The sequence below is a fragment of the Lacerta agilis genome, chromosome 7, assembly GCF_009819535.1.
Source record: "Lacerta agilis isolate rLacAgi1 chromosome 7, rLacAgi1.pri, whole genome shotgun sequence".
Lineage (NCBI taxonomy): Eukaryota > Metazoa > Chordata > Lepidosauria > Squamata > Lacertidae > Lacerta > Lacerta agilis.
The window spans coordinates 6398432-6634030 of NC_046318.1; the positions used below are offsets into that span (position 1 = coordinate 6398432).

The 235599-nt window shown below is 44.8% G+C and overlaps 4 protein-coding genes across 9 annotated transcripts; 2 read left to right on the plus strand and 2 right to left on the minus strand.

The window, feature by feature from the left end:
• Positions 1–970: 970 nt before the first annotated feature.
• On the minus strand, positions 971–32317 carry LOC117049533 (arachidonate 5-lipoxygenase-like). The gene is given in 18 exon segments (XM_033154278.1): positions 971–1446; positions 1987–2157; positions 4861–4961; positions 6770–6891; positions 10814–10982; positions 10985–10991; positions 12520–12606; positions 13557–13760; positions 13839–13874; positions 13876–13986; positions 17186–17322; positions 17325–17357; positions 18130–18178; positions 18180–18237; positions 19563–19685; positions 21225–21306; positions 22698–22896; positions 32159–32317. Coding segments are annotated over 18 exon segments (2019 nt in total). The 5' UTR covers positions 32309–32317; the 3' UTR covers positions 971–1266.
• Positions 32318–35481: 3164 nt separating this feature from the next.
• Positions 35482–40954, minus strand: LOC117049534 (vesicle-trafficking protein SEC22b-like). Its single transcript, XM_033154280.1, is given in 8 exon segments — positions 35482–36220; positions 36222–36327; positions 38638–38739; positions 38742–38759; positions 38762–38782; positions 39561–39721; positions 40122–40231; positions 40794–40954. Coding segments are annotated over 8 exon segments (639 nt in total). The 5' UTR covers positions 40869–40954; the 3' UTR covers positions 35482–36174.
• A 5187-nt stretch (positions 40955–46141) lies between these two features.
• LOC117049535 (phosphofurin acidic cluster sorting protein 2-like) lies at positions 46142–93500 on the plus strand. The gene is given in 25 exon segments (XM_033154281.1): positions 46142–46218; positions 47942–48029; positions 49700–49789; positions 50715–50840; positions 51723–51885; positions 55204–55277; positions 56371–56389; positions 56392–56426; positions 57923–57982; positions 59814–59971; positions 61301–61391; positions 62306–62380; positions 65602–65720; positions 66359–66491; positions 67813–67917; positions 69742–69848; positions 73514–73668; positions 74723–74833; positions 76508–76616; positions 83240–83282; positions 84069–84111; positions 87448–87583; positions 89281–89507; positions 90906–91019; positions 92681–93500. Coding segments are annotated over 25 exon segments (2550 nt in total). The 5' UTR covers positions 46142–46162; the 3' UTR covers positions 92794–93500.
• Positions 93501–100944: 7444 nt separating this feature from the next.
• On the plus strand, positions 100945–168069 carry MTA1 (metastasis associated 1). 6 transcript variants are annotated; one of them, XR_004427000.1, is made up of 20 exons: positions 100945–101000; positions 114821–114888; positions 115839–115932; positions 117900–118026; positions 118154–118217; positions 120527–120644; positions 122743–122845; positions 129500–129599; positions 131161–131349; positions 133607–133681; positions 134822–134880; positions 140283–140398; positions 143297–143448; positions 143596–143785; positions 144958–145047; positions 148127–148279; positions 150289–150324; positions 158216–158285; positions 158406–158437; positions 166115–166221. XR_004427000.1 is itself a non-coding variant. In XM_033154282.1 (20 exons), the coding sequence occupies exons 1-20, from the start codon at positions 100973–100975 to the stop codon at positions 167926–167928; spliced, it is 2085 nt and encodes a 694-aa protein (XP_033010173.1). In that variant the 5' UTR covers positions 100945–100972; the 3' UTR covers positions 167929–168069. The 6 variants fall into 6 exon arrangements, 5 of the variants coding, with proteins under 5 accessions (XP_033010173.1, XP_033010176.1, XP_033010177.1 ...); XM_033154282.1 differs by lacking the exon at positions 158216–158285 and adding an exon at positions 167790–168069 and having other exon boundaries at positions 166115–166266; XM_033154285.1 differs by lacking the exons at positions 158216–158285; positions 158406–158437 and adding an exon at positions 167790–167826 and having other exon boundaries at positions 166115–166266.
• Positions 168070–235599: the final 67530 nt, after the last annotated feature.

Consider the following 235599-nt stretch of genomic DNA (forward strand, 5'->3'; position numbering starts at 1 on the left):
TTAACATTCTTTTAAATACTTCAAACAGGAAAGTGGGGACATCACAATTCACTTTATCCACTGAACATGTAAGGAAGGGTTTTTGTTTACATGGTTAAGGAATCACAGAAGCAGTTCAACAAAGTGCTTAACTAAGGAAGCTGTAAAATCTTTCACAGAACCTTCCAGTGAAAGCTGGTATTTATATATTGTATTGTGGACGGTCAAGGACCAATTGTACCAGTCTTCTGACTTGGGGAGATAATGAGACCTTGTATCATGCTAGGCAACTGGTAGACACCCCCCAGAAACTGGGCATGTTTTATAATGTTAAGAATACTTACAACAACCAGGAATGTCACAAGCATTTGAAGGGGGTCGTTGAAACCGTGACTGGCCCCATTCGAAAGCCTGTGTGCATATCCAAAACGAGCAGAGCTCATAGCTCATAATCTGCTGAAAACTGCCAAGTCCAGCCTGCTCACCATACAGAGGTGGACCTCCAACTGGACTGTTGCAGCTCCCTGAAAAGAAATCCTTTCTCACCGATGTGGTATTACATGGCACAACACTGCTGGGTGTGTGTGTGTGATGATCGGGGGATCTTCTTTCTTAGGGCAAATGATCAGAGCAACTTCTGTTGCTACTCATCCTCCTCCTGCCTCAGAGAACATTTGTGGGCCTTTGGGTGGCATGGAAATGTGAGGTAGGGTCAAGCTTCTGCTCAGACACCCCTTCGGCTTCACTCTTCCCCAGTTCTGTGTCCCCCAGACCATCCTCAATGTCTTCATCTGTTGTTCTGAACCCTAACAAAAGCAGACTAGAGACATTTTTAAATTGCTGGTGAGCTCCTGTAAAAACAAACAGACCAGCCAACAAACATTCCTTATGGTAATCATATTGCACTCCGTTCCTAAAACCCAAAAATTTCCTGGAAAAGGGGCAACAGCTTCCAAAACAGAGGTGTTCTGGGTAGATGTATCGCCACAAGCAAGAAGCAAATGTGTGGAATAGAATTCCTCCATTGGTAAAGGTTCTGTTTTTAAGGTAAAAAATGTTCCTTAAGGTTTTGTATTTCCTGATAATTATAAAAATTATTATCTAACAGTAACACAGTATCAACTAATTATATATGAGGGATAGATATTCAAAGAAAACTTAAACTACAATAGTATCTAGTACAAATTAAGACCCAATTTGGTTTGAAGCCAGCTGATTTGCTTGTAGATAATTTGACGTGATTGTCACTCCAGTTCACTGCCTTTTCATGTCTTTGAAAAGGCTAATTCAAACAGCCACACTGTTAGGTATTTGATCCGGGGAAAGATAATAGTAGGGGAGTTTTTTGTTCCTGTTCCGCTCAGCAATGCAACTGGTAATTTCATCAAGGTTCTTGCGGAATTTCCTCATGGCCTCTTTCACTGGCTTCTCTATGAAGTGTTCATCTGGATACATCCCCAGAAACACCTAGTTGGAGAAGAAGCCACAAAACGTATCTGTTGGGAAATGTCTAAAAGAAATAAAATAGAAAATTCTTTCCAGTAGCACCTTAGAGATCAACTGAGTTTGTTCTTGGTATGAGCTTTCGTGTGCATGCACACGAAAGCTCATACCAAGAACAAACTCAGTTGGTCTCTAAGGTGCTACTGGAAAGAATTTTCTATTTTGTTTCGACTATGGCAGACCAACACGGCTACCCACCTGTAACTAAAAGAAATAATGCAGCTGATTTTGACACTCTGCAAAAATAGCCCCTTCCTCGTCTAGTGAGCAAATATGATATATCACATAGGAATTGGCAAAAACTATAGCATCTTTCAGTTACAGCTGTCTGGAGGTGTGTTTACGGGGAATGTTAACAGGCCCCAGATTTTGGACACCTCATCAAAATACTCTAAAAGCACTATGGAAAAACATGGATTTCCAGGCTAAGCATTGGCCCTCAGTTTTGGCCTCCTGCATTATGACTGAGATATATGAGGGGAATATCTTAGAAGTTTCACTTACTTCGTTCTCTTGAAACTGACTCAAGGCCCAAACTGCACCAAGATGCCAACAGGAGCGCCCTCTGTCCGGTAAACTCTCAACAATATACTTAATAGTGACGCTCCCCTTTTCTGTAGGTGGTGGGCGACGCATCGTTGGAGGGGCGTTAGGAATCCAGGAACACCAGTCGTACTGGGAAATAACAGGACAGAGCCAGTAAGATATAGGAATCTCTATTAATCATGAAGGGTGCTTGTGTGGCTGGAAGACACTCCTGTTTATACAAAAAGGGTTTTTCATCATAGCTTCAGTCCCATGCAGCATAATCCCTCATTGGAACATGTTTTCGAGGGCTGCAGGGGCTGCAGCTAGAAGGAGGAGACAGAATTCTCATTTCCACTTCCTCTTTGTTAATGCAGAATGAGCTAATATAAGAAGCCATAACTGAAAAGTCATGAAATTTAGTGCAGAGTCTGGAATGGGGCACTGTTTTTTGTTTTTGATTTTTGCCCATTTCTGCCCCCGTGACTTACACTTTAATGTCAGGCTGGTGTTAAAGGCAGTGGAGGGAGCAGGGAGTAGAAAACCCTAAAGTCTAATACACTTTCTTTGTATTATTGTATTCAGTAACGCTGACTAAACCTGCTTTGGATTGGACTTTGTGCGGTAAAATAACTGTTTGTGATGGTTTCTCTATTCGAAGGATGTGCTGACACAATCTGTAACAAGCAGGCATACTGCTGATATGTGACTTAGCTGTGACTGCACCACAACCCTATGCATTTACTCAGAAGTAACTCCCACTGCGTCCAGTGGAACTTTCTTTTATAGGCGTGTGCTCAGTACTGCAGACAACTACCTTATCATTAGCTATCCTGTGTCCCACCAATGTAAAGAGCCAGCAGCTGCCACTAGCCTGAATAGCTCAAAATAATGCCCCAGATTAGCAGAATATCTTTAGGGAAATACGGTAATGCCTAACGAGAAAATGGGCAACCTCCAAGAGAACAACAAGTTTAGCATCAATTGAGAATTGCGATTCGGCAACCTGCCCTTTTGCAGCAGTTTCAGTTCACATGGTTCTTTGATTTTATGCATCAAAATAAACGCATAAGACACAGATACCTAAAACAGAACTCTACGTGAACTGCACTATATAACATGATGTACCAATACATGAGGTATTTTCCAAAATTTAAACAGGTGATTAGCTGCAGAAACATGTATGTTGATCGTGGCAGCCACCCTCATTTCTCATATATCTTCTCAAAACTGTTAGGTTAACTGTTACAAATACCATGGTTTCCTGTACTTCACAGATGTGCAAACCTTGGCCCTCCTCTGCCCTCACCACATCTCAATTCTGAGCATTTCCAAAGTCTTCCCTTTATTTTCTCAAGAAACTGCAGTCCGATTATCTCTAATCTACTGCAACCCCTCCTTCCTCCCTTTTGTCGTTTTTTTCTCCTCCCCGGTCTGGTATGCCTCGGACCTGGTTCACATATAATGTTAAGATGTGGTTTAAATAAAAGTAAATTAATAGCCTGTGGCTTATTGTTCCATTTGAACACAGCACAATGGCTTACTGACCTTAACATTCAGTGTGAACTTCTTCAGCTATGATTTAAGCGTTTCATTGGCCAAGCCCAGGGGTAGGCAAACTAAGGCCTGTGGGCCAGATGTGGCCCAATCGCCTTCTCAATCCAGCCCATGGATGGTCCGGGAATCAGCGTGTTTTTGCATGAGTAGAATGTGTCCTTTTATTTAAAATGCATCTCTGGGTTATTTGTGGGGCCTGCCTGGTGTTTTTACATGAGTAGAATGTGTCCTTTTATTTAAAATGCATCTCTGGGTTATTTGTGGGGCCTGCCTGGTGTTTTTACATGAGTAGAATGTATCCTTTTATTTAAAATGCATCTCTGGGTTATTTGTGGGGCCTGCCTGGTGTTTTTACATGAGTAGAATGTATCCTTTTATTTAAAATGCACCTCAGGGTTATTTGTGGGGCCTGCCTGGTCTTTTTACATGAGTAGAATGTATCCTTTTATTTAAAATGCATCTCTGGGTTATTTGTGGGGCCTGCCTGGTCTTTTTACATGAGTAGAATGTATCATTTTATTTAAAATGCATCTCTCGGTTATTTGTGGGGCCTGCCTGGTGTTTTTACATGAGTAGAATGTGTCCTTTTATTTAAAATGCATCTCTGGGTTATTTGTGGGGCATAGGAATTCGTTCATTCCCCCTCCCCCCCCCAAAAAAATACAGTCCGGCCCACCACATGGTCTGAGGGACGGTGGACCAGCCCATGGCTGAAAAAGGTTGCTGACCCCTGTGGCCAAGCCGATGCCAAACCAAACTGTCCACCAAGCAGCAAAGTCGCTAGGCTGGGAAGTGAAACTGGCTTTTAGCCCTCAGCTGCCCTTGCTGGTCATTTTCTTGAAGCTGACACCAGGGCTAACTCTGCCAGCAGGATCCCTCCCCGCAGACATTTTCACTGCTAGATACTTGATTGGTGGTGTTGGTGAATAGGTTTTATGCATTAACGAAAGAAGACTTCTTGCAAAAAAAAAAAGAGAGACCTTGTTCATGTGTTCATGTGTTTTTAGGATAGGATGGTCACACAGGTGCTGTTTTGTTTCCTTTACCCCGTTCCTAGCTTTCTCAAGACTGGTGCCCGCCAGATGTTTGGGGACAGAACTGCTATCAGCCCAGCCCCAATCACCTGGAAGACAAAATTTGGTTCGGCTGCTCTGTGCCTTTTAACAGGTACTCAGGTGACCCCCCCCCCACCATTCCCATCGTTGATATTTCTTTATCAAACTGTAGACTGTCTGGACTGGTGTGTAAACCCACTTTAGAAGTTCAAGGACAGAACTGCTTCCGGGTGAACTGTACCTGACCAAAATTGACTGCTGCATGTTGTGCAGATGCTGTGAAGATCACTACGGTAAGATATTCTGACAGTTTCTGGCGTGTCTTTATTGTCTTGGGAAATCCTGAAAGAAGAAGAAAGAGTTAAATTAATAAGAGCAGGAGCAGGAGCAGGAGCAGGAGCAGGAATTAATAAACTAAAGGATGGCTGTGGAACTTTTCTGAATTCTCCCCCACCTGGAAACACAACGTTTATTTTTCACTGTACCATGAGATGAGACCGGATGGAAGGGGAGCTTGCCTGCTCTTAATGGGTTTACACTCCCTCTGTAGGAGTAGCTACAGTAGTTAGGGCTACTTATGGATCCTTTTCTGTTGCTTAAGCCTCAGGTGGCCTCAGTTGCGAGGAATGCCTTCCATCAGCTTTGGCTGGTAGCCCAGCTGCACCCAGTCTGGACAGGAACAGCTTAACCTCTGTTGTCTATGCTCTGGTAACCTCTAGGCTGGATTACCGAAATGTGCTATACACACAGGCATCGTGAGGGCGGCGGTGGGGGCAATCCACCCTGGGTTCCAGGGGAGGGGGGTGACACTTGGGCCAGCCCCCCCCACCAGCAGGCCCCGAGCAAGCCCTGTGGCCCGTCTGGGGTCCGCCCACCAGTGCCGCTATGGGGCTGCCCCGCCTGGATGGGGAAGCCCCACGAGCCGGCGCTTGCTCGGCGGATTGCCGCTGGAGCAGCAGTGCTGGCATGATGGGCTGCGCATGCCCGGATTTCCGGGCATGTGCAGTCTGTCCTGATGCATGTGTCGTGATGTCACGACGCATGCGTCAGGATGCCCCGCCCCCCAGGGGGGTGCCTCCGCGCAGCAACGCCACCCCAGGCACCCAAGAGGCTTCCTACGCCTCTGGCTATACATAGGGCTGCCTCTGAACACAGTTCGGAAGCTTCAGCTAGTGCAGAATTCAGCAGCCAGGTTGCTCATTGGGGCAAGACGGTTGAGCAAATCCTGGTCCAACTGCACTGGCTGCCAATTAGTTTCAGGGCCAAATTCAAATGCTGGTTTTGACCTATAGGCCTTAAACGGCTCAGGACTGCAATGCCTCAAAGACCGCCTTTCTCCATATGAACCGACCCGGACCCTGAGATCAGCTGTGATTAAGCTAACATTACAAAATAATACATATAAACCAGACTACCAGATTATGGAAATTTTAATATTTTTAAATGTTTTGCACTAAATTCAGTGATAGTGGTCCAACCCTATGCTGCTTTCAACCTGATTAGTAAATAAAATTTGAAGGGAGGAAGGGAGGGAGGGACGGAGGGAGGAAGAAAAAGAAAGAAAGAAAGAAAGAAAGAAAGAAAGAAAGAAAGAAAGAAAGAAAGAAAGAAAGAAATAACTGGATTTATATCAGCACTATATCGATTTGACCTTGGATCTTAAAATGTTTTTATTCCCTTTTCAAAAAGCCAAATTATTTATGTTAACTTTTATCATACATTATTATAGTGGCTAGAATAGGGATGAATAAAAATGAATTAATGAATTTTCAATATTTTCGATATTTTTTTCAAGTGATTAGCAGATGCTTTATCAATTATGGCAATGCTCATATTTCTTTTACAACTGAGGTTCAGAGCACATATATGATATATTGGGGAAACACTTGTGCTAATAGTAATTGTGATGCATGTGTTGCCTATTCTTCTGTTACTAATATCTTATTTTCCTAACTTTTGAACGGGTTGATAAGAAAAGCACTGCATATATTTAAGATTTTCTTCCAAATTTCCATTTGTTCCAGGAGAAGAATGGATTCATTTGCTGGAAATTTTGCATCTCTAACTCAGCTTCAGATCAAAGGAGCAATGAATTTCTGTTCATTAGCCGGCAATGCCACAGGACAGAGAATCTGGCTAGCCAGTCTCACCTGAAGCCTTGGTTCCTCTCAACCCATAAACATAGACGTCCTTCACAAAGGCCTGGAGTTCCACGTCTTCGCAAACCATCTCTTCGCTATCGTAATAGATGTCAACAACATCTGTCACAAAGCTGCAGAAAACAGCAAGGAAAGTGACTAAAAGCTTTACATTCTCTTGAACTGCCCCGTTAACACACAGGCACATATAACTTTTGTCAAAATGCAACTGGGAAGTGGGGTGGGGTGGAGGGTGTCAGCAAGCTTTCACAGTATCTGGAAAAATCTGTATTTCCCTGTAGAAAAGCAACAGCAGCTGCTTTGTATGTCAATACTCAGCATCCCGTTAGGTTAGAGACAGAATAAAAAGTCTGGATGAATTATATTTTGAAATTTTCCTTAATGGTGTCCAGTGGTTCCCCATCTACCCTGCCCATCTTGCTTCCATACACTTCTCTGGGTGGAGCCAACATATTTTTCAGAAGCAGGGTTTACAATTGTGTGGGGAAACTCCATGAGTAGAGAAGGCTCCCTGTTTCTGTTCTTTACCCCCGAACGGATGGAGGTCACTAAATTACGTGCCGATGGCAGCACACCCCTGCTCTCTTGTGTGTTTCCTTACATGTGAGAGGTCAGGGCCAATGTCAATCCTGAATGAGGCAGAAAAATAACTTCTGTCATGGAGAAACTCTGTGTCTTCCAGAAGGCATTACAATGTGATTTGTTACAACAGGTAGCAGCAGTCTGTACCAAGGTGGCATCCTGAGCTGGCTAACAGTAATAATAATAATAATAATAATAATAATAATAATAATAATAATAATAATAATTATTATTATTATTATTATTATTATTATTATTATTATTATTATTATTTTTTATTTATACCCCGCCCTTCCCAGCCAAAAACCGGGCTCAGGGCGGCTAACACTAATTAAAATCACAGCAAAAAAACACAATAAATTTAAAATAACAGATTAAAATACAAATTTAAAAATTTCAATATTCAAACTGCAGTCTCATTTTCAAATAACCCACCAATAAAAGAATGAAGCATAAATATCAACAGAAACCAACCCAAAGGCCAGGTGGAACAGCTCCATCTTGCAGGCCTGCGGAAAGATGCCAAATCCCCCCAGGGCCCTGGTCTCTTGTGATAGACTGTTCCACCAAGTCGGGGCCAATACTGAGAAGGCCCTGGCCCTAGTTGAGGCCACCTAGCATCTCTGTTGCTCGGGACCTCCAAAGATTATTATTTGAGGACCTTAAGGTCCTACACGGGAGATACCAGGAGAGGCAGTCCCTTAGGTACGAGGGTCCTAAGCCGCATAGGGCTTTAAAGGTCAAAACCAGCACCTTAAACCTGACCCTGTACTCCACCGGGAGCCAGTGCAGCTGGTAAAGCACTGGATGAATGTGGTCCTGCGGCAAAGACCCCGTGAGGAGCCTCGCCGCGGCATTCTGCACCCGCTGGAGTTTCTGGGTCAGCTTTAGGGGCAGCCCCACGTAGAGCGAGTTACAATAGTCAAGTCTGGAGGTGACCGTCGCATGGATCACTGTGGCCAGATCAGGGCGAGAGAGGTAGGGGGCCAACTGCTTAACACGGCGGAGATGGAAAAATGCCACCTTTGCTGTGGCTGCAACCTGTGCCTCCATGGAAAGAGAGGCGTCAAAGGTTACACCCAAACTCTTGACAGAAGGCGCTGGCACTAATTGGGCCCCCGCAAGAGATGGGAGTTGGCTTCCCAACCCCATGTCGTCCCGACCCAGCCAGAGGACCTCTGTCTTCGAAGGGTTTAACTTCAACCAGCTCCCATGCATCCATGCAGCCACAGCCTCCAAGCACCTGGCCGGTGTGTCCGGGACCGAGTCAGGGCGGCTGTCCATTAACAGATAAAGCTGGGTGTCATCAGCATATTGATGATAGCCCAGCCCGAAACTCCGGACAATCTGGGCAAGAGGGCACATAAATATTAAAAAGCATCAGGTTAAGGATTGTGCCCTGCGGAACTCCACACACCAAGGAGTGTCGCAACTACAACTCCCTCCCTAGCGCCACTCTCTGTCCCCTACCTGAGATAAAGGAGCGCAGCCATTGTCGGACTGTGCCCTGAATCCCCACGTCCGCAAGGCGGTGGTCCAAAAGATCGTGGTCGACCATATCGAAGGCTGCTGACAAATCTAAAAGAATCAGCAGGCCCGAACTGCCTTGATCCAGCTGTCTACGGAGATCATCTGTTAGCGCCACCAAAGCTGTTTCGGTCCCGTAACCAGGGTGGAAGCTGGACTGAAATGGATCCAGAGCCAATGTTTCATCCAGAAATCCGCTAAGCTGTTCAGCAACCGCTCTCTCAATTACCTTACCCAGGTATGGAAGATTCGAAACTGGGCGGTAATTGGATAGATCTAAAGTAGCAGACCTTGGGCTACAGGAACATGGAAATGAAAGCCACCAATGCCAAACTTCCCTCCCAATATGGTGAAAAGTCCACTATATGGGGCAGCTTGGAGTCCAATAAGAATAAAGAGCTGGCGATTTCCATTTCTAATTTCTAATGCGTGATTTGTCTGTTTTCCTTCCACCCCTGGTTTCTGTCAGAAATGGTCAGTGCCAACCAGTATAACACAAACAAGTAAGGAAGTGGGCAAACTCCAGTTGTTTGGATATCTGAATCAGCCACTTGTGTAGCAAGGTTTGGGTATAATTATTTGGGTTCAGGTAACCGAGATTTTATAAGGGACGTGGGTGGCGCTGTGGGTTAAATCACAGAGCCTAGGGCTTGCCGATCAGAAGGTTGGCAGTTCTAATCCCTGTGACGGGGTGAGCTCCCATTGCTCAGTCCCTGCTCTTGCCAACCTAGCAGTTCGAAAGCACGTCAAAGTGCAAGTAGATAAATAGGTATTGCTCCGGCGGGAAGGTAAACGGCGTTTCCGTGCGCTGCTCTGGTTCGCCAGAAGCGGCTTTGTCATGCTGGCCACATGACCCGGAAGCTGTCTGCAGACAAACGCCGGCTCCCTTGGCCTATAGAGCGAGATGAGCGCCGCAACCCCAGAGTCGGACACGACTGGACCTGATGGTCAGGGATCCCTTTACCTTTAACCGAGATTTTAGAGAATGAGAGCTCTGATAGTGTATACAGGATAAAGTACACCTCTTCTTCTCATGCTCAAATTACAGGTTGCCATAAACTTGTTCTCCCACTCCTGCTTAACTGCATTATCTTAGGAGAACCAACATTCTCATGCAGTTTGTGTTGTTGTTGTTGTTGATTAAATTTTTGAAGGTAAGAGCTGTCCAACAGTAGAATGGTCTCCCTTGGGATGTGGTAGACTCTCCTTCATTTGAGGTTTTTAAGCAGAGATTGGATGGCCATCTGCCATGGATGCTTCAGTTGAGATTCTTGCATTGCAGGGGGTTGGACTAGATGACCCTTGGAGACCCTTCCAACTCTACAATTCTAAGATTCTATGATTCTGTACCACTCTTCATCTGGGGATCATTTATGTCATAAAGGACATGTTTCATGTTGCCAAATCTCAGGTGCCAAGATTTCTACTTCTGGCCCTGCAGACAACCCAGCAAAGCCATGGTACAAATCCTTATCTCATGGTAAGCTGGTTGTCTGTATGAGGCAGGCAGCTAGGTCCAGAGAGATTTCTAGGTCTAGAAATATAGTATGAGTGGATCTAAATAAACAATATGAGCAAACAAAGCAATGTTGCAAAGTTGGGGCTATAGGGAAGCCTTTTATAGAGGTAGGTGGGAGAGCCATGCCTATTTCACCCTTCTAAAATGGTGGCTAACAAGACCATCCCCAATACTGGCCCTCCGCCAATAATTTGAGTCGTCTGTCACAGAGCAAAACAAAATGGATTCACTATGACCTGGCGGCCATGTGAAGATTCTCAGCTCCTCCAAAAAGCACCTCTTGTGGAACGTTGTTAAAAGAAACACGCAATAGGTAGATTCACACTTCCAAGATCTCGGTTAGATTTGTTATCGATTTCCTGGTTCTCAGCATAACAAAATAAAATTTATTTCAGACCATCTCCTACCTCTTTATGGCCTCCCACACTTTGATACCATCATCCCGATAAAAGTAGTATGGAATGTCCTCCGTGCTTTCCATGCCTCTTGCCTTGACTTCTTCAGGGAAGCACAGGGAACTGTAGGTGAGGTGCTTCATTGCTCGCTGGAGTATCTGTGCAAGACCTCCTCCTCCGTGGCATTGGCCTTTGGCACACAAAACAAGTGGCAGAGAGCATTAAGGAGTGGAGGCTCCATAGAAGAGGTGCCAATTTCAATAAAACATGTGGGGACAGGTAACTGATTGCAAGATATGGCACATACACACCACCATTTGAATGGCAATACCCATCAACTTTGGGAGGGGGCAGCCCCCTCAAATCTTTTATGGGGGGCAAAGGGACCTTGGCCCCTAAGAGTTGGCCCTGTGTTCCATAGCCTTTGATATGAGTGCTCTTAACAATGGGGAGGATCTTGCTGTACAAGGGGATTTGGAGATGAGGGCCTAGGCCAGGAGTCAGCAAACTTTTTCAGCAGAGGGCCAGTCCACTGTCCCTCAGACCTTGTGGGGGCCAGACTATATTTTTTTTGGGGGGGGATGAACGAATTCCTATGCCCCCAAATAACCCAGAGATGCATTTTAAATAAAAGGACACATTCTACTCATGTAAAAACACGCTGATTCCCAGACCATCCGTGAGCTGCATTTAGAAGGCGATTGGGCCGCATCCGGCCCCCGGGCCTTAGTTTGGGGACCCCTGGCCTAGGCCACACTGGAGTGAAGTTTCGATACCTGCATCACGCAGCCATGACATAGTGCACATGGATCTACATGGAGTGGGGTTGCGGGTGGCGTGTGGGTTAAACCACTGAGCCTAGGGATTGCTGATCAGAAGGTCGGTGGTTCGAATCCCCGCCGGGGTGAGCTCCCGTTATTTGGTCCCTGCTCCTGCCAACCTAGCAGTTCGAAAGCACGTCAAAGTGCAAGTAGATAAATAGGTAAATCTACTTGCACTTTGACGTGCTTTTGAACTGCTCGGTGGGCAGGAGCTGGGACCGAGCAACGGGAGCTCACCCCGTCGCGGGGATTCGAACTGCCGACCTTCTGATCAGCAAGCCCTAGGCTCTGTGGTTTAACCCACAGTGCCACCCGCGTCCCTTAGTGCAGAATGCAGCAGACCACTTATTGATAGGTGTAGCCTAATATGTTGCTTGTACATACTTGCTTTCAAGCAATCTGTCCTGGCTGATAGTTTTGGTTCCAGGCTCAATTCAAATATCTCCATATACACACTTATTACGAGAATCTGAAATCCTTCTTATGGAGAGGCTGGAACAGCCCCAGCAGCAGCAGGGTCTCTTAGCAGCCCTATTTTAACAGAATTTCCCCTTGAGGGAAACTTGAAAAGTCCCTCCCTCCTGATCAAGAAGTGAAGACCTTTTCATGCCATAGAATTCGTTTTTGTTTGGCCCTCTGTGATTTGTTTTAAGTTGTCCTGTTGCTTTTTGCTGGCTTTTGTTGGCAGTGTTGGCGTTTTGAATTTTGTATTGCGTTATTTTTTCATTTTTAAACTTCTGCTACAGAATGTGGATTCATAATGGCTTATAACTATTTTAAATGAATACATATTAAACCCCAAAGAGTTGGGGCTAAGTTATGGAGAAAAGTCATTGAGAGAACTATGCGGAAGACGCTTCCTTGAGGTAGAAACTTATGAAATCAAGGCTCTCTCACCTTGTCAAAAAGGCCATATTCACAGATAAGCTGTTCTCGGGCTTTTGTGTTGATGGCTATTGTAAACCGCACATGAGATACCAGGAGCTGTAAACCAGAAGAGAAAATAGATAAGAATGAAATATTCCTTCAGTGTTAACAATGGAATATGATGGGTTCCCAAAACAAATTGCTTTCAAATAAGGAACTGCAGCTTTAATATAAACTATGTGTATGGACATTGAAGACAATTTCAAAGCATATTCCTTTACAATTTGATAGATGCTGCTAGATACCAATCGGCAGTATGAGAAACATACAGTTTATACTGCTAAAAGTCTTTCAACGTGTAGGTAGTATTCAGACATGTTGGACTGCACTGCACCAGAATTGAAGGTTAAATAGGATTCTCCAGCAAAATAATACAAAGACACTGATTTGTCAATTTGGGCAGTTTAGAGAAGGCTTATGGACGCACATAATTCAGACCAATTATACCTAGTGTTGTTGTCCAAGGACATCTCAAGGCATATTCTTTAACAAGGTTTAAACATTCTTCATCCTGCATGTTACTTCCAACTTCAGACACAAATCATCATAGACAATTTGCCACTTTTGGACACTATTTATTTATTTTCTAATGCTAGTCAAATTAAAATGGCCAGTTTTTTTGTTTTGTTTTTTAAACACACTGCACAACTACACATAAGAAGACTGTTTAACTGTGTTATCTCAGCTTTTTCTTAGTGGAATATTTTTAAAATGAGCCATTTTACAGTTCAGAAGAGGTGTTTTTTCTTGCCACATCTCATAGAGCCGGGACAAATTATCTTGATATAGATAGATAGATAGATAGATAGATAGATAGATAGAATGTTCCAGTCTTATAATGATAGAATGCTGTTTGCCTCATCTGCCTTAAATATACAGGGGCTCTCATCTGTACAATACCAAATATTACCTTTATTAACAATACATTTAACAGAAAATTGCAGGTCTTGCAGAAAGAAAACAATCATCTCTGATACGCACATCTTCCTAGCACCCAATTAACCCACCTTATAGAGAGGATGGACAGAAGGCAGTTGCCGGAACAGGGCCACTCCAAACACTTCAGAAATTAAGTGAGTCCGAAGGAGGTGAGTAACAGTCTGGTGTACGTGGAAATCAGAAGAACGTACCCAAATTTTGGCCAATAACCAGTCATACTTTGCATCTGATGGCAGGAAAATAGGATTCCCTGGCTCAGGAGCTTGTTTTATCTGGAAAGTGTAACAAAAGAGTTAACAATGCTTTCAATAATGAAAGATTATTATTTTAGTGGGTAAAACATAGATTACCTGGATTGCAATAGGGACAATCTTCTTTGCTAAATTCCTTATATAATAAGCAGACTGGAGCAGACAGATATTGCACAGTGCAGGGGTCAGTCTTATTGCCTTCAACACCATCCAGAAGTTCATAATCCACTATGAAAATATTCCCTTGCTGTAGGAAAATAAAAGGAAACATGCACACCTGTTTACTTTGATTAATGGGTTATTCCATGAAAATGCCAACCTACAGACTCAGCTTTCATTTTTGGACATCACTAACATGTTCTATAGTTAAAGCTATGGTTTTCCCAGTAGTAATGTACGGAAGTGAGAGATGGACCATAAAGAAGGCTGATCACCGAAGAATTGATGCTTTTGAATTATGGTGCTGGAGGAGACTCTTGAGAGTCCCATGGACTGCAAGAAGATCAAACCTATCCATTCTTAAAGAAATCAGCCCTGAGTGCTCACTAGAAGGACAGATCCTGAAGTGAGGCTCCAGTACTTTGGCCACCTCATGAGAAGAGAAGACTCCCTGGAAAAGACCCTGATGTTGGGAAGGATGGAGGGCACAAGGAGAAGGGGACGACAGAGGATGAGATAGTGGACAGTGTTCTTGAAGCTACTACATGAGTTTGGCCAAAACTGCGAGAGGCAGTGAAGGATAGGCGTACCTGGCGTGCTCTGGTCCATGGGGTCCCGAAGAGTCGGAAACGACTGAACAACTGAACAACAACACAACATGTTTCTATATAGGGACGCAGGTGGCGCTGTGGTCTAAACCACAGAGCCCAGGGCTTGCCGATCAGAAGGTTGGCGGTTCGGAATTCCCACGACAGGGTGAGCTCCCGTTGCTCGGTCCCTGCTCCTGCCAACCTAGCAGTTCAAAAGCACGTCAAAGTGCAAGTAGATAAATAGGTACCGATCTGGCGGGAAGGTAAATGGCGTTTCCGTGCGCTGCTCTGGTTCGCCAGAAGCAGCTTAGTCATGCTGGCCACATGACCCGGAAGCTGTACGCCGGCTCCCTTGGCCAGTAAAGCGAGATGAGCGCCGCAACCCCAGAGTCGTCCGCGGCTGGACCTAACAGTCAGGCGTCCCTTTACCTTTACCTTTACCTTTTTAACATGTTCTATATCATTCTAAATATAGCTTTCAAGAGTTTCATATGGCAACATTATTTTGAAATTGGAGTAAGCAACCAGAAGTGTTACATACAAGATGACTCAGAATTTCTCTACCCCCAACCCAAAGGAGAATAGGTTATTGATAGCTTTACTTTCTCATTTGGTGAAATGGCAAGAAATTTTATGAAAATCAAATGAGCTTAAAGGCAGCCTAACGTATGCTGCTTGAGTGTGTTGCACTAGTCACAAAAATACATACTCTCCCCCACAACAAATGAAAAGAAAAATCTATGTTTGGCTACATTCTCATCTTTGAGAATGTTTGTGGCGAGATATTAACTGAAATATGTTTTACTTGCAGCATTACCTGTGACCAACACAACATCACAATGTTGCAGCTTACATAGCATAAATGTGTTGTCATATGTGTCGTTTACTAAATTCTTAGGGCAGCAATCCTATGCCCAAGAAACTGGCTTAACACAAGCAGGTTAAGCCAGAGTAAATTTACACCATATCCAAAAACTGTTCAGCAGCAGGACAGCTGTCAAAACAAAAATAAAATAAAAAAAATCCTTCCAGTAGCGCCTTAGAAACCAACTAAGTTTGTTCTTGGTATGAGCTTTCGTGTGCATGCACACTTCAGCTGAACAGCGTTGAGATCCAGCCTAAGTCTCCCTTCACTGGTCCTTCCTACAGCTACAGGACATCCCTTTTGGGGGATTAACACTGGCCTTGTTGATGTCCAGAAGTCAAGACCGGCTGAGCCTCAGTGGAGCCAGGATCAGCAAATTACGCTGGCATATCTTTGGCTGGGCCAGGGTCAGGGACTGGAGACCCGCTGCATCCTAAGTCGTTGATTCCAGCAGATCTTGCCTCCAAAGCGTGTTAGCCATCTCGTACATACCACCCATGTAGGCAGGCATCTCTCAGATATTTACAAAAAGAGATGTGTGCCTGCCCTCAAGAAGCTTCCTGTCTTAAAACAAGTCAGACAATGGGGGTAGACAAAATGTTATGCTTTTAAAAGAAATATCATTATAACAATGTGTTGATAGGTTTAGTAATCTTTTTATTGGCCACTGGTTCCCATCACCTCCTGGCAAATAGAAGGGGAAGAAATGGAGGCAGTAAGAGATTTTACTTTCTTGCGATCCATGATCACTGCAGCAGTCACAAAATTAAAAGATGCCTGCTTCTTGGGAGAAAAGCAATGACAACCCTAGACAGCATCTTAAGAAGCAGAGACATCACCTTGCCGACAAAGGTCCCTATGGTTAAAGCTATGGTTTTCCCAGTAGTAATGTATGGAAGTGAGAGCTGGACCATAAAGAAGGCTGATCGCCGAAGAATTGATGCTTTTGAATTATGGTGCTGGAGGAGACTCTTGAGAGTCCCATGGACTGCAAGAAGATCAAACCTATCAATTCTGAAGGAAATCAGCCCTGAGTGCTCACTGGAAGGACAGATCCTGAAGCTGAGGCTCCAAGGACTTTTGCCACCTCATGAGAAGAGAAGGACTCCCTGGAAAGATGTTGGGAAAGATGGAGGGCACAAGGAGAAGGGGACGACAGAGGACGAGATGGTGGGACAGTGTTCTCGAAGCTACCAACATGAGTCTGACCAAACTGCGGGAGGCAGTGGAAGACAGGAGTGCCTGGCGTGCTCTGGTCCATGGGGTCACGAAGAGTCGGACACGACTAAATGACTAAACAACAACAACAATCTTTTTATTTATGTGATCATTGGAGGAAGGATAACTTGCTCCCAGTGGCTCACAGGACCATCATTCATCATGAAGCCAAGGAGAGGTATTATAATTTCATCAAAATGTTCAGCATTAAAAAATGCATCCCATAGTACTGTATAGTAGGCATTCCCCATTTGAATGCTGCCTTCAAATTACATACCGTATTTTTCCGTGTATAAGACTAGGTTTTTTCTCTTAAAAATAATGTCAAAATAAATATACACGGATATCTCTCCCCCCCCCATTTTCTTAAATATGAGTCCCGCAAAATAGGGGGTGTCTTATACATGGGGTCATCTTATAGACAGAAAAATACGGTACTTTACATACAAACTGATTCACTGAATTTCAACTCTGTGTCCAAACTGCAAATCTTCTGTTTGGATGACAAAGCACTCCTTCCCCAAATAATGCAATCTGCTTCTATACATTTCCTGAAAAGCTTTTTAAACTGTCAAACACTATAACACTGAAATAAATCCATTCTGTGTTTATACCTTTATTTCCTCTTCCAGAGTCAGATTTCTCTCCAAACTGCATTCTACCATTTCTGTAGTCACAGGAAATTTCTTTGGTAACTCTGTGCACTTTTGGATCAGTACAGGATTGCACCCATTCAGGAACTGGTATCCAACATAAAATCTTCTTGCCAATGCTGCATCACATACTCTAAAAAGAGAAAAAGAGAGAACGAAACCCAAATACTATTTTTAGCGGAACTCCTGCCAAAAAATAATAATTACTCTATATTAAACTATATCAAGTAAAACAAAAAAATAAAAAACCAAACTGAAAAAGGAAGGCACAGCCTGAAAATGTGGCTCAGGATAAAATTATTTAACACCATTATATGCCCAGCACACATGCTGTCTTCATTAGAGGTGCTGTGAGAGACTGAGATTACTGGATATTGTTACATAAAAAGCATACATACACATAATGGGCTCCTTTGCTAAATTGTTCTACGTACACATCCCTGTCTAGTTTCTGATAAACCAAGTAGAGCAGGAGGTCAAACTACTGAGCTTGTCAAATTCCAGTGAGGAGGAATGGCATGGCAGATGGACTCAAGGCTTCCCTGCTATGGTGAAAATGAAAACTCGGTCTCTACAGGCTTATCACTCCATGATTTGTCTCCTGAGATACATGTTTACAGGGTTTACCTCCTAACACACATTGCCTTTAGTGTCCCATAATTACAGTATAAGCTGATGCTGTAATTAAATTATAAATTTACATTACTTACCTTTAGTTTATTGAGTGCCCTTCAACTTGTGCAACTGCTGGGTACATAAATCCTAATAATTATTGGCCCTAACACATATCCCAAAGGTTTTTAGATGAAAAATTACTAAATGGCATCCAAACTAAAATTTTGGTCAGCAACATAAAAATCAATTCATCTTGTGATGCTAGTGTCAACAACTGCAATCGATCTTACCAGAAATTGTATTGCTTATTCTAACAAAGATCTTCTCAAAATCTGCGAAAGTCGCTCCAGGAAGATTGGAACATGTGCATGAAACGATTAACATAGAGATTTTCCATCCTAAAAAAAAAAACCAAAAACCAAAAATACGGTGAGTTCATTGGCTGTAATCTTTTTTGTTTCATTTCTCTCCTTCCTTGCACATTTCACTTTTCCCATCACTTCTTTACTTCTGTATGAAATGTTCAGAAATGAAGGACATAGATTAAATGAAGGGGAATAAATCTGGGAACTAAATCTCTCAAGCGAAATGGTACCAGTGTTTTAAAACATATTGGACATTGCCACCACTTCTAAATCATCTTGTGTTTCCTTCCAAAGAACTGCACCAGGAGACATTTTACTGAGTATATATTTAAGATTTTTCTTTTTCTAATCCTCCTAGAAAAACAAGGTTGAGTTGCAAAAATTTTGCTGAACATTATCCACCCTTTTAATGGTAGCTGCTATTTCTCCATCACGATTCTCTGGTCTGGAACACCAAGTCCAGGGCATCATGGAGGATAAAAATGCAAATACCATGTATGACCGTATTAAACTAATCGGATTGGGTGCAAACACAGCTGGCACTGCGACAGCAACAACAACAAACCTTAGGAAAAACTGTATTAATAGCACTGCCAGTGCTAACTGTGAGCCCCACCACTGAGAAACCGTTGGAGAACTACTCCTCCCCTTGGAGAAATTTGGTGAAATGGCCAACAATTTCTCTGCCCATTAACAAAGTGGAGAACTTTTAAGGAGTCATTTCCACACAACTCTACTTCCAGTTCACCCTTGCATGTAGCTCTGTGCATGCAACTACTGCTAAGTGAAAAGATTTGTGGATTAAACTCCAGGGCCATCTCATCCATAGGGGCTAGTGGTGCGTGGCGCCAGGGCGCCCCCCCCAAGGGCGCCCCCACGAGCCCACCAGCATACCAGGTGCCCCCCTCCCCAACCCGCCCCCACGGTCGCCCTCGCCTCCCGTCCCAGGAGCACTGGAAGAGCGCGAAGAGCCCCGCGCTGCTCCAGCGCCATGCCTGTCATCCCCCACTCACCCACCCCCCTCCTGAGGGGCTGCAAGCATGGGAGGCGGCGGAGAGACGGCACACTGAGGGCGCCGGAGTGATCGCCGCGCCACAGCGGCCAATCTCCTAAGACGGCCCTTTTAAACTCAACAATGCCTGGAGTTCCGGTTGGGCGCCGAGCTGCACAGTCGGGAGAAACCTCGGCTCCGAGGTTTCTCTATCGCTGAGGGGGGGAGGGGGAGTCGCAACTGCGCTGCGACCCCCCGAAAAACTCCAGGAAGGGCGTCCTGGAGGCATGGATCCTGCGGATACCCCTAGAGACCAGACCAATCCAGAATATCGCTACAAAATAATGAGAGCAACCATAATACTCACGCTTTAGTATAATTCAGAACGAAGTCGACTCCTTTCTCGCTGTCAAACTGGATGTTTCGAGGCAATTCCTTGTGAGATTTGGCATCTATGTTCAGGGGAAAGCCTGGGTGCCATTCTGCCCACCTGATTAAAATTAAAAATAACTCAAAAGGCAGCTCCTCCATTTGAGGGCAAGCTAGGACCGGAAACACAACCTTGCCACGGTCCCTTCCTCCAACAAGGACAGTGGCGACTCCCCTCCCATCTGCTACTGCCCACCAGAAAGCCAGAAATGATCACACAACTTTTAGTTGTTTCCTGCATATACCTTAGTCAACAACTGGGGTGGTGGTGGAAGCCGCTTCGGCACCCAGAGCAGCAAACATGACGTGCACCCGGAGGCGGGGCGTCACTATGTAGCACGTATGCGCAGTGTCACTATGTATGACACATGTGTCATACATAGCGATGTAGTGGGTTGCTGGCGGCAGCGCTCCAGCGCCATATGGCTGCGGCCGCGAGCAGAGGATCCCGGCACCGTCCGTATGGCGCTGGAGTGCCGCCGCCGGCAAACTGCATGCCTTGTCACCCCCGGAGATGTGGCACCGGGAGCACACCGCCCGCCCCCCTTGCTATGCCACTGGGTGGTGGTGGTGGTTATGAACTGGGCAAGCTATCTTTGGGTGTGGAATAGTGCCTCTGGATACCTGAGCATGCCTATATGTGCCCTTCATTTCTAGGCTCTCACCCCAGAAATCGGATATAAATTGTCTTCCACCCTGGGTCTCTCACACCAACAGGATTTTCCATCTTCTTGGAGTTGCATAGTCACTATATTTTGTTCCTCAAATATTTCCTCAAGTTCCCTAGCAAGGTTTTCTTCCAGTTTAGCAAAGTTCTCAAGAGTCCTTCCTGTTGCATAAAACTTTCCTCAACATTCTGCTTCAACGATTTTAATTTCTGGTTTAGCAGTTCTAACTTCAAAATAATTACCTTTGTCCATGGGTCATACCCGGATCTAAAGCCAGTTTAAAAAACGAAACCAAGCATATATGTACTACGCAAAAGGCTTTTCATTCCACTCTATTCTCTGGTTAAAAAAGATGTATGAATGCTCCCCTTTCAGGTTTTGCAACTAATCAATGTTTCTTGGGTCATGAGTACACCACATTTTCTCTATCTAATTAGTGCAGAAGAATAAGCTTTGCTTTGATCTAGCTCAGAAAACTGATGTAATGAAACTCATTTGAATTTGATTCCTTTTTAATCAGAGAATTTCTCCTCCGTTACCGCAGGAGTCCAGAGTTGCGGTAAAATTTCAGACAATCTCTGTGTTGATAAATTGCGTATTATTGCTTGGGACTGGACTTCACAGCCGACTAATAGAAACTAACACTTGCCTAACGAACTCTGCATGTATGCAACATGCAGAATGCCCTTGTACTTTATGTAGCAGTTCGTTTGTTTCGAAATGGGAGCCAGAAGTGATGGCTGTGTGTGGCTCTAAATCTCTATGGAATATACAGCATTGTCCAAGCATGGTCTGAGAGGCATTTGAGAGCCACAGCCCTGTAGGCACTGGTGTTCCATTATACATTAAAATTAAAGTTAGGTCTCTTTGATCACAACTTCAGGGTACTATAGAAAAATTATTGCGCTAAATAGGAAGTTTTAGGAACTCACCGATACATCTTCTGACGATCCTCCAGCTCTTTGCGTCTGTGATGCTTAAGGACCTGAGTCTGGTCATCCGCAGAAAGCTTGGCTGTGGAAGATGATGAAAAGATATGCAGACTGAAAAATGCACCAACAGCTTTGTACAAAGGGCAAGCCCAGGTCGCTCCTTCGTACTAATAAGCTAAAGGCCAAGCATGCAGCCGATTATTCGCCAGTCATTATGAACTTCAAGCTGTCTCATCTTAGCCGTTCAGCATGTGCACCTTCCTCTCTGCCTATTCTCTTCCTCTACGTGTTCCTTCCTGTCCCAAACTCTTAATCTTCTGGGCTGGGTGGACAAGCTTTTTCAGCCAATGGCCACATTTCTTTGGGCTTAATTTGTCACGTGCCATCACCAGTGATGAGTGGAGGAAAGGAGGAAACAGATCACCCTTCTGGAAGTCCAGTTGGCTTGTACAATTATTTTTCATACTTGTTGGCAAGGGTTTTTGTTATGTATTGAAGTTCTCACCCTTGGCACTAGGGGTGTTGTGTATATAGTTTCACTCTGCCTACCGTGGCTGCAGTTCTCACTCAGGTCCACACATGCTCATGGATTGGGTAGCTAGAGAGAGAGTTGTTACTGTTTGCATGTTACTGAGTACTATATAAGCAGGCTGGCTTCAGCCCTTCAGCTCAGTTCTGTTCCAGCCTTAGAATAAAGAGAGCTGCTTGCAGAATCACTGTGTCGTCTGCTATGTCCAGCCACTATTTAATAGTTTTGCTCTGCTTTATTGTACTTGATTTATTGTTTGTGCTTCAGATATAAGTGTCACCAGGATGTGGCAGGTGATGTAACACACACCACACACACACACACACACACCACCACCACCCACCACCACCATCCCAATAATGACTTCTGGAACAGGGCAGAAGATTTAGATATCAGGCCTAGCAGCACTCAGCCACTAAGGGTCTGAAGTATATAAATTTGACCTTTGATGTAGGCCTGACTGGTTGGTGTTGTGTGCTAGCCAGCTGGCTCTGTTGTTGGTTCCTGAAGCTCCAGACAACCAAATGGAGATAAGTCTCCTATCTTGGCTTATGTTATGTTATTCTGCTTAAAGTCCATATCACTGTATTGGTGCACTCTCAACTGTTTTGTTTTGTGTTGTGTTGTTGTTTTAATTAGCAATGGTTAAAGAATAAATAATATTATTGTAGCTGTGCCCGACAGAAATGTAATACAGCAGATATAAACTATTTTCCCTAAGTGCGTACATGCAATCTGTTGGACTATCATAGCAAAGGAGCTACTTAGCAACTTTTCTAGAACTGAACAGAACAATCTTGATTTCCACATTGGGGGTGATGAGTCATATCTCTGGTCTGGATAACCTTGGAGTAATGCAACAAATGTGTAAAGTTAGAAACTAAGGAAAGAGGTTCTCTGGCTTCGCCTAGTGCTCTTAGTCAAGGACAGTGCAAAGCACTCACCTCGTCCATCTCGGAGTACCACCTCTTTGTCATCTGTAATCCATCTGTAACACGGAAACTCTAAGTAGTCACCCATGGGTGTTTTCACCGTGACATACTTCAAGTACCAGTCATCAGGAAACCAGTACTTCCGTTTCTCGATTTTTATCAGCTGGATCTCCCCCAGGTCTTCAGTTACTGTCACATCGTAAGTATCAATCTAGAAGAATGAAATTCAGAGGCTCTGATCTGTTGGAAAACACTGGGTGCGTCGCAGAGGGTTGCAGCAGATGAGCTTCTGCGTCCCTTCCAACACTACAAGTCTTTGGTTCGAAGGGCAGCCACATCCAAAAGACGTTATTTGATCCTCACTGCACAGCATAACTACGACAGCTAGGGCCATTCCATGCTATGATGGCTCTTGACACGTCTTTGGTGAGAATTTATTACCAAGGGTCACCTGGAACTCTGCACAAGCTGAGAGCTATGTGTCTATTTTGCTACTGCTCTGAGCCATGTAGGTCATGTGGGGCCCTCCTGTCGCTGGACTGCCAACTCCAGCAAGAAGAAAGAAGAAAGAAAGAAAGAAGAGCAGAAGAAAGAAGAAGAAGAAGAGAGAAGAAAGAAGAGAAGAAGAAGAAAAAAGAAGAAAAGAAGAGAGAAGAAGAAAAGAAGAAGAAGAAGAAGAAGAAGAGGAGTTTGGATTTGATATCCCGTTTTCACTACCCGAAGGAGTCTCAAAGCAGCTCACATTCTCCTTTCCCTTCCTCCCCCACAACAAACACTCTGTGAGGTGAGTGGGGCTGAGAGACTCTCTGAAGTGTGACTAGCCCAAGGTCACCCAGCAGCTGCATGTGGAGGAGTGGGGACGCGAACCCGGTTCCCCAGATAACGAGTCTACCACTCTTAACCACTACACCACACTGGTTTCCAATGGAAAGGGATGCTGTGAACTCTAGTCTGACAACATCTAGATAGCACTACATTGGCTGCCTAGGCTCTTAGCAACGAGCGCTGTATCGCTGCAAAATTACAGAGAAAGCTACAGTGGATCAAGCAAAATCTTCACCCATAGCAGCTGTCACGTATGTGATTCAACTTACACATGGGCCACAAAATTAGTGCCTGCCTGGAACCTCTCCTACATCCAATACATACATTGAGGAGCCCAACTGCTGTCAAGGCCGCTGCCTTAAGGAAAAACTATGTGACTGGTGCTGCTTTCCCTTGTGCTCAACATTTTCACCTGAACTGCTCTTGGATTTGATCATGCTTTCAAGGAGGGCAAGGCAGCCAGAACTACCACTGATATCAGCAAGGGAGGAGGATAAAAAGGTAAAGGTAAAGGACCCCTGGACTGTTAAGTCCAGTCAAAGGCGACTATGGAGTGCGGCACTCGTCTTGCTTTTAGGCCAAGGGAGCCGGCGTTTGTCCACAGACAGCTTTCCGGGTCATGTAACCAGCAGGACTAAACCGCTTCTGGCACACCATGACAGAAGCCAGAGCGCATGGAAATGCCATTTACCTTCCCGCTGCAGTGGTACCTATTTATCTACTTGCACTTTGAATAAATAAATTATATGTCTCTGGGGTGTGGGAGTACCTCTGGTGGGGGACACATCATGCTCCCCGGGTAGTTTGTCCACCTTTGGTCCCCAGTACTTGAGTTATTTAGAATTTAAGACCTGTTCTGTCCTGCATTGCCATTAAAGTAACCAACCTCCTTTGTCAGCGTTAATGCCAAACAGGAAGCTTCTTCCTTAACTGACCACATCACAGATCCTCATACTTTCCCTTTTTGGATACTCAGGAGGCTATTTTATTTTTCTCTTCTTCAAGCCTGTTCCATTCCCATGGATGTCTGCTGAAGACTTATTCAACTTAGCTAATTCCTTTTCTTTTCCTCTTCTCCCCAGCTCCCAGCTTCTTAATCATTTTATTCATTTATTTTATTTCTTTTAATTCATTCCATTTGTATACCACCCTTCATCTGAAGATCACAAAATAGAATTTATTGCGATGATGATGATGATAATGATGATGATGATAATAATAATAATAATAATATAATAATAGTTGTTGTTGGTTGGTTGGTTGTTGTAGTAGTTGTTGTTATATTTGTACCCCATCCATCTTACTGGGTTGCCCCAGCAACTCTGTAAGGCTTCCCACATATATAAAAACATTAAAACAGTAAACATTAAAAAATCTCCCTATTCAGAACTGCTTTCAGATGTATTCTAAAGGTTGTATTGTTGCAGAATATTCACACATTAATGTCTCAAAGGCACTTTTAGATGCTATTTGGAAAAATATTGTAATATTTAAGCTTTGTATACCCTAGGGAAAGTAGTACGACTTGGGAAATTGGGAATTGGGAAAGGAGTACGACAAGGCTGTATATTGTCTCCCTGCTTATTTAACTTATATGCAGAATTCATCATGCGGAAGGCTGGACTGGATGAATCCCAAACCGGAATAAAGATTGCCGGAAAAAATATCAACAACCTCAGATACGCTGATGATACAACCTTGATGGCAGAAAGTGAGGAGGAATTAAAGAACCTTTTAATGAGGGTGAAAGAGGAGAGTGCAAAATATGGTCTGAAGCTCAACATCAAAAAACTAAGATTATGGCCACTGGTCCCATCACCTCCTGGCAAATAGAAGGGGAAGAAATGGAGGCAGTGAGAGATTTCACTTTCTTGGGCTCCATGATAACTGCAGATGGTGACAGCAGTCACGAAATTAGAAGACGCCTGCTTCTTGGGAGAAAAGCAATGACAAACCTAGACAGCATCTTAAAAAGCAAAGACATCACCTTGCCGACAAAGGTCCGTATAGTTAAAGCTATGGTTTTCCCAGTAGTAATGTACGGAAGTGAGAGCTGGACCATAAAGAAGGCTGATCGCCGAAGAATTGATGCTTTTGAATTATGGTGCTGGAGGAGACTCTTGAGAGTCCCATGGACTGCAAGATCAAACCTATCCATTCTTAAAGAAATCAACCCTGAGTGCTCACTAGAAGGACAGATCCTGAAGTTGAGGCTCCAGAACTTTGGCCACCTCATGAGAAGGGAAGACTCCCTGGAAAAGACCCTGATGTTGGGAAAGATGGAGGGCACAAGGAGAAGGGGAAGGCAGAGGATGAGATGGTTGGACAGTGTTCTCGAAGCGACTGGCATGAGTTTGGCCAAACTGCGGGAGGCAGTGAAAGATAGGCGTGCCTGGCGTGCTCTGGTCCATGGGGTCACAAAGAGTCGGACTCGACTGAACGACTGAACAACAACAATACCCTAAGGAAGATGTTATAGGTTTTCGGTAAGGATATTGGAAATAGATTATGTAAGACAGATGGTTATAAGAAGATAATAAGGGGTGATTGTTAATATATGATACTGTCAATGTAGACTGACACTTAATTCCAGAAGGAAGAGGTTGGGGGAAGTCACCCTAAGATGTGAGAGGAATAATGTTAAGAGATAAGAAATTGTTTGTGTTGTATTTTTTTTTATTTCTTTGTTTGTTACTTTTCTCAAAAAATGAATAAAAATATTTTTTTTAAAAGCAAAACAAAAACAAAGGCACTTTTAGTGATAATTGCGGAAACGCTTTTGGGTACTGCATCCTCTACAGCGCCTGCAGATTGGAGAGTTTTCTTTATTTATCCCTGGAGATGAACTACTGACTGCTGCTTAAACCATCAGCCTTAACTGATAGTTCTTTTCTTAACCAAGGCCAGGCCTGCTTCCTTTCGTCTGGTGATTAGCAGATGATAAAGATAATTCTCTGAGGTAATGCTTTCATGGAAACAAGTAAGGGTGGCCCTGTTACTGTGAAAAATAATGAACATAGCTATGCAAATACTATGGATCCAAGATGAATCCAGATGGTCAAAAAACGTTCCTGAAACTACCGGTAGGTTTTCCTGCCGAGAACATAAAACGCAAAGTGTATATTACCTCTGATATGATGAGGGATAGCTTACAGTTTCATTTCCTGTAAAGCTCAATCGCCCTGTGATCCCAGTACCTTGTTTATATGCAAACGGGCATGGATTAATCATTGAACTAAGAATCTCAACAATGGTGCCATTGTTACCCAGTAGCTTCCCAGCATGGCGTGTGTGTGGGGGTCACGTAATACCAAACTATACCAAATTATCTTCACTGCAATGTTATGTTTCCACCTCCCTTAGAAGACTATCATGCTCCTGGTATTTCGAAAACACTTATCAGTTAACCAGGCACTGTTCTGAAAGGAGTTACTCCCAACAAAACGTTTTCAATCAAAAACTTCAGAAAATGTACAGTATTTCTTGAAATGAAGATGGAATATAGATATAGTGTAAATCTTCACCATCAAACAATATTTACACATTAGCAAGATAAGGTATGAAAGTGTGGGTGAAGCCACAATTTACCGATTGTCACAAGCAAATAGTATTTCAAAAGTTTTCTTAAACTTTTACCCGTAATGATATGTCTGACATGTCCCACAGAAGCACAGCAATAATGAGTTTCCTAACCTAAAAGCGACTGGCATGAGTTTGGCCAAACTGCGGGAGGCAGTGGAGGATAGGGGTGCCTGGCGTGCTCTGGTCCATGGGGTCACGAAGAGTCGGACACGACTGAACGACTGAACAACAACAATACTCCCCTCACCTCACTGTTGCCTTTGGACCGGGGGAAAGTTCTGACAATGACAGAAATTTGCTTAAGTTAAAAACAAAGTGAAATGGACAGAGCAGATATTTAAAAAATAACGACATTGAATCGAGCTAAGTATATTCCATCTTTTAAACATACACTATTTTGAGGCACAGGTAACAATAACATAGATAGGTTGTCGTACAAGAATTTTGGAAGCGTCAGAAAAGCATACGAAGCCACAATAAGAATGAGCAAAAACTTCCAGGACTACAATTAATTTATTTCCCTGTACACTTGAGAAGCAGAAGTAAATGGGACGATTGGTATGAATAAGGAAGGACCTCAGAACAATAACAGGATTATCACTCTGGCCAACTTCACTTCTGAAACTCTTATTTTCTCATTAAGACCTTCTGTCTTGCAATAGACTTCCAATGTAGGATGTGATACTATACGGTTTCTAATTTTAATAATATTCCCTTTGGTGCTTAATTCTGGAATGGATCTGGTTGTAATGTTGACAGAACACTTCCCATTCAAAAATTCAGTAATGCTATGTGGGTTTATGATTTTTTGGGGGTGGGGCAAAGAACGGAAGCTGTGAACAGGCCCCATTGGTCCATGGACTCACCTGGACACCAAAGTAAGCATGGTATTCCTTCAGAAACAATTCTTGCCCTGTGACTTAAACAACATAACTTGGCAGAGATATTAGATATTAATGGTCACAGAGTGAGAAATAGACCTCTGGATCCCTTTTTGCTGCAATAAGCAAAAAGTCCTGCAACAACTATTTTTTTTTTTTTTTAAGTTTCAAAGTAACTCCCTGCGAAGGATAGTAAACTAAATGAGATGCGGAACCAAGACATTGTGCAACATTATTTGTGAAAGAATCTATACAGGAACAAGAACAAAAGCAGACATTAAGAAGCAGAACTAAGTCTGAAGACATGTGCCCACTGGATGTACTTCCAGAAGAGGAGCCATGCTGATCTTTCTTCCTTCGAATTGCCTTTCAATGATTTAGTCCCGCACTATTCTGACTTTTTCAATCAAACCACATTTACAGTGGAGTCTAGTATACCCTAGATAACCTTCTAGTTATGATCAAAATTAGGTTTACAAGTACCGGTAAATTTCCCTTTCAGACTTTCCATATCTGCTGCTCTTATCGAGTGTTTGGCATGCAGCAGCTCAGAAGGCTTGTTCTGCTATCGAAAAGGACCCACCACAAATTTGAATGACTTCAGAGGAAGCAAGAGCTGTGGTGATGGAACCAAAAGAGTCTATGCAAAAGAGGAAACCGAGGGTGACACTGCGGGAAGCAAGAGACCCAAGTGGAATGAAACCTAGTTTTGCCCCTGGGGAAAGAAGCTCTTAAGATGGAAGAGGTGTGCAGCATGCAGCATGCCTCCTTTGTGTTCAGCAGAAAGTGGGGAAAGGAAGTAATTCCCCCTTTCTTTCCCTCCCTCTCCCCTACCAGAGCTTTCTTGAGGCAACTCGCAGATGCTGTGTCAAAACAAAATTAAAAAATTAAAAAATCCCTTCCAGTAGCACCTTAGAGACCAACTAAGTTTGTTCTTGGTATGAGCTTTCGTGTGCATGCACACTTCTTCAGATGCACACTTCTTTAGATGTTGTGTGTTAGACATGCCCACTGTCTGTGCCTCAGAGGCTCTGTCAGCCAGCCACAGAGAGCCTGAGGGGAGCAACTCCTAGGCAGCTCTCCCCCCTAAAGGGGATCCTGCACACTGTATCCCACCAGACCTAGAGCATAAAGAGCCCTCGGGAAGAGGATGCTCACCCAACCACAAACTCTCTTTGGAATGGCCCCCCCTTAAAATAAACAGCAAGCCCCTTCCTGTCCCCAACCTTCTTGCAACCCTCAGCTGACAGGCGGGTCTGTTTCCTGAACTGTCTCTTTAATGAGGGAAGGTGGCAAGGGAGGGAGGGAGGGGAGATGCTGGGGGTGGGGGGAGAAGAGGAGAGGACAGGTATCCCTTCTCCTCCCCACTCTCTCAGTAAATTTTTATAGTGACAGCAGCCTCCTCAGAGAGAGATCACAAGAAGATGTCCCAGACAGAAGTCCTAGCCAGGCAGACTCAGTTTCATTCATGTAATAAAAGGGGAGATCTTGGACGGGATGATTATTATTATTTTTTACTCCCCATCGTTTTGTTTCAATGTGTTCAGAGATGCTTTCTCTGGAAATGTTTATTTAAGGAGAGTTTTACACAATCAGCAGCTCTTTTTTTTTTTTTTTTTTTTTTTTTTTTTTTTTAGCAAAACAGCATCGTAGCAATAATGAAATGAGTTGAATTTCAGCATGTTAATGAGTGGGCTTGTTTTGTTTACTTAGAAAAGCGAAAGTGGTTGGTCAAATTGATCTAAGGAGGTGGTCTAGATGCTATACTCCTATTGATGCAGCCCAGAATTGCATTGGCTTTTTTAGCTGCAGCATCACACTGTTGACCCATGTCAAGTTTATGGTCTACCAAGACTCCTAGATCCTTTTCACATGTACTGCTCTCAAGCCAGGTGTCACCCATCCTGTATTTGTGCCTTTCATTTTTTTTGCCCAAGTGTAGTACTTTACATTTTCCCCTGTTAAAATTCATCATGTTTGCTTTGGCCCAGTTCTCTAATCTGTTAAGGTCATTTTCAAGTGTGATCCTGTCCTCTGGGGTATTAGCCACCCCTCCCAATTTGGTGTCATCTGCAAACTAAGGTCCACGGATCCTTATCAGGATGAGCCGAATCTGACAGGTGAGGGGTGTTCACCTGTCAATCATTGGTGTCATTATGATATTGCATGATTGACAGGTAGGTTACCCCCCCCCCTTGACAAAACTCTTTTCTCCTATTTGCCTTCCTTCCCTCTGCTCCCCTTTGATCCACTCCCCCCCCCGTCCTCCCAGCACTGCTGTGGGAAGAGTGAAAAAGAAGCCTGTATTTTCCAAGCTTTCCTTGGCTCCATGCGCCAGTTCCCTGGGCAGAACCAGTGGCATCAGCTGATGGAGGTGGTCAGGGGAGAATGGCCTCATGGGCCAAACTGGACTTCTCAGGGATGATGGGAGTTGTAGTCCCAAAACATCTGAAGGGCAGAGTTTGCCTATGCTTGAGTTAGTGGAACAATGAACTTCTCAGGCACGCCTGCCACTGCTTCTGGTTCGCTTACGTTCCCCTCTCTCCCTGCTCATTCACACGCTCTCTTTGGGTAGGATGGTAGATAGAATTGGGCCCTGCGACCTCCCAGCCTCACCCTGAGCGAGCAGGTGGAAGCTGTGGCTTTTCTTCAACAGAGTCTCTGCTTACGTTCCCTGCCCTTCTCTCTGGGTGGCACCAGGGGCTGCCTGCACCACCCACAAATGGAATGTAAACGGAGGAAAAAGCTCCCTTTAGGAGCCATCTGATTCTGGCTCACTTGCACACACACCCCAGCCTCCTTTTGGACCTTGAGGTATTTGGGGTCTGCAGCGCCCAGCTGCAGTGCCTGAAAAAAGATGGCTGCTATTACCTGTGTGCTGTTAAGAGAAAGAGGGTGCAGCAGGCAGAGGGAGAAGGTCGTCCTGCAAAGGAACCCCAAGTCCCCTTCTCTCCCCCCCTCCGGATAGCAGGCAGAGGGAGGCTCCTCTCTGGCTCAGCTGCGCAGTCAAGGCTCAGCGGAACCCCTGCAAGACAGTCAGAGTCCTTGCAAATATCGTAAAGTTGCCCTCCTTCGTGGGCAAGGAAGCTGAAGCCGCCCGGTAAGGAGAGTTGGAGTCCGGGGACTCCTTGGGTCCCTGCCTTTCTCAGCCCTGCCTGCCTGCCTGCCTGCCTACCTCACAGGACTGTTGTGGGGATTAAATGAGGACTAGGACCAGGGAGCTCATTGGAGAAAAAGGTGCAATATAAATACCTAATAACAGACAGACAGACAGACAGACAGAGAGATATAAATAAGAAGATAAAATAGACGAATGTTTCTCGGCAACAGGTGCTCCGATTCAGCATTGCTGCCCCTAACTGGAGGCAGAGCAGAGCCAAGCTGGCCAGAAGCCATCAGTGGTCCTCTCCTCCTGCATGAATTTGCCTAATCCTTTTCTAAAGGCATCCAAGTTGGTGGCCATCGCTGCTCCCTGTGGCAGGGAGTTCCAGAGGTTAACAGTGTGCTGCGTGAATAAGTGCTTTCTTTTCTCTGCCCCGATTTCTCTTTCCTGGGAGCTCTTTCCTGGTGTAAATTAATTTGTAGCCTGGGGGGGGGGGGGATTACCGCGACATGGAGTGTCCCTGAGAACTGTAGACTGTCCCCAGGACAGGTGAGGGCGCTGATCCCTTATTTTCAAATCTGAAACTTGACAGCTATGCCATGAGCCCAAACCCAGACTCGGACTGAACCCACCCAGGCTGAGCCCCTCGACAGCTTCTGCCAGACCCCCCCCCCCCCACTGAGCCAGAGCGACCACAGGTAGAAGCTCGTTTCTTAAGCTCCCTGCAGCTGGTCTGTGCCAGTGCCGCCCGCCACGTCCAAGATGCTGCGCCGGAGAGGTGGATGGATGCGAGGCATGCAGGACGGGCTTAAAAGGGAAGGGAAGCGGGCGGAAGTTTCCATTGTCAGTAGGAAGCCACAAAATGGGGAACCGACGGGGAGAAACAGGGCCGGGGGGGGGAGGAGAGAGAAGCCCCCAGCCTCGATGCCTCTCTGTCGAAGAAAGCGCTCTCTCTGCACCGGGGCAGGCGGAGAGGTGAGATGGTTTCTGAGCCTGAGCAGAGCGCGGGCTGCAGAGGCGCTCCATCCGCCCCTGTCCCGTCCCGTCCCGTCCCGCCCGCGCCCCTCCCATCCCTTACTCACCGCGCCGCGCTCGAAGTCGTCGTAGAAGGGCTTGTCGAGCAGGTGCCTCTCGCTCGTGCCGCCCGAGCCCACCAGGCTCAGGTAGACGTAGTCGTCGGTGCCCGCGAACCACTGGCTGCCCGTCGCCACCGTCACCGAGTAGGACGGCATTGCTGCGCGGAGCAGAAGACGCGGGGCTGCGAGCAGCAGGCACAAGGCGCCGCCCCGGCGGGGAGAAGAGGACGAGGAGGGCGAAGAGGAGGAGGAGGGCCCGCTCCGAGGGGAGGCGCTGCCGCGGCCTCGGCAGACAAGGCGCCCCGCCGTCGGGGGCCGCTTCAGGCGCTGCCTCTCCTCCGGCTGAAGGGCCGCGGACTCCCCGTCGAGGCGCTCCTCCGGCAGGAACTTTGCGGAGTTGTTTCTTCGCTGGTGCTCCAGCGGAGAATCTTTCCTTCTTCCAACTTAGCCCACCAAGACCAAGCAGTGTTTCTGGGGGAGCGGGATTTGGGATTCCACTGCAGAAGTTTCTAAATCTAGACGGGAACTCACGGAGGAAGGAGGAAGCCACAGCAAACAGACACGGAGGTTGGCAGGCGTGAATGCTGCTGTGGAATTGCCCAGTTACGGTTTATCTCTCTAGATAAGATCTAGATCCTAGTTATGGTTTATATCTCCAGTTCCGTCTAAGTCTCGTTTTGCATCCTCCGGTGCAAATATATTCAAATTATATACTTCAGCCTCTGTGACTCACTGCCTTGTGTGTGTTTTGTTTTTTCGTTTGTAAAGGGAGATTGAAAGTATATTTCAAATTGGTTCTATGATTCCCCACAGCACACAACATACAAAATAATGCAAAGACCACACCCTTTTGTTTGTTCTTGGATGGTTGGTGGACCTCCTCAATTTATACACCCTTGGTTTTCCTTGTGTGTGTGAAGACATAACAAATAAAATGGGAGTTCTACCGTGGCTGCATGATCAGAGGAGCCTCCCCGCCCCCCTTGAGAGGACAATTAGGACAATGGGAGAGGTGAAATGCTGCAGAAAAAAGGGGGTGGGGAGAGATAAATTGGTAGGGGTGGGATTGAATGAAGACAGGTAATGGGTTAGATAAGTATCATAAGACATGAGACCAGAAATTAAAAACTACATTCAACTCATGGATAATGAAATAAGGAAATTAAGAACTACATTCAACTCATGGATAATGAAATAAGGATTTCAACCCAGTACGCTTCCAAGCACAATGCAAAGTGTTGGTGCTGACCTTTAAAGCCCTAAACGGCCTCGGTCCAGTATACCCGAAGGAGCGTCTCCACCCCCATCGTTCTGCCCGGACACAGATCCCGCACCAAGGGCCTTCTGGCAGTTCCCTCACTGCGAGAAGTGAGGTTACAGGGAACCAGGCAGAGGGCCTTCCCGGTAGTGGCGCCCACCCTGTGGAACACCCTCCCATCAGTTGTCAAGGCAATAAGCAACGATCCTTATTTTAAAAGACAGCCCTGTTTAGGGAAGTTTTAATGTTTAATGCTGTATTGTGTTTTTAATTTGATTGGGAACCGCCCAGAGTGGTCCGGCTCGCCAGAAGATTTGAGGGACAGTGAGCCAGCCCGCTGGTAGAAGTTTGCTGACCCCTGGTCTTAGGGTCCCCACTCCAGATTTGTGTAGGGCTTGCTCCTTAGCCTTTTCTTCTCCCAGCTGGTATGGATTTTTACTCCCAAATCCTTTCTCACAAACGTGTATAGCAAGGCAGAAGAGGTTTAGTACCAGTTTGCCTTCTCCTAGATGGGCGAGCTTCCCAGGTATGGGGGGGGTGTTTGGGGGGGGGGTTAGTACCGCTGCTGGCGGACACGTTGTGCTTCTTCTGGGGTAGTTTGTCCACCTTTGGTCCGCACCCTGCACTCACCTCTCACCTGTGGCTCGTAGAGGCTGTCAGCATGCAACAGTGGCCACACCTTGGGAACAGCTTGGACTGGCCATCTAAACCAGGTGAGGGTAGCCGATGGGCTCAAACCCTCAGTGACTTCCCCTGCATGCAAAGACAGGCACCAGAAGAGTGGACCAGACCAACAGTGGGTCCAAATGTCAAGAAGGTGGCTACTGCACTGTGCTATAGAGTGAAATGAGAGGCAGATGGGGCTTCTCAGTGAAAATGTAGTATAGGGAAATAAGCACCCCCTCTGTTCATCCAAGTTATTTATAAAGATGTTGAACAGCACAGGGCCAAAGGCAGAGCCCTATGACACCCTACTGATAATCTTCTTCCATTGATGCAGTCATGAATGAGGGATGTTTGGGTAGTCGTTTTAAACAGCTGAAGATCCATCTAACCATGGCATTTTTCAAATTATGGTACATTTTACTAGCTTGTCAGCAAGGATATCCCAGGAGACTTTGGCTTGTTCCCAACGAAGTCATTGCAGGAATGGAATTCATTCTACTCATACAATGGATTCCCCCTCTCTATCCTCCCCCTGCATGTATGCATGCAGTCAATCAATCAATCAATCAATCAATCCACATACATACACACAGACAGACACACATGGCCTGGAGCAGGTTTGGGGATGGAGCGGGGGGGGAGAGGCAATTCCATTGCTTCAGACATGTAATTACTTTAGCCGGATACAACCCAATGTCCACTACAACATTCCCATGAGCTACCAAACTATCAAAAAAGGGTGGTTATATACCTGTATCTGCTTGAGCTTCAAAACTTCAAAAAAAATTGTTCAATAACATGCTGTGAATTCACCTTTTATTTTTAAGAGAGCCGTAATAATGCGCTTGCCAATTGAAATAAATAAAACCAATTTACTTTTCATATCTCTGATGGAAACATAGTATGTGGTGTTCTCTGCTTTCAACTCCTTTTCTTTCCCATGCAACTACTCAGAGGCTGCCTGAGAACACATGGGAGATTAGTTCTACGATCTCCTTATTTGAGATCCACTCTTAAGACACACTGAAAGTACTTTTTCACACTGCATGATAGCATCCCCCTGAGAGTTAGCAATCCTCAGACACAGATACCAGAGTTCAGGACACTAACAGTTTCTGCTCCACAGGTTTGCTATACAGAAGTGGGAAATCGACAAAGATACAGTGAAGAAGAGACTGACAATGGAGCTTAATTTTTCAAAGCACAGACTGTCAAGAATTCAGGAAGAGACCTGCTCTTCTTCAGCCTTTTCGTGTGCCGCGAGATCCAAATACCGGTAGTAGGTTGTCTTACAGACTGCACAAAGCAAAAGAAATAGTGACATTTGTGGGAGAGAGAAAAACCCAACAAGCAGGAGAAGCCAAGCCTCTCCCTGTAAAATATGCAGAGAATGCGGAACTTGGTATTGGTTTTAAAAACATAGATTTATCTGAAATGAAAATGAATTACGTGCTTGTAATTTTAATTCTGTGACAACTATTTCAACATTATACTTAGGACTTAATGAAGTCTGCTGGAGCAGAATTTCTTATCTACTTTCTAAATCAATGGTGTAATGATTCAATATATCTAACAATAATGAAGTCCACTGAAGCAGAATTTCCTATCTGTTTAAGAAATTAACGGTGTAATGTCAGTATGTCGGAAGTACAGTAAAGACTCAGCCTTTAAACAGGAATTTCTGCACAAGTAGCAAGATCCAGACCCTTAAGAAAATATTACTAGCACCAGGAATGTTCATTAGAGTCCCCTTACTATGAGGGCTGAGATCATTTACAAGGAGAGGAGGAGATGTCTACTGCAGCATCAAAGCAAAAGCTGCGAATTAGCCTGATAAGCCAACTCAGGACTTCCCTCTCACATTAGGGATGGAAATCGTGCTGCTAGTGGGATGGACAAATTTCACGTCTTCTAAGTGCAAAAGAAAACCCAGGAAGCCTTGACATTTGGGAATTAAGATTCACCGGAAAGTAGCAGCAATTCTCACTGTACAGTCATCCCATTTGGGGCTTCTAATGTACATTCCGGTGATCTTGGCATCTTGCAACTATGCATCTGCTGTGTTACTAGCTGTCCCTCTTTGGTGCCTGGAAACCTCTCAAAGCCACCAGAACCTCACATAGACAATCAACATGATAAAGAACAGCGACAGCAGCAAGCTTGGCATAGGTGGAACGCATGTTCAAATATTTTGCATCCTGGCGATATTTCTTCGACAGACTGGACAGGTTGTTTGCCTTGGAATCCAAAGCTGTTTCGAAAGAACAAATAATTAATAAGACACGTTAGTATTTGTAGGTGTGCAGCTATGGATTTATATCGCATTGCCATATATTCATGCTATGTCTGAAATTAAAGGCCCGAAGCTGCTGACTTCAGTCTGACCTAAGAGCAGACGTTTTCATTTTCCTTGTTGGAAAAATTTTTACAGGAGGACGACAGTTTCTGTCAATTACCCAGTGTCTATTATCTGCTGTTAATCAAAAAGTTTGTTTTTTGTTAGAAAAAGTGGCTTACGTTTATTCCAGCAGCAACCCTTCACCTTAAAAGTATCTCTGGAGGGATGTGGGACTCTTCCGAGGAACGTGGGAGGGAACATGGGGTGGGGTGGGGTGGGGGGCCTGCCCATAGTCAGGTTTGGATTCTAAGATAAGGAAGTTCACAAAAGGGATGTGTCTTCTCCTATCCTTCCTCTATTGATTTGGAAGATGCTTCCTCCCCACTTTCCGCAAAGGTTTTCAGAGGAGTCACAAGCAGCTGCAAGTGGAGAATGGGAGGGAAACTGCCCTTCCATTTATTCCCGTAGGTTAATGTATCTTAGGACCCAAGCAAGAGCTTATTAAAAACTTCTCCTTGGTTTCTAGAACTCTGACCATGCGGCGATAAGGTGGTGGAAGGACTAGCTGAGAAACTGAGGCACTACCTGGGAAGTCATGGAATCTAGAAGCTGCTATGGGCAGGATGAATGAGCGAAACCATCTTTCCCTACAACTTTTGAATTGTGTTACAGCAAAGATTTGGTCAGTATGTGATGTGTATGTTTCTCATTCAAAAGTGTCCAAATCAATAACTAAATCAGAAAAGGCAGATCTCTATTCTGAAGAACTTATAATTTAAGCATGACGAACAAAAGAAAAAAAATGAGGAATGGGATATGCAATGGTAACATGGGAAGAAAACAAGCAAAAGAAGATAACATATATTTAGGCCTAATTTAACTGGGATTGGAATAAGGATGATCAATATGATGAAGGGTCTGGAAACCAAGCCTTATGAAGAATGGTTGAGGGAGCTGGGTATGTTTAGCCTGCAAAAGAGGAGACTGAGGGGATAGGATAGCCATTTTCAAATATCTAAAGCACTGCCGCATGGAAGATGGAGCAAGCTTGTTTTCTCCTGCTCCAAAGGGTAGACCTGAACAAGAAAGGAGATTCTGACTGAAGATCAGGATGGTATTTCTGATGGTAAGAGCTGTTTGCCAGTGGAACCCACCTCGAAGGGTGGTGGACTCTCCTTCACTGGATGTTTTAAAGCAGATGTTGGGTGGCCATCTGTCGGATGTTTTAGCTGATATTCCTGAACTGCAGGGGGTTGGACTAGATGACCCTCAGGGTCCCTTCCATTCTATGATTTAAAGAAAAATAAGTGGTAACACGCAGGTGTTGGGGGAGTTCAAGGTACAAGGGATTGCGAGAGAACGGAAAAAGAGTAGGAGACTTTAAGATGCTATAAGAGTGCGGTCAAGTTTGGGGAAGATCATAGGGCACAACATGTCATGACTAAGGGCTTAACACTAGTACGGGGCAAAGCTGTAGGGTGCTTTAATTCTAGGAGAAGATAAAGATGTGTTGGATGGGGAAGGAGATGAGAAACCAGAGCAGAGATGATGCTGGAGCACCACTAACAGTTTTGGGGAACAAGGGTCAACAAGTTTTTGCCTGGCCAAGGCTGGAAATTGTCGTGCTTGCTATGGCGCATGACATGATAGAAATTATTCCTGGTATTCTACTACACCCTTCAAGCAAGTTTCCAGGGGACTTAACAAAGCAAAGCAAATCAGAATAAAAGCAGTTAACATATAGAGACAATACTGTAGAAGCAGGAGGGGAAATGTACAGCATAAAATCATGAGTAAATATAAAACATGTATAAACAAACATTTATGAAGCCTGGATATATTAAAGTGTTCACATTTATTTATTTATTTAGGTCCCACCCTTTACCAAAAAAATCACAGGGCAAGCCACAAAATAGAGAGGGGAAAACCCTACATAAAAACAGTCATTTGAATATTTATGACATGACATCAAAGCGACATCAGAGTTGGAACACTTTCCATCTTGGAGCACCACAATTGTACTGCAATTCCAATGGTGTGGGCCCCCATAAAAGCATCTGCTAAATATCTTAATGTATGGGAAAGCGCATGTGCATACAGGGTGTGTTATATTGCACCAAGCAGCTTGCCACCGCTTCCCCCTTTCCTACTGCATAGGCTACAATCGCATCTGATCATCCCAGAAAAAGGCAGAACAGTTTGTGCACCCAACAGTCACCGTACCTGAAAGTGCCTCGCCTCGTTGTAGAACTTCTTCAATGTTGGCTACCATGATTCTCTGTACATCCTGCAACTCTGTGTTGATGGAGCCAAGGTTTCTTCTGCACGACTGTCAATATATAGTTCTTGGTTTTCTGGATATAAGTATCTGAAACAAGAGGTTTCATGAATTAGTCTCTCTTCCCTTCCGTGTCCAACAGCCAATTTATGTCTCTTATTTATCAGTTTCACACTTGGGGTCAGTCTTGGTTGTCCACCAATTATCCTTCTTTGGTGGCAATTTTCATTGCGACAGCGGCATTCAGGGAGAGGAAGTTTAACCCTTGTCTCCACAATCATGGTCCTAATGAAAATTGGCTCCCCAATACTATTAGCTCCATTGGTGTGATTTGGAGCTTTTTCTTCTGAAGCTAATAATGGGGTGGGGTGGGAATTGTCACTGTGATAACAGCTGGGAAGGGTTAAATCTACTCTCCCTGTGCACTGAGATCCTTATGAAAATTGGAACTCACTTTCCCCTATTGCTAAATAAACAAAACAGGTGTGCATCTTAATGATGGTTGCAGCATCACATGTAATACAGTCCATAATTTCATTATCAAGGTTGAGCAACCATGGTGGCAAGTATTCAGAAACTTTCACTGGTCCTAAGTACAAGAGTGTTGTATAAGAGATGACACAGATCACCCAAGAACAAAGAAAGTTCACTGTATTTGTGTGAGGGAAAGGGATATTTCCATAATCTGATCTGATATTCTGTAAAGCTTCTGGGAGGATCCAGTCTCCGGGGTATTTTTTTTTTAAAAAGGACTGCAAGAAACTTTTCAGGGAGAACTAGGGATGGCACAAGGAGGAGAAGCAGCCATCAGGACTACCAAAGGGACCTTGCAGGCAGGCCTTTTCGTGAGGAAGGGGAAGAACCTCACCAAACTCAATGAAAGAATAGGGCCTGGACACCGTTGGAACCTTCTTTCCATGCTGCTCATCGAATTCTGAGTGCAAATCTTCCAGGTATGCAAAGGCCAGCTTTTTGGGGAAGGCAGCTTCACACAACACCAGGTAACATACCCCTCGCTCAATGATGTAGCTGCAAAAGAAGATGCAACAGGTTTGATATTAGCTTGACAGCAAACCAACTTCCATCTTTCCCAAATTTTCCCTAAAGACAGGGAGCAATCATCCTCTCTCTGGCAACCCCTATAAACCAGCATATGGTCTACAACAGTGTTTTTCAACCTTTTTTGGGCAAAGGCACACTTGTTTCATGAAAAAATCACGAGGCACACCACCATTAGAAAATGTTAAAAAATTTAACTCTGTGCCTATATTGACTATATATAAAGTAATTATCTTGAATTTTTTAATTTTTCCCACGGCACACCAGGCAACATCTCGCGGCACACTAGTGTGCCACGGAACAGTGGTTGAAAAACACTGGTCTACAACTCCCTATTGAGCCTCTGTACTGGAATTTTTGTTGTACTTACTGAAAAGCCATGGCTCCTGCTTCCAAGGTGCACCTGGTCGGAGACTGTTCATTGAGTTTCCGGAACAGCTGTTTGGCTTGGCTTTGGTACTGCTGCAGGTCTCTGCCAGACTACAAAACAACACAAATCTTTAATTCAAAGCTCCAACAGGCTGACAGTGCACTGGCCTTTGCTCAGAGCAAAGTGTCAGTCACTTAGCCAATAGGAACTGGATCAAGAATAACCAAACCCAAATGCTTCTCCTTCTTCTGCTGCTACTAGACTGTTTCCTCTGTACAACAACAGAAAAGGCACCCAACTGGACCCCCGAAATTTCAGCTCAGGATTCCCTGCCCCCACAATGTGTTCTAAGAAAGCAAAATATTCAGAGCGAAGGAAGGAAGGAAGGAAGGAAATCTGTCCCTGCCTGCCTCGTCTCTTAGATGGAGGGTGGGAAGAGAAGCAGATTCATTCGGCCCAGGAGGGCCATTCTCGGCCGGGCCCGCTTAGCAACCGCGGACCTCCCAGGCACGCCTGACGGGGAGCCCCAAGGCCGACATCTCCAGCGGACCGACGGAGGCGGCGCCCTTCTCAGCGCAGCTGTGGCGGAGCCAGGATCGCGCAGGGCTCCTGCTTCCGAGTAGCCGCGCTCGGAGTCCCGGGAGGTGGAGGCCAGGCCTGGCCGCCGCTCACCTGCTCGTCTTCCTGCATGGACGCGGCCAGAGGAAGCCCGTCGGCCACCCGCGCGATGACGGTGAGGAGCACCATGGCCGCCTGTCTCGCACCCGCGGCTGCCGCTGCGCCACGGCCCACAGAGCGGAGCTGGCCGGAAGGCGAAAGGGAACTTCCGGGTTCGTGGGGGGAAATGCTCCGGCCCACTTCCGTTCAAGGGTTAAAGGCCCGGGCGGAACGCGGCGCCCCCGCAGCTTCGGTTCCGCTGCTGACTTCCGCTTCCCTCTGGCCGTCGGCTTCTCTGTGGCGCCCCTCCCGGCGCGGGGAAAGGACCCACAGCGCCCAATCCTCCCCGCTCTGCGTGGGGAGCCTTGGAACTCCCTGCTGCAGCAGCCCGGGCTGGGAAGCTGCCGGAGGGAGCATCCGAAAGCAGGCGGGTCACGGGGGCGAGGCGCCTGTAAGCCTCCTGGGGTGCCTGCCAGGGGAAAAGCGGCGCACAAATAAGATGGCGATGTTACGACGGAGCGGTCGGGAAAGGGGCAAGGGAGGTCGGGTCGGGTGTGCTTCGAGCAGACATAAGCCGAGGGGCCGTTTGCTCTGGCCAAAGGGCCCTCAGTCCAGCTTCCCTGCCCGCTGAGCAGATGTCCCAAGTGGGAAGCCCTCGAGCAGGATCCGGGCGGGAGGAACGCGACCCTCGCCTCCTGGACTCCAGCAAGCCGTCAAGCACCTCCAGCGGTCGAAGGCAGGGCGCAACCTCCGTCGGGGCTGGCACCCGTCCACAACCCTCTCTCTCTCGCCACCGCCGCCACGAAGCTGTCGGACCCTTTCCTAAGAGCCGCCCGGGAGAAACTTGAAGGAAGAACCGGCGCTCCCTCCAGGGGACCGCGCTGGCCACTTTAAAGGGCGCAAAAGACACGTCGTGGTGCACCAGTGGGTGTTTAGCACCTCCTGGCAAATAGAAGGGGAAGAAATGGAGGCAGTGAGAGATTTCACTTTCTTGGGTTCCATGATCACTGCAGATGGTGACAGCAGTCACGAAATTAGAAGACGCCTGCTGCTTGGGAGGAAAGCAATGGCAAACCTAGACAGCATTTAAAAAGCAAGACATCACCTTGCTGACAAAGGTCCGTATAGTTAAAGCTATGGTTTTCCCAGTAGTAATGTACGGAAGTGAGAGCTGGACCATAAAGAAGGCTGATCGCCGAAGAATTGATGCTTTTGAATTATGGTGCTGGAGGAGACTCTTGAGAGTCCCATGGACTGCAAAAAGATCAAACCTATCCATTCTCAAAGAAATCAGCCCTGAGTGCTCACTGGAAGGACAGATCCTGAAGTTGAGGCTCCAGTACTTTGGCCACCTCATGAGAAGAGAAGACTCCCTAGAAAAGACCCTGATGTTGGGAAAGATGGAGGGCACAAGGAGAAGGGGACGACAGAGGATGAGATGGTTGGACAGTGTTCTCGAAGGCGACTAACATGAGTCTGGCCAAACTGTGAGAGGCAGTGAAGGATAGGCGTGCCTGGCGTGCTCTGGTCCATGGGGTCACGAAGAGTCGGACACGACTGAACGACTGAACAACAACAACAGATACGTGCAGTGAAGAGGATGAGCGGGAAACGCGCTTCCTCCTTGGACAGGAGGCAAAGAGTTGGCATTTGCCGCTACCGAATATTTGGCTGCAAAAGTCGGATGCATGCATGCAAAGAATTCCGTTATAGTAGGCCTATATTTATTTATGCAAGAGCACAGCCGGTTACGTCTCGTGTGTTTATTGAATGCATAAAGAATTCCGTTTCATTCAGCATGATTCGGAGCTCCGTGGTCCAGAGTTGCGCTCGCTTTCCTAGATGGAAGAGGCAGGCAGCCCTTAGCTGAACCTTCACGCGGCACTTAAAACTCGCGGGTGTGCTTTTCAGAAGGCTGATCGCCGAAGAATTGATGCTTTTGAATTATGGTGCTGGAGGAGACTCTTGAGAGTCCCATGGACTGCAAGAAGATCAAACCTATCCATCCTTAAAGAAATCAGCCCTGAGTGCTCACTAGAAGGACAGATCCTGAAGTGAGGCTCCAGTACTTTGGCCCACCTCATGAGAAGAGAAGACTCCCTAGAAAAGACCCTGATGTTGGGAAAGATGGAGGGCACAAGGAGAAGGGGATGACAGAGATGAGATGGTTGGACAGTGTTCTCGAAGCTACTAACATGAATTTGGCCAAACTGCGAGAGGCAGTGAAGGATAGGCGTGCCTGGCGTGCTCTGGTCCTTGGGGTCACGAAGAGTCGGACACGACTGAACGACTGAACAACAACAACAACAGTGCTTTTCAGTTTACAGCGCTTTTATTTTTTTGCACGACGTACAATACGGGGAAGCCAAGGAAGCCGCCGGGCACCTGAGCTCCCCAAGTGCAAAATAAAAGAGGGCAGCGTTTGCGACTCTCCCTCCCTGCATCCTGTAAGGGCATCTCCCGGGAAGGGAGACCCGTGGAGCAGGGGCGTTCCTAGCCCCTTGGCCGCCCGGGGCGGGAAGCCAAGAGGCACCCCTGGGGGCGGGGCATCGTGACGCGTGCGTGCGTCATGACGTCATGACGCACGTTCACAGCGCGATGCCACGCCCCCGGGGGGGAAAAAGGGAAATAGCAGGTGCTTGAGAGCGCCCGCTTTGCTCCCCCCTTCCCTTTCGGCTTCTTTCAGCGCCGAAAGGGGAGGAAAAAAAGGAAGCGAAGCCAGCGCTTAAACGCGCCGCTTTGCTTCCTTTTTTCCTCCCCTTTCGGCGCTGAAAGAAGCCGAAAAGGGAAGGAAAAAAGGAAGCAAAGCGGCGCTTTTAAGCGCCGGCTTTGCTCCCCCCCCTTCCCTTTCAGTGCCGAAAGGGGAGGAAAAAAGGAAGCAAAGCGGCGCTTTAAGCGCCGGCTTTGCTTCCCCCCCCCCTTCCCTTTCAGTGCCGAAAGGGGAGGAAAAAAGGAAGCAAAGCGGCGCTTTAAGCGCCGGCTTTGCTTCCCCCCCCTTCCCTTTCAGTGCCGAAAGGGGAGGAAAAAAGGAAGCAAAGCGGCGCTTTAAGCGCCGGCTTTGCTTCCCCCCCCTTCCCTTTCAGTGCCGAAAGGGGAGGAAAAAGGAAGCAAAGCGGCGCTTTAAGCGCCGGCTTTGCTTCCCCCCCCCTTCCCTTTCAGTGCCGAAAGGGGAGGAAAAAAAGGAAGCAAAGCGGCGCTTTAAGCGCCGGCTTTGCTTCCCCCCCCTTCCCTTTCAGTGCCGAAAGGGGAGGAAAAAAGGAAGCAAAGCGGCGCTTTAAGCGCCGGCTTTGCTTCCCCCCCCTTCCCTTTCAGTGCCGAAAGGGGAGGAAAAAAGGAAGCAAAGCGGCGCTTTAAGCGCCGGCTTTGCTTCCCCCCCCCTTCCCTTTCAGTGCCGAAAGGGGAGGAAAAAAGGAAGCAAAGCGGCGCTTTAAGCGCCGGCTTTGCTTCCCCCCCCCTTCCCTTTCAGTGCCGAAAGGGGAGGAAAAAAGGAAGCAAAGCGGCGCTTTAAGCGCCGGCTTTGCTTCCCCCCCCCTTCCCTTTCAGTGCCGAAAGGGGAGGAAAAAAGGAAGCAAAGCGGCGCTTTAAGCGCCGGCTTTGCTTCCCCCCCCCCTTCCCTTTCAGTGCCGAAAGGGAGGAAAAAAGGAAGCAAAGCGGCGCTTTAAGCGCCGGCTTTGCTTCCCCCCCCCTTCCCTTTCAGTGCCGAAAGGGGAGGAAAAAAGGAAGCAAAGCGGCGCTTTAAGCGCCGGCTTTGCTTCCCCCCCCCTTCCCTTTCAGTGCCGAAAGGGGAGGAAAAAAGGAAGCAAAGCGGCGCTTTAAGCGCCGGCTTTGCTCCCCCCCCTTCCCTTTCAGTGCCGAAAGGGGAGGAAAAAAGGAAGCAAAGCGGCGCTTTAAGCGCTGGCTTTGCTCCCCCCCCTTCCCTTTCAGTGCCGAAAGGGGAGGAAAAAAGGAAGCAAAGCGGCGCTTTAAGCGCCGGCTTTGCTCCCCCCCTTCCCTTTCAGTGCGAAAGGGGAGGAAAAAAGGAAGCAAAGCGGCGCTTTTAAGCGCCGGCTTTGCTTCCCCCCCCCTTCCCTTTCAGTGCCGAAAGGGGTAGGAAAAAGGAAGCAAAGCGGCGCTTTAAGCGCCGGCTTTGCTTCCCCCCCCTTCCCTTTCAGTGCCGAAAGGGGAGGAAAAAAGGAAGCAAAGCGGCGCTTTAAGCGCCGGCTTTGCTTCCCCCCCTTCCCTTTCAGTGCCGAAAGGGGAGGAAAAAAGGAAGCAAAGCGGCGCTTTAAGCGCCGGCTTTGCTTCCCCCCCCTTCCCTTTCAGTGCCGAAAGGGGAGGAAAAAAGGAAGCAAAGCGGCGCTTTAAGCGCCGGCTTTGCTTCCCCCCCCTTCCCTTTCAGTGCCGAAAGGGGAGGAAAAAAGGAAGCAAAGCGGCGCTTTAAGCGCCGGCTTTGCTTCCCCCCCTTCCCTTTCAGTGCCGAAAGGGGAGGAAAAAGGAAGCAAAGCGGCGCTTTAAGCGCCGGCTTTGCTTCCCCCCCCTTCCCTTTCAGTGCCGAAAGGGGAGGAAAAAAGGAAGCAAAGCGGCGCTTTAAGCGCCGGCTTTGCTTCCCCCCCCTTCCCTTTCAGTGCCGAAAGGGGAGGAAAAAAGGAAGCAAAGCGGCGCTTTAAGCGCCGGCTTTGCTTCCCTGCCCGCTTTCTCTTTCGGCCGCCGTTCGTTCTGTCGCCCCAGGAGCAGCAGCAGCTGCTTCTCCCACGGCGACGGAGCGAGCGGCGGTGCGTGGGGGTGAGAAGCGGCGGCCCCTCCTGCCACTCCCCACGCACCACCGGTCACCCCGGGAGCAGCAGCGCTGCACAGACGGGGTGCTTGGCTGAGCGAGCACCCCGTCCGTGCAGCGCTGCTGCTCCCGGGGTGACGGAGGGAGCAGCGGCGCGTGGGAGGGGCCGCCGCTTCTCACCCCCACCCGCCGCTTATCACCCTGTCACTGGGGGCGTACCGCCCCTACCGCCCCTCCCCAACGACGCCCCTGCCGTGGAGCGAGATGCAGCAGCAGCAGCAGCCCCGCTACTCCTCTGCCACTGCGGCGGAACAAGCGCCGCCGCCCGCCTCCCTCCCTTTCGTCTCGAAGGGGCAGGGCGCGCGCGAGGGGGGGCTCTCTTGTGACGTCACCCTCCCGGCGCCCCTCCCCCCCGCGGCCGGTCACGCGCGTCCCGGGCGAAGGTCCGCGGCTGCTGCTGCTGCGCCAGCGCCGAGAGGCTGCAGGCGCTGAAGGGCCATCATCGCGGCCGGAGAAGGCGAGCAGCTCGCCGCCGCCTGCCCTCCGCCAGGACCCAGCGATGGCGGCCGAAGCGCGCGGGCGTCCGGCCAGCCCCCCGGGCGGCGTGACGGCGCCGGGCGGCCCGCTGCCCATGAACCTGTTCGCGGCCTGGGAGGTGGACGGCACCGGCCACAGCTGCGTCCCGCGGTGAGTCCCGCGCCTCCCTTTGCGCTCGCTCCGGCGGGGCCCGGCCGCCCCGTCGGGGCTCCGCCTTCCGCCTCCCCAGCCGGGGTTGCTCGCTCGCGCCGCTGCCTGGGAGCCAGCGCGGCCGGCGGAAGGTCGAGCCCGGCTGCGGCGCGGTGCTTGTGTGAACGCAGCCGTGCGCGGTGCCTTAGGGGGATACATACCCGGCTGCGGGGAAAGCCAGGGGCGTTAGCCTGCCTGGCTCTGGGGGTTTGAAGCCTTTCCCTATACCTGCCCACCCCAGCCAGGCGCCCAGCTCGCTTTTGAAGTCGCTCTTTGCATTTTAAGGTGAGCTGCTGTTGACACCGGCAGAGGCCTCCTTAGCAAAGCAAATAGCCATTTTTGTCCGGCTGCAGAAGGGAGAAAGAGTTACGCTCCGCCTTCTGTCGCTGCTGCCGTTTATATAGCAAAAAATGAGAATGTCAGCAGCGTTCACGGCAGTTAAGGTGGACATGTAGTTTGGCCCGCAGACCAAGAGAGAGGGCGATTATCAGATGCTCTCTCATGCTGCTTCCTTTCTGGCTGCTCTCCGGTCTGTGCATGGGGAAGATCTCCCAGGTGCTGCAATAGGAAACTACTCTAGAGATAAATTCACATGAAATTTGGTTAAATGGTTGGAAAAACGCAGTAACGAGCAAATTAAGCAACCCGGGAGGAGGGCAGGCGGAAGCCTAAGTCAAGTTTACAACTAGGTATTATTATTTATGATTAACTTGGATTGGTTATGATTTATTTATTTAAGTAGTGAATATTGATATTTTATTAATAGATACGGTAGTAGGAATGAATGAATATGTATGATTTGTTTTGTTCAATTTTCTTTTTGATGTATTATGGTTATGTGTGTGTGTGATGTTTGTTTTGTTGTGCATTGTGCATTGTTTTTAATGTATGAATGTTATAATTCTCAATAAAGATTTATTTTTAAAACTAAAAAAAAAAGGAAACTACTCTAGATTGCTCTGAAACAAACTGGTATGAAATTCTACTGCCCCCCCCCCCCTGGAGGTCCTTGAAGCAGCTCATTTCAAACTCATCTGCTCCTCCTCGGGGAAAATGCACCTTTTGAGGGGATGCCCCATCAGTGACAACCTGCTCTATGGCTACCTCCAGATGCCCGGTTGTGGGCATCTCCGTTGGTGACCACGGCAAAGTGCTGCTTCTCTGCCTCTCGCTTCTGGAAGGACCGGCCTGCTGTCATGGTCCTTATTGCTCCTCTCCTTTCTCATCCAGATGGTGAGTGAGGTTGAGGTCCGTGTGGCTAAGCCATCATTGTCAGGTAGCCAAAAATAGTGGCCATTCATAATAGAGGTGACTCAGGTGACATAGTGCACTTGGACATTAAAAAAAAAAACAACTTCTGAAAAAACACCTTGCTGAGTCGAGAAGCTTAGCAGGCATGGAACAAGAAGGGAGGTCCTCTTGTGGATCAGGACCTGGTTAAGGAAGCAGGGATAAATGGATAATTCTTCCGATGGAGGGATATAGAAAGTGGAGTCCCACAGGGATCAGTATAGAAACCTGTGCTTTTTAGCTCTTTCATAAACAGTCTAGAGTCAGTCAGTGCAGTAACCCTGTTTGCTGATGATATTAAATCGTGAAATTGATTTTTAGTTTTGGCCCAGTTCCCCAATCCCTAAGTTATTTCCCCCAATATCACAGGTTTTGTTTCGTTTTTAATTTGCAGGTTGTGCAGCTTGACTTTGAAGAAACTGATTGTATTGAAAGAATTGGATAAAGATCTCATTTCTGTGGTAATTGCAGTCAAAATGCAGGTAATGCAAGCCTCGCTAGGTATAATAAGCTAATGAGCTGCTTTACAATTGGGGTTGCTAATATCCTATTTATTGGGAGTTGTGTGATTTAATTACGTAGTGAGGAAAAAAATGGTTTCATTAATATACGATGCTACAATTTGGGTACTGAGAAATCTATTGATACAGAATTGATGCTAATTTATATCATTGCCTTTTGGGAATTGCACATCTTAATTCTTGAAACAAAGTTGTTAACATAATCTTAACTAGGTGTTATGCCATTCATGAAAGGAATGTGGGTGGCGCTCAGGACCATCTTTACCCGGGGGTGCAAGGGGTGTGGGGCACTCGGGTGCCGAATTCTGGGGGGTGCCAGGCACCTGCCGCTGAAGCCGCCTAAGCTCTTAACTATCTACCTGTTAGGAAAGAATAAATAATTTTGATCAAGCTAGAAAAACAAAATACATATATACCTACCGGTAGTTATTACCGAAATGTATACCTTCTTGTTGTTCAGTCGTTCAGTTGTGTCCGACTCTTCGTGACCCCATGGACCAGAGCACGCCAGGCACCCCTATCCTCCACTGCCTCCCGCAGTTTGGCCAAACTCATGCTAGTCGCTTCGAGAATACTGTCCAACCATCTCATCCTTTGTCGTCCCCTTCTCCTTGTGCCCTCCATCTTTCCCAAACATCAGGGTCTTTTCCAGGGAGTCTTCTCTTCTCATGAGGTGGCCAAAGTACTGCAGCCTCAGCTTCAGGATCTGCCCTTCCAGCGAGCACTCAGGGCTGATTTCTTTAAGAATGGATAAGTTTGATCTTTTACCAGTCCATGGGACTCTCAAGAGTCTCCTCCAGCACCATAATTCAAAAGCATCAATTCTTTGGCGATCAGTCTTCTTTATGGTCCAGCTCTACCTACTGTTTCACTAAAGGACTTTTGACTTTGTGTGCTCACTTGTCATTCACAACAGCGACGCTTCTCAGACTCAACGACAGCGCTTGTCGTTCTCAATGGCGCCATGAATACGAAATTAACTAAACTTGGGGGCGCTGGGCGGATCTTTGCACCCTGGTGGCGCATATGCTAAAGACGGCCCTGGTGGCGCTGTGATCTAAACCAATGAGCCTCTTGGGCAGGCATAGGCAAACTCGGCCCTCCAGATGTTTTGGGACTACAACTCCCATGATCCCTAGCTAACAGGACCAGTGGTCAGGGATGATGGGAATTGTAGTCCCAAAACATCTAGAGGGCCAAGTTTGCCTATATCTGCTCTTGGGCTTGCAGATCGGAAGGTCAGCGGTTCAAATTCGCGTGACGGGGTTGAGCTCCTTTTGTTCTGTCCCAGCTCCTGCCAACCTAGCAGTTTGAAAGCATGCCAGTGCAAGTAGATTAATAGGTACCACTGTGGTGGGAAGGTAAATGGTGTTTCTGTGTGCTCTGGCCCTCGACAGCCCAGTAATTGCATTAACTTGGACGTTAGTCTGTGGGAAGAGTGGGGGGTCAGTGCCTCTGCAACTGTTGTGGGTCTCTTTCAGAAGCCCAAGCCAATAGTCACGGACAGTGGAAGAGGTCATCAAACAACAGCTGGAAGCCGCCGTTGCCCTTCACTGGTCTGTGGCGACACTATCTACAAATCTGTGATTGTTGACTAACAATAGCTGATCTGTTTTCCTTTTTCTGTGCAGGGTTCAAAACGAATATTGCGGTCTCATGAAATTATGCTGCATTCTAGTGGGCACGTAGAAACAGAACTTGCACTGACCTTTTCCCTGCAGGTAACGTAGGAATCCTTGATATTTCCTCCTGCCCTTTATTGTAAGCAGCTTAATTTAGGACATATTTTTAAAAAAACCGAAATGGAAAAATTACTCATTGCTTCATCTGATTTCCCACGGCATTGTAGAGCTGGAAGAGACTAGAAGCTTGCCTTGGGCTATGTAGGGTGTTGTGGAAGAATTAAGAGCAGGAATTCCCAGCCTCCTTTGGCCTTCGGCACAAACAAATGAAACACAGGCTAAAAACCAGACAAATATTCAGTTAGGCAACCCTTCTAAACAGCCTACCAGTTTTAATAATAATAATAATAATAAGGAGGAGGAGGAGGAGAAGGGCCTTGGTGGGGCACCAAATCTGAGAGCTGTTCTGACTGCATGCATCATGTTAGGGATCCCATGCTTATAGAGGATGCACTAGTCAAGAAGCTAGATAAGGAAGGGTCGGATGTAAATGTGATTAATAAATTAGTGAACTAGTTTATCATCCAGTCTGATCAGGATACAAAGTACTCTGTCTACTCTTTAGGAGAGAGGGATCCACTTTTTAAATTTATTTATAGGTGGAGAAGAACCAGCTTTCATTTATGGCTGCTGATTCATCTCCCAACCTTTTCCACCAAATTTCTGTGCAGTAATGTTTACTAACACTTTTAACTATATCCTAGTAGCTGTGGTTCTATATGGTACAAAACCAGCCATAAAAGTAACAATATATTGCTTTTTCAAGAGATTCTGTATTTTGGGCTTGTTCCTTGCCCAGTTCTTCTTTCTGTGAAGGCTCCAATAATATTAAAGTCTAGTGTCATTCATCTCAGGGTTCGTAGAGACCACCTGACAGCCTTTCCCAGGTGCTTCCTTGGGAAGGTGAAGTTAATATCCCCATTTTTTTGCATTATAATAAAACCTTTACATGTTTTATTTGCAGTATCCCCATTTCTTGAAAAGAGAAGGCAACAAACTTCAGATCATGCTGCAGAGGAGGAAGCGGTATAAAAACAGAACAATTCTGGGCTACAAAACTTTGGCAATGGGATCTGTGAACATGGTGGAGGTAGGCGCCCCAGTGTATAGCTCACTAACATAAATAGGAATAGGAATAGGAATAATTTTATTATTGGCCAAGTACATTTTCCAACATACTTGGAATTTGTTTCGGCTACATTGCAATGTAAACATACAGACACTGTTCCTCTCACAATACAAAGAAGCAAGGAAACCCCACCCATAATTTACCCCCCCTTCAGCTATACAACTACGAATTTAACAATTTAATGGCACAAGGGAAAAAACTATTCTTGTGCCTGGCCGATTTGTATATGAAGTCCTGTAGCAACGTCCAGATGGAAGTAAATCAAGCAGATGATGACCGGGATGTAAAGGATCTGCTACAATTCTCTCTGCTCTCTTCCTAACTCGGGTAGCATAAATTGTCTCTATTGAAGGCAAGCTAACACCAATTACCCTTTCTGCAATTCTTACAGCTCGTTGGAGCCTTTTCTTGTCTCTCTTGGAGGCTGTACCGTACCAAGCTGTTATAGAATTACAGAGAACAGTTTCAATGATGCCTCTGTAGAATTGGAACAACACTTCCTGGGACAATTTAAATTCCTTAGTTGACGCAGGAAATACAGCCTCTGGTGGACCTTTTAATAATACTATTGATGTTGTTTGACCAATTTAAGTTATAAGAAATTATAGAGCCCAGGGTGTTAACATACTTCTTCTCTGGTCTTTTGTAAGGGCTACATTGCAAAAGCACTGCTAAGGTTCTTTCAGATGTTGTGTTTATCTCTGACCGATAGCGGACTTCTAGGGACTTGGGGAGCTGGCCCGTAAAAGCCAACTCCAATTTTCTGACAACAAACATAAAGTGGGGTAAGAAATAGGGTGTTAACTTGTAAGCACGCACTCTCTCAGACGTTGTGTCTTGTAGGTATTGCAGCACCCAAGAGAAGGAGGCCAAGTTTTGAACCTTTTCAGCAGTATCAAGGAAACTACAGTCAAAGTAGCAGAGATCTGGATCTTCTCACTGTCCAGTCAGCCAATAGACCAAGAAGACAGCGCTATACACATGAGCCAGAAAATCAAGTCTGCAGGTATCTCAGAACTGTAAAAAGTTTACTTTCTGCCACCTTGTGCCAATTGACGATGAAATGTTGTGGAGACAACTTTTGGGGTGCAACGGGTATTTGGGAATCTGCTCTTGAATATAACCCTTTTCCATTTAAAGAAAAACTTACATTATAAAGTATCGCAGCAGTGTACTGGAAGCCAAAATGTGTACAAAATATATGCCAAAGAAAAATGCAGTTAATATAACACTGCAACACTAGAAGATTATCAGCTGGAAGAGGATGGAGAAAGTCACTTGCTTATCCCTTATGCTCAGGTGTTATCTGTAGGATTCAGGTACTATTCTGTTCCTGCTGCACTTTCTTCTTCTTCTCCCACCCAATAAAACTTCAGTTGTCAAGTCAGCATTTCACCAGATACTCAGGATGCTGTTGCTGAATGATGCACACAGACACTCTCTCTCTCTCTCTCTCCTCTCTCTCTCTCTCTCTCTCTCTCACACACACACACACACACACACACACACACACACACACAATTCCATTTGTCAGATATGTTTCCACCTTGTGTCATCATCAGCAACATATAACTGACAAATGATGGCTTACCTTCTCCAGAGTAGAAAACAGATTCAAGTTTGCATAAATGAGGCATCGTTTTCTTAAAACTATTATATTTCCATTACTCTAAATACTAATTTGCTAGTCGTGCCCCCTGTAAATTCCTTATTTAAAGAGTTAAGAAAAAGCTTACATTCCCCAGACTCTCTACATTTCAACAAAAAGGTTTATCTAATTGTAATTCCAAGTGACAAGGTAAAGTCTTTGAACAGAGTTTCAGTTAAATAAGCTTATGTAGTTGCACTCATCCCTGAAAGTGCCCATCGAAATACAAAAGAAATAAAATGCTTGGCCGTTCTTTAGGAGCTTCGACACCTTTAATGCTGCTCCCCTGTTTCTTTAACATTTGCTCACCTTCACTGGGCTACCCCAAATGCCCTCAGCTATTTTTCAGGATTGTCCTGTCAGCTCCTGCCTAATGAGCGTTTCCCCACATCAAATGGGGTGCGCATGTTGCGAGGTCGCGAGGAGACCCATTGGATCACGGTGGCAGCTCCTGGCAGTTGGTCTGGCTTCGCCTTCCCCAGGTTGGGATACCTGTGGACTCCACCTACTCTAGCAGCCGCCCAATCCTGGCTGGGGAGGTGTTGCCAGGGGGATTGGCAAGGTAAAAGGAGGGATTATACAGTATACACAATAGAGCTTGAGTCATACCTGGGAAGCGGCTGTTGGATTCTCACCTTCACTGGGCTACCCCAAATGCCCTCAGCTATTTTCAGGATTCTCCTGTCAGCTCCTGCCTAACAGTTCCCAAAAATGCCTTCTCTTTCTCCTTTACTGATGCTTTCAGGTGTGCTTAAAATAGTGGTAGTTGGAAATGATTCCTTTAGCAGCCAAAGAAAAAGGTAGCACGCAGGAGATTGCCTGCTATTTTCTCTGTTCCTCAGTTACCGTTAGGGTCAGGAAGTTAGGAGTGAGCCAGAATGCTGTGTACACATTATGTCTTCAAAGCACACAGGAGGCACCCTTCACCCCGAGGCACATTTGAAGCGCATGTTTTTTCAGTAAGGAATTCTGGGCACTGCTGTTCGTTACAGGTTGCCTGGAAGGGTGATTCCGTGCAGGGTAAACAACAGTGCCCAGAATTCTTTACTGGGAGACATGCGCTTCAAATGTGCTTTAGATGTCTAGTGCATGTGTATAGTTAGGATCACTGCTGAAGTCACCAAAACACTAGAGAGGCAGCTTAAACTCACCCAGAAGTCCCCAGCTCCTATTGCTCTGAAATGGTGAGCAAGACTTATGATTTGGGGGAATTCTATTGGAGTTGGGGGGAGCAAAATGAAGAAGTAACAGTGGATTTTAAATAAAATAATAAAAAGTAAAAAAAACAACAAACAACCCTGTCAGGAAAACCCCCTCCCTGCAGCGGCCGGCGTCGCAGGAGCTTTTAGAGTACAGGGATCCACGTCCGCTGTTTACAAGCTCCCCCTCCCCTTCTTCCAGTGGGAGCTCGCATTCTTCGCATTCCTCAAGCGGGGAAGGAGAGGTGGAGACAGGAAGGCGATGCAGGGGCTCAGAAGGGGTCAGAGAGCCTCAACACCACAGGGAAAGCAGGGCTAGAGGTCAGGTTCCCACGCTCTGTGGTCGGTTACAGGAAGGAAGGAGGTGGGATTCAGAGTTCCGAGGCTTTTTTGCTGGAAGAAAACCGGAAGACTTCATTCCTGGACACTGCTGAGCACTGAGATAGACGCTTGAAACTTTGCTTCGCTGTACATAGCTTGCACAATAAAGAACTTAGTTTTTAGAAGTCTTTGCCTTGGCGTGTACTCATGAGCAACCACTAAGTGTCCTTACAAACCCCAACTTGAATTATATTGGTAATGGGCTGACAAATGAAGGAAGGAGGAATAGGGATTTATTTGGAGAAGAGTTATTTGAAGAATGAAATAAATGGCGAGGATGAGCAATGAAGGCCAGGGTGTTAGAACCCAGGGTTTGGTGGTTTTTATTTTATTTTTTAAAAAATGCAATAAGAAGTGAAATACGTGCAGTTAGCAAAATGAATGCAAATAGGATCGTATTCTGTGAATTGTGCAATACAGCACACTGGGTTCTTTGTCAACTATATGTGCAAAGGACAAAAACGTTTTTTAAAAATAGAAAAGATACAAAAAGAAAATGTCTGGTTTTCCATCTGCTGGTTACATAAGAAAAATATATTTAGAGCATTCAGTCCATGCTAATATCCATCTTCTCCACTTTCTGTTAAACATATTTCTTTTAAGTCAAGGTGTCTCACAATCTTTCATTTCTTTTCCCCACAAAAAGTCCAAGATAGGTTCCACAATTGTTATTGTTGTTGCTTAATGTCAACCATATTTTTTCTTTGGACTTCCTCTTTTGTATTTACAATTGTATCCCAATCTCCTTCTCTAGGACCTTCCATTTTCAAGAGAGAGTACCATAACTTTAGCAGCATCATTCTCTGAATTCTGTCCAAATTGTAGGCAGACTGCTTTCACTCTGCTAGAACTGAGGAAAGGCCAGGATCGGAGTTTTCCCAAAGCGTTTCCCCCTCTCAACTCTTGCAGCTCCTGACTTTGCCGTCTTCAGATGGTTTTAATAAGAAGATTAAGACCAGAAGACTAGAAAACAACAACTGTGAAATTGCCATAGCAGCCCTTGCAGTTTTCTTCCTGGTTTGCCTTTAAACCAATGTGCAGTTGTTGTTTTTAGTAAGAGCATAATCCAATTGCTTCTGTATCATTCTTCTTGCAGACAACTATTCCGAAGAGGAATATGAAAGCTTCTCCTTCAGAACAAGAAGCAGTGATGATGCCGTTCAGGGACAGGTATTGTCTAAGCAAATAAGCCCTTCGTAATTATCTTAAAAGTCATAAATGCAAGGGAGCGGACTGATTATTTCATTCATTTATTTTATTTAAAACATTTAGCCACTTCATAGCCTATCACAGCAGCTTCAAAGAGAAACTGAAGGACTTATTAGGATTTCCCACCCCACATCCAAATGGTTTTTCTTATGGCTTGGGGAAATTTTTCTTGTCACTCGTTGCTGGCAATGCTTTGAAATCCCTCGTCCACTCCTTCAGTTGGTCGTTGATGGTCCTTGACGGTTGATTCTGAGGAAGTTGATCCTCTGAACCGCCCTCAAAGAAGCAACCTGGAACAGGTCCTCCAATGAAGATCTGAAGGTCTGCTAGGTTCCTCCGGTCAATATCCAGAAGATAGCGAGGTGCTTGAGCTTTAAAGAGGTTTACATCAAACCAGCACTTTGAATTGGGCTCGTAGCTGCCAAGGTGCTACTGGAAGGATTTTTTAAAATTCTGTTTTGTTATAGGCTCCAACGAGCTGTAAGAATTGCAGAAAGGGTAATTGGTGTTAGCTTGCCTTCAATAGAGACAATTTATGCTACCCGAGTTAGGAAGAGAGCAGAGAGAATTGTAGCAGATCCTTTACATCCCGGTCATCATCTGCTTGATTTACTTCCATCTGGACGTTGCTACAGGACTTCATATACAAAATCGGCCAGGCACAAGAATAATTTTTTCCCTTGTGCCATTAAATTGTTAAATTCGTAGTTGTATAGCTTAAGGGAGGTAAAATATGGGTGGGGTTTCTTTGCTTCTTTGTATTGTGAGAGGAACAGTGTCTGTATGTTTACATTGCAATGTAGCCGAAACAAATTCCAAGTATGTTGGAAAATGTACTTGGCCAATAATAAAATTATTCCTATTATTCCTATTATAGGATCTGTTTGCCTTAAATCCGTAACAGTTGGGACAGCTGCGTTCTGCACTAATTGTATGCCTGCATACATTTTAATTAATTAAATGCTTGCAAGGCATTCCATCTGCCTTGATGTCACACCCTTATTTCCCTCATTTGACCTTTGTGATGATCGTAACAAACTTTCTCTTTATTCAGGATTTGGATGATGATGAGTATGAGTTGGAAAGCCAAAGAAGCAGTGGAGATCGATAGTAAGAACAGCATCCATAACCAGGGTTGGTGGAAATTAATTTTACTAACATTGATGTGGATGGGACCTAAATGTCTGCCCAGAATGAAAGAGTGGACTAGATATGGCACGTGGTTTGGAGGAATGCAAAGATACAGTAGTTGTATTCATATTTTGTTTTGTCGTGCTTTGTTGTGAAGTGCTTTGAGTGTAATGCATTCATACCTCGGGTAACAGATGCTTCAGGTTGCGCGTTTTCGGGTTTTGCGCACCGCACCGAACCCGGAGGTACCGGAATGGGTTACTTCCAGGGTTTCGGCGCTTGCGCAGAAGCGCTAAATCACACTTTGCACATGCACAGAAGCTCTGAATCGCAACCCGTGCATGCACAGACGTGGCTCTGCGGGTTGCGAAGAAGTGAATGAAGTCCTCTATCTTTCCTTGGTTGCATGGGCAGAGTCAAAGATCCAGAGGAGTATTGGAAAATACACCCTGTAAGAATGCTGTGGGGATGGCATAAAATCGAGCCAGTGTAAAGGCCCTTCTTAGCGTGGGATTTATCAGATCACTCAACAGTGGGCCAGAGATCTAACTGTCTTCACGTGAGGGAACCACGTGGAGAGTCTGGCCGCATTAGATAGTTTGGGGTAGACACACAGACATCTAGAGGGATAACTTAGTGCCATGTCACCATGCAAAAATACAACAAACCTGTATTCTTCAAACATCATCTGTGTGCCATGGATTGCAGATTTTGTTGCAGAGTCAGTTTGTGGGAAACCGTGTTCTGATGAAAAAGGCTCATTTTCTGTAATTACTTGTTTTCAATCTTGTGTTAAGAGGCAATAAAATAAAATAAAATATATATATACACGTTAAAGATTGTGTTAATGGAGCTGACTTTGGATGAAATGCAGAGCTAACTGTTCCTAACAAACTAATACAACATTACACTTCTGTTAGACGTTTCTAGTGGCATAGAGTGCTAGGGTTGAATATAGGTGATTGGACATCAGGAGTGAGAAGAGCTCATTGGCTTCTCTGCAAAAAAAGTAAGAAAGAAGTTGCTTATCAGGAATTAATTAATCCTACTCCACTAAGACTGCAAAGTGAACTGTGGAATCCAAGCACAACTTAATATAGCAAAACAAGGGAGATTGTGTTAGGCCTCTGTGAGCTTGTCCCCAGGCCTCCAGGGCAGTGAGTGGGCCAGCTGTGTCATTGCACTAGAGGAACATGAGACATCTCTGCCAACACAGAGAGACATCAGTTTGCACGCTCTTTCCATTATGGATCTGGAACTGGCTGTCCTAGCTGAACCGGAAATTCTGGCCCAATCCCTGGTCCCTCAGTCCCCCAGATGAATGAGCAACAGCCGTGGCCTGCCTTTTGTAAGCTGTTTGCACGTATTAACTGAGAATAAATGGTGCATGGATGGTTTGTAGTGGTTCTGTGCTTCGACACACAGAGATTGTGTGCTTTAGAGTTGTATTGATTGTAATTCATTTACCTTTACAGCAGCAAAACTTCAAGCAAAAAGTAGTGGCCCTGTTGAGAAGGTTTAAGGTATCTGACGAGGTAAGCGGTCTGTGGTTGCTGTCTCCAGCAACTCCCTCAAATTCTGCATGGGTTTTGCATTATCCATCAGGCTAAGGGCACTTCCATAAGAAACACAGGAACCAAATTTCACAGCAGGGATTGGAAACCTTTATCATCTCAAGGGCTGCATTTCTTCTTGGGAGACCTCCTGGGGACCGTGATGGGCAGGGACGGAGGCAAAAGCAAATGCCGCGACAGATGTGGCTCTTTGTTTTTGCACAATAGGCTGCATTCAGCTGGGCAATTCTGCGTCCACCCCCGTGCATTCATCCTTCATTCCAGCCGAGGAATGGAACTTGAGGAAGCTGTGCCGTGTGACCTGGGCAAAGTTCCAAGTCGCAGATAAAGAGCCTTCAGTCTCGGGGGCTGAGGTTCCGCACTTCTGAGGTTTTACACCAAGGCAGTTCTCTTAAAATGGTGGCAGTGTACCCCTTAGTTTACCTGTCTGATTTTAATGATACGGCAAATATTGTCTAAGCTTTGTTAGCCTTCTACGAGTGTGTTAATGTCATTGCCAAAACTGAATGGTCTGAGTACTTTGGTCTTTTCTAAACTGAAATAGGAGAACAGGGGGAACTTAAGAGCACAAAAACATTATTTTTGTATAATGTGAGTGATCAGTGTTTTTTGAAACATTAAGCCTCTTATAAATTATTTTTAATAAATAAAATATAATGGCCGAGGTGCTATTTACCAACTTATTGTTTCATGTGAAAGCACCTTAATTCTTCTATGAACTTTAGTGGTCTCCCTGTCCTGCTTTCTTGGCAGGGGTGAACTTGACTTCCATTGAAATCAATGAAACATCATGATACACCTGTCCCATTGATTTCAGTGGGACCTGAGTCCAGATAACGTAGCCTGGCTCTCGCCCTCTGTTTCTGTAAAATGTCCTAAGTTATTTTGCCTGAATCTTGCACAACAAGGCCCTGGTAACTTCTGAAAGTAAATTCTGCCCAGTCTTCTGGCCCTCATAAAAACAACCCTGTTGGTCTCCCAGCAACCCTGCTATTTGTAACACTTGCTTAAGGCAGAACTTGTTTTCTTGCCCGTCAGATATGCCTGATGTACTCACAGTTGACCAAGACAACAAAGTAATTCGTGCAGTTACCTTTGGAGCAAAAATTCTTTTGAAAACGGTTATACCTTTTCCTGCAAAATAAGTTTGGGCAGTGTACAGATATTTAAAAGGACAACAATCAATATTATCATTGTAAACTTGGAAAATGAATTATAAAAATGTAGGCACCCGATCCTGCATACAGTTACACAATTTGTGCTTGGAGAACATTACCTCCCTGGTACTTTGCAAGCTGTATCTAGATTGCACAAGCTACATCCTGATCACATCTTGGTGGCAACACCAGTTTTGTTTCATTTAGCTTCTTAGACTCGCAAAAAAATGTCTGTGCTCACTTACCACTCAAACAGAATTTATTTTCCCAGTGCAAAGGCTGCAGCCATCACCCCAAATGTGAACTTTGAAATAGGCCGTCAGAGGGTATCCAGTTTTATTAGGAAAGGTGCCATTTGTAATCATCTGAAAGGTTTTTCTACAGACAGCACCAAATGGACGCCACGTGGGGATCTCATTATGCTCCCACTTCAATTAAGGCACAAAAAAATGTCACCACTTCTGGAGGTTTCTGTGTTGCCTCAGGACTTGGTCTCTTTGTACAGTTCTAATTGTGTGTGCCTAGATATAAATACTTGAATGCAATTATTGGCCGAGATGCTATTTGCATTTCAAGGGCAGCCTCCATTTATGCTGCCGATAACAAACAGCCGCTGCTTGTGCTTTTCTGTCTAGGTTCTGGATTCTGAGCAGGATCCAGCTGACCATGTCCCAGAAGTAGAAGAAGATCTAGACCTCCTCTATGATACCCTTGATATTGAAAATCCTAGTGACAGCGGGCCGGACATGGAAGATGATGACAGCGTCCTCAGTACTCCTAAACCAAAGCTAAAGTAAGAAGAGATTTATTTTGATGGCAGATTTGCAGATTCTCGAACCAACTGTCTGTTAGGATGAGAGATGCTGGGGCAGCAGAGGGGTTGACTGTGTTTCGGTACCTGCCTGCTTGGTCAAACGGCTACTTGTAATGGAAAAAATAACTGGGTACTGAACTAAAAGGTGGGCCATTCCATTGTCACGGGTGGGACACTTTGACCATGTTTTTTGGTATTCACACATGTGTAACAATGTAAATATACATAAAAATTAACAACCAAAATTTAAACTATGTTCTTAATAAGATACTGAACATTTTACTAAATTTTTATTATTTTTATGGATATTTTTGACAATTTTATTAAATGTTAAAAGTGTTGTCACGGGTGGGACAAAAAAAGAACATGGAGCTTGAGATAAGTTTGATTTATGGAAAAACTCTGTGAGTTGGGAGGTGAATCAATGATAAACTCAGCATATCTGTTTAAATCAATGTTTATTGGTTACAACTATGCAATCAGGAATTAAGTTTAAGAAATTTAACGATACAAAATTAAGGAAAAAATGCTCTCACGGGTGGGACAATCATCAGAAAACCTTTAACTTGAACACTTCTGTGAAGACTACGTGGGTGGACTTTTGAAAAGAAGGTCCATAAAATAAACTTCTTTTGTCTTTAGCTTTTAAAAAATGGTTAGACTACACGTTTGGAATCTTCCTCACCAAAGTCCAGCGCTCATCTAGCATTCTTATCAGGCTCATTTTTCATGGAATGGCCCAGGTGGAAAAGAAGAACTTGCACCCCAGTTAACAGTGGCCCATTAAAGTACGCTTCCAGCAGAGTTAAAAGATTAAGCGCAACAGAAAAACTGACTTGGCTAATGCAGGCACCAGGAGTGAAGAAAAAGGCTTTTCTAAACTAGAGTTTAAATTTACATAAGCAAAGTAAGAACTCCCTGTTAGTTTCTAGCCTTCTTCCAGAGACTCTGCTAAACTAAATACAAATACACTTTATCAAGAAACTCATACGCCCAGCCTTCAACATTCCCCACAACTCCCAAAGCTAGGAGCACTAAACGCTTTGCAACAGAGCCTTATAAGCAAAACACCGGCACCTGTTTCTTCTATTTCTTAAACAAACAGTACTGACATCAGACCGGCTTAGGTATAATTTCAAACCCAACAACTTGGGCAGCAGTTTTGCACATGGGGGAGGGAGAGATCTTGGGAAGGACCGACAGCAACCTCTTGCGTTTTGGCACACTGTTTCTAGAGGTTTTGGCCATGTTTTGGAGCTCCTAGCAAAAAAAACCAACGTTACGGTGTCATTTGTTTCCCTACTATAGACCTTACTTTGAAGGAATGTCACATTCAAGCTCTCAAGCAGAAATTGGGAGCCTCCACAGCGTCAGAAACCAGAGAGAGCCACCCAGTCCTGTAAGTGCATAAAAATAATTGAATGTACAGTAACTGATAAGCACAAATGCTTTGCCGTTTCTTAGTACAGTCGTACCTCGGGTTGCATACGTTTTGGGTTGCGTACTTTTCGGGTTATGAACTCCCGTAACCTGGAAGCGTAACCCGCCGCACATGCGCAGAAGCGGTCTGCATGCTTCGCGCATGCGCAAAGTCCATTTTTCGGGTTACGTACAGCGACCCGGAACCAATTAAGTACATAACCCGAGGTCCGACTGTAAAGGGGTTGTGAGTCAAGTATGGCAGTTTTATAAATCTATTGATTTGCCTTAACCAGAGGTATTGTGTTTCTCCTAAAATAAGACACCATCTTATATTTTTTTCCCCACAACAAAACACAGTATGGCTTATTTTCAGGGGATGTCTTATTTTAACCGCGTCGCATCAGTACACTGCATAGCCATGCCTCTCCATGCTGTTTTAATTGGAGGTGCCGCTTCACTATGGCTTATTTTCGGGGTGTGGCTTATTTTCGGGGTATGGCTTATTTTCGGGGAACGGCTTATATTTCGCAAATGCATAGAAATCCTTCTATGGCTTATTTTATGGCTATGTCTTATTTTAGGAGAAACGCGGTACTTGCTTTTTGAAGAGGGTTTCACACAAGGGGAGAAGATAATTCTCTGCTCCTTCTCACCCATGTCTGACAGACCATGCAATAGATCTGCATTGTTCAACAGAAAATGCAGCATATTGCAATTTATGGGGAAAAAGTGGATTATTCGATTTCAGTCGTATGCTCCAGCCAGGACTTGCTGCTCAATAGCGTTTGATTGCAATGTCGCTGTAATGGTGCCAGAGCAGACCTCAGGATTAGCCAGTCCCAGAACCAGTGTGGTGTGTGCTCCTTGTTTTACCGACTCTTGTACAAACAGGTTGAAGTGCCTGAAGAGGACAGGAATATTGGAAGCAGACAACCAGCAGACAATGTCTCTGACACCGTGTCTTATGTAAGTGCAAGTGCCTTTTTATCATTCAGGCAGAGATAGCTAGAGTGAAACACAGAAATATTTAACAGCTATATAGAACTTCAGGGTCATTTGGCAAAACAGATGACAACTTCTGTTCTAATCTTTTTGTTTTCAGGGGATTCATTTTGGATTGGTGCCTGTTGTTGTTGTGTTTTTTTAAAAAAATCTCTGCCCAGTATACTGCATTTTCTCCTTTCTTGGAATCTCTGTTTTTTGAAAGCGTACATCCTTTATAGGCCACAATTTGAATATTTAAAAAAGAACAACCACTGTCAGCCTACGGCCCAGGTACACATTCCATGCAGGTGTTGGGGAGAGAGTCACCTGGGAACTGGGGTGGGGTGCCTATTTTACATAGGAAAGTTTTGTTGGAGATAGCAGCGTTTCGATTGAGATGTTTTTAATGGACCTCTGAGAGGCGATTACACTGTTGAGCTATGGGTAGAAGGTTGTTTTTACTCTTTTTAACTTGAGTGTTTTAAATTTAGGGTTGGTATTGTTTTACTTGAAAAATGCACCTGGGATGAGAGTTGCTGAGGAGAGTTGGAGGGGGGTGGCAATTGCAGTAGGTTCAGGGCAGGGGGGAGGCATGGTGTCGGAGTTGGGGCAAGCCAGGTTATACATGGGGCTGCCTCTGAAGATGGTTCAGAAACGTTGGCTGGTGCAGAATTCGGCGGCCAGGTTGCTTACCGGGGCAAGACAGTTTGAGAATATTGAGAATAGGAGAGCCAGTGTGGTGTAGTGGTTAAGAGTGGTAGACTCGTAATCTGGTGAACCGGGTTCGCGTCTCCACTCCTCCACGTGCAGCTGCTGGGTGACCTTGGGCTAGTCACACTTCTCTGATGTCTCTCAGCCCCACTCACCTCACAGAGTGTTTGTTGTGGGGGAGGAAGGGAAAGGAGAACGTTAGCCGCTTTGAGACTCCTTCAGGTAGTGAAAGCGGGATATCAAATCCAAACTCCTCCTCTTCTTCTCTTCTTCTTCTTCTACACCAATCCTGACCCAACTGCACTGACTGCTGATTAGTTTCGGTGTCCAATTCAAAGTGCTGGTTTTAACCTATAAAGTATTGAACGGTTCAGGACCGCAATACCCCAACGACCTCCACTCTCCATATAAACCAACCCAGACTCTGATCATCATCTGAGGCCCTTCTTCATGTGCCTCCTCCATGAGAGGTCCAGAAGGTGGCAACACAAGGACAGGCCTTTTCTGTGGTGGCTCCCCCTCTGCCCTCTCTGGGGAGGCTCGCTTGGCACCTTCATTGTACATCTTTAGGTGCCAGATGAAAACGTTCCTCTGCCCGTGTTAGAATATTTACAATTGGCAAAACTGACGGGATCAGTAAGAGGAATATCAAAACAAAACAAAAAATCTAGAGAGTGGATAATATTTAAGGACTATTTAAAACTTTATTGTACAAACAATTCCGTATTAGCAGAAATTGAGTGGTGTTTGTAAAGAAAAAGATCAAAGGAATGTATATACAATAGAAAGAAATGAAATCATGCAATATAAATCTCTGTAAAAAAAAGAATGATGCCAACAGTATAATGGGAATGATTGGAAGGATTGTACAGATATGTACTTTTATTTATTTATTTCTTTTTCTTTAAATCTTTTCTTCTTTATTTATCTCCCCCCCTTACCTATTAAGTGATATTGCACAATGTTTGTATAAATATGGATTTTTTTAAACCAATAAAGAACAATTAAAAAAGAAAACGTTCCTCGTCAACCAGGCCTTTGGCTGATTAATATCCTATGGCCTTTTAAATGTGTTTGTGGGAGTGGGGTGTGTGTGTGTGTGTGTGTGTTATTATTTTATTTTAACTATTTTTGCTTTTGTCCTGTATTTTTATCTTGTGAACTGCCCTGAGATCTTTGGATTAAGGGCGGTACATAAATTTTACTCCTAGTATGACAACTGCTGCTACTACTACTAGGAGATGGGAATGGAGTGGGGTTGGTTTATGGGCTTAGAAAGAGGGAGTTAGATGTGCCATTGAGAATGGTTTGACTTTAATATATAAAAATCAATCAAACTTATGTTGGAAATGTAAAAAAAGAGGCGGGCACATTTTATCATTTATGGTGGGGATGTGAAGAGATAAATAAATTCTGGAATGAGATATACGAGGAATTTAAAAAAATATTTAAAATTGCATTTATAAAAAAAACCAGAATCTTTTTTATTGGGCATGATATCGGACGAAATTCCCAAAAATAATATAAAGGTATTTCTATATGCCTCAGCAGCAGGTAGGTTATTAATTGCAAAAAACTGCAAAGGAGAGAAAATTCCAACAATATCAGAATGGAGAAGTAAGATGTGCTAATTGGTGGAAATGGCAAAATTAACAGCTAATATTAGAGGTTGACCCAATCAAGAAACAATAAAGGAATGGGAAGGAGTGAAAGATTATTTAATGGTATATTGTTCATATATTGATATTCTGGTGGATTTGGTATAAATCGAACAGGGGAAAATATTAAGGAAAATAAAGGATATAGGATAATGATAATGGAAGTAATAACACAAATAAGAAAGATAAAGTCAAATATTGAGTAAATAAAATCACGTACCGGTGAGGGGAAGAGGGGAGGGGAGAGTGGGACAATGGGAATGGGAAAGATAATGCATTTGTTTTTATCTTTTATCTTTTTTTGTAAGATTTGAAATATGAATAAAGTTTATTTTTAAAATAAAAAAGAGAGAATGCTTTGACTTGCTGAGGGTGGAGGTATGTATGAGCTTTGTGGGTGGGCTGATTTGGGTTGGGGCAGAAAGAGGTAGAAAGTAGTGAGAACGTGAAGTACAGTACAGATCTGGCTGAGTAATGTTTTGTACCTTTGGGTTCTGCTGCAGAGAGTTTGTTATCCAGTGCCCAAGCTTGTCAAATACCATGTGCCTTTGCAAGATTGGAGACCTGGGATAGAATGAGGTCTCTGTTGGCATATGGACTACAGCAGAAACACAGGCCAAAGTGGCCGTTTTACGGTTCACGTTGAAGCCAGGCCAACTTGGGGCTTCATAGCATCTAGGATACTATTTGGGATACATCCATAGCTAATGGATTGCATGATGTTTTGCACTGGTGTGGCTATGGTCATGGATTGACCATTATTTATTGGCACTTTTTTATTATACATGCTGGCAGAGTACAAACATCCACTCCAGTGTAATTTGTTGTTTGCAGGAAAATAAGCAACAAGAAGACATAGAAACTGAACTGTCTCCCCTGGATAGCTTCATGGAAAAGGCTCCACTAAGTGGCAGGATGACAAAGACAGAATCCCTCATCATTCCTTCCAGCAGGTAACCTGCCTATAAGCTGCAATATAAGCTCCGAAATCTACCTTGTCTGGAAATATATACTGTATATCGCGGCGTATAAGACGACTTTTTAACCCCGAAAAATCTTCTCTAAAGTCGGGGGTCGTCTTGTACGCCGGCAACATCATGCGACGTGACGCGGAGTTCCGCCCCGCCACTGGCTGCGTGTGTGCGTGCGCCGTCTCAGCCGCCATGGAGCCCGGGCTGGGCGTGGGCGGCAAGCGCGGAGGGCTCCTGGGCGGCGAGGGGGAGGCCCTCCCCGCCGCTCCAGCCGCCGCTGCCGCCGCCTCAGCGGCCATGGAGGCCGTTGTGCGCTTGGGAGCCCGGGCTGGGTGAGTATACCCCAAACTCTGTGATTGTGTTTAATTTGGAAATTGTTTTTTTTTTTAATATGCTGTTGTTGATTTGTTAACTGCTTTGTGCTTCATTCAATTACCAGGCAGGGTAGAGTTTTAAAAGATAAATAGAAAACAATTGCACTTTAATCTGCGGGTAGCTTAGAAAACACACAACAACCAACGTTGATATTTCCTGCTGGCCCAGGAAAGTTGTGATACAGTGAGCAGCGTCTGTGCCGTTTTCGTTTTCTTGATAAAGGTCCCCCCGTTCTCCTTTAGCAGATCGGAAGCGAAGCACATGGGACGCAGAGGCAGGAGCACCTCTCTGAAGGAAAGGCAGCCAGCGAAGCAGCAGAATGAGAGAGCCAACAGCCTGGACAACGAACGCTCTCCAGGCACCAGGCACCGCTTGCAGGTGAAATGGGCTGTTCAGTGCCAAAGGGGCACCCACCTCCTCCTCATGTACGGTGCTTCTGGGGGCATGCTGCCAAACAGTCTCAAATCTTTGTCATAGTTTTGGAGGGGATCCCAAGTTTTGGGGTCTGGAGTTAGTAACAACTCTCAGCTTGTGCACCAGAATGTGCAATAAAGAGGCTCTGTTTTTAAGGAATGTTTTTTTAAATCATTCATTACCCTAAGGTCCCGGGACGTGGGTGGCGCTGTGGGTTAAACCAAAGAGCCCAGGGCTTGCCGACCGGAAGGTCGGCGGTTCGAATCCCCGCGACGGGGTGAGCTCCCGTTGGTCCGTCCCTGCTCCTGCCAACCTCGCAGTTCGAAAGCACGTCAGAGTGCAAGTAGATAAATAGGTACTGCTCCGGCGGGAAGGTAAACGGTGTTTCCGTGCGCTGCTCTGGTTTGCCAGAAGCGGCTTAGTCATGCTGGCCACATGACCCAGAAGCTGTATGCCAGCTCCCTCGGCCAATAAAGTGAGATGAGCGCCACAACCCCAGAGTCGCCCGCGACTGGACCTAATGGTCAGGGGCCCCTTTACCTTTTACCCTAAGGTCCCATGGCAGGTTACATCATTAAAAGCAATATTCAAAACTATAACAATTTATAATATATAAAAAATCAAAACCACTTAGAACCATGAAAACAAGGCTGGTCCTAAAAACATGCACCTCGTGGGTGAAAAGCCAGTCTTTAGCATTCTCCTAAAACTCTATAACGAAGGTGCCAGGCTTAGAGAATGCGCTCTCCCAGGCCACCAACCCTCGAGCCTTCTTTGCTGGTTTCAGCACTCAAGGTGGTCTGCAGGGAGGAGGCAGGCTTCCAGATTTGAGGGGAGGCCCTGAGTTATTTATAGGGTTTTAAACCCCAACGAGAGCACCTTGAATTGGGCTCAGAAAGGAACTGGCTACCAATGCAACTGATTTAAAAGAGGCCGTATGAGATCTAATGGAGCCCCAGCCAGTAACTCAGCTGCTGCATTTTGGACCAGTTGAAGCTTCCAAGTCGTCTTCCATAATCCCTTGATCCTCAGCAAGTCAGGAATTGGTGACTCTGTACAAATGGCAAAACAGTGTGGCTAGATGTTTGAATCAAGCCAATTATTTTGGGTGCACAGGAATTTATTTGACATCACTTCATAGATGTCCCAGCTTAATGGGCTAAAGGAAAAAAAAACCCATAAGATTGTGGGAGTGATTTAGATTGAGCATTTATTTAAATACCTGGGTAATGAAGCTTGTTCTAATAAATGAGGAATCTTAAGGGCTGCTCTCATTTATTTACAGATCCCTAGGAAAACTGTGTACGATCAGTTGAATCACATCTTGATCTCAGATGATAAGCTACCAGAAAATATCATTCTGATCAATACCTCCGACTGGCAAGGACAGGTAAGGAGATTTGGAGTGATAAGTATATAGTCATTTTAGCTTGAATCACAAAGGGCCAACTGCAGACAGACCCCTAAATGTTCCAGTCCCCAGATCATTTGGTTTCCCTTTCTCACCTGTTCAATATTCTTTTTTGAAATGGAGTGCGCACAGTTTTCCAAGTATGGCTGCATCCTAGATTTGTATAAGGTCTTTGCAATACAGTGGTACCTCGGGTTGTGGACACGATCTGTTCCGGGGTGCCGTTCGCACCCCAAAAAGTCTGCAACCCGAGCGGCAATATCGCGCATGCGCGGAAGCGCAATATCGCACTTCTGCGCATGCGAGACCTGCCCAAAACGCTTCTGCGCGTGCTTGCATGGCGAAACCTGGAAGTAAACACTTCCGGGTTTGCCGTGTTCGTAACCCACGCCGTTCGCAACCCGCAGTGAACGCAACACGAGGTGTGACTGTACTGGCAATTTTACTTTCAGTCCCTTGTGGAATAGAATTCCCCCTTTTCATGCTGCCGAATGCCGAGCTGTTCTAATTTATCCCTTCTGGTTAGTCACTCGAGTTCTTGTTGCAATTTTTTTTGATTCCGTGTGCATCAGTACATTTAGAGGGCAATCCTAACCGTACCTACCCAGAAGCAAGCCCTTCTGAATTCAGTAGATATTACTCTCAGGTAAGTAGGGTTAGGATTGCAGCTGCACATTCGTTGAACTTAATTTACCACCCATGTGTTGCACATTCATGGCGCTTCTATTGCAGCACTTCTAAGGCAGCCTCCTTGGATGTTTGCTATCCTGAGTAGTCCAGTGGCTTTGCAAACTTGGCTGCTATTCTGCTCACTAGATAATTTATGCACAAATTAAATAGTACCAGTCACAAATTTGGTCCCCCCCAAGCTGGGTTTGGTTCATTACGTAAAAACTGCTTTACATTTTTTTTTGTCACAAAATTTGCATCCGCTTTTGGACAGAGTTCAAACCCACGGAGGGTCTTGAACCTGGAATCACAGGGAAATCTGATTGCAGTAGGTGTGAAACTTATCTAGCTCTCGCCAAATGAAGAAACTTCAGGAACATAACACAAAGGAAGCCTCTCAACAATAACAGGGCAGAGATAGTCACTGATATTCCCTAATCATTAATAAGTATAAAAACATCCAGGTCAGATTTGCTCGCTCACCTGAGCTATAATGAACTAAGCTGCTTGGTTCTCTGTGCTACGTTGACCCCCCCCCCATAGCTGGACACAGTTTTGAAATACACAGCTGTGCTTTGAAATAAAGTTAGGGAACGTTCTTGTCCCCACAACATATTTTGTTGTGCTTAACAGATACCCCCACTCAATGGCATCCAGTGTTTCCTCTTTGGAAGAGTTCCTTATAGCTAGGACCCAAAGCAGTGGATTCATATTACAAGAAACATTGGGGAGGTTGGACTTCCTGACAGTGTGAGCTGTTTGACAGTGGTACTCTCCTTCCTTGGAGGCTTTTAGGCAGAGGTTGGGTGGCCACCTGTTAGGGATTATCTAGTTGTGGTTCCTGCATCGCGGGGTGGGGTGGGCTAAATGACCCCCGGGGGTCCCTTCCCAGCTCTACAGTTCTTGGATTCCAGCAGACCTTAATGAACCCCAACAATTTTATCAAGCTAATTTGCTTGAAGGATTGTTGGCCACTGTTTCCATGTTTGAATCAGTTTATGTTTATAAAATATGATGTAAATTGCCAGGGGTGTTTTATAAAAGGACAGTACAGAAGTAACTAAAATAAATCAACAATGCATTTAAAATATATATAGAAGGTCCTTTTTTTACAGACTTGTATATCATTCTCAGTTTCTTTCAGATATCTTGCAAAAGCATGCCCTTCCAATCGTCTGCACATGCTCTTCTGCAGATATCCAGGCAGCTTTCACCACCATTGTCTCTAGAATACAGAGATAGTAAGTTCTTCTTCTTTTTAATGATATTGTATGTATATATATTTATATACATGCTCCCTCCCTCCAGGTATACACCCCCCCCTGCCAAGGCCTTCTGCTGTGTCCCAGACTCTTGTGCATGGGTCCAGCAGAGATCCCCAAGTTTTACTGCCGGTAAAAAATAAGGCCACAACTCTTGTCCCTAAGGAGAATTTGAGTTGTCTTTCCCTGATGAAGTCTAGCAAGAGAGATGTTTCCCTAAGACCACTTTATTATTTCACCAACATGTATAAGTTACCAAGCGAACGTTTTTACGATGCGTCTGTCTGAGACTTAAGAAACTGACTTTTCTATGAAAGGCAGATGGGTGAAGCCAACCACAGGTGTTCAGGGAGGGAAGGCGAGGCTCAGGAAAGATGCTGCAGTTGACACTCTCTGTAAACGTCTATAAAAATGGCAAAAGTAGTTTCTTTCCCAAATGGGTTTCATCTTAAACAATTGCAGACGCAGCAAATAAAGAGTTCGCTTGTAATATATCAGCGGTTCAGTGCTCCTTTCTTCTCTTTCCAAAACAGATTTTTTCTCGAACAATTGCGAACGTAATAAAAGAGTCCACTTGTGATATTGCAGTAGTCATTGTATCACCAGCCTGTTCATTGTTTTATTAGCGGAGATGCTGGCAGATACCCGTGTCATAGAGGGATGCTCGCTGAGGAAGCTGGGCACTCAAAATAACGAATGACCCAGCCTCCCTACAAACCGAAAGACAGATGAAACACATTTCCATAAATTTGCTAGCTGTAACCATCAGGCTGTGTGGCACCCCACTGCTTTTAACTGCTTGAATCCAAAATTACTTCTGCCAGTATCCATTTTCTATGTTGCCCTCTGAAGGAATGCATTCCCACCCCCCACTTTAATTGTTTGCATTTCCATATAAAGAGTCTGAAACTTGATTTAAAACATGCCGTTGTGAGCTAATGTCCTCCCCAGTAGCTTCCTAATCTCCTGGTGATATACCATTATGTATTGAGTAGAAGCCTGCTTGTAACATCTGTATAAAGACAACACTTGATAGATGGCTGTTTTCTGGGATGACGCCCCAAACAGCCCCAACACATCCTCTGCTGCCACAGCAAACTGCGGCTGTGGCACAGGCACTTTCGTGGCCATCCCACCCAGAATGACTCGCACTGAGAAAGGAGCGTTTAGCTTCTTCCTAGAGCAAAGGAGGAAGCAGATGGGGGCACAGGGTTCACTGGCAGGGGTGCATTGCCGCCCTTCCAGCAACAAAGAAACAGAAAACTCAGAGTTGTTTTTTTGGGGGGGAGGGGGTTGCTGCCACCGCCACCACTGCCATGAAGAGGAAAGGTGGCAGAGGCAGGGGGATATGAAATGGGGTGTGTGTGGCTCAGTGTTACGGCTTTGGGAAAGCTATTCCTCCCCCCCCCCCGGTTGCAGCAAGAGCAGAGAAAAGAAGGCAGAGCCCTTTTTAATGAGTTTATTCATTCGTAATAGCGAGAGACGGCGGGACGCGGGTGGTGCTGTGGGTTAAACCACAGAGCCTAGGGCTTGCTGATCAGAAGGTCGGCAGTTCGAATCCCCGCGACGGGGTGAACTCCCGTTGCTCGGTCCCTGCTCCTGCCCACCTAGCAGTTCGAAAGCACGTCAAAGTGCAAGTAGATAAATAGGTACCGCTCTGGCAGGAAGGTAAACGGCATTTCCGTGCGCTGCTCTGGTTTGCCAGAAGCGGCTTTGTCATGCTGGCCACATAACCCGGAAGCTGTATGGCGGCTCCCTCGGCCAGTAAAGCGAGATGAGCACCGCAACCCCAGAGTTGGACACGACAGGACCTAATGGGCAGGGGTCCCTTTACCTTTACCTTTAATAGCGAGAGACAAAAGAACGCGGTAAGCCTGGACAATGGCGTTGCTCCCACTGGGCTCCTCCTCCCTCGTCCCTAGCAACAGCATCTCCCCTTAGGGACGCCGTTCGTGGCCAAAGGTCTCCGATTCCTTCGTTCCTGCACTCTTAACAAACGCCGCGTTCTGGGAGGAGGGGGGTCAGAAATACTCTCCAGTGACAACGTGTCAGCTGGCTGCCCTGCCTCTGTCTCCTCCTCCTCCCCTTCTTCTAACACTTCCCAACTCTTCGGTTCATCTATCTCTGAGCTGTGACTTTCCTCAAACCCCTTAACCCCCTGCTGTAAATCAAAGCTGCATTCCTCTTCTCCTGCAATGTCAGGACAAGGAGAGAGAGAGAGAGAGTGCTCTCCACCATTCCTCCTCCATCTCACCCTCTTGCATCCAATCCCTGACACTCCTGCAGTGCGACCGCTTAGACCACCCCTGGCTGTACCTCGGTCCATGCTCTGTATGCAAAAGATTCCAGGTTCAATCTGAAACCCCAGAGAGTCACTGCTGAGCTGGAAGGATCGGTTTTGTCACTTGGTCTAAGGGAGCTTCCTTATACAGTACTGGCAAGTACCGTATTTTTCGCTCCATAGGGCGCACCGGACCATAGGGCGCACCTCGGTTTTAGAGGAGGAAACAAGGGAAAAATTCTTTTTCTGGTTTTCCTCCTCTAAAAGCCCTGTTTTTTTGAGGATCAGCTAAAAGTTTTGCAGCTTTTTTTGCAAAGGGAAAAGCCCTGTTTTTTGAGGATCAGCTAAAAGTTTTGCAGTTTTTTTTGCAAAGGGGGAAAAGCAAAGAGGAAAAGCTCTGTTTTTATGGGGTTCAACTCACATTTCTGCAGCTTCTAAAGGAAAGGGAGCCTTTTCTACAGTTTCCAGACAGATAATGTAATCAGCCAGTCACATGTAGCTGGAGAAACAAACAACCTCCCTCTGCAGCACATTCAACAAAGGAGGGTGGGACTGAAAGGGAACCGGGACTCTTTTCTCTCTCCCGATCTCTTGCTGATCAGCTGCTGAGCGGGTTCCTTTCAACACCCCCCTTTCTCTTTGTAAAATAAAAAGCATGATCCTCTTTTGGCCCCTGGACAATTCAGCTCCAGGGACCAGCATTAGCCCCATAAGACGCACAGATATTTCCCCTTACTTTTTAGGAGGAAAAAAGTGTGTCTTATGGAGCGAAGGGAAGGGAAGCCACCTTAGGAGGAGTCAGCCCATTGGTCCATCCCGACCATTAATGACTGGCAGCTGCTCTCCAAGGATATTCCTGGTCTTGCCTGGAAGTGCCAGGGATTGAACATGGAACCTTCTGGGTGCAGAGCAAATGTTCCACCCCTGAACTAGCGTACTGATGGTGCTGAAGTTAACTTGCATACAAAATTAAGACTGCTGTGGACTGTTTGACTGATCGTAACTTTCTTACAGTGGGAACAAAAGCATAGCAAAAACAAGCAAGCATGCCATGCCACAGTTTCTATCTCTTTAAGCAAACCTCCTGTTCTTTGACTAAAGAAAATTGGAGTCACATAAGCTCGTTCATAAGCTGTGTTCCCAAGCTGATGTAACTCACTGTCTAAGAGACCAAAGCACAAATATGGAAGCCCATTGTTTAAATCTGCCCTCTGGTAGGAAGTCACCGAGTGGCTACTTGCTTTCAGTCCTGAACTCCTGTCATGAGTATGTACTTACAGTTAGGTTAATAATGTACATGGTACAAAATACCCATCAATCTCTGGATTTCATTTAAAAGCAGTAATGTTCCCTCTCTCTTCAGCTGCAACTGCAATTCTCAGCCTCCCAATCCAATTAAAATTGCAATTGCGGGAGCCCAGAATTACCTCAGTGCTGTGCTGAGGCTCTTTGTAGAACAACTGTCTCACAAAACCCCAGACTGGCTCAGCTACATGAGATTTCTTATCATACCAGTAGGTAAGCAAGCTTTTCTGTGCTTTCTTCTTCCTATGAATTAACCTCTTTCTCACTACATGACAACACAGGAACTGTTTGTCTGTTCAAGTTGTGTTGCCCGCTCTGGTTATAATGCTCTTGTACAAGGGTGCAGGATATTAAATATAGCAATGGCAGCCTCTAGAATACCAGCACTTTCCTATCACCCCCCTTCCAAACTCAGTGGCAGAATGGGAAGGATAACTAGAAGTCAGAGCTTCAAGTGGAGTGGAGGTTATTTATAGTTCCTTCCAGTGTGCATTGCAAATTGAAACTGAATCTAAGCAAGACAGAAGTGCTATAAGTGGACTGTTCCAGTGTGCAGGAGTTGGCAGAATGACCTGTTTTTAATGGGGCCACACACCCCTTGAAGGAGCAGGTCCATAGACTGGGATGCTCCTGGAACCATGGTGGTTCCTTGAGGACCAGCTGGCCTCAGTGGTTAGGAGTGCCTGTGCTGATGTGCCGACCACTGCCATTTCTGTATAGGGATAGCCTGGGCATGGTTACTTGGACTGTGGCAACATCTAAGCTGGACTACTGTAATTCACTTTACATGGAACTGCCCTTGAAGACATCTGGAAATTGCAACTAGTGCAGAATGCTACAGGAGGAATCTCAATAGGGGCAGCAGGCTGCAAACATATAATGCTGTAGTAATCTGACGTTTCCCAACCCCACAGAAGATTTTTATTATGTAACAAAGTTGTATATGATAAGGAGAGTCCTGCTTTATTTCCTACCTCTGTTTCTACCGCCTTGTTTGTGACCACTTTCAATTTTTTTAAAGAATTTATTAAAAAAATTAGACTTACTTTCCATTTTAAAAACACTAAGAACATCTCACAACCCAGAAGAGGAAGAAGAAACTAAATTTCAGCGACTTTTCACAATTTTGAAGCACATCTTCACCCTGAAGGCAATAAGTTGGGATTTCCTTTCCTCTGACCACTAATGGGGTATAGACGTAATATATTCTGGACTGCTAATGTGCGCCTGCCATACAGAACAGATTTATTTTTTGTGTTATTTATAGGTTGTCATCCGGTGGCAAAGTATCTGGGTTCCGTTGATTGTCAGTATAACTGCTTCTTCCAAGATTTGTCCTGGAAGGATTTATTTAACAAACTCGAAGCACAAAATGCTGGTAAGGCTGTCTTGATACTTATTTGCATAAGGTTGCCTGGACTGATAACTTTGAAAAAGAATAATTGTTTCCCGGAGGCTACTGGAGGGCATTGTCACTAATACCTGCTGTGCCGCCATTAGTGGAAATGCCCTCCAGTGCCTCTGAAAAAGAGGAAATTTCCTTGCCACAAATTTCTGTTTCCAGAGAGTGCCAGAGGGCATTTCCCTCCTCCGTGTTCTGGGGGTGCTGCTTTCCTGTCTCTGCCAGTTGATGGTGGGTGGTCCTCTGTGGTTCCGCAGCTTTTTCGTTTCAGTTGCAGCATTTGGAGGGAAGTTGCCTTCTGCCGCCAATAGGGTCTGGGCAGCATTGCCTACTGAGCCTGCTGGCTTCACTAGGAGGCAGCATCTCATTAGTGGCAATGCCCTAAGGCACCCTCTGAAAATAGAATTTCACAGTAAGGCAATTTCTGTGCTTTGCTTTCCGAATCTTCTGCCTTCCCAGTTTCCAGTGTCCGTTCGTAACAGCACTGGAGGCATCAAAGACACGCTGATTCCTTCCCATGATTCCACAAATTTCCACAAATTTGGTTTGATTCTCCTTGAGATACAGAGTGTCGTATTCAGCTGTTGAATTTCCCTTTTTAGAGTCTTACTAGTATCTCAAGTCCTCCCACCTGGACCCGGGGGAAGGTAGCCATGGTTGGTATCTGCCATGCTACCCTGTTGAATTCGGGTAACAGGTGTCATGTCATGACACTCCTAAGCTGGTACAGAAAAAACAAGGCCATTGGAGGTTACGTGGCCATATTATTTTAAAAAGTAAATGCGAAAAAGAGCTTTATTTGATAAAAAATGCTCTATGGATGTGTTGTACAGTGCTGTCAAGTATCCCGTTTCCCCCTGGATTCTCCCTTATTTCAAGCCGTTTCCCGCTGCTCTCCCTTATTTTTTATTTCCCTTAAATTTCCCGTTTTTAATGGAAGCAGCTCCTCCCCTGCTGGCCAGGGACTGGGTGAGAAGACCTCGCCTACTTGGAGAGAAAAGCCTCAGCCCTCAAAGCAAGTGGGAGCCGTTTCCTGTGCTTACAGGGGGGTGTATTCCTCCCCCTGCATCAGCCCCTATCCGTTGCCGCCGAGCCCCTCAGCCGGCCAATAGGGTTAGCTGGTGGGTGGAGCCTGGCTGCCTTTGAGCAGCTGCTGCTTCCTGTCCTGTTTTGATGGGATCAGACAAGAAGACAATGGGGCTCCTTTGCGCAGAGCACATGGCTGCCCTCCTCTTTGCTCCACTCCGAGCCCGAGTCCGCTTGGAGTTGACATTGCTGCTCCGCCCACTTTTGCTTCTGGCTCCGTCCACCACTGACATGTGACTGTCCCCAGGATAGGTGAGACTGCTGATCCCTTATTTTCAAATCTGAAACTTGACAGCTATGGTGTTGTATACAAAGATCAGAACAGTCATCACCATGATGGACTTCTTATGACTGACTGGTTGCTGTTGGAAACAGACAAGTTGGGAGTAGGTAGATTTGGCAAGCAGTTCTTGCTACTCTGGGCCCCTTCAGGAGGAAAGGGTGGGGTATAAATTGGGCGGATGAATGGATGGATGGACTTGCAGTTCCTTCCAAATGCATAGCAAATGGTCGTTGCGCTTCTCTCTCTCTCTCTCTCTCTCTCTCTCTCTCTCTCTGTTTCAGTCCAGGAACCACCTGATATTGTCTCCAGAATAACCCAGTACCTAGTGGGAGCAAACTGTGCCCACCAGTTGCCCATTGCAGAAGCCATGTTGACATACAAGCGGAAAAGGTACATTTTTACGAAAAACCAACTTTTCCTTGGTGGCCAGGAAGTCCTGGCGGCTGGACGACATTTTCCAAGTAGGATAAGCCAGTCAGTAGCACTTTCGATAATAATCAGTTCAAAGCAAAGTACGGTTTGCGGAAATATTTGTACTTTGAATGCAGGCCCAAGGGATGTTACAGAAAGGCAGCTAAGTCCTTGTGTTGGTTTGGTAGTGTGGGAATCTCAGCGTCGCCACCTTGTCCTGTGCCATCTGTATAACACGAAGAGCTTCTCCAGCTGCACAACGCATGTGGTTCCAGGCTTCTCGTGTTACTTTAACAACATCAGAAGCTGCAGCGCTGCTGGATGTAACTATATTACACTGTCTCACAAATTAGAGGGAAGCTTCACTTCCTTGGAAATTGATAGCATGCCTCCCCCCCAACCCCCCCCCCCAAGAGTAAAGCTTAAGCCTGGTGTAGAAAATCAAAGGCAACAAGCATTGTATTGCAAGGGTTAGACTGGATGACCGTAGGGGTCCCTTAAAATCTACACAATTCTATGATTCCATAAGCACATCAGACTGAATGCAAATCCATTCATAGATTCATAGAATCATAGAGTTGGAAGAGACCACAAGGGCCATCCAGTCCAACCCCCTGCCAAGCAGGCTTGTTTAATGTTTGAAAAGGTGAATTTAGTTATCATTGCTACCTATAACAGTACTCTTTGGGAAGGGATAATAATAATAATAATAATAATAATAATAATAATAATAATAATAATTTATTTGTACCCCGCCCATCTGTCTGGCTGGGTCCCCCCGGCCACTCTGGGCGGCTTCCAACAAATATTAAAATACATTAGAAATACATTAAAACTGTTTAGTAGTTAACGTAACTGGGAAAGGTGCTTTCCTACCAAAGGTCTGGCCGCAGTCTCACTCATTTATCCAAAAGCTGGCAGCTGCTGCTAGTCCTTATTAAGGTGGGAGGTGCTTACCACTCAGCAGAACGGGAATTGCAGCGGCGCTGAGGTTTCCCACACTACCATGATAATGTGAGATATGAGAGGAGCCAGCACTGCAGCTCCTTTTGGGAGACTCCCGAAGCCGCCAAACGGCGGCGGCACTCCTTCGTGCCACGGCTGCTCGTGCCTGCATGAGCAGCCGCTGCACGATGGGGTGCCGGGCGGCAGATTTGGGAGACTCTGCGGGCTGCAAAGACTTCCCGAATCCACCGCCCGGGCTCCCTTGGCGGAGCGCAAGTCGGGGCAGGGAGAGGGACGTGCCAGCGAGGAGGGGTGTCCCTCCTCGCTGGCCCACCCCTCTCCATGCCCTGGCTCCGCAAGCCAGCCAGCAGCGCAGCTCGGCATAGAGGCAAGGGGCGGGCCAGCGAGGAGGGGGTGGCACCCCACCTCGCTGGCCCGCCCCTTGCCTCCATGCCGAGCTCCACCGCTGGAAGGGGGGGACTATTTTCGGCACTGCCGGTGCGGAGCCGCAGGGGCGGCCAACGAGGGGGGGGGTGACACCCCTGCTTGCTGGACGCCCCTGCGGCTCCGCCCCGGCAGTGCCGAAAATAGCCTAAAAAGAATAAAAATTAAAATTAAAAAGCCCAGGGGGTGGGGTCGCCCCCAATGTGTCACCCCCAGCAGGGGCGCTGCCCGGGGCCCCCCGCCCCCCTTGCTACACCCCTGCCTGCCCCCCCCGAAAGAACTGGGTTAATGTCAGAATGGGGAGGACCCGCAGCATGGCAGCTTCTTCTTCAAAGTGGCCCAAGGCGGCTGCCATAGCAGTGGAAATTTAAGGAGGATTTGGCTCTGTTGTGGCTTCCAACCCACTTGGATCTAGTGCTAATGTTTTATTTGTCTCCATAAGTATAATGATTTATTTATTTTTCTTTTGATTGCTTCTGAAAAGGAAAAAGAACTTTCATTTTGAATTTAATATAAGGTACTTGTCTGTCTAGATCACCCTCTGTTATCCTATATATATATATGTATATATCTTTCCCCTTTGCTGGTCTTTCACACCTTCATGGGAATTTTTTAAGCCTGGATTGTTCAATTTGTATAAAAAAATATATATATATACGCATTTGCTGCTTTTCACATTATTTGAAGAGGCAGAATACATTGTCCAAAAGAATCAAGAGTAAAGGCATTTACTCAAGAACGACCTCCACAAATACAGAACAGATGGTTGGGGTAAAGTTTGTATAGGTCATTCCGTAAGTTAGTGCTATCTCACTTCAATGCATGCTGGCTGGTTATTTAGCCCAGCAAATTCTGAATTAGCCCATACAACTTTTACCCAATTCACATGCCCCCACTCCCTCTCTGAATATGCTATAGCAATTGTGGTAAGGGAGCTGGTATGGCTAGGACAATTCTGCATGCTGCTTAGCTTGTCCTCTTTGTCCTACATAAAGTGTTTGGAAGACACACTAAGTTGCATTTCTCTGGAAAGCAGTGGCCATGGGAACGCCAAAACCACCAGCCCCTTGTCTCATTGGTGGACATTAGCCTAAATACTGGGGATGAAGAGGTTGGCACCTGCCTTTTTTTATTTATTTAGGAATTGCTATGCTATTGTCCTGTAGTAATACAGTGGTACCTCGGGTTAAGTACGCTTCAGGTTAAGAACTCCGCTTAAGAACAGAAATCGTGCTCTGGCAGCGTAGCGACAGCAGGAGGTCCCATTCGCTAAAGTGGTGCTTCAGGTTAAGTACGCTTCAGGTTAAGAACGGACCTCCGGAACAAATTAAGTACTTAACCCGAGGTACCACTGTAATGGTTTTGTTTCATCTTCACTTTTTGTTGTTGTTGAGTCGTTCAGTCGTGTCCGACTCTTCATGACCCCATGGACCAGAGCACGCCAGGCACCCCTATCCTCCACTGCCTCCCTCAGTTTGGCCAAACTCATGCCAGTTGCTTCAAGAACACTGTCCAACCATCTCATCCTCTGTCGTCCCCTTCTCCTTGTGCCCTCCATCTTTCCCAACATCAGGGTCTTTTCTAGGGAGTCTTCTCTTCTCATGAGGTGGCCAAAGTACTGGAGCCTCAGCTTCAGGATCTGCCCTTCCAGTGAGCACTCAGGGCTGATTTCTTTAAGGATGGATAAGTTTGATCTTCTTGCAGTCCATGGGACTCTCAAGAGTCTCCTCCAGCACAATAATTCAAAAGCATCAATTCTTCGGCGATCAGTCTTCTTTATGGTCCAGCTCTCACTTCCATACATTACTACTGGGAAAACCATAGCTTTAACTATACGGATCTTTGTCGGCAAGGTGATGTCTCTGCTTTTTAAGATGCTGTCTAGGTTTGTTATTGCTTTCCTCCCAAGAAGCAGGCGTCTTCTAATTTCGTGACTGCTGTCACCATCTGCAGTGATCATGGAACCCAAGAAAGTAAAATCTCTCACTGCCTCCATTTCTTCCCCTTCTATTTGCCAGGAGGTGATGGGCCCAGTGGCCATGATCTTAGGTTTTTTGATGTTGAGCTTCAGATCTTCACTTTAGCAATATTAAATTGATTTGGAAGAGAGATATAATTTCCCCATTTAGAACTCCAGAAACAAGATCCACTCCAGCTTGCATTGGCTTGAATGGGTTTTTGGAAATCCACTTTATTAGGCAATGAAAGCAAATATGGAAATGAAAAAAGCAGTCTTGACAAAGGTGGGGACATAGACACTGTAGACAAATCTGGAGCTATCATGGGACACTTATTCATATTAAACGGTCCCTGGAATGGACCATTATTCTGTTCCTGTTCAGTTAAATGATCTGAGTGACTCCAGGATAGTAAGTGTGCTCAGATTGCTGCATCACTAGTATTTACATATAGAGGGAAAAGACCACCCTCCATTTTTATTGTATTTATTAATGTCCCAGCAGATACGCTAGGCTTCTTCTTGCCCCAGGTAAAGTCTAACAATGGTTTTGGACATGCTATAATTACCTACTTAGGTCCATTTTGAGTAGAATATTTTAAAAAAGAAATAATATTTTTGGAAGTGTTGTGATCGTATCTGTTTCCCATCCATGCTTTCCATAGAAATGTAACTTCCAAGAGTGTGGCCTGCATACGACTGTGTTTGTGTGTCACACTCGGAGCGTAAAAGTCCCAAATAAGCCACTCTGTTAATAACAGTATGTGAAGCAAAGTCAGTGCAATTTTACTAGTTCAGGATTGTGTGAGCAATTGGTACAAAAATGATAGACATTTCAAAGAATATTAGGGTGCATTAGGAATGATTTCACAGGGCCTTGCTTTCTTCCCCAAGCAACTGCTGTATCTGAGCTGAGCTCTCTCATGAGCACTTTAATTTCTCTTTAGACTTTCCCTTTTCCTTTGGGGCTTTCCCAATTTCTTATGTGGCCAAAGGCAAGCAACTTCAAATCTACATGGGCCTTGAACAGATCTAGTGCAACAGTAGGAAATTCTACAAGACAGCCATTAACTGGGAGGAGGCCAGTGAGACTCAGTAGAACTTCCTTCTGAGTATTTCTGCGTAGGATTACTCCGCCAGTGTGTTTGGGATCTTCAGATTCTTTTATTGCGTTCCTTCAATGATCTGAGGAATTGAAAAAGAGAAACGTTTTTAGAGTTCTTTAGAACACCAGTATATGTGAACTCTTTCCCAAGCAGTTCCCCAACCATCTCTGTGATGCTGACTGACTCAAGTCCCTGCCTCCTTTCCTTCCTTCCTTCCTTCCTTCCTTCCTTCCTTCCTTCCTTCCTTCTCCATTCTTGGTCATGGCAAAAACGAACAAAACCTCTGTTGCATGAACTGCGCATGCGTTGTGCGGAAGCTTCCTTCTATCTGTTTGGGAGTATATGGTGATGAGTTCAGGTCCCTGGAAAATCTGATGTGGCATTTCAATCCTATTGAGGTAATTCCGCTTGAAATCCAACCAACCTACTTCCTTGGGTTCGGTCCATTTCAGCATCTGATAAATTGGACTCCTGAGGCCCTAAGATGAATTTTTTAGTTTTCCAGACTGTTATCCCTATGTAGGGACTCGCATGCTCTGAACTATGCTTGGGTTTGAAAGCAAAGGCACTAGTGAGACTCCAAGTAAAAATGAAGAAAGAGTGCAATTCAGCCATTTGACCAGGATTTGAGTACAAGCGTCCAGCAACTGGCATTCAGAAGCACACTGTCTCCAAATGTTCAAAACTTACATTTCACACTTCACTTCCTTCCTTTCTGTCATAATATGTTGTTGATCCCAAGTGAAAGGCTCGGTTTGACAATATACCCCCCGCTTCTCATGAAACACTTCATTTGGAACAAATGAACCACCTTTGGTTGCAGTGAAAGAAGCCATTTTGAGCATGTGTTGGCTGTCCTGACTGGAGCAAACTCTAGCAGTTCTTTCACAACCTGGCGGTAAAACCCATCCATTATAAAAAGGGATGGAACGGGAGTATAAGCTTTAGATAAATATGCCGTGCACTTGCTGCGATTTTTAAAAGTTGCCTTCAGTGGAGATAACATGATCTGGACACATGGATTGGATTGGAATTTTGTGTTATTAGGTTACCTGAAGGATTGCCTCTCCTCATATAAACCGCCCCAGACTCTTGTGTTCATTCTCCAAGGCCCTTCTTTGTGTGCCTCCTCCACATGACGTCTGGAGGGTGGCGACACGAGAACGGGCCTTCTCTGCAGTGGCTCTCCGCTTGTGTGGAGTGAATGCTCTCCCTAGGGAGGCTCGCTGGGCACCTTCATTATTTATATTTTAGGTGCCTGGGGAAAGTGTTCCTCTTCAACCAGGCCTCGGGCTGATTAATATTCTACATCCTTTAAAATGTGTCTGTGGGTGGGGTTCTTTCTTCTCTTGTTTTTCTTTCAAAACTTGTGTTTTTATATTGTATTTTACTTTGTAAACTGCCCTGAGATCTTGTGACAAAGGGCAGTATATGAATATTATAAATCAAGCATGTCCAACAGGTAGATCATGATCTACCGGTAGATCACTGGACGTCTGTGGTAGATCACTGGCTCCTCTCAAAGAAGCAACTTTTGCTCCCCTGGAGAACTTTGCCCTCCCACTACAAAAAGCTCAACATCTTTGCCCTGCGCCCCCAAAAGGGGCTTTCCCCCTCCCTAAAAAAGCTCAACAACCTTCACCTGAATCCCCAAAAAGGGGGTAGATCACTGCCAGTTTTTAACTCTGTGAGTAGATCACAATCTCTTGGGAGTTGGCCACCCCTGTAATAAATGAAATACAACGAAATAAGTAAATGGTACCTAGTTTTACATCACAAAATGCATAATATTTGCTTGTAATGGGCAATTCAACATAATATGTATACTGTTAGTCACCTCTTTTATATATTATTTGAATACATTTTTTTCTTTATGTTAAATCATGTTGCTCTCTAACTACACAAGTGTCAAAGTAAGGACAAGTGTGCTGTTTTTATAGTGTAGGGTGTGTCTGTGCATGCTTGTGTGCACATGTCTGTGTGCCGACTTAAGTTTCATTCTGCATGGGTTTGCAGCAGAAGAATTATTCTGGGCATATAGAAGTCTATGCTTGCATGTTTTTTGCAACCACTGCATGCTTGATAGTAACATTAATTTTTTTTGCCAGCTTCTGGCTTTTGAAATGATCATGATTCTCTGATCTTTTTAGCCCAGATGAAGAATCTGCTCAGAAGTTCATCCCTTTTGTTGGAGTGAGTAGTGTTTTTTTCCATTAATAACTCTGACAAATTTTCATCCCCAAATATTTTCATGGTGAAAAGTGTGCTTCCAGAGATTACAACAAACACCGCCCCCAAATCCCTGTCTTTCATTTTTCCACATTTTTTATGCCTGTTTACAGCTGTTACGTCCACAATCTGTGGCAGCAGCACAATTTTTAACAAATCCAAAGATGACCTTTTCCTTCTCAATCACAGATCATGTTAGTTAATATCCTGATGTTGTGGAGCTACATAAGTCAATCATGTTTGGCTCTATTATGCAACCAAAGCTGTATTGCCCTCACTCTGAAACTGATCCAGTTCTACATGCACATGCACACATTGAACCCTGTGTCCCATTAAGAGCAATTTCAATATTTCCTTGGATACTTCAGGACTGATGCTTCCCATTTACTGTACTGTGCTTTGACCTCAGCGCAGGTAACCAAATTTATTCATTTTATTTTTTTATTGATTGAATTTGTATACTGCCCTTCACCCGAAGATCGCAGTGTAGTTTGCAGCATTGAAATTCAAAATGAAAACACAAAATACAGGATAAAACAAAAACAAACCGGTAATACCCCACCTCCCACAAAACGGTTAACGCTAGCCTGATTAGCAAGTCAGTGGGGACACATTTCCCACCCCCAAAACACTTCTCTTTTGAGCTCCCCTTAACAACAAAGTCAGCTGCTTTTCAATGGGTACAGGAAACTGATCAAACTGTCATTGCAGAGCTAATAATTCTATGTAAAAAAACATTTCTTCCTTCAGGTGGTAAAAGTTGGAATAGTTGAACAATCCTCTGCAACTTCAGGTAATAAAAACTTTCAACGATGTTATAATTTCTCACTAAAGCATGGCATGGACGTTGGAGGCCGGTAGTCTGACTATAGTCCAAGCAATCCCAGGTGTCTGTTTTTCAGTTGTATTTTATAATAGTGCCCCAACAGAAGTATATTGTCCAGATCAAGGGAAGCAATAGCCTCGGCTCTGTTGTGCGACCAGTTCTGAGCACCACAGTCGACAAGCTGGAAGGTGTGCAGATGCTGGAGCCCTACTGCCTTGGCAAGAGGGATCTTGGTCCCCGTTGGAACATTACATCTCCCTCCTAAGCCGGGCAAAAGCTTCCCGGGCTTTCGGAAGGATGCACCATGCTTTAATACTTGAATACTCTTAATTTACCGGGAACGTTTAAGATAAGATAAGATAAGATTTATTTATTGTCATTGTACAGTACAATGAAATTGGATGCCATCCCATAAAAACAACACAGAACAAACTTCAGCTACACATACATACCCATCACAACTCTCTAGTTACAGCATTTAAGATGGTTATAGCTCTTGGATAGAAACTATTTTTTTAATCTGTTTGTTCTTGATTTAATAGTTTAAATCTCTTGCCCAAAGGCAACTGTAAGGACGTTCAGTGGTTGCTCATGAGTAAAACGCCAAACGCAGAACTTCTAAACTAAGTTCTTTATTGTGCAAGTTATGTACAGTGCAGCAAAAGTTCAAACGTCCATCTCATCCCTCTGCAGAGTCCTGGAATGAACCCTTCCGGTTCTTTGTCCAGCAAAAGAGGCGCGGGATTCTGAACCCCCGCCTCCCCCTTCCACGTCCTTCCTGCCTGCGACCTCGGAGCGTGGGAACCTGACCCCGTTCCCCGCTATCCCCTCAGCGTTCATGCTCTGCGATCCTTTCAGAGCCCCTGCACCGCCTTCCTGCCTCTAACTCCCCCTCCCCACTGGAGGAATGGTCGCTTCCGGCGGAGGAGGGGGAGGACGAACTGGTAAATAGCGGAGGGGGTTCTCTATATTGCAAACGCTCCCGCGACTCTACCACCCGCGGGGAGGGGGGTTTCCTGACAGCAACTATTAAACTTGATTTAATAGTTTAATATATCTCTTGCCCAAAGGCAGTGGCACAAAAAGACTATATCCAGGATGAGATGGATCTTTTAAAATATTTTTTGCTTTTTTAAGGCAACGGGAACTGTATAGTTCTTCCAAAGATTGGAGGGGATGACTAGTTTAGGGGACTAGCATAGTCTCCCTCGTCCACTGACCTCACCCCATTGCATGCTCACAAGGTCTTTCAGCTTCCTACCCAGAGTCTCATAGTCCCTTGCTATAGGTTGAATGCTGTGTGTGGCAGTATCATTTTTTATCCACATGGCTCTCCGTAGACCCTAACTAACTTCCTCTCAACAGTAGCCGTCCCCCCTCAGACCGTGTGCTGAAGCACAGCAAAACACACACCAAAGCAAAGTGTCTCTTCCACTAATCTCTCACAAACATCCTCAAGCAAAACCAACCAGAAAACCAACCAGAAGGAATGCTCAATAAAGACAATATATTTTAGCCCCCATTTCAGCTTTGTGTGAACAGATTGGGATGAAAGCTCTGGAGGGGCCCCTACATCAGCAAAGCTAAATCAGGGATTTGTTATGATTTATCTCATTCCTTTGGAAAGATACACTAACCTGATTTAGGAGTAATTTGGGAGGGTATGATTGAATGAATGAATGAATTTATGAATAACTTCATTTTCATTATAAGCTTTCTTATTCACATTAGTTTTCTTTCCCCCCTCTGTGTGTTGTAATATGTGTACTTCATGTTCAATAAAATAAGATATTGAACAGACCTTAATAAAAGGATTGTGGAAAATTACAAAATTAGCATTTTTAAATAAATTGCTACTCCCATTTTTCTACTTCCCCCAGCCTGATCTAGACCCTCTAAATTCTTCTGCCATTGTCAATATTACAGTATTACTACTACCATCACTGATAATAACGAAGCATAATATTATCTATTAATTACTTAATAAGTGCCCAACATTTTCTAAGCGCTTAACTAATATTAAGATAGTTGGTGGCACCTCAGAATCGTAATCTCAGAGTTGTGGGTCCAAGCCTCACACTGGGCAAAAAGATTCCTGTTTTGCAGGGGGTTGGACTAAATTATCCTTCCGATATTACAATTTTGTTCTTCTATGAAGACGAGGAAAATAAGTACCTGAATAACTAAAAAAAAATTCCCCATTTTGCTTTAGAACTTTGCTCGTTATTATTCCACTTGTATTTTATTTACCATTTTTTTTAAAAAAATTAAACTCCCGTTCCTCCTTGTAACAGTTCCAGGTGATTGATCTGGAGTGATTGCAACCATAACTGACGCAGTCCTCAGTTTTGCCTCTAGGAAAGTAAGCCAGGCTACTAATTGCACCTACTTACCATGGCTGGATGATTCCCTTAGGTCTGCCAGTGTTTTTCCATGCTACTTTTATTCTAACTTTTGTCTTTGGAGGGGTTGTAGCTTTGCTTTCTCTAAGGGGCGTAGCAAGGGGGGCATAGGGGGAGGTCCGCCCCAGGTTCCATAATGGAGGGGGTGACAAACTATCAAGGAACAATTACTGTCCTACTAGGGTGGTTAATAAAAAAACTTTTTTTTTTTAATGCCTGCTCCAAAGGTCTTATCTTACTATACTAGGGATTATATAGCTATATATGAAATTTCACGCATATCGGTTAATATCTTGACCTTCCTCCACCAAAATAGCTGTTTACTTGGCTGTTTTCCTATGTCGTGAAGGCTGAAATCTCAGTTCAGTGGAGCACTTACTGTTCCCAATCCTAACCCTGTGGAAAGCCATCTAATTAGACTTTAATTTGATTTTGAGATGTTTTGAGGAGGTAATTTAATTATTGTTTGATTTTTATACCAATGTTATGTATCTGATGTTAGCCACCCTGAGCCCGACTTCGGCCGGGGAGGGTGGGATATAAATAAAAGTTTATTATTATTATTATTGCTTGTTATTATTCCTTTGTAAGAAAATATGAAATAACTTAAAACCATTTTTGCAAGGGGGGAATCAATGGGGGGGGTGACAAGAAATTTTCCGCACCAGGTACCACCTGACCTTCCTACGCCTCGGGGGGGGGGAGTGACATTTTTTTTTTTTGCCCCGGGTACCAATTTACCTTGCTACGCCACTGCTTTCTCTGCACCTCTTGTTCTGCGGATATGTCTGTCGCATCTCGCCTGCTTTCTTTCCATCCTGTAAAGGTCATTCTTTGCCATATGATGCTTAAAGGGGTCTTTGTTGTCTGCAGACCAACCATTTGAATCCTGTTTTTAAAGGTGACTCGGATGATGCTGCTCCCTGCAGTTCAAGTGTCCTTTCCTCAACCCCGCCTTCTGGGTCTCCTGCTCTAAAGGAATCTTCTCCCACCCCACCCTCCTCCCCGTCGGTCACAGGCACCTTTGCTTCCTCCAGGTAAAGCCCCATCTGCCTTTTCTCTTACTTCTGTCTATATAAATAAAAATGCAAATGTTCGTTTGTTACTAATCTAAGATCTCAGAAAATCATTGACCGATCGCTTTGAAATTTTGACCCAACGTTGGGTTCCATTCCTGCCGTGTTGTTATATAAAAATATTACATAAATGTCACACCTGTGACAGGTAAAAACTTGATTTTGGGCAAAAACAGTGCCATCTGCTGGACGCAAAAACAGCACACGGTAATTTCATTGGTCGTGTGCGCGCGGGGGGGCGGAGCCAGCACTTTTACAGGAACGTCCATTGTGTGTGCGCGGGGGGGGGGGGGGCGGGGCGGAGGCAGCAGTTTTTACGGAAGAGCCGTTTCTGGGGGAGGAAGACCATGGAGCCTCTCCGCTGGGAGAGGAGGCAGGCGGGAATTCAACGGTAGAAGCTGTGGGGAGGCAGGCAAAAATGGGGTCTCCTTCCACTATGGGGGGGGGGGGGGAGACGGAGAGGAGCCAGGCAGGAGTTCAACAGGAGAAGCTGTGGGGAGGCAGACAAAAAGCAGGTGGGAGTTCAACAGGAGAAGCTGTGGGGAGGCAGACAAAAACGGGGGAAAGATGGAGAGGAGGCAGGCGGAAGTTCAATGGGAAAAGCTGTGGGGAGGGAGGCGATATCTCCACAGAATTACAAACGTGCGCTTTCTCTTTTCTATCTTCCTTTTCCATTGAACCAAATGAGCCACTGCAACGCGTGGCCGGGTACAGCTAGTTACGAAATATGGAAGAAGAAGAAGTAACACCCCTTTATATGAGGACCTTGAATTGCCAGTTTATCCTCGCGATTTGCTCATATTCTCTTTCATCTCAGCCTATTCAATACCTTTCTGAAAATTAAATCCCACCCAAAAAACAATATTTAGTTGTTTACTTCAGCAGGTCTTCCTGATAGATCCTACCTCTACAGTGCCTTGCACCTGTTTTTGACACTAGGTTACGCTAGCAACCTTCAGACATTAACTCAAGTTTTTCCTGAGGTGAAAAACATTATAATCACTTTACTATGGAACGCAGTAACAAAAATAAAGCAAACAACAAAAAAATCATCAAAATGATTAATACAATTCAATATCAAATTAATAATTCAAAATAGTAATTGGAATATTTTGAATAATAATTTGAAATATCAGAAAAAGTTCTAGTTTTATGAGACTGGGAGAAAAACAACGTTGAAATTACATAAATAGATCTGTCCTGTTAAGTTCTATTTAAGATGGTCTACACATTAGATATGAAGTGGTCCAACTGAAGAATATGCTATATGTTGCATCTTACGCTGTTTTTGAAGACAGAAGTGTACCTGCAAGTCACACTCGGTTCTGAAGAGGCCTCAAACTCTGGTTCCTAGGTGCCTCAGTGCAAAGACACACGTGGCACAAGATTCTTGAAGAGGCTCTAACCCTGAGTTGTCATTTGGGTCTCAAGTTACAGTACCTATTTTCAAATATATGTGCCTGAGCTCTTAATAGTTACATGAGGAGTCTTTTGACTGCAGCTGTGCAGCCAAGACACTTGAAAGGTAGATCACATTGTCGAATGGCTAAGCACTGTTCCAAGAATGCTTTTCAATTTGGTGTCATCCGTGTTTCTCCCCTGGGCTCTCTGGGACTGTCACAGCTCACAAATGACAGTATTTTCCTAACGTATTTCAGCTGTGGCCTTGGTATGGAACTGATGGGCCTTCAGGTGGATTACTGGATTGCAACTCATCCTACGGAGAAGAAGAGAGACTCAGAGAAAAAGGACCCCTCCGCTGCCAAAAACACTCTGAAATGCACTTTTCGGTCTCTCCAGGTCAGCCGGCTACCTACGAGTGGGGATGCCATTGCCACTCCGACGATGTCAATGACGGTTGTCACAAAGGAAAAGAACAAAAAAGGTGCAGAAAAGGGACGCTTCTTGACTATTGTAACATATGTTCTGCTGCTTAACACTAGCATTTTTCAGTAGTAAAATATTCCTGGAGGTCGAAATCACCGACTCTGTTAGTGTGTGAGATACATTTAATTGCACAGCACTAGAGTTTCCAATTAATTTTAGCGTACTTTTCTGCCTTGTGGCACTGTGCTGGCTACTCTAAATCTAGCTCAAGCTAGGACCAGTTACTTCACATGTGGAAACTGATAACAGTGTAAACTTTATTTTCTCATGTTGGAGTGGCATGTTAGCATTTGTGTCTACCGTCCAATGAGCATTCACCTCAAGCTTTCCCCCTGTGGTTAGAGTGGAAATAGAGCTACAGTGAATTTGTACTGTCATTCCCTCCTTTAAAAATAGTATAAACAAGACATTACAGGTGCTTGGGTAATTGTGGCCAACCGGCCTTACCTAGAGGAAGAGCTTTGTGTCACACTTCTGTGCTGTAGACATCATGCTTTAAGAGCTTGATCCTTTAGGAGAGGAGTGGAAAACCCTTTCAAATCCAGGGTACCAAATCTTTTTTTTCTGGCCACACCCTGTGGGCCGAATTTGACAGGTGGGTGAGGGGAGAAAAGTACAAGTTGAATGTGAAAGGAGAACAGGAGAAGATACAGGAGATGGGTAAACATACTTTTAGAGGCACAGGGGTAGGTGGGAAGGAAAAATATAAAAGAAAAACCCTCTGCTTTGAGCAGGCATAGGCAAACTTGGCCCTCCCAATGTTTTGGGAATACATTTCCCATCATCCCTGACCACTGGTCCTGTTAGCTAGGGATCATGGGAGTTGTAGTCCCCAAACATCTGGAGGGCCGAGTTTGCCTATGCCTGGGTTAGAGCTTCTGGATCAGTGGATTTTGTCTAAAATGTGGGGTGGGGTGGGGGGGGTCACAATATCTCCAGAGCCAGAGTAGACATCAATAGAAAATGTCAATAATTATGCCAAACTCTGCCACCGTTTTGTGCCTGGCTTTGCCCCTGTAGCACCCTTATGTGACTGGTGGACTTCAGCAATTTTCAGCCATCTCAAGTGGGCCCTGCAGGTAGAAAGTTTGAGATCCCCTAGCAGAAACCAGATATGTACAGGCACCTCTCCACTTGGCATGCAACAAGCATGCACGCGACTGCTGACGCGTGTGCCTTTTCCGATGCTGAAATGGGGCGTGGCGTACTGGACTTGGGAATGTCCTGCTGGTGCACGTGGCGGCCAGGAATGGAGCCCCCGTGTAAGCGAGGATTCCTTTGTACTGTAAAAGGTCCCATTAATTCCCAGCCTTCTGGATCTTAAGACGTTCACTCAGGAGAGAGGGCACCGAAAGATGGTGCTGCTGTGTTTACATATCTGCTTCATTTCCTCTAGTGATGTTTCTGCCTAAGAAAGCGAAAGACAAAGACTTTGATTCTAAGAGTCAGTGCATTGAGGGGATCAGCCGGCTGATTTGCACAGCGAAGCATCAGCAGACTATGTTGCAGGGTGAGTGCGCGTCAACTGCCAGTCTGCTTTTGGACATCCTCCTTGGTTCATTTCTTTATCTCTTGTGTTTACGGGTTTGGTTCCTTTGCAGAGCAAGCTAGAATGAAGTTCAGCTTTAGGCCCAGGTTCTCCGACCAAATCCAGAACACCCCCATCTGAAGAGAAGGGGTCATCAGTTGCCTCTTTCCTCCTTGTGTCTGTGATTGCTTTCACACAGCCTATATTAGTGTTTCCCAACTTTTTTATGACCGTGGCCCCGGGTGGCGCTGTGGTCTAAACCACTGAGCCTCTTGGGCTTGCAGATCGGAAGGTTGGCGGTTCGAATCCTTGCAACGGAATGAGCTCCCGTTGCTCTGTCCCAGCTCCTAGTAGTTTGAAAGCATGCCAGTGCAAGTAGATAAACAGGTACTGCTGCGGCAGGAAGGTAAATGGCGTTTCCATGCACTCTGTTTTCTGTCACGGTGTTCCATTGCGCCAGAAGCAGTTTAGTCATGCTGGCCACATGACCTGGAAAGCTGTCTGTGGACAAACGCCGGCTCCCTCAGCCTGAAAGCGAGATGAGCGCTGCAACCCCATAGTCGCCTTTAACTGGACATAACTGTCCAGGGACCCTTTACCTTACCTTCTTTTATGACCATTGTCCCCTTCTGACCCCTGCGTGATTGGACGGATTCCCGCCGCTCAACCCCGCAGGCTGACCAATCCGGTCGGCGGAGGGGCAGGACCGACAGCCCCTTTAAATGGGAGACGGCAGGAATCCTTCCCCCTCTCCTTCTCTGCCCCCCAGCTTCACCGGTTCTCCCGCCCGCCCACCCACCCTTTAGGTTAGTTCTTGACCTTGCTATGGACCTCGGTTGGTCGCCCCAGTTGGCTGGGGGGCCTGGTAGGACTTTTTCCCATTTGGGCTAGCCAAATCAGGTTTTTTCAGCTACCTCGTAGCAATTCGTCACAACTTTGGTTTGGCAGTTAGGCATTGGACAACATAAATAGAGGTGGGAAGGGGAGGTAGCGCCATCACCTGCCCCTCATTGGAAGGGTATTCCGTTAAAGGATTCCGGGGGCGTGGCCCTGTCCGAAGCCTAGGGAGGTTAGGGCCTAAGGCACGCCCCAACGGTGATCACAAGGGGAGTTCCACTTGATAAACATCAGTTGGGCTCCCCTTGGTGGTTAACCCTTCGCGGACTTCCAACACCCGGGTTGGGGTCAGATATAGTGGTTAGGGTCCAATGCCTAAGCCAATACCGCTCAACATCCGTAACCAATAAAGTTGTGGCCTTTACGCCCATTTAATTCGATACCAATGTCTCGTGTGTCGTTATTCTTCATGGGAGGGAGGGACATTGCCACGCAATGCTTCTGAATACCCGTTGTTGGAAATCAGAAGAGGGAAGGGTATTCTTGCGCTTAAATCCTGCTTGTGGGTTCCCCAAGGCATCTCTTTGGGCACGGTGAGAACAGGATGCTGAACTGGATGGGCCACTGCCCTGATCCAGCAGGCTCTTGTTTTGTTCTTACGTAGGGGAGGGTTTTTGCAATGTATCTGAATAAATTTTGATGCATTTATTTTTATGGCAACGGGGAAATTGCCGGGGTGTAAGTTGAAACCAGGTCCCCAAGCACTTCTGTCCTAATCACCTTTGTTTGTTTATCTCCTGCGGCAGTGCTAATTGACGGAGTGGAGTGGAACGACGTGAAGTTCTTCCAGCTAGCAGCACAGTGGTCTTCCCATGTCAAGCATTTCCCCATCTGCATATTTGGGCATTCCAAATCCTAACAGAGCAGGGATTACGGGACAGTTCTGCAAGCCACAACACATGAGTACCAGCTGTTTGTGCTCTCTTACCTACGTGCTTGGATAACAGCTCAGATACGCTTCTGTTTGTTCTTCTGTTGTCTGCAAAGGAAAGATAGTACGTAAAATCTCAGCAATTCAATATTAAGTCTAGCCAGCCATCTAAGATACTTGCAAGAGCCCTTAATAATTTTTTTAAAATGCAAGAATAACTTGCTTATTAACGTACAGTAGAACCCGATTAGATGGAGAGTGGGAGCATGCTTGTGAAATTTTCCAAATTCAGCTGGAGAGTAACTTCCAGGGTGCCCTTCCTTAGCACTCATCTAGCCTCCCCCACCCAAATTACTCCCTGCTTTCAACACAACTTCTCCATCTAGGGCATCTGATCTACCCTTCCTCATTGCCACTGCTTGTCACCATGATCATTATGAGTACCAGGATTAAAATCCCTGATAGACCTAGGCAATGCTATTTTTCCCCGAGGGAAAAGAGGGAGAGAGAAGGTGTGAGGGGTGTGTGTGTCAGATTTTCCTCACTTCCTCTTACCAGCAACACCCCCCCCCTCCCAGTAGCATCAGAAGGTCCAGTTTCATTGGAAGCAGGAGAAAGTTCAGAGGAATGCTGGACTGAATGGGTGGAAAGGAAGAATTGGGGCAGCTTGGAAGCTAAATAATGAGTATCAGATTGGCTGATAAAATCATCCAAGTTACGGTACTTTTTATTTCTGGGGAAATCACTTGTATCACTTCTGAACCAATCCAATATGAGGTTGCCCATTTTGACAACTTTTTCTGTGTTAAAATAAATGCTAACCCCTAAATTTTACATAAAGGCAAAATTGTTAAAATCATTCTCTCCTTGTCCCAGAATGGACAGCCTGCCACAATTGATTGCAAATTGCTACTCATGCAAGTGACAGACCTTCTAACTGTGATTATGTACTGTAATCTGATTCCCCCACCCTTGTGGCTATCTGACTTGTGGTAGAGCACTTTTCAAAACATAAATTATGAACGTTAATTTAGAAATGTAGCACTGCCTATATCAGCAATATTTAAAAGCAGCCCAATTTCCGTCTGGGAACTTCCGATGCAATTACCAGCATGTAGAATACCAGTTTGGGGCTCTGTGTGTTCACGTTTGTCTAGCAATTTGCACTTACTAATGTTGACCTGTTAATGTGAGATAATATTTGCAAACATTATGTTGTCACGAAAGAGAAGAAAAGAGAGTGCCCGGGAGATAGAGCTGGTGCTCAGCATGGCAAATAGGACTTATTTCAGCACTACAGCTATGTCTGCACCTACAGAATAGCACAGTCCTGCAGATACTCCACACTGGTTCCTTATCCTCTTGAAGAATTTTGGCCATATTCCCCCTTCTCTCTAGGACCGCCTACAAGACTTTCTTTGTGCACGCCATTAAACTAGAGTGCACAGATCACTTTAGAGAATATGCCCCAAATGTCCTTCCACTGTTCCCTGCTTCTGGTGGCAAATGAGTTTTGAGCTCCCAATGAGATACTTTTCTATGGTGTTGGGCAGGCAGCAGGGAAAGACATTATTGCAGGGGCCTAAGTCTTGGCCCAGCTCTTGAGAGCTGGACCATCAAGAAGGCTGATCGCCAAAGAATTGATGCTTTTGAATTATGGTGCTGGAGAAGACTCTTGAGAGTCCCATGGACTGCAAGAAGATCAAACCTATCCATTCTCAAGGAAATCGGCCCTGAGTGCTCACTGGAAGGACAGATCCTGAAGTTGAGGCTCCAGTACTTTGGCCACCTCATGAGAAGAGAAGACTCCCTGGAAAAGACCCTGAAGTTGGGAAAGATGGAGGGCACAAGGAGAAGGGGACAACAGAGGATGAGATGGTTGGACAGTGTTCTCGAAGCTACTAACATGAGTTTGGCCAAACTGCGGGAGGCAGTGAAGGATAGGCGTGCCTGGCGTGCTCTGGTCCATGGGGTCACGAAGAGTCGGACACGACTGAACAACTGAACAACAACAAGAAGTCTTGGCAGGAAAGGTGTGCCCCCAAACACTAGTGTGTTTCTGTGTGTTGGGGAAGAGGGGTGATAAAATTATTTTTACTGCAGACAAGTACCCAGATCTTAGGAAGATTTCTGTGAGCCTTTTCCTTGGCCACAAAGTCTCCACAGTTTCATTTGATCATTTGATCAATTCCTTTAGTATTCAAAGTTGGGTCTGCAAGTTGTTCAGTATCTGCCCAACTCTATATAGCCCTGAGTCACCCTGAAAAGGAGCCAATGGACAAAATTGTTGGTAGAGCCTAGCAGTAATGAGTAGCCGGGGAGATGAGCAATCTGAAAACTTCCACAAGGTTTGGGTGCCTTGTCGGTTCTCTCTTCCCTTGCCCCAAACCCCAGGGTGTTGGGCTCATTTGGCATATATTTCTTAAGACAAACAATAATTCTGTTGAAGATCCCTGAAATGCCACTCTTGTATGGTGTGCTGATGTGTGTGTGTCCTGAGATGTCCACTACAGGCATATGTTCAATTTTTTATTTCTCTTACTGTTTGTTCTTCTTGTTGGGAGGTGAGGAACCTAAGGCCTGGGGACTGCGTATGGTCCTCCAGTCCAGTCTAGTTCTTGGGCCTTTCCCAGTGGGCCAACCCCTTTCCCCAGACAGCACCCCTCACTGGTCTTGCTTCATCTCTCCTGGAATATTTTTGCCCCATTGGAATGTGTCCTTGAACTCTCCCAGGATGGGAGAGAGAGGTAGGGGGTGGCATCTGTAGAAATTGGCCTGCTGTACAGTTGCATCTGTTGCTTCCTCCAACTCTGGCCCCACCCACTGCAGTATGTGGCCCCCAGAAGGCAGCCCCTAAGGAAAGGTATCCCTAAAGCTGAAAAAAATGTTCCCCACTCATTCTTTACATGATTACTTCAGTTTGTGCTGAACTTTGGGAATGTGACACTGCTCTAAGATAGCTTCCAGCATTGCCTTGGGGAAAAGGAACACAAGCACACAAATATTTCTGATTGGACAAAGCAGCCCTTTAAGGAAGTTGCTTGGTTTCCTCCTTCCGTCCTCCTTCATGCTTGTCCAACCACAATGACTAAAGCACATTTCATATTCAGTGTCTACTTCACCAAGCTCTGGACTGGCCAGCAGTGGTTGAAATATTCTTTGCTATAAATGGGTGTAATTAAATTTTCTATCCATTCTACATAGAGACTGATTCTAGTGTGTCTAGGACAGGGGTCAGCAAACTTTTTCAGCAGGGGGCCGGTCCACTGTCCCTCAGACCTTGTGGGGGGCCAGATTATATTTTGAAAAAATTAAAGAACGAATTCCTATGCCCCACAAATAACCCAGAGATGCATTTTAAATAAAAGCACACATTCTAACTCATGTAAAAACATGCTGATTCCCGGATCGTCTGTGGGCCAGATTTAGAAGGTGATTGGGCTGGATCTGGCCCCCGGGCCTTAGTTTGCCTACCCATGGTCTAGGACTTCCACACACACCGTAGCAACTATTTTGTGCTATTGGGTGGATTTTGACTCGCTCACACACTTCAGAAACCACCAATAGCAATGTGTTTTATCACATTTGCAATAAAGTACTAGGCCTGGATTAGTTATGCTATATCCATGCTATGAGACAATGTGACTTTGTCCTGAGTTGACTGCTCAAACAGTTGCAAACTGGTAGCAATAGCCTTGTATAATAGATGCCTCTCTTGCCATGTTTGGTTTGAGGCACTCGGAAAAGTTTGTAACCAGAAAACATCAGAACTGGTAATGGTTGCTTTTGTTAAGGAAAAGAACTTTGTTCTTAAAAACAGGTGCTGTTGGAGGTCTTTGGGGCTACTCTTTTGCACCTTCAGTTCTTCCATCTGAAGCCGTGTGTAGCCATTGACTCCGCTACCAGTGTGCTCCCACTACTGGTTTGTGAATCCATGAACACACGTTAGCCACAACTGGCATCTATGCTGTAGTTCATTGAGAAATACTGTGTTTTGATGCGTTTCCCACCAAACCAGCTTCCGTAAGATTTGAAAATGTAAGTCATACGAAGATATCCACACATCCTCTCTGTCCACTGGGCAGACGGTGGGCAACCTGGGAGCGCATCAATCTGTACTGATGTGTTCAACAATTTGCAAATGCAATTTGAAACACAGTCGGGGTGGGGAGACCCCCCCCCTTACATCTACAAATGATGATGGATATATTACTAAAGAAACTATTGCTTGCTGCCTAAAATTAATGCTACTGAATATTTTTTATGATACCAATGTAAATATAGTCAAAATAATTGGTCTTATATATGATCTTTGAAGCACAAATGGTAATAGCAACTGGATGGAAAACAGCCCAGTATCTTAAATGGGACGCTTTGCACCATTCGCTCTGGAATATAGCTATAATAGAGAAAATCATGCATAATTTGACAAGGACTAGTAACTCTGGACACTTTTTATGTGTCCTTTATGACATATACAGTGAAACCATCATTTTCAAGACAACATTGGCAAAAATGGACTAGACTTGATGATCTGATAAAGTTGATAAGTCTTTACTTGGACTTCGTTATTTTAATTCATGTGCAACTATGCATTCTACGTGCCTGCTTTATTTTTAATCTTTTAATTTTTGTCTGTTATAATTGTTTCTGTTTTATATATATGTTATAAAATGAAATAGTAATAAAAACTTTACCCCCCCCAAAAAAAAATGATGGTAGATTTGACTGTAATAAAGGCTGTGTAGAATTACCCCCCCAGTAAATTTCAGATCACATTGACATGTTGTTGTACATGTCAGCATAGTTTGATGTGCTTCCATGTTGCCCATTGTATTTTCACACCACATCCAGCTGGTTTCTCCACCCCTGCAACCCACCCACCATTTTCATTCATGAAGCTGTCATTTGTGCCTGGCACACAGGTTGACGTCAGACCACCCACCTGTAAGAAAGGCAGTGTGTAAATGTACACACCTCAGCTTGTTTTTAATTCAGATTAAAACTGGTTTGGCAGGAAATGCATCAAACTGCTGTATTTCTCAATATATCTCTTGCATTTCATAGCCATTTGGCCCCACTGATTACTGGATAAAATTATGAACATGTTACCTATTTAGTTCCTGTTTTCAAGTCACCCCTTTGTCTCAGAACTGCTACTCAAGCAGTAGCTTATCAGTCCTTTGAGCAAGAATAGGAGGTGGAGTCTAGTGATGGAGGGACCTTAGATCTGGCAACTCAACTCAGTGATTCCTTCAGTAAGCAAGCAGTTTTTGGCTAGTGTTTGTTCAGTGACCTTTCAGACAAGGAAAAATGAAGGGATGTTGTCCATTTATATTTATTTCTAACAGTCCATCTCTTTCATTGTACTGTTACGTTTGTTTTTAAATCAAGACTGTAAGTGTACATAGCCTTTTTGGAATAAATTGCAAGGTACACTACTTTGTGAAATATTTTATGGTACTAATGCCATACTAATAAAATTGGATCGGAAAGCACATACCTATCCTGCTTCATGTTTTGAAATGAACCCCCCCCCCACTTTTTGCCTCAATTACATTTGGATGTTGTATATCAATATTTGGGTGAAAATTAAAATATTTTAGTTAGTACTAAACACAAAACCAATAGAAAAGAATGCATGGAGGTAGTTTCCATTTCTGCATCACTACCTGCTTCCTTCAGCTGACAGGTGCTGCATGATCCAAAACTGCCAACATTTCATCAGTTTGGTCTGAAGCATCTGGGTATTCCCCATTTCCATTTTCCGACATATTCCTCTGTCTCATTTTTTTCATCTTCATCAAACTTTGATCTGATCATTTTTAATTGTTCAGCCACCGACTGTTTAACAATACCAACCATCACTGGTTGATCCAAAAGTACATTTGTCATACGGGATGCTTTTAATATTCTGGATATTATTAGCCACTCAATCCACCTTGATGTTTCCCCCTTAAAATCACAGGTGCGGTTGCGCTCTCTCAGAACAGACAAATTCCTTTCTCATGGTTAAGGATGGTTGCTTAACTTTCAATTTCACCCGTTCTAGTGGCAGGAAACAAAAAAAGGATTAAAGATCATCCGTTTTAATCTTTCTTGTCCATTATAAATCAAGCTGCCTGCTTTGCTTTAGACACTTTAACCATTAGTTTCCTTTCTATTTTCTCAACAACAGAAGCACACGGACCAGTGTTTCCGTATCACCATTTCTGCATGGATATGTAGGATTATGAAATGGGGCTCCCTTGAAATGACCCTCAAGGACTGCTGAAGGAAGCACCTTCAGTTGTGCACTCAAGAAAGCTCTTCTATCTTTAGAATCGTTAGATCCTGTAGATAAGATGCCATTGTATGAGGGTGACTACTTTGAAAACGTTCATACGAGGGATGTAGTTTTTTCATTGCAGGAAAGCATAATGTTGCCCACCACCCCAGTCTCTGAGCCGTGAGATTCCAGGGGTTCCAGGTGCCCACCCACCCAATGTTCAGTTTCCTAGGAATGAAGGGCAGTGGAGACTCTAGAGCCTTTAGGATATGTGGCTTATTTACACACACTATACAGCCTGAGCCAAAGATGGAAGGGCTCACAGCCTTAACTCCCCAGAAGGTCTTGCTTCTCCCATATATGCACAGCTTCGGATTGCAGCGGAAATCAAGCATGGCTCTTCCGTCTCAGGCTTCTGCCTGCCTCCTGCTTTTAGCCCAGCTCATCCAGGGGCGTCTTAGCCATAGAGGCTAGTGGCGCGGGGCACCAAGTTCTGGAGGGTGCCAGGGAAGAGGTGGAGGCTGGACGCGGCGCCTCCCGGCGTCAGCTTGCCGCCCTCGCCCGCCATGCCACGCCAAAGCAGCGCCGTGCCTGGAGCCTTCGTCTGCTGTGGCCACCAGCCCCACCGGCAGCGCTGTCCTCCCTAAAAAAACTCTAGGAAACGGGGGGGGGGGGGGGCAGGCGCGCCAGAGGGAGCTTTGCACCACGGTGCTGGATATGCTTAAGACAGCCCTGAGTTATCCACAGCTAAGCTCTGGCCTTTGTCCTCCCAACTACCAGCTCAGCCACCCACCCATTTGCCCCCCAGCACAAAGCAACTTCCTTTCTTAGACTTAAGGGTCCTGTAAAGTCGCCCAGAAACTTGACTCCTTTGACAATGGAATCCTTCCCCCCACCCCAAACTCACAACCTTACATTTATGTATTGCATCCCACTGCTTTCCTGTGAATCTAGCACAACCGAAGAAACAAGGCTCGATGGCTAAATGCATAGCAAATGGAACACTTTAATACAAAACGGTGTAATTTTTAAATATTTGTCTGTTTTTTAAGCTTTTTGTACACCGCTTAGAGATGTTTTAAACATATTAAGCAGTACAAAAATTGAATAATCAAATAGCTAAATGTCGCGATCCAGGCTGTTTTTGGAAAACAGAGGTGAGGCCAGTGCTTTTTTCCCTGTGGGGACGCAGGGGTACGCATGCCCCTAAACATTTTGGGAATCTCTGTTTGGCCTCATTGAGGGGCAGTATTTCAATATGAGTAGGAAAATGAGAGTAACCCTAAACCTTACCCCCCCCAAAAAAAACCCACTGGGCGAGGCCATCTTGGAAACACCCAGCAACCTTCCAAAACACATCCTGGTACAAAGGACATTTGCCTAGGGAGAGTGCATAGGGTTTCAATGGGCCTCAGCCCGCCTCAGGACCCCATAAGTAACTGAGAGGGGAAAGGCTTGGCCTTAAAAAGTGGCCTTTTGCCGGGGAAGACCCTCGACCGAAGAAGCCCAGCGCCTGGCAAGGGGCCGCCGGCCACGAACCCCTTTCCCCCCACGAGGCGGGAACACGGCAAGAAGCCCTTCCCACGGCATGAGGATCCGGAAGGGTGGCTGCTGGGGGCAACCGAAAGCGCCCCGGGGGACGACATTCCTGGTCTCTTTGAAGCGAAGCGCCTTCCCGAGCCAGCCTTGCGGGGAGGCCCTGGCGGCTGCGGGCTCCTCCCAGGCCCCTTCCCCCTCCTCCCGACTGGTCTCCTCCCTCTTCCCCGGTCTCCATTTTCCAGAGGATCCGGCGCCGACGGCAGCGCAAGCAGCGGAGGCAGAAGCGGCGGCACCGGCAGCATCAGCATCACCACCGGCGCCTGCCGGGCCTTCCTCGAACCCGCCGCCGCCGCCGCCGCTATGGCTGCCAACATGTACCGCGTCGGAGGTGAGGCCGGCGGCGGCGCCTTGCTCCCCCGACACTCGCGCCGGGGCCTGGCGTGAGGCGGGCGCGCCCTCGAGGGAGGCCGGTGGGGTGGGTGGGGGGCAGCGGCGAAGCCCTTCGCCCGGGAGGCTTCCCGAGGCGAGGCCCGGCCGCCCTTCCCGAGATGCTGCCTGCCGCGAAGGGAACCGGCCTCCCCTCTGGCGAGTGCGCTTGCATCCCCCTGGCGAGTGCGAGGGATTGGGACCCCACCCCGGGGAGGGGAAGGAAACGCTGCCTGCCCGCGCTGGCCCTCCTTTCTGGGTAGGGCCCGTGTCAAGCCGCGCTGCCTAGAGAGGGAAGGTGAAGAAATGCGGGGAGTAGGTCCAGAAAGACCAGGCTCCGTCTTCTCTGGGCATCGCCTGGGAAGAGGGGCGAGCAGGCGACCGGGAAGTTGCAAGGCATCCCCGCTGGCTCTTCCTCGGCTCCCTCGCAGAGCTCCAGACCCCCCAGTCCATACTATTGTGCTCAGGGTGAGATGGCAGGGGAGGCAGAGGCAGCTGCTCCTTGCAACCTGCTAACTTGCCTGCTTTCCTAGGGGTGCTTCTTCTTTGGCGATCACTTCCATAAACACGGTTTTAACAATGAGCCCGTAAATGACTGTGGAGGCCAATTCTGGATCCACGCCATCCTTCCATAGTGGGAACAAAATAGAAAATTCCTTCCAGTAGCACCTTAGAGACCAACTGAGTTTGTTCTTGGTATGAGCTTTCGTGTGCATGCACACTTCTTCAGATACACTGGTTGATGGACTTCCATTTCATGCGGCTCAATGTGGTGCCTTCCATAGTTCCAGTTACAGGTGGGTAGCCGTGTTGGTCTGCCGTAGTCGAAACAAAATAGAAAATTCTTTCCAGTAGCACCTTAGAGACCAACTGAGTTTGTTCTTGGTATCAGTGTATCTGAAGAAGTGTGCATGCACACGAAAACTCATACCAAGAACAAACTCAGTTGGTCTCTAAGGTGCTACTGGAAAGAATTTTCTATTTTGTTTCGACTATGGCAGACCAACACGGCTACCCACCTGTAACTGGTTCCATAGTGGGGACATTGGTTTCTGGGCGGGAGTTGATCACGGTGTGGGTTTCCCAAGCATGCCTTCCTCTTATAGCACGTTTCTCCCATGCGTCCTGAGTTCGAGTGTCTTCAAAGCTCATCATGACACCTTTGGTAAAGGTCCAAGGAAGTTGATGTTGAAGTGTAGGCAGCCTTTGCCCTCCATCTCTGGCCCTTGGAGGAGGTTGGGTGAGGGGCAGAGTTGGTATCTGTTGTGCATGACCCCCAGAGCAGGGGGCACAAAGCAAAGGGCTCACACAAGCGCACTCTTGGGGAGGGGGGGTTACTACACATTAGCAACAAGTTTCCCGCACCCACACGAATATACCAGACTTTGTTGAAGCCCTGTTTTATTTTTCCACATATGCGTGGGCATTATCGACAAGGGTATCTGACTTAACAGTGGAAGCCTAACCAAGGCTCCTCAAAAGATAGTCAGTCCTATTGAATTCAGTGGGATTTTCTCCCAGGTAAGTGGGGTTTGGATTGCAGCATCAGTCACACTGTGTAGATCCATTATAGATAAACAGGGTTAAATTACACACATCAAAAGTCCATTGGTTTTATGGGTGTCCTCTGTGTATGAGTTAGTGAGATAACACGCAGGGCCTTTTTTTGTAGTGGGACCAAGGCAGGGATTGCCCTGCCAGAAGCTGGCCATATTATTGGTCACCTATTTAGGTAGTGCTTTATAAATTAGAATTTTGACTGCTGCTGGGTTCTACATCAAGGTACAGTGGTGCCCCGCTAGACGAATGCCTCGCTAGACGAAAAACTCGCTAGACGAACGGCATTCGTCTAGCGGAAGCTGCCCCGCAAGACGAAAAAGTCAATGGGGCTGCTTCGCAAGATGAAAAAAAAATTTTTTTGGCGCGAAAACCTCCGCGCTCCATTGCTGCTTCGCTAGACGAAAAATTCGCTCTACAAAAAAACTCGTAGAACGAATTATTTTCGTCTAGCGGGGCACCACTGTATTCAACTAAGTTTTACTGAGAGCAGACCCACTGAAATTATCGGCCATGACTAATTTGGATCCGTTAATTTCAATGTATCTACTCAGAGTAAAAGTTAGTTTACCTTTTGTTTTGATTAGTTATTAGCTGTTTGTTAAATTTTATACTTTTTTCTTTTTAAAAAACTGTTTTAAAATATTTTTTTAAAGAAATGTCATTTCCCTAGTTAGAGAATAATTTGATGGAGTGTGAGATCAACCTGTTGTTAGCACAAGAGTTTTCCTGTAATACATACTGGAGGCAGACCTTGACTTGAAATTGTTTTGGGATGCTGCCACCCGACAGAACAATGACTTCTGAGATCTGCCTTATGGCCCAGTGTCCGTTGAGATGCTTGCCTTTTTGCAGTCAGGTAGAGAAAGCAAAGTAGATGTGGCTGGAGCAAGGCCCTCTCTATGAGCTGGAACTCTTATCCTGCTTTTTTATTCTTTCATTCCTTTCATATTATCTGCTTTCATTCTGTTCTGACAATCTGTTGCATTTATTTATTTATTTGTTTAGTATTTATATGCCACTTAATCATTAGCATCGGGACCCAGGTGGCGCTGTGGGTTAAACCACAGAGCCTAGGGTTTGCTGATTAGAAGGTCGGCGGTTCGAATCCCTGCCACGGGGTGAGCTCCCGTTGCTCGGTCCCAGCTCCTGCCCACCTAGCAGTTCGAAAGCACGCCAAAGTGCAAGTAGATAAATAGGTACCGCTCCAGCGGGAAGGTAAATGGTGTTTCCGTGCGCTGCTCTGGTTCGCCAGAAGCGGCTTTGTCATGCTGGCCACATGACCCGGAAGCTGTCTGCAGACAAACGCCGGCTCCCTCGGCCTATAGAGCGAGATGAGCGCCGCAATCCCAGAGTCGGACACGACTGGACCTGATGGTCAGTGGTCCCTTTACCTTTACCTTTAATCATTAGCATCTCTAAGCGGTGTACATAAAATTACAAAAAAGTTTGTTGGTTTTATGGTAATTGTTGAGGATGTATGAGTGGGAATGCTGCTGAATTGTGATTCTTTAATTTTATTCATTTATATCCTGCCTCACTACCAGCATGGCGCACAGTTAGGTTTGTCATATTCTAGTTCTCCAGATCCTGGCAGCTTGATTCATATATTATGTAAATCAAGTGAGGAGTTGGGAAATTATGCTGCTTTTCTACTCCAGAGTACTCCTTCCAAACTTGTTTTATAACAAGGAAACAGATCATTTGGCTTACTTCTGTATACATCTTGCAGGTGAGAACGAGGGCTGGGCGATACCTGGTTTTCAACATCGCGATATATCACCAGCCAAACATTGTTTTTTAGTGATATATCACAATATCTGAAACATGGAACTATGTAGGGTGTGTGTGAAGTTTGGGCGAAGGAGCAGTCATTGGAGAACATGTGGATGGGGGTGGGGGAGATCCTGCGAAGGAGCAGGCAAGGAGATTAACAGGTATGTGCTATGTGCACTGTGGATTCCTCCTCTTGCTTCCGTTTGGAGGGCAAACTCCTTCCACTCCTCCTTAGAGAAGAGATCCAACTTCACTGCCCTCATTGCATCTCCTAGGAGCCACCCGCTGGAGCTGTTCTGTATGGTCCAGAGGTTCATTACTCCTGACTGCGGGAGGGGGGGGGACCTCTGGAGCACACAGTAACTAGCTGTAACTGAATGGCCGCTAAACACTTCGATGATAAAGTTGCTTGGTTCTGCAGTGATTTAGATGCTGCTATTGTAACAGTACCAGCTGAGATGTCCAATGCAATGTAGAGTCTGGTGTTGTGGGATCATTTCCAGTTGATGTGGGCTGAAGATGTGGACAGAATACTCTTAAGTGATGTGCTTGATCACTTGCTCATCAGATCCTTGTCCATTCTGGTTTATTAAAGCTATCCAGGGTCAGGTGGCTGAATCGGTGGCTGCTGTTCAACTATCCCAACCTAGACCCAACAGAGTAACAACACCCCTTTCTTGGAACACCCCTTTCTTGGAAAAGGTGGAGGAGAGGGTAGTTGTGGAGCAACATCAGGTATTCCTGGAAGAGACTGATTATCTACAATCTGGGTTCACACCTGGTTTTGGAACTGAAACAGCCTTGGTCATTCTGATGGATGACCTTTCTCGTGAGAGGGACAAGGGGAGTGTGACCCTGTTACTTCTGCTTGATCTCTCAGTGACTTTTGATACCATCGACCATGGTATCCTCTTGCATTGACTTAGTGAGATGAGTATCTGAGGCACTGTTTTACAGTGGTTCTGTCCCTGTCTTCAAGGCGGTTTCCAGAGAGGTGCACTTGGCCCCCTGGCATTTGTGCTGTGGGGTTCTGCAGGGTACTATTTTCTTCCCAGAGCTATTTAATATCTGTATGAAGCTGTTGGGTGTAGTCCTTAGGAGTTTTGGAAGGAGGGTGTCACCAGTATGCTGATGACACGCAGCTCTACTTCTCCGTAACAACCGAACCAGGAGAGACTGTGGAAGCAGTGGGCCAGTGTCTGGATGCAGTGATGGACTGGATGAGGGCCAATGAACCGTGCTTGAATCTTGGGAAGACAGGCTCTTTGGGTGGGTGGTTCCCATGTTTGGGCAATTGGCAAGTTACCTGTTCTGGATGAAGTTGCACTCCCTCTGAAGGAGCAAGTGCGTAGCTTGGGGGTACTCTTGTAGACATCTTTGTCACTAAAGGCCCAAGTGTCCTCTGTGGGTAGGAGCGCCTTTTACCAGCTTCCTCTGGTTCACCCAACTGGCTGTTCCTGGACAGGGGTAGTCTGACCACTGTAGCCCATACATTGGTAGCCTCCAGGCTAGATTACTGCAATGACGTCTATGTGGGGCTACCCTTGGGTCTGGTTTGGAATGCTGCAGCCAGAATGCTGTTGGGAACTTTTGGTCAAGAACGTGTGACACCATTGTTAAAACAGCTGCATTGGCTGCCCATCTGTTGCCAAGCCAGGTTCAGAATTCTTGTTCTGATTTTCAAAGCCTTGGACAACTTGGGTCCAGAATATGTTAGGGATCTTCTGAACCTTTATATTCCACTTCGACCACTAAGATCACCTGCAGGAGCATCTTGGGTGAAGTGTTGAGGCTCATTTGACAACAATGAGAAATCAAATCTTTGGTCCATTTCTGTGTAATGGCCGGCCAATATACCGGTAGATTCATTGGGCACCTTCTGTGCCAGTTTATGTCTGCTGAAAACTTTTCTGTTCCTTCAGTCCTATGCTGACAGTTAAGAACACCCCCCAATGGTCTACTTAATTTATTTTACTTTTAAACTTCTCTTTTTAACTTCTTATGATGCTATTGTTTGGTTTCATGTTTTTATACTGTTGCAAACTGCTGTGATATTTTTTTTATGATACTGCAGTATATAAATATTTAAATAAACAAATAATATAAATAAAACTTTTAAGTGCAAGGAAAAAAACATTCCTCTTCTCCCAGGCCTTTATCTAATTAAACAATCTTTGGCCTTTTAAACTGTGTGATTGTGTGTATGTGTATGAAGGTTATTGCTTTGTTTGCTATTATGTTACACATTTTTGTATTTCTATATTGTAAACTGCCCTGTGATTTCCTATTGAAACATGATATATAAATTTAATAAATAATAATAAAATGATATACTGGTGAAATCACCCCCATGTAAATTGTTTCAATTAAGAGGAATGCTGCATGTTAAGATTGCTGTCAAAACCACTTGTGTCTTCATAGCAGATCAATAAAGTTCAGGATTCCCTGACAAATGTGTTTACTGCAGAGTAATTGTAGCGTGTGTTTTATTTATTCAGGTGCTTCTGCCCTGGTCTTCAAAGCTAAAAGCCCTTACAAGGTGACTTAGAACAGTGTTTTTCAACCACTATTCCGTGGCACACTAGTGTGCCGCGAGATGTTGCCTGGTGTGCCGTGGGAAAAATTGTGTTTATTTGATTCCTATTCAAGAGAATTACTTTATATATAGTCAATATAGGCACAGAGTTAAATTTTTTAACATTTTCTAATGGTGGTGTGCCTCGTGATTTTTTTCATAAACCAAGTGTGCCCTTGCCCAAAAAAGGTTGAAAAACACTGACTTAGAATATTAAGCTAGTATAAATGCAATGCAAAGCAATAAAAATTCAGGATAGAAAACAATTGCAGTAAAAACAGCTGTTTAAAACAGAAAAAGAAGACAGTCAAAAGGTCTTTTGAAGACCATGCTTAAAAACCATGAGGGAGGGGGCTTTGACAGATCTGCTGTAGAGTGAGTTCCACAACAGCAGTCCTACCACCAAGAAGGTCCTGCCTTCAGTGTATCTCTCCACTCCCTGTTGGAACTTTCAGAGACATCCTAACATTTTCTTGGTGACATTTTTCTTTGTGCTGCAATGACAGCTTGTGGAGGAGACCAGATGCATGAGCAAGCACTTAAAAGTCTCTTCTCTCATGTTCAGTCACTTCAGCTGAGATGCGCATTTTTTGACGTGTGTTCCACAACAACCAGGCAATCACCTCACCTTCCTCCAAGCCAGGGGTTGGCAAACTTACCAGGCCTCGGGCCGGTTCCTCCAGCGCCGATTGCAGACCAGAGGGTGGGGGAGCGCGCGCCCATACGTGCGCACACACGCTATTTCTGGCACACTTCCTGGTTGGCAGAGCACCGGAAATAGCTTGTGCACACGGTCTTCCTCAGACCCGGAAGTGCGCCAGAAATGACACTTGCGCATGTGCACAAGATATTTCCGGTGCTCCGCTGACCCGGAAGTGGGCAGCCATGCTGCACCGGTAAGAGCGGGTGGCGGGGGTCTCTGCAGGCCGGATAACTGAGTCCCTCGGGCCGAATCTGGCCCTCGGGCCTTAGTTTGGGGACCCCTGCTCCAAGCATTCGACAGAGCTATACTCCTATATACAGGTGAAACTCGAAAAATTAGAATATCGTGGAAAAGTCCATTTATGTAAGCAATTGTTTTCATTAGCTACTGGAGTGTAATATATGAGATAGACTCAGGACATGCAAAGCGAGATATGCCAAGCCTTTGTTTGTTATAATTGTGATGATTATGGCGTACAGCTGATGAAAACCCCAAAGTTGAGATTGTTAATTTGGGGTTCTCATCAGCTGTACACCATAATCATCACAATTATAACAAATAAAGGCTTGGCATATCTCGCTTTGCATGTCATGAGTCTATCTCATATATTAGTTTCACTTTTTAAGTTGAATTACTGAAAGAAATGAACCTTTCCACGATATTCTAATTTTTTGAGTTTCACCTGTAGTTGGAAGATGTAGAACCCTTTCACTAGAGTGGCTGGGAAAACCCAGTCAGATGTGTGGGGAATAAATAAACGAAGAAGAAGAAGAAGAAGAAGAAGAAGAAGAAGAAGAAGAAGAAGAAGAAGAAGAAGAAGAAGAAGAAGATGGCCTTGATTGTCTGCTTTCAAAACTGTGCCCCTATCTGGATAGGGATAACCTAACCTCTGTTGTCTATGCTCTGGATTACTGCAACACATTAGTAGTGGGCCTGTCTCTGAAGATGGTTCAGAAACTTCACCTGGTGCAGAGTTCAATGACCTTGTTGCTCCCAGGGCAAGACAGTTTAAGCATATAACACCAAACCTGGCCTGACTGCGATTCCAAGCCCAATTCAAAGTGCTGGTTTTGATCTATAAAACCTTAAATGGCCCCAGCGCTGGAATACCTCAAGGACTGCTGTGAACCAAACTGGACTCTGCAATCATCATCGGAGGCCTTTCTGCATGTGCTCTCCTCCACAAGAGGTCCAGAAGGCAGTAACATGAGAAGGGGCCTTTTCTGTGGTGGCTTCCTGTTTATGGAATACCCTCCCAGGGAGGCTCATCTGGTGCTTTTGTTATGTAACTTTAGACACCAGGCAAAAATATTCCTCTTCTCCCAGACCTTTGGATGATAGTGAGGAAGTAGAAGAATAGACGGATTCTGGTTTATAGAACTCGATATAACTAGTACTTGAGTTTATTTTTTCCTTACTCCCACCCCATCCCTTTCCCCTTTTATGTAGTGTCTTTTGGATTGTAAGACTGAGGGCAGGGACTCCTTTGTTAATCTGTAAGATGCTCTGGGAGACTTCTCAGATGAGTGGGATAAAAATGCATTAAATACAGTGGTACCTCGCAAGACGAATGCCTCGCTAGACGAATGCCTCGCTAGACGAAAGGCATTCGCTAACGAAAGGGTGACTCACAAGACGAATTTCCCTATGGCTGTGACTTGCAAAACGAAAACGTTTTGCAGTTTTTTGGTTTTTTCCCCTGTAAAGCCGCGCTTCCTCCAACCGTGCTTCGCAAGACGAAATTTCCGCTATACGACAGCACTCGCGGAACGAATTAATTTCGTCTTGCGGGGCACCACTGTAGATAAGTAAAATAAAGTTCCTTTGTCTAAGATTTCTAAGGTTACTTTAATACTTTGAGCAAAGAGGGGAGTGGAAAATAATATAGTTAGAATTAATAATAATAATTAATAACAACAACAACAACAACAACAACAACAATAATAACAATAACAATAACAATAATAATAATAATAATAAATTATTTGTACCCCGCCCATCTGGCTGAGTTTCCCCAGCCACTCTGGGCAGCTCCCAATCGAGTGTTAAAACAATACAGCATTAAATATTAAAAACTTCCCTAAACAGGGCTGCCTTCAGATGTCTCTTAAAAATAGGATAGCTCCTTATTTCCTTGACATCTGACGGGAGGGTGTTCCACAGGGTGGGCGCCACTACTGAGAAGACCGTCTATCTGGTTCCCTGTAGTCTCATTTCTTGCAATGAGGGAACCTCCAGAAGGCCCTCGGCGCTGGATCTCAGTGTCCGGGCTGAACGATGGGGGTGGAGACGCTCCTTCAGGTATACAGGACCAAGGACATTTAGGGCTTTAAAGGTCAGCACCAACACTTTGAATTGTGCTCGGAAACGTACTGGGAGTACACTCTTTTGGGTGTTCCAGGCTCTACTAAGGCATGTAATTTTCAACACTCAGTATTCTGATCAAGTTTTATGTCGATTTGTAATAAATTTTGCTTTGATTGCTCTCTGTGATGAATATTTTAGATTATTCTTTGTAAACTGCTTAGAGGCTTTCTCTCAAGTAAGTGGTATATAAATTTGGTTAAATAACTTGATATCCATGACCGGTAATACAGTTCTGACAGTATTGTTATCCCCATATTGCAGGTGTGGGGCTCACCGGTTGACAGACAGCTAGACATTTTCCGCAGAAAGTCACCTTACCCATCAAAGGCAAGATTTCATGTGGATGTCTGTGGATCATTTCTATTGCCCCCAGAGACAGCCAGGCAGCCCCTGTTTCAAAAGAACACTTCACTCAGTACATATAAGTTGAAAACTTTATTTACTCTCACAGCTAACACCACCATAAACACCACATCTGTGAATAATGATTCCTGATTTCTTTCTAGCTTTCCAGCATTGGACAGATTTAAATTTTTGGTCTCTCTCCAGTCCTTACTGTGAGGACAATCTCTTTACAGCACGCTAATGGTCTGGTCAGGAACAAATTGACAGAATTTCAGCTACCACACTGTCTTCCTCTGATTTCCTTTGTGCTCAGATTCCTGCATTTACCTGAGAGAATTCCATAGAAGTTACTTCTGAGTAGGTGCAGTTAGGATTGCAGCTTTGGTCCGTTTGTTGACCTGTCTACTCTAGCAGGACATGGGTTATCTTGAGAGAGTTTTGTATGATGAGGTTGCAGGTGCAACAGAGCATTCCAATGGTTGAATCTGGAAGTTTAAGCCTTGATAGTGTGTCAGGCCCTGCCGCAGTCATGCCGTATTTTTCTCTGAAGGTTTATCTGCAACTGTTTGGTGTAACCTCTCTGTATCTTGTACATGTACAGTGGTACCTTGTTGTGAATCCGGGATCCGTTCCGGAGCCTCGGACGCTCGACGAAAGGGATGCTCGACAAAGTGCCGCTCTGCGCACATGCACGGAGCGGTTTCCGCTGCTGCGCATGCGCTGATTTGTGATTTAACACTTCTGTGCATGCGCGAGCGGCAAACGTGGAAGTAACCCATTCCGGTACTTCCGGGTTTGTCGCGGACGTTCGCCGAAATGGACGGTTAACGGGGCGAACATTTGCGGAGGTTTTACTGTATCTAAAACACACAGAGTTAAATAAGTTCATACTGTAGTAAGAAGTTTTTTTTGAGGATCAGCACTCCCAGAGGAAATTGATTTAGAAATAATAATTTAATCTTCTCCGTTTCTCTTATGGCTAATTCTGTATAAAACCACAAGCTATATAATCATCATCATTATCATCATCGTTTTATTTTTATGCCGCCTTTCCATAGTTAAAACAATGCTCAATACAACATGACAAGATTTACATAATTACCAACATAACAAAAATCATAAACAATAAACAAAACACATCAAAAGGTATGCGACCAAATGGAAAACAATTTCCACATAAATCATAAAATCTAAAGCTAAAAATACACCCAAAACTAAAAATATATAAGCATAACAAACACAGCAACTTCATTATTCAGGGATTTCCTTATGCACCACAGAGTTGAGGATTTTTTCAAAAGCTGCACTTAGACTCACCTATTTGTTGCTCACTTGCAGGCCTGTCCCAAAAGATTTTGCTGCCTGAGGCAAAGGACAAGATGGCAGCTCTCCCATTCTAGTCACAAAAGCTGACCTGACTGGTAGCTGAACATGACTTGAATGCTGACAATGGGACAGCAGCCTCTACTGCATGGTTTTCCCCCTGCTTTTTTCCAAACAGCTTTGGGGGGAAAACTGGAAAAAACCTGGTCTGTCCCCCATTCCCCCCCAGTTTTTTTTCCCCAGGCCTTCCCATCTCTAGCTGCACCTAAGGGCAGTTTCAGATGTGGCAGCAGAGGCCACCTACCACACATAGGTATATGCTACCTGAGGTGGTTGCCTCATTTTGCCTAATGATAGGATTGTGTAAGGTTCTCAGTTAGTTGCTCATGAGTAAGCAGCCAGAACTCCGCTGTTTCCTTTAAGGTTTTTATTGTGCAAACTATGTACAGTGCAGAGCTTAAAAGTTCATGTCTGTATCAAGTGGTGTCAGAACCCGGGAATGGTCTCTTCCGGTTCTGACGCCAACAAAAGAGCTTAGGGATACGAAAACCCCGCCTCCCATCTTTTCGTTTCACCCCACGACGCCTTTGGGGCGACGGAAGTTGCGTACCCCCTGTATCGCCCGTTGAACTGTGTGAGTGCTGGGTCTCTCGTGCATCCCAGAGCCTCGGCTCCTTTCCCCCTGAGAGACCCCCCCCTCCTCGCTGGATGCCTCACCACTCCTCCCGCTGCTAGAGGAGGTACTGCTGGCAAGGTGGGACAACAACAACAAACTCTATTTGCGTAGCCTACAGGCCATTGCATCAAAAAGACACCTATAACAGATACTGGTAAAAAGCCCTATATAAACCAATAAAATGAGCCGAATCAGAATTCAGCACATGCAAGGTGGGACTGGGGCTCTCTGTAACATCCTGAGAGCCCTTGCACCACTCTGCGCTGAGTTGGGCATAGTTCCCTGACAGGCTGTGACACCGATTGCCTGGTTTTGGAAGCTTTTTGGACTTTCTGATGCATAAGTGACCAAAATGAGCTAAAACAAAATAAAAAATAAACAAAATTCCTTCCAGTAGCACCTTAGAGACCAACTAAGTTTGTTCTTGGTATGAGCTTTCGTGTGCATGCACACTTCTTCAGATACACTGAGATACAAATGAGCTAAATTATTTAGAATGGAATAATGAAAACATATTATATATATATATATATATATATATATATATATATATATATATATATATATATATAAAATTTTAAAATAACTTTATTTAATTTCAGACTTCTAAAATACAACCATATCAAATCAACCAATAGAAACAAACAAACAAACAAACAAACCCCCTAAGAAACATATAATCTAGACATACAGACAATTGGAAGTCAAATTTAATTGTTATTTATAATTCTTTGCTTTTTTCTGTGTGTTTTGTTTTTTCAAATATTATTTTTGTGGATTATAATGTCTAGATAATGAAAACATTGTAGTCAAGCAGCAGGTTGGACATCTGAAGGAGTGTGCAGCTTTTTGAAACCTTTTGGGCACCTAGCACATTATTTTCTTATCTACTCTGCAGCATTCCTATCTCCTGTTTAAATTGTTCTGTTGTCCTTTATTATTTACTGCTTGAAAGAATGCTTAAGGCACTTGTGTATAAACCTCCCCACCCTGGCAACTTTCCCTTTCCATTGCATGTTAGTGCTCTTAATGTAATCTTTGTGGCAGTTTGTTAACTTTTGATACCCCTTAGTGTGTGCCAGTGTTAAATATTTGCACACTGCAGGCATGTTCTGTGCAGTTCGTCCTGCAGTTGAATACATGCCAGTGGTTTTGATGTCTATTATAGCCAGTTTCCGTGGAATTATAGCATTGACCCTTAGGCTCTGGGCATTACGGTCACAGGTGAATGTTTTCTTGTAACTTGGATGCATGAGCCGCCATTAGGCACGTGGCATGTCTTTACATCAAATATGTAGTGAGACTTTCAAAAATGATGACCTATTCCTTTTTTAAAAGGCCCTTTTATTGCAAATTGATATACCGTATTTTTCCGTGTATAAGACTAGGTTTTTAACCAAAAAGTTAGGTTTAAAATTGGGGCTCGTCTTATACACGGGTAGAGTTGAGGGGGTGCTTTCTTGATTTGGAGTCTCCAAAAATAGGGGGCGTCTTATACATGGAAAATACGGCATTTATTGGTTTATGTCTGGCTTACTGTTCATGATTTGTTTAAACCAGGGTTGGGGAACCAATGAGGAAGGGAGAAATAAAGTTGTATTTTGGAAACGTTGCAAGTAGCTGTTGTTTGCAAAATACACCTTTTGTACATACACCTTTTGTACATACAAAATATGTAAAAAAAATAATCAGTGGGCGTCTTATACACAGATAGTGCCGAGGATGGACTGGTGATTGGTTGTTGCTCCCAAAATATACATGGGGGTGTCTTATAGACAGAAAAAATACGGTAATTTAATCTCTCTCACTTTTCGATCCATTCCTGGAATCATCCTCTTAAAACCCACACATCTCTATGGGTTTATTATTATTTATTGTAAGTATTTTTATATGGTCTGTCAATGATATTCCCATAGCAGTATGCAAAAACAATCTGCAGCAGGTTTTTTATTTATTAAAAATAATAATTTATGCTGAGTTGTTCTCTGCCAACAATTGTTTTTGACCTGGCAAATTGGCAAAAGTCTCCGTCCGAGTGAGAAGGGTGGAATTTTGAGACCTCCTTTGCTGTCAAAGGATTCACGCAGACTGTTTCTCTCAAGTGATATTGCTGCTTAACTATTGTGGGAGGACCAGAAGTGGGCAGGTCCGAGCTCAGCTGCCTTTAGACCAGAATTGATGATTGTGGGAGCAATTCAGGGAGGAATATGGGTTGGAATGGATTTGATATGTCATTACTTCCTGAGCCCTTGGGGAGTGAATGATGCATAAGTATTGGGAGTGGGAAGGATGCCACTGCATTAGATGATGGCACAAACAAGCTACCGGTATCTTTAAAGGTGGCGTGAATGTGTGTCTCTGGGAGGGGGTGGATAGAAAAAAAGTAGTCACTTTCCCTTATTTATAAGCTTTAGGTGTTTAAAACTTGTACTTCAAGATTGGTTTTTTCCCCCTCCGCAGATTATGTCTACTTTGAAAACTCTTCGAGTAACCCATATTTGATAAGGAGAATAGAAGAACTCAATAAGGTAAAAATAATACCAGTGCACTCAGTGACTTTTGAAGGTATTGGCTGTACTTGCTAGTTCTGCTAACAGTTTTTATAATTTTCAGCTAACTCTCAGTTACCTTTTTGTTAGGGGATAGAATTAAAAAATATATATTGAAATAGGGGGTGGTCAGCACATGGAAGGAAGAAGCAGGCAAACTGTCCCTAACCCATCCCCACTAACCCCACCTGGCTCACCACCCACTATTCTACCATGCAGCACAAAACAAACCCACATCGACACAAGAAATACAAGACAAACTAGGGGGACACCAAGATACCCTGGCTAACACACCACCAATTACATGCCTTCTTAAACAGTACAGTAGTGCAGTGGTTTCCAAACTTTTTTCAAGGAGGGCCAGATTTGATGAAGTGAAGGGCCGTGGGGGCTGACCAAAGGGCCGGCCAAAGTTGTTAAGCTTTTTTTAGGATTGAAGTTATTGAGGTTTTTCAGGGATTTTACCCCTAGGAAATAAACTGCCACAGGGGCCGGATTAAACCGATCGGCGGGCCGGATTAGGCCCCCGAAACGGACTTTGGACATGCTTGCAATAACTGTCCAGATCAGGTTGAAGTTAATCTGTCTGATTTTCCCCATAGCGGATCTCTAGGTTTTAATTCGAAAATTGACTTAAGATCTATAGTAACAGAATATAGTTTGATGTTTAGAATATTACAACGGACCTTTTTCCTTCACTCACTAATGATCATGTGTACTAATATGCAGAGAAAAATAATCAAAACGAAATCATTTGGTTGCTAAGTACATTATAAATTGAGTATTATAAAATTTGCATTCTGCTTCGTTTTGGTTTTTAGTATTGGTGTTCTGTAGTGTAGTTAGTAATAAAGTATTTATATATCCCCCACTTAAGCTTCTCACCTGAAATTAAATTATTATTATTATTATTTTGCTCACTATTACAGACAGCCAATGGAAACGTAGAAGCAAAAGTGGTGTGTTTCTATAGACGGAGGGACATCTCAAGCACATTAATTGTTCTGGCTGACAAACATGCAAGTAAGCTTTCTATATTATTAAATTAAATTATAAACTGTTGACTCAGTTTTAAATAACACGCTAAAGGGTGCTGCTGGATGGACTGCAGTGTTGTGCTCCTCCAATTGTTTTGTCTGCACAAATGTTTAAGCATGCCAGACAGAATGATTCCCCCCTCTCCACTCCTCATGCACCATCCTAGGGGTTCTCTTAGAGACTCTGAGATAACATCCACAAGCTCCCTTGGGTGCAGCTCATTAGGCCTTGGAGATCTGAATTCATTTAAAGTAGCTGGGTGTTCCCTTACTACCTCTATTCCTGTCTTGGGCTGCAGCTCCTTCCTTACGTCATTTATTCTGTTATCACCAGATGGGCATTGCTTTCCTTTTGGGTGAAGACAGAGGCAAAGTAGGTGTTGAGCAGTTATCTGTTACCCAATAGCATTTCTTCTTCTTTTTTCCACTACTCCACTACAGAGGGCCTGCTACTTGCTTGTTCTTCCTCCTGCTTCAGACATAGCTGAAGAAACCTTGTGTTTTTAACTTCTGTTGCAAGTCAGAGTTCATTCTGAGCTTTGGCCTGCCTGGCATTCCCCCTGCAACTGTTGGCTACTTGTGTATACTCCTTTGTGATTCCTCCTTTCTTCCATTTCTTCTACATGCCATTCTTAACTCTCAGCTCATCTGTAAACTCCTTATACAGCCACACCAGTTTTTTAGATGCCTCCAATTTTTCTTTCTTGTCGGAATTTTCTGCGTTTGTGCCTTCAATATTTCACCTTTAAGAAATCCCCATCCATCTTGGACTTCCTTCTCTTTGAGTGTTTCTGACTATGGCACCTCACCCAGTAGTTCCTTAAGCTTTTTGAAATCGGCCTTAAAGTTCAGAGTGTATGTCAAACTACCCTCAGCTTTCCCTTGGCTTTGTATCATGAGACCCAGGAGAACACGATCACTTTCTCCCAAGGCTTCCAGCACTTCCACTTCATCAATCAGTGCCTCTCTGTTGATGAGGACCAGGTCCAAGACAGATGATGCCCTTGTTGCTTCTTCAACCCTCGGGAAATGAAATTGTCAGCGAGGCAATGGAGGAGTTTGTCAGACCCTACATTCTGAGTTCCAACAGATAATGGGGAACTTGAAGTCTTCCATTACTAATATATATCTCCTTTTTGAATGCTTGGTAATTGGCTCTAGGAAGATATCATCCAAACCTTCAGTCTGTCTTGGTGGTCTATAGCAGACACCCATAGTAATGTCACTTGTTTCCTTCTTCTGAAGTGTTCACCATTATGCTCTCAGTCTGCCTTCCATGCTCCAAGTCTTGGATCTCTTCACATCCTTTACATATAATGCTACTCCTCCCTTCCTGTTTGGTCTATTCCTTTTGATAGGTTATCCACCTCTCAATTTCTATATTTCTGTTAAACTGGCAGGACTTGCTTCTGAGTAAACATGCATGGGATTAGACTGTGCATGCATAGATCTGCCACAATGTCTATATGTCTGTCAGTTTGGTGCCACAGCAGCTGCAATGAAGCTGTAGGCAACTACTATGCTTTCAATAAGTCCTAGAAAAAGTGGTGAAGTAGGATTTCTGTTGAAGTGCTTGGACTCTAGGCCTTAGCAGCTGCTTGATTATGTCATCATCTGTGGCCTCCTCTGGTGTAGTGAATGACATCAACCTTTTGGGCATGTCCTAGCCCAGTAACCATGAGACCAAGGTAGTTCACAAATTATGCAGTGAATTCACTGAGTCTACTTTCTTTGCATCCCAAGCATGCACATGCAAATCATGACCTGAAGCAGGAGATTAACAGGGTTGCATCTTTTTAAAAATAAAGTTGGCCATTTAGCAATGTGCTGTTACAAGAATGATCTGATGCCATGCTGGGTGGTTAAATTGAAATGTAAAGATTGCATCTGGTAGTGCATCGAAGTACTATTTCAACCATCTTCACAGATTAATGTTATTTCATCTTCAACTAGGAGAAATGGAAGAAGAGATGGAAAACCCAGAAAAGATTGATTTACCAGAGAAACAGAAACATCAACTGCGACACCGAGAACTCTTTCTCTCACGTCAGTTGGAATCCTTACCAGCCACTCATATTAGGTGTGGACTAAATAATTAGATTTTTTGTGTAATGATTTTTAATAAACCTAAGAACATACTTGTATTTTACGTAATGCAGGCATTCCAAATGCCCTTTTTCTCATCTTATTTTTCTTTCTTATTTTAGAGGCAAATGCAGTGTTACACTCTTAAATGAGACAGAATCCCTTAAATCCTATCTGGAACGTGAGGTAGGCACACATATGGAAACTGAAAATCTTCCAAGTTGTTTTGCCACACTTGTTTAAACCATTTGTCCAATGTTGGGTAGGACCAAATGGCATGTTCCACCTTCCTCCTTGATTTCCTGGTTCATAGCACTTTGCTGTGGCATCCAAACTGCACCAGCTGTGGCATGTGCAAATCATAGCTTGCCTCTAAACCAGACTTAGAAACCATGGTTTGAAGGTGCTTTCTGCCTTTCTAAAAAGCAAACCATAGTTTGTTTGATTCAGATGTAATGGCAAACCGTGGTTTGTTTCAAACCAGGAAGTTGTGGCAGAGCACAATATGCAGTGGCTTCTGGGAGCACAGTGACCAAGTCATGGTCTACAATAATGCTCTGAAGTGGGACAGTATTACCGCCATCTTGGGATCGTACTATGAAGAAATACCACCTCAATTACAGGTGGGCATGTCTGGGACTAAAGTTCTCTATTTAGTGTATTTCACTTTTTGTCAAATCTACAGTTCTAAGATACTACTTTCGTCTTTTCTGAGACTTCAGGAGCTGTGACAGGGCTTCTGCAAACGTTTAAACTCCCATGCAATTTTTTTCGGCATAACTTCTTAGTGCTGCATATAAAGGCAATTCTTTGAATAGTATATTTGGCAATTCATGGACATCTCTGGTATATTTGGTATATTCATGAACATCTCTTAGAAATCTGTCTGCAGATGGAGCGATGTGGTCTCCTAGGTACCTTAACTTAAAAGTGAGGCTTCATCTAAGATGAAAAAATGAGGAAGCTTGACACCTTGGGTAGAGGAGAGAGGGATTTTTCCATAACAAAAAGTGGAAATGCTAAGTGATCAGAGGTATGGGACACAATATAGAAGGGACAGAGCCAAGGAGCAAATGAGAGGTGGTTCTGCAAAACTGAATGAGGATCTTTAGTGCCAAGTGCACAACTGGAGTGCCAAAATGTCATGGCAAATCCTAACCTGAAGAAATGGGGGGGGGGAACAACCTGTTGATTAGGTGCCAAATAGAAGTGTGTGCCTATGTTGGCAAATGGAGCAAGTGTACAGGTGAAACTTGAAAAATTAGAATATCATGGAAAAGTCCATAAAGCAATTGTCTTCATTAGCTACTGGAGTTTAATATATGAGATAGACTCATGACATGCAAAGCGAGATATGTCAAGCCTTTGTTTGTTATAATTGTGATTATTATGGCGTACAGCTGATGAAAACCCCAAAGTTGAAATTGTTAATTTGGGGTTCTCATCAGCTGTACGCCATAATCATCAAAATTATAACAAATAAAGGCTTGGCATATCTCGCTTTGCATGTCATGAGTCTATCTCATATATTAGTTTCACCTTTTAAGCTGAATTACTGAAAGAAATGAGCCTTTCCACGATAATCTAATTTTTCGAGTTTCACTGTAGAACCATTTGTATCCTACAGCGTCTCTCCATAAATGAGAGTCAATTTAATTCATTGATGATAGTAGCTAGGCATGCTTGCCCAAGCATGCTTTGCACAACCACCCGTAGAGTGAAAACAAAATAAAATAAAAAATTCCTTCCAGTAGCACCTTAGAGACCAACTAAGTTTGTTCTTGGTATGAGCTTTCGTGTGCATGCACACTTCTTCAGATACCGTAGAGTGAAGTTTGAGGAACCAAGAAATGGAGAAGCAAGCTCAGGGGAGCCAGCAAGACTGTGTAGCTCCACAATATTCTGCAATTTTTCTGCTATTAAGTGCCAGCGATCTGTTTCATTTCGCGTCAAGTAGAGCTCATCATTTTTGGTCAAATGGTTTTCTGGTGCCTAGCCTAGCGAATCTAAACTCCTCCTGTCAACACTGTTATCTCATTCACCCATTGAGATTGCACAGCTATATCTAGCTGACTCCAAACATGGAACAAGTAGCATTTCTGAGAATGCTACCTTGGAGAGCCTGGATTTGAACATCCTGCCTAGTAACTTAAATTTTACTTTCACAATACACACCTGCATTTTCCAATGTATTTGGTGCACATTGCTGTCTCCTTCCTAAAATGATAATTTGTAAAAGGTAATTTTAATTTTTTTCATGACTATATACTTTATATGCATTTGATTTCTCGCCACCAGGTTTTCTGTTCTCATTTGATGGTGCAAAAATTGTTATGAATGTATATTTGTATGTGCTTATCTGTATGTTTTAACATTAAGTTTTTTTCAATAAAATTTTTTAAAATATAAAAATTTAAAGAAAAAAGGAGAGGCTCTATACCCATGATTCAAGTTGTTGGGAATGCTATAATTTTTACTTCCCTTCCTGTCCCCAGGACTTCTTTTTTTATTCACTAGTATATGATCCACAGCAGAAGACTCTTCTAGCCGATAAAGGAGAAATCAGAGTTGGAAACAAATACCAGGCTGATGTAACAGACTTACTGAAAGAAGGTAGTTTCATTTCTCATTTCTGCATGAATCCATAAAGAATTCATGTTGTGTTGTGGAAGGTTTTGGAAACTGTTGGGCTCCTAGGTTTTTATTTGAGGAACTGCAGAATGCTTCCACAGCCTCTATATCCCATGATGTGTTACACTAACTAGTCCTTTCATGCTGTCCAAACGTACATAGTTTCTGTAATGGTAATTGATCTTGGTTTACCTCTGTTAAGATATTTTTTATAGTGTTTTTCTAAAATGTTTCACGGTGTGATGGCCTGGGAGTCAGACTCTGATGCTGAACCTGAGGGATCCCAGCCTGCACAGGATTCCCCGCCTCCAGAACCAGCTGAGCCGGGGCCAGGGCTTGAGCCTGAAGGATCCCCACCTGTGCTGGATCCCCAGGTGCAGGCATCAGCAGAGTCTGCTCTGGCTCCTGATGGGAGGGAGGACCCATTGCCTGCAGGTGCTCCACTCCCAGCCTCTTCAGAAGAAGCGGAGGCAGCCCCTGGGTCCAGTAACCCACCAGCCTCTCCTGAGCTACAGAGGCTCAGGGCAGAGAGGCGAAGGGAGTTAAGTGCCTGCAGGAGGAGTGCTCGCCTCCAGGCCCGGAGGAGAGGCGAGTCTCCGAAGGATCGGGACCGCCCTAAGCATAGGGCCAGATAAAAGCCAGCCAGACCCAGCCCAAGTTGCGTGAGCAACTTTGTTGCAAGCGTGTGCTCAACCTGCAACCTCGTGCCTTGGACCTTGACCTGCTCCCTGCCTTGCTCCCCGCCAGACTGACCCCCTTTGGTCCCCTTGACCCAGGACTGGACTTGGACCTCATTTCACGGACATACCCCTGGGGCCAGCACACACAGCAGCTTCCAACATTTAATTTAAAATAACTCCAGAATAAGAAACACAGACATTTAAAATTCAAATTCAACTTTACTCTAAGCTTAAATCTGAAAAATTCAGAATAAATTATATGGAACACTCTTTAAAAAAAAAAACTTTTGGACTGGAGGACATTCAGTTAATAGGATGGCACTTCCCACTGGACAGGATATGGAGCCCCCTTCAAGTGTTTTGCCTGATCTTCCAGGGGGAGGAGCCATCCCACCCTCCAGATCTTCCCTGCCTCTAGTCAGGTTGGTTGGGTCCTATGTTCTAGGCAGAACTTAGCATTCGTTCAGTCTTTGAAACAGTTTTTGTTTTGTCTTTACCTTTTTCTGCCTTACCTTAAATCCTCTTCTGTGTATGTCGTTTATCTGTCTTAATAATAATAATAATAATAATTAATAATAATAATAATATCATTGTTAGGTTAAAGAAGGGTGTCCTTTCTTTAGCTTCCTTTTCCTGTAAGTCTGCAAATCTGCAGTGTTTTTCTTGTGGGTTACTTTCCTTTTCTTTTTCCAGGCACTTTTTACCAGCATGAGACTTTCTCTGGTGGCACCTTGCACCCGGGGCTCACAGGGAATGGAGCTAGCACAGAGAGTTCGCTAACTCCGCCTTCCTATCAGGAGGGTTCTTTTGACTTCTCCCCTCTTGTGTTATTAGCCAGCAGTTTTTTTGTGAATGAGGGGAGGACATGACGAATCACAGTCTTAATTTCATCTCTGCTGCACAAGAGAGGAGGAGAGAGACAAATCAGCAACGCTCTTGCATTCTCCCTCTCGGACCACTTCACTATCCTGCAAAGTTCATTGCTCCAACAGCAAGCTTGCCTTTGTTGTCATTCTGCTTGTCAGGGAGTGGGATCTCATTTAAGAGATCAGCAGTTGTGGTCAGCTTTTTGTGTGTGTGTGGGAACTGCTCTTCTCTGTTCACTTTGAGCAGGAGATACCTAATGGTTTTGTATTTCCAAAGCTTTTGTGTATGTGTGAATTAAGTGGGTTCTTTGGGGAAATGGGGCTGGCGTACGGTTGGATGTGTACTTTTCACTCATGTTATTCTGCAGGAGGTATTGGCAATACTACAAAATAGACAGCAGTAGCATTTTCCACCATTGAATGTTAAATGTTTTCTGTAGTTTCCAAGATTTGTGGAAGGCAAGCTCCTCATCGGTACGCTATTTGTTTTGCCAGATTGCCTAGAAAAACCCTTTTTTATTTGAATTTGTTTAGGTGAAGATGATGGCAGAGACCAATCAAAACTTGAAACAAAAGTTTGGGAAGCATTTAATCCACTAATAGACAAACAGATAGATCAGTTCCTTGTAGTAGCACGGTAAGGAGAAAAACATCATAATTTGCGTCTTAATCTGGTCTGCCTGTCCCCCCCCCCTTTCTGATTATACTGTTCCCTTAAACAAATGCTTGCTGTTTGTCAAACAAAATGTTTTGTTTGCCATTGCATCATTATGGTAATTATAATCTTAACGTTTATATACCATTGTTTTGGGATTAAGTCGTTCATTAGCAATGATTTGATTTGCTAGTAAAGCAGATAATTCACATTGGTTACTGATCTCTTCCACTGTGTCCCAAATGTTCAGTAAGTTTGCACAAGGGCTGTCTGCATACAAAGGCCATGTCCTGATCATTAATGATATAGTCAACATTAATAATGTCTTCATTGCAAGCTTTTTGGAAGTTGTTACTGAGTTTTAAATGTATGGCTTGTAGCACTTGCATGCATCGGATTGGGTGGTGTGGATACTTGCTACATGCAGGAATTAATATAGGTGTAGTGCTAGGTAACAAACATTGCAAATGATACTTGACTGAAGGAGGCAAATTTTCATTCTTCAGCTTGCTGCTGTTCTAAAACCATTTGTGAATGGAAATCCTCGCAATAACAAATATTTGCTCGTGACCTTTCCTGATTCCATTGATTTGAAAGACTGGTAGTGGTTTTCCTGTATCCTTCATGGAAGTGTGAACATTCATTTAGCAATAATTTTCAGGTGTGTGGCATATGAAATAATTAGAAGGAAAGGAGATGGGAGTTGCAGTCAGGCCTGAGACAAGGAAGTGGCATGTAGATGTAAAGCAAGATGTTTGGAGAACTGTCTTGAGGGCATTAGACTTCATCTGATGCAGCTCTCCTTTTCCCTCGTTGTTGAGTTATGTCATTGGCTTTATAGAGCATTGTCCTTGTGTGGCATGAGGTTGAGAGAGCCAGTGTGGTGTAGTGGTTAAGAGTGGTAGACTCGTAATCTGGGGAACCGGGTTCGTGTCTCCACTCCTCCACATGCAGCTGCTGGGTGACCTTGGGCTAGTCACACTTCTTTGAAGTCTCTCAGCCCCACTCACCTCACAGAGTGTTTGTTGTGGGGGAGGAAGGGAAAGGAGAATGTTAGCCGCTTTGAGACTCCTTCGGGTAGTAAAAAGCGGGATATCAAATCCAAACTCTTCTTCTTCTCACTCTTCTTGATATGTGCTTTGAAGAGCATGGGCATCATGAGCATCACAGAGCTCCTTGGAGGAAAACAAACAAATGGTAGCAAATGGTACTTGGACAGAAAAGTATATCCATCGGTTGCTAGTACCTTTTTTGGATTCCCTGATGGCAATTCAACCTGCTCTAGGCATAGACTTCTAGTAAGGTTTAAACGTAAAGGTGCCTTATTCAACATATAATCTTAGGCCCTGATTTTGTATGTGCTCACTTCTTAAACTGTGATTTTCTTCAGGTTTCAAGCTCATGAAAATGAATTTCATCAACTTGGGGGAGAACTAAAAATGTGCATATGAGGTTACATGAGATAAATAAGCAGAGCTCCTCCTTTTTCCTCTGGTAGTGGTAAACGAAAAGGTCAAGGTGTACATCCTGTACAGAACTCGTTGCCACAAGCAGTCAGAGAAGTCATTTTGCCACTCTGGCAAGTAGTGTGTATAGCCATCATACTGGAAGACAAGATGGCTGTTTTTGGTCAATATTTCAATCCGCCATCCGGGTTAGAAACCAACGTTGCATGAACTAAGGTGATAGTCGTACTGGATTCAGAGAATTTGTGGCCACGTCACACAATTCTTCATTATTACATAACCAAAAGATGTGCAAAATTGCTACATCAGTTGTGTTCTGTTTTCAGATTGCTTTGACATGAAAACCTCAGATGGAGCTGATAAAAAGACTCACACTTAAGCAAATGTTTCGGTGGAGCTGCTGGCAGCATGGAGTCCAGCAAAGCAGAGGAGGTAACGACTTGTGATCTACAAACCTACACCAAAACATAAATACGCCTGCTAGAAATGTGCACATAGGCAATCATTTAACACAGGACAGTTGCTGAATTTGGCACATTTCTGGCATTCCGATTCTCATGCTAGTTGTTCACCCCCGATAAAGCACAGAGTATATTGACTTCACTTGAGCGTTCTTCCTCAAGTTATGGAAGTGGTATGAAAATCAATGGGAGATGCAGCAGGAGTTCTTTAGCCGCATTCTTTCTTGCTTTGCAGTCATCATTTCTAAATGCAACAGCTTTGTTGCATTGATTCATTGTTCGATAGCAGCAGAATCTCATTCTTTGCTTGGACTGAGCAGCCACACAATGAAGTTATCAAAATACGCAATATTACTTTCAAAGTATCGGTGTGATATCTTCTGAAAATAATAGAAGTGTGGAGGTGGCACAAGATCTGACCAATCTCTGTTGGGTAGGTAGACTATGACAACATGACAGCCTCCCGGTTGAATCATTGCTCCTTAATTGCAACCACACAATACAATACAGGTAACACCCAGTTTGTGCAGGGGTTACGTTCCAGGTCACTGTGTGCAGTGGCAGAGCACTTACAAGGCCACCCCATTCTGGCCCCGCCCCCTTTCCCTGCCACTTCTGGGGTCGCGGTGATGCGCGTGCGCACAGTTGCGCATGCTTTGAACATGTGCAAAATGGTTGTTGCCTGTACAATGCCGGATTAGTCATTATGGCGCTGCTGTTGTCTGAGGCAGTTGTTTCATATCATACAATGTCTGCCCAAGTGGGCTTCCAGCAGGATGATCGTGAGAGTGTTTGTTTTGAGATCATTTGATATTTCTTTCTTTTCTTTTCTTTTCTTTTTTAAAAAGTTGCAATTGACTCAGCAGTACTGACGGCTGGGCATTGAGCATATTTGCCTTATCTTCTTTTTTCATCAACACAAAAGGGTTTTATTTTGTTGGGAGATGTCCAGAGTGGCATATAAATAACAGAAATTAATTAATTAATTAAAATTAATCTCCATTAACTGCAAGATACAAATTTCTGGCTGGGAGTCCATAGTTGTGCAGAGTATTTTGATTCTTTTGGAGTTTTAACTTCTGAAAACCAATATAGCACGCGGATATTCATCGTCTCAATAACTTTTCTGGCTTACGCCGAGGATGAGCTAAGCACCTAGATTTTGAATAAAATAGGTAAGGGTCCGCCCTCTCCCCCACCCTGAAGTAAGAGGACATTGAAGGACAGAGCGGAAGAGCCTGAGGCTATGAGCCAAGCACTCAGAGAAGCCCTCTCTCTGTGTGTGAACGTAACCTGGAGTCACAGGCCTTACTATACAAGGGTACAAGAAACAGGGAGCACCCCTTATATCTGAAAATGTTCCACAAAGAAGACAAAAGAAAATTACAGACTTCTTCCCCTGAGGTTATGAAGTAGCTGGCAATGAACGTACATCTCAATCTCCAGCCGCCAGTCTTGTCTATATTGACTACAGGGGTGCAGCACAAGAGGCTTTTTTAAAAAAAATAACATTTATCATAAGATTTTACAATTTAGAACATAATACATAACATGATTAAATTTTTCATACTCCTCTTTCTCTCACCAAGAGGAGCAACAAAATCACGCCCCCCTCTCACTGGAGCTTTTGCCAATTCTTTCCCAATTTAACCAATTAGTTAAGAAGAAGAAGAAGAGTTTGGATTTGATATCCCGCTTTTCACTACCTGAAGGAGTCTCAAAGCGGCTAACATTCTCCTTTCCCTTCCTCCCCCACAACAAACACTCTGTGAGGTGAGTGGGGCTGAGAGACTTCAGAGAAGTGTGACTAGCCCAAGGTCACCCAGCAGCTGCATGTGGAGGAGTGGAGACACGAACCCGGTTCCCCAGATTACGAGTCTACTGCTCCTAACCACTATACCATCTTTCAAATGACTTCCCCGATCCCCCTTTGTTGGATTCCAGATTGAAACCTAATTCACAGTTATCCAAATTCATTCTCCAAACTACTTTATACATTTTAATATTTCTTCCCTAACACCTTTACCGCAGCACAAGAGGCTAATTGGGGATAATGTGTTATTAATCTGGCTGTGGAGATGGCTTTGGCTGAAAACGCACCAGCTACTGGTAGTATGCAACCAGTGGAGCGAGGGGAGCCGTTAGATGATCTCATGTTAAAACAGGTGAATGAGCTGGCACACTGGCACAGTGCCATACTCAAGAGAATGAGACTTCCCTACCTAGAGTGGAGCAGTGGGAGGAGAAAAACATTAACTTACTATTTCAATGAACCAAGTATATCACAAAGGAAGAGGAAGTACAGTGATACCTCTGGTTGCGTACTTACCGTATTTTCCGGCGTATAAGACGACTGGGCGTATAAGGCGACCCCCAACTTTTCCAGTTAAAATATAGAGTTTGAGATATACTTGACCACAGATTCTCCACCCGGCATATAAGACGACCCCCAACTTTTGAGAAGATTTTCCTGGATTAAAAAGTAGTCTTATACGCCAGAATATACTGTAATTCATTCCGGAGCTCCGTTCTTAACCTGAAACTGTTCTTAACCTGGAGCACCACTTTAGCTACTGGGACCTCCCGCTGCCGCTGGGCCATCAGAGCACGATTTCTGTTCTTATCCTGAAGCAAAGTTCTTAACCTGAAGCGTTATTTCTGGGTTAGCGGAGTCTGTAACCTGAAGCGTATGTAACCCGAGGTACCACTGTATTGGAATGTATTCGATATGCTGGATGAAAATTTTGGAAGAGTGTCAAAAGCCTGTAAGGAAGTGTGGCACCAAAAAAGGGAATAAAGTCTCTCTATATATGATCAACATGCCTCCGTCTCTCCCCCAGGAGAAGTTGATAAGGAAACGGCAATGCAAGATCCCTGGTCTGGTGTTTGAAAAGGGCATAGAATTGAGAACTATCTCAACCGCTGTCACAGCCGTCAAGTCTACAATATTATGCTGATTGGGATTTACAACTAATATGTCAAAATAGGGCTTTTGTAGGTACCCAAAACAAAAGTGGGCTGCTGTCCCAGAGTGAACACATCGTCTAATCAATACATCAAAATCAGCAATCACTGGCAATCAAGTGGTGGTGTTCTGCTTGCACAACTTCCCTATTTCTCACAGTTTGGAAGATTAGTAGCAGAAGAATTGCATTTATTTGGTGCTTAAACAGTGGCTGCTGTGTAGCAAGTCCGAAGCTTTTGCTTTTCAAGGGATGTTTACCACCTTCGTCTTTCACGTACATTGTTCAGACTGTACACGCTTTCAGTGCAAAATAGCACCGTTAGCTCACGTTATATTATTATGTTAAGAAAACACTATCTTCTTGCACAATCTCCACAGGCAAATAAAAACATACAACTTCTACTTGTTCCTCCTGCCTTGTTAAGGATGATAATGTGCCTCAGCAGCTATTAGATCTCATTCTTCTCTGTCAGCTGGTATTGCAGTGAATGATTCAAATGACTCATATTCGAATGACACTTTTAACTGCATTATAGTGAGCTACTGAAGGTAATTTATTGGCTTGATATGCTCGTGCTTTCTTCACTGGATGATGAAGAAAGGGTTTCACTTTCAACTTTTATCTTGTATGAATCGCTTAGTGATCTCTAAATTTGCGTAAAATAATTGTAGCAAAACCTTTGGCCACTGAGGCTTCTGGAATGTTGCACTGTAGGGTTAAAACACCGTGAAAGTTTATGGAAAATACATTTATAGGAAGTGTTGATTTCAGCAGCTGTCCTTTGTTAAACAGATTCCTAGTTTTCGTTAGTACAATTCCAGCAGGTATGCCGAGGCTGGTGGTTGACGGTGAGCGCACTTCACTGACACCATTATGCACGTTGTAGATTCTGAGTCGTAGCTCCCATGGTTCACTGGACTCAGCGAGACTGACGCATGACACATGACATTTGCTTAAGAGTGGTGAGGGCAAGTTTCGTATTGACAACCTGCATTTAAATGTTTTCCTTCTGAGGGAATCTCAAATAGAACGAAGTTGATGTAGCAAATTTCCATCCTTTTGGGGGTATATGCAAAAATGAATAATAATAATAAAACCATTTGCAGCAGCCACCTAGCTGTGATGATGGACACGGTTGGTCTTCTTGGTTCATACAATGTTGACTTTGTCATCTAAATAACCTCCTAACCTGATGAGGGAGTGAGCTGAAACAAGGCATTTGTGACACCTGTATTAGATTCCGGTACACACACTACTTTTTTTTCCAGATAAAGGTAGACAGGTTTCTGCAATGTCAAAATCGGGAGGGGGGTGGTCAATGGTCACTACTATGTGTGGGGAAAATGTGTGTTATCATTGATGTCAATGAAAATGTAGCAAAATGCAAACTCCTTCTCTCCCCTCTTATAAATACAGTGGTGCCCCGCTAGACGAAAATAATTCGTCCTGCGAAAATTTTCGTCTAGCGGGTTTTTCGTCTTGCGGAGCGGCAATAACAGCCCCGCTCCGCAAAACGAAAAAAAAACCATAGACTTTTTCGTCTAGCGGGGCAGCCTTCCGCTAGACGAATGCCTTCGTCTAGCGAGTTTTTCGTCTAGCGAGGCATTCGTCTAGCGGGGTACCACTGTAAATATACATGCCAAATTGTTTTTAAAAGTTCTTGCTGTTAACTTGTTACTTTCTTCGCTTTGTGTGTGTTTTCTTGCATGGAAAGTTAGCCTTTTCTTCATTATTTTTTTTTAGCTCTGTGGGTACATTTGCTCGCGCTCTAGACTGCAGCAGTTCTGTCCGGCAGCCAAGCTTACACATGAGTGCTGCAGCAGCATCTAGGGATATCACACTGGTAAGAATTTTTGAGAAAATAAATCCTAACGTTGGGTTTTCAGTTAAAAGTTAATACCTCTATAGCGTAATGGCACAAAGAGAGTAATGTATCAGATTGCTGACAGTGTGGGAGACGTGGTGAACTCGGGCTTTCAAAGCTGAAAACACTGGAAGAGTCCTGAAGCATTTTACACTGGTGTAGTTGGTGTGCTTAAGAGGCAGTTCAGTTAGGTGCCGTTTAGAGCTGTGAATCTATAACACAAAGATCTAGTCAAAACAAAATAAAATAAAATATTCCTTCCAGTAGCACCTTAGAGACCAACTAAGTTTGTTCTTGGTATGAGCTTTCGTGTGCATGCACACTTCTTCAGAGACGAAAGCTCATACCAAGAACAAACTTAGTTGGTCTCTAAGGTGCTACTGGAAGGAATTTTTAATTTTATTTTGTTTTGACTATGGCAGACCAACACGGCTACCTACCTGTAACGAAGATCTAGGATTTACATAGTAACTTTTAAGTTCGTGATAATTTACAATGCTTATTTAAATGATTTGTATGACTGATGTGGAGTTTATTAATTAGGAAGGGGTTTCCTATACTGTACCAGTACAGTGGTACCTCAGGTTAAGAACTTAATTCGTTCTGGAGGTCCGTTCTTAACCTGAGGTACCACTTTAGCTAATGGGGCCTCCCGCTGCTGCCACGCAATTTCTGTTCTCATCCTGAAGCAAAGTTCTTAACCCAAGGTACTATTTCTGGGTTAGTGGAGTCTGTAACCTGAAGCGTCTGTAACCCAAGGTACCACTGTACAAGAGAATTTAACCCCTACTCGATCAGGTGTTCACCAGGTGGTTAAATCCTGTCCAGTTGGGCAGTTCAGTGCAAACCATTGAACCACTGCTGCAATGAAGGGTTTAAGCAGTACCTTGCCCATGTTAAAACAAGGGGGTTGGGGAGCTTTGTTTTAGCAGTGACTTTGGAGTCCTGACCCAGATGTCATTGTGACGTTGGGTGATTTCCCCAACCACCTGTCAAATTTGGCCTGGTAAGGATTCCTCATGCCAGCATTAGAGGATAATAATAATAATAATAATAATAATAATACTCTACCCATCTGTCTGGGTTTTCCCAGCTGCTCTGGGTGGCTTACAGCATATATAAAAACATAATAAAAGATAAAACAGTCCCCTGATATGTATCAGTCCCCTATATTCATTCATAGCTTTTTATTTTGAAATGTGTTGCATTTTTTAAATTAAAATAAGTCTTTATTAAATTTGTGTTTCTTTAAATAAAAGGATTTCAAACATAAAACAAAACATTAAATCTTACATCACACAAATAATAAACATAAATTTACAATAGTCTCTTTCACATTATACATCAGATTTAAAATATGACTTCATATTGCTTCTACAACGGTTTTCTTAGTATAATACTCATTTCATTACTCTAATAATTTAGTTACTCTCATTCTTACAAACGAACAAAAAACAGCAACAAAATAGATATGTTGCATTTTTTATGTATTGGAAACTTCTTCTTTTTTTACACTTTGTATTTGGTTTGTTTTATGTAGTTCCATGCCATGGATACTTTGCACAAAAACATCTATGACATCTCCAAGGCAATTTCTGCCCTTGTGCCCCAGGGTGGGCCCGTCTTGTGCAGGGATGAGATGGAGGAATGGTCTGCTTCTGAGGCAAATCTCTTTGAAGAAGCCCTTGAAAAATACGGAAAGGATTTTACTGATATTCAGCAAGATTTTGTAAGTAGGCAAACGACATTGCACATCTAGAAGATCGTGGGCAGCATTCTCCAGTTAAAGAAATTAGGGCAGTATTCAACTAAAAAAGTGTCTAAGCAGAACATCTTCCATGTGTGCAGTGGCACATTCTCCTCCCCATGTGTCCCATGCCATTTCCAAATTGCTGCTATAGTTTAGGGATATTGAGTTACAAGCCTGGGGGATAAGGCGAATGCTGTGGACATAGCACATCTTGATTTAAGTAAGGCTTTTGACAATGTCCCCCATTCTTGCAAGGAAGTTGGTAAAATTTGAGCTTGACAATGTAACCGTTAGGTGGATTTGTAACTGGCTGACTGACTTAACCCAAAGAGTACTCATTAATGGTTCATCCTCTTCCTGGAAAAAAGTTAGAAGTAGGGTGCTGCAGGGTTCTGTCCTGGGTCCATTGTTGTTCAGGGTCTTTATAAATGACTTGATGGAAGGAATTGAGGGGCTGCTCATCCAATTTGCAGATGACACCAAACTGGAAGGAGTAGCTAATGTCACAGAAGACAGAATCATAATTCAAAATGACCTTAACAGAATGGGGAACTAGGCCCAAACTAACACTAGGGACAAATGTAAGTTTCTGCACTTAGGAAGAATCAGCTGTACAAATATAAGACAGAAGACTCCTGGCTTACCATAGAATCATAGAATCATAGAGTTGGAAGAGACCACAAGGGCCATCCAGTCCAACCCCCTGCCAAGCAGGAAACACCAGTAGTGCATGTGAAAAGGATACAGGGACCACAAGCTTAACATGAGTCAACAGTGTGATGCAGCAGCAAAGAAAGTGGATGCCATTCTAGGTTGCATCAACAGAAGTACAGTGGTGCCCCGCTAGACGAATGCCTCGCTAGACGAATGCCTCGCTAGACGAAGGCATTCGTCTAGCGGAAGGCTGCCCCGCAAGACGAAAAAGTCTATGGGGCTGCCTCGCAAGACGATTTTTTTTTTTGCGTGAAAACCTCCGCGCTCCATTGCCGCTTTGCTAGATGAAAAATTCGCTCTACGAAAAAACTCGTAGAACGAATTATTTTTGTCTAGCGGGGCACCACTGTATAGTGTCCAGATCAAGGGAAGTACCGCTCTATTCTGCCTTGGTCAGACCACACCTGGAATACTGTGTCCCAACTCTGGGCACCACAATTTAACTCATAGAATCCTAAAAAAAAACCCTGCAATTAAGAATTCTCAACTAAAGCATCCATGACAGATGGCCAGCCAACCTCTGTTTAGAAACCTCCAATGAAGGAGAGGTTTGTCTCACCATCTTCCAGAAGGTGTGCAGAGGAGGGCGACCAAGATGATCAAGGGTCTGGAAACCAAGCCTTATGAGAAACGGTTGAAGGAACTGGATATGTTTAGCCTAGAAAAGAGGAGATTGAGAGGAGATAGGAGAGCCATCCTCACATATCTAAAGGGCTGTCGTCACATGGAAGATGGAGCCAGTTTGTTTTCTCCTGCTCTGGAGGGTGGGACTCCAACCAATGGCTTCAAGTCACAAGAAAGGACTAAACATCAGGAAAAGCTTTCCGACAGTAAGAGCTGTTTGACAGTGGAATGGTCTCCCTCGGAAGGCGATGGACTCTCCTTCCTTGGAGGTTTTTAAACAGAGGTTGGATGGCCATCTGTCAGGGATGCTTTAGTTGAGATTCCTGCATTGCAGGGGGTTGGACTAGATGAACCTTGGAGTTGCTTCCAGGTCTAAGATTTTATGATTCTATGAGTTCTGGCACCATTTTCCCAGCTGGACATGCATTGTGAAAAGCCAATGGTGATCAAGGCTTTAAAGGTTTAGTCTTAGGAGGCTGAAACAGATTAGACACCTGTACTTTGTTTCTAACATAATCTGGAACATTGTACCTGAAGCATGTTGGAAATCATACTACTTTGTGTGAGGTGCTGCCCACAGGACCTCCATACTGGGACTGAAACAATCCCAGTTCAGCTCGGCAGTACATCCTTGCACAGCAACTAGGTTGATAAAAACAGCTTTCACTGGTGTTTTTTTAAGCCTAATTGCAGCATGGGGAGGGTGAAGAGGGGGCACAAAGTTGGATAGAGAACAGTTAACTCACTTCTGCAACATCTAGCTTTGTGGCAGTTGGGTAGCTATATGCTTGGGAACTTCTGAGTTCTGACTTTTTGCTATTAAAGTCTTTTGTTCACAGGATGTTGTAGATTTGACACATCATGGGCTTTTTTTGGTTTTGTTTATGTGTGTTCTTAGCTTCCATGGAAGTCCTTAACCAGCATAATTGAGTACTACTATATGTGGAAAACAACAGATCGATATGTTCAACAGGTAAGAACAATGTAGTTGCATTTCTCAAAAGAGCTGCTTATAACTTCTGATTACAATCTATTGTAGTAATCGTTACAATCCTATATGGTAAGTTTTGCTGACATTCGGTGAATACTTTGAAACTTGTATCTCCCTTTTGAGTGGATGAACATGACTGGCAGATGTCTCATTAAGGCGGGCGATGTCTGGATTGACTTTGGATGGATCTCCAACTCAGAGATCTGTTCTGGAAAAAGCATAGGAGGGTCATCTGCCACTGAGACTAATTAGCTGTTTGTTACCTACAGTATTTTCTTATTGAAACTTTGCAATGGAATTTGATATTTCCCCACTGTCTTATCACATAAATTATTTGACGTCTTATACTTACACATGTCTTTAGGAACTTGCATATATACATGATCTGCACCCCCAAGCACAGTGTAGTGTAATGGTTAGAGTGTTGGACCTGGGAGACCAGGGTTCGAATCCCCACTCAGCCATGAAGCTCACCGGGTGACCCTGGGCCAGTCACCATCTCTTAGCCTAACCTACATTGCATGGTTGTTGTGAGGATGACATCATAGAATTGTAGAGTTGGAAGGGACCCCGAGAGTCATCTAGTCCAACCCCCTGCAATGCAGGGATCTCAACTGAAGCATTCCTGACAGATGGCCATCCAACCTCTTCTTAAAAACTTCCAAGAAAGGAGAGTCCACAACCTCCAGAGGGAGACAGTTCCACTGTCGAGCAGCTCTTAATATCAGAAAGTTCAGTCAGATTCTCCATTCTTGTAACGTCTACCTTCTGTGATCTTTCATGTATTGCCTTAACCAAGTGATGTACAATTGGTTCTATTCCTTTGTAGGGCTCTAGCCATGATTAAAATCTGTTGCTTTAATTTCTTATGGTATGAATTCATTTCTTTAATGTACTGATTAATATTTTCAGCGCTGCTGATCAGTAATATTCAGAAACTACTTTATAAATCCATGATGCTAACATAAAGGGATGAACTGCAGCCATTGTTTCCTCAAGGTGAATTGACTTTTTGTATACCTAGAGAGGTATTCGTTGAGAACAGGAAAATGTCTCAGATTTAGTTATAATTTATATGGATTGCTTTTATGTTCTAATTTTATTTTATTGTATTGTATTCAGAAAAGGTTGAAAGCTGCAGAAGCAGAAAGCAAGCTAAAGCAAGTATATATTCCTAATTAGTAAGTGCCTGTTATTATATATATATTTACAGATGGAATGAAAATATTATAGCCATTCTTACTTTTCTTGTAAACTTATGTATGTGAATTTTTAACCACAAAATAGATGTTACGTTCTCCAACAGGGCAATCCCACGCATGCCTACTCGGAAGCAAGTCTTTATTTTCTCCAAGGGGTCTTAGTCCCATGGATGTGTGTAAATGTTGTAATGTTTGTTGCTGCTAAAAAGCTACACTTGTCTCAAAACCTCAACCAAAACCAGCTTTGATTCTCCTAGGGATCCCAAGATGGATTGTACATATGCAGGCTATGATCTCTTGTGAGATTTGTTGTTGTTCAGTCGTATCCGACTCTCCGTGACCCCATGGACCAGAGCACGCCTATCTTTCACTGCCTCCCGCAGTTTGGCCAAAGAGGGCATTGTATTTGTTCTGTACTAAATTGAAAATGAAGCTCTTGACCTTTGGGAAGGGAAAAGAGGAAGAACTAAGCAAGGAAATAACTCAGATGGGGAAAAGGTATCCAGGATCTTCTGGCACGTTAGGGCCGTTACAGGTTCAGACATTGAATACATTAGAAAAGAATGGGGTATCTCTGGAATGATGGTTTCCAAACACACAAAGGTTGTTTTTAAAAAGCACAGTGCTGTCCTCCATGAATTCGTCTAATCCTCTTAAAGCCATCCAAGTTGGTGGTCATCGCTGCCTCCAAGGGGAGGGAGTTCCATAGTTTAACTCGGAGCTGCACGAAGAAGTCCTTCCTTTAATCTGTCCTGAATCTTCCAACATTCAGCATCATTGGATATCCACAAGTTCTAGTGTGATAAGAGAGGGAGAAAGTGTTTTATCTAGTCACTCTCTCCATGCCCCGCATACTTTTATAAACTCCAGTCATGTCACTTCTTACTCACCGTTTCTCTAAACTGAAAAGTCCCAACGCTGCGAGCTTTTCTCCTAGGAGAGTCACCATGGTTATTTTGATGGTCCTTTTCGGAACCTATTCCGAGTCTACAATGTCATTTTTGAAGTGAGGCAGCCAGAACCATACACAGAATTCCAAACACGGACACACCATACATTTGTATAATGGCATCATGATATGGGCAGTTTTCTTTTCATAGAATCATGGAACTGTAGAGTTGGAAGGGACCACGAGGATCATCTAGTCCAACCCAGTGCAGTGCACGAATCTTTTTGCTCAAAGTGTGGCTCAAACCCACGACCCTTAGATTAAGAGTCTCATTCTTTACCAGCTGAGCCCACACCTCTTTCACTTCCTTTCCTAATGCTCCCTAGTATGGAATTTGCCTTTTTCACAGCTGTCATGGTCATCTTTATCGCGTTATCCACAATCACCCCAAGGTCTCATTCCTGGTCAGTCACCGCCAGCTAAGACCTATATGAAATTAAGATTTATTTTTTTTGCCCCAAAGTGCATCACTTTACACTTGTTTATATTGAATTGCACTTCCCATTTTACTCAATTTTGAGAGGTCCTTTGGAGCTTCTCTTTGTTTTAATAGTCCTGAACAATTTAGTATCACAGCACTGTAAGGCTACAAATACATGACAGTAAGTCCCATTAAAGCCTGTTGACTTCATTTCTAGGTAGAAATACATAGGATTGTGCTGTAAATTCAGACTATTACAGAACCTTTAAAATAAATGTAAAGAGTTAGACAACATGTTATTCATTATAGAAACCAGAGGAAGGAATTCGCAGATAACAGGCGCCGAAGGAGTAGATGAAATCTCAAAAGGTGCATAACCTGGTCACCCCTGTAACCAATTTGCCTGTGACCACGTTACCAACAATCTGTCCTTCATATTCTGGCAGGACCACCTATTCCACTTGTGCATCATGAGAGGCCTGCCCCGTCACAATACAGAGTACCCAAGTAAGTAGTTAGAGGAGGGATAGCTGCCCCAGAGCCTGTCAGGTAATCTTCCCACCCCCTCAAGAGTCCCATCCTCAGTCCAATGGTAGCTGGATCAAATGAGGGTGAAGAAGAGTTTGGATTTGATATCCCACTTTATCACTATCCGAAGGAGTCTCAAAGCGGCTAACATTCTCCTTTCCCTTCCTCCCCCACAACAAACATTCTGTGAGGTGAGTGGGGCTGAGAGACTTCAAAGAAGTGGGACTAGCCCAAGGTCACCCAGCAGCTGCATGTGGAGGAGCAGAGACGTGAACCTGGTTCACCAGATTACAAGTCTACCGCTCTTAACCACTACACCACACTGGGTGACAGTAAGGAATCCTTTTCTTCCACTCCCTCTTAAGACAGAAACAATTCATAGCAAAGGCATAACTCCCTGTTCAACTTTCAGAGCCTACTGAAAACTTTTATTTTAGCAGGCATTTTAACTGAATTCTGATTTAAGTGATTCATATCTTTATCATGTTGAGTTAGAGTAAGCCCACAACTTTAATTGCTGTAAAGGAAAGGTCATGATCATCAAAGGATTTGAAGTGAGGTTTCATTAACATGTTGATGACACAAACTGTATTTCTTGTTGTGCTCGTAAGTCAGGTAAAATTGTGCAGTTGCCTGGACTCAGTAATGAGCTGGAGGCCAATATACTTTGGCTAAATTCTGACAAGATGGAGGCACTGTGGGTAGAATAATAAAATCATAGAATTGTAGCGTTGGCAGGGACCCTCAAGGGTCCTCTGTTCCAACCCCTGGAAATACAGGAATCTCAACTAAAGCATCCATGACAGATAGGCATCCAGCCTCGGCTTAAAACCCTCCAATGAAGGAGAGTCCACAACCTCCCAAGGGAGACCGTTCCATTGTTGGACAGCATTAGCTATCCCTCCTAGTTTGTTGTCGACTGCAGATTTGAGGATCCCCTCAATTCCCTTGTCCAAGTTGTGTTTTTTAAAGACTCTCAACAACAACGGAGCCAGGAGAGAACCCTGCGGCACCCCACTTGTCACTTTTTCCCAGGACGACAAGGAACCATTCATGAGCACTCTTTCGGTTCAGTCAGTCAACCAGCTACAAATCCACCTAACAGTTACCTTGTTCAACCCACATCTTGCCAGCTTCCTCGCAAGAATATCATGGGGGATTTTGTCAAAAGCCTTACTGAAATCAAGATACACTATGTCCACAGCATTCCCCTGCTCCACCAAGCTTTTGACATCAAAATAATAATAATGAGATTCGTCTGGCATGACTTGTTTTTGAGAAACCCATGCTGGGTCTTATAATCACAGCATCCTTTTCTAAATGCTCACAGGCTGATTGTTGAATTATCTGTTCTAGGACCTTTCCTGGTATTCATGTCAAGCTCACTGATCAGTAGTTACCTGGTTATTCTCCCCCCCCCCTTTTTGAAGATGGCTCAGAGCCCAGGGAATTGCTGGTGGGACACCGAGGAGATGTCAGAGGGAGAGACTTGGGGAGAGGATCTGGATGTTGAAGGAGCAACAGGGTTTATTGGGCAGGAAGAGACAGGGAGCAGCAGTTCAGACTCCGAGGCTGAAGCAGAGGAGGGGGGTCAAGAGGCTGCAGAAGAATCCATGGAGTCTCCCCCACCAGCTGTGACAAGCTCCCCTTCCCCTTGGTATCCAAGAATGCACAGAATTCTTGAGGAGGGCAGAACATAGCCCAGAGGTGCACAGACATAGCTTGAGACTGCTTGGGAAACATCTGGGAGAGGAGAAGCCTTAGAAAGGGTGGAAGGAAGGGACATTCAGTCCTGGCAACAGCTCCATAGGGGCAAGACCTGCTGGGAAGTGTTGCTGAGTTTTTTTGACGTTTCCTTGAATAAAGAGTCAAGTTCACTGACAGCAGAGCTGTATGTCTTTTGTACTTATGCGGCTTAGGACCCTCGTACCTAAGGGACCACCTCTCCTGGTATGTCCTGTGTAGGACCTTAAGGTCCTCAAATAATAATCTTTTGGAGGTCCCGAGCAACAAAGATGCTAAGTTGGCCTCAACTAGGGCCAGGGCCTTCTCAGTATTGGCCCCGACTTGGTGGAACAGTCTATCACAAGAGACCAGGGCCCTGCGAGATTTGGCATCTTTCCGCAGGGCCTGCAAGACGGAGCTGTTCCACCTGGCCTTTGGGTTGGTTTCTGTTTGATATTTATGCTTCATTCTTTTATTGGTGGGTTATTTGAAAATGAGACTGCAGTTTTAATATTGAATTTTTAAATTTGTATTTTAATCTGTTATTTTAAATTGATTGTGGTTATATTTTTGCTGTGATTTTAATTAGTGTTAGCCGCCCTGAGCCCGGTTTTTGGCTGGGAAGGGCGGGGTATAAATAAAAATTTATTATTATTATTATTTATTATTCTGACTCCAGCCCTGATGGTTGTTGTTGTTATTATTATTGCTTCAAAACTAAAACTCAGATTCAGAAATGAAGATAGCTATTGGTTTTTCTGTAAATTGTTGATCTTCTATTGCTCTTTGGAAAATGGATCGTGTATTTAATTTGCTATGATGTAACATTGGTGCAGTGTTTACTGTTTATTTCTTTATTGCATTTCTTTATATCTCTTCAGAACACAGATCTTTCCAAGCTAGGTTATATGAAACATTAAACAATTTTTTTAAAGCACAAATAATGAAAAGCCAATAGATCATTTCCCAAGTAGAATTGATAGTAGAATTCCTGGAAGGGAGGATATTTGCATTTTGTGAAGAACAAATAAAGTTAGATAAAAATAAATAAACAAATGAATGTGATACAATGTTTTGCTGAGATTTACTGTATATTCTGGCATATAGGACTACTTTTTAATCCAGGAAAATCTTCTCAAAAGTCAGGGGCCGTCTTATACGCCAGGTGGAGAATCTGCGGTCAAGTATATCTCAAACTCTATATTTTAACTGGAAAAGTTGGAGGTCGTCTTATACGCCGGAAAATATGGTAGATGAAAATTCAGTAATGCCTGTGGAACTTCAGGAAGTTTAAACTGCATGTATAGCTTTTAGACACCTGTTACTTCGCAATTATGTAGTTCTTGAACCATTTAGCACTAAGAGATTTGACTGGGGGGTTGACAGTTTGATTTGGCAGAAGAGGAGGGGGACCGGGTGCGGTACACTACATTCTTCTCTAAGTTAGTGAAAATATTTTATGTTAGAACTATTAGAAATGGGAGATAGTCGATATTTATTTACCATGTCTGAAGTATCATCAGAACGTTGCATGTTCCCTTGGTTTTTGGCCTCCGTCTGTCTTAGGAGACGGTGGAAGAGTGTGCCTTCGGGAGTGAAATCAACCCACTGGAATGTTACAGCACCTGCTGTGGCTGTATAGGCCGATAACGGGAGAGACATGTTTTGTTGCAGCTGGGGCAGCTGAAGGCGTCGGGTGGTGCTGGTGGCATTTATTCCCATAAACTAACCACCCATCTCGTTTTTCATTTCTTTAAGTAACAAGCCAAATCCCAACCAGATCAATGTCAATAATATCAAGCCAGGAGTGGTGAATGGTACAGGAGTCCAGGCACAGAACACGGGAACAGGACGAGCCTGTGAAAGCTGCTATAGTAAGTGATTTTGTGAATGTAGCCCTGTGTGCAAGAAAAAGAAGCCCATGAGGGGATGCGAGTCCAGTCTTATGTGCCCTTTTCTTTTTAGAGTAGACACATACAGTCGTGCCTTGGAAGTCGAACAGAATCCGTTCCAGAAATCGGTTCGACTTCCAAAACGTTTGGAAACCAAAGTGCGGCTTCTGCAGCCAATCGGAAGCCGCAGAAGCCCCATTGGACGTTCGGTTTCCAAAGAAAGTTTGCAAACTGGAACACTTACTTCTAGGTTTATGGCGTTAGGGGAGCCAAAACATCCGAATACCAAGGTGTTTGGGATCCAAGGTTGTTGTTGTTCAGTTGTTCAGTCGTGTCCGACTCTTCGTGACCCCATGAACCAGAGCACGCCAGGCACGCCTATCCTTCACTGCCTCTCGCAGTTTGGCCAAACTCATGTTAGTAGCTTCGAGAACACTGTCCAACCATCTCATCCTCTGTCGTCCCCTTCTCCTTGTGCCCTCCATCTTTCCCAACATCAGGGTCTTTTTCAGGGAGTCTTCCCTTCTCATGAGGTGGCCAAAGTACTGGAGCCTCAACTTCAGGATCTGTCCTTCTAGTAAGAATGGATAGAATGGATAGGTTTGATCTTCCTGCAGTCCATGGGACTCTCAAGAGTCTCCTCCAGCACCATAATTCATCTGAAGTCAGGAGAAAGACCGCACTCAGACATCCCAGAAGGAAGAGGAAGCCGAAGATGCTAGAATCCCAGCATATCTATACCCCCAAAGCAAGCCTGTCAGGTGCAGATTCCTCTTAGGAGAGTATATGGAGATTTCTAGACCTGGCGTTGGGACTTGAACTGGCAACCCTTATCACAGAACAATACCAGGCTATTGATAATGAGAGGGTACTGAATGAAAAGGAGGTGTTACTTAGGAGCAAAGCTTTGGCACAATTTCTTAACTTCTAGGGCTTGCTTAGTTTCATTTATTTGTATTTCTTAGCCTATGCCAAGAACCTAGAGCGGAACACAAAGTGTCCACAGGGGAATACATAATCTAAATCAGTAGGACTTGGTCAAAATTGGCTCGTGGGTGGACCGACAGTTCAGACAATGTTTAACTTGACAAACAAGCACAACACCCCTGCTTTTGTTTCTTGAAGCGTCCTTTTGCTTCCCTTTCTCACCCCCTTTTGCCAAGGAGCTATAGCAGGCTCTTGACCTCCGCACATAAGATTCTCAGGTCAAGGTTCCTTATTTCCACTGCCCAGGCTAGACACAGAAGGATTTCCCAGCCCATCGTCCCATTTTATACCATGGGGTGGTTTTTAAAAAGAAAAAGTATCCCACCTCTAACGCTCTCAAGTGCTCACTCTTGTCATAGAGCAGCCAGTCCAGTTTTTTTAAAAAAACACAGCCAAAACCACACCCATTGTGTCACTGCTGAATTATTGACTTCATTGATAATTATCTGAGATGATAGATGCGCCTTTAGACATACCAGTAATATTGGTTTATCCCAGCACAGACCTTCCAGACAGTGGTGTCATGGCTCCACAGTGAACACTGCCTTCAAATTATAAAATTGGTGCAATTATCTTGCAAATAATTACTAATGGGATGGTTGCTCACCTTCTGTACTTATCTCGCCACAGTAGTACTGTGAAATAGCTTCTAATCTCTTTATATACCAGTTCGCTGAGTAAACTCACAAGGGGAGTAGTGCGAAGAAGGTAATCTTCCAGAGCATTATGCTAAAAATAGGGCGGTACTGTGGAGGCTGCACTTTCTCACTTCTTGTTTTGAAAGTCAGTAATCCTTTTTTGTTATAAGAAAGGAAGTACTGCAGAAAACATTGTTCTTTGTTTCACATAATGAAGCTGTGCGGTTACTGGTCTTGGCTGGTTCTTCTAGTTTTCGTAGAAGATTGAGCCATAAATGTATTTGCTAGACCGCTGCATCTACACAATGCAGTGCCACAAAGTCTGCCCCGCTTTCCATTTAGCCGTGAAAAGAGCCTTCTGAAGACCAATGCACTTTGCCCTGCAGGTATGGGGGGTATTGCTAGTCAACCCAGGAAAGTTGCAAATGGCACAGATTGAGCAAAAACACTTTGCATAAACTGATCCCCATTTCCAGAACAAGCTTAAACATATCATTTGCTAAATGTGCTGTTAAAATTAAGATATTAGTAAGTTTCTGAACAGGGCAAAGTACTTTTCCTATTATAACACAAAAGTAAGCCTTTATTGCCATATATTGTAAAAGCAAGCTGCTGTCATATATTGGAAAGCTAAAACAAAATAGAAAATTCTTTCCAGTAGCACCTTAGAGACCAACTGAGTTTGTTCTTGGTATGAGCTTTCGTGTGCATGCACACTTCTTCAGATACACTGAAACAGAAGTCACCAGATCCTTAAACATAGTGAGGGAGTGGGGAGGGGTATTACTCAGAAGGGTGGTGGGAATGGGTGATCAGCTGATAGGTGTGGAAAACCTCTTAACAGCTGCAATTAGTCTTGCAGGGAAAGGCAAGGGGTGAGGTGGCTAAAGATGGCTTTGTTATGTATAATGAGATAAGAATCCAATGTCTTTGTTCAAACCAGGTTTCTCCATGGTTTTAAGTTTGGTGATACCCCTCCCCACTCCCTCACTATATTTAAGGATCTGGTGACTTCTGTTTCAGGGTATCTGAAGAAGTGTGCATGCACACGAAAGCTCATACCAAGAACAAACTCAGTTGGTCTCTAAGGTGCTACTGGAAAGAATTTTCTATTTTGTTTCGACTACAGCAGACCAACACGGCTACCCACCTGTAATTGGAAAGCTAGGTTGTTTATCTTTTGCAGTGGCAAAGAGACTCAACAGATATGGCATGCAAATGAGTCCTAACTGATACCTGCTTTTGCTGTTCCCAGTGACGCAATCTCACCAGTGGTATTCTTGGGGTCCCCCTAACATGCAGTGTCGTCTGTGTGCATCTTGCTGGACATACTGGAAGAAATATGGAGGCTTGAAAATGCCTACACGGCTGGATGGAGAACGGCCGGGGCCAAATCGAAACAATTTGGTAGGCGCTTTCACCATATTCAGTTAGTAAATCAATCCGCAGCTCACCACTGTGGTTCCTTACTGGCCTGTAGGCCAAAAACAAAAAAGTTGAAGCAAAGTCTTAAGGTGGACCAAGGTTACTCCTCACAAATTTTCCTTTTCCCAGAGTCCTCACAGTGGACCCTTAAGGAACAATGGGAGCCCCAAGTTTGGGATGAAAACGCGACAAGCTTTCTATCTCCATACTACAAAGCTGACCAGACTCGCCAGACGATTATGCAGGGATATCTTGCATCCGTGGCACGCGGCACGGCACCCTCACATGCCTATCAACAGTGGAGCAATCAAAGCCGAATGTGAGTCTGTCTCGTCCTAATTGCATGATTTCAGCTTGCGTGCCTGACAAGAGCTTGTGCTATCAGAATTGTGGTAGGAGTTGAGTTGAGTTGAGTTGAGTTGAGTTGAGTTGAGTTGAGTTGAGTGAAATGGGATCTAAAGAAATCAGGCAAACTCTCTGACTCTCTCGGCCTCTCTGTGGTTGAGAGCAACTGGGGTAGCAGAAGGAAGGAAAATGGGGAAGAGAGTAAAATAGACAAAATTCGCGACTGGATTCTTGCTAGGGATGCTGCCCTTGATCAAGAACTATCTAATGCGGCCAGACTCTCCACGTGGTTCCCTCGCGTGAAGGCAGTTAGATCTCTGGCCCACTATTTGAGTGATCTGATAAATCCCACGCTAAGAAGGGCCTTTACACTAGCTCGATTTCATGCCATCCCCACAGCATTCTTACAGGGTGCATTTTCCAATACTCCTCTGGATCTTCGACTCTGCCCATGCAACAAGGGAAAGATAGAGGACTTTATCCACTTCTTCCTCTACTGCCCACTATATGCCTCAATAAGACCCAGGCTTCTCCCTCTAATCCCGCCGACTATCGCCAGGGATGTTGACCGCATGAAATACTTACTGGCGGATGCCAACCCCTTGATTTCACGTGGAGTGGCCATCTACACATTACAGGCCCTGAAACTCAGGACCATCTTTTTGGCTAACTTCCCTTAGCCTTAGTCTTATGTATCTTCCTGACATGGACTCTGTCGTCATGCCCTGCTATTGCTCTTTATTTTATTTGTATTATCCTGTACGATTTTACCTCCAATGTTTTAACTGTTTCTGTTATATTCTTTGTATAATCGTGCCAGGCCACTGCCTGGTCTTTTCCTATGTGCTATGGCCATATGGCTAATGCAATAAATAAATTGATTGATTGACTTTGTCCCCACTGTAAAAGTACATTCCAAGCTGGGCAGGAGTACTTTTATTAGGGGCTGGGAATAATACTCCCAACATTGTGATTCAGGCCTAATTTGTATTAAATATTATTTTTTGTGCATTCCTTTTGCAGATTTCCTTTACGTTGAAATGCTTCAGAAAACTCTGGCTTTGATGTCAAAAAGGCTGTTTGTCAGTTCTGGTTTTTTTTGTTAGTATGTAAATGAACTATTATTTGTTCCAATATTGTCTTCAGGTGCATCTCGTTTACCAGAAGCTTCAGAAGATTTGTTGCTTTTAAAACATGTTGTCAGAAAACCTTTAGAAGCAGTACTTCGGTATCTAGGTAAATAGACCGCTGACCCATATACATGCATTTTGGTGACTTCAAGTATAATATTATTCGCTAGCAAAAAGTGTCATATTTGACAGGCAGAAGAGGGTTAACCCAATGTCCCTTCCCATGCTAACAGCTCTGTTTCACCAGTTCTGCCCACACCACAACATTGGCCCTAACTTTTAATTTTAGGAATAAATGACATTTCGCTTGTATGAGAGAAAGTCATGGGATGCCCATAATATACAGATTGTACCTTACCACTATTGATCCCAGTCACTAAAGCAGCATCCCTTGATTGCATGGTCCCTGAGTTGATGCTATTTCTTGCTCATGCTTCATGGAACAGAATGTCAGTACAGTATGTAAATATCATACAGATAGAAGGATATAAATGAGAATGAGAGAGAGAGAGGGAACCACATGCAAAGAAACACAGATCATGGAAGGACACCTTGTTTTAAAAAGCTTTCTTTCTCTCCTTAATATCCATACGCCGGGTTTTTATTTCCCCGGTCATACAAAATCCTTTAAATGAATTCCTATGCCTTAAATGCCTTGTAGAAGATATGGACCCTGAGATTACCCTGAAAGTAGCTAAATACTGTGTAGCAGCCATAAAGCTCAGAGAACAAGCGGTGTTATCACTAATGTAAGGACGTTCAGTGGTTGCTCATGAGTAAAAGCCAAACGCAGAACTTCTAAACTAAGTTCTTTATTGTGCACAGCTATATACAGTGGAGCTAAAATCAAACGTCCATCTCAACCGTCTGCAGAGCCCTGGAATGAGGACTTCCGACTCTTTGTCCAGCAAAACAGGCGCGGAATTCTAAACCCATGCCTCCCCCTTCCACGTCCTTCCTGCCTCCTATCTCGGAGCGTGGGAACCTGACCCCGTTCCCAGCTCTCCCCACGGTGTTGAGGGTCTGTCATCCTCTCAGAGCCCCTGCACCGCCTTCCTGCCTCTGATCCCCCCTCCCCACTAGAGGAATGGTCGCTTCCTGTGCTGTCTGGGGAGGAGGAGCTGGAAAGCAGCTTAGGGTGTTCTCTGTACCATAAACGCTCCCGCGACCCTTCCAGCTGCGGGGAGGGGGGGTTTTCTGACAGCTAAGAATAGGACCCTAAATGGCAATTTTTAGGCCATACCATATTTTAATGCCCCAATTCTAATCTATATATTTTAAATGCTGCTGTATACGTATATATACGTGTATGGTTTTGTTGTGCAAATTTTAATGTATTGTTTTTGTATTATTGATTTAGTCTGTGACCGTAAAAATAAATTCATTCATTCATTCTCCTTAATATCTGCACATGAGGATGCAACTGTAGGGTCTGATTCCTGCCAAAACGCACACCCTTGTTTCGTATGTAGCTCAAAAACTGCATCACATGTTTTGATGTTTGTAAGGCACCTTGGGAGGGCTATGTGGCATGTATACATTTTCTGAATAAATAAAAGAAAACACCACACCCTAGGCCAACCCCAACCTCTCTCACCACCAAAGGAACACAAGCGAACAGCAGAGAACCTGCACAAGCAACGCTGACACCAAACGCTACATATATTAAGTAAAACAGAAACATCAACACCCCATCCCACCCCCACCCATCCTCCCACCCGTGTCCACCTCTTTCCCCCTTTTTCTTCCCAATGTCTCAACAAATGAAACTGATTTGTAAAAATGATACACGTAAAAAAATACGAGAGAGAGAGACATTGCACATACTTTTGTAAATCAAGAAATCTTTAATAAAAATACTTTTAAAAAATAAGGCAAAACAAAATCTTGCAAAGCACTGCTTGTACTCAAGGGAAATGCCGTATTTGTCACCCTTTGATCGTAAGCAGACAGCATGTAAATAAAAATTGGGAGAGAAATTTATATTCAAAAGAAATTGAATTTCAAGATCATAAACGACTTGGGAGCTTGTTGTGTTTTCTTGACTTATCATTCTGTTATTAAATACAAGTTGGTGATTGCTCAGGAAGGCATATTTTTCCTAGGATCATTGACTGGAGGAGATCTTTGTTACCATGAGTTTGTTTGGTTATATTCTTTGGGATATTAGGACAGTGTGTGGTAAAAAGAAGATGCAGCTTTCTTTGTACCTCTAGTATTACGATTTTTGCTCAAACTGTGGAAGGAAAATATCTCACTTTGTCTAATGCAGGGGTGACTAATCTGTGGCCAGGGGCTGGTGAGCCCGTCATCCCTGATTATTGGCTATAGTTGGCAGAAATCAGGGTCCCAACAACATCAGGAAGACCACAAGTTAACCACCCCTGCTTTGACACTGCTTTCCTGAAACCTTGAGCTCTGATCTTCATTCTACTACTCTATGCTTTCATGGAGTTTGCAGGTCTTAGAATTGTGGCCACCGCCCCAACCTTAATTCCCCCCGTTTGGTGCCCTCTTGATGTTTTGAATTCCAGCTCACAGCAGGTCCAGCCAGCGCTGCCAATGGTCAGTGGTGATGAGGGCTGAAATGAATAACATCTGGAGGGTACACCTGGTTGGGGGCGGCTGGTATCGACTTGATGATATAAAACCTTGCCTTCTTGTATAACCGTTGTTAAGGCCTACGCAGAAGATCACTGTGCTTTCATTATCTGGAATGCCATTATCCAGGTCTTCAAACAAATTCTGAGACCAGCCCTTTGGCCACGCTTTTCAGTTCTTTCTGCCTTCAAGTTCATTCATTAAATAAAGGTTCAAACCACATGTGATAACAAATACACAAATGTGGCTGATGCCCTCCTGAATTTTAATGGAAGTGGGGTTATTCTCTGCCTGCCTGCAATTTACCTTCTCATAATCTGCAACCCCAGATAATTTCCTCCTCGGCTGAGCTCCAGTACCAAAAATTAGCTTTGCTGGAAGAAAAGTGCTTGGGCGCAGAGGTAATGAGAAGGGCAGGTTTCAGACTCTCACCTGCATACATATTTTGTTGTTTTTTTTATAAAAAAATGTGGCACCCCTCTTCTTCCTGCTTTATTCATGACTGGGTCAGAGTTGGGTTTAAACAAAGGAGTCTGCCACTGTCCTTTGTAATATGCTCCTAATATGCTGTTCTCACCATACAGAATCTCACCCCTGCTCTCTGAAACCTGATCCTGCTAAGAGTTTGTCTGGCTCCCTCAACAGTGTGCCTTGTGCTAAGTTTACTCCAGTGATTAACAATGGATCTCCAACGATCTTGGGGAAAAGAAACTATGAACAACAAAATGGGATGGATGGTAAGTATTTTCTGGCGCTAACGTGTTGCCAGTGTTTGCAGGGTAATTTTTAAGTCTGCAGGACTAGTTTGTCTTGGTAGCTTTTCATTTTCAGTGTTGCTAATATTGCTTTTGTCAGAACTGTTTAATACTTACTTTCTGTTTGAAAAAATGTGTTCTTCCCAATTGCTATTGCCAGATGGTGCTTCAGAGCTTTCCTCTTTTTGAATATATAGAAATAGCTATAGGGCAACTCCTGTGTTTTATCCACCCTTAATATATCATGGCTTCTGATCTTTAAAATCTAGCCTAGGATTGTTTAATTCATCAGAGAAGAAATGAGGTTAGTATGGAAAAAGAGAGCACCCAGCACACTTAGACTTCATTGTGGTGATAGTAGTTGAGAATCCTTTTCTCTGCTGGAAAAAAAAATGTTTTCCTTTTAACTATATACAATTTGCCTTAACCAAAATATGAAGGTGGGGAGAAACTTATGTCTCAAACAATGTCCCACAAGACATGGAGTACTGACTCCTTTACACAAACATAAATCTGCCTCCCCTTATTTGCTGGTGGCTGCTTTTAGCATGATCTGCTTGCAGGTGTTACAGAGCAGATGCATGAGAATGCTCTGGCCAAACAGGCTTGAGTGGCCAGGATTGCATGGCCAGACACCCAAAGGGGGCCACACATACTGTATATTCTGGCGTATAAGACTACTTTTTAATCCAGGAAAATCTTCTCAAAAGTTGGGGGTCGTCTTATATGCCGGGTGGAGAATCTGTGGTCGAGTATATCTCAAACTCTATATTTTAACTGGAAAAGTTGGGGGTCGTCTTATACGCCGGAAAATACGGTACTTAGGTATGTAATACACGGCACACTTTTTGTGGGTTTGACTAGGGTTGAACATTGTGAATGCTTTAAAGTAATCTGCAGTGCCCTGACGTGCAGCGGGGGGGGGGGGGGGGGGCGTTGCCACGGAAAGCAATTTTAATGTCTAAGTTTGTTACATTGATTGATTGATTGATAGATAGATTGATGAATTACTTGATAAAATTGATTGCTAAAATATCCCAAAATTATTTAGCAACCAAAACCTATATTAAACCAAAATAATAAAAAAATCCTTCCAGTAGCACCTTAGAGACCAACTAAGTTTGTTATTGGTATGAGCTTTTGTGTGCATGCACACTTCTTCAGATACACATATTAAACCAAGTTCAAATCGAATACAGACTAGGATAAAAGCTCTGCTTAAAAGCTTTGTTGAAAAAGTAAGCCATCCAATGGAAGGTGCTAAAAAGACTTAAGTCAGTTGTTATGCATAGCGAAGCAAAATTCAGCTGAATTCTTTTCATGGAATTGTAGAGTTGGAGGGGACCCCTAAGGGTCATCTAGTCCAACCCCCTGCAGTGCAGGAATCTCAACTGAAGCATCCATGACAGATGGCCATCCAACCTCTGCTTAAAAACCTCCAAGGAAGGAGTGTCCACAACATCCCGAGGGAGACCATTCCACTGTCGAGCAGCTCTTACTGTCAGAAAGTTGTTTCTGATGTTTAGTTGGAATTTCCTTTCTTGTACCTTGTACCTAGAAGCCACTGGTTTGGATCCTACCCTCCAGAGCAGTTGAAAACAACCTTGCTCCATCTTGTGGCAGCCCTTGAGATATTTGAAGACGGCTATCATCCTATCTCCTCCCAGTATCCTCTTTTCCAGGCTAAACATACCCAGCTCCCTCAACTGTCCCTCATAAATCTTGGTTCACAGACCCTTGATCTTCTTCTTCACCCTCCTCTGCAACACTCACCACAAAATTCCCAGATACCTAAGAATGTGGAAGTTGTTGAACGTTTTCCCCCCAACCATATAACCCTCGCTTCTACTATCCTAGATGTGCTATCCTGTTAAATTTTTTTGACAAAGCAAGCAAACACCTGCACAGATAACATGTCATTTGTTGTAAGTTAAGCTTGTGAAATAATGCAAATCTGATTGTTGATCTTTATGTTCACTGTGTTCTACCAGGCTCCGTGAAGAAGCGCCTTTTGATGCCAAGCAAGGGTAAGTTTACGGAGTCGTGCTCGGCTTGTGCTAGGACAGTGTAACTTTTTCTTGGTTCGTCTGCTGACTTTTCAAGTTTGCTTCTTCGTGCTTGTGACCACCCATTTCGTCTTGTGTGCGCATGTTGTTTGTGTGATTTCTAAATGCATCGCCTCCCTCCATAATTTCCCATGCGGTATTAACACACCATTATCAGTTTAACTGCAGCTGATAAAAAATATCCCGATTTAGCAACCCTTCTGACATAACGTTTGAGTTTTGGAAGGTCTCTGGAAAGAAGGGTTTTTTCATAATTAGAGAGCAGCCACCCAAACCTTTGCTGTACACAACCTTTTGCACAGGGGTGGGGAACTGTTTTTTGGGCTGAGGGCCACATTGCCCCAGTTGAAAGCTGTTGGGGGCCTGACCTGGATCCAAAGTGGACAGGGCCAGACACGGGCATTATTGCATGCTGTTAACGCACAACCAAATGTGCACACGCACATGCAATCTTAACATATGCAGAGACATGCACAGCTAATACGGGGCCGCATCTTCTCCCCTCCTCCTCCTACAGATTTAAAAACCCTTCTACTGAAGCCAAGAGGAGTCTCCCCCCCAAAAAAAACCCTTAAATACGGAGCAGTGGGGCCTAAATGTGCAGCAGGGTGGAGAGGGGGGGGGGTTGCAGATGCAGAGATAAACTTTAACCTTTCCTTACCCAGTGGCAACTTTCCAGGGCTGCCTCTCACTTTAGCTTCAATGGTAGGTTTTTAAAAGCCTGGCTGTGGTGCCAGGGTGAGGAGGCTTTGGGCCGTATCTGGCACACAAGACTGTTCGTTCATCACGCCTGCTGTAGTTTCTTGGGAGATGTGGTGGCTTCAGGCAGCAGTGATATTTTCTGAGGTGTGCATGGCCCAAATTATTTAAGACTTTATAGGTGAAGAACAGCAACTTGAATTTTGTCCAGAAGAAAACCTGTATAAGTGGAATTCTGCCTTGGGTGACTGTTCTGAGCAAAAAGATGAGATGTACAGTTCAAAAGTAAGAGTCTCGCAGGAGGATAACCACGCTTGTCTGTTGCAGGACAGCTTAGCAAATGTATTATAGCACAAGCTGCCATGGATTCCAGTGTACTTCGCCTGATGCATGACGATTCATCCTCAGCTGGCAGGAATATGTGCCTATAGGTGCAGAAAAAATGTACAGAAAGTATAGTAAGCATTAATTAAACTTCCATTCTTAACAGCTTTAATCAGCAACTAAGCTGTCATTCCTTGGTGACTCATCTTGGTATAACACCTCAGAAGAAGTCTTCAGGCCTGTCTATCAAGAGTGTGTTGTGGTAGTAAAGCCTCGAGAACAAGCAGTACGAAGCGTAATTGTTGTAGCCAATAGGCAGCGTATGGCATAATTGCAGCCCGATGATGCAGTAGCCCTATAAGGCCGAGAAATGCATTGACTAGGAAAGGAATTGCTTCTCACTTTAGGTTGGAATAGAATGCACTCATCATGATTACCTCATTCGTGCCTAGATTCTGTTTCACTGACTATACGAGGAGGGAGATGAACAAGGTATCACAGAATCATAGAATTGGAGAGCTGGAAGGGACCCCCAGGGGTCATCTAGTCCAACCCACTGCAATGCAGGAATCTCCACTAAAGCATCCAACCTCTGCTTGAAAACCTCCCAAGGAAGGAGAGCCCACCACCTTCTGAGGGAAGTCCGTTCCACAGTTGAACAGCTCTTATCATCAGAAAATTCTTCCTGGTGTTTAGTCGGAATCTCCTTTCTTGTAACTTGAATCCAAGATCCTTCCCTCCAGAGCAGGAGAAAACAAGCTTGCTCTTTCTTCTATGTGACAGCCCTTGAGATATTTGAAAATTGCTATCCTATCTCCTCTCAGTCTCCTCTTATCTTGAATTGCATAAACTCATTTTTTTAAATTTCAGCCACCTTTTGTGAGGGAGGAATATGCAACTCAACATTAGTTTTAAAAGAATTAATTAGAAATTTATGCGCGCGCACAGTATCACAAAATATCAATCGTGTAGAGGAATAGCGCTAAAATAATAAAACTGAAAGAGCGATCAATTAAATTTTTTGAGCAGATGTCTCCTTAACATCTGAAGGCCTTGATCCAAGTTCCATGATTGAAGAAGATACCGGGGGCGTCTACTCGGAGCAGAGGAGTTAGTTAAGCTTTATTCTTTACAGTTCAAGATCCATGCTTGATGGACTCTGGGAGGTCATTTCACATTGTGGGGGCCTTACAAAAAAAGGAGCCTGCTCCTAGTAGCTAGTAAAGGTAAAGGGACCCCTGACCATTAGGTCCAGTCGCGGATGACTCTGGGTTTGTGGCACTCATCTCGCTTTACTGGCCGAGGGAGCCAGCGTACAGCTTCTGGGTCATGTGACCAGCATGACTAAGCAGCTTCTGGCGAACCAGAGCAGCGCACAGAAACGCCGTTTACCTTCCCACCGGAGTGGTACCTATTGATCTACTTGCACTTAGACGTGCTTTCGAACTGCTAGGTTGGCAGGAACAGGGACCAAGCAACGGGAATTCACCCCTTCACGGGGATTTGAACCGGTGACCTTCTGATCAGCAAGCCCTAGGCTCTGTGGTTTAACCCACAGCGCCACCCGCGTCCTAGTAGCTACTCACCATCAGTTCCTCAGCCATGGATGGTAAACGGACCTACAGGAGAGAATATATGAATGAGAGATCCTTAAGATACCCAGATGCCAAGTTTAGTGCTTTAAATTTTAAAACCAGAACTTTGAATTGAGTCTCTTTCTAAAGGGTAGTTTCTGATGCCATCCTCGTTTAATTTTACTCTTTCCATCATCAAATTTTGTAGTCTAATGCCTACTTCATTTGCTAGGTATGAAATGAGGTTGCCTCCAGAAAAAGTGGAGTTTTGTATACAGTGGTGCCCCGCTAGACGAATGCCTCGCAAGACGAAAAATTTTCGTCTCTCCCCCCCCCCCCGTTTTGCGGAGCGCGGCTGTCATTGCCGCTGCGCAAGACGAAAAACCCGCTAGACGAAAATTTTCGCAGAACGAATTTTTTTCGTCTAGCGGGGCACCACTGTACTTTAGTGTTGCCACCAGTATGTGAAAAACAGAAAGACCCAAAATGGCCTGGCAAAGATCCCTGTTTCTATAACCAATGGAACATTGAGGGCAGCTGAGTAGATTCATTCATTCATTTCATTTATTTCTATACTGCCCATCATCTGAGGATCACAGGGCGGTTTACAGTATCAGTTGTGGGAAGCCCAGTAACTGAGTTACTGGCAAAACTAGCCCCTCGTAGCCCAACTGATTATAGCAGAAATTGGGGGTTGTCCAGTAGCATAATTTAGGACTAGCCTGTAAGGGAGTGCAAGGGAACCCCAGCGTACAAATCACACTCCCACCTTGGCAGCAAAGCATAAAGGAAAACAGGAAGCAGCAGGGGGGATGTTTAAAGTTGGTGGAAGTTTAGCAGCCGGAAGAGGAGGCAAGGGCAGTACAAGATGTTCTGGAACATAATTGGGGCCATCCCATCCCATCTGGGCAGCAGGATCTACAGGGACGGCACATCTGGCCCCCCCAGGGAACGCATTGCCTTTCACCACTGCTGTGGCAGAGGCAGCTGTGATGCTCTTCTTGAAGGCTGGATCTGCAGCCTCTGCTGCTGCCACGCACCGGCACATGAGCACTGCAGTGGCCATCCTGGTTCCCGGGCCTGAGCTGTGGTGAGATATTGGGAGAAGGGGAAGATGGCACAGGCTCACTGAGGCTCCATCCCATACTGGAGCTTAAGCAAAGTGGAAGGTACTGCTACAAGGGAGGAGGCTGGAGCTGAGCAGGGCCAGGATCTATCGCGGCTGAGCCTCTTTCCCTTCCCCTCCCAACCAGGAGTGCTGTTTCAGTTCTGAAGACAGATTTTACTTCCACAGTCAAGACAAAGGCTGCCTCTTGGAGAGACTTTAGATACGTTCAGCCCTGGGAAGAAATTTCAGCTGCACATTTGCAGGTTTGGGGTAGGGAGAAGTGTCTTGGGTGAAAAGCAAAGTTCCCAGGGAGATTCATAAGGGGCGAGGCAGTTCTAAGAAAGTCTGGTTCCAGGCAGTTTAGATTTTGATCAGCATTCTGGCTTCGCCTGCATTAAACCGTTGGAGCAATGGGCATTGTCTTTTGCACACACTTGGGTCTCATACATTGTCTTGTAGCTCTCTCTCCTGGGGCCACCAGAAGTCCCTGGAGACTTGATGGATTGTTCTGTACACTCTGAAATGCCGCTCCATTTTTGGAGCAATCCATCAGCACATCAAGAGATGTCAAAATCTGCCCAAGGAACTCTGTTCAGCCCAAGTTGTTTGATCTAGCCACTAGAGGACAACTTGCTTAACATGGAGCTGTAGCGTTTGTGGGTTTATCAGAATGTCCAGGTTGTAAATCGTGAACTGCAGGAATACTTAAGAGGAGTTACAGAGGCCTAGAAGTGCATTTCAAGTGGCCGTAGCAGGTTTGCAAGGCCATTTTTCATTCATCATCATGCTCCTGTGATCTATATCAGTGTATATGGTGGCAGGATGTAACTGGTCAAACAACTCTTGGATGAGAGGCAGCCTGTGGTCTTCTTTAGTGCCTGATGCAGAGATGTAATTCTCCAGATCTGTTTTTGATGCTGGAGATATCCTTGTGTGAGATGCTAAGGATCTGGTGAACTCCTATCGTCCAGAATGGGTCTGTATCACCAGCCAAACATCACAATATAGTGATACATTGTGATGTTGAAAAGTGGAGGAACAAGCTGCATCGGCTCCGGCGCCTTGTTAATTCTCCTTGACCTCTCAGTTGGCTTTTGATACCACCAGCCATTGTTTCCTTCTGGAGCGGCTGTCTGAGTTGGGCGTAGGTGGCACCACTTTCCAGTGGTTCTGTTCCTACTTGGATGGTCGTTCCCAGAGGGTGATGCTTGGGGAGTGCTCTTCAGCCCCATGCAGCCTTCGAGGTGGAGTTCCTCAGGGCTCAATTTTATCCCCCATGCTGTTTAACATCTACATGAAACTGCTGAGAGGGGGTATCTGGAGTTTTGGAGTATGCTGCCTGCTTTACATTGCAGGTATGGCAGTGGATTTTTCTTGCCTCGGTAATTGGACTGGATGAGAGCCAATGAAACTCAATCCAGATAAAACAGAGGCCCTAGACCAGATGGCTGGGCGATTGCCTGCTCTTGATGGGGTTTCCCTCTGAAGGAGCAGGTGTGTGGCTTGGGGGTCCTTCAGGATCCTTTGCTGTCTCTCGAGGCTCGGTGACCTCAGTGGTGTTGCATGCCTTCCGTCAGTTTTGGCTGGTAGCCCAGCTGCACCCCTGTGGACAGGGACAGCCAAAGTTCTGTTGTCTTTGCTCTGGTACCATAACCTCTAAGTTGGATTACTGTAATGTGCAACACATAGGGCTGCCTCTGAAGACGGTTCAGTAACTTCAGCTGGTGGAGAACTTGACAGCCAGGTTGCTCACCAGGGCAAGACGGTTTCAGCATATAACCCCAATCCTAGCCTGACTGCACTGGCTACCAATTAGTTTCCGGGCTGCTTTTGACCTTTTGTTGTTCAGTCGTGTCCGACTCTTCGTGACCCCATGGACCAGAGCACGCCAGGCACGCCTATCCTTCACTGCCTCTCGCAGTTTGGCCAAACTCATGTTAGTAGCGTCGATATAACCTTAAACAGCTCAGGACCACTATACCTCAAGGACCGCCTCTCCCCATATGAACTGACCCGGACCCTGAGATCATCCTCTGAGGCCCTTCTTCGTGTGCCTCCTCCACATGAGGTCTGGAAGGTGGCAACACAAGAACAGGGTCTTTTCTGCAGTGGCTCCTTGTTTCTGGAAAGCTCTCCTCAGGGAGGTTCATCTGGCACATTCGTTATATATCTTTAGGTACCAGGCAAAACCATTCCTCTTCAACCAGGCCTTTGGCTGATTAATAATCTACAGCCTTTAAAATGTGTTTATGGGCAGGGGAGTTTTTGTTTTGTTTTAACTATTTATGTTGTGCTTTTATTTTGTGAACCACCCCGAGATCTTTCGATGAAGGGCTGTATATAAATCTAATAAACAAATGCATACATACATACATACGGTACATACATACATAACAGTATCTGTGGAGAACTTCTACTTCATGGGCCCCCAGAGCCATCTCACAAGACACTGTTAGAAAAGGGATGCTGGACGAAAGAGATCTTCCATCTGATTCAGAGGTGGGAAGAGCGTTTATTTGAATCAGTTGGTACCTCCAATCCCAATTCCAATTAAACTTTTTATTGCACTAGCCCTAGGCCATGGCATCATTCAGAAGGAGAACAAAAAGAGAAGAAAAAAGGGAGAAAAAACAACAATAACCATAAAAATCATTGGGCACAGACATACAATAAAACCACGGTCACAGCTACCAAAATTATTTGTTGCATTAAATAGAATAGAATAGCAGAATATTCTCAGGTAACATGTGCCAAATTAAATATCTGAATCCCCTTTGCAGTTGACCGCCATTTTGTCTAGTTTCTTCCTCCTGATCGTCTTAGCTGCCAGCGTCGTTGGTGTCCCTCAGCAGCCATTTCACCCTTTGCACCCTATTCAAATGTGTTCAGCAAGGCTCCCAATTCTTTGACAATAGCAGAAACCGAAAGGCTGCCAGTGAAACCAGGAATGGATTGTTGTGTGAAAGGAATCTGAACTCTGATCTGGTACTAAACACCTCCCTTATGACCAAGACACAGACTGAAACACAATAAAGATTTCTGCTCCACTCCCCAAACTTTTTTTTTTTTAGAAGTAGGATAATAATACAGTATATTCTGGCGTATAAGACTACTTTTTAATCCAGGAAAATCTTCTCAAAAGTCGGGGGTCGTCTTATACGCCGGGTGGAAAATCTGTGGTTGAGTATATCTCAAACTCTATATTTTAACTGGAAAAGTTGGGGGTCGTCTTATACGCCCAGTCGTCTTATACGCCGCAATATACGGTAATAATAATAAAACTTTATTGCAGCTATAAGCTCATACATAAATAGACACGCAAATCATACCTGCCTTACAATCCATGCAAAAACAGCTAAAATAATTACATTGAAATAAAAATAATAACAAGATATTTACAATCGGGAGAAATAAATATAAATTCAACCTATGATACTATCAGGAGTTATAGGCCCAAAAGGGGTGGAAAAGAACCATTAGGATTCCTGTAATAGGCCATTTCGCCTCTTATAGTTCAAAACCGAAGTCAGATACCTTGCCACTTGCAAGGTTACTGTTGGGTTAGAATCCTGGAGTAAAAGGGTAAGCTGGATCTCAACTGGAAGTCCAGAGAATTTTTGGACCAGTGGGCTCAACAAATTTCTCCTGACATCACTGTATAAAGGGCAGATAAAAACAATATACAGGAGGGATTCCCTCGACAACTCATCACACGAGCATAAATCTGATACACCGCCCCTAGGGAATCTATGTGAGATGACCTTCTTCACTGATAAACCACATATAAAACTGATTTTATGTCCAACCAAGAGAGAGAAAACTATTTTTAAGAGGGCAGGAGTTGGGATTATTAATTCAGATCCCTCATTTAACGATGCCTCGGAGTGAATGGCTCAATGCCTGCTTCCTTTTGAGGCTGCCTTGCAAATAGCAGGATTTCCCCCCAATGTTTCCCAGAGGAAAATGTCAGTCTCTGTTAAGCTGAGCTGAGCCAAACCTCAGTGTGTCAGATAAATAGGTTGGTTGGCCGACTGGTAAGGAAGCCAACAAATGCTTTCCTAGAACTACTGCACACTTTCTCCTGCTGCTTTCATTGCCATTAATAAAGATGGACAGTATATTTAAATATTTTTGCCATTATTTTTAGATCACTTAAGGAGCTAATCTCATGTATTTACCAAAGAAAGCAAATGTGAAAGCGTTTCCTGTTTTGGAAAGTGAGTCATTTTCAAACATATAGCCATGCTGTTTTTTATTTTTGTGCTTTCTTTCTTTTTCTTTTTCTCTTGGAAAAGCAATGGTGTCTTACGAGCTCTATTCTCTTTCCTGTTTGTTAGGTCTGCCCAACCACGGACAAACCAGACAAATGGTAAGAGAATGTTTATCTAAAAAAAAAAAAAGATACAGTAAACCACCATCCCAAGCAGAAAGCCCTAAGGCAGGGGTAGCCAACGTCGTGCCCTCCAGTTGTTGCTGGACTACAACTCCCATCAGCACCAGCCACCATGGTGAATGGTCAGGGATGATGGGAGTTGTAGTGCAACCTCTTGAGGCTATCTCATTGGCTACCTCTGCTTTTAAGGTGCATTTCTGCCGCTGCTTTTCTTAGCTCTTACTGCATTCTTTTTTTAATTAAAAAAATTGGCTCTGTATACTAAAACGGGCATGTCCAACAGGTACATCGTGATCTACTGATAGATCACGGGACGCCTGTGGTAGATCACTGGTAGATCACTGGCTCCCCCCCAAAGAAGCTCAACAACTTTGGCTCCTTTAAAAAAAGCTCAGTATTTTTTGCCCTACGCCCCCCAAAAATGGGGCTTTCCTTCTCCCTAAAAAAAAAGCTCAACAACAACTTTGATCTGAATGCTTAAAAAACGGGCCTTCCTCCTCCCCCAAAAAAGCTCAACAACCAAAAGGGGGTAGATCACTGCCAGTTTTTAACTGTGTAAGTAGACCACAGTCTCTTGGGAGTTGGCCACCCCTGGATTAAAACAAGGAAAGAACCAAATAAAATGATACACTAAAATGGATAAACACCTTTTGTTTGAAGAGATCTTTTTACCTAGAAAACTTTTATGAAAGTGGTTGATGTTAGTGCCTGGGCAAAGTATTCAGACCACATATTTTTGCAATATTGCCCCTCCCCCAAAATTGTATTAATTTTAATAGAGTGGGTGGTTCTAAATTTGCGGGGGAGGAGGGATCTTCTCTTTAAAACCAAGGTGACCAAGGCTTTTCTTCCTTCCACTAACAATAAAAAGCCTTGCCACCCATCCAAGCAGTGGCAGCCCAGTGTCATTCCTAAGTCAGAATTCCCAGGAAATTATGTTACGACGTAGAGCTTGCTCACACATAGCACTAAGGCAAACCGTGGATTAACACAAATGCACGGGTTCACGGCCTCTTTATTCACACTCTGGTCCTGCCACTGCAGCATTGCTGTGGACTAAGCTGTGGTTTGACTTTGTGTGTCATCTGAACCCCAAACCAGAAATACTAGATGTTAGTTAAAAAGGAGACAAATACCTAGTATGGATTTGGGTCATTTAATAAAATACTAGAAAGAGGAGATTTGCCAAAATCCTGGAAACCAGACTGAGTAGTTGTGCTGCTCAAACTAAGAAAGGATTTATGCTCAAAAAGACACATAAGCTTAATTAACCAGGAAATCAGCAGTATTGATTGTTGTTGTTCAGTAGTTCAGTCGTGTCCGACACTACGTGACCCCATGGACCAGAGCACGCCAGGCACCCCTATCCTCCACTGCCTCCCGCAGTTTGGCCAAACTCATGCCAGTCGCTTCGAGAACACTGTCCAACCATCTCATCCTCTGTCGTCCCCTTCTCCTTGTGCCCTCCATCTTTCCCAACATCGGGGTCTTTTCCTGGGAGTCTTCTCTTCTCATGAGGTGGCCAAAGGACTGGAGCCTCAGCTTCAGGATCTGTCCTTCCAGTGAGCACTCAGGGCTGATTTCTTTAAGGATGGATAAGTTTGATCTTTTTGCAGTCCACGGGACTCTCTCGAGTCTCCTCCAGCACCATAATTCAAAAGCAGCAATTCTTCGGCGATCAGTCTTCTTTATGGTCCAGCTCTCACTTCCATACATTACTACTGGGGGAAACCATAGCTTTAACTGTAACAGTTTTGATAGCTAGGCTTAAGTCCATAGCTCATTATTTATCAGAAGAGGAAGCACGTAGCAGATTCTGCGAGACAGGTGTTAAAATTTATTTGCAGTCAGCAGATCATTATAACATTTCAAACAATTAACAATAACATCAATAAAAAGTCACATTAATACAACTGAATTGCACAGAATTATAATACTGAAAAATATATGTATCAAGCAACCTTAATAGGTCAAATAAGGATGGTAATTAAAAAAAAAAAGCTTTGCTGCTTATCCTGTGACTGACACATTGGAGCCCTGAAGGAAAGTGATCATAAGAGACTCAAAGTAGCTACCAAGGTTGGGCTGTATAATAGGATACATTAGGTCTCTCCTAGCTACTTGATAAAAACTACAGAAAGAAAGGACATCCATGCTACCTCAGCATTGTTACAAGGGCATTGAGGTTTTATTGCACAGGTGAAACTCGAAAAATTAGAATATCGTGGAAAAGTCCATTTATGTAAGCAATTGCTTTCATTAGCTACTGGAGTTTAATATATGAGATAAACTCATGACATGCAAAGTGAGATATGCCAAGCCTTTGTTTGTTATAATTGTGATGATTATGGCGCGCAGCTGATGAAAACCCCAAAGTTGAGATTGTTAATTTGGGGTTCTCATCAGCTGTACGCCATAATCATCACAATTATAACAAATGAAGGCTTGACATATCTCGCTTTCCATGTCATGAGTCTATCTCATATATTAGTTTCACCTTTTAAGTTGAATTACTGAAAGAAATGAACCTTTCCACGATATTCTAATTTTTCGAGTTTCACTTATATCTTGCCATCTAATAAATTAGAAGGGAGGGCATTAAGCCTTGGCACAGAGAAAGCTTTCTTATAATTCAGGGCATTCCATCTTTGCAGGGGAAGTATGGTAAGACTGAGGGGAGCCGGGTCTCTATGCAGTAGTTTTTAGTTTTTTCATAGAATTGTGGAGTTGGAAGAGACCACTAGGGTCATCTGTTCCAACCCCTTGAAGCTCTTGGAAACGTATATCCAAAATCCTCTTTTTAACCACTGATTTGGCACCCTTTAGGTTCAACAGGTAAGATGGTTATAGATCTGTTGAGGTGAAGGTGTTAAACATCATTCACATACGAGGCCAGTATCTGTATTCTCACAGAATACCTATAAAGCCTTTGACAAGGCGCAATGGGACTTCCTACCGAAACCACTGACCGAGATGAATTTTGGAGCCAAATTTATGATTTTGGTGAACCAGGAGTCTTCACCATAAGATGCAGGAGTTTGTGCCTATGGCTCGGATTTCCAACCACTAAGTCTCACCAGAGGCAGCTTTGTTATTGACTGTGGTGGTGGAGGTTTTAGGAGAAGCAATTTACAGATCAAAGGAAAAGCTCACAGCGTCAGTATATTTGCAGAGGCTATCCTGCCCTGAGCAATCTGAAAGAGGAAATTAAGGAACTTGAAAATCATCTGTCGGGATTTCAGCCTCATAGCAGGTCTAGATGCAAGCGAAGATAAATCAAATCTCTGTTTCAGCACCCCACAAGTTGAAGTTGGTGAGCTTCGGAAACATTCAGGGCTGCACATACAACAGCATTCTCAACTTTTAGGGAATAAATCTCATTGTGGGTTCCAAACAGCTGAAAAAAAGGAAAGAAAATATTGATCCAATCGTGGAATAAAATAACTCTTTCGTAATAGAGGAAGATTACTACCACCCAAATTACATCACAGTTATTTTCTTGTTTCATAACACTAGTGATTGAAATTTATTCTGACAGGCCTTTGCTGCTGTTTTAATTTTTAATTTTAACCAGCCACTTTAATTAGCTGCGTTTTTATTTTTAAATGATGTTGTGTGTTTTGATGTTGAACACCACACCAATATTTTGTGATTCTGCGTTATAGACATGCTTTTATAAATAAATAAATAAATTTCTAGGATGTGATTAAAAGTGGAAAGGAAAGCTTACGGAGTTTAGTAATTCTGGCAAAAGGTCCAGACTGTGTGTGTGTGTGTGAGAGAGAGAGAGAGAGAGAGAGAGAGAGAGAGAGAGAGAGAGAGGGGTGCATATGAGCTGTGTCCACCTATAATAGTTTTTCTGGGATTGGAGAATCTCATTTGTTATTAGACAGCAACAATATTGTTGGCGGTGGGGGCAGGACTGGGAAATCACAGCTGACATCCCACATCCAGCATGCGGTTGTCAGGTGCACTCCCTCTAATTTTGTGTAATGCACGTTTGTGTCTGGCACCCACAGCACTTTCTCAAAATTTAAAGTGCGTCCACAAGTCCAAAAAGGTTGGCAACCCTTGGAGTATACTACTCAAACGGTTATTAAACCTAACTTAGAATCATAATTACATCACATGAGTCTCCATAGAGCTCACTTTCCTTCTTTGAAAACTATCCTTTTTATGTCTGTTAATGCTCTATTCTTTCAAGGATTTAAAACTCCTTTTTGAATTCTGGGGAAGGAAGCAGTTGATAGGGATTTGACCACTGGTTGTCTCATCATTACAGTGGTACCTCGAGTTAAGAACTTAATTCGTTCCGGAGGTCCGTTCTTAACCTGAAACTGTTCTTAACCTGAGGTACCACTTTAGTTAATGGGGCCTCCTGCTGCCGCTGCACGATTTCTGTTCTCATCCTGAAGCAAAGTTCTTAACCCGAGGTACTATTTCTGGGTTAGCGGAGTCTGTAACCTGAAGCGTCTGTAACCTGAACTGTCTGTAACCCGAGATACCACTGTACTTCCTTTTTCAGACTATCCTCAATTAATCCATGTACATAAATCTCAATATTTGGGCTAGGGTGCACATATAATCGGAGATCTACATGTGAGGAACCAACCTACTTCTGAACTAATGGAACTAATGTGAGAATGGCAGATTGGTTTCAAAAAATAGCAGACTTTACACACACTGTATTTGCCACAGATGGAGCATGATGCCCACGTACACTATTTGAACATTTTGTATTTATTCCATAAGGGCCAAGAGTGTGTCACCTTTCCAAAGACTCCCAACGGTTTGAAAACAGTATGGGAATCCAATATTTGGGTCAAAGCTGGGAGAGATAAGACTTGGAGCAATCTGCCAATACAAATCTCATCAGCCAGGAATCGGTGCACAGGTGTCGCCGAACACCTCTGTGAAATTGCATTACATGAACGGCAACATGTCTTTTGTGCTGAAGAGGCTATAGAATCGGAGAATCTTCCTTTCACTTCTGGGCTTGTCCACTAGGTCAAGCTGTCATCAAGCAAATACTGCAACCAGATTCAACGTTTGCACTCCTTTTCTGAACTCTGACAAACAGTTCTTTCATAATAATTTTGTGTTAACGATGTTAGCAACTACTTGCAGGGACTCCTTGTCCCCCATCTTGCATTTGTGCAGCTGGTTATTCCTAAGTGCAGAACCTTAAGATTTGTCCCTTTTGAAATTTGTGGTGTGTGTTCTGGCCCAGTTCTCCAATCCAAGATAATCTCGAATCCTGACTATCTTCTGTGGCATTTTTTGTTGTTGTTTAGTCGTGTTTAGTCGTGTCTGATTCTTCGTGACCCCATGGACCAGAGCACGCCAGGCAATCCTGTCTTCCACTGCCTCCCGTAGTTTGGTTAGACTCATGTTAGTAGCTTCGAGAACACTGTGCAACCATTTCATCCTCTGCCATCCCCTTCTCCTTGTGCCCTCCATCTTTCCCAACATCAGGGTCTTTTCCAGGGAGTCTTCTCTTCTCATGAGGTGGCCAAAGTATTGGCACCTCAGCTTCAGGATCTGTCCTTCCAGTGAGCACTCAGGGCTGATTTCCTTAAGAATGGATAGGTTTGATCTTCTTGCAGTCCATGGGATTCTCAAGAGTCTCCTTCAGCACCATAATTCAATAGCATCAATTCTTCGGCGATCAGCCTTCTTTATGGTCCAGCTCTCGCTTCCATACATTACTACTGGGAAAACCATAGCTTTAACTATACGGACCTTTGTCTGCAAAGTGATGTGTCTGCTTTTTAAGATGCTGTCTAGGTTTGTCATTGCTTTTCTCCCAAGAAGCAGGCGTCTTCTAATTTCATGACCGCTGTCACCATCTGCAGTGATCATGGAACCCAAGAAAGTAAAATCTCTCACTGCCTCCATTTCTTCCCCTTCTATTTGCCAGGAGGTGATGGGACCAGTGACCATGACCTTAGTTTTTTTTTTATGTTGAGCTTCAGACCATATTTTGCGCTCTCCTCTTTCACCCTCATTAAAAGGTTCTTTAATTCCTCCTCACTTCTCTGTGGCATTAGTTGCTCCTCATTTTAAAAGTCTCACTCCTCTCCTACAGGGGGTGCCTCCCCTAGCTCTTTCCTACCAATAAGATCTAGAATCAGCTGGCCAGGTTGGTCACCTCTCCCAGGTGGGCATCTTAAATACCCTTTTTGCATTAGGCTGGCTTTGAGAAATGGTGGGGTACATTAGAGCCTTTCTTCACAGTTGTGACCTTAGATGTGATGCCCCCCCCCACCAAGAAATGTGTCAGTGCTGTAATTTCAATACCCAGCTTTTAAATCTTCTGTATGTTGCTTATATGCTGAATGTGTTAGAGATTTCAGAGTTGCCTACGTGCAGAAATGCAGCTGTCTATCTCCAAGCAATTAGTAGTTGGCAGAAAGCCCAGATCTGCTCTCTCTCAGACCCTTAGCAACGACCTGTGATTGGTCAATGAGTTCCTAAAGAACTGAGCTCTGTGTGAGAGCTGTGTGGTTAGTGTGGAGAACGTGGTCAGTGTAGAGAGAGAGAGAGACAGAGAGGAAAAGATTTTATGTTTTGTTTCTTTTATTTTGTAAAGTCTGTAAATAGTAACTTATGGATACTAGTTGCTTCAATCAATAAATACTGTATATAGTTATCCAGTGAGTTGCTGAGTTCCTGCGTTGAGCTGTCTAGTCAATTTCACAACAGCCAGAAGCTTCCAGAAAAGTCTGCATCTAACTCTGCGGTGTCCAGGAATACGTTATACTCCTGACACTAAATCTTAGGAGAATGGTGTTTGTTTTCTGTGCTGCTGACTACTTTTATACAGTCGGTAGTGCAGGAGTCTCTTAATCTCTGGGTCATAGATTCAAGTCCCTTCCAACTCTCAGTTCTGTGGTTCTATGCCAGGAGGGCACGATGTCTCTATGATGCTAACTATTCCGTTGCTGCTACTTTTTTTTTTGCTTTGCTTTGCTTTTGTCAACTGTCCTGGGAACATGATGAACACATATTGAGTACCCTTCAAACTACATGAAAGGAAAAAGTATTTTTTTTTCCTTCTTCCCACAAATCTCTGCATGCAAGGCAGGAGGTTATTTTACCACTTCAGCTGTTGGGGATTAGAATTGGTTCACCCTTCTATTGACAGTCCGAGGTGGAAGGCGAGATAGTGCGCCCTTGAATCCAATCAATCTTTCTTGTTACGTTTGCACACATAACAGCCTTTCATTTATTTTTTCCATGAGATTTTATTGAAGCTTTTTCATAATACAGTAAGATGGGAAAATAAACTAATGTGGATGAAAACAAAAAAACAGAAAAAGGGAAAAGAAGACGCAGAGTCCTCAAAGGTAGCTCTTTAATGCTTGTCACCCACAGATAGTGGTGGACCCTCCTAGCACCCCCCCTTTTTATATAGGGTCTCTGCTGTGCTCCAGTACAGTCGGAGGAAATTGGACCCCTCCAACTGCTAATGCTCTGCCTCCTGCCAGGGATTTCTCACATGATACTGGATGTTCCCCTGCCTCCCATCAGAGCAGGAATTTACAGCAAGAAAAGTTCTCATTTTCTGTCTATTTAAGAGATACTTATTCCTAAAGTGGTTTCTGCAGGGATTCGTAACATTTTTTGTTGTTCTTTATATATTGCGTTAAGGGGCCAAGTCGAAACTTGCTACTCAATGGGAAATCATACCAAACAAAAGTCCGGTTAATCCGTGGTGGAACCATGTTTCCAGTGAAAAGGAAGAGGATGAACTGGATTGACGCTCCCGACGATGTTTTCTACATGGCCACTGAGGAAACCAGGTAGCATGGGAACTTCAGTAAGAGTCCGTTCTGTGATTCTGTAAGAGTAATCAGTTTGCAGTGGGTTAATGACTGAACTTCTGAAAAGATAGAGTAAGATTGAAATGAATCAGTAGTTTCTTTCTTCAAAAACAGACAGATCTGGTGAAATGGCTGCCTTCAACCAAAAGTTGAGTCCTTATTTTGCAGAAAATTCTGCATACTTTTCTCAACCTGCAAACCTAGTATCACAGAACTGCTAGTAAGAGAGTTTGCTTCTTTACTGGCTGCAGTTATTAATGACTCACTCGAGGAGGATAGAATCGTAGAGTTGCAAGGGACCTCCAAGGGTCATCTAGCCCAACCCCCTGCAATGCAGGAATCTCAACTAAAGCATCCATGACAGATGGACATCCAGCCTCTGCTTAAAAACCTCCAGTAAAGGTTTATGAAACATATTTTAGCAAGCAAGCAAAGTTAAATGAGAATTCGATAATAAAACACGTGTAATATAATACATAAAACACAACTAAGTGGCACGTGTATTTTTTTTAAATAATAATATTTATTAAGGTTTTACAACAAACATACATAAAACAAAACTACATAAACAACAAATAAAAACAAAACATAATAACGTACATAATTCTTATACCTAATATTACTTCCTCACATTGTGATAGGACTTCCTCCTGCGTCCCTTGCGAATACCTTTTCGTAACCTCTTAGATTCCCAAACACTCATAATCTACCTTCTAATTACTAAAATTCCTTAATATCTTATACCTCTTAACCTATGTTATAACTAAGTGGCACATGTAAGGCCACACACACATTTTTTTCATGAGTTAGGAAGCTTTTAATGCAAACTTAGCAGTATTGAACATAACAGGCTTAGCCATGCTAGACAGCAGATCTTTCATTTTGTCAGTGTCACTAGGGATGGCAATCAGCTCTTAAGAATTTCTTTAATAATTTGCCATTGGAATTCAATACAGCTTTCAGCAAAACATTGCTGAAGAAGACAGAATTGGGATTCAAGTTGACCTTAACGGTTTGAAGAACTGAGCCCAAACTAACAAATAGAATTTCAGTAGGAACGTACGTAAGGTTCTGCCCTTGGGCAGGATGAACCAGAGGCACAAATATAGAATAGGGGCACATCTGGCTTGCCAGTAGTACATGTGGAAAGGATCTAGGGGTTAACTGATGCAGCAGCAAAAAAAGTAAAGGCTATTCTAGGCTGTATCAACAGAATTCTAGTGTCCAGATCATGGGAAGTAATAGCTCCACTTTTTTTTTTTTAAGGACCCATCCTATTTTTGTGATTATAGGTTGTTTCAAACTGCTTTCAATGCTGTATTTTAAATTATTGTAACCCGCCTTAGGGTGAAAAGCGGGCAATAAATTAATAATGGAACAAAGGAAACTGCATTTTTATACAGCCCCCTAACGGAACAGATCTTGAAGCAACTGATAAAAACAGGAAAAGAAAGTTACAAGTATCTGTTCTCTGACAAGGTTTTCTTTTCGTTCTCTCCCAGGAAAATCCGCAAGTTGCTTTCTTTCTCTGAAGCGAAACAAGCTGCAAGACGGCCTTACAAGCCTATAGTCCTCTGGCCAGTAACAGGTTTACATCTACAGCAGCCTGCGAATGATGAGCCGATAATCATTGAGGACTAAAACGAACCTGACTAGCCCTTGAAACACTGATGGGAGTTGCCAGAGAACTTTCCCCAACTCCCACATAACTCTGCTGTAAGTTCTGTGGCCACAGGATGGGAATCCACTGCTGGTGAATGAGAAGGAACAAAACTACGCCAAGACGGGAATTGGGCCCGCTCTGGTTCTTGATGGCCACAGACGACACAAGCCTGCTCTTTCTCCTTTAGCAGATTTTTCTTTTGCTTGTAGTTTATTCTGCTCTTTTTGTAAGCAAGTGGGAAGCAATGTAAATGTAACTTATTGGAGACATGGATATATTCCGCATATTCTGTTTTATCTTTTCGTAAAGCAAGACGCTCCATTTTACGAGACTGTTGCGCTGTGTTCGTGTGTTTCTGTCAACAGTACCATTCTGTGTTTATTTCTTTGTAGATAAAAGTGCCAATGTGTGTCTGTTACACCTGGAAATATAGGATTTAGAAACCAGCTACAGGTTTGGTGGGCTTCTTGCTCCTGGTTCCTTTTGGTTTCAGCAAACTTGTGGCAGTTTTGCCTCAACATGGACGCATGACAGGGAGTTCCAATGGACAGTATGAGTATTTTGCTACAAGGGGGCCACTGTGTGTGTGTGTGTGTTTGAAACAAGCTGTTTCGGCATGAGATATCTAGCATTTAAAGCTGTCCCTCCTCATCCCAAGTAGGAATATTCTTCATGATCTCTGTGCGGTTTCATGTATAGGCAAACTAAGGCCTGGGGGCCGGATCCTGCCCAATCGCCTTCTAAATCCGGCTTGCAGACGGTCCGGGAATCAGCGTGTTTTTACATAAATACGACGTGTCCTTTTATTTAAAATGCATCTCTGGGTTATTTGCGGGGCCTGCCTGGTGTTTTTACATGATTAGAATGTGTGTTTTTATTTAAAATGCATCTATGGGTTATTTGTGGGGCATAGGAATTCGTTCATATTTTTTTCCCAAAATATAGTCCGGCCCCCCACAAGGTCTGAGGAACGGTGGACCGGCCCCCTACTGAAAAAGTTTGCTGACCCCTGATGTATAGGATTGATTCCAGTCAAAATTTCCAGGGGAAATCTAAGGGGATCTCTTTTTCATGGGTTTTTTAATCTGTTTTGCGGGTAGGGAGTTAATTATGGAGCCTTTACTTTTAAGTTGAGAAATACCTCACTTTCTGTGTTCTAGTATTTTTCCCAGCATGGCTGCAATATAGCAGGCATTATTTAAGGGCCCTGATTATAGGGGCCTGTTTCCCATCTCGAATTGCCATTCTCCAGCAATTCTGGGGTTGTGTTTAGGAAGTTTTGCTTCCCAGCAAGAATGATACCAAGGTTTCCTCTCGGCTTGTCTTGCTGACAGGCAGCAGGCTTCTGGCTATATCAATTTGAATTTTACCTCAGCATCTCATTTCATTTGTGGGAGAAATGGGTGCTTTCAGGCATTTCGTACTTGTCTGTACACTGATCCAAATCCTGGATAAAAAAAGTTTTCTTGAGGAGAGAAGGCCTTCATCTCCAGCTCTAGGTTCCAGGGCTTGGCTTCTCCCTTCTTCACCAAAGTTACCAACAACTGCTGTATTTAATAGATCTGGACCTCAGTGGTTTTACATCCAGAATAAAAGGTGTCCCTCTTCTGAAGGAGCCGGCCTCTCTCTCCTTCGAAAGCCTGTGAACATTTCTAGTGAGCCCTCTCACTGCATCATTATATGAACCAGAAAGACAGCTCTGACTTTCTTCTATAAAATTATACAAGATTAATTTAAATCTAAGCCAAATCTCGCTGTGCTAGGATTTCTGCCCATGACTGTTAAACATCCCCACCACATATGGAGAACATTTGCAGGAGGAGCGTTATACTTCTTACAAATAAATTGTGTTACAGGAAACTTGTTGAGCCTCACGGGCACAAAACAAAGTAGATTTCAAAACATAACATAAAATTCCGTCATACTTTAAAAGGTTTTAACATACCGGTATATACATAAAGAAATAAAAGAAAATCCTTAAAAACACATACCCAAAATTTAAGTTGTCACAGAGGTCATCAATTTTTTAAAAAATTCATGAATTGTTCAGAGAAAGAACACAGACAAAACTCAGATCAGGACCAGGCCAGAATATCTTCATTTAACCAAGCAAAATGCCCTACCCACTTTACCATATTACAGTAATTTTGCTTGTCACAGACCATAATAGTTGTGTTAGGTTATTGTTTATTCTTTGTTACATACCTTGGAAAATCAATAAAAAGAGTATCAAAGAAAGAAGACATTTCGTACTTGGAAATATTAAAACCAGGGCAAAGTCTCTTCACCTGAGATTGCCTGTTTCCCTGGCTCATCCCCCTCAACTTTTGGTTATGATGGTCAAATAAATCATAGATCTGCATATCTATACCTTCGGGTGTAAAGGTAAAGGGACCCCTGACCATTAGGTCCAGTCGTGTCCGACTTTGGGGTTGCGGCGCTCATCTTGCATTACTGGCCGAGGGAACCGGCGTACAGCTTCCGGGTCATGTGGCCAGCATGACTAAGCCGCTTCTGGCGAACTAGAGCAGCGCATGGAAATGCCATTTACCTTCCCACCAGAGTGGTACCTATTTATCTACTTGCACTTTGATGTGTTTTCGAACTGCTAGGTGGGCAGGAGCTGGGACCGAGCAACGGGAACTCACCCCGTCGCGGGGATTCAAACCGCCGACCTTCTGATCAGCAAGCCCTAGGCTCTGGTTTAACCCACAGCGCCACCCGCGTCCCACCTTCGGGTATAGGGCAGTATAAAAATGAAATAAAATAAATAAATAATAATCTTCATAGTATCAAAATTGAATACTTCCATCCACTGATGGATTATTAATCTTAATGCCTCCAAAGAAATATTTATCATAACCCATGTGAGAAGAAATCCCGAATCAATTAACTATTTGCTTGATTTTGTATCACAGTTGTTTGAAGTTAGACTCGTCCCGTGCAAAAGAAAATTGCTTATTTTGATTCCCTTGGCATTTGGTTGCTTAAGTGAAGGGGATTTTGGTGGGTTTGGGGCTTCACAACATTTGGATATATGCTCTCCTTCATTACATCTGAAACAAATAAGTTTCGGATGGAGCCTTGGCTTTCATCTGAGATTGGGTTTCTCATTCCTTTCTCAAATGACCAATGACATCAGTTAGGGTTACTTTTGGTTTGCCGTCTGTGAGCATGGCAAATGTCTCAACCTTTGTGACTCCAAAAAGTAGCAGACTTTGCTTGTTCCAGCTCCTCAATAATGGCTAGGAACTCATGGTTGTTAGTCTTTCTTGGACTCAAGCTTTAATTTGAATAGTTCCTTCAAGCTTGATGAGAAGGTGTGCTTGAAAATACAAAAGACTGGAAAATTGTCAGTCATCTTGGTAGCATCATCGCAGTGTTTAGCGTGGGCCATCTGGGTGTCTGAAAGACTACCCAAAATAATAGACACTGCTATGTCATCCTGCTGTTCCCATCTTATTAATGATACACCAGGTCTAGGCGTCTCTTCCTGGATGCAAGCTATAATGCTTCTTACTTTGATAATGGTTTCCAGCCTGTTCCATTGAGTAAAATTACTCTAAGCGGTCTGCAGCTTTGAGCAGCAACAAGATTTTGGCTGTCTATCGTAAAAAGAGACACATCTTTTAAAATCTCCGACAGTGAAAACAACAACTTCCGCCTACTGCAGAAGAGGGATAGAGGAAGGAGGGAGGATTTGATCATCTCTGGTATTTAGACTTATCAGGGAGAACAATAAAACTATAAAGCTGCTCCCTGGCACCTCGTGGTTGAGAAAAATCTTTCACCACTCTAAAAAAAAAATCAAGTTTTTAAATTCCTTCAACAAGCTGAAACCCTGCATAATATTCCTCACTAGAATCCCAACAAAATATTCCACATTCTGAGCCCATAACCTGTGTCAGTTATTTGATTGGTTTAGAAAGAAGAATTTAGAATCCTAGAGTTGGAAGAGACCACAAGGGCCATCCAGTCCAACCCGCTGCCAAGCAGGAAACACCATCAAAGCATTCCTGACAGATGGCTGTCAAGCCTCCGCTTAAAGACCTCCAAAGAATTCGCTGGATCCCTAGATCCAAATGTAAGGCAGAATACTCTCCGGTAAGAGAGAGCCCCAGCCCCTCATCCCACTAACCACAAACCACTGTCTCTTGACCCTAACCGTAGCCCTGTCCCCTTGACCCTGACTCATACCATAACCATAACCCCTAAGCTTCCTCCTGACCCTAAATCTAACCTGAACCCTGACCCTTGAACCCTAACCTTTAACCCCTAACCCCCAGATCCTGACCCCTGACCCTAACATTGCAGTTGGTCTCTCAGATATTAAGCTGATGGTATATGGGTCACGAAATTAGAAGACGCCTGCTTCTTGGGAGAAAAGCAATGACAAACCTAGACAGCATCTTAAAAAGCAAAGACATCACCTTGCCGACAAAGGTCAGTATAGTTAAAGCTATGGTTTTCCCAGTAGTAATGTACGGAAGTGAGAGCTGGACCACAAAGAAGGCTGGTCGCCGAAGAATTGATGCTTTTGAATTATGGTGCTGGAGGAGACTCTTGAGAGTCCCATGGACTGCAAGAAGATCAAACCTATCCATTCTTAAAGAAATCAGCCCTGAGTGCTCACTAGAAGGACAGATCCTGAAGTTGAGGCTCCAGTACTTTGGCCACCTCATGAGAAGAGAAGACTCCCTGGAAAAGACCCTGATGTTGGGAAAGATGGAGGGCACAAGGAGAAGGGGACGACAGAGGATGAGATGGTTGGACAATGTTCTCGAAGCTACTAACATGAGTTTGGCCAAACTGTGAGAGGCAGTGAAGGATAGGTGTGCCTGGCGTGCTCTGGTCCATGGGGTCACGAAGAGTCGGACATGACTGAACGACTGAACAACAACAACAAATATGGGTTTCTCAACTCCAAAGTTTACTGCGTATTTATAGCTGTTTGCCTTTCCATTTAATTTGCATAGTCCATAAGACATTACCCTCAAACATCACTAGTCGTGATGCTTTATTGGGTAAATTTGGGTTTACCCAATAAAGGGACAGTGCAATAAGGTGGGGGGAAATTTGGGGTGACAGATTATTTGTTTCAGGGTTATCACTTTTTGCTATTCCTCTTTTCATACCTACTGCTTCCTCAGTGCTTTCATTCTCGGCCTGCTCATAACTATTTCAGGGTCAGGGATAGATAGATAGATAGATAGATAGATAGATAGATAGATAGATAGATAGAGAATTCTTTAATCCCTCAGATTTACACAAAACCAGAAAACTGCCGAGGTATGTGCTGATTATTTATATTAATTTATGCCCATAAATATCAGGGAGGTTCACAGAATTTACAGCTGGGCCCTGGACATTTGTAAGAGACCAGGGAAGTGCGCAGTTATCTACACACAGAAACCACTGATATGTAATTGGCATAAAATAACTCGCAAGTGAGAAAGTGGGGAGAAGGACAGAAGGGAACGCCTACTGGTGATGCAAGTGGGAATGTCCAAAGTTGCTCCTCATCTAGAAAGTTGAATTATTATTATTATTATTATTATTATTATTATTATTATTATTATTATTATTATTATTATTACCGGTATTATCATGAATTGAAAAGAAAGAAAAAGTTTTCCTGTTGCAATTTGTATCTTGGACAGCAGGTGGCGGTGTTGTGCTGTAACGCTGCTGAGCTGTTGTCCCGGGATTAAGTTTCCCTTTCAATTCAGCACAGGCAGGATTTTTGGATTTATGGTTTTTGCATCCTGATAATGTTTGAAATGCTAATGTTTTTGCATTGTACTTTTTTTTGGGGGGGGGAGGATTTTTTTAAATTGTAATTTTTGGAAGGGTGTTTTTTGGGGGTGGGGTGGTTGGGGTTTTTGATTTTTGAAAGGGCTAATAGCAATTCAGTTGTTGACGAAAGACCCAAGAGGTTTTGATAGACTAGAATGTTTTAGAACTCATTAAGAAAGCAAAATCCAGTGAAGGCGAAGCCTCAAAATTCTGCAAGCAGTAGAACAAATGAGCAGTTTCTTTCTTACCGCCTTAGATAATATCACAGACACCCAGAGGGTTTACACAAAAGAAGGTGAGACAGTTGTTCAGATGTACCAAAACTTAGGGGGGCAGGAGCATATGGATTCTCCAGCAAGTGTTCATGTGATGGCCTGGGAGTCAGACTCTGATGCTGAACCTGAGGGATCCCAGCCTGCACAGGATTCCCCACCTCCAGAACCAGCTGAGCCGGGGCCAGGGCTTGAGCCTGAAGGATCCCCACCTGTGCTGGATCCCCAGGTGCAGGCATCAGCAGAGTCTGCTCTGGCTCCTGATGGGAGGGAGGACCCATTGCCTGCAGGTGCTCCACTCCCAGCCTCTTCAGAGGAAGATGAGGCAGCCCCTGGGTCCAGTAACCCACCAGCCTCTCCTGAGCTGCAGAGGCTCAGGACAGAGAGGCGAAGAGAGCTAAGTGCCTACAGGAGGAGTGCTCGCCTCCAGGCCTGGAGGAGAGGCGAGTCTCCTGAGGATCGGGGCCGCCCTAAGCATAGGGCCAGATAAAAGCCAGCCAGACCCAGCCCAAGTTGCGTGAGCAACTTAGTTGCAAGCGTATGCTCAACCTGCAACCTCGTGCCTGCACCTGCCTTGGACCTTCACCTGCTCCCTGCCTTGCTCCCCGCTGGACTGACCTCCTTTGGACCCCTAGACCCAGGACTGGACTTGGACTACGCTTCACGGACAAACCCCTGGGGCCAGCACAGTTCACATCGTATCTTTGTGAGAGATTTATATAATCTGAAGCTTGAATCCCATAAACATTGTAAGGTAAGGTAAAAGGTAAAGGACCCCTGGGTGGTTTAGTCCAGTCAAAGGTGACTATGGGGTTGCAGCGCTCATCTCGCTTTCAGGCCGAGGGAGCCGGCGTTTGCCCACAGACAGCTTTCCAGGTCATGTGGCCAGCAGGACTAAGCTGCATCTGGTGCAACGGAACACCGTGACGGAAACCAGAGCGCACGGAAATGCCGTTTACCTTCCCGCCACAGCGATACCTATTTATCTACTTGCACTGGCATGCTTTCAGACTGCTAGGTTGGCAGGAGCTGGGACAGAGCAACGGGAGCTCACACAGTCACACAGATTCGAACCACCGACCTTCTGATCGGCAAGGGGAAGAGGTTCAGTGGTTTAGACCACAGCTAAGACCCATGTCCCTTAAGAAACACGTGACACAGTTCCTGACCGTTACTGAAAAGCTAAGACATTTCAGAATACAAAATGGACGAGGAACACAACATTTGTTATCTCCTAGGATCCCTAGGACGTAAATTGAATATGTTCACAGCTCGCATGCACACTTTACCAAAGTTATCACTCAATGATGTCATTGGACACCTGAGGGGAGAACGTGTGGAAAGGAGAGCACATTGTGCCATTAGGAACGACTCCTCACACAGGAAGCGATGCAGCTTATCCTTTGGTGTGGTGCAAGGCAGGGCCCAAGACCTTTTGTTGCCTGAAGTGAACCAGAAATGCCCCCCTCACCTGTTACTCAGATATAGACTGCCCTTGAACATAGGAGTTCTGTTTCAGCTAGGCCATTTAACGGCCCTTGCTAGACAACCCTGTGTCTGCATGCCTCTTGCCTGTTTTTAAAACCGTTTGACCTAGCGGCCAAATCTTTCCAGTTGAAGGTAGACAGGTGCCCATTGGCCTGCACAGGATCTCCCCTGCCCGTGCCGCATGGAAGAACCACCCCCCTGTGTCTTGAAGGACTGAGGACTAGCCACGTGGTTGGGAGTCTTGGGTTGTTAAAAGCCCAACCCCTCTCAATCTGGCCCACCTTGAAGGGGGTCCGCCTTGTTGTTGTTGTTGTTGTTCAGTTGTTCAGTCGTGTCCGACTCTTCGTGACCCCATGGACCAGAGCACGCCAGGCACGCCTATCCTTCACTGCCTCTCGTAGTTTGGCCAAACTCATGTTAGTAGCTTCGAGAACACTGTCCAACCATCTCATCCTCTGTCGTCCCCTTCTCCTTGTGCCCTCCATCTTTCCCAACATCAGGGTCTTTTCCAGGGAGTCTTCTCTTCTCATGAGGTGGCCAAAGTACTGGAGCCTCAACTTCAGGATCTGTCCTTCTAGTGAGTACTCAGGGCCGATTTCCTTGAGAATGGATAGGTTTGATCTTCTTGCAGTCCATGGGACTCTCAAGAGTCTCCTCCAGCACCATAATTCAAAAGCATCAATTCTTTGGTGATCAGTCTTCTTTATGGTCCAGCTCTCACTTCCGTACATTACTACTGGGAAGACCATAGCTTTAACTATTGCCTTCTAGCAAAGTCGGCTGCATGAAGGGGGGGGGGTGAGCTGGGCTGAGATTGCACGCAGACAGACAGGGCACAGTGGGTCTCTGATTTTATTTTATTTTATTTTTTTAAAATAATATTTATTAAAATTTTATAACATAACAACAAGAAAACAAACAACAACACAACAACTATAACAACTACAAACATTAACAAAAAAGAAAAAACACAACAAAATAACATCTTACTAATTCAATTTTTCTCTCATCTTAGTGGGACTTCCTCCTATCTCCTTCTTCTGCGTCCCTTGTATACACCTTTTTCGTAACTTCCAAAAATCTACAAAATTCTAATCTATTTTCTAACACCAACTTCTCCCTTGATAAATCTTATTTCATTGATTTGTATTATATCCTTCTCTAGTTCCTAGTTAATTATATCTATCTCTTATCTTATCCTCATCTTAGATATAAAACATCTAATTTCTACTCTACAACCTATCTCGTCATCAAAATATCTATTTTTTAATCTTACAGTGCTCTTTTAAATACAGTTTAAATTTTCCCCATTCTTTTTCCACCGCATCGTCTCTCTGGTCACGGATTTTCCCGGTCATTTCTGCAAGCTCCATATAGTCCCATCATTTTCATCTGCCATTCGTCAATCGTTGGTAATTCATCTGTCTTCCAGTTCTTGGCTAACAAAATTCTATTTTTTTTAGGGGGACTTCATGACACCACATGCATCCCCATCCCAAGTCCACAACCTCCCTCCTGCCCTTCGGCTCCTGATCCCCTGCCTTCCTCCATCCATCCCATCACCAGCAAGGCTGCCTTGCCCCAGGAGCGCCACGGAGAGTTTTGTGGCCTGCTCTTCAGCTGCTGGGCTCACTGTGGTGGCTGCCACCTGTCCCTGCATCCCTCTCACCCTGGCCAGGTAGCAGCTGAGCACAAGACAAGGAGAGCAACAGCAGTGGGGCTCCCCCTGACTGGAGCAGAGTGACAGGTCCCAAGACCAATAATGGCTGAGTAGGCAGGCGTACCTGACCCTACGCAGCCAATCAGTGCCTGGGGCATGGGGTTTCCTCACCTGGGCCTCAACCCCTACCTTGTACCCAGGTGTGTAAAGGAACCTCCTGCGAGAAAGGAGAGGTCTGTCTACTTAGCTCCACTTAGCTCTTGAGGGTGCAAATAATATTATAATCGGACTGTTTAACTGCTGGTTTTTATTTATTGTTGGTTTTTTTTCAAATTTTGACGTAAATCCAGCAGTAGAATTTTTTTTAAAAAAGAGAGAGATTTTATGCAATGCTAGTTTAGTTTATTCTGGTGCATTTCCTTTTGACTTTTAAATCTAGACCCGTTCTCAAAACCGAGCAACGTCTTAACCATAATAAAAGACAGAAGTTTGTTACAACATAATTAAAAGAGATAGTAAACCTCAAATGAACCTGAACGGAAACATTGCATTCTAATAATTGCTAGATTAAAATGCCATTTCTTTGCATTAATTACCTTGTTATTCATGCCACGGTTCAGAAATATGCTTTGTTTTTTGTTTTTTGTTTTTTTATTCTTCTGTTTAAGCCTTCCAATATGTAATGCCAGTATTTGTTTAGCCTATATTTTTTTTTATAAACTATTGCCTTGGGTAACTGACCTTATTTTCTAACATCCTCGTTTTACTTTGTAATTTTCCTGTTTATACATTTTTACTTGCGTTTTAATAAAACACCAGAAGACGCTTGAACCCAGCAACTAAATTTAAAACTAATTATCATCCTGATGATGCTTTATAACAATTCGGGAGTAATTAGCTTCAGTAGTGGGTAGTACGTACTGTTGAGCTGCTTGGTAGTTTAGTGGGAAAGAATAATGTAATTGAAAAAGGATTTAGAGGTCCCACTCTGTACAAGATTCACATAAGGCAAAGATCCGGCGAGGGTGGCGTGTGAGGAACGTGCAACAGCCATGCCTCTCAGGGCTGGTGTTGTTCCATTGGTGGGGGGAGCTGGGAGACCACGATGGGCTCTTTCCTTCCATGCACCTTCCTTCCTTCCATGCACCTTCTTTAACAAACATCTCTAAATTGGCTATTGGTGTTCTTGCAAAGCATTTGTGCCGGATTCAAAGGGACCGTTTCCCCCTCACATGGCCTGGACCATGGGTAAGCAAACTAAGGCCCGGGGGCCGGATCCGGTTCAATCGCCTTCTAAATCTGGCCCAAGGACGGTCTGGGAATCAGCATGTTTTTACATGAGTAGAATGTGTCCTTTTATTTAAAATGCATCTCTGGGTTATTTGTGGGGCATAGGAATTCGTTCACACACACACACCCCCCCATATAGTCTGATGCTCTGTTTTGCCCAAAGAGTTTATAGCTGTGTGGTAGGTTTCCTGTTTGAGGTGGTTCCACCTTGCTTTGACGCTGCCTCTGGGGCAGTTCAGTAGAGTTTGTTCAACAGAATCAGATAAGTGTTCACAAACTTCAGGTATGACTGATCTGGCAGTGTTGATCCGAGGTTGCCACTTTCTGCTTTGTGCTACGGGTCATCTTTGGCTGGAGAAGGACCTTGCTCGCCACCGGGAGTGATCCATGTCATCAGGGGCGTCGCAGGGGGGGGCCGAGGGGGCGGGGGGGGGCCCGGGCAGCGCCCCTGCTGGGGGTGACACATGGGGGCTGCCCCGCCCACTGGGCTTTTTTTCTACATTTTTTTTTTTTAAATTCTTTTTAGGCTATTTTCGGCACTGCCGGGGTGGAGCCGCAGGGGCCGCCAGCGAGTCGGGGTGTCACCCCCCTCGCTGGCCGCTCCTGCGGCTCTGCCCCGGCAGCACCCAAAATAGCCCCCGCCCTCCAGCGGCTTTTTGCGGGCTGCAGAGGCTCCAAAAGCCTGCGCCCGGCACCCCCCCGGGGGCGGGGCGTCGCCGTGTGTGCGTGCGTCATGACGCACACGCCGCGATGCCCCGCCCCCGGGGATGCCGGGCGGGGGCTTTTGGAGCCTTTTTGGGCTGCAAAGAGTCCCGAAGCCGCTGCTGTAGCACCCCCTTTGTGCTACAGCAGCGGCTTCAGGACTCTTTGCAGCCCAAAATGGCTCCAAAAGCCCCCGCCCGGCACCCCGCGGGGGCGGGGCGTCGCCGCGCGTGTGCCCCGCCCCCAGGGGTGCCTCTTGGCTTCCCGCCCCGGGCAGCCAAGGGGCTAGGAACTGCCCCTGCATGTCATAGTTGCTGGCCCGTCCCTGCAGCCCTGCCTCCACCTTGCTTACTGAGGTTGTGCGAAGCAGCTTCTGGTGAGATCTTGTGAGAGTCCCACAAGGTCTAGCCGGAAGCCGCTGCTTCTCTGGCGTCAGGGGTAGTTGGGGTGCCCTACAAGGGCATTGCTCTGTGGGATTCTGCCACCGGGGTGAAATGGGCCCTGCTTGTGATGATACTTTCTGCAGACTAATGGGAAGTCGAAAGTTTACCTGAGCAGACTTCATTCCGCCTTCTTATTCCCCACGGCTACAGAATTGCCTGCTAGTAATGGTTTTGTCCGTGCATGTGTGTGTAAATAACAAAATGGGTTATTTATACTGTAATTCCCTGGCCTACTTGACAAGTGGATTAGGAAGGAAATGAATGAGAAATTAAATACAGTGGTACCTCGGGTTAAGAACTTAATTCGTTCTGGAGGTTCGTTCTTAACCTGAAACTGTTCTTAACCTGAGGTACCACTTTAGCTAATGGGGTCTCCCGCTGCCGCCACACAGCCGCCGCACGATTTCTGTTCTCATCCTGAAGCAAAGTTCTTAACCTGAAGTGTTATTTCTGGGTTAGTGGCGTCTGTAACCTGAAGCGTCTGTAACCCGAGGTACCACTGTACCTCCAAATGACCAGCCCTTCCCCAAGCCCATGTAGGATGCTAAATGAAATTAGTTTGTTAGTCTTACACTTAGCAATTTGGCTTGGCTAAGTTCCTCAGGAGATGATTTACTATGCATTAATTACACCAACTACTAATTTGGTTTCGCCCAGGGAAAAAACAAAAACATTTAAAACCATGTTACAATGTTTTATTCCAAAGACCAACAGGTGTTGTTTTTTTAAGTTTCCGTTACCTTGTTCAGGTAAATAACACAGCCCTGCTCAAAGAGGCAAGGTGTAGAATTGCAATCCTTAAGTAAGGCAAAACAGTGACAACAGGATAACCATTAAGACTGATCAGATAGCAGCAGCAGCAGTACAGATGTCAGAAGTCACCCAAAGGCCATTTTCCTGGCAATGAACAGATGGCGGTCCCGGGGCAAGTCTCTTTGGGGGGAGAGCATTCTACAAGCGAATAACCACCTCTGAAAAGGCCTCTCCCTTGTCACCATTTCAGGTTTGTTGAGAATAGCCCGAAAACATTCCCAAACGCTACCAAAGCAAAAGGAGGCGACAGCTGGAAGATGAAGTAACAGTCGTCACAGGTGCATTTGTTCCACACCAGTTTGGGGTATGAAAGGCTGCAAACTCAGCATTCTCACTTGCCTGAGTGCTCCCTACTATTCAATAAACGGGCTTAACTTCCATGTGTTTCGGGTCACACCAGTACAGTGGTACCTCGGGTTAAGAACTTAATTCGTTCTGGAGGTCCGTTCTTAACCCGAAACTGTTCTTAACCTGAGGTACCACTTTAGCTAATGGGGCCTCCCGCTGCCGCTGCGACATTGTCGTCGTGCAATTTCTGTTCTCACCCTGAAGCAAAGTTCTTAACTCGAGGCACTATTTCTGGGTTAGCGGAGTCTGTAACCTGAAGCGTCTGTAACCCGAGGTACCTCTGTAGTCTGATGAAGCAGGAAACTAAAAACAAAAACCTGACTGGAAGTTCAAGTAAGCAAAAATAAATGTGGTGAAATCGTTAATTTATGTGCCGCTGTAACACCTGCACCCCCAGAAATAAAGACATTAGTAATTAAAGTCTCATCTCCCCAAGACAGCAGGAAGCAACTACTGTAAATAAGTGGCAATTCATTCCTCATCATCCCTCCAGGTGCCCTGAATATGCGGGGGTGGGTGGGTGGGGGGAGAGCTGTGAATTAACACTGGACAGAATCGGTGCTGATTACGAGTTACTTGTGGGTAAACAGTATAAGGTAAAAGGTCAAGGACCCCTGGACGGTTAAGTCCAGCCAAAGGCGACTATGGGGTTGTGGCGCTCATCTCACTTTCAGGCCGAGGGAGCCGGCGTTTGTCCACAGACAGCTTTCCGGGTCATGTGGCCACCATGACTAAACTGTGGGATATGTCAGTCAAATCCAACATCCTAAGAGAGGACTAACTGCCTCTATGTGACAGTCAGTTTGGTGCATTGGTCTGTTAGGCTGCTGCTGATAGAAGTGTTAAGTAGTAAATGCTCTGATGGAGTCTTTTTAGGGTGGCGCTGTGGGTTAAACCACAGAGCCTAGGGCTTGCAGATCAGAAGGTCGGCGGTTCGAATCCCCGCGACAAGGTGAGCTCCCGTTGCTCAGTCCCAGCTCCTGCCCACCTAGCAGTTTGAAAGCATGTCAAAGTGCAAGTAGATAAATAGGTACTGCTCCGGTGGGAAGGTAAACACCGTTTCCGTGCACTGCTCTGGTTCGCCAGAAGCGGCTTTGTCATGCTGGCCACATGACCCGGAAGCTGTCTGCGGACAAACACCGGCTTCCTTGGCCTATAGAGCAAGATGAGCGCTGCAACCCCAAGAGTCGGACACGACTGGACCTGATGGTCAGGGGCCCCTTTACCTTAACCTAATATCTAATATGTAGTTTATATCTTTTGTAACCTAAGTATGTACTCAATGAATCTGACGGTAAACTAATTTATTTTGTTATCATTCAGATTCATGTGTATTTTTCTTTTAAGAGGGACAAAAGGGATTAACAACCAAGAAGGCAGGAAGGTAGAAGACATAATTATTAAAAGGGACTCAAACGAGCCAGCAATCCGCTTGCTGCTGTGTAAATTTAAATAAGGAAACGTTTAACCCTGCTATATTATATATAAACGTTCCTACATAAACCGCTTCTGGCGCAACAGGACACTGTGACGGAAACCAGAGTCCATGGAAACCTTCCCGCTGGAGTGGTACCTATTTATCTACTTGCACTTTGACGTGCTTTCGAACTGCTAGGTTGGCAGGAGGTGGGACAGAGCGACGGGAGCTCACCACCGTTACACAGATTTGAACCACCGATCTTCCCAAGAGGCTCAGTGGTTTAGACCACAGCGTCACCTGCATCCCTGTAAACATTATAGGAAAGTGTTGGCATGGGGAAGGACACCGATGGAGAATATGGTGCTATTTTAAGTTGTATAAGGAGCAGCCTCTTTAATCCCACAAACAGCTCATTGCAACATCTCAGCTGCACGTAGCAGTTCTATATGTGCCATGCTTATTATGACTTATACATATTCCTATAGATTTATGACTTCCATCAATAAAATATCCCCCCAGGAGACAGCTGCTTTTCAGTTGCATATATCACTGTTTATAGCATATCATTGTTTACTGTTGCAATCACATTCCTACAGTAATTATTGCGGCAGGTTTCTTTTCCTTTATTTTGCAGTGGAAGCCGGGGACATAATCCCGAACACGGGGACAAAACACGGATGTTGATCTTCACGTTTTAGCAGTTCTCAAAGTGAGGGAAAGAGATGTGCAGTGGCAGTTCAGAACTTATTGTTGCTTGCATAATGGAAAACTATAGTTCTTACTCTGTGTGTGTGTGTTTGTGTGTAAAAAGAAAGACAAAACTCAGGAAAAAGGTGGGGAAAGTTAAGCTGTTGGTGATGTATCAGCACGCGCTGTGTATAATGAGCAAAACTTAAATCACGACATTAAAACGTTCTCTGACAAGCTGTCAAGATTATTACTAATTATTACGAGCACACCGTGTCTAAAAGCAGCTAAGTAGTTTGCAGGCAAACATACATTCAAAACACCTCAGCAATCTGAAGAAAGGGAACGGGCGCCGTTACAAAAAACACACAACACAACTGCTTTGATTTTGATGAATCAGATTTCCTTTTGGACAAACTTGCAGCTTCAAGGATCTGGTCAGAGAACTTAGCAGCCTTCCTGTTCTTGTAATTCTGCTTGCTGTAGAGGCCCTTTTTCTAGTGCCCTATCCACTCATTGTTATTTCTAGTTACAGGTGGGTAGCCGTGTTGGTCTGCCATAGTCGAAACAAAATAGAAAATTCTTTCCAGTAGCACCTTAGAGACCAACTGAGTTTGTTCTTGGTATGAGCTTTTGTGTGCTTGCACACTTCTTCAGATACACTAAAACAGAAGTCACCAGATCCTTAAATATAGTGAGGGAGTGGGGAGGGGTATTACTCAGAAGGGTGGTGGGAATGGGTGAGCAGCTGATAGGTGGGGAAAACCTGTTGATGACTCTTAACGGCTGCAATTAGTCTTGCAGGGAAAGGCAAGGGGTGAGATGGCTAAAGAAAGCTTTGTTATGTATAATGAGATAAGAATCCAATGTCTTTGTTCAGACCAGGTTTCTCCATGGTTTTAAGTTTGGTGATTAGTTGCAATTCAGCCACTGATAGCCGTGTTGGTCTGCCATAGTCAAAACAAAATAAAATAAAAAAATTCCTTCCAGTAGCACCTTAGAGACCAACTAAGTTTGTTCTTGGTATGAGCTTTCATGTGCATGCACACGAAAGTATCTGAAGGTATCTGAAGAAGTGTGCATGCACACGAAAGCTCATACCAAGAACAAACTCAGTTGGTCTCTAAGGTGCTACTGGAAAGAATTTTCTATTTTGTTTTGACTATTGTTATTTCTGTCCCCTTCCCCTTAAGGACCATGAACATGATGTGTCTTTTGCTAAGCTGGAAACAGGATCTGCATTAATGAGTGTATGGTGTGGCAGTGCCACTTCCATTCTGTTTGGGCTTCAGCAGTCAGTATTTCTGCCTTTGGGTTAATGCTTACTATTTATCGTCCCAAGACTGCACTCGTGGGGCAGGGGAGAAGAAGTTGATTCTCTTGGCATGGACAGGGTTTAGCTGTTCTTTTTTTTTCCTGGTCTACCTCACCTGCTCTTATGTCTAATGTGCTCAAGACCTGAATTTCTTCGCTAGTGCAACATTGCGACTCACAATGTTCCACTAGTGCTACTGACCTGTTCACTTTTTCAATTGCACAGAGGGCTATGGGATCAAGGCACTGGCGATTTAAAGGGCTAGTTAGCTGAAATAAATTATCTTTCTATCTCTTCACTGCCAGAATATGTAGAGCAGTTGAAGATATCAGACAAACTTCTATATCGTTGTTTTTACAAGTACTGTAATATACTAAGTTAAAACAAAAGGCACAGGAATAAGAGTTCACCAAAGAAAATGTGGAACTCTGTTGTTATTAGTGAATGATTCAGGTCTGCTATTTTCTTAGCTCTATACTTAGTTCCACAAACACTTGCTTAATTTTTAAAAAAGGAGCAATTGATTTTACAGTTAATTTATGTATGTCTCACATCTTTCGGAATGCTTGATATAAAGTCATATTCCGGTGTGTATTAGCAGGACAGGGTATATGGTTAAGAAGAAGAGTTTGGATTTGATATCCCGCTTTATCAGTACCTGAAGGAGTCTCAAAGCGGCTAACATTCTCCTTTCCCTTCCTCCCCCACAACAAACACTCTGTGAGGTGAATGGGGCTGAGAGACTTCAAAGAAGTGTGACTAGCCCAAGGTCACCCAGCAGCTGCATGTGGAGGAGCGGAGACGCGAACCCGGTTCCCCAGATTACGAGTCTACCGCTCTTAACTGCTACACCACACTGGTTAAGTTGTGTTTGATTATTTTTCCCCGGTACAAAGAAAACGAATTGGCATGCCTAGTAGCAATTGCGCCTTGTTTTCAAAAATCAATTATTCAACTTGTCCTCGTTCTCCCCCCTTTTAACAGATGACTGTAAATGGATGAAAACTGACATGAGTCTTTCTGTCCTGCACCAATTCACCTTGTTCCGACAAAGAAATGCCAAAATGAAGATTAAGTAGGTCCCATTGTGCCTAGCAAGAGGTTTCATTTTCCCTCCAGAGCATAAGCAGTTAACTCGCACACCTTAAAGCAATGAATTAGGTTTGAACGCTTTGCCCTTTACATGGTTGTCCTTGAGTTGCTCAGTGTAATTTGTGTCAGTACTGTTCCGTTGTCACTGCACAAACTGAAGCCGTGACACGTAGCTCTGCCAGCCAGCCAGAGGGGAAAGCCACACACGGAGGCAAGGCAAGCCAGTATGACTTAAATCAGGCAACCCAGTAGCATGAAAATGACTTCGGTTGCAAAAGGGCAGGGGTATAAATCAGCCGAAGAATTGATGCTTTTGAATTATGGTGCTGGAGGAGACTCTTGAGAGTCCCATGGACTGCAAGAAGATCAAACTTATCCATTCTCAAGGAAATCGGCCCTGAGTGCTCACTAGAAGGACAGATCCTGAAGTTGAGGCTCCAGTACTTTGGCCACCTCATGAGAAGAGAAGACTCCCTGGAAAAGACCCTGATGTTGGGAAAGATGGAGGGCACAAGGAGAAGGGGACGACAGAGGATGAGATGGTTGGACAGTGTTCTCGAAGCGACTGGCATGAGTTTGGCCAAACTGCGAGAGGCAGTGAAGGATAGGCGTGCTCTGGTCCATGGGGTCACGAAGAGTTGGACACGACTGAACGACTGAACAACAACAACAATAAATCAGCTACCCAAAATGTGTGCAACTTTTCTATGTTTTAATAATGCTATATAATGCTAAACCCACCCTCTCCCCCTGCAAAATACCGAATGGGAATACAAAACATAAGTATTATAACGCTCTACCAATAAGCCATCACATAACCGTAAAAAAAGCAGATTATGGATTCAACGCAATGATCACAAGTTGTGCCAATAACCGACATAAAATATTACTGCAGACATACATAACTTGTGGTGCCTCCTTTTTGGAGAACTAGATGTTGTATAGTCAACAGAACCTGTAAAACTCTCCCTCCTACTCCCATTAAAACAGCACGACACCTATGAATATACTCCTAACCAGTGGTGATAAGAACATACATATCTTGAATTTTAATATGCTGCTTTAATCTCCTTTTTTTTTTGGAAGTTCAGAATGAGTCTTGTCAGGCCCGTCTTAGAGGGATCGGCCGCCCTGGCGCAACGATCCCTCGGCGCCCCCAGCCTGCCGCCTCTCCGCCCGCCCCCCTCCCTCCCGTGCTGGCCGCCCCTCGGGAGGGGGGGTGGGCGAGCGGGGGATGAGAGGCGTGGCGTTGGAGCGGGCGCCCGCGCTCCGGCGGGCGGGCGCTCGCGCACCGGCGGGAGGGCGGGCTGCAAGCCGGCGGGCAGGCGGGCTGCAAGCCGGCCGCCCTCGCTTCCCAGAGCCCCAGCTGGAGTGCTGGAAGGTTGCGCAAAGCCCCGCGCCGCTTCAGCGCTCTAGCTGGGGCTCCGGGAGGCGAGGGCGGGCGGCTTACAGCCCGCCCGCCCGCCCATGGGGGCGGGGGCTGGTTGGGGAGGGGGAGCCCGGTATGCCGGCGGGCTCACGGGGGCGCCCCTGGGGTGCCCTGCGCCCTGGCGCGCCGCGCCACCGGCCTCTATGGATGAGACGGCTCTGAGTCTTGTCATCCTGATTTTCTGCTGGGCACAGTATGTATTATGCTGCTGCCACTTACCCCAATCTCTGAGCTGTGTGAGACCCCAGGGGTTCCAGGCAGAGGCGTAGGAAGGTCAGGTGGTACCCAGTGCAGAAAATTTCTTGTCAACCCCCCATTGATTCCCCCCCCCGCAAAAATGGTTTTACGTTATTTCATATTTTCTTACAAAGGAATAATAACAAGTAATAATAAAAAAACCTTTTATTTATACCCCACCCTCCCCGGCCGAAGTCGGGCTCAGGGTGGCTAACATCAGATACATAACATTGGTATAAAATCAAACAATAATTACATTACCTCCTAAAAACATCTCAAAATCAAATTAAAGTCTAATTAGATGGCTTTCCACAGGGTTAGGGTTGGGAACAGTAAGTGCTCCACTGAACTGAAATTTCAGCCTTCACGACATAGGAAAACAGCGATTTTGGTGGAGGAGGGTCAAGATATTAACCGATATGTGTGAAATTTCATATATAGCTATATAATCCCTAGTATAGTAAGATAAGACCTTCGGAGCAGGCATTTTTAAAAAAGTTTTTTTTATGAACCGCCCTAGTAGGGCAGTAATTGTTCCTTGATAATTTGTCACCCCCTCCATTATGGAACATGGGGCGGCCCACCCCCTACGCCCCCTTTGCTACGCCCCTGGTTCCAGGCACTTACCTAGGGTTCCGTTTCATTGGCATGAAGGATAGCAGAGACGGTGGTGTCTTCACAATATATGGGTCATTGACGCACACTGTATATACAACCTGAGCCTACGATGGAGGGGCTCACATCACTGACACAAAAGCAAACATGCCTCTCACTGCCTGCTTTTTGCCAAGCACAAAGACAAGCACACCCCTCTGGCTTTTATTTTTCTCCCTACCAACTAAACCCCTTTGGCACCAGGCAACTGCCTTTCTGATACTAAAGACCCACGCTTAGGGCCATTACTAAGAAGCTGGCCTGGCGACTTGAACAACAATGGAATCCTCCATTAGATTTTAACCCTTGCTGGATCCAGGAATTAGAAGGGACTTGGGTATCACACAGCCAAACTTCCCCCAACTACCTTAGAGCAACACACACACACACACACACACACACACACACACACACACTCTCTCTCTCTCTCTTTCATTATACAGTTCAAGGATAGGTATCACTGAACTTGATATCATTAACATAATAATTCTCTAACTCCTCCTTAGTTTGCAGTTCTTGTATTGGTGTCAACTACTCTTGACGCGGGTGGCGCTGTGGGTTAAACCACAGAGCCTAGGGCTTGCTGATCAGAAGGTCGGCGGTTCGAATCCCTGCGACGGGGTGAGCTCTCGTTGCTCGGTCCCTGCTCCTGCCCAGCTAGCAGTTTGAAAGCACGTCAAAGTGCAAGTAGATGAATAGGTACTGCTCCGGCGGGAAGGTAAACGGCGTTTCCGTGCGCTGCTCTAGTTCACCAGAAGCGGCTTTGTCATGCTGGCCACATGACCCGGAAGCTGTCTGTGGACAAACGCCGGCTCCCTCGGCCTATAGAGCGAGATGAGCGCCGCAACCCCAGAGTCGGACACGACTGGACCTGATGGTCAGGGGTCCCTTTACCTTTACCTTACTCTTGACGCGGGTGGCGCTGTGGGTTAAACCACTGAGCCTAGGGCTCGCTGATCAGGTCGGTGGTTCAAATCCCTGCGATGGGGTGATCTCTTGTTGCTCGGTCCCTGCTCCTGCCTACCTAGCAGTTTGAAAGCACGTCAACGTGCAAGTAGATGAATAGGTACTGCTCCGGCAGGAAGGTAAACGGTTTCCGTGCGCTGCTCTGGTTCGCCAGAACTGGCTTAGTCATGCTGGTCACATGACCCGGAAGCTGTACGCCGGCTCCCTCGGCCAGTAACGCAAGATGAGCGCCGCAACCCCAGAGTCAGACACGACTGGACCTAATGGACCTTTACCTTTACTCTTCAGAAGCCACAACATGGATGAGCAACACAATTGTGGATGAGCAACAAAATTATCATGAAGTGGGAGTATAGATAAGATGATATAGCAAAGAGCAATATTGGATAGAGCACAGCGTGTCCTTCAGGCAGTTAACAATGAATCCTGGCAGCTGACTTACATGAACATAAGCATTTTACAAGTTCCTTGGCATTTATCTTCCCTTTCTTGTTCCCTTTTTCTTTCCGGACGTATAAATGTTTGTGGGAGAGACCTTACAATACCAGTCAACACGGCATTCCACCAACGAATCGCATTCACGCGGGTTTTCAATTCCACCAACTTAAATGGAGATTGTCGTTTGGAAGAGGAGAGAGATCTCATTTATCGCTGCTTCAGCACCAGAAGCTGCGCTTCCCAGCTGTGTTTATCTGCTCATGGTGTCTTGAAATGTGCTCTGCTTTGAGATCCTTTTGTTGTGTGTAGGCCTGAGACTGCCAGACGGGAAGGAGCCAGCAGAGTCTCCTGCACTCATCGCCATCTCTGCCCTTTCCCCCCTTTCTCCCTGTGGGATCACACCGCCAGACTTCCAGGACCCCCTCCCTCGGTGCCTCATCTATAATTTAAGGCATGATTTACACTGTAACTCAGCCAACAGAACCCAGAGCATCTTTTACTTTGCTTAGTAGCTAATGAAGCCTCGCTTTCTCCTTGTTGCTCTGGTTCTGCTTGGCCACATTGGCCACGGAGCGCCTGGCCTTTATGCAAAGACTAAGCAAAATGCCAAGAGACTGTATTTTAGTTATTATTATTTTATTTTTATTAAAGATTTTCTTGATTCACAAAAGCATGTGCAACGTCTCTCGTATATTTTCCCAAGTAACATTTTTACAAATCAGTTTCATTTGTTGAGACATTGGGAAGAAAAGGGGGAAAGAGGTGGACGGGGGTGGGGAGATGGGGGGTGGGGGTGGGGTCTGGTGATGGTGTTTCTATTTTACTTAATATATGTAGGGTTTGATGTCAGCGTTGCTTGTGCAGGTTCTCTGTTGTTCGCTTGTGTTCCTTTGGTGGTGAGAGGTTGGGGTTGGCATAAGGTGTGGTTGTTCATTTGTGGTTGGCTGTGGTGGTCTTTGTTTTCATGTGTGTGTTGTTTTGGATCAGGTTAACTATATTGATTTGTATGCTGTTGGTGGATTTTTGTCATTATCTTGTTGGGCTGTGTGTGTGATAAAGGCAGTGGCGGAGGAAGCCTCTTCGTCGCCCGGGGCAGCGGAGCGGAGGCACCCCCCTGGGGGCGGGGCGTCACGACGCATGCATCGTGACATCACAGCGCACATTGGATGCACTGCGCATGCACGGAATTTCCAGGCATGCGTAGTGCATCCGGGCCGGCGCTGCTGCTCCTGCAGCGAGCGAGCTGCGGCTTGTGGAGCTGCCCCGTCCGTCCGTAAAGAGGCAAGAACGGGGTGCCGGGTGGCAGGGGAGTGGCAGGAGGGGCCGGGGAGTGTCACCCTCCTCCCCTGGAACCCAGGACGGATCGCCCCCTATGCCCCGCCCTTCCTACGCCACTGGATAAAGGGGATCCATACAGGGGTGAAGGCATCTTCTTCTATTTGTCACCGTGTCAGTTTCAGCTTACTGGTTAGTTTTTCTAGTAGGGCTGTTTCCCATACTACTTGGTACCATTCCATTGGTCCATTTTTACTCCTGACAGGTCTCTCCAGTGTCTGGTTATGATGTTTCTGGCTGCTGAATTAAGGAAATACAAAGTAGGAAGACTCAAAACTGTTGAGTTCTGGGCACCACAGTTCAATAAAGATACTGACAAGCTGGAACGTGTCCAGAAGAGGGCAACCAAAATGGTCAAAGGCCTGGAAACGATGCCTTATGAGGAACGGCTTAGGGAGCTGGGTATGTTTAGCCTGGAGAAGAGAAGGTTAAGGGGTGATATGATAGCCATGTTCAAATATATAAAAGGATGTCATATAGAGGAGGGTGAAAGGTTGTTTTCTGCTGCTCCAGAGAAGCGGACACGGAGCAATGGATTCAAACTACAAGAAAGAAGATTCCACCTAAACATTAGGAAGAACTTCCTGACAGTGAGAGCTGTTCAGCAGTGGAATTTGCTACCAAGGAGTGTGGTGGAGTCTCCTTCTTTGGAGGTCTTTAAGCGGAGGCTTGACAGCCCTCTGTCAGGAATGCTTTGATGGTATTTCCTGCTTGGCAGGGGGTTGGACTAGATGGCCCTTGTGGTCTCTTCCAACTCTATGATTCTATGATTCAAAACAATCTTGGAGACTAAGTGCCCCTTACTCTTCTGCTTCCTGATCTGTTAAAGCAGCACCCACATGATGTCATTCTCGCAAGGTCTCTGCATCTGCTACTCAGTGAACTTACCTCCTCCTCCCCAGCCTATCCCCTCACTATTCTTACTATTGCTTTCCCCAAGCTGGTGCTCTCCGTAGGATTTGGACCACTGCTTGCATGAGAGCTGTGGTGCAAAACACTGGGAGGCAGGGCTGGATTAACCATTAGGCAAAATAAACCCATGCTTAAAGGCATCAAAGGAAAGAGGGCATCATATATATGTTCCATGGCCAGATTTACCATGGACCATGCGGTGCAGATGAACAAAAATAAACATTATTTATACAAATATACAAAGATAAACGTTTTCCATCTTGCTGTAGGTTTTGTTTCATTTCAAAACAATGTATTTTTATTTTATTTTATGGCTTGCTGTTGTTTACGTTTTGAAATATACTCGGAGTCCAGTGTGACTTTCATGCTCTTTATTCAGCTCATAGTAGTGAGGAATGCAGTTCCCCCAAAACGTTTGCTTTATATACACTATTTACACAATGGGCCCCACGTGATTGGCTAATTCCGGGATACTCCTGTATGCCAATCGGAATGTGGATTCACTTCCACCTGGAGCTGGATTGGGCGGCTCCTGCGGACCAATCAGACTGCTGCAATCTCAATCCTATTGTTCTGGGACCAGTCAGACTGCTGCAATCTCAATCCTATTGTTCTAGGACCAATCAGACTGGTGCATTTTGGATCCTATTCACTCAGTACACAACACGTTTTGAATTAGATATATATGAGGGTACCAAAATCTTGTAAGTGCCATTGGGCTCTAAATGTCTTAATCCGGCCCTGTTAGGAGGGCTCCAAATTGCGGAGGGCTGCCTTACTAACACCAGCTCTACTGAGATTGAAAGGGCGTGGGGTTCAAATCTTTTGAAAGGACTATTGCTGAGGAGGGAACGGGGGAGCAACTCCCAAGGCAGCTGGTTACTCCAAGCCACTGGAAGTTGCGTCCGCCTCACCTGCCCTCTGGGCAGACTGGAGGGCTCGAGATCAGCTTCCTGCAACCTAGCGACTGCCCATCGGGGAGTTATAGCCCAAACCATCTGGCCGCCTCCCGGGTACCAGACCAGAGCCCGGACGGGGAGCGCACGCCAGGGGGAGCCCCTCGCTCGTCTTGGGCGGCCTTTTCCACGCATCCCCTCCCCTCGGCGCCCCGTATGCTGTGTTGCTCTCTCGTTTCTCCCTAAATCCAAGCCCGTTTGCTCCGTTCTCCGATTTTCCTTTACACAAACCAGGCAGGGAGTTTTCTCTGCGCCCCCGACGAGGGTTGGGGGACCGAATTTCCAGCCCGATGCCGAGCGGGGGCTGCTCGCCTCCCGCAACCCGTTGGGCGGCCCCGCCAGGTGCGCGCCTCGACGGCTGCCCTTCCCGCGCCCCTCCTATCTGCCTTAAAGTGCGCGGCGGCGGCGCGCAAGTCCCTCCCCGGCGCCCCGCCCCGGCTGCGTGGACTCGCCGGGGCTCCTTTGTGTGCGCTTGGCCGCCGCGCCGGAATTTCGCCCCGTTCCCTGGCACACAGCGAGCCAGCCAGCGAGAGAGGGCGGGAGGGAGCGGGGCCGCCGCGGCTCCTCCTCCGGCTCCTTCGCCCAGCCTCTTGCTCCGCCGCCCGCCTGCCCGCCCGGCCGCCCGCGCTGCCGCCTCCACGCGCGTCGCCGGAGCCTGGCGGGCGGCTGCTTGGCTGCTCGTCGCCGGATCCCGGAGGCGCCGCGCCCCGCGGGGGACCCTGCGCGCAGGTAAGGGCGAGAAGCGGCCGGGCGGGCGAGGGGCATCGTGCCGCGGCGGCCGCGGGGCGGGGAGAGCGGCGGCGTCCCGCCTCGCCCACCGGGGATGCTGCTGTTACCGGGCGGGCAGGTGGGTGACGGGGCGGGCGCCTTGCGCGGGGACAAGCGGAGGCAGCGCGCCAGGCAGCCTCTCTGCGCGGGGAAGGCAGGCGGGCAGCAGGCCTGGCCGGGCAGCGCTCCGCGCGCAGGGGCGGGCCGACCCCAGACGGGAGCCTCTCGCTGGCTCTCCGCATCCCTTGCGCGCCTGCCCGCGCCCGGGCGTCTCCAAAAGTTTCTTCTCTCCCGCGCTCCTCTCCGAGCTTGGCGTGCGCCCCCGCCTGCGCGCAGCGGGACGCGCGGAAGAGCGGAGGCGTCCGAGCTCTTGCGCGCTAGGAGGCACCGTCCCGGGAAGGGCTCCTGCGCTGCGCAACCGCTCGGTCGCTTGTCTTGGGTGGTGAGAGAGGGCGCAGCACCTGCCCGGCAGAAGCAGGCGGCTCGGGTCCGCAGGACTCGCAGCTCCCGGCAGAGGTCCGGGCTCGGGGAAGAGAACCCGACGGGGGCATCTTCTCCCCCTCGAGCCCAGGCTTCGCTTGCGGAAGGTTCTAGGCTCCGTTCTGTGCAGCTCAAGTTCGACAGTCCTTGGATGCGGGGCGAGGAAACATTACGGAACTGTTGCCCGTCAGAATAGACCAACCTAGGCTGGACGACCTGACGTGCTAGAAAACCCGCTTGCTCAGTTTCTGTGTTCTCCGGGCTTCCAGAAAGCAGTGTTTTAGGGCTGCAGCCAGCAACCCAGATTGCCGAGGTGTGTTGCATTGGATGGTTGTCTAATCTGGAATAATGAAGGAGCGTGGAAAGAGGGAATCCGCAAGACACATAAGGAGGCACTTCCTCCCTTTCTTCCCCTTTCTTGGAAAGATGCCCAGGGGATTGGATGGTTATTGCTTGGCTTCAAGAAAGAACACCTGAATCTTGGCGCTGAAAGATTGGCACGATCCCCAGCTACTTGAGCGCTCTGAAAAATTACTTAGTGTAAAGGTTACGTGTGTGTGCACCCCTGCTCACATAAGCTTTGTTTTGCTTTGTTTAGAAAATGCTTTGTTTAGAAAACGAATTATTTGTTTCTCCCTCTTAGATTAGATTGCAGCAATAAAAACTCAGAGTACTAAGTATTCATAACAGGAAAAAAGCTTTTGAAATGGCAAGAAAAGTGCCTGGCAGGCAGCTCCAGAAATTATAGGTTTCGTTGGAGTGGAGCTCTTTCTGAAAGTTGGGAGGTGAGCAGGCTGGGTTACACTTTCTTTGGATGTGCTGAGAGGGCTCTAAGCTCCATAGCTGAGCACCCTTCTTGCATGTAAAGGGGCCCTGTGAATCCTTGTCATGTCTGATTAAGTGATGATGAGATAGCTGGGTTAAGAAGAAACCTCTACCGGAAACCAGATAACACTTTCCTTTTGAAAGTAGACAATATTGGGCAATGGGCCAGCTGTCTGGCTGTGTGGTGGGCTTATTGTGTTGTTAAACCCTAACGCGTAGTAGTCTTCTCCTCTAAAGGAGACCCTATGAGACTCTAAAATCCCATTGAAGCTGGTGTGCTTAACGTCCTGGTCCCGAAGCAACTGCTGCCAAATAAATGCTTAAAGCTGGCATACTTGTGCAAGATTCTAAATAATAAAGTTATTCTGCCCTTGCAGAATAAAGAAGAGGTGGCCAACCACATGCTTATGGACAGCACGCTAGCAGGACATAAAGACAGCAATGCTCTCCTGCTGTCATTTCCCAACAATTGGTGTTCAGAGGAGTTGCTGCCTCTGATCCTGCAGGTGGCACATAGACATTGTGGGGAGTAACCACGGATTAGTAGTCCCTCATGTACTTTTTCATCGTGAATTTGCCCAATACTTTGCCGGTGGCCATCCTCACAACGTGTGACAATGCATTCCCCAAGCAGGTGTTGTGTTGGCAGCATTTCCCCTGTCTGTCCTGAATGTCCAGCCTTTTAGCTTTACTGCTTCACACCCTCTGTTATATTGTATGAGAGAGAAAAAGAGAGGAAAGCACTTCCCCACCCTTTCTTGCCTTTTTGCTAAACCGAAAACCCCTAAACATTGCAAGCTTTCCTCGAAGGGGAGTTCTTTACCATGTGGATTGTACTTTTTCCTGCTCTACTGGACAACATTTTGCATCTTTTTGAGGATCAATGTTCTAAGGAACTCAAATTCAGGTAGAATGCTTTAGCCAGCTATAAGCTCAAGAAAAACTCTGCTTGAGATTTCTGTGTGATATTTGCCTTCCTGTGAGTAAAACACTACGTTGCTGATCAGGAGCGGGCAGATGTCCCATTTTGCCACTTGAAGTGACACGGGAAGGTGCCCCCTCCACTGGTGGGGAAGTGGCGCTGGCATCAGCGCACCAATTTCCAGCAAGCTCTCGCACACTGCTCCCAAAATTGATGCTGATTCTAGCACCATTTCTCCAGCAGTGGTGCGGGCAGTAGGGAAAGGTGGGGTGCCCACAAGGGCAGCCCAAGGGGTGCAAGTGACCCTCAGGGCCTTTTTGGGCAGCCCTTGGCAAACTTTGGCAACCCCTCCGCGTGATAGCCAGACTCTGCCCTCCAGCTGTTTTTGGACTACAACACCCATCATCCCTAGCTAACAGGACCATTTGTCAGGGATGATGGGAATTGTAGTCCCAAAACAGCTGGAGGTCCGAATTTGGCCATCACTGCCCCAAGTGCTCGCAAATGATTGCAACACCACTTCCAACCACTGTAGGATAGAGCAGTATTATCTTCATTGCCCCATTGCAGATCTGTAGTGAGGAGAGCTCACCTAGTGAGTTTGTGGTGAAGCTGAGATATGAACTTGCTGGCTCGGCTTCACACACTCTTGACATCACCCATCAAGGTCTGATCCCATTGTAGGCTGTATCACTGCCTTGTTTGAAATAATTGTTTGGTCAGTTGTGGTCGGGAATGTGGACCAGTCTAAACGGCATATTCTGTGGGTGCTCTTTCACATCCAGTGTCGGCTGCTTTCTTGACACTGGCTGAATATAGGTGCGTTGCTTTTCTTATTTTATGTCTACTGAACGTGAAACTGTTGAGAGCGCTCAAAACTAGACACAGCCTTGTATTTCTTACTTGTATCATGCATTCATTTATACGTAGCATAGTGTGTTTATAAGGAATAATAGAAAACAACAGAAGGTTTGTGCAGTGCTTATTCCCCCTAAAAAAAATGTTTATCTGAAGAAGTGTGCATGCACACGAAAGCTCATACCAAGAACAAACTTAGTTGGTCTCTAAGGTGCTACTGGAAGGAATTTTTTTATTTTATTTTGTTTTGACTATGGCAGACCAACATGGCTACCTACCTGTAAAATGTTTAGGGTTATTCTCATTTTCCTACTCATATTCAAATGCTTCCCTTCAATGAGGCCAAACTTAGATTCACAAAATGTTTAGGGGTATGCGTCCCCCTGTGTACTGTCAGAAAGAAAAGCACTGGGTTTGTGCCATGCAAGGGAAAGAAGAATGGACAAGTTAGGAAAAGAGAAGTATTGGCTCTCTAAATATGTACTGCTGTTGGTTTCAGTGACCTTACTTCCAGATATTTCTGAGCTTCCCAGTTACATTTCCAGCTCCAGGGAATTACGAAGTTCTTATTTAGCTTACGATTTTTAGTAATGCTGCCCCATCTTTCCTCACTCTTCTCCTCCAGTGACCCTGTGTTGAGTTTTAGAAAGAATCGTTGCCAGACAAGCTGGGCGATAGTTCACAGGATGAGGTAATAGTATCTTGTTTCTTAGTAACCACCCACTGAGCTCAGAAAGCAGAACAATGCAAGGTGAAGCCCCCCTCCCCTCCGAGTCTGAGATTTCAAAAGTCAAAGCTCACCCTCGCTGGACTGAACAAAATTGGCTTAAGCAAAACGATGCAGGGAACTTAGTGCCACAATTAAACAGCGAAAACCTCAGCTCGTTATAGCTCAATCCATAATCAAAGTGTCAAATTCAAAGCTTGAAACGTAAACATACAAAGAGTTTTATGTTTTTCTCCAGCCCTGCACATGGAAACAAAATTAACACTGTACATACGCATGGGAGATTAATGTATTATAATAACATTCCTATTTAAAAACAAACTGAAGTATCAGCTCAGTAGAAGGAATTTATTTACTACCTGCGGAAGTAAAGTATATGTACATTGGAAATTCATAACGTGCGTTCTGTCCCTGTTACCAGGTGCCAGTTTATTTACAATGGTGTTGTGTCTTGCTTTCTTTTCAGTATACCTCTCCGGCACCCTCTCTGTCACCAACTCTGTGTGTCCCTGTTTTCCTTTCTCTCCATTCTCCTTCCCCTGACTTGGAGCTGTGCTTAATACTCCAAACCTGGTACACATCTTCCACACATTTGTGGGTGCATCTTCCTTTGGTACTTATGAGGAACGGCTTAGGGAGCTTAGGGAGAAGAGAAGGTTAAGGGGTGATATGATAGCCATGTTCAAATATATAAAAGGATGTCATCTAGAGGAGGGAGAAAGGTTGTTTTCTGCTGCTCCAGAGAAGCGGACACGGAGCAATGGATTCAAACTACAAGAAAGAAGATTCCACCTAAACATTAGGAAGAATTTCATGACATTAAGAGCTGTTTGACAGTGGAATTTGCTACCAAGGAGTGTGGTGGAGTCTCCTTCTTTGGAGGTCTTTAAGCAGAGGCTTGACAGCCATCTGTCAGGAATGCTTTGATGGTGTTTCCTGCTTAGCAGGGGGTTGGACTGGATGGCCCTTGTGGTCTCTTCCAACTCTATGATTCTATACTTCCGTGTGCGTGGCCTGCATTGGGTGTAGGGGGCTCTCCCATTTCTTCTCCTTGAACCTGGGCCCTCATACAGGCAAAGCACATCCTCCGCCCCTGAGCTATGAGCCCACCTTGGTGGCCATGGATCCAGCCTTACCAAGGGGCTGGTTGGAGCAGGGGTCACCAACCTTTTTCAGCCGTGGGCCGGTTCACCGTCCCTCCGACCATGTGGTGGGCTGGACTATATTTTGGAGGGAAAAAAAGAACGAATTCCTATGCCCCACAAATAACTCAGAGATGCATTTTAAATAAAAACACACATTCTACTCATGTAAAAACACCAGGCAGGCCCCACAAATAACCCAGAGGTGCATTTTAAATAACACATTCCACTCATGTAAAAACACGCTGATTCCTGGACCGTCCGTGGGCCGGATTGAGAAGGCGATTGGGCCACGGGCCTTTAGGTTGCCTACCCCTGGGTTAGAGCAAGGGAGGCACTTGGGGTCCCGTCCGGTTTCCCCCACTTTAAATGTTAGGGTCTGGTTTGGCTCCTGCTTTAGTCAGTGCTTAAACTCCAACAGGAGGAGACTTTGATCCTGAACCATCCAGTCATTCGATATAAATCATCTGTTTTCATTCTTTTATGTCTGAGGCTTGAGATACTAACCAGAAAAATGTTTCCTGGCACTGGGCTGTAGGTTAACTTCACATGCATTTAATGTGCATTGCTATTGATCATGGAGAACAAAGGCAGGCATTTCATACTATGTCCTGTCAATCAAGCCCAGCAGCTGAGTTTTCTGGTTGCCAATTTGCAGCCGCTTAATGGTCCTGAGACTGTAACCTTCTAGGGACCTTGTGCTTGCAAGCGGAGCTGCTGGTTTAAGCAGCCCTAGAAATTCCCCAGGCGTGTTTTGCGACTTGCAAGGGTCCAGTTGCGACTGTGGGGGGCGGGCGGAATCTCTGGATGCCAGGTTGGCGACAGACATCTCCACCCGGCTGACCCCTCCAGCTTTCTTAAGCAGGTCAGCAGAAGAGTTTATTTATTGCATCTATATCCCACCTTTTTCTCCAGGGATTACATGGTTCAGTGCGTTTCCTCTGAGTAAAACAACACTCTACTTTTATCAGCGTTGGAACTGTGCCTTCTGTTCTAATGTTTGAATAGCTGTCCCAGGAGTTTGCCGTTCAGTTAATCACACCGTTCAAAGCTGGAGTCAACTCTTGATTAGCAAAACCACGATCTCCACAGACGTGGTTGAGTGTCAGGCCTAATGAGCAGAGCAGCTCGTTCCCGGTGATCTGACTCCATGAAAGTCAGTGGCCAAGACTGAAAGTCCCTTCTTCCTCAGCTCCTGCCAATTTAGAGGTAGAGCTTTTCACGCCGCTTGAGCCAACCGCTGCCAGGGAGGCATCACGTCTAAAACCCACCATTGAAGGGGAAAGAAGTTCCAGAGCTGGAGGCACCTGGAAGGTCCCTCCCTTCCATGGTGAGTGACCCATTCTGAAGAGCTGAGCGCCTCTCATGGCCGCCTCTGTGCTGCCTGGTCGCCCTTCATTTTTCTGCGTGCTGAAGAATTGGCCTGTGCCACTGGGTGTCTTGTCCATCAGAGGGACCGAAATCTTAGGAGTGCTGCATTTGCTTGGACTAAGCCACCGACAAAGGTCCGTATAGTTAAAGCTATGGTTTTCCCAGTAGTAATGTATGGAAGTGAGAGCTGGACCATAAAGAAGACTGATCGCCGAAGAATGGATGCTTTTGAATTATGGTGCTGGAGGAGACTCTTGAGAGTCCCATGGACTGCAAAAAGATCAAACTTATCCATCCTTAAAGAAATCAGCCCTGAGTGCTCACTGGAAGGACAGATCCTGAAGCTGAGGCTCCAGTACTTTGGCCACCTCATGAGAAGAGAAGACTCCCTAGAAAAGACCCTGATGATGAGGGAGATGGAGGGCACAAGGAGAAGGGGGCGACCGAGGACGAGATGGTTGGACAGTGTTCTCAAAGCGACTGGCATGAGTTTGGCCAAACTGCGGGAGGCAGTGAAAGATAGGCGTGCCTGGCGTGCTCTGGTCCATGGGGTCACGAAGAGTCGGACACGACTGAACGACTGAACAACAACAACAACAAGCCACCACTGGAGCGAGATTTCTGCATTGCAGGATTCTCAGGGTCCCTTCCAGCTCTTTAATTCTATGATCAAGTCTGTTATTGACCCCAGAAATACCTTTTCTGCATCTCTCCTGCATCGCTTTATTTGATGAAAAGGAGGAAAAACGAGCACGGTGTTTTCACTATGCCATTAACATTTCTCCTCAGATCCATAGATGATTTAACTCAGTGAATGTTGAGCAGCATGGAGGTGGGCAGGGGTGGCAACTTGAGTAAAATATTTTTTTGGGAGGGCGGGCAGGTAAGCTGCACCTTATGTAATTGATCACATGAAGTGGTGCAGGGACACCATTTGAATGGCAATGCCACCCAGACTGGCTGTGGCAACCCAAGTGAGATTCATATTTTAGCTACAGATGGGTAGCCGTGTCTGTATCTGGAGAAGTGCGCATGCACACGAAAGCTCATACCAAGAACAAACTCAGTTGGTCTCTAAGGTGCTACTGGAAAGAATTTTCTATTTTGTTTCATATTTTAGCATTTTCTTTTTCCTGTCTTCTCCTCTATGTCCGTTCTTTCCAATGAGATCTTTCCAGTGATCTTTCCAATGAAAGTATAGCCTCTCACGCCACAACCTCCACTGGTTACAAGTTTCTCACCAACTCTTGAAATATTCTACCTGAAGGAGTGTCTCACCCCCGTCGCTCAGCCCAGACGCTGAGGTCCAGCTCTGAGGGCCTTCTGGCGGTTCCCTCACTGCAAGAAGTGAGGTTACGGGGAACCAGGCAGAGGGCCTTCTCGGTGGTGGCACCCACCCTGTGGAACGCCCTCCCATCAGATGTCAAAGAAACAAACAACTACCTGACTTCTAGAAGACATCTGAAGGCAGCCCTGTTTAGGGAAGTTTTTAATGTTTGATGTTTTATCGCAATAATAATAATAATGTTGGGAGCTGCCCAGAGTGTCTGGGGAAACCCAGCCAGATGGGCGTGGTATAAATAATAAACTTATCACCACCACCAACATCGTGAGTTGGACTGCAATGGTCAGGGCCCAGGGATCAATTTCATTTGCTCCATGGAAAACCATGAGCAGGACCAGGTTACAGATGCCCCATGTTGGACCCCAACAGCAACGTAACTCTTATTTCCTGCCTGCTGCAGCCAGTCACTTAAGCAAGTGTGTGCCGTGTCGGTGAGGAGCAACAGCTGCTTGCTCATCTGCTTTCCCTCTCCCTTGGTGTGGAGGATGTGGAGCTGTTTCCACAGGTGATGGCATGGGCTATTCAGTCCTGGTTGCTGCTCAGAGAGACTCCAGTGGCAGCAGAAGCTCTTCAGTCTTGTATTGCCTGATGTTCCTGATGCTAGTCCTGAACGCTAGGTCTCTGGGAAATAGTCTGCACCTTGAAGGACAACATCTGCAGGTCTCAGATAATGCCACTGCCAGAGTTTCAGCTTAATAAAAGAAACAAACGTGGTATTCTACACAAGTAGAGGACTGAACAAAGGATAATATGCAGTCTGCTGCTGGAATCAGTTATGCTTGTTTTAACAGTTTTGCTCTCTTACATTTCCCACAACGTTCTTCATCAGGTATAGGGATGCCGAGTAATGATGAAACCAAGGAAATAATGGGCCGCGTGCTGCTGTGATGGCCTCATCAGTTGATTGGAATTATTGAATTTATTTGCTGCAGCAAAAGAGGGATCCAGTATACAGGTAAAAGGATGGGCAACTGTTTCATGTGGCAACACTCTACCTTCCTGTATACACAAAAGCATGTACAATGTCGAGTCAGGTACAAAATGCAGTTTTTTTCTTTATGGAGCAGCCACACATTTTCCTACATGAAGGAATAACACATGACCTGGCTCTGATACAGTGTTAGAAACTCAGATATACATGCTAATTGCCAAATGGTACCTTAAATCTAGATTAACGTGGCCACAACAGAATTTCTAGGCACCATTATTATTATTATTATTATTATTATTATTATTATTATTCATTTCTATTCTGCTTTAGATTTTAAAGAGAACAAATCTCAAGGCAGTTTACGATGCATTAAAACAAGCATGTCCAACAGGTATATCGTGATCTACTGGTAGATCACTGGACGTCTGCAGTAGATCACTAGTTGATCATTGGCTCCCCCCAAAGTAGCTGAACATCTGTGGCTCCCCTGAAAAAACCTCAACATTTTACCTCCTCCCTGAAAAAACTCAACCACTTTGACCCGAACCCCCCCCCCAATGGGTCTTCCTCCTTCCTAATGAAAGCTCAACAACTTTGACCTGAACCTCAAAATTGGGGGTAGATCACTGCCAGTTTTTAACTCTGTGAGTAGATCACAGTCTCTTGGGAGTTGGCCACCCCTGATTAAAACATCAAATAAAACAACCCAGAATAAAACAAATTCAAGCTTCAAGGAAAATATTTCAGCTCCTTCTGCTTTCCTCATATTGATTTAGCTGCTCAATTTATATAGCTGCCCCACAGCAGAAGTACTCTCAGAAGCCAGGATGGTGTATTGGTGAGAGTGTTGGACTAGAACCTGGGAGATCAGGGTTCAACTCCCCACTCTGTCATGACACTCACTGGGTGACCTTGGGCCAGTCACAGCCTCTTAACCTACTTCACAGGGTCGTTGTAGGGATTAACTGAGGAGGGGTTGAACCATTTACTCCCTGGAGAAAATGGTGGGATATAAATGCTTTAAATAAGATCTTCTGCTTACCTGCTTAAGAAAGCTGGAGGGGCCAGCCAGATGGAGATGTCTGTCGCCAACCTGGCAACCAGAGATCTCCAGGTGGTCGCAATTGGACCCACGCCAGTCGCAAATTGTGCCTGACGCCTGGGAAATTTCGAGCAGTGCTCTGATAATAGCTGAGAAAGAGTGGTTGAATCTAGACCTATGGCTCAACGGAGGACTGAGCAGAGGAAGAACCAGCAGTGACTATGTCAGACTCTCAGTCTCCTTTGAACCTTTGCTCACCTTTTGAGATTATGAATCTCCAGCCCTTTCTGGCTCAGCACTCCTGATCTAGTTTCAGCTCGGACTCACTGTGCTCAGGGTCTTCCTACCCATGAAAAGTCTCAACCGGAGCTCATAAGAAATGCTGTGCGACTCCTTGTACCTCAAGTGACACCACTGGAGCAAGTACACCTTGAAGTGTTGTGCCTGTTCCTTCCAGGGAAGTGCCGCTCCATCCAGAACAGGTAACACACCAGCATTCCAATTAACTCTGTGTGTCATGATGAACACTCAAAATCTTCGGTTAATAATGTGTGACACACGTGACTCTGTAGCCACGATCTCTTGGGTGAGTGGCTCACTGTAATGAACAATGTTCTTCTAGGGAGGAGGCCCATTTATCTGTCAAAACAGAAAGGCCGTAACTCTTGTTGACACGTGCTGCAGAGAGTGAAGTTGTGACACCAGTCGAGCAGTGGCTCAATGCCAGGATATACCGTAAATATAATCAGTGCGGAGCTATAATTTGTATTTCTCGCTCCTTGATGAGAATGCCACTCAATAAGTCCTCGTTCTTGTGAACAATGTGCCTATGATTGCAGGCTCCTTTCCTGGAATCTCTGCTTCCTTGTCCGTTACCATGAGACATGAGTCCTAAGAGACTTGGGTTCATTGAAGAAAGGCCAGCAACCCTGTACATCCACACAGTGTGAACTCCGTACAGCTATTGTACCACTCTGTTCCATAACTGCTCAGTCATACAGCACTCTCAATAACTTGAGCTAAAGTGTTGCCACTATTCTCAAGTGGAGAGAGATCCACTTTGTTGTTATTTCACATTAAAAGGTAAAGGGTAAAGGACGCCTGACAATTAATTCCAGTCACGGATGACCCTGGCGTTGTGGCGCTCATCTCGCTTTACTGGCTGAGGGAGCCGACGTTTGTCCGCAGACAGTTTTTCCGGGTCATGTGGACAGCATGACTAAGCCGCTTCTGGCGAAACCAGAGCAGCGCACGGAAACGCTGTTTACCTTCCCGCCAGAGCGGTACCTATTGTTCTACTTGCACGTTTGACGTGCTTTCGAACTGCTAGGTTGGCAGGAGCAGGGAGCGAGCAACGGGAGCTCACCCCGTCGTGGGGATTTGAACCGCTGACCTTCTGATCGGCAAGCTCTGTGGTTTAGACCACAGCACTACCCGCATCCTGCGTTCACATTAACTGCAGTTGACTCTCCCATGGATGGGAAAACAGCTTGGGGGGGGGGGGAGGTGAGTTTTGGGGAACAAAAGGCAAAAAGGTAAATAATACTCCGCCCTACCACTCTCTTGCAACCTTGAGGATGTTTTTCATTTTAAAAAAATTGTGAACCGTTTTCTTTTGTAAAAACACACACACCCAAACACCCTCCGTTGTACGAAAGGAATTGTACAACGGATCGTCATGTGTAGTTTGGCCTCGAGTTGAAATGTTAACGAGATTCCTCCACCCTCCCTCGAAACCCATTTAAAAGTTATTTCATAAAGATTGTTTAACTAATTGGCTTAACAGACAACATCTGATCCTGATAAATGGGCCATTGGCAGGTGATAGAACAGTTATTGCTGTACAACATAAAATGGTTTTACAACTTAATTGACAGGCCTTAATTTAGGCTTGCTCTGGTATTTCTCCCCATATCTTCCTGTGTGCTATGGGGTGTGTGATAATGGGGTTGTGGTGATGCTGCCTCCATAGAGCTAAAGATTGAAGGTGTGATGTGGGGCTGCAGATCTGTAGACTTGGGGCAAGAACCATTGCAACTACATTAGGCATTGGGTCAAAGAAGTAAATCTCTCTTTAGTTGAGGGTCACCGCAGCATGCCTTAGAACAGGCACCCCCAAAACTCGGCCCTCCAGATGTTTTGGGACTACAACTCCCATCATCCCTAGCTAACAGAACCAGTGGTCAGGGATGATGGGAATTGTAGTCCCAAAATATCAGGAGGGCCGAGTTTGGGGGTGCCTGCCTTAGAAAGTAAGAATAAAGTGATAATCCTATGCACCAATCCTTAGATTGGGAAGTAAGCCTCACTGGATTTAGTGGCACCGGGTACTTGCTTCTTAGAAAACATACTTAGGTTTGGGCTCCACAGGGTGGCATTTCTGACACATTCCTGTTGCAGCTGCTTGGGAGGGAGGTGTTGTGATATTAGTACAAGCCGAGCTGCAAGAAGCGAGGTCACCTGACTAAGAGTCATGTTTCACTCTGTGGGAAATCCACCAGTCTTCCCACAGGGGTGATGTCATTGTAATTTACTGATGTACTTTACTTTCGTTTCTGCGTCAGGAGATGCTGGACGCTTTTACAGACAGCTCTGCAATAATGAGCTGCTGCGCAGAGACAGACTCTGTACTTTATCTACAATAAAGTAGGTTTTAGCCTTACTGGCTTGTGCGTGTTGTTTTTCAAGCTGGGAAACAATCGCATATTATCTTTGTGCCCCTGGACTCCAGTAGCCAGAGGGCACGGAGGTTTCGTCCGCCTTGGGGGTCAGTCTCTCAACTTGCCCCCGCGGGAAGTTTTCATAACAGGAGGCAGGCTGTGTACCTTTTTGTATGGGATTTCAAATCTTTGCAGTTCTGTGCCGAAGTCGAATGGACTTGTTTCGATGTCACCCTATTTGGGGCTTATTTGATCTCTGCTTTGAGTGGGTAATGGGTTATTTCATTTTTATTGTTTTAAAATGCACATAACTCTTTGAAATTTGCACTCACATCTCTTGTAACATGACTTTTTTTTTTATTCCAAATCTCGATGAAGAAGATGCCCTTTCCCATCTCTACGCTGTTCCTGTCTTCCTTCCTTTCTTAACGTGCACATGATTAGTCAATTTAGCCATCATTGGTACATTTCTGTTCCTCTCCTTTCATAGTTGCTATAAAAAACCTTTTGCCCTTGTGATATACTGTATGAAGTAATGTTCCTATACTTTAGCTTATTTTTTTTCCAAACTGATAGCAAAAACAACAATGGGTCCATTTTTATATTAAAATTAAATCAAAACCAATAATCCAATAATTTTTGAGAGCTTGTAAGTCCAAAACATTGACTCTACTGGACGTGGCTTGTACTCTATGTCCATGTTAGTTTGACTGCTTCTTGCATCAATGCTTGGTGCAGTTCCTAGAAAGTGCTGTAAAGGTAAAGGTAAAGGGAACCCTGACCGTTGGGTCCAGTCGCGGACGACTCTGGGGTTGCGCGCTCATCTCGATCTGTAGACCGAGGGAGCCAGCATTTGTCCACAGACAGCTTCCGGGTCATATGGCCAGCATGACTAAGCCGCTTCTGGTGAACCAGAGCAGCGCACGGAAACGCCATTTACCTTCCCGCACGAGCGGTACCTATTTATCTACTTGCACTTTTGTGCTTTCAAACTGCTATGTTGGCAGGAGCTGGGACCGAGCAACGGGAACTCACCCTGTTGCGGGGATTCGAACTGCCGACCTTCTGGTCGGCAAGCCCTAGGCTCTGTGGTTTAACCCACAGCGCCACCTGCTTAGTGCTTTGGGGAACCACTAAACCTCTCAGGGGTTAGTCTCACCTGTGCATTCTGGACTTGCCACTGATGACCCGCCTCGCTGTAGTTCCTTGGCGCCATTCGCATACCTGCTCCCAGAGAGTGGAATTCAAATAAGCATTGTTTGCAGCAGACCCACTTAGTTGTTGTTGTTGTTGTTGTTCAGTCGTTCAGTCGTGTCCAACTCTTTGTGACCCCATGGACCAGAGCCCGCCAGGCACACCTATCCTCCACTGCCTCTCGCAGTTTGGCCAAACTCATGTTAGTAGCTTCGAGAACACTGTCCAACCATCTCATCCTCTGTCGTCCCCTTCTCCTTGTGCCCTCCATCTTTCCCAACATCAGGGTCTTTTCCAGGGAGTCTTCCCTTCTCATGAGGTGGCCAAAGTACTGGAGCCTCAACTTCAGGATCTGCCCTTCCAGTGAGCACTCAGGGCTGATTTCTTTAAGAATGGATAGGTTTGATCTTCTTGCAGTCCATGGGACTCTCAAAAGTCTCCTCCAGCACCATAATTCAAAAGCATCAATTCTTCGGCGATCAGCCTTCTTGATGGTCCAGCTCTCACTTCCGTACATTACTACTGGGAAAACCATAGCTTTAACTATACGGACCTTTGTCGGCAAGGTGATGTCTTTGCTTTTTAAGATGCTGTCTAGGTTTGTCATTGCTTTTCTCCCAAGAAGCAGGCGTCTTCTAATTTCGTGACTGCTGTCACCATCTGCAGTGATCATGGAACCCAAGAATGTTAGGTCAGGTCATTTAAGTGGGTCTGCTCCCAAGTAAATCTTGGTTGAATACCACCCAGTGTTTCAGTTGTTTCTTCATCTCTCTGGTTAGTGGAGCTCCATAAGGCTAAATGGCCTTATTGTGTAGAGACCAGAGCGTACAGCATTCAGGGAGGCATTTATTATGACAGATGGCTGTGTAAATTGTTGAGCAGGGAAAGGAAAACAAAGGGAGATGTCGACAAGGCTTAATTATAACCATTTAGTTCCTCCAGTGTTTGAAGAAGCTCCTAATATTTCTGAAGATCTGTGATGTGTTCCTGCTAGGTGCTGCAGAAGACCTTGGGGTTAAAAGGCATTCTGACCTTTATATGGACTTTCTCAGTGATCACATTACATTTGCTGTGTCTCAACTAATGGACCTATTTATGCTGAAGTGACTTAATGATGTGGACGTCATGTATGGGCAAGATTCACCTAATTCACCCCATCAGTGGAAGACCTGAACAAGGGGGCTTCCTCCCTCTCCTCTCCTCACCCCCCCCCCCCAATTGGCTCTAGCAGGGAACAATGCATCAAGGAGGGGGCTCTTTCCATGTGGCAAGCTGATGTGCTTGTGCAGACAAAACGTTCCACCTTCTGTGATTAGCTTGGATGGACCTTTAAAAAAAATGAGTTTTGAATTGTATGATACAGTTATGCTTTGCTGGTACCTTAATTTTTAAAAACTTAGCTTGCTTTTGCTCTTCGTCGGTTACACTGGTTTCACGCTGTTCAGCCCGATGTGTCTGATATCTCAGGAGGAGGTTGAGAAGCTAAGCTGGTTGCAGGCGCATATATAGCAAGCCCGCAACTTCTGTGGATCGCGCCTCAAGCCAAAATCTTCGACCACTGTTAAGAGTCAGAAATTCTGGTGGTGGTGATGATGATGATGATAATTCATTATTTACACCCTGCCCATCTGGCTGGGTTTCCCCAGCCACTCTGGGCGGTTCCCAACAGAATAATCATAATAATAATCATAATAATAAAGCGATAAAACATCAAACCTAAAAACATCCCTAAACAGGGCTGCCTTCAGGTGTCTTCTAAAAGTCAGACAGTTGTTTATTTCCTTGACATATGATGGGAGGGCATTCCACAGGGCGGGCGCCACCACCAAGAAGGCCCTCTGTCTGGTTCCCTGTAACCTCACTTCTCACAGTGAGGGAACCGCCAGAAGGCCCTCGGAGCTGGACCTCACTGTCCTGGCTGAACAATGGGGGTGGAGACCCTCCTTCAGTTATACTGGGCCGAGGCCGTGTATTTGGCTGGCCAACTTTTGTTTGTAATGCCCTAGTTTGGATTATACAGTGGTACCTCGGGTTACAGACGCTTCAGGTTACAGACGCTTCAGGTTACAGACTCTGCTAACCCAGAAATAGTACCTTGGGTTAAGAACTTTGCTTCAGGATGAGAACAGAAATTGTGTGGTGGCAGCGGGAGGCCCCATTAGCTAAAGTGGTACCTCAGGTTAAGAACAGTTTCAGGTTAAGAACGGACCTCCAGAACGAATTAAGTTCTTAACCCGAGGTACCACTGTACTGGTGTGACCCGAAACACATGGAAGTTAAGCCCGTTTATTCAATAGTAGGGAGCACCCAGGCAAGTGAGAATGCTGAGTTTGCAGCCTTTCATACCCCAAACTGGTGTGGAACAAATGGACCTGTGACGACTGTTACTTCATCTTGCAGCTGTCGCCTCCTTTTGCTTTGGTAGAGTTTGGGAATGTTTTCGGGCTATTCTCAACAAACCTGAAATGGTGACAAGAGAGAGGCCTTTTCAGAGGTGGTTATTCACTTGTAGAATGCTCTCCCCCCAAAGAGACTTGCCCCGGCACTGCCATCTGTTCATTGCCAGGAAAATGGCCTGTGGGTGCCTTCTGACATCTGTACTGCTGCTGCTGCTATCTGGTCAGTCTTAATGGTTATCCTGTTGTCACTGTTTTGCCTTACTTAAGGATTGCAATTCTACACCTTGCCTCTTTGAGCAGGGCAGTGTTATTTACCTGAACAAGGTAACGGAAACTTAAAAAAACAACACCTGGTGGTCTTTGGAATAAAACATTGTAACATGGTTTTAAATGTTTTTGTTTTTTCCCTGGGCGAAACCAAATTAGTAGTTGGTGTAATTAACGCATAGTAAATCATCTCCATGACAGGGGGAAAAAAAACCCGTAGTTTTTATTCCCCAAGAAACCAATTTCATGTCTTACTGTTCATGTGTTCAAAAATAGCTTCCCTGTTAGCTCAAGATGCTTGTGCGATGTTTTGCGAAGGGCACTTCAATTCCAGCATAGATGCGTCTCGTAGACTTGTGCAGCCGTGGAGAGGGAGGACTTTTCCGACTTGATGGACTAAATTTGACACCTGGGTGAGACTGGTGCCGTTCGCCTTTCAAAAGCCCGTTCGCTCCAATCTTAAGAGGGAAGTGGGAGGAGGCTTGCAAAGTCCCCGAGACTGGGAACGTAAAGGGAATCTCCTCCCTCTGTTGCCTCCGTTGTGCGATCCCACTGGGAACAGGATTGCACAGCCAAGGCCGTGCATGTCCACTGTTGAAGGCTGATGGGTGGTTCAGCGGGGTGCTGGGAAAATCGCCTGATGGGCCAAACAGGACCTCTCTGGCACCATGAGCTAGAAGGGCAATGGGGACGGGCACCTGGTTAGCTACCCGATATTCTGATGAGCAGAATGCATTCTGGTTGTCGCCTCATTGCAGTACTGTTGTACCCAGCTGCCCCCATCAGGGGCGTAGCAAGGGGGGGCGTAGGGGGTTGTCCGCCCCAGGTTCCATAATGGAGGGGGTGACAAATGATCAAGGAACAATTACTACCCTACTACTTACTTCCGTATCTGAAGAAGTGTGCATGCACACGAAAGCTCATACCAAGAACTAACTTAGTTGGTTTCTAAGGTGCTACTGGAAGGAATTTTTTTATTTTATTTTGTTTTGACTATGGCAGACCAACACGGCTACCTACCTGTAACTGCCCTACTAGGGCGGTTCATAATTTTTTTTTTAAATGCCTGCTCCAAAGGTCTTATCTTACTATACTAGGGATTATATAGCTATATATTAAATTTCATGCGTATCGGTTAATGTCTTGACCCTCCTCCACAAAAATCTCTGTTTACTTGGCTGTTTTCCTATGTCGTGAAGGCTGAAATTTCAGTTCAGTGGAGCACTTACTGTTCCCAACCCTAACCCTGTGGAAAGCCATCTAATTAGACTTTAATTTGATTTTGAGATGTTTTTAGGAGGTAATTTAATTATTGTTTGATTTTATACCAATGTTATGTATCTGATGTTAGCCACCCTGAGCCCGACTTCAGCCGGGGAGGGCGGGATATAAATAAAAGTTTTATTATTATTATTACTTGTTATTATTCCTTTGTAAGAAAATATGAAATAACGTAAAACCATTTTTGCAAGAGGGGGTGGGAATCAATGGGGGGTGACGATAAATTTTCCGCACCGGGTACCACCTGACCTTCCTACGCCTCTGGCCCCCAATGCTTACCACTCTCTCACCTGTCCTGCCGCACTCTGCGCTCCCCTGTTGCCGCTCCCACCCTCTTGCACTGTCTGTCTGTCTGTCTCCACTGCCATTGGATGCTGCTGAATGTCTAAGCAAGTCGTAACACATGGCTTAAATGCCGCACATAAACAAAAGTCTCTTGTCTATTCTGCCATACTTCCAACAAAATAAACATTAGTTTTGCTCCCTTGTGAATTATTTACCCTCTGGGCAGAATCCTAAGCGGGGCTTCCTTCAGTGAGGCAGCATCAGAAAAGTTCTGCTTTGTCTTGTGTCCAGAACATGTGTGTGTTTGTGCTACTTGCGCTCTTTTTTCCGGAGGGAATTGCTTCTTCCTTCAGGGGACTGCAATCTGCACAGTCACCCTGCTTTTCGTCTGCTATGTGAAATACCCCAGTTTTCTTGTGTCGGAGGAAAAAATAGTGGGTTGCAAGTTATGTGATGTGTGAAATAATAAGCAGTTTTTTAAAAAGAAAATATAGCATGCTTTTTTTTAAAAAAAAAGTCAGGACATTTTGCTATATTTGGAAAGACTGTTTTTTGTTTTTGTCTTAAACTTGTTTTTATCAGTAAAACTGTTAAATAGAACTGAATGTTGACATGAAGGGTAAGGGGGAAGTGAAGTTGCATTTGGAGAAAATGGAGTTTTCCTCCAAATAAGTTGGGTAAACAACACCACTTCCATTTCCCCCCTCCTGAAAAAGCTGTGATCTTATCTCTGTAATTGAAAATAATCCTCCAAAGGCACTTTTTAACTAGAGTTACACAATCGCCTTTTAAATCAAGTGTTATCTTCCACTGAATTTCACCGCAAATGCTACTGCTTGCAATTGGGTGGCACGGACTTGTAGAACAAGCTAGGCCCAGCAGGTGAAATCCTTGTGCTAGTGTTGTTGCCTCTTACCAATCCTGGAGTGTAGACAAATAGTTTTGCCAGTGTTGCCGTTATACGTTGAATTTATGTCAGCGTGTCTTTATTGCTAGTTCTTGCCAGGAACTCTTCAGTCTGATACTGATTATTTTATTTTTTTGTGCTTTGTGAGATTTTAGTTAGAAAGGCAATACTGAGTCCTAGAACATCCAAAAGTTCTGTTGGTTTATTTGACTCCAGTATAACCTGTGAATGTTCATCCACGTCCCAAACACTTTGTGGTCCCTGGAAATACCGTATATTTCCGTGTATAACATGACCCCTATTTTTTAAAACCCAAAATTAAGAAATTAAGTTGTTTAGCTTTTGGGGTTGGGGTTAGGGGAGGTCCCTTCCACCAATCTCTCAGCTGCCTGCCTGCCACTTCCCATCGCTTGCCACAGCCACAGCTGATTGCACACCTCGCCGCAGCCGCCAATTATCTGCCCGCCTTGCCACACCTGCCAATTGCCTGCCCAATTGCCGCAGCCACTGCCAATCGCCACCAGGCCTTGCCACAGCCACTGATCACCCGCCCAATTGCCGCTGCCAATCTCCTGCTTGCTGCTGCCATTAATCGCATGTCCCCCACTCTGCATACACTGTATGTGTATCAGACAACACCCATTTTTTATTTTTAATAGCAAAAAGCACTGTCCTATACATGAAAAAATACGGTAGTTTCTTAGGGCAGCATTCACACAAGGAGCTGATGATTTCCATGAGTTCCTGTGGGAATATTTCTAATCCATGATGTGCCCGTTCTCTCTCCCTCTATAGTTTCTTCCTGAAACTGATGCAGCCAACCAGCAAAAGACAAAGGAAGAACTGATTTGTCCTGCTCCTCTGTTTGTACAATCTCCCTCCCTCCCTCCATGGTTTCTGCCCAAAATTGCTGCTGCCAACCAGCAAAACACAAACAAGTGTGGAAGTGGGCAAACTGGCTGTTCAGATATTTGAATCTGCCAGACTGGATTCAATTACAGTGGAACCTCGAGTTGCGGACATAATCCATCCCGGAGGCACGTCCGCAACTCGAAGCGTTCGCATCCAGAAGTGCTGTGTCTGCGCATGTGCGCGGTGCGATTTAGTGCTTCTGCGCATGTGCAAGCGGCAAAACCCAGAAGTAGCCGTTCCGGTACTTCCGGGTTGCTGTGGGACGTAACTTGAAAAGACGTACCATATTTTTTGCTCCATAAGACACACTTTTTTCCTCCTAAAATGTAAGGGGAAATGTTTGTGCATCTTATGGAGTGAATGCATGGTCCCTGGAGCCGAATTGCCTAGAGGCCAAAAGCAGATCGTGCTGTTTTTGTTTTTTTACAAAGAGAGAAGGGGGTGTTGAAAGGAAGCTGCTGAACAGCTGTTCAGCAAGTGATCGGGAGAGAGATAAGGCTCCCTTTCAGCCCCGCCGTCTCGCCCAGGCCTCCATTGTTGAATGCAGAGGGAGGCTGTTCGTTTCCCCAGCGACATGTGACTGGCTGATTAGATTATCTGTCTGGAAACTGTAGAAATGGCTGTAGTACTAGAAGCTGCAGAACTGTGAGTTGAACCCCATAAAAATGGGGCTTTTCCTCTTTGAAAAAGAAGCTGCACCACTTTGAGCTGATCCTCAAAAAAACAGGGCTTTCCCCCTTTCCTCCTCTAAAAACTAGGTGCGTCTTATGTTCAGGTGCGTCTTATGGTGCGAAAAATACGGTAGCCTGAAGCGGACGCAACATGAGGTATGATTGTAACATGCAGTGATTGCTATGTGCTGGTGTTCGAACTACTTGCTTCTCTTCTGTTTTTCTTTTCGGTAAAATAATAGCAGTGATCGCATACATTGTGGCTGACTGGCAATGAAGGTGTGAAGCCAAAGCTTGGTCCTACTTAGAGTAGGCCCACTGTAATTAATGAACACAACTTAGAGAATATTAGCAACAGCAATCTTCCTTCCCCCCTGGACGGCCTGCCACTCCATACTTCCTGGATCCCTTGTTAGAATTTATCTAACTCCACTTGTTTCCATGTCTTAGGAACCTGGTTGTAATCAACTACTGAGTTAGGGCCACAGTGGATGTGATACAGCAGAAATACACGAATAGGTTATTTTTCAGATTTTGGAATTCCATTGCATTCTGTTTCTATTGCACTCTGTGCTGAGTTTTGTCCTCTGTCGCCTGTGTTGCTGAGAACTCTTGCACTCCCGGTCATTTGTTCTCAATACCCAGAGATGTAGTAAAATTTCCAAAGTAAAATTTCTAACCGTGTTATCTTGGTATGACTGCTACAGAGTGCAGATCTGGCTGCCTTGCACTGTGGTAAAAATGAATGATTGTCAAGACATGTTCTTTAGCCATTCATGAAACTGTAGAACGGAGGCCTTCTGTTTTATGATACTGGTGGATAGGCTCACATTCTCGGTGATGGTTGCATCTATTGTAATCGCCTGTTGGAATGAAAAGCGGGGGAAACTATTGGGTGCTTTATTCAGGATGATGTCTTCTCCCCAGGACCTAATTTTAAAAAGAAAATGCTAACCTAGTGGCCTTGGCTTCATGGGGAGTGCTACTTCCTGATTTTCTGAGCTCATTCCTCAAACGGTTAAGACTGAGGTGCTCAAATGAAGACATGCCTGCAGTGTTGTTTACATGTGCTTGGGAGGAGCTGTTTGGGATGGAGGGACATGCACGATCAGTGATTGTAGGATGCAGAGACCTGGCCATGGGGTGTGTGTGTGTGTGTACGTTTTCAAGCACAATTCAAAGTGTTGGTGCTGACCTTTAAAGCCCTAAATGGCCTCGGCCCTGTATACCTGAAGGAGCGTCTCCATCCCCATCGTTCTACCTGGACACTGAGGTCCAGCTCCGAGGGCCTTCTGGTGGTTCCCTCACTGTGAGAAGCAAAGTTATAGGGAACCAGGCAGAGGGCCTTCTCAGTGGTGGCGCCTGCCCTGTGGAACACCCTCCCGTCAGATGTCAAAGAAATAAACAACTATCTAACGTTTAGAAGACATCTGATGGCAGCCCTGTTTAGGGAAGCTTTTAATATTTTATGAATCATTTTATTTTGATATTCTGCTGGAAGCCGCCCAGAGTGGCTGGGGAAACCCAGCCAGATGGGCGTGGTATAAGTAATAACTTATTATCATTATTACAAATTTCCATGGAAGAGGAGGCTTTTTATACATTGCTTGTTGCCCCTATCCAAAGGCAGAGTTCTTGGGTACTCATCTCCTTTGTGTGTGCATTCTGTTGCTCAACAACAAATTGGTGCATAGTAAGACATAATAAGACACGGGTGACGCTATGGGTTAAACCACAGAGCCTAGGGCTTGCTGATCAGAAGGTCGGCGGTTCAAATCCCCGCGACGGGGTGAGTTCCCGTTGCTTGGTCCTAGCTCCTGCCAACCTAGCAGTTCGAAAGCACGTCAAAGTGCAAGTAGATCAATAGGTACCACTCAGGTGGGAAGGTAAACGCCGTTTCCGTGCGCTCTTCTGGTTCGCCAGAAGCGGCTTTATCATGCTGGCCACATGACCCGGAAGCTGTATGCTGGCTCCCTCGGCCAGTAACGCGAGATGAGCGCCGCAACCCCAGAGTCGGACACGACTGGACCTAATGGTCAGGGGTCCCTTTACCTTTACCTTAAGACACACACACACCCCATCCATGATTTGATCACGGATGAGGATACTGATCTGGCATGTATTATTGAGACCTGGGTGGCTGAGCTTGGAGAAGTTGATCTGACTCAGCTGTGCCCACTCAAATGCTCAACGCAGCATCGGCGGAGGCCATGATCCGTAGAAAGTCCAGCTCTATCCCTACTAGGAAGCCCCTCTATCTTAGAGCTGGCTGTTATTGTGTTGTGTTCCTTTAAAATGCTTCCTGGGAAATGATTGATAAATGAAATAAATATTAAATAATGTGAGCTTCCTGAATAGAGATCAGGGAATTATCTGAGGCTCAGCTCTTGTGAGGCCAAAAGGAAGGTCTCATGAAATACCTTTAATTTATGTGCATCTTTTACAGGTCTGTGAGCTTTTAACTTGGATTCTGGAATGGGTGGCATAAAACCTTCCCTCATAAAAATGGGAGAGAAACTTGCTCCTTTTTTGCCAGTACTTTTGTATAAATAAGCTTGGGTAAGGTCAGCCAATGAGACTTCCATTAACATGAGAATTATGTACCAGTGAAATCCTAAGGTGTGGTGTTTGGGCTTTTGTGACTGGGATGAGGAAGGTGAAACTATGTAGGAAAATGCACTTGAACGCCTACATTTTGAGAGATTCTTTCTTTACTTTTCACGCAGTTGTATTTTGAAAGACAACACGATCAAATTCAAAGCTGCATTTTTGAAGGCTCAGTGTATTCATCTGGGGATGGGGGGAAATATTAAAAATGCCCATTTCTTCGTCATTTTTGCATGTTGCACATGGCAGATGGTTGAATTATCCCAGACTGTATTTCTTTTGATTTTTCTCTGCAAAAGGTCGCTGGTAATTGTGTGTGGGTCATTGTTTTTAAATCCTTTTAAATAGAGATGGTAAGTACTGAGCTTGTAACAAACAAAGTTCAAGTCAGGCAAGCAGTTTTTAAATTCAGAGCAAGCTACAGAAACGCTAGGAGTAATCTTTTGTGTCATTCATAAATTGCAATTAGTGTAGTATATATATACCCCTCAAAATTAGACTAATCACACTGGGTAGTTTAGCACCATGGAGAGTGATTTCGTGACTGAATATGGGTTCAAGGTTGAGGTTAGATTCGTTTTATTCAAGCCTATTTTGGCAGGAGTTGATTTCTTAATGTATGAAAGGAATGAATATCTTTTAATTTAATAAGGAAAAAGTACTGAAGGCTTCAGAGTCAGCACTGATAACTCCTTTGTTACAAGCATAATTAAATGTGAACTGACTGCTGTTTGTCCTCTATGAAGCTCTGAAGTGTAGTAAGAAATGCCATTTCAGTTGGATCATTTTAGAGGTCATTTAAGTCTGTTTCACCATAGCCATCCAATTCAATCCTTACTTAAAACAATCCCAATGATATTGGCTAGTATTTCAATGGGCACATGCAGTCCACAATTTATTTATTTATTTTTAAAAAAGTGAACATCATCACCATGTTTAATGTGGAAATATAGTCAGCTAAGTGTAACTCAAGAGTAGACCACTGAAATGAATGATCCTGACTAAATTGGGTCTGTTAATTTCTGTAGGTCTATTCTGAGCAAAACCTCCTCGAACAACACCTCATGTATATTGTACCCAAACATGGAATCTATTTTCTGTGAAAGTCCTCATAGGTTTACAGCTGCTCCAGACATTTCTGCTGGTTTTAGGGTTTTGAATGCAGATATCGTCTTTCCTTGCCAGTCCTGCCCAGCACCTGACATTGACATAAACCTCGAGGTCTATTTGATATTAAAATACAATTGTCCGTCTTTGAGGTTGCATGGGCCTTATGTTCTTATATTGACACAATCTCCTCAAGGAAGGAGATTGACACCTGTGTTCCTTTTTTGTAAATGGAAAATGCCTCTACCATCCCTTCTCTCTTCCTGTGCATCTCCAACTTCTCTGTTGAATTGGTAGGTAATTTTAAATTAAATAGAACACACACACACACACACACACACACACACCAGCGTTTGAAATAAGTCCAGCACCAGTGCATTTCGCAACTGAGGATTCCCTGATTGTGAGCACTTCCAGAAGCCTTGTTGCATTATATGGTGACTGACCGAGACTCAAGATCAGGAATAAAATTGCCACTGCTGACCTCTGAGGACGCAGGAGGAGATGTTGCGTCAGGCCGGCGGATAGGTGATGTGGGTCAGGCCGCCTGTCAGATGGCCTTGCAGATCAGGCAGGTGGGAAGCCGGCATTCTGCATTCTGCAATGCAAAGCACAGGGCTGCTTCCTGCTTGCTGATCTGCAAAGCCAGCCGATAGGCGGTGTGTGTGCCACGAGGGCTCTCTGGAGCAGCTCTGCAGCCTGTGATCCAGAGAAGGAGGGAAAAAATCTAAAGAGTAGAATTCAGTTTACCCCTCCAGAATTTGAATTCACTACTGAGAGCAGAGGGACGCGGGTGGCACTGTGGGTTAAACCACAGAGCCTAGGGCTTGCCGATCAGAAGGTCGGTGGTTCGAATCCCCGCGACGGGGTGAGCTCCCGTTGCTCGGTCCCAGCTCCTGCCAACCTAGCAGTTCGAAAGCACGCCAGTGCAAGTAGATAAATAGGTACCACTCTGGCGGGAAGGTAAACAGCGTTTCCGTGCACTGCTCTGGTTTGCCAGAAACGGCTTAGTCATGCTGGCCACATGACCCGGAAGCTGTACGCCGGCTCCCTCGGCCAGTAAAGCGAGATGAGCTCCGCAACCCCAGAGTCATCCGCGACTGGACCTAATGGCCAGGGGTCCCTTTACTGAGAGCAGAAGTGAAGGAAGGTAAACAGTGAACATGAAAGAAACCAGATCGGAGGAAAAGGCAGGTGCCTGACATTTCTGAAGGGCGAGAAGATTCCCCGATGACTTGCAAAGAGCTCGCCTAGTTGCAAAGATCAGGGCCTCTTGCCCTTTCGCCTCTGTGAGCCAGTGTGGTGTAGTGGTTAAGAGCGGTAGTCTCATAATCTGGTGAACCGTGTTCGCGTCTCCGCTCCTCCACATGCAGCTGGTTGGTGACCTTGGGCTAGTCACACTTCTCTGAAGTCTCTCAGCCGCACTCACCTCACAGAGTGTTTGTTGTGGGGGAGGAAGGGAAAAGGAGATTGTTAGCCGCTTTGAGACTCCTTAGGGTAGTGATAAAGCGGGATATCAAATCCAAACTCTTCATCTTCTTCTTCTTGCTAGAGACACAGCATAATAAAAGCAGGAGCCAAGCCACGCTGATCACCTGATTGCAAAAAAGAAACATCCTGCTTTGCTGATTGGGAATCTCTCTTCCCTCAAGCTCAGGGAAAGCGAGTTGCTTGCAGACAAAATTATGTGTGGTTTTTTAAAAAATAAAAAATAAAATATTTCACCTCTGTACAACCATCTCCAAAGCAAAGCTTGGCTTTCCAGGCACCTCCAAGGTGATTTCCCACCCTCTCTACAAGAAGCACAGCGGCCTTGCAGATCGGGCAGGCAGGAAGCATGCCTTCATTTTGCACTCAAAAGACGCAATGGATCCACTAGTAGGAAAACAACCCATTTCTAGTGTGAAAGTAACCTTAGGGCAGTGTTAATAATTTATTCTCTATATAAATATTTGCACATATGTACAGAACACATGGGAAGACCTTCCTGGCGAAACTGATTTATGTACAAGCACACAGATAAACCGCATTAGTCCACACAAATGCCTGCTACTACTGTTATATATTTTAGATGCTGCTGTATACGTGCATATTCGTGTATGGTATTTGCTGTGCAAATTTTAATGTATCACTTTTGTATTGTTGATTTAGTGAGTTGGTCTGTGACCGTAAAATAAATTCATTCATTCACTACTGTTGAGGAATTGACGATGGTCCAGAGGAGTGGTCTCAGCCTGGAGAATTTCGAATGCTGCAAATGCAATTAATTTGTGGTGAAAGGATGTTGCTAGAGGACATATTAGAATACCGGACTTAACAATAAAGAGCAGAGTATTTTTGAAAACTGAAGTATTTTATTTTATGCACTGCCCTTCATCGTAAGATCTCTGGGTGATTCACAGAAGTATAGTCCCAAGATCTTTATTGCATAAACGAATTTAAACATGTAAGTTCAAATCAAGCCCAATAATTTACATAATTTTAATATATATACACATATACTATACATGTATGTACAAATGCCGGTATTTGTCAGAAAAATCTGGGAGAGAGAGGAGATCCCAGCAGGTTTTAGGGATGCCAAAATTATAAATCATTTTTTTAAAAGGTTATGGTACGGATTGTGGTTGAGTTCCAGGTTGAATTCCACCGTGGCATCTCCAGGTGGGGCTGGGAGACAGCCCTGCCTGAAATCCTGGGCAGATGCCTATGTAAAATTTCCGGAAATTTTGAAGCTCGGAACCCCCCTCCCCCTTCTTTTTTCTTTTCCAGATTGAAAGTCATTCTGTTACTTTAGAAACATAAAATATAACTATGGACAATTTTAATGGGCATAAAATCATCACAACTAGCATATTAAAAATACAGTGCATCCAAACAATTATTACAAACAGAATTTAAAAATAATATTTATTTCTATTTGTAACAAATGGAGCAACAATCTCCTGAACTGTTTACTAGTTTATGTGTGTGTGGGGGGGGGGGGAACTCCACAAAACAATTTTAAAAAATCCAGAAGTAACAATTATTCATATTTCCTCTCCACAGTATTTAAAAAACAACAACACATTCTCATAAAGAGAACTGAAGAAGGAAGTGGGGCTAAGTTTCAATGAATGGGCATGAAATTTAATCAGAATCATTTTCTGAGCTGTAATTAAGTATATACTTCCAGGCCCTTTTTGTTGCTCTATATTTTCTTCCAGTGCTTTGAGGCCTAGTGAAGAGGAACAGGACCAATGCATACCACACGCATGCAAAAACAAAACTGAAACCTTTTTCTTTTCTGGTGACAACAGCACCTCCTAAAGGAAGAAATGTATCTTGTTGGAGAATTCAGTTTGTAACCTAGGACTTGCTTGTCCTCGCAGAAATTAGAATAATCTGATATACCATACATATTTTTTAGAAATGATTTATAAAATATTTGAACCCCTTATCTTAAAATATTTTATTCATGATGTTAAAATAAAACATTCCATAATCTATTTTTTATTTTTTCAAATTTTCAGGGAAAAAAACAAAAAAGGCTTCAGGGAAAAAACGGGGTTGGGGCACCTCAACAAAAGCCAGCGAGGGGGACAAATTAAGATCCCTTGTGGAAGTGTCACAACTATTTCTAAAATGTCTAAACAAAATAAAAAATTCTTTCCAGTAGCACCTTAGAGAACAACTAAGTTTGTTCTTGGTATGAGCTTTCGTGTGCATGCACACTTCTTCAGGTACACTGAAACTATTTAACTATCTAAAATGTCTGTTACTTTTAAGTGCAGCAGTTTTTGACTTCCCAGTTATATTAGCCTCAGTAAGTACATCATAGATCTTAGACAGTAGTCGTTTTAGCACTGGACGGTGAGTTCATTCTTTTTTATATATAATCAAGTTACATTCCTGTTTATTACATATGTCACTGAGGGTTTCAAGATACAGTATCTTATCTGAAAATGCTTATTAAAATAAATGCCCATGTCCTCCCATTTTATTACAGATTTCATTCTATTGCAGAATTTGATTAATGCTGGGGAAACTCAATGCTATTAAGAACCAAATAGTTTCCAAATATCATTATCACTGAGGAAATGCCTTCAGATCATATTTCTTTCTGTAAAAAGCAATGGCATTAAAGGCAAAAAACTTAGAAGTTGCTGTGTGTGGTTTAGTGTAGCATACTCTTGATAAATGGGGTTTTTATTCAGCTGGTTAAACCTGGAGAGAACTCCTTCCAGTAGCACCTTAGATACCAACTACTGTAAGTTTGTTCTTGGTATGAGCTTTCGTGTGCATGCACATATCTGAAGAAGTGTGCATGCACACGAAAACTCATACAGTGGTATAATCATAGAATCATAGAGTTGGAAGAGACCACAAGGGCCATCCAGTCCAATCCCCTGCCAAGCAGGAAACACCATCAAAGCATTCCTGAGAGATGGCTGCCAAGCCTCTGCTTAAAGACCTCCAAAGAAGGAGACTCCACCACACTCCTTGGTAGCAAATTCCACTGCCGAACAGCTCTCACTGTCAGGAAGTTCTTCCTAATGTTTAGGTGGAATCTTCTTTCTTGTAGTTTGAATCCATTGCTCCGTGTCCGCTTCTCTGGAGCAGCAGAAAACAACCTTTCTCCCTCCTCTATATGACATCCTTTTATATATTGGAACATGGCTATCATATCACCCCTTAACCTTCTCGTCTCCAGGCTAAACATACCTAGCTCCCTAAGCCGTTCCTCATAAGGCATTGTTTCCAGGCCTTTGACCATTTTGGTTGCCCTCTTCTGGACACGTTCCAGCTTGTCAGTATCCTTCTTGAACTGTGGTGCCCAGAACTGGACACAGTATTCCAGGTGAGGTCTGACCAGAGCAGAATATAGTGGTACTATTACTTCCCTTGATCTAGACGCTATACTCCTATTGATGCAGCCCAGAATTGCATTGGCTTTTTTAGCTGCTGCATCACACTGTTGACTCATGTCAAGTTTGTGGTCTACCAAGACTCCTAGATCCTTTTCACATGTACTGCTCTCTAGCCAGGTGTCACCCATCCTGTATTTGTGGCTTTCATTTTTTTTTTTGCCCAAGTGTAGTACTTTACATTTCTCCCTGTTAAAATTCATCTTGTTTGCTTTGGCCCAGTTGTCTAATCTGTTAAGGTCATTTTGAAGTGTGATCCTGTCCTCTGGTACCTCGCTAGACGAATGCCTCTCGTGATGAAAAACTCGCTAGACGAAAGGCATTCACCAACGAAAGGGTGACTCACAAGACAAATTTTCGTATGGCCACGACTTTTTCGTTTTGCGGTTTTTTTCATAAAACCGTGCTTCCTCCGACCGTGCTTCGCAAGACGAAATTTCCGCTATCGGACAACACTCGCGGAACGAATTAATTTCGTCTTGCGAGGCACCACTGTACCAAGTAAACTTAGTTGGTCTCTAAGGTGCTACTGGAAGGATTTTTTAAATTTTTTTTATTTTGTTTTGACTATGGCAGACCAACACGGCTACGTACCTGTAACTCATCATAAAGGGTGACCAAAGCAGTTTCTGTGCCAAAAACCAGGCACAGACGCCTGATTTAAATGGATCTAGAAAATCAGTTTCCGAAGGTCACCAGTGGAGATGTTGGCAGCCAATCAGAAAAGGGGAAATAGTTTTAAAAATAGGTTCAGGTAGGTAGCTCTGTTGGTCTTACGCAGCCGAAATTAAATAAATAAATAAATAAATTGTCCCGTAGCAACTTAGTTGGTCTCTAAGGTGCTACTGGACAATTTTTTAATTTTAAAAATAGGTGTTTGTGAGGTTTGCCAAAACACAGTCCATGCACCCCTGCCAATTGCAGTGGATCTGATAGGCAAAGGGAAAATTGCTTCTTTCCAACAATGTATAGGAGGCTTCTATACCTGAAGGAGCGTCTCCACCCCCATCGTTCAGCCCGGACACTGGGATCCAGTGCCGAGGGCCTTCTGGCGGTTCCCTCACTGCGAGAAGTGAGGTTACAGGGAACCAGGCAGAGGGGCCTTCTCGGTAGTGGCACCCGCCCTGTGGAACTCCCTCCCATCAGAGGTCAAAGAGATAAACAACTACCTGACATTTAGAAAATACCTGAAGGCAACCCTGTTTAGGGAAGTTTTTAACCTGTGATATTTTAATGTATTTTAATATTTGTTGGAAGCTGCCCAGAGTGGCTGGGGAGACCCAGCCAGATAGGTGGGGTACAAATAAATTTAAATTATTATTATTATTAATTATTATTATTCCATACATCAAGCCCCACCACTGGTCCACTTAATGCCCTACTATTTGTAACTGACTGTGTTCTGCAGGGTCTTTCCCAACCCTGCTAACCGAGTTCAGTTTTACTAGCAATTCCTGTGACTTCCCCTAGGACCCTTCTGCTTTCAGAGGACACTTTGGTCCTTTCTCAAGGGGGGCAGTTGCTATGAGACTGCTGTCTGGATCTTGCTGAACCACTTAGTAACATCAGCTTGCTCTTTGCATGCACATCTGCAGCCAGCTTGACAAGAGAGCATCGCTGCTGTGTTAGGCAATATTGCTGCTTTTATTGTCTAGGGACAGTAAAAACTTCAGACCGACTTGTGTTGATTTAAACATTTGTGGATCTGTGGGTCTCTTCAAAGGCTTAGTTGGACAAAATGCCCAGTGCACACTGCATAATCTAAAAATGATGACTACCTTTGACTAATTGAGCCATACTCTTGCCTGGAAGCTGATGGTAATATGAGCTGGGCATGGCTGAGTGGCTTTTTTCCATTTTGGTTTTATTTCTGTTAAATAAATCCTCATGCGGTGTAATATGCCATGTGTTGTTGTTCATCTGAGGTTGTGTTTACCTAATTTTAAGACCTGCTAAGGAACAGATGGCTCACTGGAAGGACAGATCCTGAAGGTGAGGCTCCAGTATTTTGGCCACCTCATGAGAAGAGAAGACTCCCTGGGAAAGACCCTGATGTTAGGAAAGATGGAGGGCACAAGGAGAAGGGGACGACAGAGGATGAGATGGTGGGACAGTGTTCTTGAAGCTACCAACATGAGTTTGGCCAAACTGCGGGAGGCAGTGAAAGATAGGCGTGCCTGGCGTGCTCTGGTCCATGGGGTCACGAAGAGTTGGACATGACCAAACAACAACAAGGAACAGATGATTGTTGTTATGTCCTATTAAGAATTTGGCATGAGACATTCAAACAGCTTCCAACAAGTTTTCACATAAAACAGGGTTGACTAGAGGGTTGATTCCAGTACTGGGACAAGAACAATGAACAATGAACTGGGAAACAGAAATTAAAATGATCCTGAGAACATTTTCAGATGAATTTGCAAGATTTTGGGTTTGCACAGGATAAGCACTGTGTTCATCCTTCTATCCTGGGATGCGGGTGGTGCTGTGGTCTAAACCACTGAGCCTCTTGGCCTTGCCGATCAGAAGGTCGGCGGTTCGAATCCCCGTGACGGGGTGATCTCCCGTTGCTCTGTCCCAGCCTCTGCCAACCTAACAGTTCAAACGTACACCAGTGCAAGTTGATAAATAGGTACTGCTGTGGCAGGAATGTAAATGGCATTTCTGTGCATTCTGGCACTCGTCACCGTGTCCCGTTGCGTCAGAAGCAGTTTAGTCATGCTGGCCACATGACCCAGAAAGATGTCTGTGGACAAACTCCGGCTCCCCCTAGGCCTGAAAGCAAGATGAGTGCCGCATCGCCTTTGACTGGACTTAAACCGTCCAGGTTCTTGAACTTTACCTTTACCTTCATCCTTCTATGAAAATATGGGCCACAAAATAGAGACTATTAATCATCTTACATAAAACCAGAAAAATTGAGGTCAGTGTAAGATAAAAGTTGGCAATTAGGACCGATAATTAGCCAGCAAGTTATCTTGCTGTTGCATATTATGTGAGCATCCAAAAGTGGAATGCATGATTTTTTTACATATATGCTGCAATCCTTGGGCAAAATGGGGTAAGCTAAGGACAGCATGTCAGATATAATTCTCATCCTTAAGTCTGATTTTGCATGCTGTTGCGGATTTGTCAGACCTTTAATATGAGTATTGTGCTTTTTGAATTTTTAAGCATTTTTTGATTAGGTAAAATCTGCCACAAAAGATAGCCTTTGCCTTTTGTTTATTTTTAAGTTATAATTTTTACATTAAAGAAGCCGATTGGCATGGTACAACGATCACAAAAAATTGTTTTTAGCGTCCTTTCATTTTTCGACAAATACTACAATGTGTCTTGTTGGTTGCAAGTTCAGTGGAAATAATCAGTTGCCTCAACTTGTATCTGTGTAACTCTGTTTCATTAAAGGTCACCCCTTTTTACCAGATAATAATCTTAAATGTCAAAATCGCATGTAAGTGTTGAGTATTACCCAGATTTAAGTATCTGGCTGAATGAATTTTGAAAACTGCCCTAGCCTCTTTGGAAAATGCCCACCATGCTACAATGAATAAGAACTTTCCAGGACATAAATTGTGGTATGCCATGTGTAGTTCCTATGTATGAATTAAATTGTAAAATGTGGAACATGTTACACTGAAGACCAGTGCTCAGAAGTGTTTCTAAATTCATATTGGAGAGATTTCAAATAAATTTACTCTCCGGTTACCACTGAAGGATAATAGCAGGTCTGCCTCTATGGACCAAAGTAGACTTGGTGATGGTTTGGCTGTCAACCATATATTGCATCTCTTCTCTGTTGAACTTCACACCTCTGCTGCGGGCACATTCAGGTGTTTGGGCTGGAATGATGTCATGCTCTATAATCTGTCTTGTCTGCAGCAGCTATGATCACCTGCTGTGATGTGGACACCCAGGATGTCTCCAACAACCCCAAGGTTATTCTGCAGGAAGACCTGAGTGGCTGATTAAATGCCAAAAGAGAGCAGATTTAAAATCATAATGCTCCTATGTTCACCATACATAGTTCAGCTGCCTGATGTGTTGGACTGGGGACCATTTGATAGAGACCCATGGTTGTCAGAGAAGAAGAAGAAGAAGAAGAAGAAGAAGAAGAAGAAGAAGAAGAAGAAGAAGAAGAAGAATTTGGATTTGATATCCCGCTTTATCACTACCCGAAGGAGTCTCAAAGTGGCTAACATTCTCCTTTCCCTTCCTCCCCCACAACAAACACTCTGTGAGGTGAGTGGGGCTGAGAGACTTCAGAGAAGTGTGACTAGCCCAAGGTCACCCAGCAGCTGCATGTGGAGGAGCGGAGACGCGAACCCGGTTCACCAGATTACAAGTCTGCCGCTCTTAACCACTACACCACACTGGCTCTGTAGTGTGTCCAGATAGGGCTGGGCGATATCTGGAGTAAAGAAGGTGGAGAGGCAGAGGCAGCCGATATACATCGCCCAGTCGTATCTGCTCTCTCCATATCGGCCCCTCAATAGCCAGGCATCCTCATGGCAGGGTTACTAGCCCCTGCCATGCACAACACAGCACACAACCTTGCCTCTCCAAGGCAGGTTCCCAGCCCTCAGACAGCTGACAGCCCTCTGCCGCCAGCCCGCAGACGACCAGCAACATTGTCAGCAGGCTGTGCTGCTCCTTACCATGCAACTGCCCACTTGGGGCCCATCTATGGGATCGTGCCCTGCTCAGAGAGGCACTGCTGGCCTCCCTGGGCAGTGCCCCCACCCAGAGCTGTCAGCCCCAGACTACATCAAAGTCTGAGAGCCAGTGTGGTGTAGTGGTTAAGAGCTGTGGACTCGTAATCTGGTGAACCGGGTTCGCGTCTCCGCTCCTCCACATGCAGCTGCTGGGTAACCTTGGGCTAGTCACACTTCTCCGAAGTCTCTCAGCCCCACTCACCTCACAGAGTGTTTGTTGTGGGGGAGGAAGGGAAAGGAGATTGTTAGCCGCTCTGAGACTCCTTCGGGTAGTGATAAAGCGGGATATCAAATCCAAACTCTTCTTTTTCTGCCCCTCATGACTTGCCTGGCCACTGGGTGCCCCCCTCTGGAGCCCCACCCTTTGTCCGTGTAAGGCAGAGACTTGAGCACAAGAGCTGCCACTGTTCCCCCTTGTGATTCCCAGAAACTAAATCTCAAATTATGTAGCCTATTAATTTTAAAGACAAAATCAAATGTTAAAAGTGGCTTGGAGTGTTTAAACATTTAGCCCAATTGATTACTGATAGGGCTATTGTCCATTCAAACTCAAGTGTGGCAATTTTGGCTGGCTTGTGGATCAGGAGGAAAATAAACTGGTGTCTGGCTAATCCATAAATTTTGAAATTTTAGGCACTTAACAAATTAATGAGGCGAGACAAATGCAGCATCTTTAGACTTACACGCTATTAAGAAACTCTTACCCAGATTAGAATTTCATTAATTGTCAATTCAGCAAGACCTTCTTAAATCAAGCTGTTTCTAGCCTCCTGAAGAATAAGGCCCATTTCTACAGGAGGATGGGGAGTTTTTCAATGCCTGCCAGGTCACTGCTGAGGTTGATAAGCAAAAGATAAAAGCTGTTACCTGCAAATCTGAGACCTACTGTGCTCCAAAAAAGAATGTGGCTTATGAGAGACATACGTTCTCCAAAGATCAAATGAAAGCATTTATCTTTCCGTTACAGATTTAAAGATGCTTGTACAAATTTGTTTTCGGAGCAAAAGAGACTCTGAATCCATGTAAGCATACATTGGTTTGGTCTAGATGTTGCCACTTCACTCATTTTCCTGTTTCATTATCTCTGTTTCACATAGAGAGGGCTAAGGCTGAGAAGGCAAATTGCCCAGGTTGTCCCACTGAAACAGTGACTCCGTTGGGGTTTGAACCCAGATCTGATTGTTTATTCCTGTTATCGAACAGAGCATTTGGATGATCCGTCTCAAGCAGAGTGGTTTCCCTTCAACATGTAGAGCTTTTATTGATTCCTCTTTCCCCAGGGGCTCTTTCCAAAAGCTTGGGCTTAGTTCACCCAAAGTGATTTATTAAGAACCAGCATGATTTGGTCAGAAAGATTTATTGAGAGATAATCTGATAGCAAATGACATCTATTTCGAGTAGTACAAGAATGGTTTTGTCGTGCTGCTGTGTTTGCCCTGGGCCTTTAAGCATTTTATAAACTCTCGAGATAGTTATCTCTTGCTCCTTCATTTATTATAAATGTGGGTATTTGTTCCACACTTTGATTTCTGGTTGTAGAATTTAGCACACACGAACCAATAGGGGGTTGGATTTTTTTTCCTTTTAAAAACATGTTAAGGCTGTTCTAGGGAAGATGCCTTCTTCTGGACCAGGGTGTGAGGAGGCTATGGTCCTCCACATGTTACTGAACAGCATCTCCCATCAGCTCAGCAGGGCTGATGGCACCTGGAAGGCCATGATTCTCCCATCTTAGAGAATTATGACAAAATATATTAGCGTCAAAATTACCTTTCATTGGACTTTGCCTTATGTCAGCAGAATAATCTGTGGCTGTGGTGCAAATTTGGCAAGTCCTCTCATGCATTGTATTACTCAGAAGGGTGGTGGGAATACCCCTCCCCACTCTCTCACTATATATAAGGGTCTGGTGACTTCTGTTTCAGTGTATCTGAAGAAGTGTGCATGCACACGAAAGCTCACACCAAGAACAAACTTAGTTGGTCTCTAAGGTGCTACTGGAAGAATTTTTTTTATTTTTTTATTTTGTTTTGAATACGGCAGACCAACACAGCTACCTACCTGTAACTGGTACTACGTTAGCTAGGTTTGATATAATGGCCCACTTCTATGTGTGCAAAGAGCGCAGGAGTGGCTCAGAGAAGTAGCTGTGTCATGTCTGAAGATGCCCCAGGTCAGAGTCAGCCAGGCTGCATGGCCACGGACTGCAGTAACTATAGCAACGCAAATGTAGAAGTTCAACAAGCTGCAAAGATCACAAACATGGAGAGCCAAAACCTAAGACAGCCCTGCTAATGCTTCCTACTCCCTTGACAGCTTGCGGGGGGGGGGGTGTCAGCTCCCACGGTAAATTGGCCCTGACCCTTGTCACAGACCTCATGGATTCGATTCCAGTAATATATGATGATGTGATAGTAGAAGCAGAGGACGGCTTGTGGATCTGAGAGACAGTTTGTGATGCAGAAGGTACTGGTGTCTAAAATGCTCTCACAAGTGCCGTATCTTTCGCTCCATAGGGCACACCAGACCATAGGGCTCACCCCGTTTTTAGAGGAGGAAACAAGGGAAAAAATATTTTTCTGGTTTTCCTCCTCTAAAAGCCCTGTTTTTTCGAGGATCAGCTAAAAGTTTTGCAGCTTTTTTTGCAAAGGGGAAAACCCTGTTTTTTTGAGGATCAGCTAAATGTTTTGCAGCTTTTTTTTGCAAAGGGGGAAAAGCAAAGCTCCTTTTGCAAAGGGGGAAAAGTCCCATTTTTATGGGGTTCAACTCACATTTCTGCAGCTTCTAAAGGAAAGGGAGCCTTTTCTACAGTTTCCAGACAGATAATCTAATCAGCCAGTCACCTGTTGCTGGGGAAACAAACAACCTCCCTCTGCAGCACATTCAACAAAGGAGGGCAGGGCTGAAAGGGAGACGGGACTCTTATCTCTCTCCTGATCTCTTGCTGATCAGCTGCTGAGAGGGGTCCTTTCAACACCCCCTTTTCTCTTTGTAAAATAAAAAGCATGATCCTCTTTTGGCCCCATGGCAATTCAGCTCTAGGGACCACCATTTGCTCCATAAGACGCACAGATATTTCCCCTTACTTTTTGGGAGGAAAAAAGTGCGTCTTATGGAGCGAAAAATACAGTAGATTCTTTTTTTATATATATAAAGAATTTATTGGTATTTTCCATAACAAATAATACCGTCACCCACCCACATTTATACAAAACAAAAACAAACATAACCACGATTCTTCTTCTTTTTTACACACATAAAGAAAAAAAATTTCTAGTTTCGAATCTTTACAGTTGACTTCCCCTGCCTTCTCTCCTTCGGTTCCAAATCCAAATTCTACTTTAATAACTTCATCTCTCAAAAAATTGAATTCATTTAAAGAAATTCAAATCTAAACAATCATCTTAATCCATGATAATTGATAACATAACTTTATATCTTAACAAATTATTCTTATATCAGATCTAAGCTATTCTTCTTTCCCTTAAACTGCTGCTAATAACAAAAAAAATTCAAAATATCCCTTTTCTTGTTAAAAAATAAAATAAAACTTAATGTCTTAACCCTCCGATTTCAGATTACCATAACAGACCATTTATATTCTGCACTTAACACTTCACCCTATCCCCCCTCTATCCAATGTCCTTCTCCATCTTACACCGGAACCACTCCTCAAATTGTCATCTTTTCTTGTATGTCCACAGAACCAGACACAGTCCCCAACAGTCCTTGCATCGAACATCAGGGTACACTGTTCATCTTCTTTCGGCTTCTCCCATTCAATGCTGCATTCTTCTTCTATTTGTAGATATCTTAATTTCTTGCCCTTCGCTCCCGAGCTCTCACCTCGGGGGCTGGATATAGCATTCTTCGCCGTCCCCGGGCTGCCACCACCGAAGGACGTTTCTTTTTCCGGGAGTCGCCAAGCCATCTCTCTCAGTTCTTCAATCATCCCCTTCAGCTCTTTGCCAAGGCTCTCTTCCATAGTGTCGAATACTTGAAAGGTCTCCTCTGTGGGAAGTAAAATTTTCTTCATATCCCCACTCAAAACCTTCAATTTCTGATTAAGCAGTTCCAGTTTCAGAATAATAATCCTTTGTTCATCAGTTAGTCCAGAGTTCAAAACAATTTCAAAAACAAAGCCCAACATGGTGAGGACGGGCATAGGTATCAAATTTCAGTTTCTATTTCAATGTTTTCCATCTTATAGCAGTAATTTTCCACCGGCTCAGACTTTTCGCAGCCATTTTGCCTGAAACCGGGGCGCAAAGACCATAGCTTTCACAAGGAATATTCTCCATCCTCTTCCTCCCCAAAGGGAGATCTATAAAGTCTCACTTATGAAAAAATCTTAACATTGTAACCATCTCAGTAGCAACAGTGTCATAGACCGTTATTTTCTTGCCGCCGAAGGGAGGGAGGCAGACTTCCTTTCTCTAAAACCTCCCGGATCGTTAAGTCGTTAAGTTCACAAATTAATCCAATCAAGTACTCACGACCACCGGGCTTCGTTTCCTTTCATCTTTACAGGGAGAACGTCGTCGCTCGTCACGGCCAGTACTCGCCGCTTTTCCGCCCGGTTGGGGCATTTCCCCTAATGGCCCAGCTCCGTGCTCCCTTCACCCCCACTCCCCCTTTACAGGGGGAACGAGGGAAGGGTACGGAGCCTAGCGGGCCCGCCGGGGAGCCCGAGGTGCAGGACGCTCTTCCCGCGCCTCACCGGAGCCCTGCTTAGCGGTAGCGGGGCTCCAACCCCCGGGCTGGACTGGGTCGCCTCGCTGCTGAGGCAACCCACGACCGCCCATGATGGCGACCTCGCCGGAAGTCACAGTAGATTCTTGATAATATGAATACAGGTTATTATAATCTGGGATCATTGCTGGGAACACATCTTGCTGGTGCTTAAAGGAGTGCACTGGCTCCTAATCCATTTCCAAATATATAATATCATAAGTGGAACCTTCTGGATCAGGCCAGTGGCCCATCTAGCCCAGCTCTGCTAGCACATTTGCAAAGCTAAGCAGGGCCTGCTATGGTTTCAAATTGAACCATGCCTGTTAACATACCTGCATTGCAGGGGGTTGGACTGCATGCCTCTTGGGGTTCCTTCCAACTCTACAAACACCCTTGGGTGCAGCTCATCAGGCCCTGGAGATTTGAAATCATTTAAACCCTGAAGTGTTTAATGCAGCCAGAGCTAAGGAATTGGAGAGTTTCAGCCATAGGACCGTAGAGTTGTAAGGGATCCCGACAGTCTCCTTGTCCAATTTATATTGTGAAATTTAATGCCTCCTTTCACTAAATAATATCTCCCGTCTCTCAGCACCAATCTGGAGCTAACCATGGTTGCTTTTAAATGAAATTTAAAATGTGGAAAGATCCTACACATAACCTCTTGTGTAATGTGTACATTGGCCAGAAAGGCAAAAGGAAATAATTGCATTGGAAGGTATTTGAGAAATAGCTGGTAGAACACAATCCAGGGTGTGATAACATTTCAAAACAATATTCTAACCACCAGTGTGCTCCAATGCATTTTTAAAATCCTAGTAGCTTACAAAAACTAATCTCGCAATGTGCCAAAGTAATTAAACCAAAGTAAATAATCTCCAGTGTTCTTATTCCCCACAGAAATTGTTTAATATCTTATCTTTCAAAGCGGGTTTCCTGCTTATTCATGATGTCTGTGAAAAAAGTTCTTCAGTATGCAAGGAACAAAGCTTGTTCCAACAGGGCAAGAACATCCCTATAAACCATTCTTAGGTAACTAGTTCACTTTGATAATTGCCCTACCTCCAGGTATATTGTTGGCAGGGACAGGCAAGGGCAAAGCAGCCTGGCACACTAGGAAGAAGCTACTTTTGTACAAGTTCCATGGAAATGAATGGGGCCGAGCCACATTTTTGTGCTGCTACAAGTCATATCCTTGGAGTTTGTGCCAGAAATGGCCACTGATTGTCCATTGTTTTGGCACATATTCCCAAGGTCAACATTGAATGCCTTACCCCAACACCCATGGATCAGTATAGGTAAAGGTTAGGTGCAGTTGTGGACGACTCTGGGGTTGCGGCGCTCATCTCGCTTTACTGGCCGAGGGAGCCGGCGTACAGCTTCTGGGTCATGTGGCCAGCATGACAAAGCCGCTTCTGGCGAACCAGAGCAGCACACGGAAATGCCGTTTACCTTCCCACCGGAGCGGTACCTATTTATCTACTTGCACTTTGACGTGCTTTCAAACTGCTAGGTTGGCAGGAGCAGGGACCGAGCAACGGGAGCTCGCCCCGTCGCGGGGATTTGAACTGCCGACCTTCTGATTGACAAGCCCTAGGCTCTATGGTTTAGACCACAGCGGCACCCGCATCCCTAGTGTGAAAATTAAGAATATATAAAATCAGTTTTAAGTGTGCGTAATTAATGTAATCGGGGAAACGAAGGTGGCTTTCCGAGCACAGACCCAACAGCTGCTTGTGAGGCATCCCCCTTCTTCCACCTGCTTGCCCACAGGTACAAAGGGGGAGAGAGGGAAAACTGGGCTGCAGTTTAAACAGAGGTGGGGACCAAATAGATGCTGTCTTTTGGGGTGGGCAGCAGCTGACTGGTAAGACATGACTCCAGTGACAATTGTGGCAATGGGCTGCCCTGTGGGTGGCAAATGGGGGCCACGAAACCTGCTGCCCCTCCTGAGCCACGTGGCTCATTCTTGTCATTCTTCACCGGAGGAGGTTTTTTTACAAGCCATAACTCTGGCCCTTTGTGTTGCGCGAAAATAAAGGGTGCTACGTAGACCTTGACTGAGTCTGACTGGAGCCGCCAGTTTTCCTTCTGTGAGCATTTCAAGAGAAAGAGCTTTCACTTTCTCGTGAGGCTGTTTTCACTGCTGAATTTGCAGTTTGCGGACAGCGGTAGTTTGTCATAGAGGGAGTGAGTGGCGATGAGGAGCCAGAAAACGAACCTGTGTTTTGCCGTTGTCAGCTGTTGTGTCTGGTCAGCGGCAATGCAATAATGCATAATGGCTGCAGAGAGCAGCCTGTGTGGGCTCCATATTCCTCCTGCCTGTGAAACAGCAGATTTGGGGGGCTGGGGGGGCATGACAAACAGTGGGGGAGATGGCCTTGGGAGATGCAGGAGACACTCAACCTTCTCAAGAGGCTATTTAAGATAGTCGGTTCTAGACCAGCAGCAGAACATCATGGGCTGCCCCCGGAGCTCGCTTGTCTTTGCTGTGATATTAAGATGTGTTGATTATTGCATTTCTTGTCTCATTCATCACCCTTTTGATTAATCTGACTTGCTTGAATTGCACAGCAGTTCTTGGAAGCAACAGAGGTGGTGAATCATTGAAATGTATTTTGCAATTGTTTTATGCACTTTCAAGGACAATAAATTTGATTGAACCCCCCACCCACCCACCACAACATACACAGTTATAAGAACCCATTTTAGAAAGAACATTAAAACATGACAATATCAACGACCTCAGAAAGATTAATTTTTAAAAAAATCTATCAGGTTTCTGAATGCCTCTACCCATTGTAGGGGCTTCAGACTTCAAGTTATTTAACGTCTCAAAAAGATACAGCCAGCTATGTTGTCTCTTCCCCTCTCAATCTTCCCTCTTTTTTCTTCTTCTTTATACCTTTGCCTTCAACACATGGTATTAAAAAATTGCACAATCTATTTTACAGATACCTTATTATCTGCATCTGTATCCACTAATTCATCATTTCCTAATAATCTTACAATGTATTTATCTCTTGTTTTAACCTTATTGTTGTCTATTTCCCCCGTAAAACTGCTCATTCTGTACATGAAACAAAATAAAAAAAATTCCTTCCAGTAGCACCTTAGAGACCAACTAAGTTTGTTATTGGTGTGAGCTTTTGTGTGAATGTATCTGAAGTGTGCATGCACAAGGTGGGATGCGGGTGGCGCTGTGGGTTAAACCATAGAGCCTAGGGCTTGCTGATCAGAAGGTCGGCGGTTCGAATCCCCATGATGGGGTGAGCTCCCGTTGCTCGGTCCCAGCTCCTGCCCACCTAGCAGTTCGAAAGCACATCAAAGTGCAAGTAGATAAATAGGTACTGCTCCGACGGGAAGGTAAACGGCGTTTCCGTGCGCTGCTCTGGTTTGCCAGAAGCGGCTTAGTCATGCTGGCCACATGACCCGGAAGCTGTACGCCGGCTCCCTTGGCCATTAACGCGAGATGAGCGCCACAACCCCAGAGTCGGACATGACTGGACCTAATGGTCAGGGGTCCCTTTACCTTTACCTAAAGGTGCTACTGGAAGGATTTTTTTATTTTGTTTCGACTACAGCAGACCAACACGGCTATCTACCTGTAACTGTAACTCATTCTGCACATGTAAACCAAAATGTTCTGATATTAAATTTTCTTCAAAATGAGTAGAAAAGTTACTTACAAAAAAGAAAAGAAAAAGAAATATTCCCGTAGGAAATGATGAAAATTGTCAGCGCGTTACGCGAATGCTTGTCTGACAAATTATTTCCCGGGAACGCCTTGTGTCAGGAAAGTTGTGGAGGATACAAAATACCTGGGTGTAATAGCTGGGCCTCACCTTCCCTCTCCTCCTCCTCCTTCCTCCAGATGTTAAGCAACTGGCCTGTGAAGGGATTTGTGAAAATGAGGTGATTAATCTTTTAGGAAACATTTTAGTGTATATGAGCTTTTATGACTTGCATGTTGTGTGGGTGTAGAGTATTTGCTAAAAGGGAGAGAACTTTGTTGTTGTTGTTCAGTCGTTCAGTCGTTCAGTCGTGTCCGACTATTCGTGACCCCATGGACCAGAGCATGCCAGGCACGCCTATCCTTCACTGCCTCTTGCAGTTTGGCCAAACTCATGTTAGTAGCTTCAAGAACACTGTCCAACCATCTCATCCTCTGTCGTCCCCTTCTCCTTGTGCCCTCCATCTTTCCCAACATCAGAGTCTTTTCCAGGGAGTCTTCTCTTCTCATGAGGTGGCCAAAGTACTGGAGCCTCAACTTCAGGATCTGTCCTTCTAGTGAGCACTCAGGGCTGATTTCTTTAAGGATGGATAGGTTTGATCTTCTTGC

Bases quoted from the DNA above. Each gene is read 5' to 3' on its own strand.
- MTA1 (XM_033154282.1), top strand. From the start codon at position 100,973: ATGGCTGCCAACATGTACCGCGTCGGAG. The intron at 122,846-129,499 runs GTAAGGAGAAAA...ATTTTTTTTTAG, and splicing joins CAGTTCCTTGTAGTAGCACG to CTCTGTGGGTACATTTGCTC. The intron at 143,449-143,595 runs GTAGGCGCTTTC...TCCTTTTCCCAG, and splicing joins GGCCAAATCGAAACAATTTG to AGTCCTCACAGTGGACCCTT.